The 278808-nt window shown below is 36.5% G+C and overlaps 6 protein-coding genes across 11 annotated transcripts; 2 read left to right on the top strand and 4 right to left on the bottom strand.

Moving 5' to 3' along the window:
* Positions 1 to 11238: 11238 nt before the first annotated feature.
* LOC130010812 (uncharacterized) lies at positions 11239 to 15164 on the bottom strand. The gene is made up of 2 exons (XM_056098894.1): positions 13524 to 15164; positions 11239 to 12888 (listed from the first exon to the last, which is right to left on the bottom strand). Exons 1-2 carry the CDS (start codon positions 14397 to 14399, stop codon positions 11239 to 11241), a joined length of 2526 nt encoding a protein of 841 aa, XP_055954869.1. The 5' UTR covers positions 14400 to 15164.
* Positions 15165 to 18384: 3220 nt separating this feature from the next.
* On the bottom strand, positions 18385 to 54253 carry LOC126812227 (mucin-3A). Of its 5 annotated transcripts, none has more exons than XM_050538511.2 (5): positions 54043 to 54253; positions 30261 to 30656; positions 29222 to 29600; positions 28393 to 28480; positions 18385 to 24920 (listed from the first exon to the last, which is right to left on the bottom strand). In XM_050538511.2, the coding sequence occupies exons 1-5, from the start codon at positions 54143 to 54145 to the stop codon at positions 24891 to 24893; spliced, it is 996 nt and encodes a 331-aa protein (XP_050394468.1). In that variant the 5' UTR covers positions 54146 to 54253; the 3' UTR covers positions 18385 to 24890. The 5 variants fall into 5 exon arrangements, with proteins under 5 accessions (XP_050394468.1, XP_050394467.1, XP_050394465.1 ...); XM_050538510.2 differs by having other exon boundaries at positions 29222 to 29660; positions 30138 to 30656; XM_050538508.2 differs by having other exon boundaries at positions 29222 to 30656.
* A 5665-nt stretch (positions 54254 to 59918) lies between these two features.
* On the top strand, positions 59919 to 102655 carry LOC126812226 (collagen alpha-1(XII) chain). 2 transcript variants are annotated; one of them, XM_050538506.2, is made up of 14 exons: positions 59983 to 60248; positions 62075 to 62090; positions 66470 to 67054; positions 73512 to 73778; positions 84204 to 84227; positions 85602 to 85625; positions 87149 to 87178; positions 87987 to 88010; positions 90991 to 91014; positions 91464 to 91487; positions 92095 to 92121; positions 92494 to 92517; positions 99678 to 100214; positions 100677 to 102655. In XM_050538506.2, exons 1-14 carry the CDS (start codon positions 60201 to 60203, stop codon positions 100715 to 100717), a joined length of 1695 nt encoding a protein of 564 aa, XP_050394463.1. In that variant the 5' UTR covers positions 59983 to 60200; the 3' UTR covers positions 100718 to 102655. The 2 variants fall into 2 exon arrangements, with proteins under 2 accessions (XP_050394464.1, XP_050394463.1); XM_050538507.2 differs by lacking the exon at positions 85602 to 85625 and having other exon boundaries at positions 59919 to 60248.
* A 3004-nt stretch (positions 102656 to 105659) lies between these two features.
* Positions 105660 to 186797, top strand: LOC130010813 (rap guanine nucleotide exchange factor 6-like). The gene is made up of 10 exons (XM_056098896.1): positions 105660 to 105745; positions 108716 to 109230; positions 111735 to 111862; positions 113081 to 113164; positions 177575 to 177650; positions 181484 to 181624; positions 184194 to 184433; positions 185412 to 185516; positions 186033 to 186223; positions 186668 to 186797. Exons 2-10 carry the CDS (start codon positions 109159 to 109161, stop codon positions 186795 to 186797), a joined length of 1167 nt encoding a protein of 388 aa, XP_055954871.1. The 5' UTR covers positions 105660 to 105745; positions 108716 to 109158.
* A 42555-nt stretch (positions 186798 to 229352) lies between these two features.
* Positions 229353 to 236877, bottom strand: LOC130010263 (serine/threonine-protein phosphatase 6 regulatory ankyrin repeat subunit A-like). The gene is made up of 3 exons (XM_056098719.1): positions 236251 to 236877; positions 235258 to 235329; positions 229353 to 233454 (listed from the first exon to the last, which is right to left on the bottom strand). The coding sequence occupies exon 3, from the start codon at positions 233382 to 233384 to the stop codon at positions 229746 to 229748; it is 3639 nt and encodes a 1212-aa protein (XP_055954694.1). The 5' UTR covers positions 233385 to 233454; positions 235258 to 235329; positions 236251 to 236877; the 3' UTR covers positions 229353 to 229745.
* Positions 236878 to 245067: 8190 nt separating this feature from the next.
* Positions 245068 to 258081, bottom strand: LOC130010262 (serine/threonine-protein phosphatase 6 regulatory ankyrin repeat subunit A-like). Its single transcript, XM_056098718.1, has 2 exons — positions 252598 to 258081; positions 245068 to 250777 (listed from the first exon to the last, which is right to left on the bottom strand). Exon 2 carries the CDS (start codon positions 250705 to 250707, stop codon positions 245644 to 245646), a length of 5064 nt encoding a protein of 1687 aa, XP_055954693.1. The 5' UTR covers positions 250708 to 250777; positions 252598 to 258081; the 3' UTR covers positions 245068 to 245643.
* Positions 258082 to 278808: the final 20727 nt, after the last annotated feature.

A 278808-nucleotide genomic window follows, 5' to 3' on the forward strand; every position in this document is an offset into this window, starting at 1 on the left:
TCGGAGTGCAGGATTGCTGGGGAATAAGTGGGTGGGGGGATGGTTTATGATCTATTGGTCCAGTACTAATCCCCCATGGAGTTACCAATCTTTCCCCCTTGGCGTCAAAAAGTTTACCCAGGGGCTAAGATGGGCAACTCCATTGAGGGTTAATAAAGGACCAATAGATCACACAAAAAAAAAACATGTAAGAGCCATCTTCCACTCACTTAATTCCCGCTAACATGCTAAATTACATGCTAATATTCATTGATGGAAGAATGTGGATAGTCATCTTCGTGTAATGTGAGTTTATCAACATTCATCTGGAGAATGGATGTTACAAACAATCGACAACAGCTATCAGGGGCCACTATTCCATTGGGCGGCGTTTAAATATGATCATAGAAGTACACATATCTTTATATTGGAAGAATTGAGAGAGAGAGAGAGAGAGAGAGAGAGACGTGGGGAATGGGGTTTAACGTCCACTCGTCACAAACTATGTCATTTCGGGACTAAGATATGGTTCAATTTTATTTCAATAAATCTCTTGCCCATAGAGGTCTTCGACAGTAGGAGTAAACCGAAGGACACGGAGAAAACCCACGAGGATGGACAGGAGATCCTACTCCTTGTCACGTACAGCCAGGGAATCGAAACCACGCCAGTTTGAATCAATGACAGACCTTATGATACAGCGCGCACAAGCTAACTATTTGGCCATCCAGCCCCGTAAAGTACCTGGCCCCGAGATCACAAAGCATTCTCAGACGTAAGTTGATGTATTTATACATTAAAACAACAAAAGTTTATAAAGGGTTATATTTTAGTTCAAATAAGGCAAACAATTTTGAGTAAATTCTTAACTTAAGTCTGAGAATGTTTTGTGAACTCGGGGCCTGGTGTATACGATAGAATGTACAACTGAACAGGCTCTTTAAAAACTGAACAGGCCCTTTAAAAACAATCAAATGACACTTTGTGAGTTATTGTTATGTTTTCCCCCCGAGAACGATTCCCTGATTTGAAGGGTAGTATATCCTTTATTGATCTGGTCAGCGGTCTGTAGTACAGCAAGTGTTACATACCAACATTTCCCGTAGTAACATTTAGCGGTAAAGCCAGATTTTAACTATCAGTTGGTGTTAACAAATTTTCACTGGCAGTTAAATTATTGAGAAGTTGAAAGCCGAAACAAGTTCCCCATAACGGAAAATGATCACCTGCATCATTGGCCTGGAAATAATTATACACAGAACAATTGAACAAACGTTTAATTGTGCAATAAATATCGATAAAATAATAAAAAAAATGTTGCGAAGGGCTGCAATTATAGTCATCATGCATACATTATATTGTAATTGATCTATGGAAGCCTATTACTACCAATCGTAATTTCTACTATTCGCCTCTTCAGAACGCAAAAGTCGACAAGTAAATTTACGACAAAATATAACGGGGCAGCACGGAAACCAAACAAACTCGAAAATAGGAAATTAAGAAATTAACATACCGCGATATTACCGCCCTTCGTTTTGTCGTTACTTTTTGAGTTGCATTTTGGGTTGTGTAGCGTGACACCGACTTTCGACTTAATCATATTGTTGTATTTCTTCATGGCAGTAAGAAGGCGCCAACACGTACACCAACCAAACTGCAACACGAAAAGTAGAAATTAACACACCGCAATATTAGCGTCCTATAATTTTAGCTGCTGTTGTGCTGTCGTCGACATTTGCCATGCAACACGGGAACTTCTTATGGGACTTAATAATTTTGATATATGCAATTCAATTTAAACATTAAAAATACTTTTCCTGTTGGCATTGTCGGTCCATACAGTAATCGATTTCTACAAAAAAAAAAGCATGGTGGCCCTCGTCCAAATCTGAAAATTTCCGTTATAAAAACATGTTTTGAGATCAGGTTTAACGATACGCGATGCTGAATAATTCGTCGGCAAAATATATACTTGGTGTGCACAGGTCTTGGAATATACTGGTGTATGTACCACCATCTACCTACCTTTCGTGCCATATCGTAGATATATCTTCCACTGCGAGCATTATAACTTGTACCCAGATCAACATCACCCCCCGGAAATAAAACTCTATAAAAATATTACATACATATTGGGAGATGCTAATTGTAGGCCGGTTCGGGGGTTTTCGGAATCCAAAATGGCCGCTTTATATAAATGAGAATTTTGGGGGATACTAATTCTAATCCTAACCCTTTTTAGAAGACTGAACTTGGATCTAATTTACCTTTTACCCCTCTTAAATGGGTTAGGGTTCGGGTTAGTATTCCCCAATAGATCATTTATATGAAGCGGTCATTTTGGACTCCGGAAATTCCCGAACCTCCCCAACCGGCCTATACTTAGCATCTCCCATAAATATTATCAGTGTTCGCAACCTTGGTGAGTCTATACATTTTATTATCGTGATATTGTGTAATTGTTAAATATATTATTGAAAAATAAAATTATAGTCCATGTTAAAGGAGAATTCTCGGTTATACGTCTGTGAAGGAGAATTCTCGGTTATGTGTGCAATGTTCCTGGACCCTTTATTCTAAGCCCAAGCAACTATGCGAAGCTTTGTGACATTATGCCTTAAAATCATCACCAACGTCCAAGAATGAGTGTTGTTAATGTAGCCTAATCTCTATTTAGGGATAATTTCTTCACATTGTATATACATCTCAAGGATTCATAAATTTTTAAATAGTAAAAATCCTACCCGTTTATCTGTGAAAATATCTTCTCATAATAAGATTTCGACTGCTCAGCTCTGAAATAAATTTTTTGTTTCATCCAAACACTGAAATCCTTCCAACAAAATTATGACCTAGCAGCAGGGTGGAGCGGGTATAATAATGGAATGCTACGCAAGATCTTGGGTCAGTGTAAACATTATGAGGAAATCAGTCATGTTAGAACTACAAAAATAATGACAACGAGAAAGCGATCGGGTGTTCGCATCACTGGACCACGAGTAGGGACGTTGGGAAGAGAGTATGTCTCTCGTAGGTGACTACTCTGGACACGCGTTTGGAATCAGCAACTTTAGTGAAATTGTTTCATGAATGCAAGGATTCCATTTACCCTTTTAGCTATTGGGCGGGGTGGGGCGTCACAAAATGTCAATAATTATACTCTTACCGTATATGCACCCGATTCTTCCAAATATTTTACATAGCTCGCAAGAATATATGTATCTCCATATTCAGCAAACTCGTGGGAAACCCTCTGAGTTAAAATTCCTGAAGATACAAAAACGATACACCTGCATCTTTTCCGAAAAGACATATTATATAAATCTACAATTTATTATAAGACAGAGCAGATATACAGTTGCTCATATTCTTAGAAAATTGTGAATTACATAAACATATCATCTTTGCTTTTTTTTGGTCAACCTCGAATAATAGATTAGTCCAGTGATTCGCAACACAAGTGTGCCGCGAAATTTTGAACTGCACACTAATACAGTGCGAAAAACTACTTGATCCCGGTTGTTGAGTAGTCACTGGTGTCTACTGGTAAGTTCATAGCTGTGTTTTCCGTTATTTAGTTTGAGTTTGAGCCATTCCATGTGTCTATATTGGCTAGTCTGTGTCTCCTGTTGCATGCCGTCTATGACTTGCTTGTTTTTTTGCAAATTTCAATTATTTTGATATATATTTAGCCAGTTGTGCCGCAATTTTTCCATGTGTTGCAAGGTGTGCCGTTGCCAAACAACAGTTCAGAACCACTGGCTTAGTGTGATGTAGAATATAATACGTGTTCCAAACGTAGCACCGTAGTCAACTATCCTATTGATGCCCGGGTTTCGCAATATTTCTTACGTTTATCAATATCAGTCCCTATCTAACCCTGGTATACTAGAAACCATGCGCACCCACAAGCCAGAGGTGACCGGACTGCTAGAGGTCGAAGCACGACACACTGAGCCACCCCCACCCCCACAATTTGGGACCCTTTTAATAGTGGTCCTCCAGGCTTTCGTTTTTTATAAGGAAATACGTACCTATAACAGGTCGATAATTAAGTGTGCTTTCTCCCAAAGATAAAACACAGCTAAATATCAGAGGAAAGATAAAATACTTTAGGCGACTTCCAAAACCAGCCATTTCAAATCCAGTTGGCTGCTATTATGATTACGGTGTGCTTGAATAGAGGGGTTGTTGCTGAAACGCGGAACAGAATGCTAAATGGAACGGAACTATAATAATGTCGGGCGTTTATACATTCTTTATATAATTTGTCCTCATAAAATAGATAATATTGTGTTATGTTTCATAGACTCCAATGTCATTCCGGTTGATAATATCAACTATTACAGTGTGATGGCGTTTTGTATTTTACTGTAAACTCTTTATTTTAGACACACAGTATAAGCTTATAGAATTTTAAAAGTATTTTTTTAACATTTTAAAGGTAGTGACCCCAAAGTAAAATTAAGATCTTTCAAGATTCGTTGTCAACAATTTTTGTCAACTCTCTACGAATTACATTTAGTATCTGGCTTTATTGTCATCAATTTTAAGACAAGGGTTTCTTGTTAAGGTTTTTTTTTAAATTCGCAGTGCATGTCCATTGGGTTTAAGAGCAATTTTGCACTGCGGCCTACTATTATATAGAATTCCAACTGCCAAGGGATCTTGTACGTCCCATCCGAACGAGAATACATCGTCCCTTGCCGGGCCCTGTGTCCTGCGCCCCAGGTTAGCAAGCCATCAAATCACCCACTGAGCCACTATGGCTCCCTTTGGATTGAAGGAATTGAGAAATAGGGTTAGGAAGACCGCTACTGAAATTCCGATTCATTCAATCGATAGCAAATCGCAGAAGGGAGAGAATGTTTCGGTGGGAATACATATACTATAAAATACCATGCGATTATGACTATTAAAAATATAATAAGCTTGGAAGATTGGAATCTAATGAAGAGTACAGAGAAAATAAACAACGGGTATTAATAGTTATATTCTTTTTAAAGGGTATGCGTACACAACAAAAAGTTGAAGTTGCCCTTCAAACTGATAAAAGGAATGCTTAAGAGGGACAAACAGTGTTTAGACTTAAAGATACATTAGTAAAGAGTTTTATAAAGAGTTGGCCATTCTTGCTATAATAATTCAACAATCTATTATATATATATATATATATATATATTTGTGACTGTCGTTTGTCTGTCTGTTTGTCTGTCTGTTCGGGGTTGGCGGCTACACTAGGTCTGCCCCGAGTCTGAAATTTGAGGTATAGGGGTAGCTCGGACCGGGGAGTAACATAGGCCAGGTGGCGTTAGTCTACCACTTCCGCTTTCGGAGTTATGACCCCGGAGCGAAGCCGGGTATCCTGCTAGTAGATGATAAAAAAAAGAAAATGTTGAAAATTTCAGTCAAATTACTTTGTTCTGAACGGAATTGTCACTGTTGGAAGTTTGGACTAGAAATAGGCATCAATTGCGTCTGCACCGTCTATGAGAATTGGCAGACCTTCCATCACCAGTTTCCGGTAGCAGGGAGATGATCACAGATAATTTGACTAGTGGCAAAGGCCAATTGCCTCTTGGGAGGACTAAACTGAACTACTTTGAGGCCAAGCGCAAACACGCCATGCAGTTGTACCAGGCCGACAAGCAGTTAGACGGAGAGACATCGGAGAAGTTGGTACAATCGCCCATACCCAAAAGAGCCAAAAGTAGGGTGACCCACCATAAATAAATATCTCCAAATATCTCGACAATTACGCCACAATAATTATATATATGCCAAGCCTCAAATCAGTTTCACACAATTATAGTCACTAAATAAACGATCATGTTGTACTTAATAAGCTATGACCATTAATCATCTATAAATAATAGACTGAAAACTGGTTCCAAGTTGCGTCCATAACATCCAGACACTTTTGAGTAAAAGATAGGTTACGTGCCCTTGTTTTGAAATTAGTCTCGCTTAACCAGTCTATCGACCATTCTACGTCTGATTGACAGGTCGGGATAATCAAGACTACTTTTTTACGAAACATAACAGAAAGCTAGAACAAGAAATTGAATTTAGAAATAAGCACTTTAGACAACTCAACAATTGTTTTAAGAAACTTGTAAAAGTAAAATGAAACTACTGCTAGTATCATGTTCCTGCTAAAGAAAGTGATTCAGAGATAGTATTTGTACTAAACCAAAAGATGCCGCTCTTAACGGTACAGTTAATGATAAAGCAATTTAAAAAATAAAACAAACGTAATTACTAAAGCTGCTGTAATAACCAAGAAGCTAAATTTTACTGCTATTCAAAATCGTCAACAATAGATTTTTTACGGCTGTAATAGTTGATATATTTGTAGAGAATTGCACGTGCCATGGCTATTTATCGACTCAAAGCGAGTGCGGGGTAGTCAGAAATCAGTTCGAGACACGCAACTGAAGCGTGCACATTTAGCCGTGTCGAGACCAACTTTCTGTAAAGTGCACGGGTCATCCTACCAAAAGGTACCTGCCGATATGGAACGAGACGATCTCCCCAATGCCAGTTTGCACGGCGATCTTGTCGCCTATATTGGCTAGCGGTCAGCATACCATGACTCTTTTGAATATGACCTTCCGGGATGTCACGGCCGCTGGGGATCACGGTGGCTAAGCGGGTAATACGCTGGCTCGCTAGCCTAGAGGTCGGGTGTTCTATCCCTGCATTGGCCGAGAAAGTTCATCCAGATTTTCCGGCGTGGTTCCCCCTTGTCAGTGATGCAAGGACAGCTGTCTAGTCGTTCGGATAGGTCGAAAAACCAAGGTCCCGTGTACATATTGGCGTAAGATCCCTTGACAGTTGGAATTCGATATAAAAGTGGGCCGAAGTGCCGCTGTCCGGGCAACATTTCCCTCATAGCACACTGTATGGCGTATGCCCGTCTTCATTAGCCCAGTTCGGAGCAGAACAGTAGGACGTTAAATCCCATTTTAGGACGTTAAACCCCATTTGATTTCATTTCATGTCAGGGCCGCTACTCATTTCTGGTTTCCGTTAGTAACAATAAAACTGCAAAGGGTGGCCCTGCCAATTTTCCCTTGGACAAGGAGCTCTACCATGAGCTGCACACATTTACCCCCACTGCGCCCCGTAAGCTGCTAAACCCAGATCTGAGTAGAGTGACGGCCATCCCATCATTTGGCGAAAACTTCCTGGAAACCTTCGCCTTCAATGGGGTAGTAAGTGTAAGGTTGCAGAGGAACACGGCCGTCATGCCGAGTTCAAGAAATATACGCACGAATATTCTACGACGTGTATTGTCGAACGACGCCTACTGTGTGGCCGACTTGGCCAAACAAATGTCTGATTTGGAGATTACCCGGCGCCCCTTCTGTCAGTCCAATCTGAGAGATGGAGAAATGGGGTTTAACGTCCACTCGACACAAACTGGGTCATTTCGGGACTAACACATGGTTCAATTTTATTTCAATAATTCGCTTGCGCGTAGGGGTCTTTAGCAGTGGGAGGAAACCGGAGGACCCGGAGAAAACCCACGGGGTTGGACAGGCGACCCTATTCCTTGCCACGTACAACCGGGGAATCGAAACCCCGCCAGTTGACTCAATGACAGACCGTATGATAAAGAGCGCGTGCTAACCATTCGGCCATCCAACCCCCCGTCAGTCCAATCTATTAACATACATAAGATAATATAAATACATATATACATATAGTTGATCGGCGTTCTAATAAACAAAATTTATTTGGATTGCAGTATAAACATGAGAAGGAATAATTATTAAATTTCATACATTTATAATAAATTCAATAATAATTATATTTACATAAAATAGAATACATACTTTTACTTCAACTAAGTACCAAATACGAGATGGAATAATTATTATAGTGCATACATTCTATAATAAATTCAGTAATAATTTTATTTACATAAAAATATCTATGTACTTTTTACTTCTAATAATCAAAAAAAAATTTCACCGCTGTCCAAACACGAGAAGGAATTTCATTCATTTCATAACAATATTAATTACATTGTAAAATGAAATCAAATGAAATGGGTTTAATGTCCTACTGTTCTGCTCCTATACTGGGCTAATGAAGACGGGCATACGCCATTCAGTGTGCTATGAGGGAAATTTTGCCCGGGCAGCGGCACTATCGCCTACCCTTATATCGAATTCCAACTGCCAAGGGATCTCTTACGTGCATTCCAATGTATACACGGGACCTCGGTTTTTCGTCACATCCGAAGGACTAGACAGCTGCCCTTGTCAGGCCCTCTGTTCTGCACAACTGACAAGGGGAACCACATCGGAAAATCGGGTGAACTTTCTCGGACAATGTAGGGATCGAACATCCGACCTCCAGGCTAGCGAGCCAGCGTCTTAACCACCGTGGCTCCCCAATTACATTGTAGGCCCTAAATGACCTAGTTTGTGTCGAGTGGACGTTAAACCCCATTTCTCTTTCTCTCTCCCTTATAGATGATATTAAACACATCATCAGAAATTGATCTACCTGAATTAACGTTTTGTCTGGCTAAGCCTTTTCCTAGAAGAAACCTTGGTTAAATCAAATGTTTTCCAAAAACACTATTTTTTTTCAGATATAAAAATTAAACAGTTAGGGTTGAGCAGATTCTGGGTAGCTACCGTATCCGTATCAACGAGTGCCGTGCTTTCATTAACGGATGGTAAATAGAGTAGAGTTGGTAGGGTTTTGTTTAGTCCCCCGCCTTTCGGTAGGTAGTCTTTTTATATTTTATTTTATAAACTTATATTGTGTGCTTGCTTAAATAATGTGGGCACTATGAAAAATTATGCAATCTGATCAAAATACAGAACTATATTTCGTTTCGCTTTTTTATATATATTTTTTTTCGATGGCCTCTACTACATGAAGATCTGACCAGTTGTAGTGAAAGGTCGTGTCAGGGGTCATGCGAGCGGCTTTTGATCCTATGACGTCAGACATTTATTAATCAATCAGCGTTGACGTTTCTAGTGGTTTACCTACAGTTCCGTGCACAGCACGCCAAAAACTCGCCGTAACAGACTGTTTCATTGGCTAATACCTCACATCAAGCAGAATGCCTGTTATATAATAACTTTTTCATATCCTAGTGTTGTGAAGACCAGTAAAACGAAATTTTGAACCATAACAAACGAAACGAAATAGGATCGGTGTATTAATCAGATTGGGCAATATGAAAAAAATACAACATTACTTATTATTAAAGTTTTATTCAATGAGGGCACCATCTTCAAAACACTTAACTTTGATTTATTTTAAGTGTTTGCAAGGGACGTGCGAAAATCTTCAATTTCATGCTAGGTTGAGTCGGCGTCGGTATCTATCGTATAACATAAAACAAATGGATCGGTGGATGGAGTTATCGAATAATGTTTGAAATGTATCAGACATAGGCGTAGGAGCCGGGGGGGCAGGGGCATTTGCCCCCCCCAAAATTTATTTTTGGGCAATGAAAAATTCGACGACCTTTTTTTTCTTTTAACGTTTAGAGAAAAAATATAACTAACTTATTTCTATGAGATCCACACTGCCCGAAAAGTATTTTCTCGTCTTTTTCATGTCCACTGCATATGCCCGAAAATATGCCCGAAGCTCTCTTATGATAGGTATGCCCGAAAAAACGGTATTGCCCGAAAATAGGTATTGCCCGAAAAACGGGCATCGGGCCGGAAAGCGGCAGAGGAAACTAGCAGTAAAACGCGTTTGTGACCGTCAAATATTCCAAAATGTTCTTGGCGGGTCATTCGCCTCTCAAAGAAAACCGGCGCCGCTGTCTATAAATCCGAAATTTTTCGGGCATTTCTAGTTTTGCTTCCCTAACTGTCATCGAGCCCTAATAAAACACTAATTTTACTTTTCTTGTAATTGAATATCACGAATTTGTACTGAATTGACTATGGATTAAAACATTTTGTCTGGAGCCACTCTACTTTGTGCGACATTTTTCTGGCATCGATTATTATTTGTGAATGCAGATGCAACAGTCTGATTGGATGGTTAGAATTCAGAGTGGGATTTCAGTTACAAAACCATTGGATACTTTTGGAGTTGCTTACACGGGCTAGAATAGCAGAAAACGCATTTACGGTGATTAAATTTTCAAATTTTTCTCCGGGAGGGTGAGGCCTCCATATACCGCGCGACGATTGATTGGTTCTTTGGAATTCGGGTCAGCCAGGTAGGCTATATTGGACCAAATTGAAGTTGTTGTATTCACAGACTGGAATAACAGGAAAACGCGTTTGCGGCAGTTACATTTTCAAAATTTTCTCCCAACGGTCCCGTCTTCGTTGACTGGAAACGATTGATTGGAATTAGAGTCAGCCACCTTTGAAGTTGCTTTGTTTACCGGCTGAAATAGCAGGAAAACGCGTTTGCGACAGTTAAATTTTCAAAATTTTCTCCTAACGGTCCCGTCTTCGAGGACTGTAAACGATTGATTGGAATTCCGAGTCAGCCACCTTAATAAGGCTATATTAGACCGCTTGAAGTTGCTTTGTTCACTGGCTGAAATATCGGGAAAACGCGTTTGCGGCAGTTAAATTTTCAAAATTTACTCCTAACGGTCCCGTCTTCGAGGACTGTAAACGATTGATTGGAATTCCGAGTCAGCCACCTTAATTAGGCTATATTAGACCACTTTGAAGTTGCTTTGTTCAACGGCTGCAATAGCAGGAAAACGTGTTTGCAGCCGTCAAATATTCCAAAATTGTCTTGGGGGGGGGGGGTGTATACAAGGTCGCTGCTGTCTGTAAACCCGAAATTTTTTCGGGCATTTCGGGTTCTGCCCCCCTAACTGTCATCGAGCCCCTACGCCTATGGTATCAGAGGCTAGATTGTGATTTAAATATTCTCTTGGAGAATCAAATGAGCGTATTTTAATCGTGCTACGGTAAAAAGCAAGCGCAGAGAGAATCAAATGAGCGTATTTTAATCGTCCCACGGTAAAATGCAAGCGCAGGGAGGCCATTGTGGCGCCATGGATACATTGTTCAGGGGAAAGAACTCCCGATATAAAAAATATAAAAATATCATATCTGGCCGCCGTATGAATTGAAATACGTAATAAATTTAACTCGTCCTGTTTTAAATATCAATCTCTATAAGTTTGGTCAACGCAGGCGCAGTTTCCAGTCTGCTACAAATTGTTCTAATTTATGATGAATTGCTCACGGTGGAATGTTCTATCTACCCACAATTCGGTTTTGTTTTAAATTGATTTTATCCGTCACGTCGGAAATCGGGATTTTCTCCTTTCCGATCAGACGTCAAGCTGCGTTTATCCGTTCCGCTCAGTATCTGCGTCGTCCAGCGAATAAACCTACTTGATGAAGATTTGCTGACCTCAGCAAATTGACGTCTGTATTTAGACAAGACTGTTTTATTCAACACAAATGACCAGAATAGAAAAATTCCTTGAGAGGAGTTGAGAATAACGGATATGTATTCCATAACAGGACTTCTAACAGTATTAGTTATAATAGCAAAAATCCAGAAGCATCCAGTTAAAACTGATAATTTTATATAGATATAAATATTGTGTCTCTCCGCGGTTTGTTTACCTGTTTGTTTGACACGATTAATAGAAATAATAGTGGATAAAAAGAATATAATATTAGTTAAAATAACAAAACATAATGGCAGAATAAAACAATAAATAACCAGTTGTGGCGTGGACAGATAACATGCCTTGCCGCCATAACCAATAACAGCGCCGTGTGATAAAATATAATTGATAATTATATTAGCTGTTACAATAAGGATGGGCGTACCGTTGGCATAGAGACAATATAACAGAGTCTGTTTAGCGCCAGCTGAACTGTCAATCACAGTAAACGTGTCCAATACAAACACTTTAAACATATGATATGAACATACGTTCATCCATAGCAACATACTTAACCATAAATAATGAATAACAACACCCAGAATTTGACATGCAATAATATTGTCGACTTTCTCAACTCCTACTAGAACCATTAAATTGGCTAAAAACAAGCTGATTACTAAACCCATGTTGTTCTTACCTGGCTGAGTTCGCATTTCTCTAAATCTCAGATAAGTTATAAATGTCAGGAATAATCCTAACATTGACAGACCCATCAAAATGATACTAAGGTAGAACTTAATAAGAGTAGTATTACGATCATCATTAGAAGATTCGCCTTCAATATTATACAAGACGGTTTGATTATTATATGTTAGACCAGCCTTATTTAGAAATAACTCGAAACATACCCTGAGTTGATTTTTGTAAAGTGAAAACTCGCCATCACATAACGTTATATTTAGGTGGTCAATTCGTGCAACCATATATTCCAAACTAAATTCACCGGAACTGAATTCAATATATGAACAAGACAACTGATTTGTGATTGGTTCATACTTATTAGTGTCTAACATCATGTTTTGGTCAACTGCGCAACACAACTCAGCCTCCAAATCAGATGAAAAATTCCCATATAAGGACTGAGGGTGTTCTAATGTCGTATAGTTAACAGAATTGAACACATCTATTGCTGAAAAACTGCGATAAAATGTTTTGCCCAAATGAAAAATGTTTAACTCGAAATCATTCAACGAGACACTGTTAGTTATTGTAAACCATATATCGACAAAAACTACTAACTTGCCATTCACCGGAACTTGATTTGTTACACTGATATGATAATCAGTTGAATTCATTTCATAAGATAAATAAGTTACCACGTTATGGACAACCTGTTTGAGGATATGTATTCTGTCCGTGGGTATTATACTCAGTTGTTGCAGTAGATGGTATGAATTACCTACAGCCGTTCTGTTATAATGTTCACAATATCCACCCCGTAACACCTTGCTAGATTCACATCTGATTGGTCGACACTTGTTCTGAAATAACAGGACAAAAATTAGATCTTAATGTCCTGCAGTTCGGGTTAATAACGAGTACAAGAGAATTTTTCGCCGACGGCGGCGGTTCAGCCGAGTGTATATAACACGCATCAAATGACCTAGTTTATGTCGAGTGGACGTTAAACCCATTTCTCTCTCTCTCTCACATGGTGTAAAAAGAAGAATTGTTCAAACGATGGAGAGATAGAGAGAAGGAAGGGGGAAGAACATGTAGGGTCTATTTCTGAAATGTTTCATAATACATCAAGGGATCAACAAATAACTTTCTGTGTCATTATCGAGGCAGTAATATCGATACGCGGATCGATACAGATTTTCATTTAGACTAGCGGATCTCGAGATCTGACACGTAAGGTGTGCACACGGTTCAGTTGACAAGGGCCATAATTCCCCGCAAAAACCGTTATATAATAGTGAATTGAGACAGTATTCTTGTAAGTTCCTAAACGTTAACTTCTCGGACAATAATATCTACTCCTCAGTAACATCTAGTTATTTTGTTTTTGTTTTTAAAAAAAAAAAAAATATATATCTAAATAATTTGAAGTCCTAAATAAAAGCGTTTGATTGTACCAATAAAATTATTAAAAATAATAAATTTGAAAACTCACAACATGGAAATCCATCCAAGCCTTTGTACCATCACATGGTTCTTTGTATACGGCCTTCTCGAAAAGGTCAGTAAAACTGGTCAGGAATTCAACTGGGTTAGTCGTTTCGCCGAGAACTTTGCTTAGATCATTCTTATTGCATAAATAACAAAATATATTTTTATAAATTCTGCCATCGTCGCCATAAACAAGATAAAAATATTTATTACACTTTTCCGAATTTGTGAATTCAGGAAGGCATTGTGATATGACGGGTTGGGATCTTCTTGCGTCACAATATCTCAGCTCTGCGAAGAACGGCGGTATAAGGTACGTCCTACACCTGCTGTGCTGGTCCGTACCTATCACGTCGCATTCTGATTGTAAAGTCCAATGTTTACAACCATTATCCAGGTTTAGAAAAGCGCATTCCATATTTATGTAAGTAATACCAGTAGATTGACATGTAACGGGCAGTATTGTGGAATTATTACATCTCTGATGTCTGTCATGGGCATCTATAAACTCCGTCTTCATATAGTAACCGCCCATGATGCTCGCCATATTCTTTAAACTGAAGATGGATGTTTCCAATTCAGGTGAGATACAGGTGAATTCTGACTGTGGTTGTTGTGTATGTAGTCCTAGATTCATCATCACATCAATACAACAATCACTATATTTAATACAGTCTAAATCACACATACAAACAACACAGGATGGTTGCGTCAACTTTCCATCCTTAGGTCTGTGTTTACATCCCCGACAGCTAAGCAATTTGGCGTCATCAGGGAATATATCAGTAAATAGTTCTGTATCATTGTAATCTGCCGGTATCCGATCTAAACCACATAGAACCAGGCAGCAGCAAAAAAGAAGATATGTCTGTTTTTCCATCTGTACCTTTGTGGTGTCCTCACTCTCCCCGTTCGCCCGTGGATTTCCTTCTTACAACCAACGAGTATGTTACGTCAGGGAACTGATCTTAAAACTGCGTCTTAGAACTTGTGAGTATCCTACTTTGTAGACCCTATCTGTACCTAACTTTTTAGACCCATCTGTACCTTGTGATGTGCTCTCTTGTTCTTGTCCTTATGCCTGCATGTAACGTCTTACAACCAACGGGAATGTTACGTCGTAGAACCTATCTGTACCTTGCTTCTTAGAGCAAGGGTATGTTACGTCAGGGAACTGACCCGTACCTTGCTTCTTAGACCCAGTGAGTTGAATCGATCTATGCCCTGCTTCGTAGAACCAGTGGATAGTCCCTCTTTTTAGAAACAGTGATTTTGTAAACCAATCTGTAGGATGATCCCCTGAAACTAGTTTGTCAGTTCCGTCGTAGAAAACATCCGTCTGTTACGTGGCAAATATAGTCAGCTGTAGCGGCCTAGAAACAGCACGTCTGTTGCTTCGCGGAATAATCGTTCTGTTACTTGTTACAACTAATCGTTTGTTACGTCGTAGAACCCATATAATGCTTACGTCGTCGGACTAATCAGTCGGTAGTAGAACCTATATATGTCTTAAGTCGTCGGACTAATCAGTCGGTCGTAGAACCCATATATTGCTTACGTCGTAAGACTAATCTATCGGACTTAGAATCAATCTGGCTGATACGTCTCTGGTCGTACAATCAAACTGGTTGTTTATCCTCAGTGAACGAATCCTATCTAACCGGTAACCGGTAAAATCAATTTGTGTGGAATTGTAATGACGCCCCATCATCTGAGCGGGTTAATGGAGAATATACTTTATACCAGTTACAATAATTGACGTTTTAACATTTTTATTGTTCGCGTTAATTGATTATCGAGCAATAAACACCTCGGTTAAATGAATCATTTAAAGGGGAAAGACTATTAAAGCATGATAATGGTATGATGTATGACTTCATATCGTACGCGCCAGAGAGGGGGTAAAATGGGCTTTACACGACACCGACTAAATCATTTGAAGAGTCCAGGGGAAGGGCGATCTAAGTCACATTTTTGGTTTTTTGCATAAAAGTGGGTTTAATTACAACTTCAAAATGATGTTTACTTCGAATCATAATTACCAGTGCAACTGACGTCAACTTTTCAGGTAAATTAAGGTTAAATAAAGGGTACGATGGACTTGTATTTGTCCGGGAGGTCATTTCAGAAGGGCCTTGGTTCGATGTGACTCCGATCGTTTTTACCTGAAATTGGTTAGTCCACAGAAAGGTTATACAATTTTCTACCAGATGGCGCCATTAACTGGGGTTTGTTGAAAAAGTGACTTAGATCATTCTTCCCCGGGGCTCTTCATTTGGGATCTAACATATGGTTTAGATTTTCAATAATTCGTTTGCGTGTAGGGTACGAGGTTGGAGAGTCGACCTACCCCCTGTCAAACGTACTATCGAAGAATCGAAACCACACGACTCGACCCATGACGAACATTATGATCTAACGCGGATGTGTTAAACCATTCGCCACCCTCTCCCTCCTCTTATGGCATACACCACTACCAAACTGAGATGTCACCAGCGTGGTAATGATCTATTTCACTAAACATTTCCACGCGCTGCGTTAAACCATTCGCTTACCCCTTCCTCCTCCTATGTCATACGCCACTACCAAACTGAGATGTGATCAGCGTGGTAATGTTTTATTCCACTAAACATTTCTACGAGCTGTTGTTATTCTCTTAATAGATATTTGTTATTTTCTACTGATTGTAACTGTTGATCATTAAATTTATGAATACAGCTATTACTATTTACTCATTAGTTTGATGACACTGATGAAGCAATAACTATGGTTACATAGTATATCGTTAACTAATAGAAAACACGTACACACGTGTGTTAATCGTTAATCTGTTGTATATGGGTACAAATTTTGGAACACTGAGTGAAAGATAATCCTGGGATAGATTTAAGAAAACTAATGAAGTAAGTGGCCAATTGTAACTTATTGACTATTAAACATACATTATGCAAGATCTAAATCTACCTATTGCAGGTCTTTCTTTAGGCCTGAAATGTTATCTAAATTATTAACTAGACATTAATTAACTTATCCCGTCAATGTCAACGCTAGCCTGCGATGTTTATAGGATTAGGATACCATTTGCTGTTCCACTTTCATTCTTGATTTAATCATGAAATGGATAATCAAGACTATGTTTTTATCGTACCGACTTTAGTAATGATGATCGAGGCTAGGCAAAAAATTCAATTGTCAAAATCTCGGTTCAGAGTGGATCAATTTGACTGAAATTTTCAGTAAATTCCCTTTACATTATGTAGTTTTTAACTATTTTAGTGAGAACTACCAGCTCTTTATTTAATCTCCCATAATGTATCTTTAAGTCAAGGAACTAGTTTTAATACAATGGTTTTACGTTAATTTTCTGTTCGTGATGTCATCTGCTTTCACTTTATAGAAAGGGAATATATTGTTGAATTCAGTAATAGTACATTATGCATTATCAATTATTCAGAGGCATTTAAGGTATACCGGTATTGATATTTAATTACATTCGAGATATAATAACTCTGGGAATACATCATGTAAACTTTTGATAAAGACCAGGACGGTCTTGCTATAATGGCTCAAAAATAGATAATGTAAACTAAATATATTGAACATGTCATTATAAGCGAAGTTACCACCGTTTGAAGTTTTGACACCATGGGACATAAATTGTTTATTATCTTAACAATGGTACTTGTTATTCGAGACTTAAATTAAATGGCGACCGTGATTTAATCCGTTTAAATCCCCGCCATCCGATGCTCCAGCTAGAATGTTGATTATAGGCTTGTCATGTAAATATATAATGATATTGTTACGCAGTTAGCATTGGTTGTCGGACTATAGACCAGTCATAATTTGGAACAGAAATTGACTCCCGTTTCAGCAGTGTTAAGTAGGATTAGCTCTAATCAAACGAAACACTGTGGGGATTATGACTGGTACGGTTAATCTATAGTATATTGACATGACCATGAATTTCATGATGGAAAATACGAAAATGTCCAAGGAGCTGACATCAGATATTTCATTTAGTTGTGAAACAAAGAAAGGGGCAGAGGAATTTGGAGGAACGTGGTTTAACGTCCGCTAGACACAAACTAGGTCATTGTGGGACTAACATAAGGTACACTTTTATCTCAAAAATGCACATGTGCGTAGCGGTTTTTAACAGCGAGGGGAAACCAGGGGTCCCAGAGAAAACCCTAACCCTTTTCAAGTGGTCTTGGGTTCCAAATCAAGCCACTTGAATCAATGACAGATCTAAAGCGCACCCGCGCGTCAGACTACTCACCCCACCCCACCCCACCCCATTTAAGGGCATGAAGTTTATCGTCATAACTTTACTTATTTTGAGATGATGACAATGCTTTTTATTTTGCTTTTTTTCACAATGCAAGAAAATATATTTTTGACTGGACAGCAAGCCAGTAACTAGAACATATAATGTTGATACGTTCCCCAGTAATATCATCCTTTTCCCTGAAAAACTTTCTTTTACTTTTAGGGAGCCACGGTGGCTAAGTGGGTAAGACGCTGGCTTGCTAGCCTGGAGATCGCATGTTCGATCCCTGCATTGGCCGAGAATGTTCATCGGGATTGTAAGTCGTGCAGGATGGGGGATTGGCAAGGTCAGCTGTCTAGTCGTTCGGATGTGACGAAAAACCGAGGTCCCGTGTATATATTGGCGTGCGCGTAAAAAATCCCTTGGCAGTTGGAATTCGAAATAACAGTAGGCCATAGTGCTGCTGCCCGGGGAAAATTCCCCTCATAGCCCACTGTATGGCGTATGCCCGTCTTCGTTAGCCCAGTATAGAAGCAGAACAGTAGGACGTTAAACCCCATTCCATTTGATTTCTTTTACTATGACAAACCAATTTAACTAAATACAAAATAATTTATTTACCAAAAATATAACATGCATATTTAGCAATATACTATACATCATCCAACAAAAAAACAATAAAAATTGAGAAAAATACCATTTCAAGATTTGGCGATAAACGCCCGGTACATTGACTGTGGTAGCCGATGTCTTGTTGTACGTACACGCTAGGAACGGTGTCATGGCTGTGTCAATCTGATGTACTGGAGCCTGTTTCACGAAATTTTAAGTAAGATAAAATTTGGATTTTAGTAATTTGATTGTATAATATTAGATTGATTTAAGTACTTAGCCAATCAAGATTGAATTATCTACTAAAATATGGATTTTATCTTAGTTAAAATTTTGAGAAATAGGGTCCAGGTTCATAATGCGAAGAAGGATATCAGGTTCAAAATACGATCAGAGTTAAGAGTAGAAAATTGAAAGTAAAAGAGGAACTTCTTATCTCAATGGGAGAGGAAAACTGTATCTTCATGCGTTTATCCTGAAAAAAGATCTCATCTTTTCAAATTTAAATTTCCAGAATTGTACTTTAATCGACATAATTTCTACTATCGGCTTTTGAGTTTCGGGTGTCTACTTCAGAGTTGATTCTCCGAAGTATTTTCTTTCCTATCAATGTTCTACTTTAATAATCTATATTGCATTTTGAACCTGATCAGTGATATATCCCCCCACCCACCAATATGAAAGTCAGTGTCCATTTAATTAAATGTGAAGTGGATCACTGCTTAAACCAAAATTAATTGAACAAAAATCAACTTCCGTTGATATTCTGAAATGAAATTTAGTCCTATAGGGCTTGTCCTATCCCAAAAATCTAAACGGGTTAGTTCCCTCTAGGGCTCATTGCATTCTCTTATTTAGGAATAATCTTAAATTTTTCACAATATTTTTCAAGGGTAACAGCCAAGCATGGAGAAGGTCAATATCCGTTCATCGCAGTATACAATTAAACACCAGCTACAGCAGTCAAGGGACAAGACGTACGTCATAATATCTTGTTATTGTGAAAATGGACAATACATATTCATTAATTATGATGAAACACATAAAATAATTAGATCATTCGACACATCTCAAAATTATTTGTAATAGTCATATTTCTTACTTTTAGTCAAAATAAAATTATTGGCTTACAATGAACAAAATAACCAAGACACCCAGTCCTGTCAACCACACGAGCCACACGACTGTTCGAGATGGTCAAAGGTCACAGTGGTTAGCCAGTGGTATACTTTAATAAATAAGATAAAGATATCACCTTAATATGTAATTGCTAAGTAACATGACAATCGTAATAATAGTATTTTTTGGATTTGACATTTAATAAGATTTTACGACCACACCTGTAAGATATTTGAGCAACACAAGTTTTCCCTGTAGTTAATATATGGTTAGTGTAAGTATATAATTCATTAAATAATGGAACTAAGTTGGCGCTTTATTACATCAAATAATAAAATAAGACTTTTCGAAAAAATTCAAATAAAATAACAGAGTTTGTTGCATTAAACATACATTATGCCTATTGCAGGTCTTTCGTTAGGCCTGAAATGTTATATAAACTATTCAAATACAGACGTGACGTCATCCGTTGATGTTATTTCAAATAATGGTAAGGACAATGCGCCATGCGTACATTATTTATACTAGTTAAAATTTTGGACTCATGTGACGCATTTCATTGCAAAGCACGTGCGGGTGTCTGTATATTAAGTGTGGTTTAATGGTCTCTATCTTAAGACATTGTGTATTATATTGAAACAACAACTCGAAACAACAACTCGTGACAACGTCACTCATGTTGTTTCAATATATTACTTACTGTCTCGCTCCCAACCATTAAACCAAACTTAATTAGACATTTATTAACAAGACAAGAGTATAATCAACTCTTGATGGCATCGGATACTTGAGATTTTAACTAGATTAGAACGGATCGCCATTCAAAAATTTAATTTTAAAATGGGAAAGCGAGGCTATGTCTCAAATATACCAGTGTCCTGGTTACCACTCTGCACTATCAAACCTACACACAGTGATGACTTGGTTCAGAATGAAGTAATTTGAATGAAATTTTCAATATTTTCATTTTACATTATCTATTTTTGAGCTATTATAGCAAGAATGGTCAACTCTTTATCTAAATCTTACATAATGTATCTTTAAGTAGTTTTTTTTTAAATACACATAACATACAATTAAAATTAGACTTTTCGAAATAATTCAAACAAAACTCACATAGTTTGTGACATTAAGTAGTTTTTTTTGTTTTTTTTAAATAAATAAAAATACATAACATGCAAATAAAATTAGATCATTTTTCGATAATTGCTTTTCGAACACATATAAATCTCTAAAATTTAATATGTTTTTAACCACAGCTATATCTCTCAAATTCAAAAATTTCATGAGGCATTAAGTAGGTTTTTTGTTATTACATAATATACAAAAAAAATAAAATGCATTTTTGTTATTATTTTTCAATCACAGCTAAATCTCTAAAATTCAAATATTTTGTGGCATTAAGTAGGGTTGGTTTTTTTTTTTGGGGGGGGGGGGGGTCGTTTCGCTTTCAAAAACACAGACATAAGTTAGGTGTATTTTCTATATTATTTTTCAATCACAGCTGTATCTCTAAAATTCAAATATTTCGTGACATTAAGTTGGGTTTTGTTATTACATAACGTGCAAAAACAATTCGATATGTATTTAATAATTCTTCCAAACACATCTATATCTCTAAAATCAGGGTATTTTTTATATGTTTTCAATCACATATATATATCTGTCAAATTTAAATATTTCGGAAAATAAGATAGTTTCTGTTATTAATTATATCATTTTTGATGTTTTTCCATTACAGCTATATCTCTAATATTCAAATATTTCGTGACATTAAGTAGGTTTTCTATTTCATAGAAAAAAAGAGATGGGGTTTAAAGTCCACTCGACACAAACTAGGTCATTTCGGGCCTAACATATAGTTCAATATTCTTTTCAACAATTCGCTTGCGCGTAGGGGTCTTTAGCAGTGGGAGGAAACCGGAGCCCGGAGAAAACCCACGAGGTTGGGCAGTCGACCCTACTCCTTGTCACCCACAACCGGGGTATGGAAACCACGCCAATTGACTCAATGACAGACCTTGTGATAATACGCGCAGGCGCTAACCACTCGGCCATCTTCTCCCCTTAACCGCTAACAAATGATAACCGGTTGTAGTCATCAATGCACTACATCGGGTAAAAATTAAAACCGAGAATCGTTAGTCATTACATGACGTTAGGCAGTGGCGTTGCGTGGCGCAAATTTCTCAGGATGCGTAATATTTCAAACGAACGTAGCAATAGTTGCCAGGCTACCCCACTGTGTATACGTCATGATATCAGATCTAAAAATACAGGCGCATTATATATAGCTATGTATCAAAAACGGGTGATTTTTTAAAAACATGAAGGCAAAAATACATACGTCTCACACAAAAGACGAGAGAATAAACCCTTTGCTAAATTCAGATTTGCACTCAAATTCAGATCAATATATTTGAGCCTCGTAAAAAAGGCTTCATAATAAACACAATGCACCAAATACACAAAAGCAGAACATTGATATTCAAAATATATTTTAAAAAGCATATTCAATTTTCTTATTAATCAAAAACATAAATGGGACGGACCATAGATGCCAACAAGTGGATTTATGTTGTAGCTAACAACAGTAAAGAAAGATACGATGGATTGTTAATTTTGGCTAAATTATAGATACAATTAATTTATACCCCAGCAAGATATATACTAAACCATCAACCTAACTGCTGTAGAAATGACATGATTTAAAAGTATTAAGGGAGAAGACCAAACGATTTACAACATGGTTTCAATCAAGCCTGGAAATAAGTCACCTGTCACAGACAATGTCAGGCACAAATTCGGGCTTTGTCAGGCACAAAACCCGTGATGCCTGTCATTTTGTCCCGCACGGATTTATCTTTTTTATTGATATTATTAATACATGTCAGGTACTATTTCATTAGTGTCTGACATTTTGTCAGGTACATCTAAAACCCTTATTTCCTGGCCTGCTTTCAATAAATTTTAAATATATGTTTAGAAATAATCACACGTGTAATAAGAGCAATATTTTGTGTATGCGAGTAATTAATTTCTATTAAAAATTAATACAATTTGATTAAAATACGGATCTATATTTTGTTTCGTTTTTATACTTTTGATGGCCTCTACTACATGAAGATCTGATCAGTTGTAGTGAGAGGTCGCGTCAAGGGTCATATGAGCGACTTTTGACCTATGACGTCAGACATTTGTTTAAGCAATCAACGTTGATGTTTCTAGTAGGATACCCACAGTTCCGTGCATCGCATGCCAAGATCTCGCTGCAACAGACTGTTTCATCGGCTAATCCCTCACATCAATCAGAACCCGGGTTATATAACAACTCTTCCAGATCCTAGCGTAGTAAGGGCAAGTAAAACGAAATTTTGAACTATAAAAATCGAAACGAAATAAGATCTTGAAACTAATAGAAACCTTGTTAGAAATCGTTCACCTTCCGCCCCTTTAAGCAATGCCAGAAGAAACATTATTTCTGAACTATTTAACTGCTTACATGTGATTCAGATACCTAATATTTCGCAAACAGAGCATATAATAGAACAAAACTGCGATGTCTATTGGATAAGGTTCCGATTTGCTGTTCGACTTCCATTCATAATATAATCGATCATGAAATGGATAACCGAGACTATGTTGTTGTTTTTTATCGTACCAACTTTAGTAATGATGATTGAGGCTAGGCCGAAAAATCAACGCTAAATTTTCGTTTAAACATATTCCCTTTACATTATCTAATAATACATATTCAATAATGTATCTTTAATTAATATTCAAATATATAATATTTAATCACATTTATTTTAAAATAGCACACTCTTTTTAATTTGGGTCAAAAATTAAAAACAATTGTGTTGATGGTTCACACACCACTAACAAAAACAATGCGTTCTTTTTTTTTATAGCCACCCGTATTAAAAATAAAAGTATTGTCTCGCCCCCTTTTTTGATTTGGTTCACACAAATTACATTTTTATGCGTTGATGGTCCACACACTCCTTAAAAAATCAAGTGCTGTTTTTATCCACCAGTATTAAAAACAAAAGCATGGAAACAAATATAAAATATATCACAACGCAGAACCTGGGTTAACTTCATTAATATTCAAATAGGATATTTAGAATGGCACATCCTGATTGATTTCGGTCAAAAATTTCAATTATATGTGGCCACTTATTAACACATTTTTCGAGCGATGTCGCCTTATAATTCGTGAAAAAATAATATAGCACCCCCTCCTCCCTCCCGCAAGGAAAATTAAACAAAACTGTAAAGAAATATAACAAAGGGAAACGTGGATCCTAGATTAACTTCATCCAAACTTAAAAACATGTGTTATCAAAATGGCAGCTCACAAGTTGCGGATCTATTTTACAATTATTTACAAAAAAACAAAATCGTTTATTAAACAAGAAATAATCTGATTAAAATACAGATCTTTATTTCGTTTCGTTTTTTTTTTTTTTATCCTTTCAATAGGGTACACTTCATGAAGATCTGACCAGATGTACTGGAAGATTGCGTCAGGGGTCGTACGAGCAGCTTTTGACTCGATGACGTCAGACATTGATTAATCAATCAGCGTTGATGTTTGTGGTGGTTTACAGTTTACCCATAGTTCCGTGCACCGCACACCAAGAACTCGCCCTAACAGACCCTTTCATTGGCTAATGACCATTTCAACCAGTACGTGGGTTATATAACAACTCTTTCAGATCCTAGTGATTTTGAACTATAAAAATCGAAACTTAATAAAAATTTGTGTTTTAATCAGATTGAACAAGGATATAAAAAAAAAAGCAAATCAGTATCTTTCATCGTCCAACGAACGCGAAGTTCGAAATGCATGGGGTTGTTGTTTGAGATCTTGATAAAAATTGGATAATCAAACGTCAGGATATTAATAATAATTATTAGCTACTATGAATCCTTATCTAGATCCGTTAAAGATTCAGAATCCATTCTGTTTGCTCCAAACCCTACAGAAACAGTCTGGTAACGTGGCTCGTTTTTTTTTCGAATTCAAAATGAGTGTTATTCACTGAACAACAACGATGTCATATAAAACAAAAATACAAATTTATATGGAAAACAATCACCGATTTTATTTCACACTACGTGATTGTTTTCCATATAAATTTGTGTTTTTATATTATATGTTCAATTACTAAATGCCGTAAAAGGATTTCAACAACGATGTCAGTGAACCCAATTCTTATTGGTTAATCTTTTTGTGGTTCGAATCTGGATAGAGAATCTAGATATGGATTCTTGATAACCAAGTGCACTCTAGATGACAAACAAGCAAACACTAAACTGTCCGATAACGATAGCATCGTCAACATCATCATCATCGTCGTCTTATTTCAAGCTTGGTATGATTAAAGTACTCTGAAAATATTTAAATATCAAATATTATTTCATATCCAGTCACGCAAATCCATTTTTAAAAGAAGTTTCTATCACAAAAATGCAGGGGAAACAACTCCCATAGTCATTATACATAAAACAAGATGTTGAATATAGTTGTTTCGTTGTGAATTGCTTGATGTTTAATTACCCTGGTGATATTAAACTATATCTTATAGAATAAAATTCAAGATTTCAATAATGACCGTGTCCTGTGTCTAGCTATATTAAAATATATCTTACAGATAAAAGGTTGGCAATTAATACACAGAATGGTTATATGAAAAATAAATTAGTCTTTAGTATTCCATTGCACGTCTATAATGATTAAATGAAATGGTTCATACGCCTGGATTAGGGCCTAAAAATGTGCGAGTTGGTACAAAGTCTCTACTATATAGTGATTAAAAACAGTTATAAAATTATGAAATCATCTCGCCTTTCTAGCCTCATCAAGGGCGATAACCGAAATTACAAGCTTCACTAAGGCTGTGGTGTTATCAATGTCTGTTTTATCTTACAAGACATATATTGATATTATAAAAGATGATCTAGTCATCTGATTAATTAAACTTATAATGTCAAGGAATGCAAACGATGATCTACTGATATGACTAATTAAACTTATAATAATGTCAAGGAATGAAAACGAGTATTGATTAATTGTGAAGGTCGTGGGATGTTCCGAACGAACTTTTAGGCAAACACGAAAAATAGGAGAGTGTGGTCTCGAACTCAACCCGCACAGATACAAAAATAAATAAAAAATCAAATAAAAAAATATTAATATATACAGTAACACCAGGGTATGTTAGATATGGTAACTAATGTTAGATAAGAGAGAGAGAGAGAGAGAGAGAGAGAGAGAGATTATATTTCTAAAGTAGTAAAATGTCCCAATGTCCTCCACTGTCTACCTGATATTCCAGAAAGACCAGGAGACATTTTACACCAACATGTAGAGTGCAGAAAGATTAACAAGAAAATAAGAATTTTAAACCGCTAGCCAGAGCCACATTATAGAGAGAGCCTGGTGATCTGTTGTCATTGGGTAACAAAATGGCTGCTTTGTCTAAGGGAGAGAGAGAGAAAAATGGGGTTTAACGTCCACTCGACACAAATTAGGTCATTTCGGGACTAACATATGGTTTAATTTTATTTCAATAATTCGCTTGCGCGTAGGGGTCTTTAGCAGTGGGAGGAAACCGGAGGACCCGGAGAAAACCCACGAGGTTGGACAGGCGACCCTACTCCTTGTCACGTACAGCCGAGGATTCGAAACCACGCCAGTTGACTCAATGACGGGCTTTATGATACAGCACGCACGTGCTAACTATTCGGCCATTCAACCCCCCCCCCCCCTTTGTCTAGCTGACAACCCGCCGTACGTGTTTTGACACGCACTGGTCGTGGGGTTTGGTAGCTCGCTGACCGACCCAAAGAAACCGGGGTATGTGCAGGACCAAAAATCTCTACGACCAGTCTGCGATCTTCTATGGTGCCGAACACACGCCACTGACGCATAAGACTCAGGCACGGGTTTACGCACTGGTCGTGGCGTTTGTGAGCTCGCCGACCAGCCGCAAGAAACCGAGTTTTAAAATTTGGTATGTGCAGGACCAAAAGTCTGTACGGCCCGTTTCGATCTTCTAAGGTGCCGACCACACGCAAGTGACGCATTAGACTCAGGCACGGGTTTACTCACTGGTCGTGGGGTTTGGCAAGCTCGCCGACCAGCCGCAAAAAAACCGAGTTTGAAATTTTCTATCTGCAGGACCAAAAGTCTGTACGGTCAGTCTGCGATCTTCTAAGGTGCCGACCACACGCAAGTGACGCATAAGACTCAAGCGCGGGTTTACTCAAATTCCTCCTGTAGTCTGCCCGTACTCGGGTTGTGAACTAGGCTTAATCCTGCTATTACAGATTCTTGTACAGGCCCCGCTATATCTTAAACTGAACAATCATTCCGTTTGTTTTCTCTGACTCTCATTTTTATATTTTGTTTGATCTGTTAAACTTACAGATTAGATAGCAAAATGGCGACCATGATCGACGTTGGCCAGGCCCCGAGTTCACAAGGCATTCTCAGACTTAAGTTAAGAATTTACTCAAAATTATTCGCTTTAGTTTAACTAAAATATAGTCCCTTTATCAAACTTTTGTTGTTTTAATGTATTAAATACATCAATAACAATCTATGTTCAAAGTTTTGTGTTTCTGGATCAAAGATATTTCTCATAAATAGTGATTGAAAGTTGAGTAAATTCTTAACATAACTCTGAGAAAGCTTTGTAAACTCGGGGCCAGACTATTTCTATATACGACTCTGCTGCCAGCTAATTATTAAAGATTAAAAAGAATAATGGAAAAGATGAAAAGTGTTAAAAGTATTAAGTTGAAAATAACTTAAAACAAAACAAAGCTGTCATAATTCAGGAAAGGCTTTGTATAGCTGCTATTAAAATGTTCAAAAGTTATAATTTGTTTCTTTTTATCTTTTTTCTTATCAGAATTTATTACATTATCAGACATGAATTCAAATTTTGAATTTGTTTTACCGTTCAAGGTAAATAAAATGGTCCCTGGCTATATCGGAAAGGATGGATTAGTTTTTTTTTGATGTTTAAAATGGCCACATCTCTTTGATTTGGGTGAAAAATGTAAATTGTCGATTTCAGTGAATATAATTTGCTTATTAGAGGGGTAAACTTAAATTTGGGAATTTATGACAGCTTTAACGGCATAAAAATTCGATCCAAGCTGACACAACAAATCGAAATAAAACTTGTTTTATTGGCAAGTCTGGACCTAAGGCACATGTCACAACGTATAAATACAAGGGTGGAAATAAGGCAGCCGTTACTTTGTAAGGCACAAATTATCACACAACATATATACCATAACAAAAAATGTTGCGTGATCATTTGTGCCTTACAAAGTCGATGCCAGATGCCTTAAGTCCAGGCTTCTTAATTTATTGCGTTGGTAAATGAAATGGGGTTTAACGTCCTACTGCTCTGCTCCGAACTGGATATACGCCATACAGTGTGCTATGAGGAAAACTTTGCCCCGACAGCGGCACTACGGCCTACTCTTATATCGAAATCCCTCTGTCAAGGGGATCTTTTACGTGCACGCCAAAGCGTGCACGGGAACTCGGTTTTTCGTCCCCTCCGAACGACTAGACAGTTGCCCCTGTCAGGCCCTCCGACCTGCATCACGGAAAATCTAGTTGAACTTTCTCGGCCAATGCAGGGATCGAACACCCGACCTCCAGGATAGCGAGCCAGCATCTTACCCACCTAGCCACCGTGACCCCCACTTTGGTAAAATTACACAGTTGCAGAACCTGGATCAAATTTTAAATGCAATGGGTTAGCGAAGCAAAGATCTCACCAGTTAGTTAAAGAGTTAAGGCGCTTTACTACTACCGCCACGTGCGATTTCACCATACCTCGTCATCATAATAGGTGGCATTGTTGTATGACCAAGGGCGATAACTCACAACATCTGATAACTTCCAACTTGCTGAATAGTGACGTCTGATATCACAATGATGAAAAATAAAAAAATGATGGATATTAAATAATATATATATATATTGGAAATCAAATGTACAAATGGTTAACTATGGATGTAACTTTTTGATATGGGATGTGGCGTTCTAGGATTAGTAAGACCTCAGTCCCCTGCCTCTTGCATGACCCTCATCACCACTTGAACCTTGAGATAGATAGAGATAAATTCAGTTTAACGTCCAGTCGACACACACTAGATAATTTTATTTAAATAATTCGCCTGCGCATTGGGGTCTTTAGCAGTTGGGGAAACCGGAGGAAACCTACGCGGTTGGACAGGCAACCCTACGCATTGTCACTTACAAGCGGGCAATCGAACCCACTCGACTCGATGCCAGACCATATGATCTTAAGCGCACGCCTTAAAGGATTTGGCCACGCCCGTTCCCGAGAGTAGATACACACTATACGAGGTTGGAAAGAGGACCCTACCCCTTATCACCTACAAGCTGGGAATCGACACCACGCCACTCGACTCGATGACAGACCTTGTGATATTAAGCACACACCTGAAACCATTCGTACGACCAACGCCCCCCGAAAAGACAGATACTTAATTTACTTTAGGTAAAACAAACATATAACAGACAAATATGGTTTTAAGCGCACGCCTTCGCCGAGTATTAAGCAAGTCAGCGTTCTCCTCACTGTGTCACCGTGGCTACCTGGAAACGAAGCCTTAGGGTATATATAAAAGGTACTTACTTTCTGTAAAACAAATATATAATTCCTACAATTACAAGAATAATGATGATGGGAATACAGATTCCTAGAGCAGCCTTTCCTCCATTTGTTAAACCACCTTTACTATGATCGGCATTCGGTTTCGTTTCATCAACAGGAAGTGACGAACTCGGCATCGGAAGTGACGTCGATGGAGATGGTAATATGGACATAGCTGTAGATGCATTATCCAACATTGTGGAAGGAAGTAAACTTTCTGCAGAAGATGGGTTTGTCGTTTTCTGAGGATAAGTTGTACTTATCATTCCAGATAAAAAACTTGAGTCTGTTGATTGCCCAGTGGTATCGGTGTTGCTTGAACTGGGGGTTACGACCAAGTTACTGAAACCACTAGACATATCTAAAATTGAGGATGGAGAATTGTTAGATAGACTAAATGTCGAGGTGACGGAATTTAAACCTGGGGAGAGGTCCACGCTATTTAAACTACTTGTTTCTATGGTGATACTAGGAACTATGGACGGTGAAGAATATGCCGAGATAGCGGAATTACTGGAGTCTATCGATGATGTATCATACATTAGTGACGTATCATAATATATAGATGACGTCATGATGGGAACAATTAAAGACAAACATGGCGTCACATCAGTGTATTCGAATATGAAGCTGGAATCCACGGAATTGGATTGCAAAGAGACCGTGTTAACTCTTTGGCTACTTTCACTTTGAAATGTTTCACTGTTTATTAATATACTGTCAGTAGAAGGCAACAAGATAGTTAAATATGTAAAGGCAGATGTTAGAGTGTTAGTGACGTCATTTGTAAACATGCCATCACTGCTTATGCTAGAGGTTAGAGTGTTAATATCATTATTTGAAAATATTTCACTGGTTATACTGGAACTGTGGGTGTCTGAAGTTATCTCCCCTCCACCTGTAGAAGATATCAAGTTAGTTATTTCGCTTTCATATTCAAAAGATGCACTTATGCTTAATATATTTGAAGCCAAGGGAGGTGGAAGCATATGTAAGCTCGATGATGAAATGCTGGACGTACCGCTCATTTCCATGGATACTGTTGCTGTTGTTGTTAAGATAGCGATGCTGCCTGTTGTCAATAATGGTGTTTCCATACTTCCCTTACTTTCCCTTTTGATATCAGACGACGTCGTGAGCATCCCAATGGTTCCTAATGAAGATTCGCCTAGCGTTCCAGCACTAGTGGCACTTGGCATCACTGTCGGCGGGAGAGACACGCCTTGCTTCACAGTGTCTGACGAAGCTGATGGCATAATTGGGTGTGTCGTTATGTCTGAGTAGGTCATCGATGATGTAGTACTTCCCTCCAATGCTAATACCGTCATACTGGTGGGTTGATCTATGGATACTGTCATACTGGTGGGTTGAACTACGGAGGTTGGAACAAACGCTTGGTGGGTTGAAACATGCTGATCTGCAATGAATAAAATATAAGAATTACAATAGAATGTACAATTCCTTTCATGTTATTTAGTGATCGGGACATAATCAAATTTGTGTAAATGCATGATAACGACGGATGCAATCTTGTTGACACGTCGCTGTGTAAAAATGTTGAAAATTTTCAGATTAAACTGAAAACTCATTTATTTTGCACATTGAAGGAACCATAATATTCAACTGATGACATACTTATTATTTTTAACTTGCAACTGAATTCTATCTTATTTTGTGTGTAATTATAGTGTTTTTCCTATATTCTACTTGTATAATGTATATGTTTTGTAGTTTGGGAGTGACTTCCCAAACTTCCCACTTTAAAATGCTATTGCATTTCAAATGATTTTGAATTTATGCTGATGTTACATGTATATATGTCTTTGTAGCTTAGGAAGGACCTATGGAAGAATAGTTTTTGGGGTTTTTTTTTGCAAACTAAATACGTTGCCTCATTAAATAAAGTTTTTATTATTATTATTATTATTTCGATTTCAGTCTTTAGATACGGATTAACAGAAGGTTTTTTAGAACATGGTCAGTTGCTGCCATGGTCACCAAAACATAATATATAAATAAAATAAGTATCAGTGAAGACGAGAGAGAGAGAGAAATGGGGTTTAACGTCCACTCGACACAAACTAGGTCATTTCGGGACTAACATATGGTTTAATTTTATTTCAATAATTCGCTTGCGCGTAGGGGTCTTTAGCAGTGGGAGGAAACCGGAGGACCCGGAGAAAACCCACGAGGTTGGACAGGCGACCCTACTCCTTGTCACGTACAACCGGGGATTCGAAACCGTGCCAGTCGACTCAATGACAGACTTTATGATACAGCGCGCGCACGCTAACCATTCAGCCATCCACCCCCCCCCCCTCCAGTGAAGACGAACAGATCGATAATTCTGCATTAGATATACTTGATCAGAAACTATGAAAGAGAGAGAGAAATGGGGTTTAACGTCAACTCAACACTAGAGCATACACTGTACAAAAATCTGTAATAGCATAACACTAGGATTAGTAAAAAAAAAACATTTTGTTATCCACTCACAATTGAGGCAATGGCTGGCCAGACTCTCTCTATATATATGGCATTACCAAGGCAATGAAATGAAATGAAATGGGGTTTAACGTCCTACTGTTCTGGGCTAATGAAGACGGGCATACGCCATACAGTGTGCTATGAGGGAAATTTTGCCCAGGCAGCGGCACTATCGCTGCACTGCCGGGTCCCCCCACTGCTAAAGACCCCTACGCGCAGCAAATTATGGAAAAAAAATTGAACCATATGTTAGTCCCGAAATGACCTAGGTTGTGTGTCGAGTGGACGTTAAACCCCCCTCTCTCTCGACAACATGTATTTGTTATTTAAAATATTTTAAATGAAACGAAATGGGGTTTAACGGTGTGTGTTTTGAGGAAAGTGTTGTCTGGAATGCTACGCTATATTTCGATTTCAGGGATCTTTAACGTACTGCAAAATGTATACACATCCGGATGAATAGACGCCTTTCCAGGCCCTCCGTCTGGAACCACTGACATGGAAAACCAGGCCAGAAAACTGTGAGGAAAAGTTTCGGTCAACGCCGGACCGAACCCAAGGCCTGTTTAGTGAGTCGGCGTCATACTGATTGCGCTATCGTGGCTACCACCAACGTTACCCCTTGTAAACTTGACTTGTGCTTTTAGAAATATTAATTAAAATTCAAACCAAGATAACAAGGGACTGTACTCAAATCCGAATTCGCCACAACAATATTGTCATTTATTAATGGTTAAACCTCGCCAGACACGAAAATACTAAAATCCTCCTTAAACTAAACCAATAAAATAGGTGTTGACTGAACTTTAAAACTTGTGATCAATATCAAAATCCTGTAAATCTACATTCGCTCCCTTTGAAGTTTGAATCAAGACGGTTGGCACGGCAACATCTCCCCCAAGATCCGTTTACCTACATTTTTCATAAATCCATTTATCTGTTTTACGGTGTGAACCGTGGCAGTGTGTCAAAATCGCCAGGATTTCGTACAAGTACATCACAGTTAGCTTTCCAATTGACTTTATAAACTTGCGGTGTCAATGGATCTGAAACACTTACATTAAAAAAAGCATTTTACAATGGCCAAGAACTTAATTTTGTGATATACTCAGCCAATGAGCAATCGGTAATCTCAAGTTCCCTGCCCATGACACATGTTACCACTGTTTGTCGTGTATTTTGTACACGGTGAACAGTCCATTTGCTGATTACACCATTTTGCCTATACCATTATTTTAGGACTTCGAATTTTGTATAATGGTTTGGATTGTTCGTACTAGGTTGTATTTTATAACTAATATTTTATCATAACCATTACTCTAGCGGCTTCATAAATTTATATATTTTAGGGCCTGTATCAGTTTCTATATTTTAGTGGCTGCATCTATTTCTATATTTAAGGGGTTGTATGCGTTTAAGAGACTACCCTGTTCTATACTTTAGAGACTATGTCCATTTCTATACTTTAGGGACCACCCTGTTCTATACAGAGAGGAGAAAGAGAGAGAGAGGGGGGGGGGGGGTAACGTCCACTCGACACAAACTAGGTCATTTCGGGACTAACACATGGTTTAATTTTATTTCAGTAAGTCGCTTGCGCGTAGGTGTCTTTAGCAGTGGGAGGAAACCGGAGGACCTGGGGTAAACCTACGAGGTTGGACAGGCGACCCTACTCCATGTCACGTTGACTCAATGACAGACCTTAAGGTACAACATGCACACGGTAATCATTCGGCCATCCGCCCCCCTTGTGTGTATAAAGAGTGAACAAGTATTGATTTGTATTTATATTATATATCGATGTATGTATATCTAACCATCACGCTATATCTGTCTTTATAAATCATTTAACAAACCAGGACATTAACAACAACACAGCACGCAATTCCTCTAACGGGCTGACAACTTCCATTTTCCGGTGAAGGTCGTGTGTGCATTTGACAGATAAGCATTTCATTTAAGCTAGATCGGTTTAGTATTTAACGAGTAACATGGGTTTCTAAAAGGGCGTAACATACAAAATCTAAACGCATAATGTATCTAGAATATAGAAATGAATACAGCCACTAAAATATAGAAATTGATAGTCTCTGTATAGAAGGGAGGTTGGATGGCCCAATGGTTAGCACGCGGGCGCTGTATCATACGGTCTGTCTTTGAGTCAACTGGCGGGGTTTCGATTCCCTGGTTGTACTTGACAAGTGAATTATTGAAATAAAATAACACCATATCTTAGTCTCGTAATGACCTAGTTTGTGCCCCCCCCCCCCATTAGTTATTCTTGCCTAGTTCGGTTCCTACTCATCGAGGCACGGTGGGTCAATAAAAACAGTCATCATAATAATGCTGTCTGGTGAAGAAGCAAAGGTTAATAAAGTGACAATGCACATTAATAGGCATTCTCTGACACCAGTCATTTTATAGCATAAAACATGGCCAAGTCATATGGAATACAAGTCATTTTATCATCTAAATTGTACATAATATGATTTATACTGTATATTTGTGTTATATTATGACTGCCAGTTGCAAATCTGTTAAAGATCCATTTTAAGGAAGCGATTGTATATAAGTTGATAAAGCTTGTTATCGTATCCTATATTTATTATATGAATTTTGTAAATTTAAATGAATAAAATATTGTTTAAACAAATAAAAATGGAATACAAGTTACCTGGGTGTCTATTTGGACGTTTGTTCTCGAACAAGTAATGCTAAACCATACTTAGATAGGGATTTACGTCCGCTACCTCCTATCCCAGACATTCCATGGTACAGTGGGGGGTCACGGTGGCTAAGTGGGTAAGATGCTGGTTCTCCCTTGTCAGTGATGCAGGACGGAATGGTGTATTGCCGTTTTCATTAACCCAAAACCAGTTGGTGCAGAAAAAGTAGGCCGTTAAACCCCATTTCATTTCTTAACATAAAATGACGTGCAATCTGATTAAAATACAGATCTATATTTCGTTTCGTTTTTTTATACTTTCGATGGCCTACACTACATGAAGAACTGACAAGATGTAGTGATAGGTCGCGTCATAGGTCATACGAGCGGCTTTTGACCCTATGACGTCAGACATTTGATTGACCAATCAGCACTGATGTTTCTAGTGGATTACTAACAGTTCTGTGCAAAACACGCCTAAAGCTCGCCGTAACAGACCCTTTCATTGGTTAATCCCTAACACCATCCAGAACATGTCAATGATAAAGTAAAACGGAATACTGAACAATAAAAAAACGAAACGAAATAGGATCTGTGTTTTAATCAGATTGAATGACGTGCTGTATTTCATTAAATACAACATAATGATATTACAATATATTTGGTATTAAAGGTGTGGTTATACTGTAAAGTTTAATTAACAGATAAAGGGAGTTTCCCCGAGTTACAGGTGCAATACAGGATATTAGTGATGATATTTTTATAGCCATTTATCACACTTATAATAGACATATTTAAATATATCTTAGCAGTTTGGCTGTCTGCATCAGTTGGTTTCATTAATCAATTTGTAACGTAATGGGTTTAACGTCCTATCGTTCTGCGTCTACTGGGCTAATGAAGACATGATATATATATAGAGAGAGGGAGAAATGAGGTTTAAAGTCCACTCGACACAAACTAAGTCATTTCGGGATTAACATACGGTTCAATTTTATTTCCATAATTCGCCGGCGCGGAGGGGTCTTTAGCAGTGGGGGGACCCGGAGAAGACCCACGAGGTTGGAAGGCGACCCTACGCCTTGCCACGTACAACCGGGAAATCAAAACCATGTCAGTTGACTGAATGACAGACCTATGATACAGCGCGCACGTGTTAACCATTCAGTCATCCACCCCACCCCCTGGGTTAATGAAGACAGGATATAGAATATGAATCAAAAAGTAGCTTTTAAATTATCTCTATTGACCTACAATTATCTTCATTGCGAATTATACTCCATTTTATTTTGTGGAATTTTTAATCACATATCGCTCTTCACACCAGTTTAGAAAGGAAATCGGGTTTAACGTCCTACGGAAATCCTATGGAAATCGTTACCACATAGTGTTCAAAACAGTATACAGGCCTGTTCGACAACCATTTTGTTAATGATTTGTTTTCTGTGACATTGTAATACGAGCGGCCATATAGTTATTATTTGACAGTACTGCTAAATCAGACATATTCAAGTTAGATCTGGTGTGTTATTTCGATTAAAGCCCCCACCCCCCACCAACATAAAGTTTGCTACTTTTAGTTTGCCTTTTGATTAATTGTAGAACACAAAATCGCATATATCTCAAAACTGATATCATCTATAGACGTGATGAAAGTCAGTCCACAAAACAAGTCAACATATTATACATTCATCAAAATTTAGAACTCAAATGAAAGAATTCTAGCTATTTTAGGTTACTTGTACGGAATATATTATTTCCAGACATATAAATTTTAATAGGTATTAACATAATATTATAAATTCAACAAAATTTAGAGCCCGAATCAAAAAATCTAGCTATTTAAACATACATTATGCAAGAGCTAAATCTGCCAATTGCAGGTCTTTCTTTAGGTCTGAAATGTTATCTAAATTATTAATTAGACATTATTTAACTTTTCCAGACCATAATCAACTCTAGATGGCATCGCTAGCCTGTGATATTTACTGGATTCTGAACCCATTTGCTGCTTACTTCCATTCATAGTTTAATCATGAAATGGATGATCGAGACTATGTTTTAGTTGTACAGACTTTAGTAATGGTGATCGAGACTAGGCCAAAATTTCAATCGCTTAATTCTCGGTTCATAGTGGATCAATTTGACTGAAATTTTCAGCAAATTGACTTTACATTATCTAGATTTTAAATTTTTATAGCGAGAACTGCCAACTCTTTATCTTATCTCCCATAATGTATCTTTAAATCAATTATTTGCCTAAATACAATTACCAATAATAATAGCATGTCATGTCATGTCATCTCAGGAAAACGGTATTTAATTATTAATCAAGAGTAGATAGAACTGTACGTAGTCACTGTAACCTGGGTATCATTTCATTTTGTGTATTTAGCACTAATTTCTTTCACATGCGTTTAATATCAAATCTTTGTTTAACAATTCGTAAAAATTCGTTTAAGTTACTAATATGGATTATATTTCTAGACATATTAATTTTAATATAGGTATTAACATATCGATTATAAACTTAAGTAGGTCAACGCCCTGGGCAGTTCGATAGGTCTCGACCTTCATATAACTACTGGACCATATGTCACATTTAATATACTTGGTTAAAAGGCACAAGGGTTATTAATGATCAAGAGACTTATTAATAATTATTATCATCAAGCCCTGGCCACTTGATTACTGGAGCCGACAATACAAACGTCTGGCAAGGGGTTCAAACATAACCTGCACATTGTTAATATCCTGGACAATAACCCCCCCCCCCCTCCCCACATTGTATCTCTCTATAACCCTTACTAATCATTGTATCTTTCTATAACCCTTTCTAAACATTGGGTCTTTCTATAACTCTTACTAAACATTGGATCTTTCTATATAACCCCGACTAAACACTGTACATAGCCCCAACTGAACATTGTATCTTCCTATATAACCTCGACTAAACACTGTATATAGCCCCAACTAAACATTGTATCTTCCTATATAACCCCGACTAAACATTGTATTTCTTCTATAACCAATACTAAACACTGTATATAACCCCAACTAAACATTGCATCTTTCTATACAACCCCGACTAAAAATTGTATACAGCCCCAACTAAACATTGTATCTTTCTATAACCCCAACTAAACATTGTATCTTTCTATATAACCCCTACTAATCATTGTATTTGTCTACAATCCCCCACTAAAAATTGTATCTACTAATCACCGTATCTTTAAATAACCTCTTCTAAACATTATATCTTTCTATAACACCAACTAAACATTGGATCTTTCTATATAACCCCGACTAAACATTGTATTTTTCTATAAACCTACTAAACATTGTATCTTTAAATAAACCGTGTATAAAAGTTTTTTGACATTCTGAATGTACATATACGGAGCTACGTCTGTTTCTCAATCTCATTCAGATATCTTGAATAGAAATACTAAGTATTAAATTTTTCAATAGTTGTAGTTATTTCTATATTAAACATACATTATGCAAGAGCTAAATCTGCCCATTGCAGGTCTTTCGTTAGGCCTGAAATGTTATATAAACTATTAATTAGATATCCAAAACATAATCAACTCTCGATGTCATCTTATGTGTCGGATTTTCACGGAATTTGAATCCGGTCTGCAGCTCAACGCTCATTGATGATTAAATCCAAAAATCGATAATCGAGACTACATTTTTTTTTATTGTACCGACTTTAGTAATGATGATGGCGGTTAGACTTAAAATTCAAAAGCTAATATCTCGGTTCAGAGGGGGGCAATTTGATGGAAATGTTAAACATATTCTATTTACGTTATCTATTTTTTTTAGCGAGAATAGTCAACATTTTATATAGAGAGAGAGAGAAATGGGGTTTAACGTCCACTCGACACAAACTAGGTCATTTCGGGACTAACATATTTTTTAATTTCATTTCAATAATTCGCTTGCGCGTAGGGGTCTTTAGCAGTAGGAGGAATCTGGAGGACAGGAGAAAACCCACGAGGTTGGACAGGCGACCCTACTCCTTGTCACGTACAACCTAGTCCGGCAGACCTATGACTGAACCTGGAAATTGTATACAAAGTTTTTTTTATGATTGATTTTAGTAGCCTAGGGTGTCCTCGTTCAGAATCTGCCGGGTGAACCTCGGTCACCCTTGAGCGTTTTGAGAAATTCAAGATGGCGTCCAAGACGGCCGCCACATCAAATAATCCCCTATAGCTCCCATAGTATTTATTCTAGGATGATAATTTTGGTGTCTAACCGTATGTTTCTGGGGTCAAGGAATACACTGAAATCATTTATTATGTTGTGGGGTGATTAGATGATATTAAAATCAAACATGCCAGACAATATGGCCCTTTAACTCGTTATAGGGGGTTGGGGGCCATAAATCACCGAACCAAATTAAATCTAGAGACAAACTATATATTTCTGGACATAGGAGCGTATGAGTGATAGGATAACACCAAATACAGCCCTATCAGGGGCTCCGGGCCACATGGGTCGGTCCTGAAAATGGAGACACAAGCTGATTGTTGAACATTTAAAAAAAAACTATTTCTAACCGCAAAACAGGAACATAACTTCCACAAAACTAGATAATATCCAGTTTAATACTTTGGTCGTGTTTCTGGCTGCAACCTGTGACAGCACAAGCGCAAAATATTGTATATTCTAAGCCCTCTCTAGTGCAGCTACAAGCACACGTACTACATGAGCAGTCACTACTGCATCCAGATCTGATGAGCCACATGGCAGACTCCGGAGCAAGTTTACCGGTTGTAATGTTTTCAATTTGGTATCTTTCTCCCAGCAATACTGTTCCAGATCAAGTTCCGATGGATTCCGATCTTCCAGTGAACGCCACACAATAGCTTGGTGATGAGCTCTTTTTACGTTCTCTGCAAATGTATCATTCATTAAGATAGATTACATGGTTTGGGTGGAGAATAATGACGATACATTTCCAGTTTTAGATGTCCACACCCTCCAGCGTGTTTTAGACAGATTTTTAGAACTCTGTTCATAAAAAGCTGACATAAATACAGTGGCCTGTGTAACTGTGTGAGCAATGATTCTATTGGAGTGTCTATTACTCCGACGAGTGGGGTGAGAGAGAATACAATCAAGCTCTAAGCACTTTCAAAACTGTTGATTTCCACACGACGTAGCCGCATGTACCCGTGTCACATCCAGTAAGATAATGAGCTGGCAGGATTTCAATGATAATTGACATGTGTTTCTCTGTAGTTTGACCAATGTCAACGGTTGTTCTTTCCTGGATTGGTGATTGTGGACCGAGCTCTTGCAAATCGATGACTTAAAACACGCTGGAAGGTATCAGGCATCTAAAACTGGAAATGTATCGACATCATCCCCACCTAAACCATGTAGTCTAGCTCCAACGAATGATGCATTTGCAGTGAAGCTATTGAGTGGCGTTCACTGGAAGATCGGAATCCGTCGGAGCTTGATCCGGAACTGTATTGCTGGGAGAAGGACGCTAAATTGAAAACATCACAACCGGTAAACTTGGTCCGGAGTCTGCCATGTGGCTCATCAGATGTGGATGAAATAGTGACAGCTCGTGTAGTACGCGTGCTTGTAGCTGCACTAGGGAGGGCTTAGAATATACAATATTTTGCGCTTGTGCTGACACAGGTTGCAGTCAGAAACACGACTAAAGTATTAAACTGGATATTATCTAGTTTTGTGAAAGTTATGTTCCTGTTTTGCGGGTAGAATTTGTTTTTTTAAATTTTCAACAATCAGCTTGTGCCTCCCTTTTCAGGACCGACCCATGTGGCCCTGAATGCCCTGATAGGGATGTATGTGGTGTTATCCTATCACTCATACACTCTTATGTCTAGAAATATATAGTTTATCTCCTGATATAGTTTGGTTCGGTGAAATAATTGCCCCCAACCGCCGCTAGCTAGTGAAAGGGCCATATTGTCTGGCATGTTTGGTTTTAATATCATCTAATCACCCCACAACATAATACATGATTTCAGTGTATTCCTTGACCCCAAAAATATACGGTTAGACACCAAAATTATCATCCTAGAATAAATACTATGGGAGCTATAGGGGATTATTTGATGTGGCGGCCGTCTTGGACGCCATCTTGAATTTCTCAAAACGCTCAAGGGTGACCGAGGTTCACCCGGCAGATTCTGAAAGAGGACACCATAGGCTTCTAAAATCAATCATAAAAAAAACTTTGTATATAATTTCCAGGTTCACTCGAAAAATTGGGTTTGGCGACCGGACTAACCGGGAACATTTTATATAATCTCCCATAATGTATCTTTAGATACCGTAGCTTTGAGCTGTCATGTGGTTTACTCAACCAGGATATCGATTTTAGTATTAAGGTAATTTACCGTAGCCCGTGACACGATACAATAAAACTTAATGTTGTCAAATCAGCTATATTTATTAGTCATGTGGAAATTTATAGGGGGGTCATCACTTCATGGCAGAGAATATGCTCGGCTTATAACGTAACAAACATTCTGAAATAGACGATCAAAGTTGCGCAACCCGTCACAATAACGGACTTGAATACGTTATATCCATCTAACGCCATGATTTAAAACTTTTTGTACTACAGCTCCACGTGATTGTCCGACATCAACTGAAAGAGCAAAATGGGGTTTAACATCCACTTGTCACAAACTAGGTAATTTCTTAGTAGGTAGTTTTATTTCTTTACCGGTGGAATAAAATCTTTGGACCGGGAAAAAACCCTCAAGGCTGGACAGGTTTCCCTACTCCTTGTAACGTACGCGTGGGAAATCGAAATCACACCACTTGATAAAGGACCGCTTTCACACTTTATTTATTTTCAAAGCATCAAACCCCTTTGACGCTTGTTTTAAATAGGTTTTCCGTACAAATTAGGAGAGAGAGAGAGAGAGAGAGAAAGGGGGGTCAACTAAGTCATTTTGGGACTTTAAGGGTCTTTAGAAGTCGCCGGAAACCGGAAGACCTGGAGAAAACCCATGAGGTTTGACAGGCGACCTTACTCCTTGTCACATACTACCGGGAATCGAAATCACGCCTGTTGACTCAATGTCAGACCTTATGATACAACGCGCACACGCTAACCACTCGGACATCCGACCCCTCGTACAAATTTGGTCTTGACAATTACGAAATTTAAAAACATAAGAATAGATATGATTGTTTTAAGAACAGATGTATTGCACACTTACAGCCACGGTGACTCTCCGTATTTTAATAATAACTTTCACATTTACGGTAGAACAATGACCTCAAAAAGGAAGAGAGAAAGAAATGGGGTTTAACGTACACAAACTAGGTCATTTCAAAACTAACATATGGTTTAATTTTATTTCAATAATTCGCTTGCGCGTAGGGGTCTTTAGCAGTGGGAGGAAACCGGAGGACCCGGAGAAAACCCACGAGGTTGGACAGGCGACCCTACTCCTTGTCACGTACAACCGGGGAATCGACACCACGTCAGTTGACTCAATGACAGAAAATGAAATGAAATGAAATGGAGTTTAACGTCCTACTGTTCTGCTCCTAACCTGGGCTAATGAAGACGGGCATACGCCATACAGTGTGCTATGAGGGAAATTTTGCCCGGACAGCGGCACTACGGCCTACTCTTATATCGAATTCCAACTGCCAAGGGATCTTTTACGTGCACGCCAATGTGTACACGGGACCTCGGTTTTTCGTCCCATCCGAACGACTAGACAGCTTTCCTTGTCAGCCCCTCCGTCCTGCATCACTGACAAGGGAGAACCACGCCGGAAAATCTGGATGAACTTTCTCGGCCAATGCAGGGATCGAACACCCGACCTCCAGGCTAGCGAGCTAGCGTCTTACCCACTTAGCCACGTGATCCCCACTCAATGACAGACTTGATGGTACACCGCGCACGTGCTAACCATTCAGCAATCCAACCCCCCTCAATGACCTCAAAGGATGTATACTTCGCCTGTGTAAATTGTTTCGATATTCGTCTGCTTTTTTTGTTGTGTGAACAAATCAGTTGATCGACCATACACGGAGACTTTCTGTATTTTTCAATGTTTGTTGGCAAATAGACAATCTGATTAAAACACAGATTCTATTTCGTTTCGTTTTTTTATAGTTCAAAATTTCGTTTTACATGTCTTTACTGCACTGGGATCTGGGAGAGTTGTTATATAACAGCCGCTCGTTTGACCCCCTGACGTGAACTCCCATTATAACTGGTCAGAACTTCCCAAAAAAAAAAACGAAACGAAATATAGATCTGTATTTTAATCAGATTGGAATAAAATAAATTAGAATCAAGAATTTGAATGATAATCTTAAAACCCTTCCTACATTGATGGATATCTTTGTGGTTAATGGAATGAAAATTTTTTTTTTATCAAATTGTATTTGGAGACACTGATCTACTGTCACTATTCACTATTTTTTATTCTCAATCAGATTGCATTATGTATAATTTGTATATATTATATATTAAATATATTATATATTGTATATATTAAATATTAGCACAACCGAATATCTGCACTACTTTGTTTCACGGCAAACGATGAAAAGATAAAAGGTATGCCGACACAAACTGATTTCAACACTGGTTTAATAACATTTTAACATTTTAAAGGACTTTTCGTCATTCATAAATAATGTCATTGCATAAAGATGGACACCATACAACAATTTTATACATATTTACCTAGTAAGACAGTGGTTTTAATTGTCTATGGTTTCAACTGTCTCTGGTTACATAGTACATAGGTAATTAACAGAAAACATGTACACACGTGTTATAATCTGTTGTATATGGGTAAAATTTACGAACAATGAGTGGAAAATAATCTCAGGATAGATTAAGAAAATCAGTTGAATTAATGGACCATTGTTAATTATTGACTATTAAGGGACGTATTCGACTTAATTTTCTTTTTGTTGTTATCTATCGAATTTCGTTTTATAAAACGAGAAAATATGGAATTTCATTTGTAGGTGTTGTGCACATTTAAAGATATCTCTATTAACAAATAAGGGCCCATTTTCAATGTTACAATCCCGTCGATGGTTGCGAACTCTATCCCTAAGATGCGCGCTCGTCTCTCCGATATGGTGGCAACATATATACGTACATGTTAATTTGTATATATGTACATGCATAATATGTTTCCAAAGTGGTGACATTATGCTAATGTGAAATACATAAATTAAAAAACAATTATGTTAGTCCATTAATGCCCCAGACCGCTCTGCCCTCTCTCTCGCCCCCCCCCCCCCCCCAAATGTATCCGCCTTCTCTCTATTCCACGCTCTTTTCATCTCCCTTTTCTCTCCAGATACCAACCTATTCGCGATTCTCCCAGATTTGGTGGACAAACACGGATTATATTGACCTGCTATGACCTTAAGTCAATATGGCGAATGGTGATTTGTTTGGTGTTGTCACTATCGGAGTCGAGTTAAAGACAAATAAAAATACGACTAAAGAGAGAAAATTAGGTTAGTCTCCCTATAACTAGATATTCGTTACATTTAGTCTCCCCTATAATCTCTTATCAATTAAAATAGCCATGAGTCTATATCATACTACATGTTATACGTACCTAATTATAAACGTACTCTACATTTATATACCTATAACGGTAAATCTCTTTGATCTTTGGGGCATATTCTATGCCCGGAATAACCTGTGGTCTGAAAGTCGGGGCCGGCTTTTGATATATACAGGGAAATTTAGCCCTTGGGGTTATTCTTCTAAAAAAATTAATTTAAACCTGTAACGGGTTATTCTTCAAGGGTAGGTTTTTATTTTCCATAAGAAAACATGATATAGGTTTTTTCTTGTTACTGGAATTCTGGGATCTTCTCAATTTACGTACATGTAATCATAGACGTTTTATAAGAAAGATGAGTCCTCGATTTCGGTTATGCGGGGGAAGAAAGACTTTAGAAAAAAACTCTCAGTTTTTCTTTTTCTCGGGTTATTTTCTTTAGTCTTTCTTTCCCCAGCATAACCTCAGTCTGGTGCTTTATCCTACACAGAAAATTAGGTTATTAATTAGAGAGATTCGTTACAATGCGTCTCGTCTATGATCTCCGTTAATTAAAATAGTAATGGTCTATGTTAGCTTATTATGTCTATGTCAGCCTTTTATTTTACCAAATGTTAAACATATATTAAATTATGAATTCTTAAAGATTCTCCAATATTTCAAATAGTTTATCTCACGAAAATCTGATTAAAATACAGATTTATATTCCGATTCGTTTTTTTATACTTTCGATGGTCTCTACTACATGAAGATCTGTAGGTTGTACTGGAAGGTCGCGCTAGGGGTCGTACGGGCGGCGTTTGACCCTTTGACGTCAGACATTGATTAATCAATCAGCGTTGAAGTTTCCAGTGATTTACCAACAGTTCTGTGCATCGCACGCTAAGAACTCGCCGTAACAGACCACTTCATTGGCTAATCCCTAACAAACCAGAACGCGGGTTATGTAACAATTCTTCTAGATCCTAGTGTAGTACAGACAAATAAAACGAAATTCTGAACTATAAAAAACTAAACGAAATAGGATCTGTGTTTTAATTAGATTGTTATATTGGTAGCTTACTCATTTAAAAGTTGAATCCCGTCCTCATTAGCCAAGTAACTGCAGATAAGTAGGAGTTAAACCCCATTTCATTTCATTTTAGAGAGAGAGAGAGAGAGAAATGGGGTTTAACGTCCACTCGACACAAACTAGGTCATTTCGGGACTAACATGGTTTAATTTTATTTACATAATTCGCTTGCGCGTAGGGGTCTTTAGCAGTGGGAGGAAACCGGAGGACCCGGAGAAAACCCACGAGGTTGGACAGGCGACCCTACTCCTTGCCACGTACAACCGGGGATTCGAAACCACGCCAGTCGACTCAATGACAGACTTTATGATACAGCGCGCGCACGCTAACCATTCAGCCATCCAACCCCCCATTTCATTTTAGAAGTTGAGAAATTGTCATTAATTATTATAAAAACAAACCACGTCCAGTATTTCCAACTGTCTAGGGATATTTTACGAGCACGATAACGTGTTTACGGAAGAGAGAGCGAGAGAGAGGGGGGGGGGGGGTAACGTTCACTCGACACAAATTAGGTCATTTTGGTTCAATTTCATTTCAATAATTCGCTTCCGCGTAGGGGTCTTTAGCATTGGGAGGCAACTGGGAGGCAACTGGAAGACCCGGAGAAAAGGCACGGGGCGACCCTACTCATTGTCACATACAAGCGGGAATCAAAACCATGTCAATAGACTCAATGACAGACCTTGTGATTTCATCCGCATGCGTTAAACCACGAAACCATCCAACACCGTAAATTTAAGTAATAGGAATAACTTGCCAACTACAATATTGTGAAAGACGAATCTCTAACAGGAATAGCAGTCCAAAACAGGTACAGGTGCGTTCAGTATTTACAAAGATATGTGGAATTGGAATTTCATCCATCTATGTTGCTCGCTTTGCAATAAGTCCACTGCCATTTTATTGTCTGAAATGTTTTGGTAGGTATTTTTAAATCTGACTGAATCCAAGCCGGGGCATTATCTAGAGTTGTTAATTTCATTTTGTTTTAGTAATCAATCTGAGTACACATTAGCATGGATTAAGCTGTGAGATATTGGATATTTTGAATATTTTAGGGACATATGCGCATTGCTACTTTAAAGGGCCAATCCCGATAATATTTTGGAGAATAAAACTGCTTAATTTTGTGTTAATATCCCTTAAAATCCTCTACCTTAGGGCCGAGCAACTAACTCAACATATGTGATATGTTTTCAAACAACTTAAACCCGTCAGTCTTTATCTGGAAATGGAGACCGGTGTCCCAAGCTGTATTATGCGTGTCTGGATAAAACCAGACTTTTATTTTATAAAAATAATGTGTAGGTGAAATTTACCTTTCGTTATCAAGTACAACACATGGGTCATTCATTGTAGAGGCCTCTAAAGGAACGGGGTCGATTATCAGGTCACCCAATGAAAAAATTGACCCGAAATCTTAAAAGGATTACGTGTCCGGATAAGCAATTTTGACTTTCACGTCCAAACGAATCAATATTTTGAGCTGAAATTTTGAGACAAGTTAAATACACAATTCCGCTATATTTTGGCGCTTAAATTTCATGCGTAATCAGACTTTTATTTTTGAGACTCTGTTCAAATCGGGATAGTCCATTTAACCACTGTAGCTCCGGTTAAAATAGAGAAGGATAGGTTGATTAATGCAGACTCTGACATACCATAAATTGTTATTGTGTAACATAATGTCCGTCGGTTTTTATCGCGTTGTAGGGCGACATAAGCTAGGCTTTATACACCTTGGAACTTAAGGCCCCTACGCGTCAATCTGCCAGACCTATAGATTAATCTTGCAATATGTTCATACACTGTGTGCAGGCGTGAATTTGTTTTTTGTGTGTTTTGTGTCATGCTCATTATTACATGTTTATTTCAATATTTACTTCCCTGTAGACAGTTAATTACATCCACAGCGTAATGGCGTATAGAATATCACCATTGGTGTACAGTAATATTAATCCTCAAGTCAAATATCATTCTAGAAAACGTCAGCGATAAATCATATTTTTTTTCAAATGTTAGTTTAAATCAGAAAGCTAAGTGTCATTTTCTGTATCTAAATCAAAAGTAATTGGTTTTTAAATCATTGACTTAAATTTTTGTGGATAGAGAATTCGGTAGCAATTAGTGACGTAGTGTTAATTAAAGAGGATTAGCTTCAATTAAAGAGATTCAGCTTAAAATTAAAGAGGTCCAGCTTTAAATTAAAGAGCCTGCGCTCCTTTAAATGAAAGAAGTTTAGCTCATTTAAATTAAGGAGGTTTAGCTCCTTTAAAGTAAAGAGGTTTCGCTCCTTTGAAGTAATGAGGTTTAACTGGTGTTAATCAAGAGGATTAGCTTCAATCCAAGAGATTCAGCTTTAAATTGAAGAGGTTCATTTCCTTTAAATTAAAGAAATTGGGCTCCTTTAAATTAAATAATTTGAGCTCCTTAAATTAAAGAATTTGAGCTCCTTTAAATTAAAGAAGTTTAGACCCTTTAAATTAAAAAGTTTTAGCTCTCTTAAAGTAAAGACGTTTGGCTTTCAAGTAAAGAGATTTAGCTCTTTCAAATTTAAATAATGAATATTATTTATCATCGATGTATATTAATAAAATAAGCTTAGTCAGACGTATTACAGTTATTGGCTAAAACATTAGCATTAATTAAAGGCATGAAACAATATCACTGATATTGTCAACAGATATATCCAAACTGTTTTTCATTTATATAATTATTTCACATCGTAAATATTTGATCTGGCATCGAAACGTGTTTCATTACTTCATATCATAAATGCTATCGATCGGTTGTCATGGTTCCAGTACCGGGTTTGTGAGTGATAAAGAATGACATTGCCATACTGACCTCGTGGGTCTTTTTCCGGGTCCGCCGGTTTCTTTATTACACGTGCGAGAATTAATGAAAGATCGTTATGTTAGTCCCTAAATGAATTGTACTCCCTCACTCATCGTAAAGGGTGTTATCTATGCAGATTATCCCTATCTTCTTCGCTCCACCTCTCTGCCTCCTCCCTCCCCCCCACTCTCCCCCTAGGCACCTCTCACATACAAATAATATAATCAAACGGTTTACTTGAATACATATTGATCGCCCTTACAACCATACAATAATGCACTTGATGTAAAACTATTTTAACACTAGAATAAATCCAGGGTTGAGATTCACCGTAAATAGTTACATGTACAGTTTGTTCAGATCGTCCGAGTTTAAACTTTATTTGATCTAAGTCATCAAACGAGAGAAACGGATTTCATCAGTAAGTAAAACGCCATTCAACCCAGGGCATGTACGGGATATCTCCAACTATTTAAATCATAATATATACTTATTTACATATTATATGTATACATTTAAATCATTCTATATACTTAATTACATACTATATGTATACATATATTGTCATCTAGCAGTCGTTTATATTTTATTACTGCAGGACGGAGTGTACGTAAAAGAACCTTTGTCCATTGGAATTTAATATAAGAGTAGGCCGTAGTGCCGCTGTCCGGACAATATTTCCCTCATAGCATACAGTGTATGGCGTATGCCTGTCTTTATTGGCCCAGTTCGGAGCAGAACAGTAGGACGTTAAACCCTATTTCATTCATTCCTTATATGTTATTATATAATACATGTTTATATAATATTGAGGGTAGTTGACATTCCATAGCACCATGTTTCCCATCTTTATTGAAAATAGGGAGGTTGGATGGCCGAATGGTTAGCGCGTGCGCGTTGAATCATAAGGTCTGTCTTTGAGTCAACTGGCGTGGTTTCGATTCCCCGGTTGTACGTGACAAGGAACAGAGTCACCTGTCCAACATCGTTGGTTTTCTCCAGGTCTTTCGGTTTCCTTCCACTGCTAAAAAGCCCGATGCAATAAAATTGAACCCGAAATGACCTAGTTTGGGTCGAGTCTCTCTCTCTCTCTCTCTCTCTCTCTCTCTCTCTCTCTCATATAATTTCCATTCAATATATCCACCAAATCCAGGCATGTTTTATCGCTAAATCATACCCCATGTCCACCATACAAACGATTACGCAATACTTAAAGAAACACCAAGCCCATATTCAATGTATCTTTCCCCCCATCCTATAGACATGATCAAGATAATTTTATTTAAAGAAACAAACATCATCAGTTTTAAAAAGGTTCCGCTACACACCGTTCTATGTAAATAAAGAGACAACGTGACCTAGATAAAGATAAAATATGAGTTTAACACATGGGTAAACACCTATATAGTCAATATACTGTATTTAAGTATATAAATATATACAAATTACAATACAATTAACCATTTGGTCGAGACAGTGACATCTAATATAGATATACATGTATATTAATTACAGTATTTGGCCCAGGCAGTGGTATCTAATATGAATATATATTAATTCCAATACAATTAACCATTGGGTTATTTTGGGATTAACGTATGGTATTATCATCATTCTGTTATAGTTATATGTGCAAGACAAATGGGCGGAGGAGTCAGTTCGCCCAGACACCGGTAATTTCGCTGAGGGATCTGTTACCTGAAGTAGTAACAGGTGGGGGTTTTGACCAGTCAGTGTTATTTATTCCTAGAATTACAACTGTCAGTGGATCTTTTACAAGCATTATAAGTATGTACACCCACCGTCGTTGTGGCTTGTGATCTCGCCTGAAAGACTTGCTACTCGCAGGAGGACCGCACCACACGCAACACAAAAACTATAAGAGCGAGAAAGAGAAATAGGATTTAACGTCCACTCCACACAAAGTCGGTCATTTCAGGACTAACATATGGTTAAATTTCATTTCAATAATTTGCTTGCACGATGGGGTCTTTAGTCGTGGGGGGGGGGGAGAATCCGGAGAAAACCCACGAGGTTTGACAGGCGACCATACTCCTCGCCACTTAACTCAATGACAGACCGTATGATCTAACGCGCACGCATTAAACCACGAGACCACCACCCACTCCCGCCCCCAATAAGACAAATCTGCGGAGAAGACAAAGTACACAGACACTGAAAGAAATAAACAATTCATAGAGAGAGAAGGATGGGCAAGAGGAGTGAGTGTGGTGTCATATCCATAGCTATATACTGACGTGACAGACTACAATCCATATTGTCATTTAAACAGAATGAAACCACTCTATGTAAACAAAATGAAATCCCCCTATTACCACCCGTATTATGCTTTTATATTTGAAAGTATTTTACCACCTTGGTCCAACCTATCGCTTTCCATTCCTTAAAGATTTTCTAGGTGACGGCCATTATTGGAAACACATTAAGTTAAATAACAACAGATTTTCACATCAATATGAGTGCGAAATATAACCGGGAATTGTTTATTAAAGATTTTTCATAATATGTCAGTCATAGTATTGACATTATCAAAAACAAGCTGCAAGTCGGGTTTAAGTTTAACTACGAAACTAAATGAAACACTTCTACGACGAAACTCAATGTAAAATGAAAATAAATGTGTGGCTCTACAAAACTATATATAAGACTCTTTTACGGAAATAAATATAAGACTTTTTTACGGAACTACATGTCACACTCTTCCTCGAAACTAATATATAAGACTCTTCTATAAAATTAAATTGCAAGACTTTTACCCAAATAATTATAGAACTTTTCTACGAAACTAAATTATTCAAGACTTCTGGGAAACTAAATGCAAGTCTCTTCTACAAAACTAAATGCAAGTCTCTTCTACGAAACTAAATACAAGTCTCTTCTACGAAACTAAATCCAAGTCTCTTCTACGAAACTAAAGTCTCTTCCATCTAAATAAATATTAGTATCTTACTCAAAACTCTGAAACACGGATTTAAGATTCTTCGACGTAAGTAAATGTGCATTTCGCCATAGAGATCCTGAAGACAACTTAAAACAAATGCCGTGAATATTAAATGAAGACAGAAGGGTGTGTTTGATTGACGGGATCTGGAATCTGGGTAAATCGAATCCGTATTCGTTGAATATTCATCCTCTAATAATTTAATTGTAGATAAATTTATAATAAGAGAGAGAGAGAGAGAGAGAGAGAGAGAGAGGGGAGTGTTTAACTCCACTCGACACAAACTAGGTCATTTCAGGACTAACATATTCAAATTTATATCAATATTTCGCTTGCGCGTAGAGGTCTTTAGCAGTCGGAGGAAACCGGAGGACCCGGAGAAAATCCACGAGGTTGGACAGGCGACCCTACTCCTTGTCACGTACAACCGGGGGTTCGAAACCATGACGCCAGTAGACTCAATGACAGGCTTTATGATACAGCGCGCACGTGCTAACCATTCAGCCATCCACCCCCCCCCCCCCTTAACACAGTTGGAATTCGATATAAGAGTAGACCGTAGCGCCACTGTCCTCAAGGCGTTAATCCGTCTCCACTGCGCAGTCGGTGCTGAAAGCTAGGACGTTAAGCCCCATTTCATTTAATCTGGGCGAAGTTATGAGTGTTTAAAATTTAGACAAGAAAAAGTCGACTGTCAAGTACCATTGTCTAATTTATCCAACAGTCTAAGTCATTCAATATCTCAGTCATCCGATGATCTAGAGTGTTGAGTATGGTTTGTCGTGTGAATAAATGTCTAAATAATAATTCATATAACATTGGAAGCCGGGGGACAAAACCCTGTAATAACAGATTTAGCTCTTATATAAGGTTTCGTCCGGATTTGGGCCCTTTTCTTTGCATAATATGTTTATTCACAGCTGAATAAAGCTACTGAAATTCTTTATGTTTGATATCTTTGAAAGAACATAACTGTATTGTGCCATTGCTATTATTCAAGATACTGCACATAGTATGCAAACTCGTGCTATTCAAGTATGATTCAATATGGTAGACCTTATAATGGTTTAAAAAACTCTGAAAAAGAAAAGCCCTCGAGATCAAATTATTGAAGCAAATTTAACATTTCTTAAGAATTAACATTAACATTTGAAATGAAATGGGGTTTAACGTCCTACTGTTCTGCTCCTTAACTGGGCTAATGAAGACGGGCATACGCCATACAGTGTGCTATGAGGGAAACTTTGCCCGGGCAGCGGCACTACGGTCTACTCTTATATCGAATTCCAACTGCCAAGGGATCTTTTACGTGCACGCCGATGTGTACACGGGTTTAAACGGGACCTCGGTTTTTTCTCCCATCCGAACGACTAGACAGCTGTCCTTGTCAGGCCCTCCGTCCTGCATCATTGACAAGGGGAAACCACGCTGGAAAATCTGGATGAACTTTCTCGGCCAATGCAGAGATCGAACACCCGACCTCCAGGCTAGCGAGCCAGCGTCTTACCCACTTGGCCACGTGATCCCCCATTTACATTTGTTCGCTCTTGTAGAATTAATGTAACGCACTTGAATATTTGAATCAAATTCAACCAGGATGTTTTTCACAAGGATAACTAATTTCAAAGGACTACAAACTATTTTAAAACATTCATTGTTCGTGATAACTATACCTACAGGTCTTAAACCTGTTTGATCTAAGGTGGTAGCCATGGCAGGCAAGGTGGCGCAGTGAGTTGGGTGATGGCTCATCTTGGCTGAGATTCAATGTAATCTTATTTTTCGCCCAGTTCAAGACCCCAGAACATCAAAGAATCGGCTATTTGTCACCGAATAATCACCTTTGGAGTTCAGCGGGTTTGGGGTAAATTTACAGCTCGCCATCGTTTGGAGAAAATGGCGTTGGTATGAAAATATACTTAAGAGCTTAGATCCGGAAATGAAATGGGGTTTAACGTCCTACTTTTCTGCACTGACTGACCTAGTGAAGATGGGCATATGTAATGCTGTGTCCGATCGAACTTCACAACCTGTCTGGTGAAACTTTCAAACCGTGTGTCATTTCATCCGAGGAAAATTTATCGCCATTTTTTTGAAAATGAAAGTACGGCAGACTGCTTTTGTGAAGTTCCAAATTTATTTGCTATCGAGGCTCTATATTCTATACCTTGTGTGTCACAACTCACAATGGGAAAGTGATAAAAGTCTATTAATTAATAGTATTACTTTTTTATCTGAAAAATGTCACAATCTAGTCAATCAGCCACGTGGGCTTGCGCCTATGGGTATGGCCGTAGTCTCGGAATTCCATTTCAAGACATAATACAGATATTGTAATGTTGCGAAACATCCGCTTCTTGTTGATATAGTTTAATTCTACGGTCGTCATTTAACATGACATGGGGTAATCAGTCATTGGTTAGCGATGTTAATACCATCGGTTGATTTGCGAGAGAGTGAGTGGACGTAAAACCCCATTTCTCTCTCTCTCTCTCTCATAGATTACGTAGCCACTACAGTTTATAAATGGGATTTATATTTTAAGATCTGCAAGGTCAAAACAAAAATGGGACATTGGTCAAGATTTGTATTGTTTTCAACATTTATTAACTGATAATCTCAACAAATCAGTTCCCCAATTGATCGTATTTTCCACGCTTTATAGAAATGGCGAGAGATTGTCGTGTGATGTCTGATCCACCACGGCTTCACCCACTGAACATTTAATAAGGCGTAGTAATAGCCTACTTGGCGTTTGTGGAAAACAGGGCCAAACTGTCATATTACTTCCTTGTCTTCTTCCCTCGCCCAAGTCCCTCCCCGGTGGCACTGGGAGGGACTGCCCCCCCCCCACACACACACATACATATTGTTTGGTGTTTTTATTTGGGGGGGGGGGGCTTGTTCCTCATGCAAAATCATGGGTCACCACGCCCCTGATCGTGTTAAGCTACCGAGAACAAATGAAGGTTAACATATAGGCCTTATTCTGGTAGTAAACAAAGATAAAACATATCTTTATATCATCTGAACACGACCCATATAGATAACAGTTGACGAAACATCAAATTCTCGTTCTTTCTCTCTTGATACGTAAAATATAACACGCCTACAGGCCTAATTGTTGATCTGATTTAAACATTTGTACAGAAGCTTTAACCCTTGACCCGTGTAGACGACTTTAATCAATTCAATCAGGTAAAAATAACTCACCTGTAGCTTGCGACCCAGTAGCTGTAACATGACTTGAAACATAGCAACCATTTATCACTAATAACAATGTTAATAATCTCCTATTCGCTAGAATTACCTCCATATATGTGTGATAGAAAAAAAAACACGTTAAAAATGATAAAACTGAACGAGAGACCAGCCGGTTTGAATGTCGTAGATCCACAGTGATCAATCCGTGTTTGTGTCTCAATATCACCTGTAAATGACAGCTTGTGTCATCAGATAGGACCAGTACTATTAACCGCGACTACAAACACGTGGAGTTGAGCCAAATAATAAATGACGTAAATAACGTAGCTTCGTTTGTACCAGTCATATCTGGTTATTATTGTCCAGTGTCATGCTGAGTGTGCAGTTTATTAACGCATTGTTATCGAGGTACAGTGTATGTAATTCATTCATGATTGAAATAAATCCACAGTTTATTTTATCGCTGAATGATAATAAGGGTATTATGGCTGACTAAACCTCAATTTCTACACCTATCCCCAGGGGTTATAACACAGAGGCGTACTTGAATGCGGAAGTGGATCAAGTTGGACGTACGAAAATAGCCATTAATATCCGTATGTCGTTGTTGCACATGCTGAATTAATCAGTTAAATAATACGCAACACATCAGTGAACGGGGGCTACAAGGAGAGAGAGAGAGCGCGAGAGAGAGATGGGGTTTAACGTCTACTCGACACAAACTAGGTCATTTCGGGAGTAACACATGGTTCAATTTTATTTCAATAATTCTCTTGCGCGTAGGGGTTTTAGCAGTGGTAGGAAACCCACGAGGTTGGACAGGCTAACCATTCGGCCATCCAACATCCCGGGCTATAACGAGCTGGATAATTCAGTCTAATAGTAGTACAGTGTGGCATCTACAACGATAGTTTGTTTTGTTTTTTGTTTTGTTTTGTTTTTTTTGGGGGGGGGGTTGTTGTTTTATTTGTAATAAAGATTTATAGGCCAATATATGTTGTTTAATGGCCGGGATCGCACTCGTACAATATCTGTATATTACGCAATGTCTTGCGAGACCATTAAACAACTTAAAATACAGACGCTATCCAGCACGTGCATCTCAATGAAATACGTCACGCGCGTCCAATATTGCAACTAGTATAATAATGTACGCTTGGCACATTGCCCGTACCATTATTTGAAATAATGGTAGGCCAACATCAAAGGATGACGTCCCATCTGTATTTTAAAATTTATTATTTTATTTTCCTCAGTTATAAGGAAACTGTATATCCATCAAGATATAGCTGCAATATGACGTAACACTACACCTGTCTCAAATAGACTGAAAACATATAGTCATTAGTTAGTGTCGCTTATTACTAGGGAATAATGGTAATGAAATGAAATGGGGTTTAACGTCCTACTGTTCTGCTCCTAAACTGGGCTAATGAAGACAGGCATACTCCATACAGTGTGCTATGAGGGAAATTTTGCCCGGGCAGCGGCGCTACGGCCTACTCTTATATTGAATTCCAACTGCCAAGGGATCTTTTACGTGCACGCCAATATGTACACGAGACCTCGGTTTTCCGTCCCATCCGAACGACGCGACAGCTGTCCTTGTCAGGCCCTCGGTCCTGCATCACTGACAAGGGGGAACCACGCCGGAAAATCTGGAAGAACTTTCTTGGCCAATGCAGGGATCGAACGCCCGACCTCCAGGTTAGCGAGCCAGCGTCTTACCCACTTAGCCACATGATCCCCACCCCTGGGCTAATGGAGTCGATAGGCCATACAGTAAAGTTTGCTATGAGTGACGTTTTGTCCATACATTGGTTGTTGGCCGAATGGTTAGCGCGTGCTCGTTGTATCATGAGATCTATCATTGAGTCAACTGGCGTGGTTTCGATTCCCCGGTTGTACGTGACCAGGAGTAGGGTCACCTGTCCCAACTCGTGGGTTTTATCCGGGTCCTCCGGTTTCCTCCCACTGCTAAAGACACCACCGCGAAAGCGAATTATTGAAATAAAACTGAACCACGTACGTGTTAGGCCCGAAATGATGTAACTTGTGTCGAGTGGACGTTAAACCTCATCTCTATTACAAGGGGATCAAGATGGCCTAGTGACTTAGGTTCTTGGTCATTAAGCAGGGGGTCGTGAGTTCGATCCCGGTGTAGGTCAAGAAAGTTCCTGGGGATTTTTCAGGGCGGTTGACATCGCATAGAGATGGACAACGGAGGGCCCATGTACACGTTGGCGTGCACGTTAAAGAACCCCTGACAGTTGGAATTAAACGGATAGTAGGCGGGAACGCAGCTGTCAAGTCAAAATGTCCTTCATATGACATTCATTGGCTGTGTCTTTCTTCATTAGCAGAAAACCGCATTTCATTTCATTTATTACGTGGAATGTCGATCCCTGCATTGGCCGAGAAGGTTCATCCAGATTTTCCGGCGTGGTTCTCCCTTGTCAGTGATGCAGGACGGAGGGGCTGACAAGGAAAGCTGTCTAGTCGTTCGGATGGGACGAAAAACCGAGGTCCCGTGTACACATTGGCGTGCACGTAAAAGATCCCTTGGCAGTTGGAATTCGATATAAGAGTAGGCGATAGTGCCGCTGCCCGGGCAAAATTTCCCTCATAGCACACTGTATGGAGTATGCCCGTCTGCATTAGCCCAGCATAGTAAGACGTTAAATATTATTTCCCTCGTTTGACGTAGGAATTAGAGGGAAATTATTTTCATATTGTTGCAAGAGTGTTTCCATAGTTGTGTATAGGCTTCCGTAGATTACGTGTTAATGCATGTGCATTGAGCTATGTACTAAGAAGTACGGTGTTTATAATGAGAAACCCCATTTCATTTCATTTCATTTCACTTATGATGAACGATTATTAGTCTAAAAGCTGACTACTGAAAGCGCGGCTATCCAAATGACACGAAATACAGAGTTATCTCCCATTACACCAAGCTCAATATGTTTGGTTTTTTTAATTTCGATATAGTAATTCTCATTGTTTAGTAGTTCGATCTCAAGCCCAGATCATTTAGGGCCGGAATAGCTAAAGGGGGCGTTCGGGAGGGGTGGGGGGTACAGCCTTCAGAATGAGATAACACCCGGGTAGTGTAGAACTGCAAGCCCGAGAAAGGATTTTATGATACAATTTATATAGAAAACAATCACTGGATTAAACACATAGAGCACGACGTTTCGGCAAGTATTCTCCTATTGTTATCTAGCACGAATGAAGTACAAAGAATTACACGTTTTTTTATTGTTAGCGATGTTTAAAGATACATTATGTAAGATTTAGATAAAGAGCTAGCCATTCTTGCTATAATAGTTCGAAAGTAAATGATGTAAAATGAATAATTTGAAAATTTCATTCAAATTACTCTATTGCAACCGAAGATATTAGCCTTTGAAAGTTTGACAGACGTGTGCAATAATTTCAACCACCGTACTGGTTGATCGAAGCTAAGTCTCGGTCCTCCATATCTGATTAAATCAAAGTATCGCTGAACCATTCTAATCTATTTAATATCGGAGAAATCTGATGCCATCGAGAGTTGATTAGGTTCTGGATCAGTTATTTAATGTCTAATTAATAATTTAGAAAACATTTCAGGCCCAAAGAAAGACCTGCAATAGGCAGATTTAGCTCTTGCATAATGTATGTTTGATATGATTAATACAATGACGTCATTATTAATGTGACGTCATAATGTATGTTTAAGTAGTATACATAATTAAAACATATTGATAAACTATTAAACATAACATCGCATTTATAACATACATCTTTTAGACATAACATCCCATTTATAATATACATCAATAACAAATATAAGCAATCACATAAACATGCAATAACATACACTCGCATAATAACATACAATAACATACATTCACATGATAACATACACTCACATAATAACATACAATAACATACACTCACATAATAACATTCACTCGCATAATAACATTCATTCACATAATAACATACATTCGTATAATAAAATACAATAAGATATACACTCACATAATAACATACACTCACGGATTAACATACAATAACATATACCCTAACATAATAACATACAATCACATAATAACATACAATAACATAACATACAATAACATAACATACAAAAACATACAATAACATGCAAAATACACCCTCACATAATAATATACAAAAATATACAATCACATATAAACATGTAATAATGAAATGATATGAAATAAAATGGCGTTTAACCCTACTGTGCTCCGGCTGGACTAATGAGGATGGGCATGAGGGAATTTTTGCCTGGACAGCGGCGCTGCGGACAATACGTCAGAGGACCTTGTTTTTCTGACCCATCCGAACGACTAGACAGCTGTACTTGTCAGGCCCTCCGTCCAGCACCAGTGACAAGGGGATACCACACGGAAAATCCCGATGAACTTTCTCGGCTAACACCGGGATCGAACCCGCGACCGCCAGGCTAGCGAGCCAGCGTCTTACTCACTTAGCCACCATGGTTCCTAAACATGCAATAACATTCAATCATATATATAATTAAACAGTTATACATATAAACATATATTAACATCGCATATAAACATACACAATCATGTAATAAATGACAGACACGGTCTAGATAAAATTATAAATAAATACACTTTCTAGATAGAGTGATTCCCCCTTGTCAGTGATGCAGGACGGGGGGGGGGCTGACAAGGACAGGTGTCTAGTCTTTCGGATGAGACGAAAAACCGAGGTCCCGTGTACACATTGCCGTGGACGTAAAAAATCCCTTGACAGTTGTATTTCGATATAAATGTAGGCCGTAGTGACGGTGTCCGGGCAAAATTTCCCTCATCGTACACTGTATGGCTTATGCCCGTATTCATTAGCCCAGTTCGGAGCAGAACAGTAAGACGTTAAACCCCATTTCATTTCATTTCATTTACTTTCTAGGTATGCAGCATTGATGAGAAAATAACATGAACGCCAATATAGAATAAAAGAATTAGAAAATCAGAACAGACGAAATGATCAAAGGCTAGTCGGAAATGGTGGGGCTTGAATTGTAAAGGATATACGACCTTCTGGTTTCGGGTTAAAAATAAAAACATCGATTTAATTAAGTGTAGGGTAGCATGTTGACTTGTCTATCTACATTAAAAAATTCACGTCCACATACACTTCCAATATTAATGTATAATTAATTTTGTTTTCGACATCAACAAAAAAGACTACCGCCTAATATTTCGAGAGAGAGAGAGAGAGAGAGAGAGAGAGAGAATTGGTTTTAAGGTCCACTGGATACAAACTAGGTCATTTCGGAACTAACATAACTAACCCACGAGGTTTGACATCCGACCTTACTCCTTTTTTTATATTCTATACACATGTCTATATGGTGATGTTTTAAGAATTGTAAATGTACGTGCATTTCCTATTGTATGTTGTACCTTACCTGTATATCCTTTTTGTATTTATATTTTTCTATTTTCATATTTGATTTTATATCTATATTGTAAAGTGCACTGAAGCACAGTACAGTGGAAGTGGCGCTATCTAAATCCATAATAATTATAAAGTAACGAAGATCGGAAATTGCCAACCTTATTAACACCATGCGATTTTTTCATTAGTGTCACAAAAACACAAGGATGCGCATAAACACAAGGATGCGCATAAAGACACGGATGGGCAAAAACACAAGGATAAAAGGTGCGCAAAAACACAAGGATGCGCAAAAATTCTAAACAAACAGCTTGTCATTGCGTCGGCTCGCTAAACCCCTGACATCGGATCAACCGAATTCGAGCGAAATTAACTCCTTAAAAATTGATTATAATTTGGAATGCATAAATAGTTGCCGTTCCTAAATTCATAATAAAAAAAGGAAATAAAGTTAATATATGAAGTTTAAAATGGAATATTTTTGACCTGGATATAAATTAACGAGGTTCTATAGTCAACAGTAGACTCCGGAAATACACGCGTAATTCTAAACCAGACGATTGTAGCCTTCCATCTTGCACGAGACAGCTATAACAAGAACTGGAGATTATTGTGATAAGAGACTCGAGTCTTGAGATTAGTAAGAATAGTAGAAACATATCTATATACATAGAGACAGACAGACAGACAGAGATATACAGAAAACAAACACAACCGACAAAATGTATAAATCTATTTGGATAGTTCTCTTTATAGCAACTCTGATTAAGGTAAGTTTGTGTTTTTTAAAATCTTTTTCATTAACTTTTTTTGTTATTCCTGTTTTAGCTTTCGCCAATTTTCTTAAACTTTGTTGTTTTAATTTTGGTCTATATCTAAGACAAATAGAAACATATGTGTTAAATATTATTGAGAAACAATGCTTACAGTTGTTCGCACCTCGGTATGAAAAGCATATCAACTAATTCTATCGACAAAAACAACTGGTATTTAACAGTAATAAATTTTAAAAATTTGATAAAATCTCAAACCTTTTCTAACTTTTAAGATTTGGAGAGAAAAAAAACACAAAATAGTAAACGAACTTTTTAAAAATTCGTATACAAAATTTGAATTCACTTTTGAAACTAAATATAAATTAATATTTAATATTAAAAGAAGATAAAGCTTGTTCAAGGGTCACAAATCTATGGGATTCAATATTTCTTGTGGGACGTAACCAGGCTTCTCTAGTCGTCGGCAAGGGACAACGGATGGTAGAAAAAAAACGAGGAGGGCCCGTGTGTACATTGCATTGGCGTGCATTTTAAAGATCCCAAGGCAGTTGGTATTTGATATAAGAGTAAGCTGTAATGCCGCTGTCCGGGCACATTAAAAACCATTATAGTCTTGAATTCCATTTCGGTGAATAACGGTATATCAAACCGGGACCGAAATTAAATCGAGTTTAACGTCCAACCTTGATGCCCCAATCGGGTATGGGTGTGCTATGAGGAGATTTTAGGCGCTTACGAACAATCTTCGTCCAATTCCATCTGCCAAGGGTTCTTTTAGTGCAGGCCAATGGAACCTCGGGTTTGCGTCGATACCAATGGCGAAGGGAAGCCGCTTTGGAAAAATCCTGTCCAATACCGGGTTCAAAACCAAGGCAAAGATAAGATCGGAACGGAATCCGATAAATTAATTAACAAAAATACTTTAGTCAGGAATAATTAGAAAATAAATATCTTTCCCTTTAAAACTATTTTCTAAATTGGAAAAATAATCATCACCTTCTTGTACTATATTGCTATTAATTCTGCGGTGGAAATATCAATTCAATGTTTAATTTTCATTTGTTTCATAAGGGGAGGGGGGGCGTTGTATCATAAGGTCTGTCGTTGAGTTGAGTCAACTGGCGTGGTTTCGATTCCCAGGTTGTACGTGACAGGCATAGGGTCGCATGTCCAGCCTCGTGGGTTTTCCCCAGGTCCTCCGGTTCCCTCCCACTGCTAAAGACCCCTACGCGTAAGCGAATTATTGAAATAAATTTGAACCATTAATTCTTTTTTGTGGTTATTTCGATCATTTTGGAAAACACTTTGGATTGTACAAAATAATTCTATTCAAAAGGACGGGTTGTATCTCGACATTGTCAAAACGTAGGTCTAACCTTTTTCCCCCATTGCTTTTTATTTATGGTTGTGTCTTTTAACCCATTTTAAATCATAATCAAAATAAATTAATTTTCTTAAAAGGCCATTTTCACTAAGTATAGGGAGGGATGGGTGGGGGTTGGATGGCCGAATGGCTAACACGTGCATGCTGTATCATAAGGTCTGTCATTGAGTCAACTGGCGTGGTTTCGATTCCCCGATTGTAAGTGACAAGGAGTATAGCCCTCGTCTGTCCAACCTCGTGGGTTTTCTCCTGGTCCCCCTGTTTCCTCCCACTGCTAAAGACCCATGTGTTGATCCCGAAATGACCTGGTTTGTGTCGAGTGGACGTTAAACCTCATTTTTCTCTCTCTCACCAAGTATTGGGTCGTTGTATTTCAATTTACATGCTCGAGATAAAAGTATATTTGAAAGTATATTATTCATCTTTTTCTTTTCAGTTAGAGCAAATTGAAGGTGAGTTTGCCGTTTTCTTTTTACATAAAATAAACTTGTGCCCGGTCAATTCCGGTATGGCGTATACCAATCTTCGCTAGCCCAATTCGGAGCAGAAGAGTAGGACGATAAACCCCATTTCATTTCGTGTCTTGCTTAGTCATTCGGATGATCCCTTGTACACATTGGTGTGCTCGTAAAAGATCCCTTAACAGTTGGAATTCGATATTAGAGTAGGCCGTAGTGCCGCTGTCCGGTCAAAATGTCCCCTCATAGCACACGGTATGGCGTATGCCCAATTCTTTAGCCCAATTCGGTGCAGAACAGTAGGACGTTAAACCCCATTTCATTTCATTTCATTTCTAAAATAAACCCAAAAAAATCAAATCATAAACAACTCTACGTAACAAAACTAAGCTCGAGTGGGTTGTCAATGGTCATATTTATTCATGAGAATAATTGTGTATTTAAATGTCAAATATTGACCTTAAAGTCCAGTCTGATTTGCAGGTGTCAGGTGAAATTTGTCGAGAATATCATTCATTCATATCAATTAAAATGGGGTTTAACGAACCTTCTGTTCTGCATCAACCGGGATGATGAAGACGGGTATACGCTATGAGGTGTGCTATGAGGGACATTTTGCCCGGGCAGTGGCATTTTGAGATGTAAACGCATGGTCTCGATTTTTCGTCTCACCCAAACGAACGATTGGATGACGTTTCTTTTCAAACTACACTGGAGAATTGTCGTTTCCGACCAAAACCGGGATTGAAAACGGAACTTCCTTGATAGTGCACGTAAAAGAATCCTTGGCAGTTAGAATTTGAGGAAGAGTAGGCGGAAACGCCGCAGCAGCTAGATAAAATTTCCCCCAATGGTGTATGTCCGTCTACAATGGTTAAGAAAAGTAGTACAAATTCTTTTACAAGCGTAACTATTTAAACATCCAAGAGCTAAATCCGCCTATTACACACCTTTCCTTAGGCCTTAAATGTTATATAAATTATTAATTGATATTAATTAACTTACCAAGATAATAATCAACTCTCGTTGCCATTGGATACTCTAGATTTACAATACGATTGGCGATTGATGATTTAAAGGAGCTAAATCGCTAACATTTGGGACCTAGAAATTCACAAAAGTGGGTCGCAACGCATATAATACTGTAATATGAATGTATATAAACTGATTTACATTCAATGGTTTCCGTTTTTACTCCAATTTCAAATCAGTTATGTTCGGCGAAATAAGCCAGCAGTCTCAAGCGAGTGCAAATTTCTAGCGTCTGGTTATTCCAGTCTACATACGCCGTTTGATTTGGTGCAATGTGTCTAGCCTCGTCCTTCGAGTCTCTTGATACAACTGGGGCTGAAGCGCATTATGGTACACGATTCGTGTACCAATGGTAAAATGTTTATTTTGTCTTAAATATTGGATATCAAAAGCCCATCTTTTTCCGGTAAGATCACAACATGAATGTTGATTTAATTTGACAAATAAATCGTGTTTTCAATGTTGAAGATTTTGGATGATATTGAGTTAGAGACTTCGCTACTTTAAAGTGAAAATGTTTATTTTGTCTTAAATATTGGATATCAAAAGCCCATCTTTTTCCGGTAAGATCACAACATGAATGTTGATTTAATTTGACAAATAAATCGTGTTTTCAATGTTGAAGATTTTGGATGATATTGAGTTAGAGACTTCGCTACTTTAAAGTGAAAATGGATAATCGCAATCTCATTAAAATACAGATCTATTATTTCGTTTTGTTTTTTTTTTTATACTTTTTTTTCGATGTCCCTCCACTACATGAAGATCTGGCCGGTTGTAGCGATAGGTCGCGTCAGAGGTCATACGAGCGACTTTTGACCCTATGACGTCAGACATTTGATTAACCAATCAGCATTGATGTTACTAATGGATTACACATAGTTCCATGTAAAACACGCCTAAAGCTCGCCGTAACAGACCGTTTCATTGGCTAATAGCTCACATCATTCAGAACACTTCAACGATAACAACTCTTTACTAGTGTAGTAAAGACAAGTAAAACGAAATTGTGAACTATAAAAACGAAACGAAATAGGATCTGTGTTTTAATCAGATTGGGATAATCGAGACTTTGTTCATCATCGTAACAACGGTAGCAATGATAATCGAGGCTACACTATAATTGCATCGGCGATAACTCGGCTCAAAATAAAGTAACTTGATTGAAATTTTCAACATATTCCCTTTTAATTTTCTAGTTGTTAACTATGTATCTTTAATGGCAAAGAATTAAAGCGAGAATTTCAAATTTTCTAAGAAAGTCAAAACATAATTATTTCTGTCTTTTGCTCAATAGGTTATCAAATCACTATTATACGATCATGGGCATTATTTCCCACCCTTAAAAATCTATGACACAGGAAATAACAACATAATTACCTCCCGTTTTGCTATTGACAACATGGGGCAGCCATTTTCCAACGTTGGAATTTGAAGTTAATAGAAATGATATTTTTGCCAATTTCTCAGCTGGCAATAGCGAATTATAGGATTAATAGGATTATTCTTTAACAAGGTAGGACTGTTTATGGATACCATCTATTTTAAGGCTTTATTTTAATACATTTTAAAAATATAACTTGAAAATTTGCAATTGCAACTTTAAATGAAAATCATTTGTTAGTATTAAATAACCTAAGTATTGTGTCGACGAGACGTTAAACCCCATTCCATTCTAGTCTATTGGCAAGGGACAAAGTATAGTCGTTCGGATGGAACAAAAAAACGAGGTCCTGTGTACACATTGGCGTGCACGTAAATGGATCCCTCGGCAGATGGAATTCGAATAAAGAATAACCCGTAGCGCCGCTGTCCGGGCACATTTTCCCTCATAACACACTGTATGGCGTTTGCCCGTCTTCATTAGCCCAGTTGGAGCAGAACAGTAGACTATTTCATTTGATTCAATGCTATTCTAATGAATAGATTTGCCACATGCTAGTTATTTTTTTAGATTTAAGTACGCCAAATGAAGTGAAAATAGACTTTTAAAAAAACTCTAGAACTGATAAACAGCCGGAATGTTAAGCATCTGTTGAAACAATATAATAAAATAATAAATCAGATTTGTTCATTTGAAATACACCCTAGGGTACGAGCTGCGAAAAACTTCTTTTGTTTCTTATTACTTTATTTCTTCCATTAAAATCTCTGAACATCATTTAAGCAATTGAAACTATTGTTTTGATGTTCTAATTCCTTTCAATTTGTCAACATTCGACAAGAGAGAGAGAGAGAGGGGGGGGGGGTAACGTCCACTCAATACAACCAAGGTCAATTCGAGACAAACATCTTTGGGTGGCCTAGTGGTTTAACACGTGCGCGTGGAATCATAGGGTCTGTGATTGGTTCAAGTAGAGATTCTCCGCATGTACATGAAAAGAAGTATGGTCGCCTGTCTAACCTCGTGGGGTTTCTCCAAGTCCTCACACTTCCTCTCACAAGCGAATTATTAAAATATAATTGAACAATATGTTAGTCCCGGAATGGCGAGTAGACTTTAAACATCCCTCTCTCTCTTTCTCTCTCTCTCTCTCTCTCTCTCTCTCTCTTTGATTGAGATGAGTGTTTAATACATCGCGATATGTTTACATTATTTCAAACACTTAGCTAAGTTTGGGAGTTTTAGACAGTTTAAACACTTAGCTATTTTTAGTGCAAGGTTTGTATCATTCTAAACACTTAGCTATACTTATAACACCTTGCGATTTTTTTACATGTTAAACACTTAGCTTAGTTTCATACATTTTAAACACTTAGATTAGTTTCACACATTCAATACACTTAGCTTAGTTTCATACATTCAATACACTTAGCTTAGTTTCATACATTCAATACACTTAGCTTAGTTTCATACATTCAATACACTTAGCTTAGTTTCATACATTCAATACACTTAGCTTAGTTTCATACATTCAATACACTTAGCTTAGTTTCATACATTCAATACACTTAGCTTAGTTTTATACATTTAATACACTTAGCTTAGTTTCATACATTTTAAACACTTAGCTACCATTTTAACATATTGCGAAGCTTTTATATTTTAAACAAATAGGTCAGTTTTTAACACAGTACGAATTTTTTTTATCAATTTAAATATTTAGCTATGATTGTAAGACATTGCAAAGTTTTTACATAGCTAAGTTCTTATACATTCACTATTTGAAAGTCGAGTTCTAATACATATATTCATTTATATTTGAGTTCTAATACATGGATTCATCTATATTTGAGTTGTAATACACGTATTCATCTATATTTGAGTTGTAATACATGGATTCGTCTATATTCGAGTTCTAATACACGATTCATCTATGTTTATTTTTCATAAATTTCAGGTGGTACAAAAGATTGTGGTCTAACTGCTGATGTTGTGTTTCTTATCGATGATTCGGGAAGTATCTGGAAACCGAACTTCGTCAAACAGCTGCAGTTTGTGGCGAACCTGGTTTCAACCTTCGATATTGGTGTCAACAAAACACGAGTTGGGGCTGCAACTTTCTCCCGGGGATACCGCAAAGAATTCCTGTTAAATACCCATACAGATAAAAAGTCGGTATTACAGGCTATTCGGGATATTGTGTACTCTTACGGCTACAGAACCGACACCGGAAATGCCCTGCGCTTTGCTCGCAAAGTCGTGTTTCGATCTAAAAATGGCGCCCGATCTTTCTTACCCCAGATTGTTATTTTGACAACCGACGGTGGCTCTTCCAACAGCCGTCTTACTTTAATGGAAGCCAGGAAACTACGGGATCATGGAGTCAAGGTGTTTGCAATTGGTGTGGGTGTACGGATCAATGAGCGAGAATTAAAGGGAATCGGATCACGCCCGTCTGAGGATTATACAGTGATGGTTGATAATTTTGATAAACTGGAGGATATTCAGGATCGTTTAGCACTAAAGGCCTGTCAGGTCGAAGGTACGTTCACATAAATATTTACTTTTCTTAATAAATTAACCTGTCAGTGATACTCTATCTGATATAGCTGGGGGGTTGGATGGCCGAATGGTTAGCACGCGCGCGCTGTATCATAAGGTCTGTCATTGAGTCAACTGGCGGGGTTTCGATTCCCCGGTTGTTCGTGACAAGGAGCAGGGTCGCCTGTCCAACCTCGTGGGTTTTCTCCGGGTCCTCCGGTTTCCTCCCACAGCTAAAGACCCCTACGCGCAAGCGAATTATTGAAATAAAATTGAACCATGTGTTAGTCCCGAAATAACCTAGTTTGTGTCGAGTGGACGTTAAACCCCATTTCTCTCTCTCTCTATCTATTTGCCTGAAAATATTATTTTTCACCCGAATTTTGAAAATAAACCAATCATTGACTAAAGCGAGTTTTCCACAAAGCTCCGCATCAGTATTTTAGTTTTCCGTCAAAAGGCAACACCCAGTAACTCACTTTTTTCTTATTTTAAGAAAACAAAGGAAAACGTAATGAATGAATATTAAACCCCAGCTTATCCATTGATTTGACTATTGAGTTACTAGGTTTTTCTGTGGCATACTAGGCAAATGAAGGAAGTTGCTAGGTTGTGTCATGGGTGTAACTGCATACAAAATCAAAAGATTGGAATATCTAGTACAACAACAGGAAGCACATACCCTAGTAACTACAAATTTGGTCCTAACTCAATTTTGATAAAAAAAAAAGTGAGTTATTAGGTGTTGCCTTTTGACGAGAGTAGTATACAAAACGTAAACAGCTAGAGATTTCATTTCACAGTTATATTTCTCTGAGGTATGTGCCTGAAAACGTAAATACATTGCCCAAAAAATTGACGGTTCACCGAAATGAAATGAAATGGGTTTAACGTCCTACTGTTCTGCTCCGACTGGGATAATGTGTTCTCTCACGGCTACAGAACCAACACGGGAAATGCCCTGCGCTTTGCTCGCAAAGTCGTGTTTAGATCTAAAAGTGGCGCCCGATCTTTCTTACCCCAGACAACCGACGTCGACTCTTCCAACGGCCAGGTCGAAGGTACGTTCACATAAATCTTCTTTATTTTTATTAGTAGATTAACCTGTCAGTGATGCTATATCCGATATACTAAACTACATTATTATATGACGCTAACTCGAATTGTTTGACTAAACGCCTGTTTAACATGAAATCAAATCAAATGGAAAAATCTTCTGAACGATCAGATGACTTGTTAGATAATCACGTGTCAGTCAAGGCGTTCAAAATTAATTTATTTTCCCTTGAAACAAAAGATTTTATCTACATTGTTCTAGTTTATTTTGGTACATGCGTTCTAGTATTTATCAGTTCATGTGTACTAAAACTGGGTTAGAATGTCAAGAATTGAACCTATTATTATTTTCTCCCAGCGTCATATTGATCCGAGGGGTTACGGTGGGTAAGTGGATAAGACGGTGGCTCGCTATCCTGGAGATCGGGTGTTCGATCCCTGCATTGGTCGAGAAAGTTCATCCAGACGTTCCAGCGTGGTTCCCCTTGTCATTGCTGCAGGACGGACTGCCTGAAAAGGACAGCTGTCTAGTCGGTAGGATGGGACGGAAAACTGAAGTCCCGTGTACACATTGGCGTGCACGTAAAAGATCCCCTGACAGTTGGAATTCGATATAAGAGTAGGCTGTGGTGCCGCTGTCGGGGCAAAATTTCCCTCATAGCCTGTCTTCATTAGCCCAGTTCGGAGCAGAACAGTAGGACGTTAAACCCCATTTCATTTCATATTGATACGCACCTGAACAGCAAGCGCAGAAGGATCACCCTACAAACAAAACAAAACAAATCAGACAAGACAAGCTACACAGACATTTTAAGAAAGGTTCGCTTCCGGTGTTGGCTGGGAAAGTTCTCGGGATTTTTCCGGCGTGGTTTCCCCTTGTCGGGTGTACAGGACGGAGGGCCTGACAAGGACAGCTGTCTGGTCGTTCGGATGAGATGAAAAACAGAGATGCCGTGTACACCTTGGTGTGCACGTAAAAGATCCCTTGGCAGTTGGAATTCGATATAAGAGTAGGACTTAACACCGCTGTCCGTCAATATTCGTAGCACACTACTGTATGGCGTAGGCCTATGCCTATCTTTATTAGCCCAGTCGGAGCAGAACAGTAGGACGTTAAACCCTATTTCATTTCATTTTATTTCATTTCAAGAAATAAACAATAAATACTAAATCAAATGAATTTCGCTGCACAGTTCCAGTGTTAGACCTATTCGATAAGACCAACTTCAAGAGTTTGGCCAAAGATCACGAGGTGTAAACAGGGCTAGCGCTAATCCAAACCCTAACCCTAACCCTGAAATAAAATAGAACCATATGTCAGTCCCCCGAAGTGACCTAGTTTGTGTCGAGTCTCTCTCTCTCTCTCTCTCTCTCTCTCTCTCTCTCTCTTACGTCTACACTTCATGCAAGAAAACAAACTTAGTTTATATACAACTAGAAGAATGCCCGGCTTCGCTCGGGGGTCATAACCCCGAAACCGGAAGTGGTAGACTAACGCCACCTGGCCTATGTTACTCCCCGGTCCGAGCTACCCCTATACCCCAAATTTCAGACTCGGGGCAGACCTAGTGTAGCCGCCAACCCCGAACAGACCGGCTTCGCTCGGGGGTCATAACTCCGAAACCGGAAGTGGTAGACTAACGCCACCTGAACTATGCTACTCCCCGGTCCGAGCTACCCCTATACCCCAAATTTCAGACTCGGGGCAGACCTAGTGTAGCCGCCAACCCCGAACAGACAGACAGACAGACAGACAAACGACAGTCACAAATATATATATAATAATATATATAGAATTACCGTAAGTGATAGTTGAACTTTCTTACACCTCGACTCCTCGACAACTCGCTTTATGTTCAACTATTGCCATTGGCGCATTGGGATACCTGCTTAAAGATACATTATGTAACAACTAATGGAGATCTTTCGTTTGGCCTCAAATGTTATATAAATCATTAATTGAACATTTTTTTACTTGCCAGGACCATAATCGTCTCTCTAACGGATTTAAAAACAATTGCCAGTTAATAATTAAATTAGAAAATGGATAATCAAGACTTTGTTTACTATCGTAACAAAGGTAGCAATGTCAATCGCGACTGTTCTTCAAACGGCCATAACTCCTTAAGAAGGAAGTAATTTAATAGAAATTTTGATTACATTCCCTTTTCATTATCTAGGTTTAAATTATTATAACGAGAACTGTCAGCTCGGTATCTAAATCTTGCATAATGTATTTTTAAACTTGATTTACCTGCCTCCACTCGATCGCTTTATATTACTTCAGTGGTTCTGTCATATACTACCCATAAAGCACCCCCTTATCGTTATCAAGCACAATGGCATGTAGTAAATTTAAATAATGGCCTCAAGTTTACTAAATGTATTTGTGCTTGAGAGCGATAAGAGGATACTTGTCGAAACGTCGTGAGAGAGAGAGAAATGGGGTTTAACGTCCACTCGACACAAACTAGGTCATTTCGGGACTAACATATGGTCCAATTTTATTTCTATAATTCGCTTGCGCGTAGGGGTCTTTAGCAGTGGGAGGAAACCGGAGGACCCGGAGAAAACCCACGAGGTTGGACAGGCGACCCTACTCCTTGTCACGTACAACCGGGGATTCGAAACCACGCCAGTTGACTCAATGACAGGCCGTATGATACAGCAAGCACGTGCTAACCATTCGGCCACCCAACCCCCCTCGAAACGTCGTACTTTTAGACTAAAACCAGTGATTGTTTGCAATAAAAAATGTGTTAACGTGTTTCCGAATCGTTAAATGCCATTTAAAGATTAGGCTATTATTCTGGACGAACGTTTTCGACTTATCGTTTCAAATTCATTCGTATTATATTATTCATTTGCAAACATATGGGTTTATTGACAGTCGGTTGAGTTTGCTTTAACCTTACAAAATTTGATAGTCCTTGAAACTTATTAATCCTAGACAATATTAATGAAATAATACAATCTATATTATGTTGTTTTATGGTGGTGATGCAGGGTTCGTGTCGAGAGGTCCTAGCGGCAGTGGAATTATCTAGATTCGTTAAATAAAATGAAATAGGGTTTAACGAATTAAATGATTCCACCCACTAATCACGAATTCCTCCTGACGAGGACTCCTTTACGTCCAAGATAGCTAAGTAGGTGAGACGCTGGCTCGCTAGCCCGGAGATCGCGTGTTCGATCCCTGCATTGGCCGAGAAAAGGTTCATCGGGATTTTCCGACGTGGTTTCCCCTTTTCAGTGGTGCGGGACGGAGGGCCTGACACGGACAGCTGCCTAGTCGTTGGGATGAGACAAAAAACCGAGAACGAGGGTTAGGAGATGATAAACGTGTGCACGTTGCATCATACTCGTAAGACCTGTTACTGATTCAATTTTATATAGATTTCCCGCTTACACGTGACAAGGAGTAGGGTCGACTGTCCAACCTCCGGTTTCCTCCTACTGCTAAAGACCCCTACGCGCAAGCAAATTGTTGGAATGAAGTTGAACCATGTTTTAGTCTGGAAATGGCCTGGTTTGTGTCAAGTGGACGTTAAATCCCATTTCTCTCTTTCTAACCGGGATCGAACCCGGGACGTCCTGGTTGTTGAACCAGCAGCGCGACTCCCTGGTGAAATCGTACTGTTATTGTAAGATCTAACGACCTAGCGACAGGTCTGGTGATAATGATTCCAGACAATCAACAAAGCTTGGTGTAGAAGAGAGATATTATTATCACCTAGTTATCACAATAACAGCCTGATAAGATTAAACACTTTATAAACAGGTGCTTGTAGATATATATATACACACAACAAACATTATCATATATAAATACAAAATTTCTTGAGGTATATTCCCACATTAATTAGATATTGAGCTCCCCCGCATTTTGTGTTGATGAATTAAAAAAAGGTTATCGCTCACCGATAAACGTACAGAAATCCACCTAGCGAACAAGTCATATAGAAGCTTTAATCTTCTAGATAAACGGTGGAATTAGCCTTGAAACTATTTAATGCCGCAAAATACAAGATTAACCCTTAGGTTTGCCAGACTAAAGCATAGGGCCTCGAGTTCTAAGGACCTGCAGCCAAGGTGTATAATATTTTTTAAAATGTCATAAGCATTTCGTACAGGAATTATAGTCATCATCCCCAGATTTGCTCAGTTGTTTTTATAGTCATGAGGTTGGTGGATTGTATTCCTCTGGCCGTGAGGGTGGTGAATTGTAATTTTTTGGTCGTGAAGGTGGTGGATTAACAGGGACCAATAGGCTGGAGTCTCTCTTCGTCTTAATTCGGCATTGTATGTGTCTTATATTATTAGTTAGCATTAAAGGAGGGGAGGGGCTTCATCATTCTGCACACAGAGGTCCATCTACTTCATACTTCGAGAATAAATCTCAGACCTGAATGGCCACCATATCCAAAAATTAGTATATTGGTTTGTAATGTTGTTCTACCCCGTTTCACATCTGACATACACTTGCCGATTTAGGACTTAAAATGTCGATCAACTAGCTTAGTGTCTGTTTTCAAGCGGAGCTAACTGTACGCAGACAGCCTAAGTTTAGTATGTGGAATATCTGGAATGGCATATGGTCTCTCTTCATCTAAAACCGGCACTTATCAGAATGACTGCCCGAGAAAAGGAATACAACCTAGAATACTGAATGATGTACATGTTAGTAATTTATGTTAAAATTAACCAAAACAATTTAACAATAATTAATCAGTGCTGGTGTCACATTTTTTTTTTTTTATAAACAATATTTTCTTCAGGATGTCTGAATGCGATTGGGGAACAGACTTAGCCTATGTAAAATCCCTCTCCCTAGATAATATAAATACATAATATTAAAACAAAGGAACAAAAGGGGTGTATATACACAGTTAAAATGGCAAATACATACATAAATATATGTAAATACATATGATGATACGGATGACAATGTACAATATATATCATAGGTTACATCATCACGTAAATTTAAAACTTATATTGTAAATTAAAACTGTTAATGAGCAAGATTAAAATCTGTTTGACATGTCAATAAACTTGTAGACTTGATTAAAAATATTGCTGTTTACAACGGTACAGTGGGTTGTGAACCCGAACAAGAGACAGTTAATGTTTTTGAGATCGTATTGTATTTTGTCTATGGTTTCCTTTCGTGCATTTGAATCTTCAAAAAAAGCTCAGATTAGTGTGAACGTAAAACGAACTTGGCTTTTGGAACTCAAAGAACACTAGGGTCGACACGCCACTGTCCTGGCACTCCCTCCCCCCCCCCCCCATGTTATTTGTGTTGACGGGATATTTCATTTCATTTCATTGTGAGCGCAATATTAAATTTGCATTTTCAATTCATAATTTAGTTCTGTTTATTTTCTTATTTGTTATAGTTGAAACGACGCCGAAACCGACTACAACGACGCCGAAACCAACAACAACGACACCGAAACCGACTACAACAACGCCAAAACCGACTACAACAACGCCGAAACCGACTACAACAACGCCAAAACCGACTACAACAACACCGGAGCCGACTACAACAACAACGGAACCGACAACGACAACCCCGGAACCGACCACGACAACGACAACGCCACCACTAACGACTACAAAACCGAAGCCTACGCCAAAATTGATCAAGAAATTGAAACCAGGTAAGGACATTTCATCAAATGCCAAACAAAAGATAAAAATTCTTTAATGGCGTCCATAGACCTCGTTTTAAAGAATACTCTAAGAATAAGACTCCAAAACATTGTATTGGCGTTAAATGAACTGGACTACACCAAGTTTCATATAGTAACATTAATTGTTGATAATGGTTGCCAATGTTCACTGGGTTTAAAACGAGTTTTTATACAGAGTATCTAGCATCAATCAGCTGGATCTCCTATATTTACTTGACTTTATCATGACGAAGTCAGAAGGTGACACACCCTTTCTATTAACACCGTATTTCAAAGTCACACGACCTTTTTTATGCTATACCCATTTTGTTAATTACGCCTTCATATGTAAATAATTTAATTAAATCAACCTGTCTGTGATATCATGTGTAATGTATTGGACGTTAAATCTGTAATAAACAACAACAAGAATACAGACTAAATGACACCCAATTTAAACACACATAGATAATTTTAAAAAATGAAATTTAAATACACACACACATTCAGAAAATAAAATTTAAAGACAAAAACATTTAAAATTAGAAAATAAAATTTAAAGACAAAAACATTTAAAATTAGAAAATACTATTTAAACAAACATAAAATAAGACAAAACAATACCGTAAATAAGAAATAAGATTTCATTAAACACACTCATACAAATAAAATGAAATGAAATGAAAATGAAATGAAATGGAGTTTAACGTCCTACTGTTCTGCTCCTAACCTGGGCTAATGAAGACGGGCATACGCCATACAGTGTGCTATGGGGGAAATTTTGCCCGGACAGCGGCACTACGGCCTACTCTTATATCGAATTCCAACTGCCAAGGGATCTTTTACGTGCACGCCAATGTGTACACGGGACCTCGGTTTTTCGTCCCATCCGAACGACTAGACAGCTTTCCTTGTCAGCTCCTCCGTCCTGCATCACTGACAAGGGAGAACCACGCCGGAAAATCTGGATGAACTTTCTCGGCCAATGCGGGGATTGAACACCCGACCTCCAGGCTAGCGAGCTAGCGTCTTACCCACTTAACCACGTGATCCCCTCATACAAATAGAAATATAACTAGAACTCCGATGGAGTACTGACGTTTTTCGGTACTGTTATTTATAAAACCGGAAGTCATACTTCAACACCAAACATTTTGATATTAGTTGTTAGTAGACGTCAGGGTCGTCATATATGCAAAGGCCAAGGTCATTGAACGGTTAGGTCACCAGACAGTAGGTCAAAAGTCGAGAAAAATTCAAAGTTAAACCGTAAGTAAAATCGAAATTCAAAAATTGGCTCCCTAAGAATTGTTGCCATTTGGAGTAGGTTCAAAACAAAATGGCGGTTGAATATCGGTTTGAGCTTTTTGTTTTTTGTTTTGGTTTTTTTCTTGTAAAATCAAAACGGTTCAAAATGCAATCAAACAGGGTTTCTGAAAATGAAAGATAATTTCTGGGGCTAACACCACCATTATATGTCATTTTTGGTCTATTTTTAAAGTGAAGAGAACTATTCATGTTCGGGAAAAATCGGAAGGCCTCGGTAATTTCCGGAAGTTTTCGGAAGCCGCCACATTCATGTCAAATTTCAACTTGATACCTCAAATACTAACGGAGATACGCCATTTTGAATACGGAAAAAAAAGATTAGGGAACAAGATTCTGGTATCCATCTGAAATGTTGTTTGCCAGAGGCGGGATGGAACCGATGGAGACATACCGTAGAATTAACAAAATGCAAACGGAAAAGATAATATTCGAACGGAGAAAGATTCAGGGTTTGAAGTAAAACATACCACATCCAAATTTACAGAGAGGTTTTAGCGTTCACCATGAAATTCAACAGTTATTTTACATTGTTTTTGTTTTATGTTGGTGTTTAGAGAACTGGAGTGATGCCAATGCGGGAATATCATTATTGGGTAAAAACAAACAAATATTTGAAAAAAAAACCTAACAGTTTTGAACATGTCGACATGATGGGTTTAAGTAGCAGAGATTCGGTTTCAACTTTAATATGACTCATGCATCCACTATTGAGTTTATAGCTAGGGCACACAAGGGCGAAATTTTACAGCGAATCTCTCGGGCGAATTTCGCTCAGTTTTTCTGGACCTGCAACATTCGCCCGAGTTTCTTCCGACACCATTTGCCAATATTAAACATGTTGAATAATATTATTATCGCTCGTATATTTATGATCGCATGCGTGAATTAAGTTTCAGACGACTTTTTGGGCACAGACATTCGCCTTGTGTCCACCTCGTTGTCCGAGTAACTTAGGCGGTGAATGCCTCCCGAAATATAGGCGAACAAGTAATTTGACAGCTACTGGTTGCCGAAAACAGGCCGATTTACGTGCTCGTGGGACTATCTGCCGTCTGGAAAGAATTTGTTACCCGTTGATCGTGTCGTCTTTAGTTATTCGAATGGGACGAAACACTGAGGTCCCGTGTACACATTGGGGTGTTCGTAAAAGCCCCCTGTCAGCTGGAATTCGAGTAGAGCGTAGTGCCGCTGTCCGGGCAGAATTTCCCTCATACCACACTGTGTTGGGTATATCCCTCTTCATTAACCCATTATTAAATAAAGAAGTATAAAAATAATATATATTCAAGAATTACAAACATTATAAAATTTATGTATCAAATAAAGAATTACAAAAGTTATTTATTAGATAAATAATTATAGAAATTATTTGAATGAAATGAAATTAAATTAAATGGGCTTTAACGTTCTACTGTTCTGCTCCGACTGGGCTAATGAAGACGGGATAAAATTTATCTATTAAATAAAGAATTATAAATATCATTTATTAAAAAGAGAATTATAAAATCTTTAATTGAATAGAAAAAAAAATAAAATTATTTATTAAATTATAAATATCATTTATTAAATAGAGAATTATAAAATCTTTAATTGAATAGAAAAAAAAATTAAAATTAGTTATTAAATAAGGAATTATAAAAATAAATTATTAAATAAAAAATAATGAAAATCCTTTATTAAATAAAGAATATAAAAATTATTCATCAAATAAAAAAAAAACATAAAAAAGTATTTATTAGATAACGAATTATAAAAAAATATTTATTAAATAACTAGTTATAAAAAGTATTTATTAAATATCAAATTATAAAAATTAATTTTTAGATAAATAATTATAAAAATTAGTTTTTAGATAAATAATTATAAAAATTAATTTTTAGATAAATAATTATAAAAATTAATTTTTAGATAAATAATTATAAAATAAATAATTATAAAAATTAGTTTTTAGATAAATAATTATAAAAATTAATTTTTAGATAAATAATTATAAAAATTAATTTTTAGATAAATAATTATAAAATAAATAATTATAAAAATTATTTATTAAATAAACCCCATTTCAGTACAAAAAATAGACAAGAATCTGGAACCATACGTAGCCAGACAAAAATACACTTAACATAGCAAACATATGGGAATATCTTCTTAAGATCATTTATCTGCACTTTAAGTTCTACAGATACCAGTAATTGAAGTATAATGTTAGCTGTTCACAATATAGGTTGGCCGAGTGGCTGAATGTTTTAACGCGTGCGCTTTATATCACAAGGTCTGTCAATGAGAGGGGGGTTGGATGGCCGAATGGTTAGCACGTGCGTGCTGTATCATACGGCCTGTCATTGAATCAACTGGCGTGGTTTCGAATCCCCGGTTGTACGTGACAAGGAGTAGGGTCGCCTGTCCAACCTCGTGGGTTTTCTCCGGGTCCTCTGGTTTCCTCCCACTGCTAAAGACCCCTACGCGCAAGCGCATTATTGAAATAAAATTGAACCATATGTTAGTCCCGAAATGACCTAGTTTGTGTCGAGTGGACGTTAAATCCCATTTCTCCCTCTCCTGTCAATGAGACAAGTGGCGTGGTTTCGATAACCAGCTTGTACGTAACAATGAACTGTCCAATCTCGTGGGTTTCCCCCTATGCACAAGCGAATTTTTGATAATGTCGGTGACGAAATGACGTAGTTGGTGTTGGGCAGATTTGTTTACAATGGGGGATCACGTGGCTAAGTGGGTAAGACGCTAGCTCGCTAACCTGGAGGTCGGGTGTTCGATCCCTGCATTGGCCGAGAAAGTTCATCCAGATTTTCCGGCGTGGTTCTCCCTTGTCAGTGATGCAGGACGGAGGGGCTGACAAGGAAAGCTGTCTAGTCGTTCGGATGGGACGAAAAACCGAGGTCCCATGTACACATTGGCGTGCACATAAAAGATCCCTTGGCAGTTGGAATTCGGTATAAGAGTAGGCCGTAGTGCCGCTGTCCGGGCAAAATTTCCCTCATAGCACACTGTATGGCGTATGCCCGTCTTCATTAGCACAGGTTAGGAGCAGAACAGTAGGACGTTAAACTCCATTTCATTTCATTTCATTTGTTTACAATGTTGATGTAGTATGTGGTGGTATTCAGAATATATAAAAACGAGAGTCACTGTCAACAAACGCAATGATAGTTCTACATAAATAGAACGGGGACTGTGTAATAATTTGTAATATCCAGTCTGAGTAAAATACAGATCTATATTTCGTTTCGTTTTTTTATACTTTCGATGGCCTCTACTACATGAAGATCTGGCCGGTTGTTGTGGAAGGTCGCGTCAGAGGTCATACGATCGGCTTTTGACCTATGACGTCAGAAGTTTGATTAACCAATCAGCGTTGATATTTCTAGTTAATTACCCACAGATCCGTGCACGTTACGACAAAAACTCGCCGCAACAGACCATTCAATTGGCTAATCCCTCACATCATCCAGAACGCGGGTTATATAACAACTCTACCAGATCTTAGTGCGATATCACCTCGGTGGAAGCGGACGTAAAATACAACTAACCATCATCATCATCATCATCTTAGTGTAGTAAAGACAAATAAAACGAAATTTTGAACTATAAAAAACGAAACGAAGTAGGATATGTGTTTCAATCAGATTGTGTAATACCTTAAGATTAGCGATATAGTGGATGAGAAACCGTGTTTACAATATGCAATAGCATAAAACTAAGTTTTGACAGCAGGGTCATTTTGTTACCCATTCACAATTGGAATTTAAGTCTCTCCATATATGGTTTGGATAGAAAGGCATGTGACTAAGTAACTTAATACATAAGATTTGATCGTTTCAACAAGTAATATTGGTCACACACTTTCTAGAAGCCGTGTCCTGTTGTAAGCAATAAAGAAACAACTTTCATCGTTGAATTAGATTTTTTGTACCGGCTTTCAAGTTGAAAATATCACTGTCACGTAGTTTTCAATTATGATCTTCCTTACTTTATATAGCTGAACCAGTGTGCCAACATTTATTGGCGTCGGCGGTAAACTGTCGTAAAATTAATATTAATAAACGACTTTAAATATAGAAATTCAACAGCAATATGTGCTAAAATAACCCAAACAAGCCGATTTGAAAGTTTCATATCAAAATATTAAGACGGTCGGAAAATATCATTAGATTTGATTTATGTAGTTACGTGACTGGTTTATGGAATTCCATTGTTCAAATGTATGAGTGGGGTAACCACTTCAACTTCATCCTCCACTTCCGGGTGCGTAATACTACATAAGTTGATCTCGGCTTTGATCAAGATTTCCCTGGGATCAGTATGTTATTTATCGCTCTAAAACTCCGGATATTGAATATGTTTTTTTTTATTTTATTATTATTCTTTAATACTGGTTACTTCGTTCACGTTACAATCCGTTCTATTAAACAAAAAGTGAAGAATGGAATGTTAATCAAAATAACAATTAAAATATGACATAATTATTTCGTCATTTTAAGCTATATATAAGAATCGCTTGCAAACTACACTATTGTGACAGTTCAATTTCTAACAAGAATATCAATCCAATAATGGTCCAGTTCTGTTCAGATTTTAGCGACAAATGACAAATGCGCCTCGTTACTTTTAAACAATGAAACGATACATGATATATTTTCATTATATATTACAATATATTAGAAAAAATTAAATAATATAATGTACCATATATTTAAACGATAAAACGATCTACAAATTACAATAAAACAACAACAACAAAAAAAACGTACAATAAAAAAAATAAAAGTACAATAAAAAAAAAAAAGTACAATAACAAGAAATAAAAGTAGAAGTACAATAAAACAATTGAATAATACAATGTACGAAAAAACAAAACAGGTCATAATGTACAATACAATAAATGGACATATCTTGTACAATAAAACAATAAATGGATATAGTATGTACAATAAAAGAATATAGTATGTACATTGAAACAATAACACGATACATTATGTTCAACAGAACAATATTACGATACATTATGTACAATAGAACAATAAAACGATACATTATGTACAACGGAACAATAAAAACGATACATTATGTACAATAGATTAAAACAATATTATTATTTACAATAGAACAACAAAACGATACATTATGTTCAACAGAACAATAACACGATAAATTATGTTTAACAGAACAATGAAACGATACATTAGGTATAATAGAACAATAAAACGATAAATTATGTACAATAGAACAATAAAACGATACATTATGTTCAACAGAACAATATTACGATACATTATGTTCAACAGAACAATAAAACGATACATTATATACAACAGAACAATAAAACGATACTTTATGTACAATGGAACAATAAAAACGATATATTATGTACAATAGATTAAAACAATATTATTATTTACAATGAAACAATAAAACGATGCATTATGTTAAACAGAACAATAACACGGTACACCATGTACAATAGAACAATAAAATGATACATTATGTTCAACAGAACAATAAAACGATGTATTATGTATAATAGAACAATAAAACAATAAAATTTAAGTTTATTTTTCTACAAAAAAAATACAGGAGAGCGTCGAATAATTATAGCCAGAAACACTACTGTCCGTGAAAATTTACCTCGTATCACATGTAACACTACAGATAACAGGAGATCAGCATAATGATAAGACCTTTATTAAGAACATGTACACGTGTAATAGACATAATTCGGGAGGAGCTTTATTCCAAATCTGACTTAGTAAACTCCTGCTTATATAGCGTTCAACAATTAGGGAAATCTATAACTTTGTCACACACACTGCTCGTCTTCATTAGCCCAGTTGATGCAAAGGGCGTTCGTTATACCTCCATTCATTACAATTACCAAGTGTTGTTTTTTTGTTTTATATTTTTATATTCTTCAAAGACACTTTAAATTTGATGACGTGTTTCCTGTGGAAATAAAAACAATTAAATGGCGTATTGTACTTAACGCTTGTCTAACTATTTAACATATTTAAATAAAAACCATTAAATGATGTATTTTACTTCACGCCTTTATAACTATTTAGCAAATTCAAACAATAAAACTGAAGGATGTTTAACTGTTGACAGAAATGCTAAAGAAACTGTAGGGTGTATTTATGACTGCCTTCTGTTTCGACATCTGATAACGCCAACTAATTATTCATTTGTAGCTTTTTTGTATGTCAGTTAACACGTTTCAAAGAGAATAACAATCTGATTAAAATACAGATCTATATTTCGTTTCGTATTTTTATACCTTCGATGGCCTCTTCTAGTGTAGTAAAGACAAGTAAAACGAAATTTTGAACTATAAAAAAAAACCGAAACGAAGTAGGATCTGTGTTTTAGTCAGATTGAGAGAATAACAAATGAACAAGAGGTCGTCTCTTCAGATGTTTTTTTTTTGTGGATATTCAATGGCGATTATTTGCCTGAATCTTGCATGCTATGGGTTATAGAGTTTGGTCTAACGTCTCGTTGACGGTACAATATGGTCTTTTTCAGAAACGTAGGTCTTTAAGCTCCGTTTCAAGTAAGTTGTGAAAATCAGACTCGGCTCCTTTAATATACATAAGTCTGTAAGACAAAGTTATTCACAAACAAAACAACGAATTAAAAACTGCAGGCGGTTGTTTTCCCAAGATTGTCATTAAAACTGACAGTTTGACGTATAGTTCCGCTATGTTGGTGATGATTATCTTAGAATTTGTTTCTAGTTTATCAGAGTTCTGAAGAAGAATAGCTTGTTGTATTTATGAATTAGGGGATATTATAGTTTGTCTGATGTTGATAAAACATGGGTGGTGGTGGATAGATTGTTGGTGAGTGGGGGCCACCTGCTGGTGGGGATATTATAGTTTGTCTGATGCTGATAAAACATGGGTGGTGGTGGATAGATTGTTGGTGAGTGGGGGGGGGGGCACCTGCTGATGTGGATATAATTTATCTCGTGCTGATAAAACATCGATGGTGGTGCACTGTAACCAAAAGATCCGTGAAAAAACGTAAAAAGTTCCGGAAACAAAAATTACCAGGAAAATTTTATTCGTATTTGATTTTCCTGTAATTTACAGAAATTCCTTTAATTAACATAAATTCCCTTTTCAAATACAGAAAAAAATCCTGGTAATTTTTGTTTCCAGAGCATGAAAGAGAAAAACATGTTATTGGATTAGAGGCAATTAACTCTACAGAATTCGGCCACATAAAAAAGGAATTAATAGATTGCTGGTGAGTAGTGTGGGAGTCACCAGTGTTACCAATTTGTAGCGAGCACTACATCACCGTTGGGGTGGGGCTTGGGAGGGCTATGGCTATGGATAGGGCTGAGGCAGAATTTCAGGTGTGTGTGTAGGGGGGGGGGTTGTTTCCAATTGTGCACTTTCTCATCCTAGGGAGTGGGGCGGTTACGAATTGGTTAAGTTATAAGTGAGAGATGATTGATATGTTAGCCCGTTTTAGAACATCCGGGGCTGTTCATTATTATATGGTAACGATGAGAGTGTCCTCATTGAAACGGTGCTGTTAATAAACCTAGGGAATGTTATCCATATATCGCTTTCATAAAATGCCTTTTAAAGATGCTGTGCATTATTGTGAAATCTTGTAATCATTAAGGAATAGTTCTACAGGCATGAAAAGCACATTTTATCAACGAGTGTGCACAGTCTGAGCTATTTGTTTTTGAAACTACATCAGTATGCTCCTCAACTTGACCACTCACCCGTTTTCTGCGGCCTATCGTTTAAACCTCATCCACTGTTTTATGAGTTGCGTGGGAATTAGAAATGAGATATATCGAATTCGAATCCCCCCGTCAATGCAGCAATTCAAGATAAGGGTTCTTTAATCTGAGTACTTTATGTAATTTACCGACAAATTAATAAAGATAACAAATTAGAATACTTATCTTCTACGCACTCCTTTTCGTGAAATTAAGCGATGCACAAAATGGTTTTATATAAATATCTAATAATTTTAATTTATATATGTAAGATTCAAGTCTTGGTTCTTTTATTAAACTGCTGTGTTTAATTTACTGATAAATTAATAAAGAAAAAATTAAAAGGCTTATCTTTTCGCATTCCTTTTCACGATATACGAAATAGTTTTTTGGGTTTTTTTTTTAAATACATGATTATTTTAATTTATTATATGTAGAAAGGGTTACTCGGTTTAATATGTTCTCAGAATTCTTATCAAGATTCATCTATTTACCTCGACGTACAAAATTATAATTGTGTCCACTCGACATAAACTAGGACTAACATAATGGTTCAATGTTAGTTCAATAATTCACTTGCGCGTTGTGGAGCGGGGGTTGGGGGCGCGGAGGACCCAAAGAAATCTCACGGGGTCGGGCAGGCGACCCTACTCCTTGTCACGTGCAAGCTGGGGATCGAAACCACCCCATTTGACTCAACGAGACCGTGTGATCTACATCATTCCCGCCACTCGTATCCCTACTACTACTACCTGGTGCTTTAACGTCTGCTTCCATAGAAGTGATATCGCAGACAAGACATAGGAGTGCCGAAGCTTCTTCCTGTTTTGATTTTGCAATCTTTCCATTTGCGACCTTATGCCATGGAATGGGTTTAGTGGAAAGTTCTTCCCTTTATTTAATAAAATAAACCCAACATATTGTTTGGTTGTTGATCCGTAGAGACAGCATATATGCGTACATATATGCGTCTCGTCTCTGGATAGGTAGATGTCATCTTTGTGGTTTTAGGGTTAATTAATAATACCTATTATAGTAAGTGCAGGGAGGTGTGGGGGGGGGCATCACACTTAAACAAAACCTATAAGTCAAACCTACTGACAAGACACACAACCTGCACAAACACAAAACCAATAAGACAAACCAGATGATAAGACACGCAACCTACAAACAAACACAAAACCAATAAGACAAACGGCTGACAAGCCACAGCCTACACACAAACACAAAACCAATAAGACAAACCTGCTGACATGATACACAGACATTGCAAGCAATAAACAACAAATGTATATTATGATTTTTATTTAATGTTTATTTATTTTCAGCCAGTGGAATGGCGCCACATGTTGGTATGTATATTTTATAATTAGTCATATATTTTTTTATTAATCAGTGAAAAAAGGCATACAATATACAATAACTGTTTCTGGAGATCGAATGGCCCTGAGACTTATGTTTGTATTTTCCCGGTCTTACTGTTATATGTGTATAGCCAATGAGAGCTAAATCTAAGTCTAATATTAAACAGAACGCAATTTTTATGGTAAATCAATCACTGGTTTTATTCTAAAAACACGACGTTTCAACAAGTATCCCCTTGGTATAATCTTTAAGTACCATTTAGCGATCGGGGAACACATTAATAGAACACAATTTTTTTTTTTGATATCGATCACTGGTTTTATTCCAATAGCACGACGTTTCGATAAGTATCCTTTTATACTAAATGTGAAATGAAATGAAATGGGGTTTAACGTCCTACTGTTCTGTACCGAACTGGGATAATGAAGACGCCATACAGTGTCTTATGAGGGAAATTTTGCACAGACAGCGGCACTACGGCCTACTCTTATATCGAATTCCAACTGTCAGGGATCATTTACGTGCACGCCAATGTGTACACGGGACCTCGGTTTTCCGTACCATCCGAACGTCTTGCAAGCTGTCCTTGCCAGGTCCTCCGTCTTGCATCACTGACAAAGGGGGGGGGGGGGCACGCCGGAAAATCTGGATGAACTTTCTAGAACAATGCAGGGATCGAACACCCGACCTCCAGGCTAGCGAGCCACCGTCTTGCCCACTTAGCCACCGTCACCTCAATACTAAATGTAACTGTGCTTGATAACGATATTTGGATATTTTTCGAAACGTCGTACTTTTAGAATAGAACCAGTGATCGATATCCCCGCAAAAAATATGTTTTATTAAAGGCTCAATACCACTCTTGTTGTAACTGAATAATATGTCCCAATCTTTATTCTGGTCAACAAATTGTACTATTGTATACTATTTCAATTAATTGATGATACAAATTTTATCTTAACACACCTTATTTAAAAATTTTGAAAAATTCAACATAATGGTTTGAAACGTCTAACGTAAACCTTTTCAAATGAAACTTCGATTTAAAAATATTTTCGAACCCTCTGGACAAGTAAAATAGGATGTAATGGATAATTTACACAACAGGTAGGACACTTAAACATCTAGTACTTAGATATTATTTATTTTCTGGAGCTTTCAAGCCAGCAAGAGTGTTATTGTCCCTTTAATGTATTCCTCGATCGCTAAATGGCCCTTAAAGATTATGTTCTCTGTCATTATACCATTCTTGACCTTGATGAAATATGATATACTTACATCTTTTCATAAAATATATTTATTATACAAATTGTGATGATGATGAAACATATATTATATAGTTACATCAAATATTTATTCAGAAAACAGAATAATGTCAATAGGGCGTAAGTATTTTATTTATTTTTCGTTTTATTTTATTTTATTTTATTTTATTTTATTTTATTTTATTTTATTTTTTGTTTTGTTTTGTTTTGTTTTATTTAATGTCAATAAGGCGTAAGTATTTTATTTATTTTTCGTTTATTTTATTTTATTTTGTTAATTTTATTTTATTTTGTTTTGTTTTGTTTTGTTTTGTTTTGTTTTGTTTTATTTTATTTTATTTTATTATTTTATTTTATTTTATTTTATTTTATTTTATTTTATTTTTTGTTTTGTTTTGTTTTGTTTTATTTAATGTCAATAAGGCGTAAGTATTTTATTTATTTTTCGTTTATTTTATTTTATTTTGTTGATTCAATTCAATTCAATTCAATTCAATTCAATTCAATTCAATTCAATTCAATTCAATTTAATTTAATTCAATTCAATTTAATTTAATAATTTTTTATTTGTTTTGTTTTTTATTGTTTTTTATTATTATTATTATTATTATTATTATTATTAAATTTTAAATTTTATTTTATTTGTATCCAAATGAGTACACGGCTCTTTCAAAAAAAATTTAATTGTTTAATTGCATGATATATAATTGTAAGACAGCTGTTTAATTTAATAATTTTTTATTTGTTTTGTTTTTTATTGTTTTTTATTATTATTATTATTATTATTATTATTATTATTATTATTAAATTTTAAATTTTATTTTATTTGTATCCAAATGAGTACACGGCTCTTTCAAAAAAAAATTAATTGTTTAATTGCATGATATATAATTGTAAGACAACTGTTTACGGCGAGAGTTCTGTCTATTCTCGCTATCCTGCGATGTTTAAATATGCCTATTGCAGGTCTTTCTTTAGGCTTGAAATGTTATCTGAATTAATTTCCTTATCCAGGCCATAATCAACTCTCGATGTCATCGCTAGTCTGTGATGTTAATTGGATTAGGTTCCGATGGGCTGTTCGACTTCCATTCATGATTTAATCATGAAATGGATAATCGAAACTATGTTTTTATAGTACCAACTTTAATAATAATGGTCGAGGCTAGCCTAAAATTCAATCGCTAAAATCTCGCTTCAGAGTGCATCAATTTGGCCCTAGGAGAACATACACCTGACTTGATTGATAGTAGTCCAACCTCGTGGGTTTTCTCGGGGTAACCCGGTTTCCTCAAACTGCTAAAGACCTCCAACTGCTACTTAAATCGGAGGTTCATTCAACAGCAGCTCTCATGTCAAAAGTCAAAAACCTAGTAACTCACTTTTTTTTTTTATCAAATTTGTAGTTGCTATGGTATGTGCAATGGAGCGTTATCCATAAAGTAATAATCTCAGAAAACGTTTTAGATGTTGGTCTGATGAGTATTTGATGTTGTTGTGTCGGGGTGATGGGTAGCGTGCGAAGTCTTCAGTCTTCGAGGAATGGGATCTAATTTTGATTCGCGTCAAGATTTATTTCAAAGACTTAGATAATGTAGTCTATGCCATAAAAATAATATTTAAAATAATGTTTTCTTTTGTAGAGAATGCTAAAGGAGTAAGTCGAAATTCGGGTAAGTACGTCTACGTTTCTAAAAAATCAGTTGACTTCACTTTTTCCATAAGGAAATGTTTTAGTCAACTAAAACTTTGTATTTTTTAAAAACCAAACACATCAGAACAAAATCCAAAGCAGAACACATCTCAACCCAGGTGCATCTAATTTTTCCTTTCTTTTCGCTTTGAACACAACAGGGCATAAATTTTGGACAAGCCCAAATAGGGCCATATCAAGCCAGCAGGGTATGGATAGTAGCAGCCAATGAGGAATGCCAGCAGACACATTTGATAATGCCCTTATGTTCTGGGGATGGGGGTGGTTAATGACCGAATGGTTAGCACGTGCGCGCTGTATCATAAGGTGTGTCACTGAGTCAACTGGCGTGGTATCGATTCCCAGGCTGTACGTGACAAGGAGTAGGGTTGCCTGTCCAACCTCTAGGATATTCTCCGGGTCCCCCTATTTGCTCCCACTGCTAAAGACCCCTACGCGCAAGCGAATTATTGAAATAAAATTGAACCATATGTTAGTCCTAATATGACCTAGTTTGTGTCGAGTGGACGTTAACCCCATCTTAGATAAATGAGCACAACTTGTGCATCCACTGAAAAGGAGCCCTTAAACAAACACTAATTTGCCAGCCTTCATGCATCAAATATAAGGAACTTCGCTACGCAAAACACTTTAGTCGCTTTCGTATTATGTCAGGAGACATGCCAGATTTTCAAATCCCAAAGTTATTGCTATGCAAATGATGTTTATGTATAATTATTGCACGGCCTAGGGTGGGTGTTTATAAATATTTTCTTTTCTTTTGTCAGTTTATGGAATCGGTAAAGATAAGAGTAAGTTTAATTTCTTATTTCGTTGAGTGCATTAGTTTAAATTTGTCTTTCTCGTGTTTGGTTTCTATTTAAAAAATATTACGCTGCATTTAGGACAGATTTATGCCTAGGACACAGAAGGCGAATGTTTACGGTGAATCATTCGAGCAAACCCTTCGTCAGCGAATTACGCCTAGCGCGTCGGGCCCTAGGACATTCGCTTATAGCTTCGACACACACGATTCGCCAAAATAAAACATGTTTGATATTTATTGCCCGAATATTTATCGCCGCCGACTCGTTCGGTGAATGTGTTCTATTTATTCCTTGGCCAACCAAAACCGTTCAAAGCTCTACATGACAAACAAAATGACCACCTCTGGCGACATAAGCTGGCCAAAATTGTATCACTGAGAAATCGGCGTTGGCATTCGCTTTGTGTGTCCGCACTGCGTTGCTCGGGTAACTTCGGCGGTGAATACTTCGGCCGAACTATGAGGGAATAGACATAGTGTGTCATATCGGAATCAATTCACACAATCCCTATTCACTTTTGGAAATCGATGAAGAGTAAGAATAAACACCTCTGTCAGGAATTGTATAAAATTTATGTTACTATGAGAATAAAACTGATTATATTATGTTTGTTTCAAATTTGGTCGTGGCCTTGTACTGACCCTATTCCATTCTTTTCCATTTATACGGTTCTAGCTGTGTTTGTGTCAGACTTTTACCATGTGTACTAAATAATGTTCTCCGTTTTTTGTTTATGTCTTTTTTAATGGATTAATGGATTGTTGTAATTGTATATTAGTTGTACTGCTCGCTGAGTTGAATTGTTGGCGCTATATAAATCAATAATTATTATTATTCTATTTTATTTGTTGTTTGTGATGTCTGTATAGTGTGTCCTGTCCGTAGGTTTGTCTTGTGTAATTGTTTGTGTGTGGTGCAGTCCCCCTGATCTTATTATTACATTAAGCATAATATTCCCACCGGATACCGCTTACGACTAGCTTCCGGATTCATTCACTTGATCTGATATGCATGTTTGTGATTTCTGTATATTGCTGGATCACGGTGGCTAAGTGGGTAAGACGCTGGCTCACTAGCCTGGAGGTCGGGTGTTCGATCCCTGCATTGGCCGAGAAAGTTCATCCAGATTTGCGTGGTTCCCCCTTGTCAGTAATGCAGGACGGTGGGCCTGACAAGGACAGCTGTCTAGTTGTCTTGACAGTTGGAATTCGATATAACAATAGGCCGTAGTGCCGCTGTCCGGGCAACATTTCCCTCATAGCACACTGTATGATGTATGCCCGTCTTCATTAGCCCAGTTTCATTTCATTTCTGTATATTGTGTCTTGTCCGTAGTTGTATCTTGTGTAATTGTTTGTGTGTGGCACAGTCCCCCTACACTTACGATTAAACATGCATTATGCAAGAGCAAAATCTGCTTATTACAAGTCTTTCTTTAGGCCTGAAATGCTATCTAAATTATCAATTAGACATTAATTAACTCATCCAGACCATAATAAACTCTCGATGTCAAGGCTAGCCTTCGATGTTGGCTGGATTAGATTCCTATATGCCGCTAACGGTCATTGAAAATTAAATCAAAAAAAGTGGATAATCTAGTCCATGCTGTTTATAGTAATGATTTTAGTAATGATGACCGAGACTATGCAAAAATTTCACCCGCTTCTTTCTCGGCTCATAGTGGATCAATTTGACTGAAATTTTCAGCAAATTACCTTTACACTATCTAGTTTTTAACTATTATAGCGAGAACTGCCATCTCTTTATCTTATCTCCCATAATGTATCTTTAATAAGAGCATAATTGAAAACATAAAGCTGCATGCTATTTCTCTTATAACCATTCCCGCAGTCTCATCAAAATCAGATATAATTTCTTTTCAATCTCTGATTTTGTATTATGTTTTATAATGTCATTTGTAGAATATATCGAGCGTCCTCAATCCACGACATCCCGCTGACTTTTGGCACTTTACAATAAATGAAGCAAAAACATATTGAGTATATTAACATACGGAAGTACAGCGAAAATCATAACATTGATGACAAAACATTATTCAAGCAATTATAAAATAGTTATCTCGACCTTGAATATAAGGAAAGGATGTGAAATTAATCAACCAATTAGATCATCATACTAAAGTCGGTTCGATAAAAAATATCGATTATCCATTTTGACGTTAAATCATCCATCACAAAATGTATTCAAATCCAGTAAACATCACAGGCTAGCGATTGCACCGAGAATGGATTATCTGGATGAGTTAATAAAAGTCTAACTTATAATTTAGGTAACATTTCAGGCCTAAAGAAAAAGACCTGCAATAGGCAGATTTAGCTCTTGCATAATGTGTGTATAATACAGGAAACAGTAGACTTGTCGTCAAGTCGTGATATTAAAAACACTATCATAACATGAATGGCAAATAATCGTGATCTTAATTTTTTATTTTAAACTTCGGTGACGATTGTGTGAATTTATAATTTGATATATATATTTAAAGAGGCTGGGGTTAATATGATATGATATTCTCATTTGCAAGGGTTCAAAATTTGATGTTAGAATTTGAAAGATGTGTTATAAATGTGCCCATCCTTAACGGCAGAAACATTTTAATGACTTCAAAATGTTCATCATCAGATAGAACATGTCAAATATCTAAATTCTAGAACATTCCTTAAACAAACTAATACAGGGTGTTAGGAATTCAGAGTTTAAGATGCGATAGAGTGCAAGTAGAAATAGTAATAGGAGCGGCCGAGAAATTTCACCATGGAGGTAGAGAAAACTGACTCAGATTGCTGCAGGATCAGTTTTCATAGAACCATTAGAATGATAAATGGAGAGATAGAACTAATTAAGCTTTGATTACAAAATGTCACCGTAACTTTTACCAGTTCGTTTAAATCTTAATGGTTAAGTTTTTCTTTGTTTTTATATGCTCTAATTTTTAAATTTATTTCAGAGTCTTGGATGGGAGCCATGCACGGTAAGATGCGTTTACTGTTTTTTGTAGAATAATTAAACATCCCTCTAAAAGTACAACACGGACCGTGAGAAGTTATATTAGTTATTTGAAGTTCGGTGGAGGGGAGGGGGCGGTGGCTGGGTGACTCAGTGAGTAAGACGTTGGCTCGCTAACCTGGAGATCCCGGTGTTGGCAGAGAAAGTTCATTGGAAATTTCCGGCGTGGTTCCATATTGTCAGTGGTGCAGGACAACGTATATAGTGGTTCGGATAGTACGAAAACCGAGGTCCCGTGTACACCTTGGCGTGCACGTAAACGACAGTTGGAATTCGATATATAAGTAGGCCGTAGTGCCGCTGTCCGGGCAAAATTCCCGGTTGGTGTAGACAAGTAGAACGTTAAACCCCATTTTATTTAATTTTATTTTTCGATTTGAGTCAATGTTGATGTATTATTAATTTCTTTTTTAGCAAACAGTATTGGGGTTAAAAATGGTAAGTAAAAAAATGATCTTGTTATCAAATGCGTTTAAATAAAATAGATAATGTGCAATTCTAGATCGTTTATGAATACCATTTATGAAGGCGATCGGCATTTGCGTTTCTCGGATCGTGTACCATCTAAAGAGTTTACCCAATATTTATTGGATGCCTCTGGCGGCTTGTTTATATTGTTTAGTTTGATATAGTTTAACTTTAGTTTAAACATTGGAAAAGGATTGAACACCATGCCCCGAGTTCACAAACCATTCTCAGACTTAAGTTAAGAATTTGCTCAAAATTGTTCGCCTTCTTTTAAAGATTATGGCCTATAGCCCCGGTCATCATTACTAAAGTCGGTACAATAAAAAAACATAGTCTCGATTATCCATTTCATGATTTAATCATAAATGAAACTTGAGCAGCAAATCGGATCCTTATCCAGTAAATATCGCAGGCTAGACAATCTCGACAACAATCACGTGCCCTAACCTTGACAAAAATTGAGCTGGCCTTAACAAATAGATTTAGCCCAATACACCCAAAATGGTATTAAATCTAAATATAATTTTTTCTCAAACAATCAAACAAATGTGAATATATTATTTTATTAATTTTCCAGATGGTATGATGATGGGTATTGATAAAAGTGAGACATTTTTAATTCTTATTCTGAGCGCGAGAGAGAGAGAGAGAGAGAGCGAGAGAGAGAATTAACTCGATCTATTTATATTTAAATCGATTAATAACAATATGAAGCATAATAGCTATTGTATATAGTGTATTAAACTGCTTTTCATTATTAGTATATAATTTGTATTGTAAATAGGAATAAGGGTCTGACATAGGCAGTTTGTCTGTTCCCCAACCTCCCAAGCATTTATTGTTAATAAAATATGTCTTAAAATAAAAATAAAAATAGCTATTGTTTTTAAAAATTATAGTGGGTATTGCGACATCTTCCGTATCTAGCTAATTGTTATGGGTATTTTAATGTGTTTTGTTTTTTTGTATTTTTCAGTAAATTGGATGGGTGAAGATCAAGGTATGTAATTCTTGTTTTTCGTTGCGCTCTATTTGTATTTTCCTTGGTTTTTTTCGTAGAATCAATGGTTACGGCCATGGTAAATTATGGTCGACTGTTTTAATGGGCTGGTGTTTTATACTTATGTTGCTATTAAAATTTTGTAAAAAATGTCTTCAGGTGTTTTGGGATTGGATACTTGTTAAATGATTCTTTTTCTGGTTTTATTTTATTTTTTAATTTTTTTTTTTTGCGGGGGGGGGGGGGGGGATATTATTTGTTTAAGTTTTAAAAGACTTTACGGCTGTTTTCTTTAGTTGGTTGTCGAGTACGCAGTATTTTTGGAGGGTGCAGAGCGGAGAGATGGCTTTATTTCGACTCTTCATTAATTGCAAGACTATTCTAATTTATTCTAATTCTTTGTTGTTGTTCCCGGTCTTGATTAAATGAGGGGTTGGATTGCCGAATGGTTAGCGTGTGCGCGCTGTATCATAAGGTCTGTCATTGAGTCTTCTGGCGTGGTTTCGATTTCCCAGTTGTACGTAACAAGGAGTAGGGTCGCCTATCCAACCTCGTGGGTTTTCTCCGGGTCCTCGTGTTTCCTCCCACCACTAAAAACTCCTACGAGCTAGCCAATTATTGAAATAAAATTGACCTAGTTTGTGTCGAGTGGACGTTAAACATCAGGACGTTAAAACACCAATTCATGTGGTAGGGTGACCCACCATAAATAAATATCTCCAAATATCTCGACAATTACGCCACAATATTTATATATATGCCAAGCCTCAAATCAGTTTCACACAATTATAGTCACTAAATAAACGATCATGTTGTACTTAATAAGCTGTGACCATTAATCATCTATAAATACTAGACTGAAAACTGGTTCCAAGTTGCGTCCATAACATCCAGACACTTTTGAGTAAAAGATAGGTTACGTGCCCTTGTTTTGAAATTAGTCTCGCTTAACCAGTCTATCGACCATTCTACGTCTGATTGACAGGTCGGGATAATCAAGACTACTTTTTTACGAAACATAACAGAAAGCTAGAACAAGAAATTGAATTTAGAAATAAGCACTTTAGACAACTCAACAATTGTTTTAAGAAACTTGTAAAAGTAAAATGAAACTACTGCTAGTATCATGTTCCTGCTAAAGAAAGTGATTCAGAGATAGTATTTGTACTAAACCAAAAGATGCCGCTCTTAACGGTACAGTTAATGATAAAGCAATTTAAAAAATAAAACAAACGTAATTACTAAAGCTGCTGTAATAACCAAGAAGCTAAATTTTACTGCTATTCAAAATCGTCAACAATAGATTTTTTACGGCTGTAATAGTTGATATATTGTAGAGAATTGCACGTGCCATGGCTATTTATCGACTCAAAGCGAGTGCGGGGTAGTCAGAAATCAGTTCGAGACACGCAACTGAAGCGTGCACATTTAGCCGTGTCGAGACCAACTTTCTGTAAAGTGCACGGGTCATCCTACATGTGGTTGTTGTTCGCACGAGTAGATCCGCTAAGATGATACGTATGACAACTCCCACGTGTCTATTAACACCATTCCTTCCAAGACCAATACTAATTCACAAACAATTCGTTCATCATCGCTTTTATTGCGCCTTGTAAAATGTTCTGTTTCCTATTTGAATATGGCTGTGTTAATTGAATGAAAGTATTTTTGTCCTCTTGCTTGTGTTTATGTTGCTTTACTTTCATTTTGCCAATCGTTCGTAGATTAACACATCATTAACCGATCTATATCTAGCCATAAAATAAACAAACTTTACTGCTTTTTCACTCTTTTTTACCAAAAAATCCCCAACAAAATCACCAAAAAGTTTAAAACGTGTTCAACGAACTCTTGTTTTTCCCCCATTCTTGCGAAGTAGTTAACATTTCTGATCTGAATTAGCACTGTTGATATTTGTTATTTTCTTCTTTTTTTTTCAAATGTTCGCTTGTCTTTTTAAATCCACGCTCATACTGCGTTTCATTATTAATGGATGGTCTGATCAGTTTACATATTACCAGTGTTTTTGTTCCTACTGCTTTTAATTGTTTTTGTTCTGTTCTATTTTAAGACGTGGATCTGTTCAGTTTCAAAGTTTAACAACCTCGTGCATGTTTCCGGTTCTAATACATAACGCAACGAAACGAAACACATAAAGACATTTTTGTTGTTGGCATTCACTGTGTTATGTCTATACGGAATCGTTGATGTCTTCACAAAAACGTGCACAGATTTAAAGGAATACTAAAGTCTTCGCGCAGAAAAATGCACAGGTTTAAAGGAAACCTAAACTCTTTACGCACAAAAAGTTGCAGGTTTAATGGAATACTAAACTCTTTAGCACAAAAGTGCACAGATTTAAAGAAAACCTGCACAAAAAGTGCACAGATTTAAAGAAAACCTAAACTCTTCACGCACAAAAAGTGCACAGGTTTAACGGGAAAATAAACTCTTTAGCACAAAAAGTCAACAGATTTAAAGGAACAATGAACACTTCGCGCACACAAAGTGCACAGATTAAAAGAGAAACTAGACCCTACGCGCACAAAACGTACACATATTAAAGGGAAAACTAAACACTATGTGCACACAAAGTGCATAGATTTAAAGGAAAACTAAACTTTTCGCGCACAAATTTAAAGGAAAATTGAAGCATGACATGAAATGAAATGGGTTTTAACGTCCAACTGTTCTGCTCCGACTGATTGATATTAAGAGTTATCTAACCCGAAACAGAATGAATTTGATTGATATTTTAAGAGTTTCAAATCCCAGAAAGGTTGCGATATTTGGCCGATTTTAAGAGTTACCTACCCCGACACCGAATGATTTTAATTAATTGTTTTAAGAGTTATATATCCCCCACCTCAGAAACAAAATGATTTTAACCGATTTTAAAAGTTACGTAAATGATAAGATCAGTTATTTGTTTGTCGGGTAAAGAATGTAACGACCGACTAAATACCGAAAAAGAGTCGCTTGCCCTTCTAACTGACATATTTTCATAGATATTTGTTATTTTTTTTTTTTACTTTTGGACAATTTAGTTTCAATATGGAAGGATGCAATAGCGAATTGTTTAAAGGGTGTCACTTGGATCCGATCCTTGTCCTTTTTGAGACTTTAGTTTTAATACCGATGGATGAAAATATGAAATTGCTTAATACGGATGGATTTATAAAAATGAATCTTTTAAAGAAGGGGTCACGTGGATCGTCAACGCCTTTTTGTGTTTTGGGGGTTGGATGACCGAATGGTAACACGTGCGCGTTGTATCATAAGGTCTGTCATTGAGTCAACTGGCGTGGTTCCTATCCCCGGTTGTACGTGACAAGAAGTAGGTTCGCCTGTCCATCCTCGTGGTTTTTTCCGGATCCCCCGGTTTCCTCCCGCTGCTAAAGACCCCTACGCGCAAGCGAATTAATGAAATAAAATTGGACCATATTTTAGTCCCGAAATGACCTGATTTGTGTCGAGTGAACGTTAAACACACACTCTCTCTCTCTCTCTCTTTTATAAAATGTATATTTATATATTTAAAGGGTATAACAATTTTGATTACTAATCTCAGGGAATTCTGTGATTCCAGTACACCTTTTTGTTATAAGAGGATTACTACTTTAAAAGGTTTAATCTCGACGCCATTTTTTTTTTTTTTTCATTTTCGTTACACGTACACAGCTTGTTATTCTCTGAGTAAATAATTAACATTCAAAGCAACTTGTGCCAAATGCCAGTATACTTCTTTCCCTAATAATTAAGGACAATTATGTAAACTGCCGCCTACCTGCTTGTCAGAATCATCGGTGATAATTCATTCTTAGTCTACTTGTTGTATCATAAGATATGATCAGAGATAGATATCTGGGAGTTGTCTTTGCTTAGATAAAGATTCCACGAGACATTGATCAGTAAATAACGACCAAAATAACCCCATATACTTTCCTGTAATATGACACATTTGTGGCTGACGTGCCATCAAACTCATTTCTGACATACTTTTGACGTATTTTTAGATCAGGAACACTAATTATTCTACCTTTTATACCCTGTGAAAATGTTGGCATATCTTAGACCACCGTTTAGTTAACGTATTATCGAACAAGTTTTTCGCTTATCACCTATTTATTGCAAATTACTCCAAAAAAAACGAAGACCAAAAAACTAACATTGTTAATGTTGATGCTGGATGTTGGCACACCCGTTAAGACCGAGAATGTTAGGAAATCTGTTAAAGGAATTATGTCAAATTCATACAGTGAGTCACATATTAAGTCGAATCATTTGAAACGCGTTAATTGTATTTAGATTTGGTGTCAACTTACATACAACACGGGGGTTTGAATGGCCGAATGGTTAGCACGTGCGCGCTGTATTATAAGGTCTGTCATTGAGTCAACTGGCATGGTGTTGATTCCCCGGTTTACGTAACAAGGAGTATAGTCGTCTGTCCAACCTCGTGGGGTTTCCTCCGGGTCCTCCAGTTACCACCCACTGCAAATACCCCTACACGCAAGCGAATTATTGAAATAAAATTGAACTATATTTTTGTCCCGAAATGACCTGGTTTGTGTCGGGTGGACGTTAAACCCCATTTCTCTCTTGGTCAAATTCATACTGTGATTTACATGGTAATAAGCGCAAAAAATGAACACAATTATAACATTTCTTTCAATCTTAGTTTCCTAATTTACACATGCAAATTTAACGTAACTCGGATATTGTGGGTTGGTGGTGCCTGGTGAACATTTCTTTTTTCCAGGCCGTTTGTGACAGGAACATTTTTACGAACATTCCCAAAGTAAATTTTGATTTGGGACATTTAACTTCCAAGTGCAATTTCTCATCCGTTTGTAACCAGAACTTGACAGTTCCGTTAGGAACGGTCTCTGATCAGGCAATATGAACATACCGCTTTATCCCCATCTCTGTTCTAAGACTATTTGGGAACCCTTCCTTATCGTCTATTTTCATCGTGATTCTTTACTTTGTTCGCCAAAAGAAATCATTTCACGCCATAGTTGACACAAATTTACAATAATTCCACCAATTAGTCTACCAATATGAAACTGGTGTTTGCGCAAACCGGAGGTCGCTGGTGCGTGGCCGAATCGCAAAATTCTAATAGAAAATTGTGTTGAATTATACTTGATGAACTTCCTCTGTACTAAGTGTGATCGGAACTTCACGAGCTTCTTCTATAAGCAGCTGAAAAAAATTGTTTGGATTGAAAATTAAAATTAACTTGCCAATTTAAATGAAGACGCCGACGCGAAACACAAAAGAACACTATTTCAATCTGATTACAATTCAGGGACCTGTTTCACGAAATTTTAACTAAGATAAAATCCAAATTTTAGTGATTTGATTGGATATAATTAGATTGATTTTAGTGCATAGCCAATCAAATTTCAAGTATCTACTAAAATTTGGATTTTATCTTTAGTTAAAATTTTGAGAAACAGGGGCCAGATCTATATTTCGTTTCCTTTTTTTTTGTGGTACTTTCGATAGCCTACACTACATGAAGATCTGAGAAATTGTACTGGAAGGTCGTGTACGGGGTCGTACGAGCGGCTTTTGACCTATGACGTCAGACATTGATTAATCAATTAGCGTTGACGTTTCTAGTGGTTTACCCACAGTTCCGTGGATGGCACGCCAAGAACTCGCCGTAACAGACCGTTTCATTGGCTAATGCCTCTCTTCAACCAAAATGCCGGTAATATAACAACTCTTCCAGATTCTAGTGTAGTAAAGACAAGTAAAACGAAATTTTGAACTATAAAAAACGAAACGAAATAGGACCAGTGTTTTAATCGGATTGACATTATTCTATATCGAACGTGACATTTATTTCCTATATCACAAGGTGCAGTGATCGAAACGCGCGAATGAAATTCTGTTTGACATGAAATTAAACAAATTTCCTTTCACTTCTGTGAACGAAATTAAATCCGAAAGAATAACACGAGTTGTTATTATTGCAAACTTTAACACAATTGGAGCATGCAATGGTTTCCATATCACCATTTTTTTCATTAATTATGGCGATATCCAATTTAAATACGTTTTTAAACTTACGACGTTTTCAGAATTAAACTGTTTAACAAACAGAAAAACATGTTTAAAGTACACAGAGATTGGGGGAAGCATCGTGTAACTCAAGGATTCATAATCAATTAACGAACAATGTTTGTTGACATAAAAACATCAATATCAGATTATAATAACATTAAACTCGTCTAACCACAAGAACAATGTTAAAGGCATTAAAAATGAAATGAAATGGGGGTTTAACTGTAGTTTAACAAACAGCTCTTTATTCGGTGTTTTTAATTCTTTAGTTCTTTTAAAATCCATAGACCTTCATTGTTATTTCTTCATGTATTTAGATATTTGTCTACTGAAATTAACATTTGTATCTTAAAATCAAATATGTGTTTTACAAATCAGATATTTGTCATATCATATTGTATATTGTATCTTTGTTTAATTTAATTGTTTATTAAAATAATGACAAAATCAAAAAATTGCATTTACATTTTATCAGAATCAACAAAAAACTAATCTCAAACAGCAAATTGCCAAATACAGATCTCCAAATATCAATCTTGCAAAATAAGTGTCAAAAAACTTTTCTTCAAATTCACCTAATAACGTCCACTAGGTCATTTCGGGACTAACACATGGTTCAATTTTATTTCAACAATTCGCTAACCATTCGCCCCCAACCTTCTAGTGGTTTAGAAATGAAATGAAATGAAATGGGGTTTAACCTCCTATTGTTTTGCTCCTAAACTGGACAAATGAAGACAGGCATGGGCCATACAGTGTGCTATGAGTGAAATTTTGCCCGGGCAGCGGCGCTAATAGGCCCATTTTACATCGGGCTTTCAATTCGGTAACCATCATACCGGAAATTTATGCTGACGTGCACGTAAAAGAACGAAGATGAGACATAATATGTCCCTTCATAGCACGAGGCACATCCGGTCGGTGCAAGAATTGGAGCGTTAAGCCGTATTTTATTTTATTTCATGTTTTTGTCGTTTTGAATTATTAAATCCACACCTCGTCTTGTTTGGCTCGCTTGTACATTTGTATTTAATTTTCAATTTATTTTACGTATTCTATTTTTTTTTTTTTTTTTTTTTCAGCGGCTTACGCCGAAAAATCATCTGCTGACGTCATGTTTGTCGCCGATTTTGCTCAAGCTGACAGCCCTGATGTCGCCAATACTCTAAATGTCATAGGGAATACCGCACGTGCTCTTGATGTCGGCAAAGACTCTGTTCACATTGGTTTTGTGTCCAGCGCGTGTCCGAATTTGAATTTTATGGACTTTAACCGATATTCTAGTGGAAAAGACTTTGCCGACGCTCTGACAGGAAAAGGTGATGTATTTATCGCCGATTTATTATCCAATGCTGTCAACGCTCTTACGGGAAAAACAGCCAGGAAAGACGCACAAAGAATAATTGTGATGTTCATCAGCGGGGAAGTGAAAGACCGGAAGGAAGCAGCACTAGAAATATCTCGTGCTAAAAAGAATGACATCGAGGTTATTCTGGTGTCCACCAGTAAAGATAGTGACAAAGATATCAGACGATTATCGAAGAAACCTCGACGAGATCACATCGTATTGTTTGAAAATTTGGGACTGGGTGTAGATGTCTACACTAAAATCAGTAAATGTAAGTTAAAATAAACACGGTTTTATCATTATCTATATAACCTTAAAACATGTCATGTCTAGGGATCCGCGTTGGCTTAGTTAGTAGGACGTCGACTAGCTAACCTGGAGGTACCATGTTCGACTTTAGTTTTTTCTAAAGTCACGCAGTAATAACGGCATCCATTCAAACTATAGTAAAATGTAAAAGAATGTATAAATTCAATCTTCAGAATGTTAATAATTTATTGCTTTCTTCTTTAGTCCACTCAGTGCAGAAATATAGGACGTTAAACCCCATTTCATAGTCCTTCGGGTGATACGAAAAAACCGATGTCCCGTGTACACATTGGCGTGCATGTAAAATAATTCTTGACAGTTGGAATTCGATCGTACCTTCGTGGGTAGAAACGTAGGGCGTTAAATCCCATTTCATAGTCGTTCCATATCTTCCATATTTCCGTTTTTTTTTATATTTTTCTAGTTATACCGAAGAAGAAAGAAGGCTACCCCTTCAAGGGTTAATCCGAGGATGGTGGAAAATAACTGACTTTTATCATTTGTATATTATTTTTTAATTTACTGTTAAAATTGTTTTTATATCAAGCATAAATTATTCTCATATTTTGTACAAATTTGATCCTTTCCAAGCTTTCTAAAGGAGAGCAAGAGAGAGAGAGAGGCGTGGCCTATTGATATAGAGCACGAGACTTCGTTCCCAGTAAGTTTTGTAGGTCTAGAACACGAGGGTTCGTTCCCAGTTTTGATAGAAGGAACTCCTATTGGTCTAGAACACGAGGGTTCGTTCCCAGTAAGTTTTGAAAGAGTGAACTCCAACTGATCTAAAGGATTAAGTCACCAAGTTTTGAAAGAGGGAAGCCCTAGGGATTGAGTCAATAAGTTTTAAAAGAGGGAACTCCCACTAATCTAGAGCCCGAGGGTCTGGATCCCAGTCAACTTTCAAATAAGGACACTACTGATCTAGAAGCAATGGCGTCCCCACTAAGTTTGGTAGTTTCTCCTTGAAGGACGAATACATTTTGAACGATGTGTCGCCTGTTGATTTTTGGCCAAAGGCAAATCATAATCATCATCGTCATTTGATCGGATGTCTATTATGGCCATCTTCAACAGCATCACCACGTGAAAGTTATACAGCATTCTTCTGATGACAGGACTGGATCAATTGAGTTGTCCTTTGTACATTGAGGGCATGATCAATTGTTCTAAGTTCTGAAGGTCTGGTGTTACTTCCAAAGGAACTTGAAAAAATTGACCGATCCGAAGCCTTATTCATGAGGCAGATGAATGTTATAAAACCTTTTTTGCGAAGATGCATATGATGTGTATCGTAGCGACAGTTGTATCCGAGACTGGTCAAAAACTGGACTATTAAAGGGAATAATGTGATACCATTGCAACATCGGCCAATATATAATAACTGCGGCTTTATGGATAACATTCACATTTAATAAACCTAGTGAATGGTGTCCATAAAGCTGTCTGCTATTATGGTATTATTAGATACAATTCGAATCATGTACCTCTTTCAAGCCGGACAATATTAAATTGTTAGGGTTTTATCCACGATATAGTACTCATATTGGGCATTTAACATTTAAGTGAGATATATTGGAACAGGGTTAGAATCTGTGTAACACTAATAAGAATAAACAAAACAGCCATTATGTTACCAAATATGCAATTGCATAGCTTAGCTCTTAGACTATTTCAATAATTCGCATGCGCGTAGGGGTCTTTAGAAGTGGGAAGAAACCGGAGAACCCGGGGAAAACCCACAAGGTTGGACAGGCGACCCACTCCTTGTCACGTACAACTGGAGAAGCGCAATCACGCCTGTTGCCTCAATGACAGACCTTATGATGACAACGAGCAAGCGCTAACCATTCGGCTATCCACGCCCCCACATCACATAGCTAACAATATTCGTTGTAATTTTGTAAATATTAATAATAACAATGAGATTATTGCAGAGGTTCCCAACCTTTTGTTGGTTGCGAACCCATTCCAGAAACCAGCATCTGATCGCGACCCCTCGATAAACAACCTTACCTTTGAGTGGGCAGGCCAGTTGCCGACCATAGCTCTAAAATACCAACTGTAGACTGTGCCCCCTCCCCCCCCTGTGAGTGGGATTCCCCTAAAACTAGTTCCATTTTCCAGATCAAAATGTTATAATGGGAGACTGAAGAAAAAAATCGTGAGCGTCAGAGAGGAAAGATGATTGGCAATGTATTTGGCACGAGGTGTGTAGATCAGAGATTGTTATGCTTTTCATGAAAACATAGCTTCTTTTCAAAGTTTCAGAGCAATCTGCCACGACCCCATGAAAAGTACTGCTGCGACCCAGAGGTTGGGAACCTAGTGATTATTGTAATATTAAATGTTGTGAATATATTATGTAATTGTAGTTAACTGAAATACATTTTTATTTACATGGTGTATTTGTTTTGTTTTATTCAACAATTGGGTTCAATGTGTCTACCGGTTAAAGGGTGGTGGGAATTGGAGGGGGTTTGGGCAGGGTGGCATTGGTTTGCCAGAAGATTTTGATCAATATCTGTATTGCTAATCCTTGGATAGGTCGCAAACTGGGTTCAATCGGTCCATCGGGTAAAGGGGAGATTGGGGATTGGGGTGAGCGGGGGTGTCATCGGTTTGACAGCAGACGTTGATCAATATTTGTATCGCTAACCCTTGGATTAATTTTATCAACCATAGTCTGTATAACATTAACTTGAAATCATTGAATTATGGGTAGGATAAACCACGAGACTGGGGTTATACTGGCGTAAGAAAAACTGAAGAAAATAACCCGAAAAAGGGAGGTTTTTCTTTCTAAGGTTTTTTCTGAAGTCTTTCTTCCCCAGCATAACCGGAGTCAAGGACTTTATCTTGCTTATAAACCGTCTATGTTTACATGTACGTAATATGATAATATCCCAGAATTCCCACAAGAAAAACCTTATATCACGTTTTCTTATGGGAAAAACCCTACTCTGGAAGAATAACCTGCAACAGGTTTTACTGAAAAAAAAAACTCTCAGAAGAATAACCCCAACTTCCCCTGTATATATCCAAAGCCGCCCCCGCAAGTTATTCCGGGCATAGAATATACCCCAAAGATCAGAGAGATTTACCGTTATAGGTTTATAAATACATCAAACCGTTAGGGATGTGAAGTCAGATGACCCTGAAAGGTGTCGGAGGTGGGGTGCATGAAGCTTATGGCAAGACAACGCCTACCTCAAGACAATATCCCTAGACAGCATCGTGTTAAGTTGGGGGTCAAGTTTCTGTGGGAGGACACCCGACACCAGAGTATCCTGAATAAACCAAGTTGAGAAGGCGCCCCTATATCCAAGTCACATACACTCCCACCAGGGATTGGAACCACGACCACAAGCCAGAGGTGACCGACCAGCAAGAGCTCTCAGTGCTACACTTTTTATATTAGGCTTTATCAATTATATATACCAATCTCATCTATAATCTTTTGTCAGCAGGGGCTAAACCGATCTGGAAGAGTTGTTATATTAACTCGGGTTCTGGATGATGTGGGGGGGGGGGGGATTATCCAATGAAACGGTCTGTTACGGGGAGTTCTTGGCTTGTGGGTAACCCACAAGAAACAGCAACGTCATAGGGTCAAAAGTCGCACGTATGAACTCTGGGGTGTCCTTCCACTACAACCGGTCAGATCTTCATGTAGTAGAGGCCATCCAAAGCATAAAAAAAACGAAACGAAATATAGAGAAACGAAATAGGATCTGTGTTTTAATCAGATTGGGGATTAACTATATGGACTGTTAATACTAATCACGTGTCATTACTGTAGTCACTCAGTGAGGAGGGAAGTCAGGTCGCTCTAGAAGGTGCCGAGGGGTGGAGGGTGGTGCTTGAGGGTGGTGACCTGATAACGTAAGGTTGTTGCTCGAATTACGAGGTCGGCACCCAATGATAGTTACCTGGTCGCCTGCTGTCTGCTTCCACATCGGAGATTTCGTAAACCCTCATGCGACATTGGTATTTCGTCCCATTCGAACGGCGATGCGAAGGCCATCGGTCCAGCATCCCTGACAAGGGGAAACAACCCCGGAAAATCACGTGGAAAAGAAATGAAAAGCAATGGGGTAAAACGTCCTACTTCCCTGTGGAGACTAGGCTAATGATGACGGCTTAAGCCATTCAGTGTGCTATGGCGGAAATTTTGCCCGGACAGCGGCGCTACGGCCTCTTATTTCGAATGCCAGCTGTCAAGGGTTCATATATGTACACGCCAATGTATACACGCGACCTCGGTTTTTCGTCCCATCCAAAAGACTATACGCTGTCCCTTACCAGGCACTCAGTCTACTGTGACATAGTACCAAAGGATATACTAATAAAACTGGTTGTGGTTTCATCTGGTTTATTATAAGATGAAAGGAACAACAATATAACTATATGATAACGTACAACCTATTAGGTATTCTACATATCGTCATGGTGAGAAACCACAGCTGCTTACTATTATGTAACACTACATGACTGACAATGGGGAACCACGCCGCAAGATCCCGCTGAATTTTCTCGGCCAACATCGGGATATCGAGCCAACATAAAAAAATAACCACTCCACGATAAATATAATAACATATCAGTGTGTCGGAAATTCTCAATGAAATATAAATTGGTGTTTAAAATATATTTGTTAGTTTTCTTTAAATTCGCTCCAGGGTGAACCACTTTAGCTCGTGCCAGGGGTGGAAACTCGAGTCCCGCAATTTGAAACAGCGGCATGTGTCTAACTTACCTTATTCGTCATAAATTGCTGACTCATCTGATAAACGGGCGACTTAAGTGAAGGCTTGGAAGTGGGACTCAAATCGACTCGGTACTAAAATCAGCGACTTGGGACTCGACTCTGACCCGTAGAGGTGCGGCGACTTGTTGGGACTCGACTCGGACTCGGGGTCCCGCGATTTGTTCCCGCCTATGGCTCGTGTAAGATTGAAATGCATGCAGGATATTTGCTAATGAGAACGGAAAGAAAAGCAGCGACCAATAGCTTTATTGTTTCTAGTTTATCGTATTCACGGGGAGCTTCCCAAAAAATTGTTAAATTGTACAGTGATTTTGGCGCTACTTTGATCGTTCAAAAGTGAAAAATCAATTTGCGGTCATTCTCGAATCACCTTATCTTCATTATATTTTGTTAAAAATATTCAAATTCAATTCTGTTCTTCCTTTCTTAGTATAAAATACATTTTTGCCTTTCCTTTTGAAGTTTTAAAACTTTGTTTTATCCGTTTTTAACAAAATATGTTAACTTCTAAAGCGCGTTTCTCAAACCTCAAACATACCAAGAAATAGTGCGTTAAATAAAAATTTGTGAACGTTTAATTGGAGTTAGTTCCCTTTACTAGTTTCTAGGTCGAGCACCGGAACAGCGCCTCGCTTTGACAGTAAACAGATCGAGCCAAGTAGGATTGTATGACAATTATTTTGTGTTTTTTAAATTAATTATGAGGCCTTTTACTGTACATTGAGGTAAGTATGCAATATAATTTGTTCTCTTGAAACTTCTGGCACTTGAACGATGCTATTAATTAATTGTTGTCAAGCAGGAACATCAAAATAAAAGTTTGGAAAGTTCGTGTAAGTTTAGTCGATGGGCGAAGACGATTGAAAATGTTGATTGATTGATGGAGTGAATAGAAATGAAAGTAAGTTAGTAAGTCACTTTCACGAGTGGCACGACGTCTTCTTGTTCTATTATTAGCCACATATCTCCATTTCTAGGCTGAATAATTGACAGTATTTTCTCATATCGAATAGAAAGTTGAATGTAATTCAATTCTCATCTTGAAATTAAAGTTGATAACAAACTGAAACAAGTGCCGAACTAATAAATAGGCCTAGTTAGTAGGGCGAGCCACAGGCACTGCAACCCAACTCTTCTTCTGTCAACTCACCTACATCTGTAGTCTACATGTACATGTATTAATCCACATCCATGTCATTGTTGTTTGGTGGGGGGGGGGCGGTGTGGATGGTCAGATGGTTAGCATGTACGCGCTATATCGTAAGGTCTGTCATTGAGTCAACTGGTGTGGTTTCGATTCCACGGTTGTACGTGACAAGGAGTAGTTTCGCTTGGCCAACCCCGTGGTTTGCAAGGGATTCAAAATGATTGAAATGAAGATCAGAGACGTTAAAGAGCACATCAATCAAGTGACAAAACCAAATTTGGGGTACATTGTATGTTCACGATATATAATGTCTTTACTTTTGATAGAAGATAACCGACGGCACATTATTTCAATTTTCTTTGCTTGAATTTCCACAACTCTGAACAACACATTTTAAAATTTTAAAATTCACTCTAGACTATTCCAGTCACAAGTATGTAATCTATAACAATTCAAGATGAGAAATGTATGCTCTTCAATATGCTTTGAGTTATACATGTATTTGTAGCTTACATATATACATGTATAGACAATTGTAATGATTAGGTCTGTCAGTATGTAGGGGGGTTGGATGGCTGAATGGTTAGCGTGCGCGCGCTGTATCATAAAGTCTGTCATTGAGTCGACTGTCGTGGTTTCGAATCCCCAGTTGTACGTGACAAGGAGTAGGGTCGCCTGTCCAACCTCATGGGTTTTCTCCGGGTCCTCCGGTTTCCTCCCACTGCTAAAGACCCCTACGCGCAAGCGAATTATGTAAATAAAATTAAACCATATGTTAGTCCCAAAATGACCTAGTTTGTGTCGAGTGGACGTTAAACCCCATTTCTCTCTCTCTGTCAGTATGTTAATTGAACCATCAATACACATTAGTCACATACATGTAGTGGTGCATATTGGTATGTGTGGTCCCTATGACGTCTCTGGCCAATCAATCGGGTTAGATTAATGCTGTAATTGAAAAATCGAAAAGTGTTTTAGAGTGTCTGATACTTATAATGGTAATATGTCAAATTATTTTAATCAGATTAGTGTGAACTTTCTGTAAGTGCATATAGTAACCATTGGCTACAAGTATAGAAAATTTGGTTTGGTCACTTGATGTGTTCTTTAATCTTCACCTGCCAAACTTTTTAGACCATGTACATGTACATTGTAGTTTTTATCAAAACATACAGATATAAAATTGTATATGCAGCTCGTCAAGTAGCTTTTAAGTCTCTTACATATAATGTACATGTACGAAACAGATTCGATTTTTAGAAATATTTTGATTTGGCTGGTGTTTTATTTTGAATTTAAGGCAGTTTGCATTTGTGATCTGACAAAATGCATACCGTATACATGTATTTTTATCAGCATTTAATTTCATTTTGAATCTGTTTATTTCACCATTTATAAGATTTTAGTGGAGTTGCCGTAAATTGAGCCAGGTTGTTATCGACCAAGTAGACTGTGGAAAATGTTAGTCTATAAGTGTGCAGTTAAATAAATATTTAGACTGGGTTTATTTTGAATCCTTTAACACAAGAGGCACGTCACATTCACAACAGAATAATGTTAGTTCGCCATTTCAATACATGTACATGTAAGTGAAGAAGATCTCATGTACACTAATAATGATCCAAGCTCTTTCATAGTTGAGACGCAAAATCATTTTGCTGTTTTCTATCGTTGAGACGCAAAAATACAATTTGTTTTTTACTGTACATGTAAATCTTCGGCTGCACTTGTAAGACAAAATGAAAATAAAATGAGGTTGTACTTTTCTTCACCAACCTGGCTAGTGAAGAAGAGAGAGAAATGGGGTTTAACTTCCACTTGACACAAACTAGGTCATTTTGGGACTAACATGGTTCAATTTTATTCAATAATTCACTTGCGTGTAGGGGTCTTTAGCAGTGGGAGGAAACCGTAGGACCCAGAGAAAACCCACGAGGTTGGACAGGAGACTCTACTCCTTGTCAGGTACAACCGGGGAATCTAATAAAATGACATCATAATCCCATTAAATTGTCAAGAAAACAAATTTAAAAACATTTGGACCAAAAACGTTTTGACAGCATCAACTTTATGGAATTCTCCTCCTGAGCATGTTAGACATTCTACATCCTAGAGAACCACAGTGGCAGTGGCTCAGTGAGTAGCCTGGGGCTAAGTGAGAAGGATGCAATGACAAGCTTTGCTACATGGTTTTGAGTTTTTGCACCTCCTTGAGTTTTTCCGCCCCCTCGCAAATGGCAAAAAATCTTGCGGTTTCAATGCAGTTTTCAACAATATAATCATTATTCTTTACCGATGTCAAACATACATGTATACCGTGGGTCATATACTAATACTGTATGCTACAAATCAACTCTAGCATGTTCCATACTGCCCAATATTACCCGATGGCACTGCTATACAGTGGTCTAGAGAGTTGATTATGGTCTTATCATGTGAATATATGTCTAATTAATAATGTAACATTTGAGGCTAAACGAAAGATATACAATATGCAGATTAAGCTCTTATAAACTTTTACTTATGTAGCTTTTTTCTTCTGTTTCAGATTTATTTACCGTGAACAAGAAAGTGTTATATTTGGACTCGATCTGTGAAGATGGAAATGTTGACCATCAAGCCGGGAACTTTCTCCGATATGACTTAGAAATAAAAGTTCACAAATAACAGTGTACATACATACATACTGTTTCAAACATCTGTCAAACCAAAATATTTTCTGTGCTTAATTTGCCAGTTTTTTGGCACACTGAGTAGTGATCTAATTTTTAAAAATATTTCTCAACAAATTCAACAGGAAAATGTGATCCAAGTTTTAGCTATTTGTGTGTTTAGCGGTTGGAGTTATTTAATTTTAATTTTATTTTTTAACATTTTTATTTTGATTCTTTTTGAATTAACATCAATGGGAATCATAATTACGAAATAATTGTTACAGTTTAATAACGATTATTGAAATTGGAGTATTGCGTTAAAGCTTTATTAATCACCATGACAGCAGGATTTGAAGATCGGCAGTTTATATCCTGTCTAAAGAAACCAGCACCTATCCGGACAGAAGAGGTAATATATTTAATAATATGGGGAGGGGAGGGGGTGAATGGTTATCACGTGCACGCTGTATCATAAGGTCTGTCATTGAGTCAACTGACATGGTTTCGATTCCGTCATTGTACAGTGTGTACGTGACATTTAAGACCTACGATTTTCAGAAAGACCTGCAATAAACAAATTGAGTTCTAGCCTGTTTAAATAATAAATCAAAATGTGGCTGACCGTTCTAATCTACATGTACTTTATATCAGAGATACATGTATCTAATTATGGTCTTGTCATAATAAATGTCTGATTAATAGTTTATGTAACATTTAAGACCTACAGAAAGACCTGCAATAGACAGATTTAGTTCTTGCATAATGTTCCGGCGTGGTTCCCCCTTGTCAGTGATGCAGGATGGAGGGCCTGACAAGGACAGCTGTCCAGTCGTTCGGATGGGATGAAAAACCGAGGTCCCGTGTACACATTGGCGTGCACGTAAAAGATCCTTTGACAGTTGGAATTCGATATAAGAGTAGGCCGTAGTGCCGCCGTTTCTGCAAAATTTCCCTCGTAGCACACTGTATGTTGTATGTCTGTCTTCATTAGCCCAGGTTAGGAGCAGAACAGTAGGACGTTAAACCCCATTTAATTTCATTTCTTGCGTAATGCCTGTTTAAATACATGTAATAAGAATGCTGTTGTCACTAACTTTATTCTCGCAGTGTTTAAAGCACGTTATCTTTATTCTTCCAGTGTTCTACCATTTAAAGCTCTTTATCTAGTTCTCGCAGTGTTTAAAGCTCTGACCATTTGTTAACTTAAAACCAATTGGACGACAGACAACACCTTTTGTTCTTGTATTATTGTCTTTACAAATATAAACAATACATTTTCTCGTGAAATTATGGATATTTTCCTCACAATATGAGTATGTGTATTGTGCCACTGCATGCTTCACGCACATGTGGTTTAGTTTTCCTCTAGAAATATAGATCAATATTGTTATTTAAACATTTGTCCAAACAGAACGAAACTTTCTGTCAGAATATTAAATGTTTAGACATTTAGAAGTATTTGATATTGATTAAACTTATGTTATATAACAATTCAATATTGATTCGTTTCACACAAACTGGTGGGCTGTTCTATTGCCGTACACCATATACAAACATTTAGGGTTGGGGAACCATACATGACAAGGACAGCTGACTAGTCATGCGGATGGGACAGAAAACCGAGGTCCCGTGTATACATTGGCGTGCATGAAAAGATCCCTTGACAGTTGGAATTCAATATACGAGTAGGCCATAGTGCCGCTACCCGGGCAAAATTTCACTCATAGCACACTGTACGACGTATGCCCGTCTTCATTAGCCCAGTCGGAGCAGAACAGTAGGACGTTCAACCCCATTTCATTTCCATTGAAATTTGTCTTTTTACTTCATCCATGAACAATACAAAACATTTTAGTCAATAAATAAATTAGACCATGTACACAAACCTTTTATGTGCCTACTTTAGACTTAAAAAAATGGTATTTTTAAAAGTAAACGCAGCAAATTTTTTTGACTATTTTCGTTGGTTTAATTTGATCTGTCCATGAAGTTGAACAAATAAACCCTTGACTTCTTTAAGAAAATTAAAATGTCAAGAAGTCATGTTCACTGTCTCAACTTCTCAAGTAAAATGACATTTAGAAAAAAAAAAACAAATGTTATATTTTTAACAAATGGATCTATTTATTAGTTATATAAGTGTATAGTCTATGTAAATCAAATACATTGTAGGTTGCTGTATGATAGAAATTTTTAATTTTCTTAAATAGAGCTACATGTAGTTATTCATGTGCAGTTATTTTTAAGACAAGGGGGTTGGATGGTTGAATGGTTAGCGCGGTGCATATTGTATCATGAGGTCTGTCATTGAGTTAACTGGCGTGGTTTCGATTACCCGGTTGTACATGACAAGGAGTAGGCCTTAGGGTCGTCTGTCCAACCTCGTGGGTTTTCTCTGGGTCCTTTGGTTTCCTTCCCACTGCTAAAGACCCTATGCGCAAGCGAATTATTGAAATAAAATTGAATCATACATGTATGTTAGCCCCGAAATGACCTAGTGGACGTTAAACCCCATTTTTCTCTCTTTTAAGACCAGACTTCAGAATAGATCCACTAATTTCAAAACTATATTGTATGTAGGCCCTACCGTAAAAAGGTAAGAGTTCAGGTACATGTACTGGACATGAACATTGTATAGGAGTAAAAATAAATTGGACAAATTCTCAATCTAATTAAAATACAGATCTACATGTATATTTCGTTTTGTTTTTATATACTTTTGATGGCCTACACTACATGAAGATCTGGCCGCTTGTAGTGGAAGGTCGCATCAGGTGTCGACTGGTAGGCCTGTCATCCTTCAATAACCAGGTCTTCATAGCCACTCTTATCTCTTATATTACATGTACATGTACATGTGTGCTTTGTTTGGTGTGGTCGTCCTGTAATTTAAATAATGTATGTCTATTTCAGGATTTAAATAATATCTATGCGTATTTACATGGTATGGAAGCGTTATCGACGTTACGTGAAGTAGCCATCAGGAATCTGTGTAAATGTGTTAGATATGAACAACATGATGCTAATGATATCTTATACTGGTGAGTATTAATAATTTTACGAGCCACGGTGGCTAAGGGGGTAAGATGCTGGCTCGCTAGCGTGGATGTCGCTTGTTCGATCCCTGCATTGGTCGAGAAAGTTCATCGGGATTTTCCGACATGGTTCCCTGTCAGTGGTGCAGGATGGGAGGACCAGACAACAACAGCTGTCTAGTCATTCGGATGTGTTGAAAAACCGAGGTAGGCCTACTGTGTATACATTGGCGTGCACGTAAAAGATCCCTTGGCAGTTAGAATTCAATGTAAGAGTGGGCCATATTGCCGCTACCCGGGTAAAATTTTCCTCATAGTACCCTGTATGGTGTATACACGTCTTCATTAGCCCAGTTCGAAGCAGAACATTAGGACATTAATCTACATTTCATTTCAATTTCTTTTCCATTTCTCTCTCTCTATGATGCAGGATGGAGGGGCTGACAAGGAAAGCTGTCTAGTCGTTCGGATGGGACGAAAAACCGAGGTCCCGTGTACACATTGGCATGCACGTAAAAGATCTCTTGGCAGTTGGAATTCGATATAAGAGTAGGCCGTAGTGCCGCTGTCCGGGCAAAATTTCCCTCATAGCACACTGTATGGCGTATGCCCGTCTTCATTAGCCCAGGTTAGGAGCAGAAAAGTAGGACGTTAAACGCCATTTCATTTCATTTCTCCCTCTCTAACGGCATACAAAGTGCCCCAGACACAGGCGGTACAACCTACTCTTATAAGTTTGAACTCCAACTGTAGCTTTCTTCGTCCAATGTCATTGAGTCAACTGGTGTGGTTTCGAATCTCTGGTTGTACGTGACAAGGAGTAGGGTCGCCTGTCCAACCTCGTGGGTTTTCTCCGGGTCCTCCGGTTTCCTCTTACTGATAAAGACCCCTACGCGCAAGCGAATTATTGAAATAAAATTAAACCACATGTTAGTCCCAAAATGACCTAGTTTGTGTCAAGTGGCCGTAAAACCCCATTTCTCTCTCTCTCATTCTTCGCCTAATCCCATCTTCCAGGTACTAAGATAAGATAAGATGTTTATTGCATCAAAACGTCCATGAAGGACAGCATGCATATACACTTAGACATAGTCATATACATTTAATGATACATACTAGACACTGTCCTGAGCAGACCCCCCGCTGTCCTTCATAAATTTATTAATAAATTTTGCATCCTCCATAATGATACTGTAGGATCCTGTTGTGATTTTTGTATTTCAGTCAAGGAGAGTTGGCTTTGTGTTGGTATATATTATTAAGTGGTTCAGTATTTATAGAGGGTTCCATGTTTCTACCCAGAAGCAGGTCAGTACTTTATATATACCCTGTTAATCATAGTTTACACTTTAAACACAAAATACAATTTAACTCAATACACACAAAAACATTATACATTACACATAAAACTCATTTTACACGAAAACATTAAACTAAAAAATGTTACACATTTTAACTCAATACACACAAAAAACTTTATACAATTTTACTCAATACACACAAAACATTATACAATTTTACTCAATACACACAAAAACATTTTAACTCAATACACACAAAAGCATTATACATTTTAACTCAATACACAAAAACATACATTTTAACTCAATTCACACAAAAACATTCATTTGAACTCAATTCACACGAAAACATGCATTACACTTAAAACATTATACATTACGCATAGAATGCATTTCACACAAAAACATTATACATAAAAACATTATAAATTACTCTTAAAAAATTTTACATTACACATAAAGATATTAAAAATAGATTTCAACATATCGAAACAATTTAGATTTTAACATTATTGAAACATTGTACACAAAACATAGATTTTAACATTATTGAAACATACAAATTTTATATATTCTAACATTGTCTAAACATAAAAAATTACACATATTTATTATGCATTATGCCCAAAACATCGTAGATAATAAGTTTATGATATTATGTAATTATATATATGAATATTACATATATTTAAACAGAGTATTGGGTTTACCTGTACATACATGTAAGACATGTTGTAGAGGTAATTTACCTGCAATATGCATTTTTACATAAATCGATCTGATAAAAACACAAATCGTATTTCGTTTTTTATAGTTCAAAATTTGTTTTGTCTGTACTACACTAGGATCTTGGAGAGTTCTTATATACTCTCATTCTGGTTGAAGTGAGAGATTAGCCAATGAAACCATCTGTTACGGCGACTTCTTGGCGTGAGGTGCATGGAACTGTGGGTAAACCACTAGAAACGTCAAAGCTTGTACAATCTTTGACGCGAACTCCCACTACAACTGGTCAGATCTTCATGTAGTGTAGATCATCGAAAGTGTAAAAAAAACGAAACGAAATATAGATCTGTATTTTAATCTGATTGAACCTAAATAATTCCAGTCGACATATTTATTGTCACAATTTGATTACTAGAGTGAACATCCCTTTTTGGTGTTTTGGCCATGTTTGATCTATGTAATACATGTACACCAAGATGTTGTACATGTATACCTATAAAGTTGTATTATTACAGTTATTGAAGATATTATAACTTGTAGTCCAAAATGGAAATTTCTTGGATTCTGATTCATCAAAAAGTAAAAGTGGGGTCGAATAAGTATGACATTCCTCTAAATTTCCTGGGCGACTCACTGCAAGTGAATATTTCCTGAGTACTAGAATCTCTTTGCAGTGGCAAAAAATTCTACACCTCAAAACTTTGTTCTAGGAAATCTTCATGTACATTATATATATACTGTATTGTACACCATACACAGGTGGCTAAATCTATTTCTTAAGGCCAGCTCAATTTTTGTCAATGGTCGCTGAGATGTAAATAAGGTTAGGGCATGTGATTGTTGACGAGCTTGTACGTTAGGGTTAGGGTAAGCATTAGGGCTAGGTCCGGGGTTAGGACTAGCATTAGCCCTGTTGACACGCATGACCTATGAATCAAAATTGAGCTGGCCTTATCATTTAGCACTAACCATACACATTACAAGAGTTTTAAAGGAGCTAAATTGCTAATATTTGGGTCCTAGAAATTGACACAAATAGGTCGTAACGCATATACTGATGTAATAGGAATATATATAAACTGATTTATATTCAATCGTTACCATTTTTAATCTAATTTCAAATCAGTTACGTTTGGTGAAATATGTCTGAAGTCTCAATCGAATGAAAATTTCTAGCGTCTGGTTATTCTAGTCTGCATAGTATTTATTGCACATACTCTCCCGATATGAATATGCCGTCATCGTTTGACATGACTTGTTGAATGTCTCGTCTCGTTCTTCGAGTCCCTTGTAAGAATGGGCCTGAAACGCATTATGGTACACGATTCGTGTACCAGTGGTAAAATGTTTATTTTGTCTTAAATATTGGATATCAGAAGCCCATCTTTTCCCGGTAAGATCACAACATCAATGTTGATTTAAATTGACAAATAATTTGTGTTTTCAATGTCGAAGATTTTGGATGATATTGAGTTAGAGACTTAGCTACTTTAAGTAGTGAATGTGAAGTATTTGACTTATGTTGTTTAAGGGAAATAACTCCTCTATTACTACTAGACTAATTATAAGTTTTTATTTTAACAGCTGGCTATGTTGTAAAACTGGAGAATGTGAGATATATTTACTAAGCTTAGGCTGACCTTAAAAATATCTTTGTTTCACCAAACCCGACCCACAATCGAGGAGAAGGGTCGGTAGGTCGGTTTTTTTTTCAAATTTTTTTTTAAAGTCAGAGAAATCAATACAGAAAACTTATTAGCTGTATACTACAGATTCATTAATTTTGTTTAATGAATTTGGGGTCTGACGTAAAAAGTAACGAACTGAAAGTTTTTATTAAACTTAAGAGCTAATTTGACAGCTTAATAATTTTCCGGGTGGAAACATTCGTCTTCTTTATTGGCAAACAAATCAATGACATCGGGATTTTTCGTGATGCCCGACTCGCACACGATTAGCCACGAACTTGAAGTGTGAAACTCCTTCAACACGTTTTTAACGATAGTGCGCGTTGTGCTTTCATTTTTCTCGAAAACGGATATTGAAAATATCGTCGTCATGTTTAAAACTACGCACCACAGACATAGAGGCAGAATTATTTTGTGGGAATGGACGTGTATTCGTCTGCAACCATTTTGTTGAGAAGCGACACCTATGACGCTTTCGTCTTGATCAACCAGTTTCAATAATGAATCAAACCATAGCCATAGTATAGGGAAATAACTCTCATGATATATTTCAGGTTGACACACAAAATAAAATAAAAAGATCGTGGAAAAGTGCAATAAAATAATTTAAGTCGGGGGTGGTTTTAGTTAGTCGGTCGCGTTAGGCGAAACAAAGATATTTTTAAGGTCAGCCTTATCCAACAAACTATTTAAGTTGTATTTGCCATAATCAGTAAATGATTCTCCTGAAATGTAACATCCTACTTTTATGCACTGGCTTGGATTAATATAATAATAATAATAATATTGTATAGTTGTGTTGTGCCTGTGCTATCCACAAATGCAGGCTCTAGGTTCCATGGGGGGTTGGACGGCCGAATGGTTAGCACATGCGCGCTGTATCATAAGGTCTGTCATTGAGTCAACTGGCTTGGTTTTGATTCCCAGATTGTAGGGTCGCCTGTCCAACCTCGTGGGTTTTCTCTTGGTCCTCCGGTTTCCTCCCACTGCTAAAGACCCATTACGCACAAGCAAATTATTGAAATAAAATTGAACCATGCGTTAGTCCCGTAATGACCTAGTTTGTGTCAAGTGTATGTTAAACCCCATCTCTCTCTCCCAAGGTGCCATATCTGTAAACTTTACACTATTAATAACTTGATCACTTAGATTCAAAGTTAAACAAATGAGTTTTCAAATATCCTTTAAAAGATTCGACTGAGCTTGAAGTTTTAACACTGTGTGTGGTAAGCTGTACCGAAAAATTGCTGCATTGTATCTGAAGGATTTACACCACTGTCTGGACAAAGTTTGCCTCATAATACATGTACATGTAGCACACTGCATGGCATTTGCTTACAGATATCATCCTGGTGGGTTTAGAACAGTAGGACATTTAAAGATACATTATGGGAGATTCGATAAAAAGTTGAATGCTCTCGCTATAATAGTTAAAAGATAGATAATGTAAATAGAAAGTTGAAAATTTCAGTCAAATTGCTCCAATCTGAACTGAGATATTAGCTTTTGAATTTTATGCTGGCCTCAATCATCATTACTAAAGTCGGTGCAATAAAAAACATAGTCTTGATTATCTATTGTTGGATTTTATCACCAATGAGTGTTGAGCAGCAGATCGCATTCAAATCCTGTGAAAATCTCACACAGAAGATGACATCGTGAGTTGATTATGGTCTGGATAAGTTAATTAATGTCTAATTAATAATTTATATAAAATTTCAGGCTTAAAGAAAGATCTGCAATAGGCCGATTTAGCTCTGACATAATGTATTTTTAAACCCCATTTCATACATGTATCATTACATAACCAGTTTACATTGAAGGGTGATAAAAAAGACTGTATTACTTGACTTAAGATTTAAGTAGAAAACGTAAACGTTGACTTCATCTTAGTGTGACATGTAGTTGTCAGGTTTCAAGGTGCGAAGTCAAGGATAGGCTTAAAATTCTTCTATCACTAGATCAAGGTCAGACTTATTTCTAATCTTAAAACAGGTGATATTATTAATAAATCTTAAATCACTAGAACAAACTTATAACTAATCCTAATACAATAATGAAATGGGGTTTAAAAATACATTATGCAAGAGCTAAATCTGCCTATTACATTATGCTATGGGGGGAATTTTGGTCTAACAGTGGCACTATGGACTACTCTTATATTGAATTCCAACTGCCAAGAGATCTTTAATGTGCACAAGGGATTTTTTCGTCCCATCCGAATGACTTGTCAGGCCCTCCATCTTGCACCACTGACAAGGAGAAACCACACCAGAAAATACCGATGAATAATCCTAATAGAACCTTACAGCTTACATTATTAATAATTCTATACCTGTTCTACATAGGTCCGAAATCTTATATTATAAATAAATTATAAATCACCAATGAGCAATGACTAGAACTTGGTGTATTTAGGCCTAATTTCTTTCTCATTCAATCATAATCAAATCTTTGTTTGAAAATACATAAAAATCATCTAAAATCACCTCAAATCATTTCATTTGTACTTGTGACCAGTTGAAAGCTGACTGTTTAATTTGTAATTTGTGTCCAGTTGAAAGCTGACTGTTTAATTTGTAATTTGTGTCCAGTTTAAAGCTGACTGTTTAATTTGTAATTTGTGAGAAGATAATCTAACACTGTATGAGTGGGCCTTGATAATGGCATTCTAGTGTAGAATGATCTGTGCGTGTGTGGGCCTTTATTTGAACACTCTAGTGTAGACAGATAGACTTATGACCAACTTGTCATGTTTCTAGAGAGGATATTTATAGAAAGACAAGTCGTGTTAAATAAAGAAAAAAGCCAAACTTGATGAGAACATTGAATATATATGTATGTCAGTTAAAGTATTTTTACAGTATCTTATAAAACTGTCGTTTATTACCGTATTTTCGGTATATAAGTCAATACTTTTTTCCGCTGAAGTCTGACCTTCGTCTTATGATTCGCTTCAACTTATATACGAATAAAGGTAAAAAAAAAAAATGACATTTGAGTAACCGTCACTCCACAATGCCGCACACACTATTATCTAAAGGAAAACTACTTATTACACGATTCTAGTCAAAATATTTGTAGACATTCTTTAGCATGTTTATTTCTATATTTAAAAGTCATTGAGTCAACTGGCGTGGTTTCAATTCCCTAGTTTCCTCCCACTCCCACTTTCTCGGCCAATGCAGGGATCGAACACCCGACCTCCGGGCTAGCGAGCCAGCATCTTACCCAATTAGCCATTGTGGATCCCCCTAAGATTAAAGAAGCGTTAATACTTTCTGGACAAGGAAATGGTCGCTAACCGCTACTCATCTTGCTCTTCTTGTTCTTGGGGTGAAGCTCTTCGAAAAAAACTTAAGGCTCCGTCAATTCAAGTTTGATCAACATGAAAATGTCAGGCACTAATGAAATAGTACCTGACATTTTCAACTAAATGTCGGACATGTATTGATAATATCAATAAAAAAGACAAATCAATGCCGGACAAAATGATAGGCACCAGAGGTTTTGTGCCTGACAAAGCCTGAATCCGTGCCTAACATTGTCTGTGACAGGTGCCTTATTTCCAGGCTTGAAATTGGCATGTCTGTTCTTTGAACAATTGTGCATCGATTTGGGGAATAAGATTTTTGAATTTCATTCAACCAGGGTCAGTTCCCGGTCCATAGTACGATCATACTTGTTTAAATGAAAATAATAATAATCGTTTTCTATAGCGCTGAACATTCAGTCAATCTGAATAAACGGCGAGAATGTAGTTTAATATCTCTTCATTACATCGGTGCTCATCAGGTGTTGGAGAATTTCTTTGGACCAGAGGAACGGTATAAAGTAACAACAAAAAGTTCTGTGATCTTTTGTGTAAATTACCTAAATTTGTCTGGGAATTTTGGATGACCTCCAAGACCTTATGAATACTGAGTAACAATAATAATGTCTTGAAAGGTGATATAATGTCAAATTTTTGATCTCTGTCCCAGTAACTATCCCATCTTAATATATATTATAATGGTAAAGGGTACATTCGCTCTTCACATTGTATAATCAAGTCCATCAAACACTTGGTCGAAATATACATTATTTATACAACACTGCCAAGTAAGTTTTTAAGTAGTGGCTTCTGGTCCTCTCAGACATAACCTTTACGCCAAGAACAATAATGTATAGAAGGACAGAAGGTTATTGTCGGAGGAGAGTTTGTTTTCAAACTATTGTCTGTTAAACTTATTGAATCTAAGTATAAACAATTGTTCCAAGTTCCAAGTCATCATGCATAGATATTTTACAAAAGGTCAAACTTTTAAGTTCACATATAGTACAGTGTGTAGCTTTAAAGTTTACGTCATATTAACAAGATATTTGTTCTTACCTAATAGTCCAACCTTGTGGAGGGGGGTTGGATGGCTGAATGGTTAGCGTGCGCGCGCTGTATCATAAAGTCTGTCATTGAGTCGACTGGCGTGGTTTCGAATCCCCGGTTGTACCTGACAAGGAGTAGGGTCGCCTGTCCAACCTCGTGGGTTTTCTCCGGGTCCTCCGGTTTCCTCCCACTGCTAAAGACCCCTACGCGCAAGTGAATTATTGAAATAAAATTAAACCATATGTTAGTCCCGAAATGACCTAGTTTCTGTCGAGTGGACGTTAAACCCCACATCTCTCTCTCTCTTATCTAATAATATGACAATTTTTAGAAATATTTTAATTTATTTACCAGTATAAATTTTTAGGTGTTTTTACAAATATTAACTATATAAACAAAATTTCAAGTAGAATATGACACTTTTTATCAATATCTCTTTTTATCCAGATAAGTGGTGTTTTTTTTTCATAGAACCATTATAAATTTAGCCATACATGTATTAATTTTGTTTTAGATTTAAAATTTTTGCAATTCTGTAAAATTGTTGACAGGTACATGTATGTTCAACGATCGCTAAATTATGACTGACCAGAACCCTACTACTTAAGTACTTTAAAATTTAAAGATACATTTATATCAAAATCCTGCATACACAACCTTTGATAGACATTTTAAACTACCATTATGATAGAAAAAAATATTCAGTTAAAGATACATTATGGAAGATTTAGATAAAGAGTTGCATGATGTTGCTCAAAATTAGATATGTAAAATGAAAATATTGAAAATTTCATTCAAATTATTTCATTCCGAGCAAAGTTATCACTGTAGTTTTGACAAGATGTGTGCATTGTGGTAACCAGGGCACTGGTATACAGGGCTTGCCACGAGACGCGAGTAATTACTCGCGCGCACGCTACGCTCGCGTAAAACCAAATTTACGTGAGTGATTAAGTACTCGCGCAAATATAAAAAATAATTTAATCAGAAATAATTGAATATCGTAATATAAAAAGCCGTAAACAATTTGTATGCCTTCATATCGATGCACTATTGCGCACGCGGCGTGTCTTTCCAGTGCCAACTATTGTTACTAAAAATACTTTGAGACGCGTACTGCCAGGCGTTTTTTAAGCGGATGTCCTTTGCCGTGTCTGGATAATCAAACATTGAGCGGATGTTGTCGTTTCTATTAATAGCAATTCTTTCGATCCCGCATCTTTTCTGCAAATTGATGGGATTGAAATTGTTTTGCCTGTTCTTTTACCTTTCTAAGCTTTACCCGAATCCCCTCAGCACGCCAACAATGGCAAAGGGAAGCCCAGTTTCTCTTGCAACGTTCTTGTCATGGGAAGACGATTTACAGATATTTTTTTTTGCCAAGGAAATAAAAGAGTATGCATTGTCATTGTGTGTGAAATAGCTTTATTCAACGTCAGCTTCCACCGAAGTGACAAGAGCATTGCCATTAGGCACATGAAATTTAAATGGCTACTCACGCACATCATTCTGCGTGAGTAAATACATGTACTCGCCTCACTCGCGCAAGTCTATATTTGCGTGAGTAGTCATCTACTCGCCTCCAATTTGCTCGTGGCAAGCCCTGGTATATATATATTCAAGTCTTAGCCTCGCTTTCCCATTTTTAAATTAAATTTTTAAATGGCGAACCATTCTGATCTAGTTAAAATTTCGAGTATTCGATGGCATCTAGAGTTGATTAAGGTCTTTTCAGGTTAAAGATACATTATGGGAGATAAGATAAAGAGATGGCAGTTCTCGCTATAATATTAATAGTTAAAAACTAGATAGTGTAACGGTAATTTGCTGAAAAAGAAGCGGGTGAAATTTTTCCATAGTCTCGGTCATCATTACTAAAATCATTTTATAAACAGCATAGTCTCGATTATCCACTTTTTCTGATTTAATTATCAACGGCCGTTAGCGGCATATACATGTAGGAATCTAATCCAGCCAACTTCGAAGGCTAGCCTTGACATCGAAAGTTTATTATGGTCTGGATAAGTTAATTAATGTCTAATTGATAATTTAGATAACATTTCAGGCCTAAAGAAAGAATTGTAATAAGCAGATTTTGCTCTTGCATAATGCATGTTTAATAAATATCTAATTAATGGTTTAGATAACATTTCAGGCCTAAAGAAAGACATGCAATAGACAGATTTACCTCTTGCATAATGCTTGTTTAACTACTGGGAAAATATATATGTTACCACAAACTTATCTTTCAAGAAGCTTGGTGTTTTTAAACTGGTTTATTTGTCACACCTTCACTTACATGTAGATTTAAGCTTAAAGATTGACAGTGTTCAGTTTCTTGTTAAAATGGAGAATGTGTTTGGCCGCTTGCAGTTTGTCTCGATTGAGCGATTGAGCGTAGATTAAAGACGTCTGTTGTTCTATTGTGTACAAGTGAACAGTAATTATCAGTGTTAGCCCCATAACAGATAACCAGATACAAGATCTTGCTCCTCAGGGGGATGAAAACATTGTATACAGTAGTAGAACATATTCAATTATTGTAAAATACGCTGATTAGTTCCCAATAACAGGCGATTCTCTGACTATGAATTAGATGAAATATGACAATTTAAAAACCGCCAGCAACATGATCATTTGTACTATTTATTGCAGGTTATTCTCAGTCTATAGAATTGATACGGGGCTGGGTGGACAAAGGGTTTAACATCAAATGGCGTGATTTTGATTCCCAGTTTGTATGTAACAAGCCGTTTGGTCGCTTGTCCAACCCTGTGGGATTTCTCTGGTTCCCGCCCATTGCTAAATACCCCTCCGTGCAAACAAATTATTGAAAAAAAATTGAACCATATGTTACTAGTCCTCAAATGACCTAGTTTGTGCAGAGAGCTCTCTCTCTCTCTCTCTCTCTCTCTCTCAAATTGATAAAATAAAGTAATTAAAAAAAAGAAACAGCTACCGTTTGTCTGTAGGTCATTTTCTGACTAACTTAACAAATAAACAAGTTGTTGTCTACTCGTTATTCTGAATTACAGAATCCGTTGGAAGGTCATGGCAACCATCCTACATTCTACTACGTTTTATAAAACTAATACAATTAATTTCTTCTACGACTTCCTCAAGGCTAAAAAATAATCAGTGTCCGGACTTTAATAAAAGATTTCCTTTCGTCAACTAATTGGTGAGGCGACGATATTTATTAAATATCAACGATCTCCATAGTCGAAACATCGGGGTATTTGGATTATTTATGTCTTTACACGTAGCTGGAATTAGTAAAACTTAACGACGACTGCATCATCCAGTGGTATCACAGGCTTTGTTTTACTTAATTTGGATTTAATTTGCAGGAAATCAGCAATTTAAATCAGTTACACATAACATTTTTAAAGCCAAAATTAATTAACTCATCCTGCATATTGTAACAAATGACATTGTATTTTGGATATACGTTGTTGGCAATAAGTCTGAATAATTGTTTAAAGGCTAATTGTAAGGTTTTTAAGGGTGTGTTAAAGATACATTATGGGAGATTAGATAAAGAGACAGTTCTCATTATAATAGTTAAAAACTAGATAATGTAAAGGGAATTTGCTGAAAATTTCAGTCACATTATTCCACTCTGATCCGAGAATTTAGCGATTGAATTTTCGGCCTAGCCTCGATCATAATTTCTAAATTCGGTACGATAAAAAAAATAGTCTCGATTTTTCATTTTATGTTTTAATCATAAATGACAGTTGAGCAGCAAATCGGGTCCAAATCCAGTAAATATCGCAGGCTAAGGATGACATCAAGAGTTGATTATGGTCTGGATAAGTTAATTAATGTCTAATTAATAATTTAGAAAACATTTCAGGCCCAAAGAAAGACATGCCTAATGTATGTTTAATTCCTGAATTTATGATGTTATTTGTTTGTGAAGAAAAAATTTACCGTTCTTTGAATAGAAGTAAGAGTGATACATGTACATACAGTGTATACTATAATAGTCATCGAACCGTGATAAAACCCATAGCTACAGGGCTAATATATATTATATACATTCAAGTCCCTTTATCAAAGTTACACATACATTTCTTATATACTCTAAATACTTACTACATCCTAATTCCTAGACTAGCTCATTACTATCTTTAGTAGGGGGGGAATGGCTTTAGTACCCTTGATCTAGGCTAAATCTATTTGTTAAGGCCAGCTCAATTTTTGTCAAGGTCGTTGAGATGTAAATAAAGTTGGGGCATGTGATTGTAGGTTAGGGTTAGGGTAAGCATTAGGGCTAGGTCCAGGGTTAGTTTTAGGGTTGGGATTACCGCAAGCCCTGTTTACATCTCTTGTGACCTATGGCGAAAAACTGAGCTGGCCTTATCATTTAGCACTAATCCCTTGATCTGGCTTTTAAACCAAAGGACATGACCTTTTGGATATGTGTGAAGAATATATCAGGGTGTTGATTTGTTTAATTGTGAAGTTAATTTGAATGATTAGTTTAAGCACATATATACAAAGGACTGAAAGTCTTCACAACATTCTATGTATTGTCATTCTACATGTACATGTATGTCCATTGACTCTTTGTTTTAACAGTTGGAAAGTTTTCTGTCAAAAAAAGAAGAAAAGAAAGCATATGTACATGTTGTACACAATAGAGAATTCATGTTTAAAAAAAAATAAAGTTTTGTAAAACAAAATATTTACAAAATATCTGGCAGTTGGAAGAGCAAATGACCCTATTTGGGAGGTGAGTGTTTGATTGCCTGAGAGACAATTGGAGAGACAATCCAAATTTACGTACCGTTAACTACTGAATAAAAATATATTATTAAAAGTGAAAGAGAGAAAAATGAGGTTTATCGTCCACTCGACACAAACTATGTCATTTCGGGACTAACATATGGTTCAATTTTATTTCAATAATTTGCTTGCATGTAGGAGTTTTTAGCAGTGGGAGGAAATTTGAGGACCCGAAGTAAACCCATGAGGTTAGACAGGCGACTCTTCTCCGAAAGATAAAAGACCATGGACCAGTACTTAAAGATGCATTATGTAAGATTTAGATAAAGAGCTGGATGTTCTTGCTATAATCGTTCCGAAATAAAAAATGAAAACTTATACATGTATATGGAATGTTTCAATTAAATTACTTTATTCTGAGTGAACTTTTGACAAGAAAAAGGGTAAATAGTCTTGTATTTTCAAATACATATTGCTTCATTTAATTAAGATAAAATTGAAATCTTCTGACTTGGATCCAACTTTCACAATATCATAATTTGCAAGGGATTATACATCAGAGACATTAACATATAAATATTTCACAAAATTAACAACTCTTCTCTCCCAAAACAGACTTGAAACTTGACAGTCCCCACAGGTCTTCAATATTGACATAAAACACAATCTACTATCACCCCTCTATAAATTAGAATGGTATAGTCCAATGACCCCAACCTGTATGTGCTGTAGTTGTACACAGTGAAAGAAAACCTGACTGACAAGAGGAGGACTTTGTGAGAGAGACATTCCTACAATAAAAGGGAATATTTCAACCAGCTATTGTTTTAAACCTATTTTAAACTTGTCTATGGAGATTATATTGTGTTAAGATATGTAGTGTATAATTCTATAAACATGGAATATTTAAACCTCTTGTGATATATTGGTGTGTTTGAGGAGAGTTTTATGGATTTATATAGCTAGTCAGACAATCCTATACTGAGATGTTGGTGCTAGAAGATAAATATTTCATTTTCAACTTCGAAGGTACTTTTACATTTATTTGTTATATTATTTATATTGTATATTGGAAGGGTGGGGGGGTGCAGGAAGGGGCAGTACAATACAACCCCAGTTCACCCACAATTACAATGTTTTGTTGTTTTATTACCAAGAAATGACATTTTGGGAGAAATTGGATGGATTTGGAACTACATGTATAAACATAACCATACAATCTTCCTTATCTCAGAATTCGCTTTTTTAAGCTTGAGAACTGTGTACTTATTTATACATTAACAAATTGTCAGAAATACCAGATTATTTCGTTCCTTCAGATTTGTTGATTTGACTTATTCGGTCATTTGTTTTCTTCTGTACATCTGACTTCTAATCTGAAAAAAAAAATCACTCCACGACTAAAACGATTCCCCCCAGTTTTGACACGAAACAGGATTCGGTGAATAAGGAAAGTTACATTATTAACGGGCATGAAACCTTTGATTCACAAAATAAAATTGACGAAATAAAGAAATATCTAAATGCTGAGAGTACAGAACTCCTCATTCATTCATTCATTCATTCATTTATCTATTACAAACAAACTAGACTATCACAATGCCTTATTTTTTGACCTTCCAAATTATCAAATTCAACACCTTCAACGAATTCAGAATGCTGCCGCCAGAGTTTTGACAAGTCCAAAAAAAATCAGAACACATCACCTCAATCCTGAAAAATCTTCATTGGCTCCCAGTTGAACAGCGAATCAAGTTTGTAATACTACTGTTGACTTTCAAGGCGTTGCATGATCAATCATCAAAATATATCAAAGATCTGTTATTCCATATAAATCCACAAGAACTGTTAGATCCACAGATAAACAATTTCTGTATCAACCATCAGTGAATCTTGAAATTGTTCTCTGCTCCTCTGTTATGGAATTCACTGCCTTACAACATTAGAACCATTGACTTCTTGGATGCATTTAAATTGTATCTAAGATGTTCCTGTTTACAGAAGCGTTTCAATAGTTCAATAGAGAAAACTTGAAAAGCGCAATAGAAACCTCTGTTTTAGTATTATTGCGCTATATAGAGGATTATTGATATTATCATTATTATTATTATTATTATTATTATAAGGGGGAGGTACAATATTTAGGGTATATCCACAAGTGTACAAGATTTAGGGTCTATCCAAGAGTGTACAAGATTTAGGGTCTATCCATGAGTGTACAAGATTTACAGTCTATCCATGAGTGTACAAGATTTACAGTCTATCCATGTAGCTTACAAGGTAACTTTGACAATTTGTCATATAAATATGGATATTTTGGTGAGAGATAATTCACTGCGGTGTGTGATATAAAAAAAAAACTGTTCTTAATTTAGATTCAGGCGCCTATAAAAAAAAACAAAAAGCGAAGTTCTTGACTTTAATGTATAATGTTAGACTGATATGTTTATGACAAGTATATGATTTATACACACATGTACATGTAACTCAATCATACATCTACAGTATTTATAGAATATATTTAACAATATATACCATCCTTTTGTTTTTTTCATTTTGAGTGAAGCCAGTATCATTATTGCTTACATTGTCTAAAGTTTCTCTGGTCCTCCGGTTTACTTCCACTGCTAAAGACCCCTATACAGTATGCAAGTAATTTATTGAAATAAAATTGAACCATGAGTTAATCCTGAAATGACCTAGTTTGTATCAGGTGGATGTTAATCTCTCCTCCCTCTCTCTCTCTCTCTCTCTCTCTCTCTCTACAGGTTTGTCTTCTGGTTTTTTTTGTGTTGTGCAGTCTTCCTGGACTTACTATGTAAGCTAGTTTAAAACCCCCACCGTGTAGAGTTGATGGGTACATTAAATGAAAAGAGCTCACCTGTTATGACAGCCTGAGCTATTGGGCATGTAGTTAGTTACTATGCATATAGTCCACTTGAAATTGCAAATTTGCTCAAAAAGTAATGAAATGTGCATGTCTTTATATAGCTGAAGCCGTCAATTTTAGGCAATACATTCAGGTTTTCCAATTTAGAAAAATAAAAGCCACTTTTGTAAGATAGTCGAGTGTGTGCCAGGCAGTAGGCTCTTTATTAGCTTGACAAATGTAAGATAGTCGAGTGTATGCCGGCATAAGGTTAATTCATATCACTGTATGCAGTGTATGCCTGTTAGGGGGGTTGGATGGCTGAATGGTTAGCATGTGCTTACTGTATCATAAAGTCTGTCATTGAGTCAACTGGCAGGGTTTTGTTTCCCCGGTTGTACGTGACAAGGAGCAGGGTCGCCTGTCCAACCTCGTGGGTTTTCTCCGGGTCCTCTGGTTTCCTCCCACTGCTAAAGACCCCTACGCGTAAGCGAATTATTGAAATATAATTAAATCATATGTTAGTCCCGAAATGACCTAGTTTGTGTCGAGTGGACGTTAAACCCCATTTCTCTCTCTCTCTGTTTTTATTGGCCTGATTGGTGCAGAAGAGTAGGATGTTAAACTACATTACATTTTTGGTTTAAACGTTAACGACTATTGTAAGATCGTCCAGTCTGTGCCAGGCATTAGGTTAATTCGTATCAAATCTCTGTAGAATAATTAATGTTGAAGGTCTGTTAGTTATAAACAGGATATTAAAGTTGAGTCTGTATTTCCCTTCTAGCTGTTGGCCATACTAAGTGACAAGTGTTATTAAGGGGTGATATATTAAGAAATTATATACCATGATTGAGTCAATATTACCCTATGCTATTGTTATTAAGAGAGAGAGAGAGAGAGAGAGTCTTGACACAAATAGGTCATTTCGGGACTAACATATGGTTCAATTTTATTTATGGGTTTAATGTCCCCCTATTGCTATTAAAGTTCTTCTAGCTGTTGAGTGCAGTAGGGCCTATCAGTACATGCCAACATACCCCACCAATAGGGATGGACGATAATTTCAATAAATCAATATATTGCGGTTTGGAAATTATATTGACGATAATTTTAAGACCCTCGGAAATACCGCAATATTCCACATATATCCTTTGATGCCAAATACTGACGTTTGCACTGCAATATTCTCCAAAAAATTAGTTCTAAACATTCAGCAGAACAATTCAAATTTTCCAACTGTCGTTAAAAAATCTTCAGTGACACCCCTGAATAACTAATCCGACACATCACATGTTAATAATGGACTAAAAAATAATACATATTTTTCTGGTAAATATGGACACAGCCCTAAGTGTACAAGTGAAAAGTGTGAGTTATAAAGGTGATATATATTAAAAATATACCATGATAGAGTCAGTATTATTATACCACACAAGTTTTATATATTCTTACATTTACTTACATAATAAGTGAAAAGTGTGAGTTATAAAGGGTGATATATTAATAATATACCATGATAGAGTCAATATTATTATACCACACAAGTTCTATATTCTTACATTTACTTACATAATAAAACAAACCCCCCGGAATAATAATACCACATATTATATCAAGTGGATAGGTAGTACATGTATTATATAGTTATTAGGATAAAGCCTAATCTGGATCAATTCCTGTGTTGCCAAGTGTTGGTGGAGAAAGTTTTCACATTTCACTCTAAAATCCATAGTTTTGTGTTTTCTGCTAAAAAAAAACCTACAGGCAAGCAAAGCAAATTAGTGAAATAAAAAGTGTTAGTCCCGAAATAACCTAGTTTGTGTTGAGTGATATTAAGTCCAAGCTCTCTCTCTCTCTCTCTCTCTCTCTCTGGTATATCCTCCCACATGTGCAAGAAAATTATTGAAATAGAATTGTACCCTGTTTTTGTCATGAAATGCCCTAGTTTGTGTTGTGATGTTACAAACACTCTCTCTCTCTCTCCTCTCTCTCTCTCTCTCACAATGACCTTTTCTTTGATAACCTGTATTTAGTGTAAATCTTCCCAGACAATTCTTTTTTCAATTTATTGTTTTTATATCCAGATAAAAATTTGAGACCAAACAAAATTTTTGATAATACGATCCAACTATTCCCAATGATAATTTGCTGGGAAACTATTTCACTATATCCAGCTAATTATATTGACATTTCTGGAATGTTTCTAAGGATTACTGGAGCCGCCACGAAAATAACAAATTTTGAATAATAATAGGAAAAATTGATCAGAATAATATTTGTGGAAGAACTGTGGTAATCTCAATGAACCGAGACACAGATTATAGAAAAGATCAATTTTTCAGAATATTCTGTCTATTGATATTTTGTTGAGCTCTTGTTTGAAAATGTGACCCCGGAGAATGTAACGATAACGGCCAGATTCGTTGGCCTATCCTATTAATTGTTGAAAATTGATTGGTTCGTTGGCTGGCGGTATTAGGAAGCTGGAATTGCTGCTAAGCCCCCTCCAAGTCTGGATGCTGTCGGGCTGGCATCAGTTTCTGACTCACTTAATTCTGGCCATTCTTGTCCTTATTTGATTGGAATTTTCACAGCTTTGTTCGTTAATGTAATTAATTTACTTGCGATGATATGATATTGGTTTTTGATTAATGAAACCTGAACTTGTATGATCTGTGGAAATTAAACAGATTTGAATATATAAGCTTTTTACTTTTGTGTGTGTCGGTTGGAGGGTGGTGTGGGACGTTTATGAAATATACATTTAATGTATGTAAATTATACTGACCAACCTAGCCTCTAAAAATCTTAAGTCGAAATTCCCCAATAAGGATTGGAACAGATTTGAATAAGCCTTTTATTTTTGTGTGTGTGGGTTGGAGGGTGGTGTGGGATGTTTAGAGTTTATGAAATATACATGTAATGTACATGTAATGTACATGTTTATTATACTGACCACCCTAGCCTCTAAAAACCTTAAGTCAAAATACATGTGTTTCATGGAAGCCCTGAGGTGACCCCTTTCCCACCCCTCCCAGCATCCTAATGTATATTATTATCCTCAACTTTCCTCACAATATCTGAATTCTTCCGGAGAAAACTGTCTTTAAATACTTAAATATAAATACAAGAGAATGTAGAAATATTTGTTTTTCATACTTGCTTAAAAATAGCTCCATCAATAACATCTGAAATGGAAGACCTGGGGTGACCCCCTTTCCCACCCCTCCCAGCACGCCAATGTATATTATCCTCAACTTTTCTCACAATATCTGAATTCTTCTGGAGAAAACTGTCTTTAAATACCTACGTGTTAATAGAAAAGATTGCAGAAATATTTGTGTTTCATGGAAGCCCTTGGGTGACCCCTTTCCCACCCCTCCCACCACCCTAATGTATATTATTATCCTCAACTTTTCTCACAATATCTGAATTCTTCCGGGAGAAAACTGTCTTTAAATACCTACGTGTAAATAGAAGAGAATGTAGAAATATTTGTGTTTCATACTTCGTTAAAAATAGCTCCATCAATAACAGCTCTATTTGAACCTCTCAGGTTTTTTAAAGAAAACCAACGTTATGTAGATTATTTTTACACACATTGATTTAAAGAGTTCATTAGTTAAATATTTATTTAAAAGTAGATTCTTAGTTGACCTGTTGTGGTATACATGTATATTTATGTATACAGAGAAAAAATGATCAGAATTTAACTAAATAAACACACACTGGTTTCTACTTTAAGACTCAAATATTTAAAGATAAAATATTGTGTTTTTTATTAGCTGATACAGAAACACTACATGTGTTTGTAATTTTATCCGTTTTTCTGATATCTTTTTATTTTGTGGGTTTAAAAGTTTAAGAAAATAGATTTCTGTAAAATGTATATTACAGAAATCATAAAAAGAATGTGGACAGTTCAGGGCCGTAACTAGCCTAGAGCAACAAGGGGGGCGGGAAGTGTTCTCATAGGTGCTGTAATATTGACAGACAGTGTATATCTATTTTTTATGGTTGAAAATTTTTTCACAGGGGGGGGGGGGGCGAAACTTTTTACAGGGGGGACTTTGCCCCCCCCTCCCTGCCCCCCCCCCCCCCCCCAGTTACGGGCCTGGGCCCTTATTCACGAAAACTTAAACTAAGATACAATCGAAATTTTAAGAAATACTGCAATTCAATTGGCTGACCAATATGCAAATTGGATATATGCAAATTGATTTTACTGGTCAGCCAATCGAATTGCAGTATTTCTTAAAATTTCAATTGTATCTTAGTTTAAGTTTTCGTGAATAAGGGTCCTGGGACAGTTAAACTTCCACAAAGAGTCGCTGACATTGCTGCAGTATGGGCTAAATGCATACCCGTCTGCATTAACCAAATTGGTACAGAAAAGTATGATGTTAAACCTCGTATTTCAAATGTCCTAAATAAATGCTGCATACAATAATGCCCAGCACCAGCACAATAATTAATGGAGTATGAATTACTTGTTTCTTCTTTCAGGGGGGTTGGATGGCTGAATGCTTAGCGTGCGCGCGCTGTATCATAAAGTCTGTCATGGAGTCGACAGGCGTGGTTTCGAATGCCTGGTTGTACGTGGCAAGGAGTAGGGTCGCCTGTCCAACCTCGTGGGTTTTCTCTGAGTCCTCCGGTTTCCTCCCACTGCTAAAGACCCCTACGCGCAAGCGAATTATGTAAATAAAATTAAACCATATGTTAGTCCCAAAATGACACATCAGGCCTTTAAATTTAATATGTTTTTACCTGGCCATAGGACAAAATACATGTACTCCTGACTTGTTGGATGGTAGTCCAACCTCGTGGGTTTTCTCCGGGTTCTCCGGTTTCCTCCCACTGCTAATGAACCCTATGCACTAGCGAATTATTGAAATAAAATTGAACTATATCTCAGTCCCAAAATGACCTAGTTTGTGTCGAGTGGACGTTAAACCCCATTTCTCTCTCTCTCTCTTGTTTCTTCTTTCATATTTAAAAAAAAAAACAGCAGAATGATTAATGGACTATAAATTACTTACATTTTCTATCATATTAAAAAAAGCTAGCAATGGCTAAATTTTTTTTTTCTCCATCATATTAAAAAAAAACTAGTGCCATAATCAAGACATGTAGAACGTATGTTTATTCTGATAGTAGAGATTCTCTGCTGGGTAGATAAATTCCTAGGGTAATAATTAATTAAACTAATTATTTAGTAATTCTGAGATATATCTTGTTTAAAGATGAGGAAAGAAGGAAACTGGAGACAAATTATCAACTTAAAATATTATATATATGTACTTGCTGTATTTAATTAAAGCAATAATGCTTCATTGGCATTTTTACTAAGATTTACTCAATCTGATTAAAACACAGATCCTATTTTGTTTTGTTTTTTATAGTTTAAAATTTTGTTTTACTTGTCTTTACTACACTAGGATCTGGAAGAGTTGTTATATAACCCGCGTTCTTATTCCTATTGATGTGGGGGATTAGCCACTGGAACGGTCTGTTAAGGAGAGTTTTTGGTGTGAGTTGCATGGATCTCACTAGAAACATCAAAACTGATTGATTAATCAAATGTCTTACGTGATAGGGTCAAAAGCTGCTTGTATTACCTCTGACGCGACCTCCCACTACAACTGTTCTAGATCTGTATTTTAATCATATTGAGATTTACTCATATTGATTATTTAACATTTCATTAAGAAAATAAAATCATAATATTAACACTAGATAATCTCCTGACTGATTCAATCGGATTTAGACTAGGGCAATCGGGTTTCTCTGCTGCTAATAAAAGATGGCAGCATCTTGTTATAACGAGCAGCATGGATCGATTTGAACCATTTTTTGGACTGGTATTCGTTTAGAAATTAAGCTTTCACAATATTGTGAGTCGACTGACGTGGTTTCGAATCCCCAGTTGTACGTGACAAGGAGTAGGGTCGCCTGTCCAACCTCGTGGGTTTTCTCCGAGTCCTCCGGTTTCCTCCCACTGCTAAACACCCCTACACGCAAGCGAAATATGGAAATAAAATTAAACCATATGTTGGTCCCCAACTGACCTAGTTTGTGTCAAGTGGACGTTAAACCCTATTTCTCTCTCTCTCTCTTCACAATATTGTAGTTGTGCAAGCGATTTCTTAAGTCTAAATGACACATCAGGCCTTTAAATTTAATATGGGTTTTCTCCGGGTTCTCCGGTTTCCTCCCACTGCTAAAGAACCCTATGCACAAGCGAATTATTTAAATAAAATTGAACTATATCTCAGTCCCAAAATCACCTAGTTTGTGTCGAGTGGACGTTAAACCCCATTTCTCTCTATCTCTCTTTGTTTGATAGTAGGCGTTAAAAAAAAAAGTACATGTATGGTCTTAAAGGCTCAATACCACACTTGTTGTAACTGAATAATATGTCCCAATCTTTATTCTGCTCAACAAATTGTACTATTTTACAATATTCCAATTAATTGATGATACAAATTTCATCTTAAGACACCTAATTTAAAAAATTGGAAAAATTCAACTAAATGATTTGAAAAGCCTGACGTAAAGCTTTTCAAATGTGACTTGGATTTAAAAATATTTTTGAACCCTCTGGACAAGTAAAATATGATTTAATGGATATTTTACACAACAGGTAGGACGCTAACACATCTAGTACTTAGGATAAGGCTATTTTTTATTTTCTGGAGCTGTCAAGCCAGCAAGAGTGTTATTGTCCCTTTAAACACAGAACTTTTCATTTGACTGCCTGTGATATCACCCTCAATGCAAGCCGACGTTAAACACCACAAACACCATTTAACCGTTGTATGTTCGTGCTTTCACACGTAGGCATTAAAAGAAAACAAAAGGTAACTGTGTATTGTCATGCAATCAGGAATGGTTTATCATTGTTATAAGGACAATAATGACAATAATCTCAGGATGCTATGGCATGTACAACTCGTTAGCATTAATCAGACATTAATTAATCTAGTCATTAGATAATTATACAATGGTAAATAATTAATTACTCCTTGAGCTTGCTGCCTGATCATGACCATATTGTTATAAGATTAGGTGGGCTGAGAAACACCTTCATAATTTTCTCTGTTATAACTTTTACAGGTTAATATATTTGTGATGAATTCTATCGCCTTTGTCTTAAAGTGGATGTTAAACCATATGAAGAACAGCCTAGTGAGATAATCACACCTTTAGGAAAATGTCCACTTCTACCACCATGACTTACTAATTAAAAGAGATAACAGATTTTGCTTGTCTTGATTTTATTATTATATAAGGTACGCTGTAATATAGGTATCATGGATTACAGCGTACCTTATATAATAATAAAATCATTGTCTGCGATATCACTTCAGTGGAAGCGGACGTTAAATAAAGCTATTTCACACACACCAGGTATCATATAATCTTGTGTATCTAGCACTAATTTCTTTTACATTCGTTCAATATCAAATCTTTGTTTAAAAATTAATTAACAGAGACAATGTCCATTTTGCTCATCTTGATTTTATTATTAAATAAGATAAACTGTAACCCAGATATCATTTAATCTCAAGTACAGTATCTAGCACTAATTTCTTTCCCATTCGTTTAATATCAAATCTTTGTTTAAAAATTTGTAAAAATCGTTTAAAATCATCTAATTTGTACTTGTCTCCAGTTTAAAGCTGACTGATTAATTTTGATCATGACTGTCCACTTTACAATAATAGCCTCTTCATTTTGATTTAAGATTAAGAGAGATTATAGCCATACATGTATATACCTGTCGGATTATCTGTACACAATCTAGAAGAAGAAATATTTAATTTTATCATGACACCAACGATTAAAATATATTATATAATATTAAACAATGTTATATGATTGTTTGATAAATATTGAACATAAAAGGCTTTTGTTTACATGTATAATACTTGTCTTTTAATTCTAAGGTTATATTAAAAATTGGAAGCACAGAAACAATATTCGGTTCCATGTAAATGTTGAAGATTGGATTTGTTGTTTGTTATTTTCTATAGACGAAGTGCGTTTGAAGTATAAACTTTTGTATAAAATATATAGAGTGTGAAAAACATGACCTCATCCAGAGTTTAATTAAATACGTTTCAGGTAAAATACCTTTCTTTGGGTAAAAATACCTTTCTTCAGGTAGAGATTAAACCACCTTGCTGTCAGTTTCAGGAAGTCAAAAACTTTTATTTAACATTGAAAGTAAACAGTATTAATATGGGACACCTACATTTGTCTGTTAGCCTATATTTAAAAACATAAATAGATTTATTAATTGTCTGGAGACTTGAATATAATCGTGGAGAAGACATAATTAACAAGGATGTACTGATAATAATGTACTTATTTGCTTTAACCGTCTTCATTACCCCAGTCGCAGCAGAAAACATCATTTCATTTCTTTTGTTGAAAAGTCTTGCTCTTATTTATTTATACCAGGAAATCAAGAAACATTCCATAATAGTTTTTGGTAAGCTGACTTAACATTGAAAAATGAATTGAAATGGTGGGGTTAAATGTCCTACTTTTCTGCACCGACTGGGCTAATGAAGACAAGACAATTGTTGAAATATTTTAGACTATCAGAATTATGGTATCCCAGCAATTTGAAAGATTCGATTACATGCCAGAATTATGGAAATGTTTAGATAGGATCGGGTTGAATACTTTTAGAAACTTATAAACAAGATTTATAAGAGATATAATTATCTAATTTGCCGTCAGAAATTTAATAAAATGAATTTAATGACAATTTTGGTTTTCCCACGCTGCAAAACTTTATATGACCTTCATGAACATTGATTCCAGTTAAATCCATTATCACTTGGTAAATATCAACATGCTCTAACCAGTTCCCGGGGAAAAGAGGAATATTTAAAGTGGGTGCAACCCAGTACATGTATATCCCTGAACAACTCAAAGGCCACCGCAGATCACCCCATCAAACCTAGGACCTCAAGGTTAATGAGTTTCAAAGGGAGAGGAGTAGGAGTTACAATTTTCTGATAATGAGTCAAGTGGTGTAGTTTCGATCCCACAATTGTAGGTGACAAGGAGTAGGGTCTCAAGTATGTAAACGGGACCTCAATTTTTCGTCCCGTCCAAGTATACGTTGTCTTTTGCCGGGCCCTCCGTACCGCACCACTGACAAGGTTGAACCAATACAAGATCGAATATTCGAAGTCCCAATTCAACGAATCAACATATTAGGAACTATGCCAGTACCATGGCTCCTGAATAGCTATATGTGAGATAATGAGATAGCGTCTAGGGTATTGATATGATATTATAGGATATTGCCAGAAGGTCAATAGATTGATCTTGTATAATACAGTAATTAATGATGTCTTACCCTATATAATATTCTATATACACCAGTAATTACCTTATTATATTACATCAATTATTATTCATAGTGTTGTATACTTCATGTAACTTATATATCATGAATATATCGCTCATTTTACATCAGTTTCTTCCCTCATGTAATTTATATATCATGAATATTGCACTCATTTTACATCAGTTTCTTCCCTCATGTAACTAATATCATGAATATATCGCTCATTTTACATCAGTTTCTTCCCTCATGTAACTAATATCATGAATATATCACTCGTTATACACTCTTGTTATCATTTGATCTTTGTAAAATTTATATGCATTGTTTAAATTAGTGAAACGAAGAAGCCTATTGAATTTCAGCAATTTCGTTTATTACGTCTAGAGTTAAGGCCCTTGTTTCAATTTGTTGAACCTTGTGAATGCTCTAACAGCAAAAGTTATCATCTAATTTTTTTTAAATTGATATGTGTTGTTTAGATTAGTGAGATGAAGAAGCTTATTTAATTTCTGTTGGGCATAGTTTAGTTTTACATCAGTTAATGATGGACAAAGAGAAAAAGGATATTGCCTGAATATTTTCCAACCTCGTGGGTTTCCTCCGGGTTCCTCCCACTGCTAAAGACCCATATGCGCATGTGTATTATTGAATAGAATTGAACCATATATTAGTCCCGAAATGACCTAGTTTGTGTCGAGTGGATGTTAAACTGCATTTCTCTCTCTCTCTTATTGTACATAGCTGGAATTTGTTACCACTGAGAAAGGACAGCTGTCTGGTCTTTTGGACGGAAAACCAACTTCTCCAGTATACATTGATTTGCACAGATGGAATTTGATATAAGAGTAGGCCTCAGTGCTGCTGCCTGGGTAAAATTTCCCTTATTGGACACTGTATGGCATATGCTCGTCAGAGCAGAACAGTATGACCTTAAATCCCATGTCATTTTCACAAAAAAAAAGTACTTCAAACCCCCTTAAATTTTGTTTTAAGTTTTCCCGTGTGCTTTTAGAGACCATGTGGAATTAATTAACTGGACTCAAAAGATGAAATGACTTACTTAAAGTTTACTTTGTTTTTATTTATTGATGTGTAATTAACAAGATTTAGAGTCTGACATTTTTATTTGATTAAAAAAAACAACATGGACAGGTTTGTCAAGACAAAACTTACTTCAACCACGAAACTGGAAGATCTAATCCAGTCATTGTGATTGATGTCCAAGAGAAATTCCTTGATGTTTTTTTTATTTTTTATAACCTCATGTTCCCACCATCTTGAAGAGAAAGATCTAACCTTGGCAGTTTGCCGTTTTCATCTCCTGATTTAAACTAGGTCAAGGCCCACCTAATCAATCATGGTCATTTTTTGGGAAGTGACATTTTGTCTGGTAGTTTCAATTCCCCGGTTGTACGTGACGAGGAGTAGGGTCGCCTGTCGAACCCTGTGGGTTTTCTCTGGGTCCTCCGGTTTCCTCCTACTGCTACAGACCCCTACGCGCAAGCAAATTTTTGAAATAAAATTGAACCATGTATTATTAGTCCCAAAATTACCTAGTTTGTGTCGAGTGGACATTAAACTCTGTCTATCTCTCTTTCTCTCTTTTGTCTGGCCAGGCCTGAAAATAATGAATTTAACTACACCAGACAGAAATATTAGGCAGTACTGCAACCAGTACTTGGTATTTTGATCATAATGCCGGATATGTATTAAGACAATCTGTGACAGACAAAATGACAGGCACCAAAATCAAATGACTTGGGGTTTAACGTCATACTGTTCGTCTGCTATGAGGGAAATTTTGCTCAGATAGCAGTGCTGCCTCCTACTGTGGTTCCTGGTGTGGTTCCCTCTTGTCAGTTGTACAGAAGGCCTGGCATGGGACAACGTATAGTCGTAAGAATGGGACGAAAAACCCAAGGTCCTGTGTACACATTGGCATGCACGTAAAAGATCCCTTGGCAGTTGGAATTCGATATAGGAGTAGACCGTAGTGCTGCTGTCTGGGCAAAATTTCCCTCATAGTCATAGCACACTGTATGGCGTATGCCCGTCTTCATTAGCGCAGTCAGGATATTAAAATCCATTTCATTTAATTTTATTTCGTTATCATTACTTGATAGATATTAAGAAAGCCTAGTTGAAACCTTGCTCAGTAATAAACATTAATTGTATTCCGTATAATTGTGTGGTGTGATGTATATTTCCTGACATGTTACTAGGATTGTCTACAGGTTGATCAGTGCAATTCATTTTAAGATTTAGCACGTAGATACATGTAATATTAATATGGAATAGATGGCAGTACAAATTGGATATTGTTCTCTGAAAATGTTGAAAAGTTTTCACTGCAAATAATGCAAGGATTTACCGCAAATGTTTAAGTAATTGTACTGCAAATGTTTAAGTAACTGTACTGCAAATTTGTCAAAGGTTCCACCACAAATGTTTTATTACTACATATGTACATGTAGTTTCAGTACATACATGTAATGCATGTACAGTGTACCTAACTCATTTTGTTGTTATTCAGACCGGTCTGTACATTATACGTGTACGTTTTCACAGCAGCATTACTATATTACAACTCCTTCAATTTATTATAGACAATAAAGCATGGCAAAACACGATGTATTCTTAGCGAACACAGTGAATTCCTAGAGAAACACGGTGAATTCCTAGCGAAACCTGGTGGATGCCAAGCGAATCTTAGAGAGAAATCGCCGCGGAATCAAGAGAAATGTCACCGCGAAATCTAAGAGAATTCTGAGAGATATTTTTTCGCTGCGTCACCGCAATTTTGGGAGGAACTGTATACAAGATGATCTCAATACCAGGATTTTATAAGCAAGCCTGGAAATAAGGCACCTGTCACAAACAATGTCAGGTACAGATTCAGCCTTTGTCGGGCACTAAACCTCCGATGCCTGTCATTTTATCAGGCACTGATTTGTCTTTTTTATTGATATTATTAATACATGTCTGGCACTAAGTTAAAAAATATCAGGTACTATTTCATTAGTGCCTGACATTTTGTCAGGTACATCTTAAAGCGTTATTTCCAGGCCTGTTTATAAGGTTTTCGTGAACAGGGTAAATGGTTATCAATGGAAATCTGTGTTGCAATCTTGAAAGCAGTGACCAATAGAGCTTTCATAACATTCAATGTAAATGTCCTGAGCCCTGTTTCTCGAAATCTTAACTAAAGATAAAATCCAATTTTAGTAGATACATGTACTTCAATTTTGATTGGCTAAGCACTAAAATCAATCTAATATTATCCAATCCAGTTACTAAAATTTGGATTTTATCTCAGTTAAAATTTTGTGAAACAGGTCCCTGCATTACATGTATAATAGAATGATAGAATGTTTGGATATTCAGACCATTCATGCAGGGAAGCAGATACATGTAGTTCTCTGTGTGCAGAAATATTGTTATGGTCATCACATGAAGGAAGGTATTTGGTCAGCTAGGAGGAATAGAATTTATTTCTGATGTTATCTTGTAAGTGGATACAATAATAACAAAGTAAAATGTCCAACTGGTCAGGTTTTTATAGTAAATTACCATCTGGTATATATTACTGTCATTTATAGGAAACTTGGTTTCTAACATATTTATTTTATTATGTCTTTATATATACTCTTAATAACCCAGTATATACTTTTAACTTATTTACCTACTGTATACTATAAGGGTATCACTGGAAATTGTCGGTATGTTTTCAATCTACAGAATTTCCTGGCAAGCAAACAATATGGACATAAATGAGCTTTTTCCACCTAAAATGTGATGAAAAAAACCTGAATTTGATACTGCTTTCCTTGGTTTCATTGAAAAAGTTCTTTTTATTTGCAAAAAATCATTCTCCTATTTAGCGTAATTTGTCAGTGATATAAATCAATAGGAAATAGAAATTGTATGTAGCAATTTCAGCTGTAAGGTTTTCAATAAAAAAAATTCTCCTTATTCTTGATTTAGGCGGTGGAGGCTACAGTAATCGAGTACTTTTAAAAAAGAACCAATGTCTTTCACACCTGAAGTAAATAAAACGTGTGTGTTAATCTCAAGAGGAGGTTTGGATGGTGGAATGGTTAGCAGGTTGTATCATAAGGTCTGTCATTGAGTCAACTGGCTTGGTTTCGATTCCCTGGTTGTACGTGACAAGGAGTAGGGTCACCTGTCCAACCTCGTAGATTTCCTCCGGGTCCTCTGGTTTCCATGCACTGCTAAAGACCCTTACGCACAAGCTAATGATTGAAATAAAATTGAACCATATGTTAGTCCCGAAATGACCTAGTTTGTGTTGAGTTCACTTAAAACCCCATTTCTCTCTCTCTTAATCTCAAGATGACATAGGTAAGGTTGCAAAAAAGCATAAGTCTCACTTTGACATAGGTAAAGTTGTGACAAGACTAACGTGGAGACATTTTGTAGCTATTATACATCGTGATATCGACGTTTCAGAATGTCATCCAGTGTGAACAATAAATGATTAATTTATCATTCTGTCAGGCTGTGACAGTCACATGGCAGCATTCAGTGACATATTGACACTATTTCATTTCTAGCTGTCACTTTTTTTAACGCCTTTCGAAAAATATTCACAAGTCAATTTATTATATTCTTATTGAACGACTTTAAAAATAATGACAATGTTGAGTTGACATTCAGTTAGTTTGTTTTTGGCTGATATTTTAACAAATGGCTGTTTTTTACATGTACATGTATGTAGTTCACATGCACATAATCCAGAAAAAAGAATGTTAGCCCCCAAATGAGTGATAAAATAGTGTTGTAGATTAAGCATGGTTTATTAGGCTTATAAAATAAAATATTATATTGTTAAATCTCGAGTTGAAGAAGGCCATAAAATATACTGGTAGTATCATGTACTATGGTGTAGGCCTACAATATGAAATATACTTGTAATACCTGTGTAAAATTGTGAAGGCCTACAATAACATACCTGTGTAGAATAAACAACACCTGTACATATTGACTGTCATATAGTTGTGACTGATTGATATCGTAGTCAAATAGGTCAGATGAAAATAATTATTTTAATTATCATACAACCACATTAAATTGTATCAATTAAAGATGATATATTTTTACATTAAACAAAATTACAATCACAGGTTCTCAGATTCAGCTTTCTACCACTTAAAGATACATTATGGGAGATTAGATAATTAAGAGCTGGCAGTTCTCACTATAATAGTTAAAAACTAGATAATGTAAAACTAGCTTTTGATCATCATTGTTAAAATCGGTAGGATAAAAAAAACAACATAGTCTTGATTATCCATTTCATGATTAAATTATGAATGGAAGTTGAAAAGGAAATCGGAACCTAATCCAATAAACATCGCAGGCTAGCGATGCCATCGAGAGTTAATTAATGTCTAATTAATAATTTAGATAACATTTCAGGCCTAAAGAAAGACCTGCAACAGGCAGATTTAGCTCTTGCATAATGTATGTTTAATCTATTATGTACATTTAGGGAAGGGATGAAATAAACCTCTGTCCAAAATCAGTTAAAATGCATTGAACTTGCAAGTAGATAAAATGATAAATTTACACGTACCTCAATTTATGATCTTCCTTTTATCCCTTTTTTGTTGGGGGATTCAATGGTCGAATGGTTAGCACGTGCGTGCTGTATCATAAGGCCTGTCATTGAGTCAACTGGCATGGTTTCGAATCCCCGGTTGTACGTGACAAGGAGTAGGGTCGCCTGTCCAACCTCATGGGTTTTCTCCGGATCCACCGGTTTCCTCCCACTGCTAAAGACCCCTACGTCAAGCGAATTATTGAAATAAAATTAAAAACCATATGTTAGTCCCGAAATTACCTAGTTTGTGTCGAGTGGATGTTAAACCCCATTTCTCTCTCTCTCTCCCTTTTTTGTTGATGACGATTGTTAGTATCAGGTTCTAAGAATGATGGGAAATCGAGAACATCCATTTTGAAGAAAATTCAAGATGACTACTGTACGTATGTAATTGGTTGTTTTCATTTCTTTTCCCTTCGTCTATAATGGTAACAGAAACACCAAAACCCAGTGATTAAACTCTATACAATAGACCAGATTTTTATAAATTATTTAGAATTGAGAACATATAATCAATTTTTATTTATTACTAAATAATATGTAGTGATTCTTTATCTCGTTTTCTTCTCTTGAACAGCTGGACATCTGATTAATAATATAAGGAAATGAAACTGTTTGTAAAATTGATTGTGTGTTTTGATTTGTGATAACTTGATTTTGATGAGAGCTTCCCTAGCAAACAAGGCACTTTTATCAAAGATTGTTGGATAGGTGAACTTCCAAGGTTAAAATGTATACAATGTATATAATTTATGGTGGGGTGTATATGCATATATGGGGGTTGGGTGTACATGTATGTAATATTTAACAGAAATTAAATTAAATTTTACAAGGAGTAGAGTCACCTGCCCGACCTTTGAGTTTTTCCCTATATTTTCCGGTTTCTTTCAATCATATCCACTGCTACATGTAAAAACTCCTACGGGCATACAAATTATTGAAATAAATTTGACTATATGTTAGTCCCAACATGACATAAATTTGTGTTAAGTGGATGTTAATCCCCATTTATCTCACTGCTCTGAAGACCCTCTTAAGGTGCAGGAATTTCAAAATGATTAAGAAAGTTGAATCAAACTCCAGCTGTGTGATAATAAGGAGATTTAGATGATGTACATGTGTATACAATGTACTGGTGACAAGTTGATGGTTCACTAGTTAAACCAGATGGCATGTAACATTAGAACATGTAATTTGATTTTAAACTTCTCACTTATCATTCTTCTAAATCACACTCTACATCTTCTCACCTTTTCTACTCCAGTTGCAAACATCTCTTGGTATAATCTTCTTTCAGTCACTTCAGTTATTTATAATAATAGTCAAATAATTTTAATAATTTTAAGTGTTTTAAAAATACTAATTTCTGGGAGAGGAATTTAGAATAATAGACTGTCGATCACTTAGGAGATACCAAATAAAATTAATGTTCAGCAATTTAAATATACAAATTTCGTGGAGGGGAGTGGGTTGAGGGTAATTCAGAATATAATAGTCTGTCAGTCACTTAGGAGCTACATGTAGCAAATAAAGACTAATTTGAAGAGATTTCAAAAGAAAAATTTCTTTATTATATGTATTTATTGTAAATGTTCAAAAAGCTTGCTGTCTCTGATGAGCTGAAATTCTTTGACTTGTAAACCAAATAAACGTTGATATAAAAACTTTCTAACCACAAAATAGAATTATGGTGAATTAAAAGGTCGAAAAAATTCATATTTGCTCATTTTCAAAACATTTACAATTAGTATTTCCATGAATATGCACATATTTATGACTGGATGATTGTGTATACCAGTAGACTTGATTTATTTATTTTATTGGCTATAGACAGATGTTGAGATATGTGATATGGTGATTCATCGTACATGTGTATGTAGGTGTATATACCACAGTAAACACATGGTATACACTATAGTACTTTATTTATATCTATACTTTCGTTTGTTTTATTGGGGTTATTGTGTTTATGTATTGATAACAATCTTTAAAGGAGATCGGGGGGGGGGGGGATCACTTGGCTAAGTGGGTAAGACGCTGGCTCGCTAGCCTGGAGGTTGGGTGTTCGATCCCTGCATTGGCCAAGAAAGTTCATCCCGATTTTCCAGCGTGGTTTCCCCTTGTCAGTGATGCAGGACGAAAAACCGAGGTCCCGTGTACACATTGGCGTGCACGTAAAAGATCCCTTGGCAGTTGGAATTTGATATAAGAGTAGGCCGTAGCGCCGCTGACCGGGCAAAATTTCCCTCATAGCACACTGTATGGCGTATGCCCGTCTTCATTAGCCCAGGTTAGGAGTAGAACAGTAGGACGTTAAACCCCATTTCATTTCATTTCATTTTTAAAGGAGATCGATTATCCAGCTCTCTTTTGGGTTTGAAAATGTATCGCTTTTGGGTCTGTATTACTGGGGTTGAAATTTAAAAGATGCATCTATCTATGATTTAGATATAGAGCTGGCTGTTCTTGCTATAATTGTTTAAAAGTAGATAATGAAAAATGAATATATTGAAAATTTCATTCAAATTACTTTATTCTAGGCGAAGTTAAGACTGTTTGAATAAGTACATGTAGCATAGATCATTTATTATCGTTTCAACGGTACTTGACAATCAAGACTAAATCTTCATTAGCGATTTTGTCGTTAAATGTTTAAATCTTGTTGATGTTCAATTCCATTTAATTCTCGGACACCTGATGATCTGGAGAGTTAATTATAGGCTTACCATGTGAATGAATATCTAAATTATAATTTACATGTTACATGTATTTTGTAGCCAATAAAAAGACCTGCAATGGTTAGATTTAGCATTTGCATATTATTGTATCTTTAAATAGAATATACATGAATACATGTATGAAAATATAAAGCTTTCCGATAAGTATTGCTTGGCTTCCAAGAAATTTTCCGATTTCATTAGCCTAGTCAGCGCAGACCAGTAAGACGTTAAACCCCATTTCATGTCTAAGAAATTTTAAAAGGAATATCTGTTGGACCGGTATTGCCTGTATGAATCATTGGCACCATTTTTGTGGTTCAAATCAATTTTATTGAGTGCTCTGTTCAGTTAATGATAGATCTAGGATTTGAGACTGTGGGATTCCAGGAGATAAATATGTCTCTCTCATCAAGAATCTAATGTTGGTAGTTAAGATAAGAGATCTCAGTCTGATTGTATTTTTAACAACTTGTTAAGAAATAAGAGAAAGTGTTACTATTTTGGGTTTGAGTTGATGATAGAAGAGATACTGTGTAGTTAATTCTATTTAGTCAATTTACTCTTTCACCATCGCCTGTCCAATCTCGTGAGTTTTCTCTGTGTCCTCCAGTTTCCTCCCACTGCTAAAGATCCCTACGCGCAAGCGAATTGTAGAAATTAGATTGAACCATATGTTTGTCCCAAAATGACCTAGTTTGTGTCGAGTGGACTCTTTCTCTCTCTCTCTCTCTCTCTCATATAGAGTACCCCTTGCTGCTTCAATTCAAATTGGACATTTCTATACTGTACATGTATATGGATTTATGTTTTGGGTGCATTTTCAAATTGTTAAAATGTTAATCCGAAAATTACTTAATTTGTTTCAGTAGATCTCTCTCTCTCTCTCTCTCTCTCTCTCTCTCATTAAATGGTAGAACAACTATCCATCAATATACAGCTAATATATAGTTTTACCAGTCTGGATCCTGCCATGGAAATAAGCTATGGTGATTGGGCAACTTGATGTATGTCTTGTCACTTAAAACTCTGCTGTTTACTGGATTGATGCCTTACGTAAAATTCAATTCCGGAATGTTTAATCGATACACTCCAAGTATTCATTTGACCAGTGTCTCTTAACCTGAGGGAGGTTGGATGGCTGAATGGTTAGCGTGTGTGCGCTGTATCATAAAGTCTGTCATGGAGTCAACTGGCGTGGTTTCGAATCCCTGGTTGTACACGACAAGGAGTAAGGTCGCCTGTCCAACCTCGTAGGTTTTCTCTGGGTCGTCCGGTTTCCTAACACTGCTAAAGACCCTACGCACAAGCAAATTATTGAAATAAAATGAGACCATGTTAGTGCCGAAATGACCTAGTTTGTGTCGAGTGGACGTTAAACCCCATTTCTTTCTTTCTCTCTCTCTTAACCTGACATTTCTTTTTACTGGTTTAGAATTAAAACTGAAACAAGAATTGGTGTCTGCTGATTTTCAAAGGCGAGTCATTGTTGAAAGTTGACACAGAGTTCATATAAATAGTTGAAATATACAAATTAAGCTTGAATTCTGTCTGGTTGTTGATTTTAAGAGTTTGGTCAGTTGTCAGTATTTGTAAATGAAGCCACATCAAACCAAGTATGGGCTGTTCTTGTGTCAATATTATGTTGTATAGCGGTGTGTTTGTATGGCTACTCTACGCAGTATATCTTGACTTTCATCTTCACTTCAACAATAAGTCAGAGTTTATTGACCTGTCAATGAAGTCTGTGGGTGTAAAAGAAAAGGTGTTCAGATTTAAAAACCCAGTTTGTGGAATCACTTCTAAGGTAGCAGATGTTGAACGTCAATCTAAAGAAATTGTATCATTAAAAGTGTTAGCTTCAAATGTCCTTGGGTAGGCCATGGTCACGAGGCCATCACACACTGTTCATAAACTTTGTAATGATGTGGGTCCAGACATTCACAGGGCCCTCGTACATTGTCAATAATCTTTGTCATTACAGGGGCCCTGGTAACAGGCCTCACAGAGTCGTCACCATTTGTAACAGACATTGGATGTCAATCTGTCAGTCGTAATAGGAATCTGAAACTGATCATTCTGGTCAGTTGTAATTTTTCCATTACCTGAGGCCTCCTCACTAGGTCATTACAGGCAACACAAGTCATAGACTTGCTGTAGAGTCGTATTCTGTTATTCTATTAGACTAGCAATGGCCATGTAGGGTGTCTGTAAATAAAACCCTTGAAAGTTGGAATTGCTGTCCAAGCATTATTTCCCTCATAGCACACTATATGAGGTACATCTGTATGCTGTTCAATAGCCTTGTTGGTTAGGTGTAGGATAAAGCAGGAGACTGAGGTTATGCTGGGGAAAGAAAGACTGAGAAGAAAATAACCCGGTACAGGTGTAAAGAAAAACTTTCAGAAGAATAACCCCAAATTTCCCTGTATATATCCAAAGCCGTCCCCGACTTTCAGACCGCAAGATATTCCGGGAATAGAATATACCCCAAAGATCAAAGAGATTTACTGTTACAAGTTTATAAGAATAGTAGAAAAGTTTACTTGTCATTGGAATCAACAGTTTATAACTGCAGCTTGACAAAGATGACTGGAAACCAACAAGGTTCTAGACAGAGTTGAATTGGTTAAACATGTGATAGAAATAAATCTCAACTGACAGTTATAAACTAGGGATAGGATCATATTCCAGTAGATGTCAGGTTTGTACCAGGAGAACATGAAAATTGATCTTAGTTCAATGTTGTAAACTGTAGAATCATGTTATCTATTACGAACAATAATACCAGTACCACTATTAGTACATGTATGTTATTTATTACTAACAGTAATATAACTCACTAACTTACAAATTCACACTGACAAGGAGTAGGGTTGCCTGTCCAACCTCGTGGGTTTTCTCAGAGTCCTCTGGTTTCCTCCCACTGCTAAAGAACCATACGCGCAAGCGATTTATCAAAATAAAATGAAACTATATGTTAGTCCTGTAATGACCTAGTCTGTGTCGAGTGGGTGTTAAACCCCATTTCTCTCTCTCTCTACAAATTCACACGGGGCGGGGGAATGTACTCTTTGAAACCATCATATAATAAAATAAAAATCTTTGAATTTATATCAAAAGGGCTGTCATTGAGTCAACTGGCATGGTTTCAATTTACCGGTTGTACGTGACAAGGAGTAGGGTCGCCTGTCCAACCTTGTATGTTTCTCCGGTCTTCCTGTTTCCTCCCACTGCTAAAGACCCCTACGCACAAGCAAATTATTGAAATAAAATTGAACCATATGTTTGTGTCAAGTTGAAGTTAAACCCCATCTCTCTCTCTCTCTCTTTCTCTCTTCATATTTAAACAAAATATCCCAGAAAATTGAATTTGATTGTGCCGAATACAAGACCTTTGCTTACAAATTACCAATGAAAATGCACATTTTCCAAAAATGGAGTTTTTCTTATTTTTCTCGGTTAGCAAGCCAGGGTCACACGTTATAAGCCAGGGTGGCTCCTTTATCTAATGAAGAACCAGAGTATAAAGAGAAGTTTTTGATTAACTACAAACAGTGATAGCCAATTGATGTCTGGCATCATGCTGTTCATATTTCACTTGTTAACTCGCCCTCTACTTCATTCAGTCTTGGTGGTCAATTTACACAAATAAACACAAATCATACTGGGTGGCAGAATCGGAATGCAAAAACTGAACTCACTTCTGGTACAAAAAATTGAACCCACTTCTGGGACAAAAAACTGAACTCACTTCTGGGACAAAAATCTGAACTCACTTCTGAAACCAAAAACTGAACTCAATTCTGGGACAAAAAAACTGAGCTCACTTTTGGGACAAAAAAAAATTGAAATCAATTCTGGGACAAAAAACTGAACTCACTTTTGGAACAAAAAACTGAACTCACTTTTGGGATAAAAAACTGAGCTCACCTCTGGGACAAAAAATTCAACTCACTTCCGGGCCAAAAAACTTAGCTCCACCTCCAGTGGCAAACCCTTGGTACATGTAGCTGAAATTTGACCAAAAGTAGATGTACATGGTGGAAAGAAGGCTATTCAGGCAAGATTTCCCCTCACACCTCATTACATACATGTCATATGCCTGTCTTCACTAACTGATCAGTAGGATGTTAAACCCTATTTTATTTCATTACAAACATTATGAATGAGGTCTGGGATTTAACAAGAGATATTTATACGATCAATAATACAATCAACCAAGGTCCTGGGTACATGTTATAATGCACATACAAGAACCCTTGGCAGTTTAAAAATGCCACACACTACTGTTTGTTCTAAATTTCCCTCCTTTTTCGTACACCGCATGACATACATTTGTCAGTTTCGAGGAGCTCCTGTGGCTGAGTGGGTAAGTAAGATGCTGGCTCGCTAGTCTGGAGGTCGTGGGTTCACTCCCAGTGTTGGCCGAGCAAATTCATCGGGATTTTCCAACATGGTTTCCCCTTGTCAGTGGTGCAGGACAGAGGTTCTGACAAGGACAACTGTCTAGCCGTTCAGATGGGACAAAAAACAGAGGTCCCGTGTACACATTGACATGCATGTAAAAGATCCATTGGTAGTTGGAATTCGATAAAAAAGTGGATCATAGTGCCGCTGTCCGGGCAAAATTTCCCTCATAGCGCACTATAGTATATGGCATATATACCGGTCTTCATTAGCCCAGTCAGAGCAGAACAGTAGGATGTTAAACCCAATTTCATCAGTCTGGTTGATGCAGATCAATTGAGATGGGGGGGTTGGATGGCTGAATGGTTAGCGTGCACGCGCTGTATCATACAGTCTGTCATTGAGTCGACTGGCGTGGTTTCGAATCCCCGGTTGTACGTGGCAAGGAGTAGGGTCGCCTGTCCAACCTCGTGGGTTTTCTCCGGGTCCTCTGGTTTCCTCCCACAGCTAAAGACCCCTACGCGCAACGAATTATTGAAATAAAATTAAACCATATGTTAGTCCCGAAATGACCTAGTTTGTGTCGAGTGGACGTTAAACCCCATTTCTCTCTCTCTCTCTCTCAATTGAGATGCTAACCCCATTTCATTTTATTTTACTTTCATTAAATACAAGATAATATACAGGTAAGAATGAGATACAGGTAAGAAATGAGGTGCAGGTTAACGAGAGAATATTTCAACTATTTAAACCATTTGTAAGTAAATTTAACATGTCTGAAGAAAGTTTGTATAAATCCTGTTTTACCACATTATTTAATTGAGATTTACCTGAACTCTACCTGGCTTCATCAACATGTTTCAATTCAAGTATTTAATTAAACTAAGCCAACCCTAGTGAAATTTTTTTTTTTTTAGTCATGAAATTTTATTTAAGGAAGCATATTTCATCACTCTGGGGTTGTTGGGTGGCTGAATATTGAGTCAAATGGCATGGTTTCTATTCCCTGTTTGTATGTGACAAGGAATAGGATCACCTGTCCAACCTCGTGGGTTTTCTCTGGGTCCTTCATCTCTCATCCCTCTGACATTTTGAAAGAAGTCTCTAGAACAGTGACCAATAAGTAGATAAGATCATATAAATGGTTTAACGTCCAATCACCTGAGGTGACGACAAGACTAATTCAGTGGACAAGTGTACTTTGAAATATGTAATTCAGGAACCGTGTGTTACACCATCTTGAAATTGTGACATCATATCAAACATCTATGTATGTTATTCGATGCGATATGGTTCTAAAGATTTGTGTCAATTGGACCCAAATTAGCAGAGCCTCAGCCTCAGGCTTTTTAAAAGAGACCGGAGAACCAGGGGAAACCTGATAAAACAGAAATGAAATGAAATGGGGTTTAACGTCCTACTGTTCTGCTCCTATACTGGGCTAATGAAGACAGGCATACACCATACAGTGTGCTATGAGGGAAATTTTGCCCGGGCAGCAGCACTATCGCCTACTCTTATATCGATTTCCAACTGCCAAGGGATCTTTTACGTGCATTCCAATATATACACGGGACCTCCGTTTTTCGTATTATCCGAAAGACTAGACAGCTGTCCTTGTCAGGCCCTCCGTTCTACACCACTGACAAGGGGAAACCACGTCGGAAAATCCTGATGAACTTTCTCGGCCAATGCAGGGATCGAACACCCGACCTCCAGGCTAGCGAGCCAGCGTCTAACCCACCTAGCCACTGTGGCTCCGAAACCTGATTAAAGTAGGCATATAATAGATGTATTGTTAGTGTAAATAATAAGGGGATTGTATTGTTTATTTTGGTATTGTTGTGACTCATGACTGATGGGGAATCTAGACTCCTGCAGATGTTCTATATAATATTATAAACCACGCTACTGTATCACATCATGGTTGATGTACGATGCTATCAATTCAGTTCTACAGATGTACTCTAGGTCCTGCAAAAAAAAAAAACCCAAACAAACTTACAAGGAAATCTGTTAAAATCTTGCTACTGAATGACTCATGGTAAAATTTGACACTCTGTGCATTAGAATCTGTTAAGAGTTAGACACGTCAGAGTTACACCTTTAACTCGAGAGAAGCCAGCCATCTCCGTCATACACTGGCTTTAATGGATTGCCCCATGAAATTTGTTTCCATTAGGATAAAATATTGACATTGATTCAGTCGAATATTGTGATTTATTTTCGTGGAATCCATTTACAAAAACTGTCGTTGTCGAATAGCTCTCACCGCAGAAAGTAATTTCAGCAGATTTTGTTCTAGGATTGCTGTGTTGTTTGTCATTGTTTGTAAAGTCTGTCTGAGATAGTTAATGTACTGGTCCCTAAATTATATTAGTACAGAGAAACTGATGCACTGACGCCTTTCTGTAATACAATAAAAGTTATAAGACAATCAAAACATTTATTTTCTTTAAATGTCAAAATTGTGCCAGCAACTAACTCTATTAGGTTTAATTTTCTTGTTTGGCATCTACTTTATGTATATTTATTAAGAGCGTTGGGTGGCCGATTGGTTAGTGTTCGCGTGCTGCATCATAAGGTCTGTCATTGAGTCAACTGCATTGGTTTCGATCCCTGGTTGTGCGTTACAAGGAGTAGAGTTGCCTGTCCAACCTCGTGGGTTTTCCCTGGGTCCTCCAGTTTCCTCCCACTTCTAAAGTCCCCTACGCCCCAGCGAATTATTGAAATAAAATTGAACCATGTGTTAGTCCCGAAATGACCTAGTTTGTATCGAGTGGACCTTAAGCCCCATTTCTCTCTCTTGCATCCCTATTCACATGTGACCGTAGATAGAAAACATTGAACCATGCGTTAGTCTCAAAATAACCAAAGTATTGTGCTGCTGTGACGTGGATCTCCGTAATTCCACTCCAATACTTGTATATCAAGCAGCAATAACTATTTTCCACATGGTGTACAAACATTTATACTATGAAGGGCAAATGTTATTTTACGCTGGATGTGGTTAAAGGTCAGATACTAAATAAACTTACTGCAGATTGAGTACACATGATAAAAGGGAGGTAATTCAGTTCGTCATCAAACAGGTGAACTAAACAAGTCTTTACAGTCCACACTAGTATCAATTACTGTAACTGAGTTACCGTCAGGGGGCCCACAGTGGTTCAGAGAGTATGGAACTGGCTTAAAAACCAAAAGGATCCAGGTTCGATTTGAGTTTCCAGCATGGGTGGCGGCACGGTCGCTGGGGGTGTATGCGGCCACGTGTACAGTAGCTGGTAGGATCTGGGCTTGATAAGATTTTCCAACATGGTTTCCCCTTGTCAGTGATGCAGGATGTGGTGAGGGCCTTGTATTGAAAATGCATCTATCATGTTTATATCTTCTGATGGTTCTAAATTGAAATAAGAATAATACATAGTGCCGCTGTTTGGGCAAAATATCCCTCTTCACATACTGCATTAGCCCACCGCTCATCGCATACTGCATTATCCCAGGCCTCGTCGCATACAACACTAACCCAGCCCTCGTCGCATACAACATTAACCCAGCCCTCGTCACATACAACATTAACCCTGCCCTTGTTGCATACTAAATTAGCCCAGGCCTGGTCGCATACTACATTAGCCCTGCCCTCGTCGCATACTACACTAGCCCAGGCCTCATCGCATACTACATTAGCCCAGGCCTCATCACATATTACATTAACCCAGACCTCGTCACATACTACATGTATATTAGCCCAGCCCGGTTGGTGTGGAAAGATGAAACGTTCAACCCGAATTCATTTCATATTTGAAACTTTCAAGAGCACATATCCAAAATACTTTACTAAAATGTAATTGTAACACACACAGGTAGATAGATCTAAATAACTTGCATGAATCTGAAGGTTCTTTATTGTTTCAATGGCATTTAGTAATTGAAGTGGGATATACAGGTCACAATATAACAGTAATTAAACTGGAATATACACAGGTCACAAATCTACATTGTATTTAAACAGTAATTAACTTGTATTCTATATAAAATTGTGATATATTTGTTGTTTATATGGCTGTTTACTGTTTACATCAGCCTGGGGACATATCTTCATATTTCACACATTGTGTGTATTGAAACCTAGGGTTAGTGATGAGGTTGTGTGTGTTTATAGATGGAACAGATGATGAGGAGGAAGTCTGTTGACAGGTGTCGGTAAATAATTATAAACATACTTCATATGTAAATATATAATTTTTCTACCACTGTAGATTAACTGTAAATATCCAGTCTATTAAGATGTTCTAAATGTTTAAAGGATTGTATATATAGTAATAGTTTAGAGCGAGAGAGAAATTGGGTTTTACATCCACTCGACACAAATTAGGTAATTTCTGAACTAACATATGGTTTAATTTTATTTCAATAATTCGCTTGCGCGTAAGGGTCTTTAGCAGTGGGAGGAAACCAGAGGACCCGGAGAAAACCCATGAGGTTGGACAGGCAATCCTATTCCTTGTCACTAACAACCGGGGAAACGAAACCATGCCAGTTGACTCAATGACAGACTTTATGATTCCTGGTGCAACGCTAACCTTTCAGCACCCCCCCCCCCCCACAAATACATGTAGTTTGGAGGGAAAACAGTTTTCTTTAAAGGCACATTATGTAAGATTTAGAGAAAGAGCTGACCGTTCTTGCTATAATAGCTCAAAAATAGATAATGTAAAATGAAAATATTGAAAATTTCATTCAAATTACCTTATTCTGAGCCAAGTTGTCGCTGTTTGTACTTTTGACAAGAAGTGTGCATTGTGGTAACCAGGGCACTAGTATATTCGAGACATGGCCTTAAATCGTTAAATGGCGAATCGTTCTAATCTAGTTAAAATCCTGAGTATCTATGCCAGCCAGAGTTAATTATGGTCTTGTTTTGTTAATAAATATCTAATTAATAGTTTATATAACATTTCAGGCCTAAAGAAAGGCCTGCAATAGGCAGATTTAGCTCTTGCATAATGTATGTTTAAAAAGCTGTAAAAAAAATACGTGAAATTCAAAGAAAATAAAATACAGGTTATAATAATCAGTAAACATTGGTAGATTTTTTTATTTAATATATTGTTTTTACAAACAAAAACCACTAATTCTAAGTACATATATCTCAGGGAGCTAAAATTAGAACCAAAAAAAGAGAAGCGGTGATTAAACCTGTTTTTAAAGGTACATGAGTGTCACAGGTGATTTATTTATAAACAAGATACGAAAATAAACCCACATAGCTTTACTTACAACTTTCTCTTCCTTCATTGTCGATCCATAAAATACTATTTTTTATCTTATTTACCTAGTTTGGCAAATACCTCTGTTGATCTTACGGTACACATGGACGACCAGACTTATTTAGACAAGATTAACAAGACAGAAATTGAGCATCAACAAACACAGATGTACAGTGAAGGTTGAAAAGGCAGTAATGTGGGTCGATTTGGCGTCAGTCTTGTCAACAATAACATAGGATCGTTAAAAGTCCTAGTCCCTGTGGTGGCCGTTCTCAGATTGTCTAATAACTTCCATACATTCTCCAGTATTAATCAATTTCCAGTGGGAAATGAATCCATATTTATTACTGCGCACATAAAGAGTTCTTTTTCAAAACTTTTTACCTGGAGTTTACTTAATAGATCATCCTTTACACATAAAACATGTAAATATACCATTTACAGTTATTTAACAGTGGTATATATATACAAAATATCGCAAAGATATTTTTGAGAGAGAGAGAAGAGAGAGAGAGAGAGAGAGAGAATTTAACATCCACTTCCCTCAACACAAACTAGGTCATTTCGGGACCAACACATGGTTCAATTTTATTTCAACAATTCGATTGCGTGTAGGGGTCTTTAGCAGTGAGAGGAAACCGCAGGACCCGGAGAAAACCCAAGAGGTTGGACAGGCAATCCCTTCGCCTTGACATGTACAACCAGGGAATCAAAACCACACCAGTTGACTCGATGACAGACCTTGTGATGCAGCGCACACATGTTAACCCTTCGGCCATCCAACCCCCCCGTTTTTACACCAATAATAAATATTACCTCAAGTACATTTTATATATCAATCAAATATACCTATTTTATACAGTTATTTAATTTGCAATGAAAACTGTCTGCCTTATCTGGAGTTAATTCTATAGATCATTTTCTACATATAAACCATTAAAATTACCCATTTATTGTTAATTAATAATTTACACTGACTGATACAAACTATTTCAATAGAAACTGTTTACCCCAATATGAAGGCTTATTTTATTGAGAGAGGTACTTGTACTTGTAGCAATAGAAAACAGTTTTATTCGATACTATTAAGTATTATAATTATTTTACATGTAATTCATCCTCCACATCAAAATATACCCTTTATAACTATTCAATTGACACCGGTTCTTGTGTAGTTAAACATACATTATGCAAGAGCTAAATCTGCCTGTTATTTAAATTATTAATTAGACATTAATTAACTTACCCAGACCATAATGAACTCTCGATGTCATCGCTAGCCTGCGATATTTAGCGGATTGGAATACATTAAACATAAAACATAAAAATGGATAATCAAGACTTTGTTTTTTTATCGTACTGACTTTAGTAATGACGATCAAGGCTAGCCCAAAATTCAAAAGCTAATATTTCGGTTTGGAGTGGAGCAATTTGACTGAAATTTTCAGCATAATCTATTTACGTTATCTATTTTTTTTTAACTACTACATGTATATCGAGAACTGTCAACTCTAGTAATCTTACCTAATGCCCCTTTAAAGTGGGCCTAGTAATAATGTTATTTATTAATAAAAACCAACAGCAACCAGTCTTTACGTGACTTTAAAACATGGAATAAATATTATCGAAATCAAAACAAAGGTCGAATGACTAAAGAATTCATATCACAGATTTGAAGCAAGGGATTTTCGTTCCAATAGCAAGTTTTGGTGACAGACAAATTGACTAATGTATATTGATGTTTGCTCAGGATGCTTCCATGCATCAAATTTTACTTGATATCAGCGCTAAACAAACACTGAGATTTTATTAAGAGGTGAGTTTGGATAATTCCCTTGAGTCACCGCTGAATACAGATTGTACTGTAATTGTACTGTAATAAAAGACGAGAAAGATACATCCACTGGACACAAACTAGGTCATTTTGGTGCACATTTGGTGCAATTTAATTTCAGTAATATGCTTGCACACGGTATTCTTAAGCTATAAGGAAAAATCGGTGGCTGAGCCGAAGAAAACCCATGGGGTTGAGCAGGCAAGTCCTTGTCATGGTGTATACATGCACGTATTCATAAGCCCACGTTGGTACAAAAACGTAAAACAAACTTAAACTTCATTTCATTTCAGGGCCAAATTTTCCTCGTAACACACTGCATACTATATGCCTGTATTCACAAGTTGAAATGGAGCATCCGGTTTCCTCCCACTACTAAAGACCCCTACGCTCAAGCGAATTATGTAAATAAAATTAAGCCATATGTTAGTCCCGAAATGACCTAGTTTGTGTCGAGTGGACGTTAAACCCCATTTCTCTCTTTTGTCTCTGAAATGGAGCAGGAAAGGAAAATGTTAAACCTCATTTCAATTTGTTTCGTGGACATAAAACTAGTTCTGGCACGGTATATCGTTGAATCGATGTATCGCAATTCACCTCACGATACACATACTGAATCACAAGACACTGAATTGATGTATCACAATTCTTTATTTTATATTTTTTTGTCACTTCAGTAAGTAACCTGTCACTTTTAATTATCCAGGTCACACGTTATCTTAAACTGTTTTGATCCTTATTTTGACCACATCAGTATCTTGATATAAAAAAAAGTTTTATTTCTTCGACATCGGGGCCCTTATTCACGAAAACTTAAACTAAGATACAATCGAAATTTTAAGAAATACTGCAATTCGATTGGCTGACCAGTAAAATCAATTTGCGTATATCCAATTTGCATATTGGTCAGCCAATCGAATTGCAGTATTTCTTAAAATTTCGATTGTATCTTAGCTTAAGTTTTCGTGAATAAGGGCCCTGAAGGTCTAAAAATATCAATTATTCATTTATCCTATTGTTAATTGTTTTTTCTTTGTAAATATTGACCTGGTTATGAATCGGGATCGTGACTGCATAAAACCCCAATTTTTCTGTCTTATCATCATTTAAGTATCTAAGTCTCTAACTCAATATCATCTAAAATCGTCAACATTGAATACACAAATTATTTGTCAATTCAAATCAACATTGATGTTGTGATCTTACCGGGAAAAGATGGGCTTCTGATATTAAGACAAATTAACATTTTACCATTGGTACACGAATCTATGTACCATAAATGCATTTCAGTGCCAGGAAGTCAAAGAGCGAGGCATGACATATAACCAGAGATTGCCATTCGATTGAGACTCCTGGCGTATTTTGGCGAACATAACTGATTTGAAATTAGATTAAAAAACGGAAACTATAAATCAGTTTATACACATACATATTACATTATTTTATGCATTGCGACCCATTTGTGACAATTTCTAGGTCCCAGATATTAGCGATTTAGCTCCTTTAAATAACTTTTCAATTTTGTTATGTTTTTAGCTCATCTAATCTCTTTTCATATCCAAGTTTATTTTGGGTGTCCTGAACAAATCTTCTCTACACAAAGACCAGCTTAATGACGAGGACTGCACATTGTTTGTGTTTGTGCACTGAGGGTGGTTTTAGCTGCGCTGACATTAAACAAGGACAGAGATACTTGTACAGTGTGTGGCGTTTCTTTGTAGGATTACGCGAAGTTAGGTGTCAAAGAATGTTGGGTTTGTACAAGGTTAGGATCGAAGAAAAATGACGGAAACAAACAAAGAAAAATCTGTATTGTTTAAGCTTTTTGAATCGTTTGTTCATCTGGATTTTAAATGGCCGATTCGCATAATGCTCTTTTGTTTGATGTTAAAAAAAAACATTTTGAATAAATTTACGAAGGAAATGAAAACTTGTTGTTACTGAAAGAAGGACATTGAGATTTTCATGTACATGAGATTTAAAATGTTATGTTGAATAACTTGGAAAGATTAAAAATAATTGAAACGTAGAAAAAAAGTAGATGTGAACGTTATATTAATAAAAGAAAATGGGGTTTAGAGTCCTACTTTTTTTGCACCAACTTGAGTTATGAAGATATATAGGCGTACGCTATGCAGTGTGCTAGAAGGGAAACTTTGCCCGAGCGGTGGTACAGCCTACTCTTGTATCAAATTCGAACTGTCACAGGTTCTTATACTTCCAAAACAAATTCATATTTTATGTAGCCTAGGTCTATACATGTATGGAAGATGATACATTGAAATAAATACATGTACTTGATCAAGACTCCTGAAGGATAAAGGGAAATAACTCTTATTTGACTAACTTATTACAGGAAAAGAAAATTGAATAAATCTATTTTAGAATGATTGAATTTATCTTGATGGTTGTTGTTTATTTGTTGCAATGTCTGTGTACTTCGTGTGTCCCATTGTCCACAGGTTTGTCTAATGGGGTTTGATTGTGTTCAGTGCAGTCTTCCTGCACTTACTATAAATGCCAATCTGTTATTGACCTGTTATCATTAGTCTAGTTGGCACAGGAAGATGTGACGTTAAACCCCTTTACAATTCATTCCGTTTTCTGTTATTGACTGTCTTATCAGTCTGTGATTGGATACAGGAACTCGTTAAATAGTGTAAAATAGGTTGAGTGGTACTATTCACCTCCGGTAGAGGTGATTAGTCCCTAGTGTAGAATTAATCAATCACTCTGTTAGTCTATCTCAATATCTTCCAGGCGTATTACTACTCACGAGAAAGACATTTGACCTTCATCTTTGCTATATTATAAAAGTAGTTTATTTTAGGAGGATGTTAGGGGTGAGAGTGCATCTTTTGATAGAATTATATGACTTCTCTTTTTGCTTTATTATAGTGGCTACGTTACATGTAGTATTTTCTTGCAATAAACACTATTCTTTAAATTAGTTCAAACATGAAATCAATGTGAACAATGAAATGAAAAGGGGGGTTTAACGTCCTACTGTTCTGTTCCAAACTGAGCTAATGAAGACGAGCATACGCCATACAGTATGCTATGAGGGAAATTTGCCTGGACAGCAGGACAACGTCCTACTCTTATATCGATTTCCAATTGTCAAGGGATCTTTTACGTGTACGCCAATGTGAACAAATATACATAATTCTCAACAAAAAAAAAATGCTACATGTATTAATTTGTAGAAATTGCAGAGGAACACCCAGAATTTGTCAAGTAAATCACAACCAAAATGAAATTCAGTGTAACGTCCTACTGTTCTGCACCCAGCACCAGACAGCGAGATAAATTTATTGATCAAATTTTACTATTATTAAAGGTGTTTATCGTATGTCTGGAGGATATAGGATATATTGGTTGTCACCGTATCTTTGTATCGCCATGAAGGAGTTAAATAAAGGACTTGCGATAGTTAGTTTTCGGCTTGAATATCAACCTTTTTTAATCATTAGTTGTTGGAGCTAGGCTGCTCTTGGTACAGAAATAAAATCCAGAAAACAAATGACTTACAAAGGTTTTAGTCTCAGAATATCGTCCCTTGGCTTGTGGCATGGGTACTACTTAGATGATCAGAATAAGACAATTTCTTACATTATTGATAGATCATTAAAGGCGCATTATGGAAGATTAGGTAAAGAGTCGGCAGTTCTCGCTATAACAGTTAAAAACTAGATCATGTAAAGGGAAAGTTTACAAAATTTCAGGCAAATTGATCTACTCTGAACCGAGATCCCCGGTTGTACATGACAAGGAGTAGGGTCACCTGTTCAACCTCGTGGGTTTTCTCCGGTTCGTACGGTTTCCTCCCACTGTTAAAGACCCCTACGCGCAAGTGAATTATTGAAATAAAATTAAACCAATTAGACAGATTTAGCTCTTGCATTATGTATGTTTAAATAGCTTTAAAGTCTAAGTTTAGATATATAAGTGTATACATGTGTATACGAATATGACGTTGACCTTGGAGATGATGATGTAAAAGATGACCATAAGTCAATTTATGACATGGATCACTTATTGTTGGGACCAATATGTTTATTGTGTATAGCTTAAAAATCTAAATTTGCATGTAAGTAACATGTATATGCAGTACAGTATATGAATATGACACGTGTGTTATATACTATATAGACTGGTACACTTCCTTCTAATCCCCTACCTGTCATAGTGTTGCTATTGACGAAACATGACATTACCCAACATTCCACTCATTTCCTTCTCTACTTTTACTTTTTTAAAGTAGATTTTAATCCCTTGAGACTTTATCTTGACTTGACTTGACAACAGATGAAGTCCTGATTTATTCTCTAAATATTTTAATACTTTTAAAATAAGGTGGTACATCAAATATGGTAAGATTTTACGTATTTGTTGATTTTTGATTGATATATACATGTATTGCATAGATTTATGTAGTTCAAAGTCAATTGTTAAAAGTGATCTATAGAGATTTTGCATACATTTATACATGTACTTTATAAACCTTGCAGGGGTCACGGGGGCTAAGTGGGTAAGACGCTGGCTCGCTAGCCTGGAGGTCGCGTGTTCAATCCCTGCATTGGCTTAGAAAGTTCATCAAGATTTTCCGGCGTGGTTCTCCCTTGTCAGTGATGCAGGACAGAGGGCCTGAGAAGGACAGCTGTCTAGTCTTTCGGATGGCACGAAAAACCAAGGTCCAGTGTACTTATTGGCATGCACGTAAAATATCCCTTGAAAGTTGGAATTCGATATAAGAGTAGGCCGTAGTGCACACTGTATGGTGTAAGCCTGTCTTCATTAGCCCAGTTCGGAGCACAACAGTAGGACATTAAACCCCATTTCTTTTTATTTTATAGACACTCGTTCTGACTTTTTAACATCCATTTCCAGGGAGAGTGAAACATGTAACTGCCCCCATGTATTTTTTTCGGGGTGTTGGATGGCCGAATGGTTAGCTCTGTATCATAAAGTCTCGCGTCTCTCTCTGTTTTGTAAATAAAGGGAAGAAACTCACACTAAACCAATCCATGGAAATTGGCCTGCAAATAGAAAGAAAGGAGCAAGTTTCTACTTCTTTTTGTCTACAATATCAGTATTATGGCAACAGACGTTAAACGCCCAGCTACAACTCCTAATATTGTTCTGTTTTTTGAGGGTTTTTTTTGCACAATTGAACCACCAAGACTTCTGACAGTATGACATTCATAGGAGAGAGAGAGAGATGGGATATAACGTCCACTTGACACAAACTAGATCATTTTGGGACTAACATATGGTTCAATTTTATTTCAACAATTCACTTGTGCATGAGATTCTTTATTTGTGGGAGGAAACCAGAGGACCTGGAGAAATCCCATGAGGTTCTGTACAACCAGGGGTTTGAAAAAATGCCAGTTGACTCAATGACAGACCTTACGATGTAACGTACACGTACTAACCATTCGGCCATCCACCCCTCCAACATTTATGGGTGTTATCCACATGATGTTATCGTTCGTAAATACAGATTGTCCTGTCACTGACCGCTGATAATTATCTACCAATTATAGTTCCAGTTCTTTGTATATAATCTGCAGTCACATATTCTCCTTCTGGATAACCAAGGTTCAGTGACCGGACAGTCTTCGTTAACCAGCTTGTCTACGATATCAAATAAAGCTATTTCACACATAACCAGCTTTCTATCTCCTTTTCAATCAGTCTGGATGAAAAAGGTGATGATTATTATAAGCTTATATAGATTAAGGCGATCAAACCATAGTTGCACTGATGAGTTTCAGCCACAAATGGTTTAGAGAGAGAGAGAGAAATGGGGTTTAACGTCCACTCAACACAAACTACGTCATTTCCGGACTAACACATGGTTCAATTTTATTTCAATAATTCGCTTGCATGCAGGGGTCTTTAGCAGTGGGGGGAAACCGGAGGACCCGGAGAAAACCCACAAGGTTGGACAGGCGACCCTACCCCTTGTCACGTACAACCGGGGATTCGAAACCACGCCAGTTGACTCAATGACAGGCCTTATGATACAGCATGCATGTGCTAACCGTTCGGCCATCCAACCCCCCAAGCTTATATAGATTAAGGCGGTCAAACCATAGTTGCACTGATGAGTTTCATCCACAAATGGTTTAACTATCTTACTTATTAGTTTGTCTTTAATTAGAGGGTGGGGGTGGGGACTAAAGACCCCTACGCGCAAGCGAATTATTGAAATAAAATTGAACTATGTGTTAGTCCCAAAATGAACTAGTTTGTGTCAAGTGGATGTTAAACTTTTTAGTTTGTCTGTAATAAGGGGTGGGGGGTGGTAAAGACCCCTACATGCTAGCGAATTATTTAAATAAAATTGAACCATGTGTTAATCCCAAAATGACCTAGTTTGTGTCAAGTGGACGTTGAACCCCATCTCTTTCTCTCTCTCTCTCTCTCTCTCTCTCTAATTAGCCGGACTGGATGACTGAACAAAACCATATGCATCTTGTGGAAAATTGAAATATATTCTAGCAATAATCAGATGTTAATATATATCAATTGGTTGAATAGACATCGATTCCTGATAGTTTTAAAGTTACACAACAAAAGCCATTAATGGAAAGAAAAACTCTCTGGATCTTTAATCAATAGATCAAATATCTCTCACCTGTCCTCTATCAAACACATGTGTATATCTCTCACCTTGATTTACCTGTCTAAACAATAGACCTCTCTCACCTTGATGTACATGGCAATAGATCTACCTGATAGATTGATTGAATATTGAATTACATTTGATTGACAGATATCATCAAAACACTTTAATTATACATCGAAGTAGTTGTTCACAAACGTTCTGTGGAAGAAAATTTAATCACACCTGAGAGCCTATGACTGTCCTCTTGTGGTTTCATGTACATGTATATTATTATTATATTAACTAACTAATACATTACAAATAGGGATTTGTTATTATTGATTGAAAAATCTACTCGCCCCATTGTCATCCATTTCAGTGATAGCAGCCAAGCAAATATTTACTGAAATGAAATGTGGTTTAACGTCCTTCTGGTTTGCTCCGAACTGAGCTAATGAAGACAGGCATATGCCATACAGTGTGCTATGAGGGAAAATATTGCCCGGACAACGGCACTACAGCCTACTCTTATATCAAAATCCAACTGTCAAGGTATCTTTTACGTGCACGCCAATGTGTACACGGGACCTCGGTTTTTCGTCTCATCCGAATGACTAGACAGCTGTCCTTGTCAGGCCCTTCGTCCTGCATCACTGACAAGTGGAAACCACACCTGAAGATATTTACTGCTGATCTGTTTGTGGTTGTATTAGACCTACTTAATCTAATTATTGACCGAAAAAAAATCCACAAAATGTAAATAAGTTCATAAATAAATGAGTCATCAATATTTAATGATACTGAATATCCCTTCTGGGCTAGAATATAAAATATGTTGTGGTTATGGTATTGGATTTTGTTATTACAAGTAAATGAATCTAGATATATATATATTGACGTCATATGCCGACATATGTTGGATTGAGTTGTCATGTCAGATGTAATCAACACATGTATATATGTAAGCCTTCACATGTTGTAGGTGGTGACTCATTATCTAGAATGTATGTATATCGAGTGTTTTGATTGGTTAATATATCATGATATTTGTATTGAGTGTTTTGGTAGGTATAATAAATTAATATAAGAACAATGTGTAGATAAAAGTAGATTATAGGTTCAATAAAGTCAGATTTATGCTTTGTTTTTATTTCGTATTGGAATTTTACATAGAACATAAATGTGTTTTAAAATGGTTTCAAATCACGATCGACAATGGTCCTTATAAGGTTATTATATATTTTAATTGATTTGATTTACTTTAATTGATTTGATTTACTTTAATTAATTTGATTTATTTTAATTAATTTGATTTATTTTAATTAATTTGATTGTTTTTCAGTTAATTTGATTGATTTTAAAGTTAATTTGATTTATTTTAAAGTTAATTTAATTGACATGTTTGCAGTTGTTTTGTGGGTTTTTTTTTTGTTGCATATTTTTATTTTAGAAAATAATACCTTTCATGTAGATTATGATACAATGAGAATTGTTAACCAGGAACTCAATATATATTCATCCAAAAGTAATGTAGACCCATTGGTGAAAATAAAGGAAATGGGGTTGAATGTCGTTCTTAAAGACAGGCATACGTCATCAGGGCCAGCGGAAGCAATTCTTGATTCGGGGGGCTTCCATCCTAGGTCCTTATAGGCGTGGGTCCAGGGGCCGCAATAACCTGGAGAAAAGAGTACTTGCGGCCAAATGATTGGGGGGGCTAAAGCCCCCACTTCCCCGGGCCTGTTCATGCAGTGTGCTATGAGGGATATTTTGCCAAGACCCTTGGGTTTTTTGTCACATCTGAACGACTATCAGGCACTGTCAGTGACAAGCGGGAACACAGGCTCTCCAGGTTAGTGAACCAGTGCTTTACTCACCTGGCCAGTGCATCTCTCTCCATTGGTAAACGTAGAATAAAGTGGTGAAAGAGATTACTGATAATTGGGTTATATAAAAGTTTAGGCACTTACATGTACATGAAGGCCTGCTATTTTGTATGAAAATATGCTCATAGAAACTAGAAGTTAATTGTATTTATCGATGTAGTCTAAGATATTAAGGTTGGGGGGGGGGGGGAGGGAGGGTATTTTCGAATGGTTAGCATGTGCGCGTTGTATCATAAGGTTTGTCAATGAGTCAACTGGCATGGTTTCGATTCCCCGGTTGTATGTGACAAGGAGTAGGGTCGCCTGTCTAACCTCATAAGTTTTTCTCCGGGTCCTCCGGTTTCCTCCACTGCTAAAGACCCCTACACGCAAATGAATTATTGAAATAAAATTGAGCCATATGTCAGTCCCAAAATGACCTAGTTTATGTCGAGTGGATGTTTAACCCCATTTCTCTCTCTCTCTCTCTTTAAAATATTAAAGTACGGCAGAAATCTATTCATGAAAATGAATTCATTTCTTGTTATACATGAAGTCTTGGTAAAAACACCTATTTAAAGTTACTTTGCATGATAATAACTCTCCTCACTGTTATACTTATAATCTGGATAATGAAGACTATTGAGTCTTGTTTAATAAGTAAGTTAAGGTGACTTCACTGTTATACTTATCAATAGTCTGGATGATGAAGACTATTGAGTCTTGTTTAATTAGTACATGTATTAATGCAATCAATCATATAAAAGATATGTAATAAAAGGGAGGTGTCATTAAACATTCTTACTTCATGTATACTTACATATCAATATATTATACACTTTCGCCAGTAGGGTTAATATTGACTAAGAGTACTTCATATTACACTCAGGTTATAACACACCTATATAAGTATACTAATCTACCTGGACGTCTACACCTATACCTTATTCTTTGATCAAGTAAAAGGGGAGATATATCTACTCTCAGTATCGCTGACTTAGTCCATGTAGGGTTAATATTGACTAGAGTACTCAACAATAAGTGTTTAACACACCTTTACCTGTTTACCTGGCTGTCTTCACCTTTACCTGTATATACATATACATGTAGGTACATGTACATGTAATTAATCTACCTGTCGACACCTTCAGTTATTATTTGATCAAGTGAAAGAGGAGATATATCTACTGCTCAGTATTGCCGACTTCAACCATTGGATTTTGTGTTTTAAGTACTAGATGCTTGACTTTAAGTGAACTTAATTTACTATTAATCAGAACGAATGTCTTTCTAATTGAGGAAATGTGTCTACTGCTCGGGATTGCTGAATTCATTGATTGGATTCTTATGTATTAAGGTGCCAGGTGCTTGACTTTTATGTGAAGTAAATTTACCATTAATACAAATATACATGTAAATATGCCATCATCTTTCATATTGAGGAGAGACATTACTACTTAGTAATGTTACATTCTTTACATGTAGGTGCTTGACTTTTATGTGAAGTAAATTTACTCAGTACAAAGAGGATCATCTTTATTGAACTAAATGTTCTATTTTGGATTTATTATCATCTTGTGGTGGATAAAAAGGTCATTAAGAATAGATATACGGTATTAATAACGTTTTATGGTTTTCAAGAGATGTGAAGCGTTAATTAGTTCCCTAGTTTATTTTATCAATGAGGAAACATTGCTTGATATTCACTACTGAAATGCTCTTCAATATGATCAATTCAAGTATCGGATCGTCATCTGAGTTAAAATAATCAATCTCTTTCAAACCATAATATTGTGAAAGCAATAGCAATATCATTCTAAACATGGTGCTGGGGTGCACAGCTGTCTAGTCATTCGGATGGGACGAAAAACGAGGTCCCATGAATACATTGGCGTGTATGTGAAAGATGCCTTGGCAATTGGAATTCAATACAAGAGTAGGCCATAGTGCCTCTGCCCGGGCAAAATTTCTCTCATAGCACACTGTATGGCTTATGCGCGTCTTCATTCAACATTTCAGTGCCGCTCGGCTGCCTGGGCAAAATTTCCCTCCAAGCACACTGTATGACGTATTCCCGTCTTCGTTAGCCCAGTTGGAGCAGAACAGTAGGACGTTAAACCCCATTTCGGCAAATCAATATATCGGCAAACCAGCAATCCAACTTCATTAGCCCAGTTGGTGTACAATAGTTGAATGTCATCAACCAGCAATAAGCCATATCTATATATATATTTGTGACTGTCGTCAGTCTGTCCGTCTGTCTGTTCTGGGTTGGCGGCTACACTAGGTATGCCCCGAGTCTGAAATTTAGGGTATAGAGGTAGTTCGGACTGGGGAGTAACATAGGCCAGGTGGCGTTAGTCTACCACTTCCGGTTTCATAGTTATGACCCCCCAGCGAAGCCGGTCTGTTCGGGGTTGGCAGCTACACTAGGTCTGCCTCGAGTCTGAAATTTGGGGTATAGGAGTAGCTCGGACCGGGGAGTAACATAGGCAAGGTGGCGTTAGTCTACCACTTCCGGTTTCGGAGTTATGACCCCCGAGCGAAGTCTGTCTGTTCGGGGTTGGCGGCTACATCTGCCCCGAGTCTGAAATTTGGGGTATAGGGGTAGCTCGGACCGGTAGCTCGGACCGGGGAGTAACATAGGCCAGGTGGCGTTAGTCTACCACTTCCGGTTTCGGAGTTATGACCCCCGAGCGAAGCCGAGTATCCTGCTAGTATATAATAAATGCTTTTAATTGAGTGTCATATATTTAATGTGCACTAAAACATCAGGTTAATTATCATCCTTTGACTCGAGTAACGACATATTGATTAAGAAAATACGGTTATATTAATACTGTTATATTCCTGTTAGTCTCATAAATGGGATAATTACATATTGATTGGGAATTATTTCTATTCCAGACTTAGTTTACATGAATTAGTTATAATATTTATGTTATAACTGGATAAAGTCTAACCTGATGATTAAACTAATCAAGTATGTTTAAAGGCTCAATACCACTCTTGTTGTAACTGAATAATATGTCCCAATCTTCTTTCTGGTCAACAAATTGTACTATTTTACAATATTCCAATTAATTGATGATACAAATTTCATCTTATCACACCTAATTTAAAAAATTGGAAAAATTCAATTAAATGATTTGAAAAGCCTAACGTAAACCTTTTCACATGTGACTTGGATTTAAAAATATTTTGGAACCCTCTGGACAAGTAAAATAGGATGTAATGGATAATTTACACAACAGTAGGACACTTAAACATCTAATACTTAGAATAAGGCTATTATTTATTTTCTGGAGCTGTCAAGCCAGCGAGAGTGTTATTGTCCCTTTAATGTATAATCATTTGTAAAAGACTTTTGCACTGATTAAAGTATCAGAAAGTCAAGATTTTTACAGCGGATTGAGTCGTGATAAATATATCTCAAGTCTATTCGCAAATCAGATTTTTGATGTGAATTAAGTCAAACTTGAGTCCGGGTTCCCACCTCTGTTCAATTCTAAATTGGGGGGTTGGATGGCTGAATGGTTAGCGTGCGCGCGCTGTTTCATAAAGTCTGTCATTGAGTCGACTGTCGTGGTTTCGAATCCCCGGTTGTACGTGGCAAGGAGTAGGGTCGCCTGTCCAACCTCGTGGGTTTTCTCCGGGTCCTCCGGTTTCCTCCCACTGCTAAAGACCCCTACGCGCAAGCATATTGTGTAAATAAAATTAAAAACCATAGGTTAGTCCCGAAATGACCTAGTTTGTGTCGAGTGGACATTAAACCCCATTTCTCTCTCTCTCTCTCTCTCAATTCTAAATTAGGACGTGACAAGGAGTAGGGTCGCCTGTCCAACCTCGTGGGTTTTCTCTGGTTCCTTAATTTAAAAAAATATCAGATCACTCTCCTTAATTTCTAAATCACTCTTATTATCGAAACTGGGAGAACTTTTTTAGTGGAGCAATTTTTTCAATTTGTTGATTAAGGGGAGCTTAGTGAGTATTACTTATATTGATATTAAAAATTTGATTAGGAGAAATCTTTGAAACAAAGATGGTGAGAACAATGATACTCAAGTCTTTTCGCTCTGCTAAGTTTGATTAAAATTTTAAAATAAATGTTCAAATGATTTTCTTAAAGGCGATTGGAACAAGTAATGAACAAGTCCTACAATATCTGTAGATCTCGATATTGAACAGTAGTGATTTATGAACAGACTGGATGTTAATTATTAATCATCTTCGTTGTTGTTAGTGCTGCGGATTAAATAAATCATGATAATCTACTTAACTGGACACACAAACGAACCGGGCACGGACAATTCTTCCGTTGTAACAGTGGACATTCAACCATCAGATTTGGGGGATTTACAAACAGTTTGTGACCCTGTGACCGGTAGGTCATTACCGAATTCAGAATATTCAAACAGGATTAATAGTCTAGGCGCTAATGAAGATGTCTGTACAGGTTATCAGGAATCTACAAGGTAGCGTATATGATTTATATGCTATTTTTATTTCTATTATTTTATATTTTCACAAACTACATGTATTTACTAGATGGTGGTTTGTTTACGAAAGAAATAGAAAAGTCTTGTCCAACATTTTAGACCATTTCAAGGGCCAAGTCCTCGATAGTTAGTATACCCCCAAGACTCCAATCTAGGGCCTAGTACCCAGATATGTGAGAAACGAAGACATTTTGAATATAAAAAACGATGAAATTAACTTTTTATTCAAATTCAGTTAACCACAGTAATTTAAAAAAAAAATAATAATTTTGATATCACTCTGATTGTCTGCCTCCCTGAAATGGATGCTAAGTGCCACAACTCCCTCTGCTGCGCTATCTGCACACCTGTCTATTTCTCTCTACCTTGTGCTTTAACGTCTGCTTGCACAGAAGTGATATCGCTAGCTTCGGAAGAGGGAATCCTAGAGCGTGAGTCCGCCACGTGGTATATCTGCACACCTCTGTTGATTGTTGCTTTATATTGGGGGTACATGTACATGTAGTATGGCCGAGATCGGGTGGTTTCACATTGTTGTCTAATCTGCGCACTTGAAGATCATGATCAGTAAATCTGTGACAAGAGGAAGACTGTAAATTTCCTTAAAAGGTTAAGAATTAAATCGACTGTCACAAAAACAAATATTTTTTATAAAGTGAATTTTATTGACATTTAAAAGAGAAACTTATTATATGTATAAGCTTTAATTTATTTTATTTTGCTGTTCAATTCGTTTCTTTTCTATTTGCTTATACATGTACATGTATAAAGATTATTGACTGGGGTTAGGGAAGAAGATCAATGTCTGACGTTGGTAGACGTTTTAAAACTTGCCTAGTCCTACATGTACGTCAGACTTCCATTTCATTTCATTTGAATGACATGGAGATAAAAGCTGATTATATATTATAAAAGTCGTGGGTGGGGATCAATATGTAATATAATTGTTATAATTAAGTCTCGTCGGCTGGAAGCGTGAAATAGACAGGAATTGGGTTTATGTCTTCAATAACTATTCAGCCACATTATGTAGGACATTTTGAGAATAACAAGGGGGGGTTTTCGTATTAATTGATAGCTCATTTTGAGAACAACAAGGTTGTTTTCGTTTATTACTGATATCACATTTTGAGAATCCTCAGTTGTACGTGACAAGGAGTAGGGTCACCTGTTCAATCTTGTGGGTTTTCTCCGGGTCCTCTGGTTTCCTCGCACTGAAATGAAATTGAACCATATACATGTATTAGTCCCAAAATGACCTAGTTTGTGTCAAATGGCTGTTAAACCCCATTTCTCTCTCTCACTATAATCGGTTCAGAAAAGTAGGACGTTAAACCAGGTTTCATTTTGGTAAGACCTATAGAACTGTGCACAGTCTCTATTGATCTCACCTGTCTACAGCACCTGATGATTACCTGTTATAATAATCAATAATTACTCAGTTCATCCATAAACTGGTATTTCCCAACTCTTACTCATAATATACACCACAGTATTCGATCCAAATACATGACTAATCTTTATTGTGTATCGATAGACATATCTAATCTATTCAAATTCCATTCGTGATCAGTCAAGAGAGGAGGGGAGAAACATAACAATGTTGTTTCAATTCAGTTCCTCGAGGATGGGAGGATATTAGTGATGTTATTTCAATTCATTTGTGTCATCAGTTAACTCCCTTGCAAATCGGATAAAAAGTTAGCTATATGAAATGATGTTGTACATGCTGTTGGAAACATGGATGAATTACTTTGATTGTTTTGATTGACGCATGATAAGTGATATCTAGCTTCCAGAATTTATTTATTAATCGTGGAAACATCTACAGTATTTAATTCAGATTAAAGGCCTCTTATTTCTATTTTCTGTGGTATTCCGTTTCGGATTAAAGGCCTCCCATGTGTTATATATAAATACAACAGTGAATATTAATGGAATATGATTTATAATATTTACATGTAAGCAAGATTCAGCAAGTCTAGAAAATTATGAGTAATCCTATCAATAAGGATAAATTATTCTATTATAGTGAATAACTAGGGAAATTTTATATCTTGAATATATTTCTTCGTTTTTCTATGGAATTAATGTATTTCAAACAAGGAAGTGTGGTAATGAATAGGATATAATATTTCAATGACAGGTTATTTGAGAAAACATCCCCGTTTGTTGAGACATATTAAGTATTAAGATATATGTGTTGAGACACATTAAGTAGTAGCCAAGGTATATGTGAATATAAGGGGGATTTATAATGTTTGTGACGATTGTTTGGTGTGTCATTGTCTGGTCAACTAAAACCTTTCTAAAGAAAACATCTACATTTGTGGAGGAGTATTGAGTTGTAGCCAAAATATCTGACGACATATATCTGGGATTTATAATGTTTCTGGTTTGGTCAAAACCTTTCTAAAAAAAAATATATCTGGCGACATATATCTGGGATTTATAATGTTTCATTAACTGTTCAACGAAAATCTTTATGAATAAAGAAGTCTTGTTTTAAGCGTTTAACCAAGTCAGTTTATTAATAGAATATAATATTTCAGGCTACTTGAAAAAAAACTCCACATTTCTTGAGGAATATCATTTAAAACCTCTATTAATTGTTGATCAGATACCTGTGTTTAAGTAATGACAATATAGCCAATCTAGCTGTCATTGTATCACACAATTTATTGTTTAAATGGTTAGCAGTGTGTCATTGTGTACTAGGAATTTATCATTGAAAATGTTTTAAATGTGGGATCAGTGACTAATCGTGTCATTTATTATCTAAATGATGAAAGAATTGTACATGTAGACAATATTGCGCTGTGTTCCGAGAATTTATTAGAATTTGTTGAAGAAATTTTTTTTAATGCCACTTCACTGACTGAAGAGAACATTAATTATTTAATCGGATGATTGAAAAAAGGATAATTGACATTTTGATGCATTAGATATTTTTTTTGTGTCCTTTGTAGGACAACATTGTTAGCACTGAATAATTCATTCATGTTCAAATATAGATTGATAGAAATGTCTGTGATCAGAATTCTGTGGTTTGAATTTGAAACGCATTTACATCCATAACGATGAAAATGTTTGTAAGAAATAATTTATGTGGTGTGGTGAAGACAATTCGAATTCCGTGCTGGAACAACAAATTTGTATTGGATTAAATTTTCTAGTCTGAAATTCAATATAAGAAATCAAAATGAGTAAAAATTGTAAGAATATGCTAATAATGAAGTGTAAATTAGCAGCTGATAATTCTAACAGGATTATTATCGCTAAAAATCTCGATACTAAAAGGTAAGGTATCCATTAACTCTCTCATTAACTCTCTCATTGATCAGTTTTTGTTTTATAATGTTTTAAGAGGAGGGGATGGGGTCGAATGGTTAGGTATTTGTACAAGCATTTGATCATAAGGTCTGTCATTGAGTCAAAGTCGCATGGTTTTGATTTCCTGCTTGTACTAAACAAGGAGAAGGATTGCCTTTCCAAATTTGCGGGTTTCTCCAGGTTTTCCGGTTTCCTCCAACTTCTAAAGACCCTTATGCACAAGTGAATATTTGAAATAAAACTTTAAATATATGTTAGCCACAAAATGACCTAGTTTGTGTTGAGTGAGTGTTAAACTCTCTCTCTCTCTCTCTCTCTCAATGTATTTCTCGTTGAGAGCTGGTGTGGCTCAGTGAATAATGTGCTTGCTCACTAAACAATCTGTGTTGATCGAGAAAGTCACTCACCTCAGGATTTTCAGGCATGCAGTTTGTGCAGGCTGAAATAATTTATGTTAAAAACAAACATATTATGAATCACTGTTGATGTTTAAAACAAACAAAATTATAGATTATACAGGTATATGTCATGAATCTCTGTTGTGATCGATCTCCTGGAGGTCGGGTATTTGATCCCTGCATTGGTCAAGAAAGTTCATCCAGATTTTCCGGCGTGGTTTCCCCTTGTCAGTGATGCAGGATAGAGGACCTGACAAGGACAGCTGTCTAGTGGTTTGGATGGGGCGAAAAACCGAGGTCCCATGTACACATTGGCGTGCACATAAAAGATCCCTTGGCATTAGGAATTTGATATAAGAGTAGGCGTTAGTGCCGCTGTCTGGGCAAAATTTCCCTCATAGCACACTGTATGGTGTATGCCCGTCTTCATTAGCCCAGTAGGACGTTAAACCCCATTTCATTTCTTTTCTGTTGTGATCTACACCACACAATATAACATTTATTATAAAACCGTTTTCCTCCCATCTAATAATCTGTTTACATTCAGATGAGAAAAGAAGTAAATAAGTTTATGGTTCTGTGGATACACAGAATGATAATTAAGAGAGGGATGTCAACATATTCATTGTATTACATCCAATCTATTCAATCCCCTCCCACACCTTTATAATATACCTGATAAGTTACCTGTACAGGTATATGTGATTATCTCGTTAAGCTGTTCATTCACCTATTACATTATACACATGCGTCAGTAGGTACATTACATACATTACCACCAAACTTTCATTCACTAACAAATCTTTTCTCACAGATTTCTGATTTGTCATAATGGGCTCTGGATAGTTTTTTTATACAATATTATTTAACGTACTGCTACAACGGTAGTCACAATAACACATATAACAAATCTTTTCTCACAGAGATATAAAGTTAAACATTTGACATAAAGGACTCTAGAATAGTTTTTTATACGCCCACATTGAAATGTGGTCGTATATTGTCGTCGCCCCCGTCCGTCCGTCCGGCGTCCACAATATATCCGATTGACTTTAAATTTATGTGTGTTTAAGGCCATGAAACGAAGAAGCCTATTGATTTTCAGCGATTCCCGATAATTACTGCCAGAGTTATGGCCCTTGATCACTTCAAAAAATCTTGTGGACGCTCTAGAGGCTAAAGTTAATATCCGATTGACTTTAAATTTATACACAGTGTTTAAGGTCATGAGACGAAGACGCCTATTGATTTTCAGCGATTTCCGATAATTACTGCCAGAGTTATGGCCCTTGATCACTTCAAAAAATCTTGTGGACGCTCTAAAGGCCAAAGTTAATATCCGATTGACTTTGAATTTATACACACTGTTTAAGGTCATAAGACGAAGAAGCCTATTGATTTTCAGTGATTTCCGATAATTATTGCCAGAGTTATGGCCCTTGATCACTTCAAAAAATCTTGTGGACGCTCTAGAGGCTAAAGTTAATATCTGATTGACTTTAAATTTATGCACAGTGTTAAAGGTCATGAGAGAAAGAAGCCTATTGATTTTCAGCGATTTCCGATAATTACTGCCAGAGTTATGGCCCTTGATCACTTCAAAAAATCTTGTGGACGCTCTAAAGGCCAAAGTTAATATCCGATTGACTTTAAATTTATACACAGTGTTTAAAGTCATGAGACAATGAAGCCTATTGATTTTCAGTGATTTCAGATAATTACTGCCAGAGTTATGGCCCTTGATCACTTTGAAAAATCTTGTGGACGCTCTAGAGGCTCAAGTTAATATCCGATTGACTTTGAATTTATACACAGTGTTTAAGGTCATGAGACAAAGACAACTATTCAATTTCAGCGATTTTCGATAATTACTGCCAGAGTTATGGCCCTTGATCACTTCAAAAAATCTTGTGGACGCTCTAAAGGCCAAAGTTAATATCCGATTGACTTTAAATTTATACACAGTGTTTAAGGTCATGAGACGAAGAAGCCTATTGGTTTTCAGCGATTTCCGATAATTACTGCCAGAGTTGACTTCATATTGATACACAGAGTTTAAGAGCTTGAGACGAACAAGAATATTGATTTTCAATGAATTTTTATGACTTGAACAGCTAAATCCAAGATATTAAAAGTTTTGTATACTAAACGTTAGCATGGGGCAAAACTTTATAAAAACCAAACAAATTCTAATGATTTTCTGATAATTACTTCATGAGTTGTTAGTCTTAATCAGATTTTAGTGTATTATAAATGTTTCATTACTGAAAGAAGTAAAAATATGCGACAACACTTGTTGACTGCCCGGACGATTTAGCTGCTGTGGGCGTATGTTTCGTTGCAATTTCATATTTTTAAGTTATATTTTTAAAAATTTATTAAAATAAAGCCTTAAAATAGATGGTATCCTACCTTGTTAAAGAAATTGGCAAAAATATCATTTTCATCTTCAAATTCAAACGTTTGAAGATAACTACTCCATGGTGGAGAATAGAAAACAAGGGAGGTAATTGTGTTATTGTTTCCGGTGTAAGTGAGTTTTAAGTGTGAGAAGAACACCTATGATCATATAATAGTGAGTTGACAACCTAATGAGCAAAAGACAGAAATAATTATGTTTTGACTTTCTTAGAAAATATGTTTTGACTTTCTTAGAAAATATGAAATTGTAACTTTAAATGTACTGCTACAACAGTAGTTCCAATAACACATATAACATAAAATTATTGAACTTTAAAAAGGGCACATAGTGTCATAGTATACATAAAATTTATCTTATTTTAAAAATATGAGAATTTAAGCACTGACTTTATACAATGTATAGAATAGTATTACTTTATACAACAAGTAATAAATGTAGACATATCATATTAGACATATAAAAATATTAACATCACACAATATTTAACATCCTATATTTCTGTGTTATATTATATATCTTCTATCATTCATATGGTACTGAGGCCATGTTCTTATATCATGTGGAACTGAGACTATATTCATATATCATGTTATACTGAGACTATGTTCTTATGTCATGTGGTACTGAGACTATGTTCATATATCATGTTATACTGAGACTATGTTCTTATGTCATGTGGTACTGAGACTATGTTCATATATCATTTGGTACTGAGACTATGTTCTTATGTCATGTGATACTGAGTTTATTTTCATATATCATGTGGTACTGAGACTATGTTCTTGTATCATGTGGTACTGAGACTATTTTCATATAGCATATGGCACTGAGACTATGTTCTTGTATCATGTGGTACCAAGACTATTTTCATATAGCTTGTTGTACTGAGACTATGTTCTTGTATCATGTGGTACTGAGACTATTTTCATATAGCATATGGTACTGAGACTATGTTATTGTATTGTGTGGTACCAAGACTATTTTCATATAGCATGTACTGAGACTATGTTCTTATATCATATGGTACTGATAATATTTCCATATAGCATGTTGTACTGAGACTATGTTCTTATGTCATGTGGTACTGAGACTATTTTCATATAGTATATGGTACTGAGACTATGTTCATATATCATATGGTACTGAGACTATTTTCATATAGCATATGGTACTGACACTATGTTTTTATATCATATGGTACTGAGACCATTTTCATATAGCATATGGTACTGAGACTATTTTCATATAGCATATGGTACTGAGACTATTTTCATATAACATATGGTACGGAAACTACATTTATATAGCATATGGTACTGAGACTATGTTCTTATATCATATGGTACTGAGAATATTTTCATATAACATATTGTACTGAGACTACATTTATATATCATGAGGTACTGAGACTATGTTCTTATATCATATGGTACTGAGAATATTTTCATATAACATATTGTACTGAGACTACATTTATATATCATGGGGTACTGAGACTATGTTCTTATATCATATGGTAATGAGACTACATGTGTATGTTTATGTATCTCATGGAATTTTAATTTGTTAATAAAGCCAATGATCATGACAGGTGCCTTATTTCCAGGCTTTGATCTTTAAGCAACTACATGTATTTATTTCTAACATTAATGTTTTGATCATTTGTATATTTTGTAGTTTTGGTAAAAGAAGTCAAGGATGTGTACGAAGAACTAGTGAGTGTCTTACACTCGAACATTCCGAGATGATAGTCGTAAGTATTTTAAATATATTTCATATTTTATTCGAGAGACACAGTGTCTCACAAAACAGGAGGTTTGGCACTACAACTCAGCTTTTTTCAGCATGGTTCCTGTTGTGGTGCAGGACAGAGGGAATGGCAAGAAACATATTTTATTGGGATACACGCTGGCACTGACTGACCAACCAGGACAGGAGGTCCTGGGGTATGAAACAGACTTTGGCTGAAAAAGATCGCTCAACATATTCAAGCCACCTATTGCCAGTTCTGCTTGATGGAGGGCCTGTTAGAAGGAATGAAAAACTGAGCTCCTGTATGCATTTTAGCGTGCGCATGAATTTGACAAGGGGAAACCACAACCACAAATAATTTCTTAAGAGTTTTATACCATGGTTTAATCAAGAATACTTTTATCTGGTTATCTTGGACTAGGAAACATGTACACAGTACACATGGTATTGTTGCAGATGATGAAAGTCACACACGTTCGACCAAAAATGTAATGATTACATTCCATTACCATACCTATTAGTATTACCATTACCCCAGCTCTGCCAGCCACCCAACCTCCCCTGTTGAATAAAATAGAATAGAACACCCAGACTCCCCTGTTGAAGAAGTATCGTACAACACCCAATCTCCCCTGTTGAATAAGTTAATTATCATAGAACACCCAGCCTCCCCAGTTGAATAAAGTAGAATAGAACTAGGAAGCAGTTAGATACAAAAATTCATCTAACATGATAGTATTACTCACTTTATATCCCATTGTACTTCCTGAAACTTGCCCATTACTGGTTATATTAATACTAAACTTAAGGCATTAAATGTGAATTAATTGTTTAACATCATCGTCATGGTTATTGATAGCCGATTGCTCATTACATGAATTACTCATAAATTTCTTGCATTGCTTCCCGTTATAAAAAATCTATAATTATTTGTCTATTCATTATTTAATCGTCCATTTTGTTGAAATGACCGAAGAAGAATATATTCAACGGCAATTCCTGTGTACTTCTATCTAGATTTAAAAATGGCCTCTGAATTTGACTTAACTAACCCAAAGAGGTTTAGCTCTTTTAATTACTTTTTTGCTACGAAAAAGAAAAAAATAAACCAACTGAATTCTATATGTTCATCTGAAACTACAAAATCATTAATATAAATGGGATTAGAAAAAACACAGCAGTCCACTGGTATACAATTTATCGTGTACATGTACGTGCATGTAAAGAAGTCCTAGGCAGTTGTGATTTAGGGGGAAATATATTCCTGGCAAGACTCTCTCTCTCTCCACATAGCAAACATGTTAGTCTCAAATCCATAGAACTGTGGTGTTGAACAGGCGTTAAAATCTACTCCTGTCCAACGTGATTGTTAAAAACAAATAAATGAAATGTAATGTTACATGTATATTACTAAGACATAGAATTGTGTCAAGTGTAGTGGTTTTGATTCCCCTTTTGTACGTGACAAGCAGTAGGGTTGCCTGTCCAACCTCGTGGGTTTTCTCTGCGTTCTCCGGTTTTAGACCCCAATGCGCAAGCGAGTTATTTTAATAAAATTGAACCGTGTGTTTTTGTCCCGAAATAAATCTAGTTTGTGTCAAGTGGACATTAAACTCCATTTCTTTCTTTCTCTCTCACGACATAAAAAAAAAAACAAATTAAAATTAAGCATTTAACATAAAATTGAACAAAATAACATATTTACGTCAGAAAAACAATTTTAAAATCAAACATTAGGTATTACCATATAAATGACAAACATTAACAATGTCATAAACACAATAACTATTGTAACGCATATCCTGATAATAAACATAGTTTAGAAAATAGTTTAATTAGATTAACGTTGCTACATGGTGAGTTGGAGCGAGTGGCAAATAGCATTGCAGTTAGAGAATGGTTTAAAATGTATTAATTAAACATACATTATGCAAGAGCTAAATCTGCCTATTGCAGGTCTTTATTTAGACCTGAAATGTTATCTAAATTATTAATTAGACATTAATTAACTTATCCAGACCATAATCAACTCTTGATGGCATTTGATTTCTCCGATATTAAATAGATTAGAACGGTTAAGCCATATTTTTATTTAATTTAAAAATGGAGGAGCGAGACTTAGCTTCGAACAACCAGTATGGTGGTTGAAATTATTGCACACGTCTTGTAAAACCTTCAAAAGCTAATATTTTTGTTCGCAATAGAGTAATTTGAATGAACTTTTCAAATTATTCATTTTACATTATCTATTTTCGAACTATTATAGCAAGAATGGCTAGCTCTTTATCTAAATCTTACATAATGTATCTTTGAATTAACGTTGCTACATGGTGAGTTGGAGCTGGTGGCAAATAACATTGCAATTAAAGAATATTTTAAAATGTTTTAATTAAATTAGCGTTGCTATATGGTTAGTTTGTGTTGAGGATGAATAACACTAGAATTAAAGTATTTACTACGCTTGACCTTATATAGCGAGGGCTTGGTTACTTCCCTTCCTATTTAATAAGTGCCTACTTGTTATCGCGTTCCTGATTTGTGAACAGACTTTGTACAATGTGTGGGGAATGACTGTTAATAGCAAAAGGATTATTTCTCTGGAAATGTTTTGAAACGTGAACAGTTTGTTGTGTATTGGATATATTTGGATCTTGTTTTTTTTTAATATCGTGGATTGATTTTCTGGAATGTCTTGTATGGTAATTGTTCTTTTTGATATTAATTCCTTGTAATCTAGAACAAAGTATTTTAAATTGTTCTTGTTCTTTGAATGATAGTTTCTTGTAGTCTAGTTCTATTACAGAGAATAATAAAAAGTTCTTGTAATCTAACTATAGTGAGGGGGTTGGATGGCCAGATGGTTAGCACGTGCGCACTGTATCATAAGGTCTGTAACTCGGTCAAACAATAAATTAATTTGAACTGTCTTTTTAACTTTTGAAATTTTTCTGTCAAAATTGTCATTTGTGTGTGGTAGAATTTTAAATTTGAATATAATATTAACTTTGTGAGAAAAAAAGCTACATAATATAGTTTGATACCAATATAACAAATTGTTTTTTTGACTTGACAGACCTCAGAGAGAGCACTGTCTTATATAATTACATTATATACTGTATGCATGTTATTATAAACTGCAAGTTCTTGAATATGTGTGCTACTTATTTTTGAAAATTGTTTTTTGACTTGTTTGACGGACCTCAGAGAGAGCACTGCCTTATGATATATATTCATGTTATTATAAACTGCATGTTGTTGAATATGTGTGCTACTTATTACACTATAATGGAATACTGGATTATATTGTCACTTGAGCAAACTACTTTATGTCCCACACTCTGTTTCTATAATAATAGAAAGTGAGAAATATATATTATTTTTTATGCCTTTTGATCAGACTGTGTATGATTATGTATATTTATCTCATGAGATGATGTGTACCAGTAGCTTCAATTTCTAAAATCCAAATCCAAACTATTGTATTAAATATATGTTGCAGTGTTAGGTGTCATGCCCAGCCACTCTTTCAGCAACACCAGTAAAGTTGAAAAATAAAATGGGAATTTGAAATATATGATTTTGAAAGAAAGTTATTGTGATTTTTGAGAGAAAAAAAAAATTGATTTTGAAAAAAAAAATTGATTTTGAACAAAAAATGATTTTGAACAAAAAATGATTTTGAACAGAAATTTGATTTTGAACAAAAAATTGTTATTTTGAAAAAAAAAATGTTTTGAAAAATTGAAATATAAGATATGATTTTGAAAGAAAACAAAATTGTGATTTTTTGGGGATATTTTTTTTTAAATGTAATGTTTAAATTATTTGTTTCAGATTGATTACCCTGATATACAGCAGATTAAACCGAGTCACCGCCCTTTATGTACAACCGCTAATATAGATCGTTTACTAGCTGTTGAACCTCATGATGATATACGTATGAGAAGGATGAACTCTGATAACGTTATAGAACAGGTACCGTAAATATATAATAATAATAATAATATAATAATATCATTTATAAAGCCTTTTAATACCGAAGAACAGTTTCTTTGGTTGTTGGTTGTTATATTCACTGATTATGTAAAGATCAGGGTTTTGAAACAAGAATGTTTTGAGTTGAGATTTAAAATGGCCCACAGATATCTCCCTTTAAATAATTCAATAGGTCATTTGTGGTTCCAAGATGGTGTCTCAAAGTTACGTTTCTTCAGAAATTTCACGTATTTAGCCGAATAACTCACATTGTGCGCTAAAAATAGTTCCCGGTAAATCATCAAATCGGCTGTTTTCGAATGAACTATTAATGTCAAGATGTGGAAAATGTTTCAAGGATCATTAATATATAACTCATGCAACGAATCAAAGCCTAATTGTTGAGAAATCGGCAGCATGTCATTGTAACAAATCTTGCCAATCAGTAGCCACTGGGGGCAGAGCTTAGGAACTGGTTTCACGCTGATTAATGGCCGGCGAGTTTTACCAGAGATAAACGAAGGATAAAGTTGTCTCTAGGATCGAGATTGTATTAAGAGTACAGGGCTAGCTTGTTTTATTTTATTAGCACACAAATGTTACCTGTATAGTGAGGCGAAAACCTATAAACTTGTGTATGGACAACCATGTTATTAGGCATAGGTTTACAAGTCCCTATACAATTAGGCCTATGGGACCCTACATACATGTACATAGATGTATATGATTAGGGGAATGGCCCATAACCCTACATATTTGTATGATTAGGGGGTTGACTCTTGACCTGGGAACGTACGTGTACATTATTAGAAAGAAAGCTTTTCAAATTTGTTCCCAACTATCATATATGTCAATGAAAATTGCCCTAAAGTAGTAATTTAACCCCCAAAAACTCATTACAGCATAAAAATATATTATTGATGCCTACATGTAAGAACACACACCTTTTATGTCACCAAAATTCCTGTAAGCTTGCTAATGAGAATATACCAGGCATTCTGCACGCAGAGATCCATCTACATGTACTTCATTCCTTGAGAATAGATTTCTGCCCTAAATGACTGCCATATCCAAAAATTAGTATACTGTTTATGTAATGCGTTTCTACTCCGTTTCACATCTGTCATACATACACACAAAGACTAAATAAACTTCTTTCAATTTTATTAAATAGGAGCAAAATAAATACTCAACAAAATTCTCGAAATATACTTAGTGTTTTCGACTAAAATCGTCGATTTAGGACTTAAAATGTCGGTCAACTAGCTTAGTGTCTGTTCTCAGGCGGGGCTAACTGTAGACAGACAGCCTAAGTTTAGTATGTATACCAGGATGAATCCTGGTGTTGGTTGAATAAGTTCATCAGGGTTATCCAGTCCCAGTTTTATCTTGTCCCTAATGCGGAAAGGAGGGCCTGATAATAAGGACTATCAATGCCTTGAGTACACATCAACGTGCACATATAAATTTGACTACATGTATGTATGAATCAGGGCTTCCACTATCGGTCATTTTTAGTAATGCACGAAAACTTTGCAACATATTTCATATTTTTTTTATTCATGGTAGGGTATCGTGAATTCATGTGTCTAAACCGCTTTATCAGCATCGTGTACACAAAAAATTAAATATTGGATTAAAAAATGAAATATTAGTAGGGCTGATAATAATTATGTGTAATAATTAATCATAGGCCAGATAGGTTATATATTAATAATTTATACTCCACAACCCATTGACCTCTGACCTCTGGTCTATAAATAGTCTACAACACGGATGAGGACAGTAGGGTTTGCCTCTGTATTTCCTATCAATTATAATTGATCTATTGTTATCTGTGAAAACTAGAACAATTATTTATTCTATGTTTTAAAATAGGGAATAAATTCAGAAAATTATAGAATGGATGTTATTAGGGTACATTTAGAAATAGAACATTTATCACACAAAAAATTAACATCCACTTTGCAGAGCTATTATTTTATGAATAATTTATTTATGTCATCTCCAAACTGTGAAGGGTGTTCATGGTTCTATATTCCTGTCTTTCGAATCACGTTAATGATCTCACAGAACTTTTATACGCCCACATTGAAATGTGGTCTTATATTCGTGAGGATGCTCCAGAGCAGTCATTCTAAACCCTTTTTTGCCAACGGCACACCTTGGAACACATGAAAAAATACTGCACACCTGGTTAAATATATATATATATGAAAAAAAATATTTGAATTTTGCAAAATAAGAACATGGTAAGTCAGACAGTATACAACCGTAGACGGAGATTAGTCATAGACACATAGAATGACCAAAACCAAATGAAGAACACAGCTATGAACGTATCAGTAGACACCAGTGAATACTCAATTTGGATCACATGGTTTTTTTGCATTTTCTTAGTTTGCTGTGGTTGAGAATCACTGCTCTAGAGGCTAAAGTTAATATTTGGTTGCCAATCCATAGTTATGGCCCTTGATCACTTTGAAAAATCTGCTGAACACTCTAGCCACTACATGTAAGTTATGATCTGTTTTATTTTGTATTTAATATTTTTGGTTGTATTTTTCAGTTACCTCCTGATTCTGGTGGAATATCGCAATTAGTTTTACGAAATGATCAGCCGTTTCAACGCGGCGGTGACCAGTATTTTAAACGTAGTTCTCGTGCCAGTGATACCTCAAGTGCTTATTCTGGATCCGACATGATGCAGTCTTCTATCGATGATCCAGAGAATGCGGATATTGATTTATCCGGGTTAATGGAGAGTATGGTCGACTCTGACGAAGAAGACGGCAATGAATCAGTTGATGTAAGTTTTACATAATTTTTCAGCATCCATGTTCGTCTTCGCAGGGGGATGGGGGGATGGTGGTAGGTGGATGACTGAATGGTTAGCATATGCGCGTTGTATCATCAGGCCTGTCATTGAGTCAACCGGCTGGTTTCGAATCCCCTGTTGTACGTGACAAGGATTAGGGTCGTGGATTTTCTCCGGGCCTTCCTGTTTACTACCACTGCTTAAGACCCCTACGCGCAAGCGAATTATTGAAATAAAATTAAACCATATGTTAGTCCCGAAATGACCTAGTTTGTGTCAATTGGACCTTAAACCCCATCTCTCTCTCTCTCTCTCTCTCTCTCTCTCTCTCTCTCTCTCTTCTTCGCAGGCATCTGTCTCAATTTTATTTCAGTAACAAAACATCGTTTTTGTTTGAAGTTAAAGGTTTTTACGTTATTGAATGCGGAACTATTATTCCATATGCAATTACAGATTCTTAAACACTTTCTGACCCACTATATCACGGTCGGTAAGATGCTGGCTCGCTAGCCAGGATGTCGCATGTTCGATCCCTGCATTGGCCGAGAAAGTTTATTGGGATTTTCCGATGTGGTTTCCTCTTGTCAGTGGTGCAGGATGGAGGGCCTTACAAGGCCTGCTGTCTAGTCGTTCGAATGGGAGGAAAAACCAAGGTCCCGTGTATACATTGGCGTGCACATAAAAGATCCCTTGGCTGTAGGCCATAGTGCCGCTGCCCGAGCAAAATTTCCCTTATAACACACTGCATGGCATACATGTATGCCTGTCTTCATTAGCCCAGTGGGAGCAGAACAGTAAGAAGCTAAACTCCATTTCATTAAATTTCAACCGTTTTGACACCCATTATTATATATTTGTTTTGTTCTGATATTTATGTTTTAAACTTACAGAACGGCCAACAAAATGGCCGTATAGCTTTGTCTGTTTAGTAATTACTGTCTTATTACAAATAAATATTTTATTTTTTAGTCGTTACCGATCCGAGATGCTGTCCGAGATTGTTTAGAAAAAGATGCTGTACACAGAACGGAAGATGATATTGAAACTTTACTTGAATTTATGCAACATTTTCGGGTAAGTGATAGTTTGTTTATAGCATACTAAAACAAGGTTGTTTCTCAGTTCTCGTTGAAGTCTAATGCCAAGCACCGTCAGTGAATAAAATCTGTTCTTGATTGATTAGGGGGTGGGGTGGATGGCCAAAGAGTTAGCATGAGCGTGTTGTATCAAAGTCTTATCATGGAGTCAACTGGCGTGAATTTCGATTCTCCGCTTGTACGTGTCAGGGAGTAGCATCGTCTGTAAAACCTGATGGGTTTTCTCCGGGTCCTCTGGTTTCCTCCCACTGCAAAATACCCCTACGCTCAATCGAATTATGGAAATAAAATTGAATCATAGTTTGTGTCAAATGGACCTTAAACTCTTAAAGATGTTTTACTGTACTGTAGTATAAACATCAAGAAAAAATAAAAAGAAGCAATCCTTAATCAATACTAGACTTGCGATGCAGCTTTGATGGTTTCACTGTTGTCTGGAAATATCATTTAGAATATACACCTTTCATATGCATATAATTAATTTGATCTTCAGGCATTTTCCAACATGACGTTGGCAACACGTAGATCTTTATGTGCTGTAATGGTTTTTGCGGTGGTTGAGAAGGCGAATACGATCGTTATGAAAGATGGAGAAGAATTAGATTCGTGGTCTGTTATATTAAACGGCGAAGTAGAAATAAATTATGTTGATGCTCCACCTCAACGGCTGCATATGGGAGACAGGTTTGTTATTATATTTTTATCATGTGATTAGAGGAGCTGCAGTGGCTCGATGTGTAAGGGGGTGGCTCAGTATCCTGGGTTTGATACCAGTGATGGTCAAGAAAGTTTTTTCTGGATTTTCCAGTGTCATTTTCCTGTTGTCAGTCAAGCAGGACAGACGCACGACAAATACAGGGCAAAGTTGTTCGGATGGACGGAAAAAGCGTTGTCCCATGTATGTAGTTAATGATGTGCGCGTAAAAGTTTTACTATTACGAATAGAGGGGGGAACGCAACTCTCCCTTAAAAGAATAATAAATAGAGACTGGACCGGCCGATAGTTCTGTGTTTTAGTATTAATTCCTTGATGTTTCCAGATTATTAAAACCAGCCTAATTTGAGAAATCTATAATCTACATAATGTTATCCTTGTATCATTTATTTTATACTTTTTATATTTTCTAGCTTTGGCATTTCTCCGACAATGGCTAAATTATATCACCATGGTGTCATGCAGACATTAGTTGACGATTGTCAGTTTGTCTGTATAGCTCAAACAGATTACTATAGAATATTACATCAGGTAGGTTGTTGAAATTTACTTGATTTGGATTAACGTTCACTTCCACCCAATCTGATTAAAACACAGATCCTATTTCGTTTCGTTTTTTTATAGTACAAAATTTCATTTTACTTGTCTTTACTACACTAGGATCTGGAAGAGTTGTTTTTTACCCACATTCTGATTGATGTGATTGATCATCCAATAAAACAATCTTTTGCAGCGATGCACAGAACTGTAGGTATCCTACTAGAAACATCAACACTGATTGGTTAATCAAATGTCTCATGTCATAAGGTCAAAAGCCACTCGTATGACCCCTCCCATGACCTCCCACTACTACTGGTCAGATCTTAATGTAGTAGCAGCCATCGAAAGTTTAAAAAAACGAAACGAAATATAGATCTGTATTTTAAGCAGATCACCTAGGGTGATATCGGGTGAATGATTAAGAGACCTTATCACTTCCATTTCCTTAGTCAAAGGCTCGGAAGTACCTCATGATTTGTGTTGTGGAAATCGTCTGAGAGGCCTCTTATGGACAGTGACATCATTTTCAAGTAATTTTTCAGATGTACTGATAACTTATAAGTTACTTGACGATTCTGTTGAATAAGTTTAATGAGCAATATGAATGTGTAGCATGTATGTTTACTGCCAATGTACTGTAAACCGAGATAATCAGTGTGGGAGAAGGAACTGAGCTCCAGTCAGCCATAATGGTGCCCTTCTTGCAGAACACCGATAGTGCATACACAATATTATATTAATTGACTTCACTCTCTCACACTCACCGTATTAAGATACAACTACATTAACTGGCTTTACTCTCTCACACACAACATATTAAGATACAACCTGTTACTACATATAACAATCGAATTTCATTGGCTCAGGGGGAACATCCTTAGCTAAATAAACAGGAGCCACAGGGATTCAGTGGATAGGGCACTTGCTCGCTAACCAAGGTCTCCGGTTCTGGCCGAGAAAGTTCCTGTTTGGTTTTTATTTGTCAGTGGTGCAGGGCAGAGTGACTTGAAAGTTGGAATTCGAAATAAGAGTAGAAAAAATTTCACTCGTAACATACTCCATGGCTTATGTCTGTCTACATTACCTCAGTGGAGGCAGAAAAGTTGGAGTTTAAACCCCCCATTTCATATCATTTCATTTCAGCTAAATTAATCACCGTCATTTGTTAATTTTTTAGGGAGAAGAAAATACGAAGAAACATGAAGAGAAGGGCCAGGTGGTTATGTTAACGGAACATCGTGAATTAGACGGTGGTACTAGGAGTGGTAATATTGTCATCAGGGTTAGTAACTCTATTGTAATAATTAAATTTTCTGCTATTCGTTTGGTTTGAATGAGTTAATTCATTCCAGGTTCAATGTATGAACTAAAGGTTATTGACCATTTAATATTTTGATGAAGAAACAGGTGCACGTTTGATCAGAAGTTCTAACAAGGAGTAGGATCGCCCTATCCAACCTTGTTGATTTTTTTCCGGGTCTTCCATTTTTTTTCCCACTGCTAAATACCCCTACGTGCAACCTAATAATTGAAATAAAATTGAACCATGTGTTAGTACCGAAATGACCTAGTTTGTGTCAAGTGGACGTTGAACCCCATTTATCTCTATTATACGCATATAGCACAAAACAAGACTATAATGATCAGATACTCGAGATTTTAACTAGATTAGAAAAGTTCGCCATTTATAAATTTAATTTAAAATAGGAAAGCGAGACTAAGTCTCGAATTGACCAGTGCCCTGGTTACCACAATGCACACATCTTGTCAAAACTACAAACAATGATAACTTGACTCAGAGAGAAGTAATTTGAATGAGATTTTCAATATTTTCATTTTACTTTTTGAGCTATTATAGCCAGAATGGTTAGCTCTAAATAGCAGGGTGTTGGATGGCTGAATAGTTAGCACATGCGCGCTGTATTGAGTCAACTGGCTTGGTTTCAATTCCCTGGTTGTATGTGACAAGGAGTAGGGTCACCTGTCCAACCTCGTGGGTTTTCTCCGGGTTCTTTGGTTTCCTCGCACTGTTAAAGACCCCTACGCGCCAGCGAATTATTGAAATAAAATTGAACCATATGTTAGTCCCAAATTGACTAATATGTTAGTCCCAAAATGACCTAGTTTGTGTCTAAATCTTACCTAATGTATCTTTAATTAATATTATTTATTTCAGGGTACAGCAGATCGTTTAATGCAGCATTTAGTAGAAGACCATTCCGCGATAGATCCAACATATGTTGAAGATTTCCTCTTAACTTGTCGAACTTTCCTAGATAATCCTTTAATATTAGCCAATAAATTATTAAATTGGTTTGATGAACCCATGTTACGATCAAAGGTTAGTCAAAATTTACTTTTTATACGCCTGCATTGTCAACTATTATCAGATTGTGGAAACAAATTAAACTCAAAGAGCCAGCCTCGAAACCGAATCTAAGATCTTCTAATTAGTTAACCAGCGGCTTTCTCAATGAACCACCATGGCTTCTTGTCAAGTTGTAACATCTGCAGGGCCGGATTAACCATGGGGCACAGGCCCCAAGGCCCCCCACATTAGAGGGCCCCCCACAAAAATCTCAGTTGCGTCCAGCCCCCTTCTCTAGAAATGCCATCATTTCATAGCACTCGCATGGATTGGTCCACTGAAATAACGCCAGAATGCGCTAATTTTGTGGCAAAATTTTATTTTTTTCTGGGGGAGGTACTTCTAAATGGCATTGTATTTATGATGTTACTATTTTTCGACCCAGGTAACGAGAGTGGTATTATTATGGGTAAATAATCATTTTAATGATTTCGAGACAGATCCAGCCATGTGTGAATTTTTAGAACATTTTGAACATTTATTAGAAAGAGAGGTGAGTGGTTTGTTTTAGATATGTGGGAAGTTTGCCTGCATGTTCCGTAGTTTTAGTATCAGACTGATTAAAACACACATCTATATTTCATTTTGTTCGGGATCACGTGGCTAAGTGGGTAAGGCGCTGGCTCGCTAGCCTGGAGGTCGGGTGTTTGATTCCTGCATTGGCCGAGAAAGTTCATCTCGATTTTCCGGCGTGGTTTCCCCTTGTCAGTGATGCAGAACGGAGGGCCTGACAAGGACAGCTGCCTAGTCGTTCGGATGGGACGAAAAACCGAGGTCCCGTGTACACATCCCTTGGCAGTTGGAATTCGATATAAGAGTAGGCCGTAGCGCCGCTGCCCGGGCAAAATTTCCCTCATAGCACACTGTATGGCGTATGCACGTCTTCAATTAGCCCAGGTTAGGTGCAGAAGAGTAGGACGTTAAACCCCATTTCATTTCATTTCATTTTGTTCAAATCTGTTAAGAATCATCGAAAAATATTGGGTAGGTTGGATGGACAAATGGTTAGCGTGTGTGCACTGTATTATAAGGTCGGTCATTTAGTCAACTGGTGCGGTTTCGATTTCCTGGTTGTGCGTGACAAGGAGTAGGGTCACCTGTCGAACCTCATGGGTTTTCTCCAGGTCCTCCAGTTTCCTCCCACTGCTAAAGACCCCTATGCGCAAGCGAATTATTGAAATAAAATTGGGCCATATGTTAGTCTCGATAATGACATAGTTTGTGTCGAGTGGACGTTAAACCCCATTTCTCTCTCACTCGAAAAATATTGGGTTCCTACTTTCACGTAGTTTGTAGTGATCCGTCTGGATTAAATAAAAGAGTGTCGAGTTTCAAACTGTTTACTTTTCCCAGGCGTTTTTGATTAATTACTGAACAAAACCCAAATTGCAGTGTTAAGATCTAGATGTTTGTAGTATGTGGTCACACTAGAGATCATGCGAGCAAATTTTGACTCTGATGTCAGTCATTGCTATTCATAAATACAACTTTTACTTTGTTTTGTTGCCTATTGCTACAAAGTCTACCCACAGTTCCTCTCTCAACACAATAAGATCTCAACTGAACAGATGATTTGATAGGCTAATCCCTCTCGTCACCATAACAACTCTTCCAGATCCCGTTGTAGTGAAGCCAAGTAAAATGAAGTTTTGAACTATACACAAGGGAACGAAATAGGATCTGTATTTTAATCAGATTGGTTTTATGTCAAAAAGGAGAAATTTTTATCAGACAGTTCTTCAGATTTGTTATCGGTTTAAAAACAGAATGCGATAAAGCATCAAATTAAATTATCTAATTGATCGGAACTTGAAACAAAAGGGTTGTAGTAGAAAGGTTTTAACAATGATAAAGAGAACGTGAACATAATCAAATAACACACTTTTATTGAATATAATTTACTATGGATTATTTCACTGCGACATTTCAACAAGATTTCACAAGTCGTTATCAAACATATACACAAATTTCACTGCGACGTTTCAACAAGATTTCACAAGTCGTTATCAAGCATATATACATATTTGTGTATATGTTTGATAACGACTTGTGAAATCTTGTTGAAACATTGCAGTGAAATAAACCATAGTAATTGTTATTCAATAAAAGTTTGTTATTTGATAAAGTTACATTTACTAAATGCCATTCATAGATTAAGACCTGAACTTGTCCTTTTTCTAGTTCACGACTGGTTTCAAGCTAGACCTTATTATAATGAAGCTTGAAGCTAGGCTAAATTTTGAAGTTTAAAGCTAAGCCGAATTCCTAGCTCCAAGACAACCCAGTGGACCACAAGAAAAATGGGGTTTTCGTTTGAACATTAAAATCTTAAATCTTGGTCAAATTTTGAAGTTTAAGCAAAAATATGAAATAAATAATTTCTCCTTAAATTGCATTTTTTTTTTTCTTCGAAATTAATCATTGAAATGTATTTAAATGTTTCCCCAATTTTTACAGCCAAGTGCTTTGGCCGAGGTAAGACTCTGGAAGTTTTAACTTTTAGTGGATTTAACAAAATCATGTATGAGATGGAAAAAACATATATATCAAACCTGAGGCTGATAGATATGTTGAACATTGTCTTAACCAGAACTGGGTTCAATGGAAACATTTGTGATTATTTTACGCGGGTATTTGTAAATGTCAACTTTTTTAATGGAGATTTGATATAAAACAATCATGAAGCGTTAAATTTACGGGTCATGGTGGTCGAGCTGTGAGGGTACTGATATAGAATGTCCTAAGGTTCAAATCCTGGCATGGTGGTCGAGGTGATCCTTTAAAACATTTTACACCAGGTTCTCACTGAACAGGTGTATGTTGTCCTTTGGGTAGGACGAAAAACTAAGGTCCATCTGTGTATACATTGGCATGCACGTAAAAGAAACCTTGGCAGTTGGAATTCAATTAAGAGGTGGCAAAAACAGCTCTATCCGGGCAAAATGTTCCCACCAAACAATGAATACTTAACCATAATAATAAAAATTATCATGTGTTATGACATGATATTAAATTCCATTCTAGTTCTGGTTGTTAAGACTTTGTATGTTAACTTTTATATCTAGCCATGTTAAAGGTGCTAGTTGTAGATTAGCTTAGTGTTTAATAATGACATAATATGTCTATATCATCAATTAAAAAATATCAACCATTTTAATAAGATCAACAAATTATGTACTTTTAATATAATTGAAAACATTATATAATACAATTTAATAAATTAACTTTTCTATAATATTTAATAATTGTAATCATTCTTCTAAATAAATTTCTGCTGAATTACCTCCCCTTTCACATCAAATTACCTCCCCCTACTCTTCACTTTATATGCCATGATATACATATGTGGCGATCTTCGGATGTAGATTATGGTCGTAACTAACACCAATGAATGGTCCAGACCAGTGTTTATTCAAATATGGTGGCACCCATGTCAATAGTATCGTCCGCTATATATCTGATCCCAAAAAGTCTCAAACTATCAAAAATATCACAAACAAAATAAACAGCCGTCTTTTCCAAATTGTAACGGATATACTGTCAACCATACTCCATGTGGTTACGGCAGGCAACAATTTTATTTGATTTTTCAGTTAAATTTGACTGATATGCTCTATGATATGGATTGACTGAGTCGTACTCCAAACTAAATGCCATCGTATGTCGATAGTTCGACCATAGTATAATAATATGCACAACCGAAGGTCCTCTATGCTATGATAAAAAAAACAATCATTAATCCTAAGAATAAGATATACTTATATGCACCCTCCACTCGTATATGATCTATTGTATGTCGATAGTTCGACCATAGTATAATAATATACGCAACCGAAGGTCCTCTATGCTATGATAAAAAAAAAAACAATAATTAATCCTAAGAATAAGATATATTTATATGCACCTTCCACTCCTATATGAACTTAAAATATATCATTGATGAAATAAATTATAAATTTACCAATTAACCCAAAATATCAATGAGACTAAATTTATTTCTATAAAATCTGCTGAAAATAACTGGATGTAAGCAGCTACACGTAGATTAGTTTTGCGCTACCAGTATATATAATATATAGTATGTACTTGTTTGACGCTGCAAGAAATTTAACCAATGGGTGATTGTTGTTTTATTTACTTCTGTGCTATAGAGAATGATGGGACAGCTCCGCTTGTTGAATATTGCATGTGCAGCGAAGGCCAGAACACGAACAGTGACCTTGACCCGAGCTACCCGAGAGGAAATACTGCACTTTTCTATATTAGGCGGTTTAGAGAGGGGTCACGGTATATTCATTACTAAAGTAGAAAAAGGATCTAAGGCCTACGAAGCTGGTTTAAAACGTGGGGATCAGGTAAGCATGTTATATTTATTCTGATTGGCCGGTGATGGAAGAGGGATATATTTATAAAACTAGATTTAATAGGTGGTGCTTTGTTATAGATATTTGGCCTGGGGCCGCATTCATAAAAGTTGAACAATAATATTTAATAATGATACATGTTCAGTTTTAGCGAAGCGTTAAAAATCTGGCATTTCCAATATGCATTAATTCTCAAAATTTATCTTTTTAGGAATTTGGGGGGATCATGGTGGGTAAGATGCTGGCTCACTAGCCTGGAGGTCGGGTGTTCGATTCCTGCATTGGCCGAGAAAGTTAATCCAGATTTTCTGGCGTGGTTCCCCCTTTTCTGTGATGCAGGACGCAGGGCCTGACAAGGACAGCTGTCTAGTCGTTCGGATGGGACAGAAAACCGAGGTCCTGTGTACACATTGGCGGGCATGTAAAAGATCCCTTGACAGTTGGAATTCGATATAAGAGTAGGCCGTAGTGCCGCTGTCCGTGCAAAATTTCCCTCATAGCACATTGTATGGCATATGTCCGTGTTCATTAGGCCAGTTCGGAGCAGAACAGTAGGACGTTAAACCACATTTCATTTCATTTCTTTTTTAGGAATTTGATGCTGTAATAATACTTTTTATCTTAAAAATGTTATTTGAACCCTCTTTATTATATCTCCAAAGAAATATAACAATTCGATGAACTTTTATTTTACAGATTTTAGAAGTAAACGGAAATAATTTTAGTCATATATCGCATAATCGTGCTCTAGAAATACTAAGGGGAACAACTCATTTATCTGTCACAGTTAAATCTAATTTACATGGTAAGTTTGTTCCAATAATCACAGATAAAAACATTGAAGCGGTATAGACACAACTTTCTTACGATATGGTTTCTGATCTTTTTTTCTCCAAAATTTAACTGTCGGAAACGTGGTTTACTACACTCTTGGGCAAAACTTAATTTGTTCAATTTCAATTGAGGCGGTAAAGACATGACTTTCTTAGACATTAAGTTCTTGCATAAGAAAACAAAAACAAAATATCAACCATAGAAAATATCCCAGCTTAAACAGAAACGCATCAAAAGATATATTAGTGTGGATTATAGGTGTCACTGGCGTGAGTTGACTATATCCGTCTGGCTTTTGGTGATGTCGTCTGCAGTGGATGCTGTGTGTTGACCAATTTTTAATTCATCATCTCTCTAGAAATACTGAACAGAATTTAACCATTTTGTAATTATTAACAGATTATTTTAGAATTCAAGTTTATTTGTTATGGGAAAATCATAACATTGCAGTTTATAATAAAGGGCTTAATTTTAGAAAATATATACAAATAGAAATATTATTTATTTCAGAATTTAAAGAAATGTTACATGCATCTGAAAAGACAACACCTCGTAAATTGAAACAGGATCCATTTATAGGTCCACCTAAACAGCGGTTATCTGCCCCTGATTTAGAACATTCAGTGCCAATCATTACGTCAAATATTACTAAGGAGAAAAAAGAGAAGAAGGAGAAGGGATTTATGTTCACAAATAAAACTAAGTTAAAGAAAACTTTGATGAAGATAAATATTTTACCCAAAAACTTAGGCAGGTGAGTAGTCGTGGTTTGTTTATAACATTTCAGGAGTCGCGGTGGTTCAGTAAGTAAGATGTTGGCTCCCTAACCTTGTCCTGTCTTCGATCCCAGTTTTGGATTTTCCGGAATGGTTCCCCCTTGTCAATGGTGCAGGGCCTGGCAAAGGGACAACGTACACATTGACGTGCACGTAAAATGACTCGTGGCTGTTGGAATTTGATATAAGAGTAAGCCGTACCACTGCTGTCAGGGCAAAATTTCCCTCATAGCACACTTTTGTATGGCATATATACCATGTCCCTCTTCATTAGCCCAGTCATAGCAGAACAGTAGGACATTAAACATCACTTTTTTCATTTATGCCATTTCAAACATGGCAGGGTGGGGTGGGGTGAGAGAGTGGGAGGGAATGTCATGTAGGTTATGCAGAAGACTGTCAAAAGCTTAATTGTCTCCACTGAAATGATATAAATAATTGTCCGAAATGAAAACTCCCATTTAGAGGTTTCAAGGTTTTTGTTATTCCCCATTGGAAATGAAATGAAATGGAGTTTAACGTCCTACTGTTCTGCTCCTAACCTGGGCTAATGAAGACGGGTTATTCCCCATTGGATCAAACCAATACAGAAAAATAAAACATTAAAGCAACTATATCATTTTTCACTCTCTCTCTCTCTCTTATTGTCTTCTTGCTTGAATGTGACAAGGAGTAGGATCCCACTGCTAAAGACTCCAAACTATTGAAATATAATTGAACCCTCTCTCTCTCTCTCTCTCTCTCTCTCTCTCTCTCTCGTCTTCAACAATATGGATGAAATTTGTTGAATTATATTAAAATCTTAAGAACAATGGTACAAATATTGTCTGTTTTGTTTTCAGCGAAAATACTTCTAATATAAACCACTCAGATGAAAGTCTATACACAAATTCTAAACCGTCACGCAAGTCATCCACGTCTTCAAACTCATCATCAAATACAGGCGGCGGAATGACCAATCATCTTTCAGCATCAAATCCAGATCTATCGTCATTTTTGTTCGAGAATATGTCGAGCGATTATCCTGAACATGTAGTCAAGGTCTTTAGGGCAGATCAGTCCTTCAAGTTTCTCTTAATACACAAGGTAAGAAATGTCTTGATGTTCAGATCTATATATTACATGTTATTTTATACTTGTTGAAATGTGAAAAGAATAAGCTATTCTGTGAAAAGGGGAGTAGACAAGGTCTTCACAGAAGGTAAAAAAACATATGGATGTTCAAATCTATGAAAAGAATAAACTAAATTATCTAACTAATATAGATCAATGTGTTGTTGGTGCGAACAGAATTCTTTTTTTGCTATGAATGTGTCTGTTTTTATATATTAGGATAACTAATAAAGCACAAACGATGCCAAGAGATACATGTATGTCATTTCCATTCAAAAACTGACAGCCTGCCTTTTGATAAAGATGTAAAGATTATTTCCTAATTGAAATGAATAAATTTTGATTAATTTTTTCCATGATTTTAGGAAACGACAGCTAAAGAAGTAGTTATGTTAGCTTTACAAGAATTTGGTATAACAGAATCAAGTTGGTGAGTAGAATGTGGTTGTTGTTGTTCATGGTGTTTTTGATATGATTTAGCCTGTCTCGAAAGAATTACCATATGTTTGGCGCAATATAGCCCGGTTGGAGCTGACGTGCCATTAAACCCCATTTCATTCATTCATTTGTGGTGTTTTACATCCACTTTCACCGAGGATAATATCGCAGACAAGTTGTCTAATTTCTATTTCCTGTGGGAGGAAACCTGAGGTCGCGGAGTAAACCCACAAGGCACCCCTATCTGCAAGACACATACACTCCCCCCAGGGATTGAAACCATGACCACTAGTCTGTGGTGAACGGCCAGTTGGAGCTCAAAGCTTGACAATCTAGACCACTTGGCCATCGACCCCCCTCCCCCTTTAGAATGTAGATGTGGTGTGATTCCTTTAATAGGAAGTGCAGGAAGACTGGACTACACATACAAAACCCATTAGACAAACCTCGGGCAAGATACAAACTGCATAGACTTTGCAAGAAATAAACCATATGAAATTAGATAACCATAACTGTTTATTTTCCATGCAAAAATATATACAAGAGAAATTGTATTTCTTCACTGTTGGAAACCGAAAGGTTGAACTTGTGAATTTTGAAATAACTTCATAACAGTGCTGTTTATTTTGTGTTTGGTGCAGTATTTAATGATGAAATTGGCAATTAACCCTTATTGCATTATTGTGGATGTTCGAAAAATTGGGATAAACTGTATTTACCTGTACTTAGTCAGATAATACAGCTAGTCTTTAAAAAATGTGAAATAACAAAATTTGAAATCCAGTTCTCCAGCTTTTGTTCTTACTTAGTTTAAAAAGCTGATTGATCTGTTGTTCATTTTTTTTTATAAAACATCTGATACCACTTCTTAGACATCCACATACCTTACAGATGGTTGGGTATTTTTTAGCTGTCATTTTAGAATTTTGCCATTTGGAATGATGAATTGCCCATGACCTTTCCAACGTATCATGGTTGCAAAAGATAGAATTTGATCAAACCTTATTTGCTTTTCAGTAACTTCTCTCTATGTGAAGTAACAGTAGAAAATGACAAATTGGTAAAACAGAAACGTCTTCCTGATCAGCTACAAAATTTACCTGATCGCCTGAACCTGAATGCAAGGTATGTCACTAAAGTTGAAGTTGAATATTAATTAATGCAAGGTATGCCACTAAATAAGGGATCAGGTTGTAAGTCGAGTAGTAATTAATGCAAGGTGTACAACTAAATAAGGGATCGCATTGTAAGTCGAATGGTAATTAATACAAGGTATGTCACTAAATAAGGTATCAAATCGTAAGTCGTATATTACTGAATGCAAAGTATGTCACTAAAAAAAAAATAGATCAAGTCGTATATTACTTAATGCTATTTATGTAAATGAATATATAAAATTAGATAGTAGAAAGGGGCAGATGTGATAAAACTGGGTTCCAATTAGATGCAGTAATTGTCACACCCTCATAGAAGTGTAGCCATACATTGTCGTCGAACCTTTATGTCAGCCCATCAACCAGAGGTTTAAGTTATCATTTGATTAACTTGAAATTTATAGACAGTGTTTATGTTTATAAAACAAAGAAACCTAATGACTTCCACTGAATAAAAAATTGTTTTCATCTCATAGAAATAGAAGTCTTATCAAATTTGAATTATGTTTCAATAATTACTTATTGGATTTTTATACAAGAATTAAAAGTTTGAGTGTTTATAAATGCTCACATATCCTACTAAAAAAATAAAAAGTTGACAAACTTTGTGGACTTCTCAGACGACTAGCGGCTATAAGGTGTATGGTTTAATACTTAGCAACCTGTAGGTTTCCAAAAAGTGACTATTTCTCTCCGTGATTTAAAAATATTTACAATCTTAATAAGTAAATATCTATTATTGGATGTTAAGTCGAGTTTCAAATTCACTGGTATAAAGATTGGACAGTTTTAAGATGTGCGACTTAACTTAAGAACATGCCTGGTTTATGAAAAAATCATCTTAATTCACAGAAATTTGATCTAGGGATTCTTGTGGAGAGAGATAATTTATTTTATGAGAGAATTTTTTCAAATAGAATAAGAGAAAAAAGTTGAAGTGTAGTATAGTAGATTTCTAGTCCACAAATAGTTTAATTTAACATGTAGAGAAATTAGTTAGTGAAGGGGGAGGGGGGTTGGGACAATAGAATCTTAGAACCAAAATACATAGTTGATATTCAAATTATAATGCTGCGTGTAGGGTATCCATGGATACAAGGATTGTTTGCAAAACAAGATATTGGTCGTCTTCATCAGCCCAATCGGAGTAGAACAGTAGGATGTTAAAAACTGTTTCATTTTGTGGCTATTTGTAAGGGGAAAAAAGGATGTTTTATATTAAATTAAAAAATATTAAATAATATTTATCAACTGGCGATCCCTTTTATTATTTGTTGGTTTAATGGCTTTGAAATGACGTCAAACTTTATTTCCTTTATAAGGAAAACTTACTTGTTTTGCAAACAATTTTTATTTATTGGATACAAGAATTGTTGCTTTAAGCCTTACTAACATTGTGCGATTGCGTTATAAAACGAGATCTTGATACTTTCTTGTCAAATATTTTTTGGTTTGATATTTTATTTTTTTCAAACTTTTGTATTTGGAATGCTTTTTGGATTAGACAAAATTATATACACTTTCTATTTTATCTCGTATTTTCTGAGCATTTGTATTTTCTAAAGCATAATTGTATTCAAGATCTTCTGGGGGTCACACTAAGTTATCAAATATTCAAATATACGATCCTCAGTTTGACTCCCACCATTTTATGCTTATTTATAACTTTTTAAGAAAAACGAAATTTAATTTATAATTTAATATTGTTTAATATGTTATTGTACTGTTGTTGTTAAACTGTTGTAATGTCTAAAGAACCTTAGATGTTCCTACCTATGCAGATAGTTCAGAAGAGTTATGCCCCTTGCTGCGAAAAGCCCAATCAACGTGGTGTCGTGGGGTATTTGGGATTTTTTTTTCTTCATTATCGTAAATATTTGTAAACCTGTTTGTCATTGGCTGGTGTTGCATGAAAACTTGAAAAAAATTAAAACAAAATATTTTGTTAGTTTGGTTTTTTTTTGCAACTAATTTTAATTTGCAACCTTTTTGTGTTCGGTTTCTGTTTATGGGGCTGGTTTTAAACCCTTTTTCTTGTTCCAGTTTTGGTTTTTATGGGTTCGGTTCATAATGATTTTAATTTGATTTTGATGTGCAATTATCATGATTTTTGCTTCAGAAAATGTTTCAATTTCATATTCAAATCAATGGATGTTTTGGAATATTTTTGGTTTAATTTATGTTGCCATATTTTCATTCATATCATTTGCTTTTAATCATTGTATTTATGATCATTATTTTATATTTGATAATGCTTTTTATATGCTTAACACGGTATACACAAAACTATTACCAATTCTATCAATTGACAATTTCAGATTTTATCATTGATTCATAATAACACTGTATTGTCTTCATTAGCATAGTCGGTGCAGAAAAGTAGGACATTAAACCCCATTTCATTTCATATTAATTTTGATTTATTACAAAAATTGTTGACAATGAGAAAAGGTAGCAGGTGCTTTTGAAAGAGTAAATATACCTCCTTGCCTCATGTACAGCAAAGGTTATTATATAATTTTAAAAAATTGTTGGTGATAAGTTTTTTGTGTATACTTTGCGCTTTCTAGCTGTAAAAACGTATTTATTAACAGGTATATTGTTTTAGTGATGTTTACAATATCGAAATTGACTGGATTCAATGATTTCGACACACACAAGAAATCATAATTAAATGATCAATTGAAGCACTTGGCGTGTATCATTACGTTGTTCAAATTTTATATTTTCTGGAAAATGCAAGTGCTTTCAAGAACCTGATTAGAATATAACCAAATCAATTCAATCAAATGAATTGTTCTAAACACCTGGTACTTCAGTAATTTTCTCTTTTTCAAAAAAATGACATTGGATCAGAAAGCACAACGTTCAATAATGAATATAAAGCAACATTCATTAAATTTTACCTCTGTTTTGAAGTAAAATATGGTTTCAAATAATGTGAATGAACTTTAACCTTGAATTGGCTAGCTATATTATAATATTTTCAAGGTGTGTGTGTTTTTATTTTGAGTTCAGTATATTAAAGATATTGTGAAAACTACCAGTTTACAATTTGGCTTCATTCTATGTCTATCTTCTATTATAATTAACGTATAAATTTAGATTAACAATAACTTTAACTATGTAACCCTTCTAACAGAGTAGCTGGAACAGTCCTTCAAAGCTGTGATGCTAAATTTGACTAAATCTTGGATAATTAAAACTAGTATTAGTAGAAAAAGTTAATTTATAACATAGACATGCAAACTAAATGGCTTAAAACCGGACATCGATCCATGCAGCATAGCTATTATCCTTACTGGTTTCACAGTCTTTTCAAATAACTGTCTCCATGACAACAAATGATGACTGTCTCCATGACAAGAAATACATCAATACAATGAATAACTGTCACCACAACGACAAATAACCAACAATACAATGAATAACTGTCACCATGATGACAAATAACTGTACAAATAGCTGCACATAGAAAATTCTAAGGAAGGAATTACATAGCTAAAATAATTAAATATATTGTTCTAATCTTTAATTCTGATTAATTCTATCTTTATAACTAACTTTATTTAGATCATTTTACCATCTATGTATCAAATATTCTGATTTATTCTCAGTATTTTATTCCAATGGAGCCAGATTGTAATTAATATTATTCTTCCTCTGTTCATTCTACGTTATATTTCATGGGGGTGCATGATGTCCTTTTCGTTTTTATTTCATCAATTTTAATTTTAGCTGAAGGAAACAAATTAAATTCTCAATTTCGGAAATATCAGATATCATTGAAACGATTACACTCTTTATTTAGATCGGCATTTTCGCCCGTAACTTTGAGATTTTATTTGATTTTTTTGATTATCATTTATTTGTGGTGGGAGTATTATCATAATCAGAGGGATCTAAACACATGGTTTGGTTATAAATACAAAAAATCAATATTTTTACATTGCATTCTACATGGACTGTTGGACTGTTCTTTTCATGAAATAGTCTAGAATTTTATTTGGCACAGCAAACTGGTGTCCTTAGAGACCAGTAATGAAAATTTACAAAAGTTTTTCCTTGAAACAATTTGAACTAAAACTATGATTTTTGGATCCCTGCATGTTCATTGCATGTTGTTTATCTATTTGTATTTATTGTTCATTGCATGTAGCATGTCATTCTACGCTACTGTCAAAACAGTTACTTCCCTTTGATAATTCAATCTGTCATCTAATTGGCTGTTAAAATTTTTATAAAGAATCGCTTTATTTGATTATAACTTATTATTAAAATGACTTCTCTTCTGATGCTAATATGCCTTGATTGAATCATTTTGTAACCATAGCAACCAAAGAAATATGTGCATGTATGGACATATAAAATTTTAATTAAAAGTGAATCAAAACTCTCAAAAGTATTCAAACTAAGAAAACAACACAAATTGAATATAAAAAACTAAAAAAAACTAAATCACTAGCAAAAAAAAATCACATGATCACATTTGACAGTAGCCTAGAAACCACATCACCATAACCATGGTAACCACTTATTGTTGACGGCTATTGCTAGGGGCTAACACTTCTTTTCGTTCTGCCTTCCCCGTAATTAGGAGAACGTTACCTCGTGCCCTTAGGTATTATCTGAAGAACAATATGAGTACGGAGACCCTCGTTCCCGAGGAGACAATGGGGGACATGATCAAGGAGAGCCAGATTAACATTCTGCAACTGAATACGGCGGAAGTCGCCTCACAGCTGACGTTAGAAGATTTTAAAGTGTTTCGAGAGATTGAACCAACGGAGTATATCGATGATCTTTATAATCTCAAGTCTAAATATGGTACTCCTGCTTTAGAGAAGTTTTCAGAGGTAGGTCCTGACAGTAAATAAGCGATCAGTTAAATTATATTAGCAAGGCATTTATGTTTTTGTTGAATCATTTACCTTTTTTTTTTGTTATTTAATCAAAGTAAATGACTTCACCATGAACATCATATATTGACCTCAATAAAGTTTAAATTGAATGTTATCAAGTTCAAATTTCACAACACTTGGTGCAACCAGGTTCAATAATCCAAGAAGTCGCCGTTTGATATATTTTAACAGCGAACTCATTCCAGATCTTTGAGATATATATTTTAAGCTTTATGTAACTTAAGAAGCATATAAGTTTAAATTGCATGTTATAAAGTTCAGATTTCACAACACTAGATGCAACCAGGTTCAACATTCCAGGAAGTTGCCGTTTGATATCTCTTGACGGCGAACCCATTCCAGATCTTTGTGATATATATTTTAAGCTTTATGTAGCATAGCAAGCAGACGAAAACAAAAGTTAAATATAAATCATTTTGTCACCTATAAGACCTGACGTGACAAATAGCTGATGTCGGTCAAGGTTCATTTACTTGTATGAGTCATATTATGACCTCTGACCCTTTTTTTCCAGTTGGTGAATAAAGAGATGTTTTGGGTGGTAACAGAAGTTTGTAATGAACAAAATCTAGTCAAACGTATGAAACTAATCAAGCATTTTATCAAAATAGCAAGTAAGTACATTATCATTCTAATGTTTGTTTATTGAGAAATTTGGGGGGGGGGGGTGTTAAATTGCCGAATGGTTAGCACGTGTGCACTGTATCATATGGTCTGTTATTGGGTCAACTGCCGGGTTTTCGATTCCCCGGTAGTATGTGACAAGGAATAGGGTCGCCTGTCCAATCTCATGTGGGCTGAATGGTTAACACGTGCACGTTGTATCATAAGGTCTGTCATTGAGTCAAGTGGCTTCGATTCCCCGGTTGTACGTGACAAGGAGTAGTGTTTTCTTTGGGTCCTCCTGTTTCTTCCAACTGCTAATGACCCCTTTGCGCAATCGAATTATTGAAATAAAATGGAACCATGTATTAGTCCCAAAATGACATAGTTTGTGTCGAGTGGACGTTAAACCCCATTTCTCTCTCTCTCTCTCTTTGATTGCCATTCCATTCACTGCCATTCAAATGAAAAATCTTTATTCTTTCACTACACCTTAGGTATCATTAATAGATTAACTAATTACTCAACATCGCTAGTGACATCAAATATTGATTATGCAAGAGCTAAATTTCACTGTTGCAGTTCTTTCAGGTCTTTCTTTAGACCTGAAATGTTATCTAAATTATTAATTATACATTTATTAACTTATCCAGGCCATAATCAACTCTCGATGCCATCGTTAGCCTGCGATATTTAGTGGATTGCAATATATTTTTTGAGAAATAATTAAAAGTAAAAATGGATATTCGAGACTTTGGTTTTTATCGTACCGGCTTTAATAATGATGATCTATGCTAGCCTAAAATTGAAAAGCAAATATCTCGATTGAATCAGTATTAGACATGAAAATTATCATTGCACATAGACTATATTTTCTCTAGATCTTTTGTAGTGCTTTGCGTTACGGGCTTATCTACTTTCTGGAGTTTAATGCATTAACAGCGAACTCTCTTTTTTTTTATATATAAGAAATTTGTTTTGTTTTTTCAGAACATTGTAAAGATTGTAAGAATTTTAATTCGATGTTTGCAATCATCAGTGGGCTGGGTCACGGATCTGTTTCAAGATTACGCAACACATGGGAGAGGTTACCACGGAGATATACCAAGCTATTCGACGTAAGTATACTATAATTACCATTAGTTTAAACAAAAGTTGATCATATACAATTCTAAGATAACGTCTTGGGTGATAATTATGGATGTTAAATTTTATATAATAACTCTATAAGCATAAGGGGGGCTTGATGGCCGAATGGTCAGCGCATACGCGTTGTATCATATTGTTTGTCATTGAGACAACTGGCATGATTTCAATTCCCCGATTGTATGTGACCACCTCGTGGGTTTTCTCTGGGTCCTTTGGTTTCCTTTATGTGATTTGTTTAAGTGATGATAGTTTATTTTTCACCCATTTCAGGATTTACAAGATTTGATGGATCCATCACGGAACATGGCGAAATATCGTAATTTAATTATAAGTGATCATGTGCAGTCTCCAATGGTAAGTTTAAATACACTCATTCTCATTCTGTATGTCCTTATAGGGGGGTTGGGTGGCCCAATGCTTTTAACACGTGCGCTTTAGATCATAAGGTCTGTCATTGAGTCGGGGGGTTGGATGGCCGAATGGTTAGCACGTGTGTGCTGTATCATTAGGCCTGTCATTGAGTCAACTGGTATGGTTTCGAATCCCTGGTTGTACGTGACAAGGATTAGGGTCACTTGTCCAAACTCGTGGATTTTCTCCAGGTCCTCTGGTTTCTTCCCACTGCTAAGACCCATACATACAAGCGAATTATTGAAATAGAATTGAACTCAGTGTTTGTCCTGAAATAACCTGGTTTGTGTCAAGTAGATGTTAATAATACATTGGAATTATAATAGTCCCTCCTAGTTTTCGGGGTTACTAGGGTAAGGAAATGCAATTAAAAGGGAAACATGTGATGTCTTACATTTCCGTTCCATATCCCGGCTAATGAAGATGTTTATAAGCCATGCAGTGTGCAATGACTGAAATTTGGCTCAAACAGTGGCGTTACAGCCAACAGTTACATATAATTCTTGCTTCCGAGGGCTATTTTAAGTGCATACCAATGTGTACAAAGGACATTTTTTTTGTCACATCCAAGCAACTAGATCCTGCACAAATGACAAAGGGTAAACCAAGCCAGAAAATTGCAATCAATTTTCTTGGCCAACAGTGGAATTATACCTGGAAGCTCCAGGTTAGTGAGCCAACTCCTTTCTCACTGGGGGGGGGGTGGATGGCCGAATGGTTAGCCCGCGTGCGCTATAGCATAAAGTCTGTCATTGAGTCAACTGGCGTGGTTTCGACTCCCCGGTTGTACGTGACAAGGAGTAGGGTCGCCTGTCCAACCTCATGGGTTTTCTCCAGGTCTTCCGCATTCCTCCCACTGCTAAAGACCCCTACATGCAAGCGAATTATTGAAATAAAATTAAACCATATATTAGTCCCGAAATGACCTAGTTTGTGTCGAGTGGACGTTAAACACCATTTGTCTCTCTCTCTCTCTCTCTCTCTCTCTCTCTCTCTCTCTCTCTCTCTCCTTTCTCACGGAGTCACTAGGATAATGTTATTCGCACACCATTTCATTATTGCTAATCCCTTTTCTTTTCAGCTGCCATTTTTTCCTGTTGTAAAGAAAGATTTAACGTTTATAGAATTAGGAAATGATTCTGAAGTCGAGGGATTAATTAATTTTGAGAAGTTACGTATGATAGCTAAAGAAATCAGACATATCTGTAATATGAGCTCTGCTAGATATGTAAGTATTTGATATCTCATCCATGTCTTGGGGTAGGGGGCTGAGTGTCTAGATTGTGCGCTTTAGATGATAAGGTTTATCTTTGAGTCAAGTGGCATGGTTTCGATCCAGGGCTTGTACATGACAAAGTATTTCATGGGGAGATAATTTTTGTTCAAGTAAATTATTGAAATGAAATTGAACCATGTGTTAGTCACAAAATGACCCAGTTGGAGTGGACATTAAGGCCCATCTCTCTCTCTCCCATCCATCCGTCCGTCCGTCGTCCACAATTGCTTGTAAACATTCAAATTTAACATCTGATTGTTTTGACATTTATATATGTTGTATACATTGGTTAGACAAAGACGCCTATTCTTTTATTTATTTTTTTTTACAACAATTTCCGTTAATTTTCTTCTAGGGTTTTGACCCTTTTTATAGGCCCACATGGAAATAGAACCGTGTGAACCCTCAAACGACAAAAATTATAATCTGATCTGTATGAAATTGTCATGTAAATGCCCCCAATTACCAACAAAAGAATAAATATGCGACAACCCTTCTCGACTGCTCAGATGATTTAGCTGCTGTGGGGGTATGTTTCGTTGCCTGGCAACCTATCTTTATCTGTGTTTGTCATTGGTAATTATAATACATGGACAGAACAATATCAGGTATAAATTGATTAGCACGATACAATCCTGGCTTGAGTAAATTGATTATTACCATACAATTTTCCGACATGGTTTCCCCTTGTCAGTCGTGCAGAAGGGAGGGCCTGACAAGGTCAGCTGTCTAGTCCTTCGGATGAGACGAAAAACCGATTTCCCGTGTATACATTAGAATGCACGTAAAAGATCCCTTGGCAGTTGGAATTCGATATAAGAGTAGGCGATAGTGCCGCTGCCCGTATGCCCGTCTTCATTAGCCCAGGTTAGGAGCAGAACAGTAGGACTTTAAACCCCATTTCATTTCATTTCATTTATTACCATACAATCCTGGCTCAATGAGTAAATTGATTAGCATCACTACAATCCTGGCTTGAGTAAATTCATTAGCACGATACAATCCTGGCTTGAATAAATTGATTATTTCCATACAATCCTGGCTTGAGTAAATTCATTAGCACCATACAATCCTGGCTTGAATAAATTGATTATTTCCATACAATCCTGGCTTGAGTAAATTCATTAGCACCATACAATCCTGGCTTGAATAAATTGATTATTACCATACAATTCTGGCTTGAGTAAATTCATTAGCACCATACAATCCTGGCTTGAATAAATTGATTATTACCATACAATCCTGACTTGAGTAAAACTTTTCATAGCTAATAAATTGTAAATGTAAAAATTTTGTTTATTTGTTTCAGGACGTAAGTAACATGTTTTTGGGAACGTCGTCTATGTATTCTAGTTCATCACTCGTGTCTGGTGTCGCCACTTTAAAACGAACAAAAATACGAAGAGGTTCAACTGTTCCTAATCCTAAAAAAATGTATGAAGAGGTGAGCTATTTGTTTTCCATTTTTTTGATTAATTTTCTTCTGATTTTTTATGGGGGGTTGGATGGCCGAATGGTTAGCACGTGCGCGCTGTGTCATAAGACCTGTCATTGAGTCAACTGGCGGGTTTTGATTCTCCGGTTGTACGTGACAAGGAGTAGGGTCCCTGTCCAACCTCGTGGGTTTTCTCTGGGTCCTCTCCCACTGCCAAGACCCCTACGCGCAAGCGAATTATTGAAATAGAATTAAACCATATGTTAGTCCCGAAATGACCTAGTTAGTATCGAGTGGACAGTAAACCCCATTTCTCTCTTTCTCTGATTTTTTATTTTTTATTCAAGAAATATAGGAGAGATCTGTTTGATAAAACAAAATCTATCTTAATGGTAAAACAATATCAATCATGTTTTCTAAAATATCAACAAAATTAGCAGTAGTTATTTTATTCAAGGGGCAGTCCTAAAGTTCTGTAGAATATTTACAGCCCAGCTACGCTGCACTTACTGCTCCAGTTCAATGTTGAATTTGGAGCATCTAATGTCCCACTGTATGGTGTATGCCCGTCTTCATTAGCCTGGTCGGAGCAGAAAAGTAGGACTTACTTTAAACCACATGACATTTTATTTTATTTCCAATAAGAAAGCTGGCCGTATACCAACCTAAGTAAGGTCAATAAGATAGCTGTATACCAACCTTAGCAAGCCACCAATATACCACCAAATCAGACCTTTAGTAAGGTCAATAAGATAGTCATATACCAACCTTAGTAAGCTACCTATATACCACCAAGTCAGACCTTTAGTAAGGTCAATAAGATAGTCGTATACAAACCTTAGTAATCTACCTATATACCACCAAGTCAGACCTTAGTAAGATCAATAAGATAGCTGTATACAAACCTTAGTAAGCTACCATATACCACCAAGTCAGGCTAGTCAGAGCAGAACAGGAGGAAGTTAAACCCCATTTCATTTAAATGTTAAATTTGTAATTTTCAGGCTCAAATGGTTCGTCGTGTTAAATCATACCTGTCGAATATAGTTGTTATTGATGATGAAGAAAGATTAAAAGATCATTCTAATACTTGTGAAGTTCCAGGTAATTGATAATCTTAATTCACCTGTCTCACCTCCCAGGTTTTCTCTCATTTCCTCAAGTTTCTAATTTAAAAAAGTCTTATTCTCTTTAAAGAGCATTTATTGAAAGCGTTTATATAATAACAGGCAATTTTATGGATAATATTCACTGGGTTTATTAATTGCAATGTTTCAGGGTACTCTCACCGTTATCTAACATTCTAGCGGTAAAAAACCCTAATTAAACGATACCAGTTCTGATGTGTTAGTGAAAGCGTTATATACAATAACAGGCAGCTTTATGGATAATATTCACTGGGTTTATTAACTGCAACGTTTCAATGAGGGTACTTTCACCGTTATCAAACACTCTAGCAGTAAAAAAAACCTAATTAAACGATACCAGTTCTGTAGTGTTAGTGAAAGCGATATTTAATAACAGGCAGCTTTATGGATAACATTCACTGGGTTTATTAACTGCACCGTTTCAATGAAGGTACTCTCACCGTTATCAAACAGCGGTAAAAAACCCTAATTAAACGATACAAGTTCTGTAGTGTTAGTGAAAGCAATATATAATACCTTTCACTAGGTTTATTAACTGCAACGTTTCAATGAGGGTACTCTCACCATTATCAAACACTCTAGCAGTAAAAAACCCTAATTAAACGATACAAGTTCTGTAGTGTTAGTGAAAGCGATATATAATAACATTCACTAGGTTTATTAACTGCAACGTTTCAATGAGGGTACTCTCACCATTATCAAACACTCTAGCAGTAAAAAACCCTAATTAAACGATACAAGTTGTGTAGTGTTAGTGAAAGCGATATATAATAACATTCACTAGGTTTATTAACTGTAACGTTTCAATGAGGGTACTCTCACCATTATCAAACACTCTAGCAGTAAAAAACCCTAATTAAACGATACAAGTTCTGTAGTGTTAGTGAAAGCGATATATAATAACAGACATCTTTATGGACAACATTCACTAGGTTTATTAACAGCATTGCTTGATGAATTAGTTTAATTTTTATTTTAAAATATTTAGTTTCGCTTTTATTTAAACAGCTGTCTGTTTAAACAGAACTGCCTTGGATGAGCTAGTTTCCTAGTTTGTGTGGAGTGGAGTTAAACCCCATCTCTCTCTCTCTCTCTCTCTCCCTCTCTCCTCTCTCTCTCATCTGTAATCCAAATTCCTGCTGAAATACATGAATAATTCCAACACGTGATCACTTGGGAGGTGAAATAGTGTATATAAAAGAAAAAAAAACTCACGTAATTTCATGATTTGTTCTTATAGGTTTCCAGTATATATTTGCCTCACAATTTTGTATTTAATTACTGTATGTATTAGCTTGATAAGGTCAAGATTACTCCTCGAAACGTCACCCAAATAAATTAAGTAGCTGTTTCTCCATAAGTATGTTTTATAGTTTATTGCTCTACCTAGTTACTAAATGCCTCTAAAAATTTATAATCTTTTTTCCATTACAGCTCGAAGGCGTGATCCATCTCCGTGTGTCAACACAGGATCACCAAATATGACCCCAGAGGAAAAACGTCATGTTAACCTGGGACCTAAATTTGGTAAGTAATCCCTGCATGCTCTATTTGTTATGCTTACATTACGTGTCGTAACAGATCATCTCATGAATATTCATTTCTATGAATGTCAAAATAACCAATCAAATTGCATGATCTACTTCAGACCAACTGTCTTTTTGCATTTGATGAACGTACATTGATGTCTATATATATATATACGTGTAGGGTATTTGAATTTTCGTTCTTTAATTTGATTGGTAGATATGTATAATATTTTCTGTTTATTCTGACTGATTGTCTGAACAATGTAAATATGTTCCAAGAATGGATAATTTGTAAGGAATTTAGTCATTCTATTAAAATCTTCAGTTTCCCATTTTGTTCATATTATGTTAGATTGGTCAAAGTTATAGGCATCAGGGGAGGACATTTATTGTTTCCATCAATACATTTTGTGATGGATAATTTAACGTAAAAATGGATAATCGAGACTTTGTTTATTATCATACCAACGTTAGTAATGACGACCGAGACTAGCCTAAAATTGATTCGCTAATATCTTGGTTTAGAATGAAGCAATTTGACTGAAATTTTCAGCATATTTTGTTTTCATTATCTTGATTTTAACTTTTATAGCAAGAACTTGGCTCTTTATCTAATTTTACCTAATGCCCCTTCAAATTAATAAAAATTAGTTACTTGATTTCAAAAACTTTTGCTTGTGTTACATGGGTGATTATTTCTAAATATATTTAAAATTTATAAAATCATTTTTGAAAATCTTAGGTCTTCGCTTAAGGTATGCCATGGGTGGAAAATGTCTAAAAATTTATCTGTTTTATCAGTTTTGACATTTTTTAAATTTCGGCAATTTATTCATTGTTAGCAGAAATTGCATCAAATTTCATGTTTCAAAATGAGAGGAGCGTTTATTTATTTTGAAGATTTTGACCAATCTAAAATAATTTTATTTGAATGCTGTATCGATAATTATAATGTAATATCATTGCTTCGCCTCCTTTTCTGTTTGCATGTTAGGTCACATGACCTCTCCCTCTTTTGTTTAACAGGTACCGCCTCCCCAGAACGAGTTCGAAAGTTAATGGCTTTATCCGACAAAGTTCGACCGCATAATCCAAAAATACCCGTCCCTACCGTGCCCAGCCCAGTTAATGGGCGGCGGCATGGATCACCACGTAATAAACGACCCCTTCCTGTTATTTTGTCGGTCGAAAGTTCATCTGTTGGCAGTATTAGTCGTAAACCTAGTCGAACCGGTAAGAGTTGTGCCCCTTGCTTGGGTTGCGGTGTGCTGCATGTAATTCATGGTGGTAGTTTATTTCATTTAGATATTTTTTTTTTTTTTTTGCGACTTTATTTTTATTTCAGCTTTTAATGAAATCTCGTAGTTGTTTGGGTTTGGGAATTTTAAAATTCTTTTTTGCTTTGTAGATTTTCCTGTTTTGTTTCTTTTTTTTGGATAAAATTTACATTTTTGAGGAAACAATTCCATCCTCTGTATACTTAATAAAAGTCTTAGTCATTTCAAAAATGTTAATAAAGATATTAAAAAATACATTAAACAAAAAAGATAATGAGACGAACAAAAGATAATGGAATTTTGTTATTAAAGATAGCATCATGAAGTCCAGTAGCCGCGCAGCTCAAGCATTTAGAAATGTTTTTGTTTGTTTTTTTGTTTGTTTGTTATATTTATTGTTCATGTTTTCTCAACGTAGTTTTAGAAATCTTCTTTAATTCTCAAGGACTCCTTTCACATTCAACTCGAAAAGATAAATTGTGAATTAAGCAAAATTGTTATGATAAATCAAGAGAACTAATTTGATTTTTCTGAAATAAATAGATATTGCTATGCCAATATTTATCCTTGTCACCAGAATAACAAAAGTATCTTAAATATAGTTGTTTGATGATGATATTCAAACCTGCTATTAACCATGCTCATACTCTTCAATTCAATGAATCAGTGTAGCTCCTCATGCATGTTGTATCATACAGTCTGTCATTGAGTAAACTGGTGAATTCTATTCGCCGGTGGTACTTGACAAGAAGTAGGGTCGTCTGTCCAACCTCGCGGGTTTTCTCTGTGTCCTCCAGTTTCCCCCCACTGCTAAAGAGTAAAGACCCCTATGCGCAAGCAAATTATTGAAATAAAATTAACCTAGTTTGTGTCGAGTGGACATTAAACCCCATTTCTTCCTATCTATATTAATCATTTAATTGATTCAATCACATTAAAAAGAGGCCCATCAAAGAATTTCTCAGGATTATAGTCGGTGCTGCCTTGGTTTCACCTTTGCCCAAAGATACCGAATGGTGTCAATTTTCAATTCATGATATCTTTGTAAATACTGAACTTTGACAATATTGTAGTTAAAAGTCCCACAATTGACATGCAGCGACATTAAAAACACTATGGAAGAAATATTAATCCTTTGTATGTTTAATGTGTTACAGTATTTCATCTGCATCTACAATATTTACTGTACCGTTCAGTATCTGGTTTGCCCTGTTCAGAGGCCTATAAGTGTAGTTTAATGGCCAAGAGCGAGAAATTAAGTAATATATTGAAATACCACAAGTGACATAGACACAATTTGTTGTTTCAATATATTACTCAATGTCTCGCTCGAGCCCATTAAACAACTTAAAATACAGACACTATCGAGCACGTGCATTTCAATGAAATATCTCACGCGGGTCCAATATTTCAACTAGTATAAATAATGTACAATTGGCACATTGCCCGTACGATTATTTGAAATGATGATACGCCAACATCAAAGGATGACGTCACATCTGTACAAGCGTATTTTCAATATATATATATATGTACAGCCCTGGAAATAATGAGTTTGGTTTTTCCTGATGAAATGTCTGACACTACTGAACAATTATCCGACATTTTAAATTTTCGTGATGGACATAAGTTATCCATAAAAACATTGAAAAAGAGACAGATCTGTTCCAGACAAAATGACCGGCACTAGAGAGATTATACCTGACAAAACCTAAACTCATGCCGGACAATGTCTGTGGCAGGTGCTTTATTTCCAGGCTTGCCTCCTATATAATAATTTATACCAGACATTATCTGTCTTGCGTTATCACTTCAGTGGAAGCGGACGTAAAATAAAACTATTTAACACACACACACAATATCCAGGTTCGCCTATATAATAAGAGGGGGTTGGATGGCCGAATGGTTGGCGCATGCGCGTTGTATCATAAGGTCTGTCATTAAGTCAACTGACAGGGTTTTGATTCCCCGGTTGTACATGACAAGGTGTTGGATTCCAGTTCAACCCCATGGGTTTCCTCTGGGTCCTCTGGTTTTCTCCCACTGCTAAAGTCTCTCTCTCCCCATATAATAATTTGTGAAACGAGTCCTGTTTCTTTCTAGTAGTTGTTGTACTATGTTGCTTTCTGTGTGATTTGATCTTTTAATTTATTGTATATGTTGTGTTTCTAGCCAGCATGTCCACATGCCACTTCTTTTACTCTTCTTTTTCAATTATTTGATTGGATTTTTCTTTTAGTTGCTTCATTTTCCAAAAATATTTTTTTTACATTTTTTAGAATATTTTTTTTTATATTTAAATTCCTTGAAAAAAGATCGATGTTATAGGAAATATTAAAAGGAATTCTGTGAGATAAAGAAAGAAAAATATTTTGAGTCAATCCATTTATTAAACTCCTAAAATACGCCACATTCCTCAACGGGAGATGTTTGAAATCCCAAATTTGATCGTTAAATTTATATATCTGATTCTTAATATGTGGCAGTATAGTTGATATAAGTCATGGGATCAAAAAAACAAGAAATAAAACTCATAAATTTTCCTTGTATTAATTAGTTATAAAATTGGAAATTTTGAAACCAAAGTTGATAGACATAAATATGACCATATTTTAGTCTCATAATACCTGAAGTGAGTTGAGGAGATTTTAATAAACTTTAGAATTGTGGCTTAAAAAAACAACTGTTTCAATTGTTTCCATAACATTTAGGAATCAAACTTGAATAAACAGACCAGGCCACAGATTTATGAAATGCAATTACTGCTTATATAATGCCCCGGTCAGACCAGAGTGGTGTTCTTACTATGCTGCTGCGACCGTACGGAGAACCAGAAAATGCACAAGGTTGTTGGCAAACGTAAACACAATGCGAGAAATGTCCCCAAACTATACTAACTTGAAAAGAAAAAGACGCATTCTCACAGCTTTTCAGGTCAGATCGCAGAACCTTGGCTTTTGTTTTGAAAATGTGACTCATCAATCATTGGCTACCATGGAGACCACAGCAAGATATCTGGCATTTCCACCACGCTTTTACCACGCTTTTATTGTAATCTTGACGCGCTCTGAGACATTTTTTGTGGCTGTAGTAGCACAGTAAGGACGTCAACCCGATCTGACTCGGGTATAACTAAGTGACGTTTCGACTAAGTAGTAATAAACGGTAATTTTATTTCATAGGATTGTGACTCGTTCAAACTGTTTACATTGTTTTAGTGATTAATGATTTAGAGATATTTTAATTGATAATTGGTGGAATTTCAGGCTCAATAAATTCTACGAACTCTGATTCACCTACGAGTAGCATCAATAGTTATCAACATCTATATTCATCGGAAACGGATTCCGGTCACAACAGTGTTATATCATCGAACTTCGATAGTCACAGTAGTAGTTCCGTGGGTTCCTGTTGTAACTCTCCACCAGTTTTACGGAAATCATCCCATCCTGGTGCTCATTATCATCCTCATCATCCTCACATACATTCAGGTGAGTCAAAAATACTAGAACATGTCGTGTCTTCAATTCTTACATGGTTAAACAAACCTTATCATCCTCGTCATCCTCACATACATTCAGGCGAGTCAAAAATACTAGAACATGTCGTGTCGTCAATTCTTACCTGGTCGAAAAAGCCTCATCAACCTCACATACATTCATGTGAGTCAAAAATACTAGAACATGTCGTGTCGTCAATTCTTACCTGGTCGAAAAAGCCTTATCATCCTCACATACATTCATGTGAGTCAAAAATACTAGAACATGTCGTGTCGTCAATTCTTACCTGGTCGAAAAATCCTTATCATCCTCACATACATTTAGGTGAGTCAAAAATACAAGAACATGTGTCTTCAATTCCAACCAGGCCGAAAAAAGCCTTATCATCCCCACATGCATTGAGGTGAGTCAGGTGGGTAAGACTCTGGCTCGCTACCCTGGAGGTCAGGTGTTCGATCCCTGCATTGACCAAGAAAGTTCATCCAGCTTTTCTGGCTTGGTTACCCCTAGTCAGTGATGCAGGACGAAGGGCCTGACAAGTGCAGCTGTTTAGTCATTTGGATGGGATGAAAAACAGAGGTCTTGTGTACACATTTGCGTGCACGTAAAAGATTCCATGACAGTTGGCATTTGATATAAGAGTCGGCTGTAGTGCCGCTGTCCGGGCAAAATTTCCCTCATAGCACACTGTATGGCGTATGCCCATCTTCATTAGCCCAGCTCGGAGCAGAATAGTAGGACGTTAAACCCCATTTCATTTCATTCATATTATATATTTATTTGATGTATTTATTAATTTATATTCCAGGTACACAGTCATTACATCTTCCAGGGCCACGTCCACCATTACCGTCATATCAAACAGTGATGCAGAACGCAGCCTCACATTCAATACCACATGGTATGTACACGAAACGTTACATTCGGTCATCATAGAAAATATTAACATTTATGTATTCTTCGAGTTGTATAACACTACAACTTGGGTATCTGTTGTTGGGCTGTTTACATGGGAGTTTCTGTATGGTTTGCAAGTAAACATTAAATACAGAACTACAACACAAAGGTATCCAGACAACTCATCCCAAAGACAACTCATCCCAAGAACACTTGGCCCAATTGAACACAACTCACCCAAGATAGAAGACAACTCACCCCTATTATTGTAAAGATGTGGAGCCAACAAACTAACAGAATGAAAACAATGAGTATCTTGCTGGTCCGAGTGGTCTTATATTTCAGCCCACGTATTGAAACAAACATGACTATAGAGGGATGGATGAGTGGTCTTCTGAACTTGGGATGAGTTGTCTTCTATTGGGATGAGTTGGCTTATATTGGGATGAATTGTCTTTGGAATGACTTGTCTTTGGGATGAGTTGTGCTACACGATACCCAAGTTGTATTGTTTCGTTTTTGCTGTTTTAGTCAGAGTTTCTGTATGATTCGAAACTAGACATTAAATACAGGAAATCCTACTAAAACAACAAAAACTACATGATACCCAAGTTGTACACTACGATTTGGGTATTGTTTAGTTTTGCTGTTTTAGTGGGAGTTTCTGTATGGTTTGAAATTAAACATTAAATACAGAAACTCCTACTAGAATAATGCAACTACATGATATCTACGATGTATATAGAGTATTTATAGATTTGAGATAGAGTAACATGGGTTTTGGGGGCGGGGCATATGTTCGTGATCTGAAGTATGCATGACCATTAGAAAATATGGTGTATAGACTCTTTTAAGATATCCTAACATTTTGTATCCATGTAAACATATGGGTGGTTGTCATGGTGATGATCTATTTCCCATATTTACCAATATTCTATAATAATTATAATAGCATGATCTACCAGAGAGTGATAAATATAACAAAATTAACCTCAGAATACAGTAACGTACTCTTTTATATGTAATTATTCAGTAATTCATGTGGAGTGATAGTGATATCCCCTCCCCTGTTTTATATCACGTGGTAACACCCCCTTCTTCTATTTTACGTTCTTATTCAGTAATGATGTAGAATGATATTGTGTGTGTTTTAGTGTCTAGTTTCTTCAAGCGGCGAACACCCCACCCCCACCCCACCCATATTTTATGTTCTTACTCCACAAATATGATAGTGTATTAGGTTGTTCCCCACCCCATCCATATTCTATGTCTTACTCCACAAATATGATAGTGTATCAAGTTGTTCCCCACTCCATCCATATTCTATGTCTTACTCCACAAATATAATAGTGCATGGAGTGTCTGTTGTCTCATCAAGCAGTGACACCCGGAACCCCCAATCCATCCATATCTTATTCAACAAATGATAGTGTATGGAGCATCTGTAGTCTCATCAAGCCATCAACAGGTAGAATGGTACCTGGGACCTTACCCCACCCCACCAGCCCCATACCCAGGAACATAATGATTGGCCTACAATGCAGTGTAAAATTGGGAAGCCCAGATCCTAAATGTTAAAATTTAAATCTTTAGGATAACCTAATTGATGAAATATGTAGAAAAGAATGAATTAAATCAAAAACTGTAGCTTTAATAGCATGAGCTTATTCGTTGTTTTTTCCTTTCTTTCTCTCTCTCAGTCTCTGGTAGTTACTCACATTGTGGTGGTCGACGCCCACCATTACCCGATTACCAGGCTGCGGCCCACATGGCAACACTAGCCAGACAGAAACAGCTGTATCATATGGAACGAGCTAATGCTGGGTATTATCAGGAGGGCGATTATGATATCCCTGTCGGAGATGGTAGGTACTCTTCACTTCAGCACGGAAAACATGGATCATCAGCTTCATTTTTATATGCCCACATTGAATTGTGGTCGTACATATTGTCATCACACATCTCCGTCCGTGGTCCAGAATAGCTTGTTTGAAGCTCCAGAGGCTAATGTTAATATCCATTGGACTTCACATTTGAGCACATTGTTAAAGGTCATGAGACAAAGAAATCTATTCATTTTCAACGATTTCAGATTATTACTGCTAGAGTTATGGCCCTTGATGACTCTAGTTTTTAAATTGATTGATAGCCCATCTCATATTAAAGATTATATCAATGATACTTGATTGAGTTCGAAAAACATACTTGATTCCCTTCGCTACCCCCAATTAATGGATGGCCCATCTGATTCTAAACTTTTAGCAAAGATAGATATTGTCCAAACAATCTGATTAAAATGCAGATCTATATTTCGTTTCGTTTTTTATACTTTTGATGGCCTACACTACATGGAGATCTGACCAGTTGTAGCGATAGGTCGTGTCAGAGGTCATATGAGCCGCTTTTGAGGCTATGACATTTGATTAACCAATCAGCATTGATGTTACTAGTGGATTACCAACAGTTCCGTGCAAAACATGCCTAAAGCTCGCTGTAACAGATCGTTTCATTGGCAAATCGGTCACATCATTCAGAACACATCAATGATAACAACTCTTCCAGATCCTAGTGTGGTAAAAACAAGTAAAACAAAATTTTGAACTATTGAAACGAAATGAAATAGGATCTGTGTTTTAATTAGATTGTTGTCCAAAGGTTTGATTTCAGGAACGTTAGATTCCCTTGATTAAACATGACCCTCCACTAAAGATACATTATGTAAGATTTAGATAAAGAGCTAGCAATTCTTGCTATAATAGTTCAAAAATATGTAAAATGAATAATTTGAAAATTTCATTAAAATTACTCTATTGCGATCGAAGATATTGGCCTTTGAAGGTTTGACAAGACAAGCGCAATAATTTCAACCACCGTACTGGTTGTTCGAAGCTAAGTCTCGCTCCTCCATTTTTAGCTTAAATCAAAATATGTCTGAACTGTTCTAATCTATTTAATATCGGAGATATCCGATGCCATCAAGAGTTTATTATGGCCTGGATAAGTTAATTAATGTCTAATTAATAATTTGGATAACATTTCAGGCCTAAAGAAAGACCTGGAATTGGCAGATTTAGCTCTTGCATAATGTATGATTAAAGAATGCAGTAGTAATATACTTATTACTGAATCGTTCAATATATTTTACCCAGGTTTTAAAAAAAATGTAAATTTTTCTGTTAAATATGTTTATTTTATGTCTGAAAATTAACTTTTTCGAAATTTTCTATTCATATCTTTTTTAAAATACTGAAAGGAATTGAACCATTTTTGAACTGATATTCAACTTCCATAATATTGTCCCAGGTTGTATAACTCTGTGTGACTTGGCTAAATATATTTGTTACGGCCAGCTCAATTTTTGTCAAGGTCATTGAAATGTAAATAAGGTTAGGGCACGTGATTGATGGCGAAATTTTAGGTGAGGGTTAGGGTAAGTGTTGGGACTAGTTGTTGGGTTAGGGTTGGGATTATCCAGCCCTGTTTACATCTCGTGACCTATGACAAAAAACTGAGCTGCCCTTATCATTTAGCACTAACCGAGCGTACTTCCTGCATTTGGCAATCCTAAAGCAAAGATAGACACTTAATATTAAATTCTGTCTTTTTAATTTTTGTTGTTATTGTTTTAATTTTCCAGATTGTGGTAATGAAGAAGAGCAAGTCTCGGCTGTATGACAGGAGGATTACTTGTAAAGGGAGATAACTCTTAGATACCTTTATCAAGGGCGATAACTGTATAAGGCAACTAATGGTGCAATGTTAAACTGTCTCAGTCTATGATAATATCATCACAGGCTTCCGGTTGGCTTACAGACAAATCACATGAACAAAATCCTAGACATTTGATTGGATTATCAACCACATCATTCATGTAAATTCATTGGATTGTTTAAGGTCACATGATAATCGTTCTAGACTTTTGATTGGATTAGAATCATGTAAACGGCATTAACTTGACTAAATATTTCTATTGGATGATTAGAGGAATAATGTGCTAATAATAGTTTATACTTAATACTCATTGGAAATAACGATTTTGATTTGAGATAATTCGTAAACCATGATAATATGAATGCGTCGGAAGAGCTTGCAGAAGGAGATAGAGGAGGAATGTTTTTTTAATTCTGGATTTTTTGAACTGAAATAGAGGAGGATTTTTTTAAAATTCTGGATTTTGGGAAGATACCAGGAAACTGAATGAGAATAAGCAACTTTTAAACTGTGCTATGTTATGATTAATACCCCAACACAGGAAATCATGTTGATATATAAGGAAATATCGCAATGGCTGCGTGGATGATTCAACTTTGATTCTGTTAATCCATTTTAAAACTGCGTGGATGGCAGGGTTTTATCTATCAACATTATTGCGGATAATCGATTTTAAAATTCTGTGAGGATTCGAAGTACCGTATGTCTCTGTGTTTTAAAAAGAGCATAGAAATGTTAGCACATCCTGGAAATTGTTGATATTTTTTATGAATTTTAGAAAGTGCTTAGAACTTAATGTGACTGCCATAAAGCAAGTCTTGCCAGATATTTTAATTGAAATTGTATATTGATGATGGGCGTGGACACATGATTGATATTACTTTGTAAAACAACAGAGGAAGCAGGACTATGACCTTTGTTGATGATTGAAGTGGGCAATAGATTGCTTTTACTATGACCTTTGACCCTTGGATCCCTCTAAGATAATGTATGTTTAACTGTGCTAGAATTTTAAATCCTACATTTAATAAAATCATGGTGTTTTGTTAAATTTCTTGACTTATTCCAACGGATATTTCCTGGTGAACAATTTATAATTCCAGCGGAAAGAGAGGATAAAGAGATTAATAACTGGAAACCTAGATTGGTCATGTTTTATAATAAAAGACTGGACTGTCAAAGATTGTTTTGTGTATAGTAAAATGGCTGGACTGTTAAAGACTATATTGTTTTAGATGTGTGTAATATAACTGGACTGACTGTTTATTTGTAAAGTGAAAGTAGAATCTGTGTCAAATTTAGTGTAGTAATTGAATAATATTTTATATCAAAAGACAATTTTGAATGGAGTTTTTTTTTTGTAACTTGTTTCGCATTGAAAGTTGATGTGTATGGACAGACGTACAGAGATTTGAATTATGATTAATAATGTGACATTGCCATGGTGCTATGTTGCCGCAAAGCTTGCGTGTGACATCGAATAGATATTACGCTTATGATCCAATCGATTCCAAGCGATATTTTAGCCTATGTCGTATAAATTTTATTTAAATTTGCACTGGTTGCATCGAGAGGAATTTATATAATGATGTAAATAAATATGTAAATATATTACGTTTGATATTTAGACCACAGTGTTTGTGTAAAGCTGAATTATTGCTTATAATATATATACATATATAAATATATATAATATTATATAAAAACTTTAGTCATTTTATATAAATATATACATACATACACAATGTGTATTTTATAGGAAACAAACAAACTTAATAGTTAAGATATGACATCTCTCTCTTTTATATAGAATATGACAAAATTTGTTTCTGGGACGAAAAACAGAGGTCCCATGTATACATGCACGTAAAGGATCAGATGGGACACAGTGAATAATTAACCAGATTGGTCTCAGAGAAAAGAACCAATTTTTCACGATTCTAAAGAGAGAGTTTTTATACGCCCACATTGAAATGTGGTCGTATATTGTCGTCGCCCCCCGTTCGTCCGTCCGTCCATCTGGCGTCCACAATTGCTTCTGGACGCTCTAGAGGCTAAAGTTAATATCCGATTGACTTTAAATTTATACACAGTGTTTAAGGTCATGAATCGAAGAAGCCTATTGATTTTCAGCGATTTCCGATAATTACTGCCAGAGTTATGGCCCTTGATCACTTTGAAAAATCTTGTGGACGCTCTAGAGGCCAAAGTTAATATCCGATTGACTTTAAATTTATACACAGTGTTTAAGGTCATGAGACGAAGAAGCCTATTGATGTTCAGCGATTTCCTATAATGACTGCCAGAGTTATGGCCCTTGATCACTTTGAAAAATCTTGTTGACACTCTAGAGGCTAAAGTTAATATCCGATTGACTTTAAATTTTTATACACAGTGTTTGAGGCCATGAGATGAAGTCTATTCATTTTCAGTGATTTTCGATATTTACTGCCAGAGTTATGGCCCTTGATATCTTTGAAAAATCTTGTGGACGATCTAGAGGCTAAAGTCAACATCCGATTGACTTTAAATTGATACACAGAGTTTAAGAGCTTGAGACGAACAAGTATATAGATTTTCAATGAATATTTATGACTTGAACAGCTAAATCCATGATATTAAAAGTTTTGTATACTAAACGTTAGCATGGGGCAAAACTTTATAAAAACCAAACAAATTCTAATGGTTTTCTGATAATTACTTCACGAGTTGTTACTCTTAATCAGATTTTGATGTATTATAAATGTTTCATTACCGAAAAAAGTTAAAATATGCGACAACACTTGTTGACTGCCCGGACGACTTAGCTGCTGTGGGCGTATGTTTCGTTGCCTGGCAACCTATCTTTAGTTCTATTATAAACAGTCAAAAATAAACCTTTCTAGACTACATTGTAGATACTAAGAAAGAAATTTTCATCATTAACAAATAAAATTTGTGTGGACTTCTTATAACATTAGAAACTAGGTCTATATTTCATCAAGATTAACACATTGTTATTTGGATACCAAGATTAGCATAGCCAGGGTAGGTTGAGAATAACTGCTGTCTATGTTGGGCCACATGTTTTACAATAACAAGGGGTGCAAGTCTGGATACATCAGTCTTACAGTGATGCCCAAGTAGATAATATATTATAAGGTACTCACTATATAGCTAGATGGTTAGTCAGGGGACACCAACATCAGTGTTACAGTGTTGCCCAAGACTGTAAGTCAGGTAACACCAACATCAGTGTTTAATGGGGATGCCTTTTGTGTATGATTTAAAAGGGTTTCTTGCTGTAAGAGGGGTGTAGTTATTGGACACCAACATCATTGTTATAGTGATGCCTTTTGTGTATGCTATAAAAGGGTTCTTGCTGTAAGAGGGCTATCTGTCTACGGCATCACCCTTAGTGGAAGTGGACGTAAAACTCCAAGAACGAATGAACGAAAGAGGGGTGTAGTTATTGGACACCAACATCAATGTTATAGTGATGATTTTTTCGATAACATCTGTGTACTTGTTGCACACCAATTAATGTTGTAAGAAAACTGTAAAGCAATTGTGTTATTCATGTACAATTCTAAATGTCCAGTAATATTTCTGTAATGATAAATGATAATGTGTACACTAAAGATACATTATGTAAGAGCGAAATCTGTCTATTGCAGATCAGCTGTATAACTAAATCTGTCTATTGCAGATCAGCTGTATAACTAAATCTGTCTATTGCAGATCAGCTGTATAGCTAAATCTGTCTAATGCAGGTCAGCTGTGTATCTAAATGTCCATCCTATAGCTGTCAGTGAGATCTCTACATCTTCAACCTATCTGTTATATTCAATAATAACATGTAATGATATGTACATTATGTAATGATCTAAACCTATCTATTGTAGGTCAGCTGTTTATCTTAATGTGTCTTTAACAAAACAATCATATATCTAATTAGATAAAAGTCTTAAGTGTGTATTATGTCAAATCCACACGGTAACGAATCTCACAGTCAACATTTGTCTAATAATTATCGTGCTTACCGAAGTGCATTATAATACCCATCATGCATTTTATAGGATGTTTTATGATGTGTGAGCTATGGGTCAGGCCTAATTTTAATAATTTGTAAACATTTAATATTTATCATCGTAAACTGATCATTCGTTAAATTATATTTTGTTACAAATAGTTTGCAAATACTAACTTAATTAAATCCTGTTAAAATTTACTATGATTATTTTATTGAAGTTCTCTTTCTATGAAAGTTAAACAAAATCATGTTTTAAAAACCTATCCCCAGCTTAAGATGTGTAGATACAGTTATCTGCGTTGAATTTCGGAGGCCGCGTAAATTATAATAACTTGGTATGTGAGCTTTTTCCGGGAAAATTGGTCTCAGAGAGAAACTTGCTAATGTTATTGTTGCCTATGATGAAATGTGTTATAAAGAAAACCAGAATCATGAAGACTAATAATTTTTTTTTTACTTTCACCTTCGGTTGAAATCTTTTAAGTAAAAGGTACTGTATAATGGCCATGTATCAGAGACTGCCTAGTAAATAACTGTACATCTAGTAAAAGATACTGTATAATGGCCATGTATCAGAGACTACCTAGTAAATAACTGTACATCCAGACTGTAAGATTCATGGTTAATCTTCAACTTTTGATAAATTATGTTGGGTTTTTTTTTTACAATGAGTTACTGGGTATTATTTTGAAATAAGTATAATATTTAAAAAAACCTGGATTGCTGGATATTATTTTGAAAAAAGTATAATGTTTAAAAAACCTGGATAATGATTATATAGAGACTACAATCATTAAATATCTCTGTTCATTCAAATTGAAGAGTTAATTGAAGATGATTTTAAAATAAAAATATTCTTGGTTTTATGAAGATCAGTAAAATATCTGTCTACATATAAATCCTTCAACTAACCTAATTTTTATAATCTTTTTTTAAAATCGACGAAGGTTTATTTGACCTAATTTATATTTTAACAGAATTTCCCACCTTTAGAAGGTCACAGGCCTGACCTTAGTACCATAATCCTTGTTTAAACAGCCTGAATTTTATCAGTGATTGGTTCGTTTGAAATGAAATGCTCCAATCAGTGAAATCTGTGTAACCTGTAACTGAAATAAATGTTCTTATCTTTGCTAAATCTTGTATGTTTGTTTTCTTTGTCTTCTTATTCTGTGAAATACAGCCCTTAAATTGACCCCAATCATTCTGTGAAATACAGTCCTTAAATTAACCTCCAGCATTCTGTGAAATACAGCCCTTAAATTGATCTCCATCATTATGTGAAATACAGCCCTTAAATTAATCCACAGCATTCTGTGAAATACAGCCCTTACATTAATCCCCCAGCATTCTGTGAAATACAACCCTAAATTAAACCCCAGTATTCTGTGAAATACAGCGCTTAAATTAACCCCCATCATTCTGTCAAATACAGCCCTTAAATTAACCCCCAGCATTCTGTGAAATACAACCCTTAAATTAACCCCAGCATTCTGTGAAATACAACCCCCAAATTAACAAGAACATTCTGTGAAATACAGCCCGTGACTAACTCTAGCATTCTTTGAAATACAGCCTGCAAATTAACTCTAGCATCCCTCAAATTATACCCAGCATAGTATGAAATGGAGCCCTCAAATTAACCCAAACATTCTGTAAAATACGACCTACAAATACAGCCCCCAAGTTACGGGGCAGACTGAAAGACCTGTGCAAAGTCCATGGTTTTCACCCTTAAAAAATGTCGTGCACAGCTGACATGACGTCATCTTTACTAGGAAAATGACGTCATCGGTTACACATCTGGTCAAATCATTAATTAGGATAATGCCTAAAAGGAAGTTTAGCCCCCTTCAATTTAAAATTCCTTGTTATACTGATAACTTTGTTATACTTTCAAGTGCATACTTATTGCTGACATCAACATTATTGTCACCCGCCTTTCGAAGAAAGCAGCGGACTATTAAAATGGGCCCCTTCGTCTGTCTGTTTATCAAGCCCATTAGAGACAAAATAACTCTTCTAATTGAGGTTGACTGTTTCAACTTGGTGTAGGTGTTGATTAGATGAATGACTTGATGGAGTTCAAAGATGTGCATTTTATGTTTAGGATCAGATTTAGTGGCCCCCACAATTCTGGGTCATACTAATATTTTATCCCGGATGGAGCCAACCAGTACCTGAGCTGAGGGGGCGAGGATTGGGGCCCTGGGCAGTAAGGGATATTGGGGCCACAGGCACTCAAGGGAGCGGAGTACATACTAGTACGATCCGCGGTCAGTACGAACAATTTGAACAAACAAGAATGGGACCCCCGCACAGTTGGTATGTCCCGCCGCCCCCCCCCCCCCACAAGGTTAATCCGGCACTGGCAGAGATAAGCAATTGGTTGATTGGTCATAATGTGGACCAACATATGACCTTTGTCACCAGTCTTAAGCCACGTTCGTTCAACTTTTGTCGCTCTTAAGTGATATTTTTGGCTTCCTGACTTGGTTAGCTAGCTTTTAGGGTTTGTTTCAGCTATGGCCTCTAAGTTTTAAATATCATCACAAATTAGTGCTAATTAAACATACATTATGCAAGAGCTAAATCTGTCTATTGTAGGTCTTTCTTTAGGCCTGAAATGTTATCTAAATTATTAATTAGACATTAATTAACCTATCCAGACCATAATCAGCTCTAGATGGCATCGATAGCCTCCGATCTTAAGTGGATTATTAGCCAATTTACTGCACAACTTTCCTTCACGATTTAACGATTAAATGGATAATCGAGACTATGCTGTTTATCGTACTGACTTTAGTAATGATGATCGTAGCTAGTCGTAAATTTCTAACGCTTAGTTCTCGGTTCATAGTGGATCAATTTGAATGAAATTTCAGCAAATTGCCTTTACATTATCTAGTTTTGAACTATAACAGTGAGAACTGCCAACTCTTTATCGAATCTCCCATAATGTATATTTAACAAGCTCTTAATAGACATTAGTACATTTAATTATCTTAAGCAGTCATTTTGTGCACTGTAACTCATAGAAATGGTGTTAGAAAGAAAAATAACCCCGGTCAAGACAATTTATTCAAATCCACTCAAACGTCATTATGTGACCCAAAATTTGACCTTTGAACCACTCCTAAGCTAGGTTTGTTCAACCTTTCTCGCTCTTAAGTGATATTTTTGGTTTCATGACTTTGTTAGCTAGCTTTTAGGCTTTGTTTCAGTTATGGACTCTAAATTTTAATTATGGTCACTAATTAGTTTTAATTAATTAAGCTCTTAAGTAGCATTAGCACAGCATTGTATCCTCTTAAGTCATGCATTCTGTTTCTTAGTGTTCAGTATGAAACGTTTGCAAGAAAATTGTGGATGGACATTGAATTTTAACTCCCATTAAATTTGGGAAGGTTAGGGGGAGAGCTCCCAGGTATATGCACAGGTTACAAATCTTAAGACTTGGCTTTCCAAAATGATCTTGGGTTAAACTATATGTTGTAAACCTTAAACCTTTTGGCCTCAATATTTTGATTAAATCTCATTTTATGTGAATCCACTGATCAGGAATTCACATTTATGGTATCTTTTGTTTGTTTTCAAAATCTGATTGAATGAAATGTGTGTTGGAGACATTCTGTTAATCCACTGCTCAGGCATCTTTATATTGTTATTTGATTTAATTAAAATGTGTTTCTTAGTTGTTCTATCAATCCCTGAAATCTGTTGGGTTTTTTATTATTTGGAAATCTGAATTTTGAAAAACGAGCTACATGTAAGTTATCTTGAAATTGACACAATAAAAGTTTGTTAAAATGAAAGAGTTGTAAGGGCAGACGAGGACAGAGGACACCGCAGATGGACAAATTTAAATATTGTTGACTTACATGTACTTTCTGAAAGCTTTTGATTTTGATAAAAGAAAATCTGGTATGAATGAATATAATTATGTTGCTTATGGTGGGTTATTCAGATTTGTTCACTTGAAGTCGCTTGACCACACATCGGCAGGACTAGGACACCTTCATCCGGCAAGAGGTAACAGAACTTGAACGATCCGAGTTCGAATTGCTGTGTGTATGGAGATGAAGCTGGATTTTCCAAATCCGGTGTTCTATTAACAGCGTCAACCACTGTAGGGCTCACAAGGGAAGGGGGGGAAAACCAATGTAGGGCTCATAGGGTAAGGTAGGAACATCCGCTGTAGGGCCCACAAGGGAAGGGGATAACCCGCTGTAAGGCTCATAAGAGAAGGGAAGAAACATCGATGTAGGGCTCACACGGTAAGGGAGGCAAATCCGCTGTCAAGCTCACAAAGGAAGGGGGGGGGGGGGAAATCCGCTGAAGGGCTCACAAGAGAAAGGAGGAAAACACGCCGCAGGGCTCACAAGGGAAGGGAAGAAAACCGATGTTGGGCGTCACAAGGGAAGGGGAGAAGAATTGCTGTTGGGCTCACAAGGGAAGGGATTTATCGTCCACTTGACACAAACTAGGCCATTTCGGGACTAACATATGGTTCAATTATATTTCAATAATTCGCTTGCGTGTAGGGGGTAGGGGTCTTTATCAGTGGAACGAAACCAGAGGACCCGAAAAATATCCACGAAGTTGGACAGGCGACCCAACTCCTTGCTGTCACGTACAGAGAATCGACACCACAGGTATGATCATATACTTTAGGAAATCATATTATCACTAAGTGATTAAAATCCCTGTATCCCTTGTTTATTTCATTGATCAAATAAAGTACAAGTCGTGTAAACGTTTTCAGAATATATTTTATATACAAGAACAATATATATTTATAAACATGACAGAAGATATTTTATATACAGGGATAATACATAAGTACTATAAATGATCATCATCATCATCATCATCATCATCACCATCATCATCAATCAATATAGTACATGTTATAATCTTTATAGAAGAAAATCATTGAATTCTCCTTTATATCTGTATGATCAGGCTATTAAAATTAGATAAAATAAAGCCATATCACAAAACTAACAGATGTGGCTACAGAAAGTTTGAATGTACTATAGTCTGTGAATATTCTGGTGATTGTTTGAACTGTTACATACAGAAAGACAATGGTGAAGAACATGACTTGATTTCGTTCTCAAGATATCAATTTTTGTGAGATTTTGTTTGATGATCTTACTTATATTAATGTCTAGTCCCTTTAGCATTCCTGACACCTGTTACCACTGTTTGTCGTGTATTTTGTACACGGTGAACAGTCCATATGCTTATTACACTATTTTGCCTTATTACACTATTTTGCCTATACCGTTTTTTTAGGACTTCGAATTTTGTCTAATGGTTTGGATTGTTCGTACTTGGTTTTATTTTATATCAGTGGATATACCAGAGAAATGACCTTATAATCGTTTGCTCGTGTACTCGTCTTTAGTTCTACATCATTATGACGCCATAATGGCGATATGCATAGAAATATATAAATATTTATAAAAAAATGTTTAAAGTTGACTGCTCGTAGGTAATAAATACACAAAAAATAAATAAAATATGAATTAAAGAACTATATTTGTATATATTTGTAAGTACTTTCGCTAAAGCTCTTCAGACAAATATACAATGGTTAAAAGATATTTTCACGGCGGGGGGGGGGGGGGGGGGGCAAAGCCCCCCCTTGCAAAAAGTCCCCCCCCCCAACGGTCAAAATATTGTCGACCATAAAATCAATAGACATACATTGTCCGTCAATTTTACAGCACTCCCTGAGAACACTTCTAGCCCCCATCGTTGCTCTGAGCTAGTTACGGCCCTGGGATTCAGGATATGTTGACGATGGAGGTTCATCCTTGTTCTGAGCATAATAGTTTTCTCGATATACTGTCCATTACAACCAGGGCAAACAATCATATAGATTACATAACTGGTTTTGCAATTCAATAACGTCAAATTTTACTAGTAGCTATGAGTGTAAAATACTGTTAATTAATCTGACTATCATCCGCACTCTCCTTTCAGCAATTTAAAGCACATTAATTATGACCTAGGCATCTTCACGTTACAATTCATACCAGGATTTGCCATTGGGATATTTCATGACTTCGCTACACTCATTTGTAAGCTCATCATCAGTATTGAGAGTAAAATACTGGTAGTTATATTGACTATAATCATCATCTCTATCTTTAGCTATACCATAGCCACCATAACCATCATCATCATCAAAATCATTACAACCATCATCAATATTATCTATGTTGTAATCTTCAGGATGTAGAATATCTTTTAACAGGAGAAAGTCGTTTAATTCTCTAGGCAGTTCTAGATCCATGACCTTCTCCTTTATACCCAATCCTAGCTTCTGTCTGATGATTCTCCTACACTGAGACTTGAGAGATATATTACAACAGTACTTAGTGAATATCACTCGGTGTCGTGAGTGGAATGTAGCATCTCGATCATCTTTGTCTTCTTCCTGGAAATTTAATTGTTGTACTATTTCTTCTTCTGATGACCCTCTAAGACATAATAGTCTTCTCATGTCATCTCTCTCTATATTTGTATCTTCCTTCTCAAAATTTAAAGTTGCTACTATTTGGTTTTCAGGAGCTCCACTAAGATATAAAAGTTTTCTCAGTTCACCTCTCTCTTGACTGCTAAGTTCTCTCATATCAATCTGGTTATAACTACTTTCAACTGAAGATGTAACAAGAGACTGAAGACAGCAGTTTTCACCGACTAAATATTTAATAAAACTAACAGCCGTAAGTGGATCCCAACAACGTGGAAAACACAAGGTCGCTTGGATCAGTGTGGTACCATTAATACATGGTAAATTGAGAAGCATATTATCTCCCGCAGATACAAGTAATTTAAAACTTAGATCAAACACACTCTCATAAATATCTAGATGATGTAAAGCAGATTTTCCACTGTAATTCACCAGTGCACCAGCATCAAGTAATTTCCTTATGAGACATCTATCGTTTTTCATTGCCGCCATCATTAAAGCAGTTCTACCTCTTCCATCTGGAGTATTTACATTTATACCAACAGCCAGTAAAATATCAACACACTCCATGTATATTGGATATATCTGTCTACAGTAATCCTCAACAACGTCATTTGTATGACTGTTATTCAAGTCATCTTTAACCATAGTAAATCCAATGATACACAGATGAAGAGCTGTGTGACCGTTGTTATTCTGTGCATTGATGTCTAGTCTAGGATGACGTGTGAATAGTTCTAAATATTTACTATTCAATAACAGAGCAGCTATCATAATAGGTGTATTGGTTTTAGAACATGGGTGGTTTATGTCTAGCTTTTTATTAAACAACCAGTTAAACTTCTTTAGAGAATAATCGTAGTTTACTCTAGCTAACAGATGTAGCATACTTTCTCCCTCTGTTGTAACACCATTAACACTCATCATTAATTCCATGTAATAATTGAACAGCTCCAACCTCTTACAAGTAAGAATCTGGTGAAATAATTTCACTCCATTGTTAGGTGATATCAGTACATCGCGAGAATAAAGTTTAAATATATTTGTAGAATTTAACAAATAATATTGAACACAATAACTACACGCTGTATCACCATTAGTATCAGTTAGATTTACATCAGAATGTTGAATCATCAGTTTAAAGATACGGATATCGGCTTGCCTTCTTGTATAGTGCATTAATGGCGTTTGTCCTTCTTTATTTTGATGTTTCACATTACAGCCAGCATAGATCAATGCAGTGACCAAATTATATTGTAATCTGAACAATATATTACTTTGTTTTAATATGATTTCCGGTTTTCGGGTGGTTACTATATTGAACAGTGGAGTGTTACCATAAATATCGGGTTTGTTTACATCTACTCCCATGTTTATCAAAGTTTTAACAACCTGAATACAATCGTCTGAATACTGGTCTACATCTTTCTCGTCAATATTGTGTATACTATATATTACATGGTGCAGAATATTTCGGTCATATTCATAGATATAATGAACATGTGTCCCATGTCCTAACAAATACATTACAACTTTATACAATCTGTTACTAGCAGCTATATCTATAGGTGTTTGTTTATATCTATTCAGGTGGTTGACATCTACACCAGTTTCAACTAATTTAATTACACAAGGTAACAACTCATCTCTTTCATTTTTACCATATCTCCCTGCACTATATAAAACTAAGTGTAAGACATTATTCTGTTTCTTATCAGTATACTGTACATCAACACAATGATTTATCAGATATATAACAATGTTATACAATCTGTACCTAGCAGCTATAGATATAGGTGTCTGTTGGTCTTCATTCATATGGTTGACATCTACACCAGCTTTAACTAATTTAATTACACACTGTAGCAACTCATCACTTTCTATTTCACCATATTTGTTTGCGCTATGTAAAACTAAGTGTAAGACATTATTCTGTGTCTTATCAGTATACTGTATATCAACACAATGATCTATCAGATATAAAACAATGTTATACAACCCGTCACTAACAGCTATATCTATAGGTGTTTGTTTATATCTATTCAGGTGGTTGACATCTACACCGGCTTTAACTAATTTAATTACATACTGTAACAACCCATCTTCTTCTATTTCATCATATTTCCTTGCACTATATAAAACTAAGTGTAAGACATTATTCTGTTCCCTATCAGTATACTGTATACCAACACAATAATCTATCAGATATATAAAAATGTTATACAACCCGTGCCTAGCAGCTACATCTATAGGTGTTTGTTGCTCTTCATTCAGATGGTTTACATCTACCCCAGCTTTAACTAATTTTATTACACACTGTAACAACAACTCATCTCTTTCTCTTCCACCATATTCCTCTGCACTAGATAAAACTAAGTGTAAGAAATTATTCTGTTCCCTATCAGTATACTGTATATCAACACAATGATCTATCAGATATAAAACAATGTTATACAATCCTTTCCTAGCAGCTACAGATATAGGTGTTTGTTGGTCTTGATTCAGATGGTTGACATCTACACCAGCTTCAACTAATTGAATTACACACTGTAACAACTCATCACTTTCTGTTTCACCATATTTCGTTGCATTATATAAAACTAAGTGTAAGACATTATTATGTTCCTTATCATTATACAGTATATCTACACAATGATCAATAAGATATATAACACTGTTATACAATCCTCTCCTAGCAGCTGTATATATAGGTGTTTGTTTATCTTTATTCAGATGGTTGACATCTACACCAGCTTGAACCAATTTAATTACATACTGTAACAACTCGTCTTTAGTTCCAGGGTGGTATGATCGGTAACTATCTAAAACTAAGTGTAATAGATTGTTATGTTCATCATCTATATACTCTATATCAACACCATGATCTATCAGATAAATAACAATTTTAGACAATCCTTTCCTAGCAGCTATAGATACAGGTGTTTGTTTATCTTTATTCAGATGGTTCACATCTACACCAGCTTCAACTAATTTAATTACACATTGTAACAACTCGTCCCTGTCATCTTGATAGGTGTGTGATCGGTAACTATATAAAACTATATTTAATAGATTGTTATGTTCATCATCTATATACTGTAACGGTAAATCAGCACATTCGTCTATCAGATGTATAATACGTTTATAATTTCCACTCCTAGCATCTTCAATTATAGTTTCATTCATTTCCAGGGGTGACTATGTTGCAAGTACATCTGATGTATGATCACTTTGGTGAGCAGCTATTTCGCCTATTCTGAAATATATTAAAGAAGGTTTAGGTTTAATGTAATTACAAGATATAAAAATAGAGAGATATTCGTTGTAAATATATACTCAGCCAAATTAAAAACTTGAAACTCGGGATTTTTGGGACTAGATTTTTAATATTTGGTTTAAGGCAACTATTTTAGTGTTATGCTGTGCACAGACGACCTTGACATCAACAGAAAGCAAGAATACGTCTAGCCGAAAGTCCTTGACATTGATAACGTTCGTGATGTCACAGTACCCCCCAAAATGAAATTCACAGACTTGGAGAACAATCGGAATAAAGTGTTTAGTAACGGCTGTGGCCTCCTCTAGCGTCTCGTACTGCAACACAACGTCTTCTCATGGATCTCAGAACATTAGTAAACACTACCCGAGGAAGACGTCGCCGCTGCTCAGCTAGAGCGTGTTGAAGGTTCTGCAACGTCAGTGGTGGATTCACTTGCTGACGAACACGTCGACCCAGTTCGTCCCAGATGTGTTCAATAGGATTAAGGTCGGGGCTAAGCGACGGCCAATCCAGGACTTGGACACCGGCATTTCTTAAAAAATTCTGGGTAGCAATTGCTGTATGGGGTCGAGCATTGTCTTGTTGAAACGTTAGTCCAGGCCCATGCATAAACGGAAGAAGAACAGGTTGCAAAATTTGATCCCTGTACTGGACAGCATTTAAGTTCCCTTGGACAACAACAAGAGGAGAACGTCCATGTGCACAAAAAGAACCCCAAACCATGACTCTGCCGCCATCAAATCGGTCAACTTCTCTGAGGCATACTTGAGCGTAACGTTCACCTCGTCTGCGGTACACTCGGACCCTGCCATCGGCAAATCTCAAAGTGAATCGAGATTCGTCACTAAAGACAACCGAATTCCACTGTCTTTGAGTAAATCTTATGTGTCTTGTGGCCCACACAAGTCGGTTACGGCGATGAAGAGGTGTCAATATTGGTCCATTATAGGGCCTCCGGGCTCGAAGACCAGCAGTCTACCAGCGATTTCGAACACTTTTTGCAGTTACCCTTCCACTAAACATCTCTCTACTTGTGGGGGTTGCAGTGACAAATCTGTTTCTAAGATGACGTAATCGTATTGCTAGATCTTCTTGGAGTGACGTCACACGTGCCGCTCCCGCCCTTGGGCGGTCGGCAATAGTTCCAGTTTGAAGCACTCTCATTCTAAGATTAATTATTATCTGGCGTGAACAATTAAAGGCTCTTGCAACAGTGACCACAGACTGACCAGCATAGAGCCTACCTATAGCACGTAGACGTTCTACATTTGAAAGGCGCGGCATTTTCTAACAAAGATGAAAATAACAATTTTAATTTGTTTTTCCAGTTCAAGTTACGTGTGCGTGTTCCGTTTAAGCAAACTTGCATCGATTGACCTCACGAGCTTGTGTTTGCACATGTTTTTCAGGTTTTTCATCTTTATATGCTCAAAAGTCACGTGATCCACGTGACTTTACAATTTTATGAAATTAAAGGCTTCTTACTACTTACTATCGTTAGAAACACTTACCAGAAAAAAAAATTTGTTGAAATTCATCAGTGTCAAGTTTTTAATTTGGCTGAGTATATTAAACCATATTATAGAATTAATTCAAATGTATATAAATTTATATTGTAAATAATTTCACATTTGCATGTATGTATGTTTTGTATATTATACTGTATTGTATCTGGTGAGCTCAAGGTATAAAGCACAGAACAGAACAGGATAATAGTAAATAAATCAATGATTGTATAAATCAATAGTCAAGCTAGAATAATCAATAATCAATACTTACAGAGTTATACGCCCCTTGTGACTGCAACTGAGTTGAAAGTGATATTTATCTTGATTTCTTCAACTGTGATATCTGAAACGTATAAATAAGAACTATGTTATTACTGTGTGAAAAGGCTGGAAGATTTTCAAGTTGTTGGATAGAAAATTTCAGTCCAATATGAACATATTTGTGCTATTTTTAGTATCTGCTGTGTCGGTGTAAATGCCAGTTGTGAACTGTTAAGACTAGATAGTATTTGGACAATACACATCTATATTTCGTTTCGTTTTTTATACTTTCGATGGCCTACACTACATGAAAATCTGACAATTTATAGCGATAGGTCACGTCAGGGGTCAAAAGAACAACTTATGACCCTATGACGTCGGACATTTGATTAACCAATCAGCATTGGTGTTACTAGTGGATTACCAACAGTTCCGTGAAAAACACGCCTAACAGACCGTTTCATTGGCTTATCCCTTCCACATCCAAGTATAGTAAAGACAAGTAAAACGAAATTTTGAACTATAAAAACGAAACGAAATAGGATCTGTGTACAGATTTGTGTGTACGTAAAAGATCCCTTGACAGTTGGAATTCAATATAAGAGTAGACTGTAACGCCGCTGTCCGAATAAAATCCCCCTCACTGCACACTGTATGGCGTAAGTCCGTCTTAATTAACTCATTCGGAGCTGAACAGCAGACCTTATAACGTACGTTATTAAAATGGCAAACTGTCCTATACAATTAACAGGTGTGATGTCAACCAGGTGTAATGTGTACAGTGATAATAGACAGTTTGATACACGGCAGTCGGTACACAGTATAACTAAAGTTATTTAATATTAGAGGAGAAAAATGTTATTCACATTAATCGATGACATGATATCTATTTTGGACGTGAATTTATCTGGTTGTTATTGTATCTTTAAAGTAATATGTTCCTGATTTATTAAGTAATAAACAAGTATATACGTATACAATATATATGACGGAATACTCTTACCTTCAATACACACCTTCGTGATGTATATTATGGGATTAAAATCGTCGACAGCCTAACAATGAAAGGCCTAGGTTGATACCTAAAACCAAGTATCCGTCACCGTCTGATTGTATATTATTTATTCAATATGTCGGTATTTCAACATCCTTTTACACGCTCAACATGATGACATAGATCACGTGAACATCAGTCAATCTGACCTTCGTTACGTTAAATCTATATCGCTTCACCTGGAGTGTTTGGTGGCCTATATAAGATATCAGGTTAATAATATAAACTTACATCGTATAGTCTTATACATCATGGTGACGTGACTATTATAAATATAGTACGATATCAACTCATATTTGTAGAGATAACAGCCTTGTGTCTATTCGAAGAGAGAGTCATCACGAAGTCATTTTATAGAACGCCATATCATGATATTCTGCCTTTGATTTGGATCTAATATAGAACTAACTTCGAGGTCATTTAGTATCAATGTCTAACACATGTTCAGATATAGTGGGATAAGGAGATGTTCTTCGTAGAATTGTTGAAGATATAGGTTTAAATTACACACCGCTTTAAGTTATTATAAAGTATACAAGTCGTTAATAAAATAGGTTTTTTTGTAACTTGTTTCGAATTGAAAGTTGATGTGTATGGACAGACGTACACAGATTCGAACTATGATCAAAGGAGCTAAATCGCTAATATTTTGGGCATAGAAATTTAGACCACAGTGTTTGTGTAAAGCTGAATTATTGCTTATAATATATATATATATAAATATATATAATATTATATAAAAACTTTAGTCATTTTATATAAATATATACATGTACATACATACACAATGTGTATTTTATAGGAAACAAACAAACTTAATAGTTAAGAATATGACATCTCTCTCTTTTATTTTGAATATGACAAAATTTGTTTCTGGGACAAAAAAACAAGAGGTCCCATGTATACATCCATGTAAAAGATTGGATGGGACGAAACAAAACGAGGCCCCGTGTACACATTGGCGTGCACGTAAACGATCCCTTTGCAGTTGGAATTCGATATAAGAGCAGGCCATAGTGCTGCTGCCGGGGCAAAATTTGCCCCATAGTACACTGTATGGCGTCTTCATTATCCCAGTCGGAGCATAACAGTAGGACGTTAAACCCCATTTCATTTGTACCCAAGTTTCAATTTAAACCTATATTCATGATTTTTTTTTCTTTTTGGTTTTATGACAGTGAATAATTAACAAGATTGGACTCGGATAAAAGAACCAATTTTTAACGATTCTAAAGAGAGAGTTTTTAGTTCTATTATAAACAGTCAAAAATAAACCTTACTAGACTACATTGTAGATACTAAGAAAGAAATTTTCATCATTAACAAAACAAAATTTTGTGGACTTCTTATAACATTAGAAACAAGGTCTATATTTCATCAAGATTAACACATTGTTATTTGGATACCAAGATTCTCACTATAGCAAGATTGTAAGTCTGGTAACACCAACATCAGTGTTATAGGGATGCCTTTTGATTTAAAAGGGTTTCTTGCTGTATGAGGGGTTTAGTTATTGGATACCAACATCAGTGTTATAGGGATGCCTTTTGTGTATGATTAAAAGGGTTCTCACTATAACAACATGAGTGTTATAGTGATACCTTTGTGTTTGATGTAAAAAGGTTCTTGCTGTAAGAGGAGTGTAGTTATTGGACACTAACATCAGCGTTGTTATGATGCCTTTTGAGTATGCTATAAAAGTGTTTCTTGCTGTAAGAGGTCTGTTTGTCTACGATATCGCCCTTGGTGGAAGTGGACGTAAAACTCCAAGAACGAATGAACGAAAAAGGGGTGTAGTTATTGGACACCAACATCAATGTTATACTGATGATTTTTTCGATAACATCTGTGTACTTGTTGCACACCAATTAATGTTGTAAGAAAACTGTAAAGCAATTGTGTTATTCTTGTACAGTTCTAAATGTCCAGTATGATTTCTGTAATGATAAATGATAACGTGTACACTAAAGATACATTATGTAAGAGCGAAATCTGTCTATTGCAGATCAGCTGTATAACTAAATCTGTCTATTGCAGATCAGCTGTATAACTAAATCTGTCTATTGCAGATCAGCTGTATAGCTAAATCTGTCTAATGCAGGTCAGCTGTGTAATTAAATGTCCATCCTATAGCTGTCAGTAAGATCTCTACATCTTCAACCTATCTGTAATATTCAATAATAACATGTAATGATATGTACATTATGTAATGATCTAAATCTATCTATTGTAGGTCAGCTGTTTATCTTAATGTGGCATTAACAAAACAATCATATATCTAATTAGATAAAAGTCTTAAGTGTGTATTATGTCAAATCCACACGGTAACGAATCTCACAGTCAACATTTGTCTAATAATTATCGTGCTTACCGAAGTGCATTATAATACCCATCATGCATTTTATAGGATGTTTTATGATGTGTGAGCTATGGGTCAGACCTAATTTTAATGATTTATAAACATTTAATATTTATCATCCTAAACTAATCCTTCGTTAAATTATATTTTGTTATAAATAGTTTGGAATACTAACTTAATTAAATTCTGTTAAAATTTACTATGATTATTTTATTGGGTTCTCTTTCTGTGAAAGTTAAACAAAATCATGTTTTAAAAACCTATCCCCAGCTTAAGATGTGTAGATACAGTTATCTGCGTTGAATTTCGGAGGCAGCGTAAATTTTAATAACTTGGTATGTGAGCTTTCTCCGGGATAATTGGTCTCGGAGAAAAACTTGCTAAAGTTATTGTTGCCTATGATGAAATGTGTTATAAAGAAAACCAGAATCATGAAGACTAATAATTTTTTTTTTACTTTCACCTTCGGTTGAAATCTTTTTTTAAGTAAAAGATACTGTATAATGACCATGTATCAGAGACTACCTAGTAAAAAACTTTACATCCAGACTGTAAGAGTCATGGTTACTCTTGAACTTTTGATAAATTATGTTGGTTTGTTTTTTTACAATGAACTTCTGTTAAAATCTTTTAAGTATAAGTTACTGAATATTATTTTGAAATATCTCTGTTCATTCAAATTAAAGAGTTAAAGGACAATATTGGTGCCAGTCGTTATCACATATGTGTTAGAGCTGGTTAAACACGTTCCAAATATATTTTTAACACAGAGATCATTGCTACGATAGCTGAGTAATACAGGTTTCCCGTATCGGAAGTGACGTACGCCAAAGGAAAACACGAGTCGCTGCTCTATATAACTGACCGAAGCGACGAGTGATAACATATACACGACCGAATTTCTGCTCACTAATAATTCCTTCGAAGACCAAAAGTTGTTGTGTGAGACTGCGAGAGGATATCTGACAATTCATAAAAGAATTGACCGCCACTAGAAAAGAGAACACGTAATAAAAACAGAAAAAGTCCGTGCATTACCATGTTTTAATAAGGTATAGAATGAGTATAAACAAGGAAATGTACGGACTATTTCTATTTTTCTCGTGTTCTCTTATCTAATGACATTCAATTACTTTATTGAATTGTCAGATATCCTCTTACAGTCCCATATAACAACTTTTGGTCTTGGAAAGAATTATTAGTGAGTAGAAATTCGGCCGTGTATCTGTTATCACTCGTCGCTTCGGTCAGTTATATAGAGCAGCGACTCGTGTTTTCGTTTGGCGTTCGTCACTTCCGATACGGGAAACCTGTATTACTCAGCTATCGTAGCAATGACCGCTGTGTTAAAAATATATTTGGAATGTGTTTAACCAGCTCTAACACATATGTGATAATGACTGGCACCAATATTGTCCTTTAATTGAAGATGATTTTAAAATGAAAATATTCTTGGTTTTATGAAGATCAGTAAAATATCTGTCTACAAATAAATGCCTTCAACTAACCTAATTTTTTTATATATTTTTTAAAATTGACGAAGGTTTATTTGACCTAATTTATATTTTAACAGAATTTCCCACCTTTAGAAGGTCACAGGCCTGATCTTGGTACCATAATCCTAGTTTAAACAGCCTGAATTTTATCAGTGATTGGTTCGTTTGAAATAAAATGCTCCAATCAGTGAAATCTGTGTAACCTGTAACTGAAATAAATGTTCTTATCTTTGCTAAATCTTGTATGTTTGTTTTCTTTGTCTTCTTATCCTGTGAAATACAGCCCTTAAATTGACCCCAATCATTCTGTGAAATACAGTCCTTAAATTAACCTCCAGCATTCTGTGAAATACAGCTCTTAAATTGATCTCCATCATTATGTGAAATACAGCCTTTAAATTAATCCACAGCACTCTGTGAAATACAGCCCTTACATTAATCCCCCAGCATTCTGTGAAATACAACCCTAAATTAAACCCCAGTATTCTGTGAAATACAGTGCTTAAATTAACCCCCATCATTCTGTCAAATACAGCCCTTAAATTAACCCCCAGCATTCTGTGAAATACAACCCTTAAATTAACCCCAGCATTCTGTGAAATACAACCCCCCAATTAACAAGAAAATTCTGTGAAATACAGCCCGTGACTAACTCTAGCATTCTTTGAAATACAGCCTGCAAATTAACTCTAGCATCCCTCAAATTATACCCAGCATAGTATGAAATGGAGCCCTCAAATTAACCCAAGCATTCTGTAAAATACGACCTACAAATACAGCCCCCAAGTTACGGGGCAGACTGAAAGACCTGTGCAAAGTCCAATGGTTTTCACCCTTAAAAAATGTCATGCACAGCTGACATGACGTCATCATTACTAGGAAAATGACGACCAGCTAATTCATTTTTCATCATCGGTTACACATCTGGTTAAATCATTAATTAGGATAATGCCTAAAAGGAAGTTTAGCCCCCTTCAATTTAAAATTCCTTGTTATACTGATAACTTTGTTATACTTTCAAGTGCATACTTATTGCTGACATCAACATTATTGTCACCCGCCTTTTGAAGATTTCAGCGGACTATTAAAATGGGCCCGTTCGTCTGTCTGTTCATCACGCCATCAGGGACAAGATAACTCTTCTAATTGAGGTAGAATGTTTAAACTTGGTGTAGGTGTTGATTAGGTGAATGACTTAATGGAAATGAAATGAAATGAAATGGGGTTTAAAGTCCTAATGTTCTGCTCCTATACTGGGCTAATGAAGATGGGCATACGCCATATAGTGTGCTATGAGGGAAATTTTGCCTTGGCAGCGGCACTATCGCCTACTCTTATATCGAATTCCAACTGCCAGGTGATCTTTCACGTGTATTCCAATATATACACGGGACCTCGGTTTTTCGTCTCATCCGAAGGACTAGACAGCTGTCCTTGTCATGACATCCGTGATGACTTGGAGTTCAAAGATGAGCATATTATGTTTAGGATCAGGAGAGATAAGCAATTTGATTGGTTGATTGGTCATAATGCGGCCCAACATATGACCTTTGTCACCAGTCTTAAGCCAAGTTCGTTCAACTTTTGTCGCTCTTAAGTGATATTTTTGGCTTCCTGACTTGGTTAGCCAGCTTTTAGGCTTTGTTTCAGCTATGGCCTCTAAGTTTTAAATATCATCACAAATTTGTGCTAATTAAACATACATTATGCAAGAGCTAAATCTGTCTATTGCAGGTCTTTCTTCAGGCCTGAAATGTTATATAAACTATTAATAAGCAGGGGCGGATCCAGGAATTTTTGAAGGGGGGGGGGTCATGTTCCTGAGACAATGTATCTCCCCCCCCCCTCCCGCTTGATCTCTATCGTCATTTTGGCGTATATACATACACATTGAGCTTTTTAAACAGAGAAATTCAACACCTCATTTGACGTCAATTTTATTATGAATTAATACAATGACTTTGTGATTCAATTTCATGGATGCAAAGCATTGATTGTGATATCACATAATGTCTATATCATTATCTCGTGCTTTGAGTGCCCATCCTGTCCCAAATCTGACGATAAAGGATAAAGCACACGGCCGAGAAACCTTTCTCATAAAAAGTGTTGATTTACAAAACAATTTATGTAGTTGATCGGGGGGAGGGGGGATCCGCCCCTGATAAGACATTAATTAACCTATCCAGACCATAATCAACTCTAGATGGCATCGCTAGCCTACGATCTCAACTGGATTATGAGCCGATTTACTGCATAACTTTCCTTCACGATTTAGCGATTTTATGGATAATCGAGACTATGCTGTTTATCGTACTGACTTTAGTAATGATGATCGTAGCTAGGCGGAAATTTCAAACGCTTAGTTCTCAGTTCATAGTGGATCAATTATCTAGTTTTTAACCATTATTGTGAGAACTGCCAACTCGTTATCGAATCTCCCATAATGTATCTTTAATAAGCTCTTAATAGACATTAGTACAACATTTTATTGTCTTAAGCAGTCATTTTGTGCACCGTAACTCATAGAAATGGTGTTAGAAAGAAAAATAACCCCGGACAAGACAATTTAATCAAATCCACTTAAACGTCATTATGTGACCAAAAATTTGACCATTGACCCTTGTCACCTTTGAACCACTCCTATATAAGCTAGGTTTGTTCAACTTTTCTCGCTCTTAATTGATATTTTTGGTTTCATGACTTGCTTAGCTAGCTTTTAGGCTTTGTTTCAGTTAAGGACTCTAAATTTTAATTACGGTCACTAATTAGTTTTAATTAATTAAAGATGGGTTCCCAGAAAAGTATTTATCGGGTGGTTATTTCCAATAAAAGTATGGTAATTTTGGTATATATGGATCCAATCTTACTAGAAAAATACTGGATTCCCCGAAAACATTCATGGAGCGTATACAGGAGAAAAATGTAAGGGTTCCCCTAATTAACAGCCCGACGATTAAGAACTTCTGCACGCGTGATGTCAAAGGTCACAAGCGAACATTGAGCGCTTGGTGTACAAGTAGATAAACTTTATGAAGAGTTAATCCGAGAATTTAATTATGATTCGATATTTGTAATAAATAGTAAGCGATTAAAGACAACATCTTCTTATGTATGCAATGAATTCTCCTCTGACTCCCAAGACGTGACGTAAACATGACCTGGTTTGATTGAATTTTAATAGCAGGGCATTCCTTCGCAATTATAATGTTTGAGAAGGATTTGAAGCATAATTATGACAAATTAATTAGTTTGAATATGATTTTGGTCCATATATACCATTAAATCACCAAGTTTGTACGCGGGAACCCATCTTTAATTAAGTTCTTAAGTAGCATTAGCACAGCATTGTATGCTCTTAAGTCATGCATTCTGTTTCTTAGTGTTCAGTATGAAAAGTTTGCAAGAAAATTGTGGATGGACACTAAATTTTAACTCCCATTAAATATGGGAAGGTTAGGGGGAGCGCTCCCAGGTATAGGCACAGGTTACAAATCTTAAGACTTGGCTTTCCAAAATGATCTGGGTTAAACTATGTGTTGTAAACCTCAAAACTTTTGGACTCAATATTTTGATTAAATCTCATTTTATGTGAATCCACTGATTAGGAATTCACATTTATTGTATCTTTAGTTTGTTTTCAAAATCTGATTGAATGAAATGTGTGTTGGAGACACTCTGTTAATCCACTGCTCAGACATCTTTATACATGATTTTGTTATTTATTATTTTTAGATTTATTATTTGATATAATCAAATGTGTTTCTTAGTTGTTCTATCAATCTCTGAAATCTGTTTTTTTTTGTTGTTTTTTTTGGAAATCTGAATATCGAAAAATGAGCTACTTGTTTTTCATGATTCACCAATATCAAAAAAACGAGTGGCTCGTTTTTCGTTATTCGCCATTAACGAAAAACGAAAATCGGGCTAACTTCAAACAGCCCTTTAACATTGTCAACATTTTGCTTCCTCTTTCACCCATCACTTCTGTCCGAATTGCTGTGTGTATGGAGATGAACCTGGATTTTCCAAATCATAGGGTAAGGTAGGAACATCCGCTGTACGGCTCACAAGGAAAGGGGATAACCCGCTGTAAGGCTCAGAAGAGAAGGGAAGAAACATCGATGTAGGACTCACACGGTAAGGGAGGCAAATCCGCCGTAGAGCTCACAAGAGAAAGGAGGAAAACACACTGTAGGGCTCACAAGGGAAGGGAAGAAAACCGATGTTGGGCGTCACAAGGGAAGGGGAGAAGAACTGCTGTAGGGCTCACAAGGGAAGGGATTTATCGTCCACTCGACACAAACTAGTCCATTTCGGGACTAACATATGGTTCAATTATATTTCAATAATTCGCTTGCGTGTAGGGGGTAGGGGTCTTTATCAGTGGGATGAAACCAGAGGACCCGAAAAATATCCACGAAGTTGGACAGGCGACCCAACTCCTTGCTGCCACGTACAGAGAATCGACACCACGCCACTTGACTCAATCACAGAGCTTTTGAAACAACGCGCACGCGTTAACCATTCGGCCTCCCATCAACTCCTTCCTTGATGGGTGTACTTGTCATGATTTGTTCCAAAATGGCAAAGCTGAGTATCTTTTGGGAAAATGAAGAAACTGTCGTCAAACACTTGTAATAGCTTTTTAAATAATGTAGAATATATTGCCTGATTTGAGCTTGTGCGGATTTGTTAAATTGGAGTTGTCAGTTTTACAAACAAATTTTTTGTCGTAACCGTAAATGTTTCAACAACTTTTTTTGTTTAAATCATAATCAGCCTTTCACTGAGGTTTTATTGTCTTGACAGGTATGATCATATACTGTAGGAAATCATATTATCACTAAGTGATTAAAATCCCTGTATCTCTTGTTTATTAAATTGATCAAATAAAGTACAAGTCGTGTAAACGTTTTCAGAATATATTTTATATACAAAATTACAAGAGCAATATATATTTATAAACATGACAGAATATATTTTATATACAGGGACAATACATAAGTGCTATAAATAATAATGATGATGATGATCTATATATCGATCTAATTGAGCTGCCAATACGCTAGCCTAAAGCATCGATTTTAAGCTAATGCACCATAAATACGGGCTATAAATAATATTTATCATCATCATCATCATCATCATCATCATTATCATCATCATCAATTAATATAGTACATGTTATATTCTTTATAGAAGGAAATCATTGAATTCTCCTTTATATCCATTCATAAACTCTGAAGAATATTAAAATTAGCTAAACTAAAGCTAAACTACATACACCCAGAATACCTTACTGAATGATAATCACAGTGCAATTTATTTTATGGATTATGGATTTTACTAGTAGATATAAGTTATAAATACAGTTAATTAATCTGACTATAATCATCACCTTCCAGTAACAACTATAACGTCAACAGAAAGCAAATATTTATAAAATATACAAAAACACATAATTATGACCTCGACATCTTCACGTTAAATTTCATACCAGTATCTGCCATTGGGATATTTCCGGGCTTGAATACACATTTGTCTAAGCACATGATCAGTAGGTAGGGTAAAATACTGGTAGTTATATCGACTATAATCATCATCTCTATCTTTAGCTCTATCATACCCACCATAACCATCATCATCATCAAAATCATTACAACCATCATCAATATTATCTATGTTGTAATCTTTAGGATGAAGAACATCTTTTAACAGGAGAAAGTCGTTTAATTCTCTAGGCAGTTCTAGATCCATAACCTTCTCCTTTATACCCAATCCTAGCTTCTGTCTGATGATTCTCCTACACTGAGACTTGAGAGATATATTACAACAGTACTTAGTGAATATCACTCGGTGTCGTGAGTGGAATGTAGCATCTCGATCATCTTTGTCTTCTTCCTGGAAATTTAATTGTTGTACTATTTCTTCTTCTGATGACCCTCTAAGACATAATAGTCTTCTCATGTCATCTCTCTCTATATTTGTATCTTCCTTCTCAAAATTTAAAGTTGCTACTATTTGGTTTTCAGGAGCTCCACTAAGATATAAAAGTTTTCTCAGTTTACCTCTCTCTTGACTGCTAAGTTCTCTCATATCAATCTGGTTATAACTACTTTCAACTGAAGATGTAACAAGAGACTGGAGACAGCAGTTTTCACCGACTAAATATTTAATAAAACTAACAGCCGTAAGTGGATCCCAACAACGTGGAAAACACAAGGTCGCTTGGATCAGTGTGGTACCATTAATACATGGTAAATTGAGAAGCATATTATCTCCCGCAGATACAAGTAATTTAAAACTTAGATCAAACACACTCTCATAAATATCAAGATGATGTAAAGCAGATTTTCCACTGTAATTAACCAGTGCACCAGCATTAAGTAATTTCCGTATAAGAAATCTATCGTTTTTCATTGTCGCCATCATTAAAGCAGTTCTACCTCTTCCATCTTGAGTATTTACGTTTATACAAACAGCCAGTAAAATATCAACACACTCCATGTATATTGGATATATCTGTCTACAGTAATCCTCAACTACGTCATTTTTCTGTCTGTTATTCAAGTCATCTTTAACCATAGTAAATCCAATGATACACAGATGAAGTGCTGTGCAACCCTGTTTATTCTGTGCATTGATGTCTAGTCTAGGATGACGTGTGAATAGTTCTAAATATTTACTATTCAATAACAGGGCGGCTATCATAATAGGTGTATTGGTTTTAGAACATGGATGGTTTATGTCTAGCTTTTTATTAAACAACCAGTTAAACTTGTCTAAAGAATAATCATAGTTTACTCTAGCTAACAGATGTAGCATATTTTCTCCTTCTGTTGTAACACCATTAACAATCATCTGTAATCTCATATAATAATTGAACAGCCCCAACCTCTTACAAGTAAGAATCTGGTGAAATAATTTCACTCCATTGTTAGGTGATATCAGTACATCGCGAGAATAAAGTTTAAATATATTAGTAGAATTTAACACGTGATATTGAACACAATAACTACACGCTGTATCACCATTATTATCTGTCAGATTTACATCAGAATGTTGAATCATCAGTTTTAAGATACGGATAACGGCTTGCCCTCTTGTACAGTACATTAATGGCGTTTGTCCTTTTTTATTTTGATGATTCACATTACAGCCAGCATTGTAGAATGCAGTAATCAAATTATATTGTAATCTGAACAATATATGTTTTAATGGGTTTTCCGGGAATGGGGTGGGGGTTATAATGAACAGTGGAGTGTTACCATCTTTATCGGGTTTGTTTACATCTACTCCCATGTTTATCAAAGTTTTAACAACCTTAATACAATCGTCTGTATACTCGTCTACATCTTCCCCGTTAATACGGTGCATATTATATAATATAGGGTCTACCTCTTCCTCGTCTGAATACTGGTCTACGCGGATATCGTATATACTAATCAATACATGGTGCAGAATATTCTGGTCATATTCATCAATATAATGTACATGTGCCCCATGTCCTAACAAATACATTACAACATTATACCATCCGTTAGTTGCAGCTATAAATATAGGTGTTTGTTGTTCTTCATTCAGATGGTTGACATCTACACCAGCTTTAACTAATTTAATTACACACTGTAACACTTCATCTTTTTCTCTTCCACCATATCTCCCTGCACTATATAAAACTAAGTGTAAGAAATTATTCTGTTCCCTATCAGTATACTGTATATCAACACAATGATCTATCAGATATAAAACATTGTTATACAATCCTTTCCTAGCAGCTATATGTATAGGTGTTTGTTGGTCTTCATTCATATGGTTAACATCTACACCGGCTTGAACCAATTTAATTACACACTGTAACAACCCATCATCTCTTTCTCTTCCACCATATTCCTCTGCACTAGATAAAACTAAGTGTAAGAAATTATTCTGTTCCCTATCAGTATACTGTATACCAACACAATGATCTATCAGATATAAAACAATGTTATACAATCCTTTCCTAGCAGCTACAGATATAGGTGTTTGTTGTTCTTCATTCAGATGGTTGACATCTACACCAGCTTTAACTAATTTAATTACACACTGTAACACTTCATCTTTTTCTCTTCCACCATATCTCCCTGCACAATATAAAACTAAGTGTAAGACATTATTCTGTTCCCTATCAGTATACTGTATACCAACACAATGATCTATCAGATATAAAACAATGTTATAAAATCCTCTCCAAACAGCTATATGTATAGGTGTTTGTTCATATCTATTCAGATGGTTAACATCTACACCGGCTTGAACCAATTTAATTACACACTGTAACAACTCATCACTTTCTATTTCACCATATCTCCCTGCACTATATAAAACTAAGTGTAAGAAATTATTCTGTTCCCTATCAGTATACTGTATACCAACACAATGATCTATCAGATATAAAACAATGTTATACAATCCTTCCCTAGCAGCTACAGATATAGGTGTTTGTTGGTCTTGATTCAGATGGTTTACATCTACCCCAGCTTTAACTAATTTTATTACACACTGTAACACTTCATCTTTTTCTCTTCCACCATATCTCCCTGCACTATATAAAACTAAGTGTAAGAAATTATTCTGTTCCCTATCAGTATACTGTATATCAACACAATGATCTATCAGATATAAAACAATGTTATACAATCTGCACCCAACAGCTATATGTAAAGGTGTTTGTTCATATCTATTCAGATGGTTTACATCTACACCGGCTTTAACTAATTTAATTACATACTGTAACAACCCATCTTCTTCTATTTCATCATATGTCCTTGCACTATATAAAACTAAGTGTAAGACATTATTCTGTACCCTATCAGTATACTGTATACCAACACAATAATCTATCAGATATATAAAAATGTTATACAACCCGTGTATAGCAGCTACATCTATAGGTGTTTGTTGCTCTTCATTCAGATGGTTTACATCTACCCCAGCTTTAACTAATTTAATTACATACTGTAACAACCCATCTTCTTCTATTTCATCATATGTCCTTGCACTATATAAAACTAAGTGTAAGACATTATTCTGTACCCTATCAGTATACTGTATACCAACACAATAATCTATCAGATATATAAAAATGTTATACAACCCGTGCCTAGCAGCTACATCTATAGGTGTTTGTTGCTCTTCATTCAGATGGTTTACATCTACCCCAGCTTTAACTAATTTTATTACACACTGTAACAACTCATCTCTTTCTCTTCCACCATATTCCTCTGCACTAGATAAAACTAAGTGTAAGAAATTATTCTGTTTCCTATTAGTATACTGTATATCAACACAATGATCTATCAGATATAAAACATTGTTATACAATCCTCTCAAAACAGCTATATGTATAGGTGTTAGTTCATATCTATTCATATGGTTAACATCTACACCGGCTTGAACCAATTTAATTACACACTGTAACAACCCATCTTCTTCTATTTCATCATATGTCCTTGCACTATATAAAACTAAGTGTAAGGCATTATTCTGTTCCCTACCAGTATACTGTATACCAACACAATAATCTATCAGATATATAAAAATGTTATACAACCCGTGCCTAGCAGCTACATCTATAGGTGTTTGTTGCTCTTCATTCAGATGGTTTACATCTACACCGGCTTGAACCAATTTTATTACACACTGTAACAACTCATCTCTTTCTCTTCCACCATATTTCTCTGCACTAGATAAAACTAAGTGTAAGAAATTATTCTGTTCCCTATCAGTATACTGTATATCAACACAATGATCTATCAGATATAAAACAATGTTATACAATCCTTTCCTAGCAGCTACAGATATAGGTGTTTGTTGGTCTTGATTCAGATGGTTGACATCTACACCAGCTTCAACTAATTGAATTACATACTGTAACAACTCGTCTTTAGTTCCAGGGTGGTATGATCGGTAACTATCTAAAACTAAGTGTAATAGATTGTTATGTTCATCATCTATATACTCTATATCAACACCATGAAATATCAGATAAATAACAATTTTAGACAATTCTTTCCTAGCAGCTATAGATACAGGTGTTTGTTTATCTTTATTCAGATGGTTCACATCTACACCAGCTTCAACTAATTTAATTACATACTGTAACAACTCGTCTTTAGTTCCAGGGTGGTATGATCGGTAACTATCTAAAACTAAGTGTAATAGATTGTTATGTTCATCATCTATATACTCTATATCAACACCATGATCTATCAGATAAATAACAATTTTAGACAATCCTTTCCTAGCAGCTATAGATACAGGTGTTTGTTTATCTTTATTCAGATGGTTCACATCTACACCAGCTTCAACTAATTTAATTACACATTGTAACAACTCGTCCCTGTCATCTTGATAGGTGTGTGATCGGTAACTATATAAAACTATATTTAATAGATTGTTATGTTCATCATCTATATACTGTAACGGTAAATCAGCACATTCGTCTATCAGATGTATAATACGTTTATAATTTCCACTCCTAGCATCTTTAATTATAGTTTCATTCATTTCCAGGGGTGACAATGTTGCAAGTACATCTGATGTATGATCACTTTGGTGAGCAGCTATTTCGCCTATTCTGAAATATATTAAAAAAGGTTTAGGTTTAATGTAATTACAAGATATAAAAATAGAGAGATATTCGTTGTAAATATATACTCAGCCAAATTAAAAACTTAAAACTCGGGATTTTTGGGACTAGATTTTTAATATTTGGTTTAAGGCAACTATTTTAGTGTTATGCTGTGCACAGACGACCTTGACATCAACAGAAAGCAAGAATACGTCTAGCCGAAAGTCCTTGACATTGATAACGTTCGTGATGTCACAGTACCCCCCAAAATGAAATTCACAGACTTGGAGAACAATCGGAATAAAGTGTTTAGTAACGGCTGTGGCCTCCTCTAGCGTCTCGTACTGCAACACAACGTCTTCTCATGGATCTCAGAACATTAGTAAACACTACCCGAGGAAGACGTCGCCGCTGCTCAGCAAGAGCATGTTGAAGGTCCTGCAACGTCAGTGGTGGATTCACTTGCTGACGAACACGTCGACCCAGTTCGTCCCAGATGTGTTCAATAGGATTAAGGTCGGGGCTAAGCGACGGCCAATCCAGGACTTGGACACCGGCATTTCTTAAAAAATTCTGGGTAGCAATTGCTGTATGGGGTCGAGCATTGTCTTGTTGAAACGTTAGTCCAGGCCCATGCATAAACGGAAGAAGAACAGGTTGCAAAATTTGATCCCTGTACTGAACAGCATTTAAGTTCCCTTGGACAACAACAAGAGGAGAACGTCCATGTGCACAAAAAGAACCCCAAACCATGACTCTGCCGCCATCAAATCGGTCAACTTCTCTGAGGCATACTTGAGCGTAACGTTCACCTCGTCTGCGGTACACTCGGACCCTGCCATCGGCAAATCTCAAAGTGAATCGAGATTCGTCACTAAAGACAACCGAATTCCACTGTCTTTGAGTAAATCTTATGTGTCTTGTGGCCCACACAAGTCGGTTACGGCGATGAAGAGGTGTCAATATTGGTCCATTATAGGGCCTCCGAGCTCGAAGACCAGCAGTCTACCAGCGATTTCGAACAGTTTTTGCAGTTACCCTTCCACCAAACATCTCTCTACTTGTGGGGGTTGCAGTAACAAATCTGTTTATAAGATGACGTAATCGTATTGCTAGATCTTCTTGGAGTGACGTCACACGTGCCGCTCCGGCCCTTGGGCGGTCGGCAATAGTTCCAGTTTGAAGCACTCTCATTCTAAGATTAATTATTATCTGGCGTGAACAATTAAAGGCTCTTGCAACAGTGACCACAGACTGACCAGCATAGAGCCTACCTATAGCACGTAGACGTTCTACATTTGAAAGGCGCGGCATTTTCTAACAAAGATGAAAATAACAATTTTAATTTGTTTTTCCAGTTCAAGTTACGTGTGCGTGTTCCGTTTAAGCAAACTTGCATCGATTGACCTCACGAGCTTGTGTTTGCACATGTTTTTCAGGTTTTTCATCTTTATATGCTCAAAAGTCACGTGATCCACGTGACTTTACAATTTTATGAAATTAAAGGCTTCTTACTACTTACTATCGTTAGAAACACTTTAAAATTTATTTGACTTACCAGAAAAAAAAATTTGTTGAAATTCATCAGTGTCAAGTTTTTAATTTGGCTGAGTATATTAAACCATATTATAGAATTAATTCAAATGTATATAAATTTATATTGTAAATAATTTCACATTTGCATGTATGTATGTTTTGTATATTATACTGTATTGTATCTGGTGAGCTCAAGGTATAAAGCACAGAACAGAACAGGATAATAGTAAATAAATCAATGATTGTATAAATCAATAGTCAAGCTAGAATAATCAATAATCAATACTTACAGAGTTATACGCCCCTTGTGACTGCAACTGAGTTGAAAGTGATATTTCTCTTGATTTCTTCAACTGTGATATCTGAAACGTATAAATAAGAACTATGTTATTACTGTGTGAAAAGGTTGGAAGATTTTCAAGTTGTTGGATAGAAAATTTCAGTCCAATATGAACATATTTGTGCTATTTTTAGTATCTGCTGTGTCGGTGTAAATGCCAGTTGTGAACTGTTAAGACTAGATAGTATTTGGACAAGCAAGCTGGGTATAATCAGATTAAAATACAGATCTCTATTTCGTTTCGTTTTTTATACTTTCGATGGCCTACACTACATGAAGATCTGACAAGTTATAGCGATAGGTCACGTCAGGGGTCAAAAGAACAACTTATGACCCTATGACGTCGGACATTTGATTAACCAATCAGCATTGGTGTTACTAGTGGATTACCAACAGTTCCGTGAAAAACACGCCTAACAGACCGTTTCATTGGCTTATCCCTGACACCACCCAGAACACGAGTTAAATAACAACTCTTCCAGATCCAAGTATAGTAAAGACAAGTAAAACGAAATTTTGAACTATAAAAACGAAACGAAATAGGATCTGTGTACAGATTTGTGTGTACGTAAAAGATCCCTTGACAGTTGGAATTCAATATAAGAGTAGACTGTAACGCCGCTGTCCGAATAAAATCCCCCTCACTGCACACTGTATGGCGTAAGTCCGTCTTAATTAACTCATTCGGAGCTGAACAGCAGACCTTATAACGACCGTTATTAAAATGGCAAACTGTCCTATACAATTAACAGGTGTGATGTCAACCAGGTGTAATGTGTACAGTGATAATAGACAGTTTGATACACGGCTGTAGGTACACAGTATAACTAAAGTTATTTAATATTAGAGGAGAAAAATGTTATTCACATTAATCGATGACATGATATCTATTTTGGACGTGAATTTATCTGGTTGTTATTGTATCTTTAAAGTAATATGTTCCTGATTTATTAAGTAATAAACAAGTATTGTTCTGTCTCGCTGACAGAGACGACCGCGCACGTGTTCTCAAACGTACTTTATGCTCAGTCTCAACTCAAATGGCCGTTCCGTCAGCTGCCCAGATAGCTTACGCGCACCTTTCTAATGATGAAAAAACACAACACAGTATTAGGTGCTAAACCATATTATTATTTTCTTCAAGTAAGTAGCGGTAAAAAGATTATGCGACGAAAACCCTGGTCACTTCGCTCAGCTCCTCGTGTTTATATTTTATTTTATTTTCGGTGATAATGCGCAGACGCGAAGTAAAATAGACTCGATTAACTACACTCCAAAAATGATCGGCTCGCTCAGTGACCAGAATTACCGTACACGACAAAAATAAACATGAACGCACGAATATACTATAGTCTCAATGAACAGCACACTCCCCACTTAAAAGATGAAGTCTTTTACCATTGTTCACATTTCTCCTAAAGGTTTATCGTTATCGATTCGGCACAAAAATACAAGTTCACAAATGGGTCTCTTATAGGTTTTGTATTGTCCATTTAAACGCGGTTGGAAGGGATTCTCATCTCGATAAATGGTGACCTCAGCTACTCTTGCTACTCCATCTGGATCCAGCTTGACACCAGTAACTCTTCCCTTGCTCCATTCACCTCGTACGACATCTTTATCTTTGACTAAAACTATGTCGTTAACTTGTATATTGCTCGTGGTATTCTGACATTTTCTTCGTGGTTGAAGACTCTGTATATACTCTCGTCTCCAACGGATCCAAAATTGGTCCACCAGGTACTGAACTCTTCTCCATTGCGTACGACAGTATAGGTCTGGTTTGGTAAATTCTCCTGGTGCTGGTAGATAGGGTCTCGTTTTAAGAGTAAGTAGGTTGCCGGGAGCTAAAATCTCAGGATTCTCAGGATCTGTTGATATGGCTGTTATTGGTCGTGCGTTTACAATGGCTGCTGCTTCTGCAATCAGCGTTACCAAAAGGTCGTGGGTTAGCTGCTGCTTACCAATACCAAGAAGCATGCCTTCTAATACCCTTCTCAGCGTACCAATTTGGCGTTCCCACACGCCACCAAAGTGTGAGGCGTGGGGTGGGTTAAATCTCCACTCACATTCCTTTGAAGTCAGGAATTTCTTCACAGATTCGTCTTTAATCTCACTTAAGGCTTCTCGTAACTCAGTTCTGGCTCCGACGAAGTTGGTTCCGCAATCTGACCATAAAAGTGCTACAGGTCCCCGGATTGCTATAAATCGGCGAAGGGCGTTGATGAATGCTGATGTGTCCATAGCATCTACAATCTCTATATGTATGGCTCGACTCACAAGGCAAGTGAACATAATGCCCCATCTCTTGCTATTTGCTGATCCTCCACGGGTTTTTCTGGTCATGACTTCCCAAGGACCGAATGCATCCATACCAACGTTGGTGAAAGGAGGCATGTTCTCGAATCTTTGCTCTGGTAGATCGGACATCTTGGGTGACTCTAAGGGTCTTCGTAAGAAGTTACAGCGAATGCAGTTTCTAATTTGATGATTGACTCTCTCTGCTCCACTGATAATCCAGAATCCAGCTTGCCTCACTGCTCCATGTGTGATGGACCGGCCTTGGTGGTGGTTCACGTCGTGGTAATGCTGGATTAATAAGGGCGTTATCAGACTCTTCTTGGGTATAATCCAAGGATGTTTCTCTTGATTGGAATAGTTTGCTCTACTCAGACGTCCTCCAATTCTCAAAGTACCATGGTTGTCGATAAAGGGGTCTAAACTTCTAAGTTGAAGGGTTTTCAGCTCGGTTTTCTTCATGGACTTCTCAGGATGTTTCAGGATCTTAAGCTCATCAGGAAAGGTCTCTTGTTGAATATGTCTGACGACTGCGGTCTCGGCTTCTTGTATTAAAGAAGGATTGATCTCTACCACGGGCTTCTCATTGTTCATATATCTAGTGAACAGTTTAAGACAACAAACTGCTCTCAGAAGCTTCTCCCAGCTGTTGTACGAACTGATTAGCGTACAGAATGAACAGGTCTTTTCTACAAGGGTTGTTCTACAGGATCTAATCTCAGCGTCTTCTTCGCTCAAAGAACTGGTGTAGTCCTCAAAGCTTGGTGTTTTCAAAGATTCCCATAAATGCTCTGGTCCTCTTAACCAATCGCTCTTAAGAAGTTTATGGATTCCACAACCTCTGCTCACTAGATCGGCTGGATTCAACTTGGTCTCAATGTATCTCCATTGGTTTGTGGCTGTTAAACTTCTAATGATTTGAACTCTGTTTGCTACGTAGATATAGAACCTCTTGGTTTGGTTGGTGATGTATCCCAATACTACCTTGGAGTCTGAATAGTAGATCTCCTCATCGATTGTATACTCAAGATCTCGTTTAATGTCTCTCACTGTGTTGACAAGTAGTACGGCTGCGGACAGCTCCATTCTTGGTATCGTAACCTGTTTGAGTGGTTTAACTTTGGCACATCCTTTAAGAAAGGATACCCAAATGCTCTTCTCTGAATTGATCACTCGAAGATATACGACTGCTCCGATCTGATCTTGGCTTGCGTCGCAATAACCATGAATCTCGACTCGTTCGACTTTACCAAAGCTGGCTGGTTTAAGACATCTCTGTACTCGTACTTCTCCAATAGATGACAGGTCTCTGTTCCATATGCCCCATTCCGACTGGAATTCGTTAGGTAGTGGATCGTCCCATGCAAGATTTCCTCTGTGTTCGTTACCCAACTCAATCAGGCTCTGAAGTATTCTCTTACCAACTATTGTGTATGGTGCGAGGAATCCTAGCGGATCATATATAGAGTGGATTATTGATAGGACTCATCTTCTCGTGTAGGGATTTTGTTTGTCGATCACTTGGAACGTTAACTCGTCTCGCTCTAGGTCCCACTGAACTCCTAATGACCTCTGGACTGGTAATATATCAGACGAAAAATCTAGGTTCTTCAGTCCCTTTGCTCGATCTTCTTCTGGTAGGGCATCCATAACCATGGGGCTGTTGGAGGCTACCTTGTGAAGCTTAATGTTTGACTCGTTCAATACGGCTTGTGAAGTCTTAATCAACTCAATGGCTTCTTGTGGTGTTGAACAAGAATACACACCATCGTCCACATAAAACTCCTCGTGGATAAACTTGTTTGCTGCTAACTCGTATTTATCCTTGACATCATCAGCCGCTCTTCGTAGACCGTACGTTGCGATCGCTGGACTTGGTCCATTACCAAACAAGTGAACGTTCATTTGGTACTCGATCACCGGCTTTTTACGGTCGTTGTTCTCAAACCATAGAAAGGATAGGTAACTTCTATGTTCCGGGTTCACGTAAAATGAGTGAAACATTTGCTCGACGTCGCAAGTAAATGCGACCTCCTCTTGTCGAAATCTATGCAGCCTTCCAATTAATCTGTTCATAAGATCAGGACCAGTTAATAACTCAGAGTTGAGGGAAGTGCTCTTGTACTCAGCGGATGAATCAAAAACTACTCGGATTTGGTTCTTCTTCTGTGGATGGTATACTCCAACAGTGTTCGTAGAAGGTGAGGCGTGGCTTTTTTTAAACAGCTTTGTCATAAACTCGAAATAATCGGTCTCAAGTTGTGGATTTCGGTTGAAATTTCTCAATAGACTCTGGAACCTTTTTTCAGCTTGAATACGGTTGTTGGGCATATAAACATCAGAATTCCGAAAAGGAAGAGGTGCTTCCCAATTCCCCAACTGGTTCTTATGGAAGCTCTTGTCCATAAGAGACAGGAATTGTCGATCCTCATGACTCAAACCAATCTCGTTATCTCTCGGTGATGTATAAAACTCATTAAAACTCAAACTCAGGTAGTCGTCTTTTGGCGATTGTTTACATATGAAGGAATTCTCACAAGGCTCATACTTGGTTTCAAATCCAACAGACGTTCTTCTAGCTATGATGTGGACGTTTCCTCCTTGGCGATCTAAGCACAGAACTCCACTCACTGTCCATCCTAAATCAAGACGCTGTGCCCATGCTGCTCCTATAGGCCCATTTATTGACTCTCGTACTTTCAATAACTCAGGTGCGTCACGACCAATAATAAGAAGGAAGGGTGCTTTATTGTCAATTGGTGGAAGATAATCAGCTATACACTGAAGATGTGGTATTTGTCTAACAAGCTCAGGATTTGGAATCTCGTTGGTACCATCAGGAACGTTACTGGATTCAGTTATGCTCGGAAGTGGAAAAACGTCTCCTAGTATTGTGCGTACACAAAGATTTTCTGCTCTGCGACCTACACATAATTCCTTACCATGACAGGTCTCGAGTGTGAACTCGTGCTCATCCCCGTACAGTTGTAGGCCCTCAAATAACTCAGTTGATCCTAATGAGTGGTTGGACTGGTCGTCTATAATGACATATCCTCGCACTGCTCTCTCAGGATTGCTCAATTCGTAAATGTCGACAAGGATTAATTTACCACAGGTTTTACCTCTCATGTTGACAGTCCCGTCACCACAAATTTTGGTACATGCTGATTTTACAGCCTCCCCACTATAAGGTGCCAACTCTTTCTTTTTCGTCTCATCTCTGTCATCTTTATGCAGAACTAATAGGTGACGTCTGTTACATTTAGGACAAGATATATCTCTCCTGGTACAGTGAATGGCAAAATGTTTCCCCTCTAAACAACGGAAACATATCTCAAGCTCTTTTAATAACTGCAGTTTCTCGTCGTAACTTTTCTCTCGGAAGGTTCGACACTCAGAAAGATGGTGGTTGGTTTTGTGGATCGGACATTGGCTGTTCGACTTTTCTTGTTTAGGCTCTAAGTTAACGTCAGTCTTGAGACTAGTGGTGTGTGTACTGGGCGTATTGTCTTTAAAACCATGCTTATAAGGATTAGGCTTTGAACTCAGGTTGTTGCCAGGTCTCGAACTTGTGTATCTCGAACCTTTGTGCTCACTCTCTTGACTCGGTAATTTAGCAATAGATGGATGGTTCTGTCTTAGTGAAAGGTTATGAATCAGCTTAACAAAGGATTTGAATGGTGGGTAATCATCACTTCTATTATCGACCATGTGTTTGGTAACTTTACTGTCCCATTTCTCTTTAATGGATTTAGGTATTTTCTCAACTAAGGTTTTCATGAAATACGAAGTATTCAGGATGCTCAGGCCTTTCAAATAAGGTTCTTGTGTATTTATGTTCTCACAAGTGTCATAAAATGTCTGAAGAGCCTCTTTATCTTCGTAACGAAAGTTAGCAGCCTTCAGTAAAGTTTCAATCAAATTATTCGCTACCTCAGCAGTATGTCCAAACCTTTCTTCTAGTGCTGACCAAAGGTCATTTAGTTTGACCTGGGGATCGGGATGTATTCGTCTGCGAAATTGATTTACAAGCTCTTTAGGTTTGCTACTGGTGTACTTCAGTAAGTACGTAATCTCTTGATTAGGTGTAGCCTCAGCTTCACATATTAAGGTTTTAAATGCTTGCCTCCAAGGAAGAAACAAGGCGGGATCTCCACTAAACACGTCAGGCTCACATTTAGGTAGTGCAAGTGAAGCAAGTAATCTCTTACTAATGTCATTAGAGTGCTCGGGTGGCCTAGTGTTAAACAAGTTGCTTTGTTGATTAGTGCTCTCAAATGGTCTAGGGTCACCATGCGTTGGCATACTAGGTGTGTATCTCAGTGTTAGCTCATGGTTAGGTTGAAATATGGGGGTGTTTGACGATTGCTCGTTATGTATATCACGAGGTGACTCTTTAGGCCTAGTCAAACATTGCTCAGTAGGCCCCTCAAACCTGGGTTGAAATACAGGTGCTGTTGGTAACAACTCAGTAAGGTTCTCATTTCTGTAGATCTCGGTAGGCCTGGATAGGGATAGCTCTGGGGGCTGCTCGAAAGGTAACTCGTTATGCCTGGCGTGGGCTTGCTCAGTGGACCTAGGGCTAGGTAGATCAGTAGGCCGATGTGACTCAATCGTAGTAAGGCTCTTCTCGTGGGGTGTAGGCCCCTGGTTGTTCTCATGTGGGAGGTCTCCGGGCTCAGAACCTATCTCGGATTGTATCCATTGTGCAGTACGCCGAGTACGGTCAGTGGAATTGAAACTATTATCAATAGGGTCAACAGAATTGACTTTTGATGAAGTATGGCTTAGTGTCTCGAAGCCAAACGACAAGGCCTCAGTTACAGCTAATTCTCGCTCATTTTTTATTTGCTCAAGTTTGGATTGGGTTTCTGCCTCAGCTACCTTCCTAGCTAACTCAATTTTGCGAATTTCCTCGTCAAATCTGAACTTCTCTCTTGCAACACGTATTTTAGTCTCAATATATTGAACAGAGCTCGATAATTCTGAACTACGAGTATGACTAGTCATAGACTTGTATGAGGAATGGTGACTTGAGGTTGCATCGTGCGAGTCATCTTTCTCTACTGCAGAGTTGTTGGAAATTGCAGGGGTTGCCATGGCTCAACGGCAGTTTATAGTTTATATTTAAACAGTAATGTATTTTACTCACGGCTGTCGATTCTGTCTGTTTACTCACGGTTATTAAACAGGAAACTCGGCAAACGTTTTATTCACGGCTCCGTATGGTTGTAGCCACTGCAGTCATTTTCTCACACTCACAGCTCTCAAACTCAGGAAAATTTGTAAAGTTTGTTCACAGCTCACGCACAGGCCAAGTTGGTGAAACAATTATAACATAGTTTGAGTTAATAGAAATAAAACATGATCTGGATGCAACATTTTATTCTAGCATACTAGATATACTATAAAGTCGTACCTGGTCAGCCGCCAAAGCTGTTCTCCTTTACATGAAAAACCAAAGCCAATTTATACTTAATTCACTTTGATAACACGGGTAATTAATAATATGGAACAAAAGGACTTATGTAAAGACTACATAATTAAATCATTTGTCATTGATAGATTATCTCACTATAAGAATATGGCAGGCTTCAGAACAATTGATGTGTGTCAGCTAACGCTAGTAAAGGTCATTAGTGATCAGCGGATTATCTAACTTGACCATTATACATATGGCAGCATCTGGTTCTTTATTAAATGAACAATAGTGTGGTCAATTAGAGAACAGTGGAGAGTTTATTACACATGCGGTCATAGGATAATTATAATCTTTTACCCATCACTGTCTCTCATACTATGTAACACAAATCTTTTCTTCTCAGCTCTTTTTAAAACCAGGGAGGTCTTTTTATTCACAACTCATGGAACTAGGGAATTCTGCAATCTTTTTACTGTTCTGTCTCGCTGACAGAGACGACCGCGCACGTGTTCTCAAACGTACTTTATGCTCAGTCTCAACTCAAATGGCCGTTCCGTCAGCTGCCCAGATAGCTTACGCGCACCTTTCTAATGATGAAAAAACACAACACAGTATTAGGTGCTAAACCATATTATTATTTTCTTCAAGTAAGTAGCGGTAAAAAGATTATGCGACGAAAACCCTGGTCACTTCGCTCAGCTCCTCGTGTTTATATTTTATTTTATTTTCGGTGATAATGCGCAGACGCGAAGTAAAATAGACTCGATTAACAACACTCCAAAAATGATCGGCTCGCTCAGTGACCAGAATTACCGTACACGACAAAAATAAACATGAACGCGCGAATATACTATAGTCTCAATGAACAGCACAAGTATATACGTATACAACCCACATAACAATATGATGTTAATTTTACGTTACATTTACGTAAAAATGGTCAGTCAGTTTACCATCATTTTGCTCATCTTTTTAACGATAATTTTACGTCAGGAAATGACGTTAATCTAACGTAAACTTTACGTCATTTTTACGTTATATTTACGTCATTTTCTGACGTAAATCTAACGTAAACTTTACGTCATTTTCTGACGTAAATCTAACGTAAAATTTGCGTAAACTTTACGTCATTTTCGTTAGATTTACGTCAGAAAATGGCGTAAACTTTACGTTAGATTTACGTCAGAAAATGATGTAAATATAACGTAAAAATGACGTAAACTTTACGCTAGATTAACGTCATTTCCTGACGTTAAATTGTCGTTAAAAGGATGAGCAAAATGATGGATATCTAACCGACCATTATAACGTAAATCTAACATTAAATTAACATCATTTACGGATGCAATTCTAATGTCAAATTTTGATGACCAAAGTTACGAAAATATAACAAACCATTAAAACCTTCAAAATTATTCATTATTTGCGGCAGTAAATGGGAAGTACATTCAATCAATAATCAAATTTTCCTGACCCGTGGGTGAGGCTAAAAGTTGAGTGGTCCAACGTGTGCGCTTTAGATCATAAGGTCTGTCATTCCACACCCAACTTGAACATGGGTTTTCTCTGGGTCCTCCTACTACTAAAGATTCCTGGTGCGGATGAATTATTCAACTTGAATTGAATCACTTAGTCCCAAAGGACAGTTTATGTCTATTGGATGTTTTACCCCATTGCTCTCTATCTACCCATAACCAGTCAGAATTCTAAATGTATTGCACAGAAAAGTTAAAAATCTAGCAGAATAATATGACAAAATATACTACAAGTATGTATACATATACTTTATTTAAAAGACAAAAATATAATGTTATAAAATACAAAATACACATTTAAATATTAACAGTTTTTATCCACAGCTGTTTGAGAAATGAAGACGGGCATATGCCACACAGTGTGCAGAGCTATGGCGTACTCTTATATAAAATTCCAACTGCCAAGGGATCTTTCACACACACACACTTGAGTTTACACTGTACCTTGTTTTTTTGGTCCCTTCCGTATGACTAGTCAGCCATCCATGTCAGGTCCTCTGTCCGGCATCACTGACAAGGGAAAATGTTCAAGAAAAAGGTCTACATTAGCGCTATGAAAGTGCTGATATGCATATAAGAAAGAAAAAACTGGGATATTGACCAAATTGGGCCAAAACCTATAGCCTCTATCTTATTTGCTCAAGGTATTGATGGAATAGGAGTTAACTTTGGAATGAGTGAAATGAAATGGGGTTTAATGTCCTATTCCGACAGGGCTAATGACATGGAAATATGCTATACAGTGTCCTATTATGGAATTTTATCCAGACAGCGGCGCTAAAGCCTACTCTTATATCGAATTCAAACTGCCAAGGGATCTTTCACGTGCACACCAATGTGTGCACAGGACCTCGGTCATTCGTACCATCCAAACGACTAGAGAGCTGTCCCTCCTTGTCAGGCCCTCTGTCCTGCACCTCTGACAAGGGGAGGAAACCAAGTCTGGAAATCACGAAGAACTTTCTCGGCCGACACTGGAATGGAATGTTGTGGAATGCTGAATATTGATAGGTTTCGTCCTCTCATGATTCCAGTGTGTAACACAAATTTGAAAAAGATCAATTAAGAATAAACACAGCATCTATTGCATTTGAAAAAGGGAGAATTAACCAAGGAAGGCAAAGTCCTGAAAAGCTGTATATTGATAATGCTTGTCCTCTCACAATCGGAATGATTCACATTTCACACCCAGTGTACGGACAAACAGGGCCAAAATTGATATGTGGGTGTATAAACAAAGATATATACTACACCAATATTACATGTGTTGCAGAATTGGTTTAACACATTTCAAATATAATTGTAACACGGATATTTGCAATGGTTGATCCATGACAAAAGATTTGAAATATTTTGAAGAGACGCAAAAGGTTACGCCATACAGTGTGCTATAAGGGAAATTTTGCCCAGGCAGCAACACTATGGCCTACTCTTGTATCGAATTCCAACTGCCAGGGGATCTTTTATGTGCATGCCAATGTGTACACTGGACCTTGGTTTTTTTTTTGTCCCATCCAAACGACTAGACAGCTGTCCTTGTCAGGCCCTCCATCCTGCATCACTGACAATGGGAAACCACACCGGAAAATCAGGATGAACTTTCTCGGCCAATGCAGGGATCGAACACCCGACCTCAAGGCTAGCGAGTCAGCGTCTTACCCACTTAGCCACATGATCCCCCCTTGGCCTATGTACATGTAGAGATGAATTTTGAGCTACCTTTATATATATATTTCTATTTTTAAAACCCGCGACAAGTATATTTATATCAAGGATGTAACCCTCTATCAGTTAACCCGTCACGGATTGGTTGCATTGGTGAACCGGTTCAAAATATTCGTTTCATATCATACCTGACCTTCAAATCCAGGAATTGTAACCACAACGGGGATCACGTTGGTTAAGTCGGTAAGACACTGGCTATCTAGTCTGGAGGTCGGGTGTTCGATCCCTGCATTGGCCGAGAAAGTTATTCCAGATTTTCCGGCATGGTTCTCCCTTGTCAGTGATGCAGGACAGAGGGCTAGACAAGACAGCTGTCTAGTCATTAAAATAGGACAAAAAAATGAGGTCCCATGTACACATTGGCGTGCACGTACAAGAGCCCTTGAAGTTAGAATTCGATATAAGAGAAGGCCGTAGTGCCACTGTCCGGGCAAAATTTCCACTGTATGGCGTATGCCCATCTTCATTAGCCCAGTTCAGAGCAAAACAGTAGGACGTTAAACTTTCATTTCACTAGCCACAGCTCTGTTTTCTTTCACCAAAGGGGGTGGGGGGGGGTGGATGGCTGAATGGTAAGCGTGCGCGCACTGTATCATAAAGTCTGTCATTGAGTCGACTGGCGTGGTTTCGAATCCCCAGTTGTACGTGGCAAGGAGTAGGGTCGCCTGTCCAACTTCATGGGTTTTCTCCGGGTCCTCCGGTTTCCTCCCACTCCTAAAGACCCCTACGCGCAAGCGAATTATGTAAATAAAAAATTAAACCATATGTTAGTCCCGAAATGACCTAGTTTGTGTCGAGTGGACGGTAAAAACCATTTCTCTCTCTCTCTCTCTTTCACCAAAGGGGGGGATCAAGTGGCTAAGTGGGTAAGACGCTGGCTCGCTAGCCTGGAGATCGGGTGTTCGATCCCTGTAAGTTCATCCTGATTTTCCGGCGTGGTTTCCCTTGTCAGTGATGCAGGACGGAGGGACTGACAAGGACAGCTGTCTAGTCGTTATGGGACGAAAAACTGAGGTCCCGTGTAGACATTGGCGTGCACGTAAAAGATCCCTTGGCAGTTGGAATTCGATATAAGAGTAGGCCGTAGCCCCGCTGCCCAGGCAAAATTTCCCTCATAGCACACTGTATGGCATATGCTCGTCTTCATTAGCCCAGGTTAGGAGCAGAATAGTAGGACGTTAAACCCCATTTCATTTCATTTCATTTCTTTCACCAAAGACCACATAAATACTTCATTTAGCACTTGTCATTTGAAACAGTTATAGCCTATGTCTTGTCTGGAAGAGGGGGCATCATCACATTACCATACAGGGTATAAGTCGATGTTGAGTATAAGTCAAATTGCCAAATTTTACATTTTTCCGACCTACATCCATAATTAAGTAGAGGCGGTATATAAGACTAATGTTTTTCAACTCCACGAGTTTCGAGACTGTTATCCTAGTCTAATACCGTGCCGGTGTACGCCGAAGAAAAGTTGGGCCATATAAATAATGAGGGTCTGGGACAGTTGTCAATAACACTTGCATTTATAAACAAACATGAATCGTGATGACGAATTAGGATTCAATAAAAAAAAACAACATAGATATGGCCCATGAAGAGAGAAATTTTACAATAAAAAAAAATTAAGAGTGTTGGATATTGAACTGACAATGCAATCAAATGGACTTTCGGAAATGGCATTCTTATATAAATTTCATGGGCGTCAACATCTTGTTTTAGGACTAGTTACCTTCCTTAGACTTTGTTTATGATAATGTAAAAGACCGGATAATCTAGCCTATGACCGATTATTCTCAAATGTTGACAACGCAACCACACTAATATTTGTAGAATATAGAATATTTTTTTCTAGATGATAGAGACTAATAATATGCCAACATTGAAATGTGTGCATAAATATGGTATATACTTAACTACACCAATATTATACCTATGTCATAGAATTTGTTACAAACATTACAAATATAATCTTAATAGAGATCTTTGCTATGGTTGATCTATCAGTAAAAATTGGAAGATTTGTAAGGAACGCAAAAGGTTATTGTTTACTGGCTGCAGCAGGGAGCAATAACAGGAACACAGATGATTTTCAACTCACTGATACAACTCAGTTTAAACTTTAAGCCAAAGAGCTGTTATATAATACTGTGACAGGATATCTGCTCTAAACTAACTAGTCATCAAAGAATTGACTGTCAAAAGTTCAGACAGAAAGTATTTTAGGCCTACAATGCTTGTAAAGCTTTGGCCTACATTCTGATGATATTTGTGCTACCATAGATACATATATATTTATATCATTACGTTATGTGACAAGTAGTAGTGTTTGGCAAGTAGTAGTGTTGTCTAACTATCATTATAAAGCCCATATAAATCTTTTTAGAACTTCTTTGTCATTACTGCCACCAAGGGTGCTCAAATATACATGTAGGATCTGTAAAAAAAAAAATAAATAAAAAGCAACTTTATACTCCCCAAAAAAAACGTAATTGGGTTAAACGGCCTACTGTTCAGCTCCAACTGGGCTGACAGCCAACCTACTGTGGATCTGTAATGAAATGGGGTTCAACATCATACTGTTCTGCTCAAACTGGGCTAAAGAAGTTGGACAAATGCTTGAAAGTGTGCTGTGATGGAAATTTTGACTGGACCGTGTGTACAAAAGAGCTTGGTTTTTTGTCCTATCCGAACAACTGTACATTAGCCCTTACCAGCCCCTCTGTCTTGCACCAGTTAAAAGAGGAACCATGCCAGAAAATCCTGATGAACTTTCTTGGCCACCACAAGAAAAAATAAGCAGGGGAGTAGGACTGAAACCTTTATGTACAAGTATGTACGGGCAAACTTGTTATTTAATGTTATAGGCCTATGTATATAATTAGAGTCTTGATTATCCATTTTTCAATTAAATTAAATCATTAACATTAACCGCCAGTGTTTGAATCTGTGAACATCTCGAGTACCCGATGGCATTGAGACTTGATTATAGACTTAGCAAGTTAATACATTAAAATGTCTTATAAAAAATTTTAACATTTACAGTCTCAAGAAATACCTACTTAACCTACGTACAATATATAGATTTAGCTCTTGCATTATGCATTATTAAATTTGCAAAAATATCAGTACAATAACAACAAAAAACCCCAACCTGAAACACCCATAAAAATGTTTAGAAAATACCACATGTACTTATATTATAATTAGCACAGCCTGAATTTTAACAGTCTACATCATTAATAAATTCGTTATGTGTTTGATAATTTTTGGATCCAGATTTTTTAAAAACAATTTTGGAACCAGTATTACTTTCGATAACTTAAAGCAATGTTGATTTTGTTTATGAATAGTATGGTTTACGGACAATGTAACTGCATCGTGTTAAAAACAAATACTGACTGTCTGATATACAAAGTTACGTGCAAACTTTTTCCACGGCCAGATTATTTTTTTTATCAACATTAGATCTATCGGTATACTGTCAACGGAAGTTCGCATAAAAAGTGCACTTACCTTCAACTTTACTTTGCTGAATCCCAAATCGTGTGTGTATGTGTGGAATAGCTTTATTTAACTTTAAATCACGGCATCATTTCTTCTTTGGGAAAAATAATAATTACATTATGCCGCCATTTTAAATCCCAGAATTCCGTACGTTCCGGTCAAACGAACAAACAAAAAATATTTAATAAATAATTGAAGCAATTTAGATAAATAACAACAATAACCGTAACCTATAAAAAAAATATTGTAATGTGAATAGAAATAATATGATATAAACCGATTTAAACACAATCATCAACCGTGAACAGATCGTGACCTTGACCTTGCCCGAGTCGATAAAAATATATTTTTACATCTATGTAGTTCTAAAAATGGCGGCTGTTCGTTTGAAAGGCCTGTAATATTTCTGATAATGAATCTATTCATATAATTTGTTTGTATACGCTCTACCATATTTTATATGAGGTTACATAATTATGTTATATTAAAAGAATAATCAAATCGGGAATTTTAATTTTCAGAGATAGGTCTTTTATCGAGAGACGATAAATATATGGACTTTTTTAGCTAGAGTAGATCTCTATGTTAATTGACTGGGTCATTAATATGTAACAGGCATTGCCTGAGTAGAGCGAAGCTGATTATTGTCAAATATAAAACCTTCATAATTAATTTTCTCAAGTGATACAAAAAATGTTAAATAATTTAGTTTTTCAAAATTGATTTTTATTTAGATCTAAATTTTATACATTAATTTTGTTTTTAAAAAAAAGAACAAAAAAGTGTGAGAATTATTTTCATTGACGTAAAAAATATGTGACGTCATTGATTAGACGCATCATAGAAATAGTTCTATGAGGCGCGTAATCTTGCTTGGACGAGATTTGGTAAGTTGACATGCGCATTGCCTGTTTTCTCCAGTGTATCCGGTTTCGGTCTGAATTTTTTCTTAATCAACAGTCTGTGGGTAACATTTTCAATTACGCTCCTGTGTTACCGGAAAAGAGCTTTGCTCAAGCACCGCGCTTCGCGCGATGCTGTAGAGCTTCGCTCTATATTATCAATTTTTCAGATTCATAACTTAAAAAAATGGAACTAGTCTTGGTCCAACCTTTATTTTTATATGGTTTTACAACTTATATAATTAAGTGTTGAACTTTTAAATTCGAAATAAAAAAACGGCACCAATCGACTCATGACCTATTTTATATATTAGGCGTTTTTGTGAGTCGATTAGATTAGGTTTTGATTTGCTAGTACGATTTGGTATGATTTCGATTTGATTAGCTATGGTCCACAAATGTGAAATTTGATAATTACGATTTGGTAAGATGGCTGCCACCACGGACACCGATCAGAAAAAAAATTGTCTCTGGTAACATGACGAGGGGGGCGTGTGTTTCACGTGTAGTCCAAGTTACCTACAGATTACAGTGACACTGCTGGCACCTAGAGGGCCTAAAATTGCTTAGAGCCAGAGGTGATCTAACATTCTTGTGGACTATAAAGTTAACATTAAAGGAGCTAAATCGCTAACATTTGGGACCTAGAAATTGACAAAAGTGGGTCGCAATGCATATAATACTGTAGTATGAATGTATATAAACTGATTTACATTCAATGGTTTCCGTTTTTACTCCAATTTCAAATCCGTTATGTTCGGCGAAATAAGCCAGCAGTCTCAAGCGAGTGCAAATTTCTAGCGTCTGGTTATTCCAGTTTACATACGCCGTTTGATTTGGTGCAATGTGTCTAGCCTCGTCCCTCGAGTCTCTTGATACAACTAGGGCTGAAGCGCATGGTAAAATGTTTATTTTGTCTTAAATATTGGATATCAAAAGCCCATCTTTTCCCGTTAAGATCACAACATGAATGTTGATATAATTTGACAAATAAATCGTGTTTTCAATGTTGAAGATTTTGGATGATATTGAGTTAGAGACTTAGCTACTTTAAACACATCAAATGCGTTTTAAAAAAACATTTTTTATGGAGAAAAACAACAATAAGCATTAAAAATTACTTACGATGTCGAACATTCCGCCATTTTGAAAACGTCAAATCTAATCGCCTAAACACCTCCTGGGACGATTAGGTCGATTTGCCTAATCAGTTGAGTTAAATCGTCTCACAAATGTAACGATTAGCATAATCAACTTGGTTCACAAATGCGTATAATAGCTAATCGGTCTAATCTAATCGGTTCACAAAAACGCCTATTGTATATGTAGACAGCCGCCATTTTAAATGACATTAACAACACACATTGATTTAAGCTCTGAGTGAGCTAATGAAGACAGGCATACACTATATACAGTGTACTATGACGGAAACTTTGCACGGATAGCGGCACTATATGGCCTACTCTGATATTGAATTACAACTGTCGGAGTGTCTTTTACGTGCATGCCAATATGTACATGAGGACTTGATTTTTCGTATGACCCGAACAACTATACCTTATCCCTTGCCAGATCCTCCGCCCTGCCACAGTCCATAGAAAATTTCCGTCATAGCACTCTGCATTGCGTATGACTATCTTCAATAGTCCGACTGGTGCAGAAAAGTATGAAAATGAATTTTAAATGGGGTTTGAACATCCTACTATTTTATTCCAAGTGGGCTAATGAAGAAGGGCATATGCTATAATGGTTAAAATGTTGTGATTTCGGGTTAAAATGCCGTGATGTTGGGTTATCGCCTTACGAAGGGTGATATCAGTCACCATATCTACTGGGTTTCTTTAATACTCATATTTATAGTATTTTATAGAGTCAGACTAGTGGACTAGTGAATGCACGGATTAGTGCACCTATTGGTAATGACTATATGCGGAAATGCTGCTCTCCAGGCAAAATGTCTTTCCTAGCACATCTTCATTAGTAAGTGCGGTAATGCTGCTGTCCAGGCAAAATTTCTGTCATAGCACATCTTCATTACTAATTTTGATAAAGCCACGGTGGCTAAGTGCGTAAGATGCTGGCTCGATAATCCAGAGCACGTGTTCGATCCCTGCATTGGTGGAGAAAGTTCATCAGGATTTTCCGACATGGTTTCCCCTTGTCAGAGGTGCAGGAACAAGGACAGTAGTCTAGTCACTCAGATGGGACAAAAAACCGAGGTACCATGTATACATTGGCTTGCACGAAAAGATTCCTTGGCAGTTGGATTCGATATTAGTAGGCCATAGTGCCGCTGCTGGGGCAAAATTTCCCTCATAGCACATTGTATGGTATGTACCTGTCTTCATTAGCCCAGTCGGAGCAGAACAGTAGGACAATAAACCGATTTCATCAGGACAAATCTACATGAGGAAAAACCTACATTTCACAAACTTAGTAATTAGTAACGGGGGGGGGGGGGGGGGGTGGATGGCTGAATGGTTAGCGTGCGGGCGCTGTATCATAAAGTCTATCATTGAGTTGACTGTCGTGGTTTCAAATCCCCGGTTGTACGTGACAAGGAGTAGGGTCGCTTGTCCAACCTCCGGTTTTCTCCCACTGCTAAAGACCCCTACGCGCAAGCGAATTATGTAAATAAAAATTAAACTATATGTTAGTCCCGAAATGACCTAGTTTGTGTCGAGTAGACGTTAAACCCCATTTCTCTCTCTCTCTCTAGTAATTAGTAACACACTGGCTAGCAAATGAGGGGTTCAATTTCCGTGTTGGTAGAGAAAAATGAAATGAAATCGGGTTTAATGTCCTACTGTTCTGCTCCTAAACTGAGCTAATGAAGACGAGCATACGCCATACAGTATGCTATGAAGGAAATTTTGCCCAGGCAGCGGCGCTATGGCCTACTCTTATATCAAGTTCCAACTACCAAGGGATCTTTCATGTGCACTCCTGTGTGTACACGTGACCTCAGTTTTTCATCCCTGACTAGACAGCTGTTCTTGTCCGGCCCTCCGTCCTGTATCACTGACAAGGGGAAAACACGCAGGAAAATCTGGATGAACTTTCTCAGCCAATGCAGGGATCGAACACCCGACCTCCAGGCTAGCGAGTCAGCGTCTTACTCACTTAGCCAACGTGATCCCCATGTTGGTCGAGAAAGTTCCCTTTGTTAGTAGTGGTGTAGGACAGAGGACCTCAAAAAAACAGTGTCTAGTCCATCACGTGGGTGTGCACGTAAAAGAACCCTTGACATTTGGAATTTGAAATGAGAGTAGATCATTCATTCATTCGTTTTCTCTTTGTGTGTCACCTACAGTTCGCAACTATTAAAGGAGCTAGATCTCTATTCTTGGGCACTTAGAAATGAAATGAAATGAAATGAAATGGAGTTTAACGTCCTACTTTTCTGCTCCTAACCTGGGCTAATGAAGACAGGCATACGCCATACAGTGTGCTATGAGGGAAATTTTGCCCGGACAGCGGCACTAAGGCCTACTCTTATATCGAATTCCAACTACCAAGGGATCTTTTACGTGCACGCCAATGTGTACACAGGACCTCGGTTTTTCGTCCCATCCGAACGACTAGACAGCTTTCCTTGTCAGCCCCTCTGTCCTGCATCACTGACAAGGGAGAACCACGCTGGAAAATCTGGATGAACTTTCTCGGCCAATGCAGGGATCGAACACCCGACCTCCAGGCTAGCGAGCTAGCGTCTTACCCACTTAGCCACGTGATCCCCCACTTAGAAATGGATATAAAATGTAATGAAATGAAATGGGGTTTAACGTCCAACTGTTCTGCTCCGAACTGGGCTAATGAAGATGGCCATACACCATACAGTGTGTTATGAGGGGAATTTTGCCCCGACAGTGGCACTACGGCCTACTCTTATATCGAATTCCAACTGTCAAGGGATCTTTTACATGCATGCCAATGTGTACACGGGACCTCGTTTTTTTTTTTATCCCATCTGAACAACTAGACAGCTGTCCTTGTCAGGCTCTTCGTCCTGCATCACTGACAAGGGGAAAAAACGCCGGAAATCTGGATGAACTTTCTCGGCCAATGCAGGGATCGAACACCCGACCTCCAGGCTAGCGAGCCAGGGTCTTACCCATTTTTGTCCCATTTTAATGACTAGACAGCTGTCTTGTCAGGCCCTTAATTGTTAGTATCATGACATTAAACTGACATTTGTTTTACGTTTTACAACTAATATCAGGTTTATGTTAGAAAACTAACGTTAGATTTATGTTAGAAAACTAATTTTACGTCAGAAAACTAACGTTAGATTTACGTCAGAAAACTAACGTTAGATTTACGTCAGAAAACTAACGTTAGATTTACGTCAGAAAACTAACGTTAGATTTACGTCAGAAAACTAACCATAAACTAACGGTTAGAAACCTGATGTTAAATTTACGTTAGATTAACGTTAGAATTATAACCAATAATACATATATAATTATTATGTCTGAATTCCGACTATATATCAATTGTTAGAATGTGCACACACTTGTAATGTTATTTAATCAAGAAGTATTCAAAGGGAAAAAAATTGGTTAGTAATCCGTCATAAAGTTTACGTTACATTTACGTCATTTTCTGACGTAAAAGTAACCATAACCATTATGACGTAAAAGTAACGTAAATTTAACCAAAGAATTTTACCATTATTGGACGCTAACCAAAATCTAACCATAATGACGTAAACTTTACGTAAATCTAACCATCAATGTTAACTGGGAATATATATGACGGAATACTCTTACCTTCAATACACACCTTCGTGATGTATATTATGGGATTAAAATCGTCGACAGCCTAACAATGAAAGGCCTAGGTTGATACCTAAAACCAAGTATCCGTCACCGTCTGATTGTATATTATTTATTCAATATGTCGGTATTTCAACATCCTTTTACACGCTCAACATGATGACATAGATCACGTGAACATCAGTCAATCTGACCTTCGTTACGTTAAATCTATATCGCTTCACCTGGAGTGTTTGGTGGCCTATATAAGATATCAGGTTAATAATATAAACTTACATCGTATAGTCTTATACATCATGGTGACGTGACTATTATAAATATAGTACGATATCAACTCATATTTGTAGAGATAACAGCCTTGTGTCTATTCGAAGAGAGAGTCATCACGAAGTCATTTTATAGAACGCCATATCATGATATTCTGCCTTTGATTTGGATCTAATATAGAACTAACTTCGAGGTCATTTAGTATCAATGTCTAACACATGTTCAGATATAGTGGGATAAGGAGATGTTCTTCGTAGAATTGTTGAAGATATAGGTTTAAATTACACACCGCTTTAAGTTATTATAAAGTATACAAGTCGTTAATAAAATAGGTTTTTTTGTAACTTGTTTCGAATTGAAAGTTGATGTGTATGGACAGACGTACACAGATTCGAATTATGATCAAAGGAGCTAAATCGCTAATATTCTGGGCATAGAAATTTAGACCACAGTGTTTGTGTAAAGCTGAATTATTGCTTATAATATATATATACATATATAAATATATATAATATTATATAAAAACTTTAGTCATTTTATATAAATATATACATGTACATACATACACAATGTGTATTTTATAGGAAACAAACAAACTTAATAGTTAAGAATATGACATCTCTCTCTTTTATTTTGAATATGACAAAATTTGTTTCTGGGACAAAAAAACAAGAGGTCCCATGTATACATCCATGTAAAAGATTGGATGGGACGAAACAAAACGAGGCCCCGTGTACACATTGGCGTGCACGTAAACGATCCCTTTGCAGTTGGAATTCGATATAAGAGCAGGCCATAGTGCTGCTGCCGGGGCAAAATTTGCCCCATAGTACACTGTATGGCGTCTTCATTATCCCAGTCGGAGCATAACAGTAGGACGTTAAACCCCATTTCATTTGTACCCAAGTTTCAATTTAAACCTATATTCATGATTTTTTTTTCTTTTTGGTTTTATGACAGTGAATAATTAACAAGATTGGACTCGGATAAAAGAACCAATTTTTAACGATTCTAAAGAGAGAGTTTTTAGTTCTATTATAAACAGTCAAAAATAAACCATACTAGACTACATTGTAGATACTAAGAAAGAAATTTTCATCATTAACAAAACAAAATTTTGTGGACTTCTTATAACATTAGAAACAAGGTCTATATTTCATCAAGATTAACACATTGTTATTTGGATACCAAGATTCTCACTATAGCAAGATTGTAAGTCTGGTAACACCAACATCAGTGTTATAGGGATGCCTTTTGATTTAAAAGGGTTTCTTGCTGTATGAGGGGTTTAGTTATTGGATACCAACATCAGTGTTATAGGGATGCCTTTTGTGTATGATTAAAAGGGTTCTCACTATAACAACATGAGTGTTATAGTGATACCTTTGTGTTTGATGTAAAAAGGTTCTTGCTGTAAGAGGAGTGTAGTTATTGGACACTAACATCAGCGTTATTATGATGCCTTTTGAGTATGCTATAAAAGAGTTTCTTGCTGTAAGAGGTCTGTTCGTCTACGATATCGCCCTTGGTGGAAGTGGACGTAAAACTCCAAGAACGAATGAACGAAAAAGGGGTGTAGTTATTGGACACCAACATCAATGTTATACTGATGATTTTTTCGATAACATCTGTGTACTTGTTGCACACCAATTAATGTTGTAAGAAAACTGTAAAGCAATTGTGTTATTCTTGTACAGTTCTAAATGTCCAGTATGATTTCTGTAATGATAAATGATAATGTGTACACTAAAGATACATTATGTAAGAGCGAAATCTGTCTATTGCAGATCAGCTGTATAACTAAATCTGTCTATTGCAGATCAGCTGTATAACTAAATCTGTCTATTGCAGATCAGCTGTATAGCTAAATCTGTCTAATGCAGGTCAGCTGTGTAATTAAATGTCCATCCTATAGCTGTCAGTAAGATCTCTACATCTTCAACCTATCTGTAATATTCAATAATAACATGTAATGATATGTACATTATGTAATGATCTAAATCTATCTATTGTAGGTCAGCTGTTTATCTTAATGTGGCATTAACAAAACAATCATATATCTAATTAGATAAAAGTCTTAAGTGTGTATTATGTCAAATCCACACGGTAACGAATCTCACAGTCAACATTTGTCTAATAATTATCGTGCTTACCGAAGTGCATTATAATACCCATCATGCATTTTATAGGATGTTTTATGATGTGTGAGCTATGGGTCAGACCTAATTTTAATGATTTATAAACATTTAATATTTATCATCCTAAACTAATCCTTCGTTAAATTATATTTTGTTATAAATAGTTTGGAATACTAACTTAATTAAATTCTGTTAAAATTTACTATGATTATTTTATTGGGTTCTCTTTCTGTGAAAGTTAAACAAAATCATGTTTTAAAAACCTATCCCCAGCTTAAGATGTGTAGATACAGTTATCTGCGTTGAATTTCGGAGGCAGCGTAAATTTTAATAACTTGGTATGTGAGCTTTCTCCGGGATAATTGGTCTCGGAGAAAAACTTGCTAAAGTTATTGTTGCCTATGATGAAATGTGTTATAAAGAAAACCAGAATCATGAAGACTAATAATTTTTTTTTTACTTTCACCTTCGGTTGAAATCTTTTTTTAAGTAAAAGATACTGTATAATGACCATGTATCAGAGACTACCTAGTAAAAAACTTTACATCCAGACTGTAAGAGTCATGGTTACTCTTGAACTTTTGATAAATTATGTTGGTTTGTTTTTTTACAATGAACTTCTGTTAAAATCTTTTAAGTATAAGTTACTGAATATTATTTTGAAATATCTCTGTTCATTCAAATTAAAGAGTTAAAGGACAATATTGGTGCCAGTCGTTATCACATATGTGTTAGAGCTGGTTAAACACGTTCCAAATATATTTTTAACACAGAGATCATTGCTACGATAGCTGAGTAATACAGGTTTCCCGTATCGGAAGTGACGTACGCCAAAGGAAAACACGAGTCGCTGCTCTATATAACTGACCGAAGCGACGAGTGATAACATATACACGACCGAATTTCTGCTCACTAATAATTCCTTCGAAGACCAAAAGTTGTTGTGTGAGACTGCGAGAGGATATCTGACAATTCATAAAAGAATTGACCGCCACTAGATAAGAGAACACGTAATAAAAACAGAAAAAGTCCGTGCATTACCATGTTTTAATAAGGTATAGAATGAGTATAAACAAGGAAATGTACGGACTATTTCTATTTTTCTCGTGTTCTCTTATCTAATGACATTCAATTACTTTATTGAATTGTCAGATATCCTCTTACAGTCCCATATAACAACTTTTGGTCTTGGAAAGAATTATTAGTGAGTAGAAATTCGGCCGTGTATCTGTTATCACTCGTCGCTTCGGTCAGTTATATAGAGCAGCGACTCGTGTTTTCCTTTGGCGTTCGTCACTTCCGATACGGGAAACCTGTATTACTCAGCTATCGTAGCAATGACCGCTGTGTTAAAAATATATTTGGAATGTGTTTAACCAGCTCTAACACATATGTGATAATGACTGGCACCAATATTGTCCTTTAATTGAAGATGATTTTAAAATGAAAATATTCTTGGTTTTATGAAGATCAGTAAAATATCTGTCTACAAATAAATGCCTTCAACTAACCTAATTTTTTTATATATTTTTTAAAATTGACGAAGGTTTATTTGACCTAATTTATATTTTAACAGAATTTCCCACCTTTAGAAGGTCACAGGCCTGATCTTGGTACCATAATCCTAGTTTAAACAGCCTGAATTTTATCAGTGATTGGTTCGTTTGAAATAAAATGCTCCAATCAGTGAACTCTGTGTAACCTGTAACTGAAATAAATGTTCTTATCTTTGCTAAATCTTGTATGTTTGTTTTCTTTGTCTTCTTATCCTGTGAAATACAGCCCTTAAATTGACCCCAATCATTCTGTGAAATACAGTCCTTAAATTAACCTCCAGCATTCTGTGAAATACAGCTCTTAAATTGATCTCCATCATTATGTGAAATACAGCCTTTAAATTAATCCACAGCACTCTGTGAAATACAGCCCTTACATTAATCCCCCAGCATTCTGTGAAATACAACCCTAAATTAAACCCCAGTATTCTGTGAAATACAGTGCTTAAATTAACCCCCATCATTCTGTCAAATACAGCCCTTAAATTAACCCCCAGCATTCTGTGAAATACAACCCTTAAATTAACCCCAGCATTCTGTGAAATACAACCCCCCAATTAACAAGAAAATTCTGTGAAATACAGCCCGTGACTAACTCTAGCATTCTTTGAAATACAGCCTGCAAATTAACTCTAGCATCCCTCAAATTATACCCAGCATAGTATGAAATGGAGCCCTCAAATTAACCCAAGCATTCTGTAAAATACGACCTACAAATACAGCCCCCAAGTTACGGGGCAGACTGAAAGACCTGTGCAAAGTCCAATGGTTTTCACCCTTAAAAAATGTCATGCACAGCTGACATGACGTCATCATTACTAGGAAAATGACGACCAGCTAATTCATTTTTCATCATCGGTTACACATCTGGTTAAATCATTAATTAGGATAATGCCTAAAAGGAAGTTTAGCCCCCTTCAATTTAAAATTCCTTGTTATACTGATAACTTTGTTATACTTTCAAGTGCATACTTATTGCTGACATCAACATTATTGTCACCCGCCTTTTGAAGATTTCAGCGGACTATTAAAATGGGCCCGTTCGTCTGTCTGTTCATCACGCCATCAGGGACAAGATAACTCTTCTAATTGAGGTAGAATGTTTAAACTTGGTGTAGGTGTTGATTAGGTGAATGACTTAATGGAAATGAAATGAAATGAAATGGGGTTTAAAGTCCTAATGTTCTGCTCCTATACTGGGCTAATGAAGATGGGCATACGCCATATAGTGTGCTATGAGGGAAATTTTGCCTTGGCAGCGGCACTATCGCCTACTCTTATATCGAATTCCAACTGCCAGGTGATCTTTCACGTGTATTCCAATATATACACGGGACCTCGGTTTTTCGTCTCATCCGAAGGACTAGACAGCTGTCCTTGTCATGACATCCGTGATGACTTGGAGTTCAAAGATGAGCATATTATGTTTAGGATCAGGAGAGATAAGCAATTTGATTGGTTGATTGGTCATAATGCGGCCCAACATATGACCTTTGTCACCAGTCTTAAGCCAAGTTCGTTCAACTTTTGTCGCTCTTAAGTGATATTTTTGGCTTCCTGACTTGGTTAGCCAGCTTTTAGGCTTTGTTTCAGCTATGGCCTCTAAGTTTTAAATATCATCACAAATTTGTGCTAATTAAACATACATTATGCAAGAGCTAAATCTGTCTATTGCAGGTCTTTCTTCAGGCCTGAAATGTTATATAAACTATTAATAAGCAGGGGCGGATCCAGGAATTTTTGAAGGGGGGGGGGGTCATGTTCCTGAGACAATGTATCTCCCCCCCCCCCTCCCGCTTGATCTCTATCGTCATTTTGGCGTATATACATACACATTGAGCTTTTTAAACAGAGAAATTCAACACCTCATTTGACGTCAATTTTATTATGAATTAATACAATGACTTTGTGATTCAATTTCATGGATGCAAAGCATTGATTGTGATATCACATAATGTCTATATCATTATCTCGTGCTTTGAGTGCCCATCCTGTCCCAAATCTGACGATAAAGGATAAAGCACACGGCC

The sequence above is a fragment of the Patella vulgata genome, chromosome 2 (assembly GCF_932274485.2).
Source record: "Patella vulgata chromosome 2, xgPatVulg1.2, whole genome shotgun sequence".
In the NCBI taxonomy this organism is placed as follows: Eukaryota; Metazoa; Mollusca; class Gastropoda; family Patellidae; genus Patella; species Patella vulgata.

Bases quoted from the DNA above. Each gene is read 5' to 3' on its own strand.
- LOC130010812 (XM_056098894.1), bottom strand. From the start codon at position 14,399: ATGGAAAAACAGACATATCTTCTTTTTTGCTGCTGCCTGGTTCTATGT. The intron at 12,889-13,523 runs GTGAGTTTTCAA...CTGTTATTTCAG, and splicing joins CTTGGATGGATTTCCATGTT to AACAAGTGTCGACCAATCAG.
- LOC126812227 (XM_050538508.2), bottom strand. From the start codon at position 54,145: ATGGAGGTAATTCTAGCGAATAGGAGATTATTAACATTGTTATTAGTG. The intron at 30,657-54,042 runs GTGAGTTATTTT...TATTCATTGCAG, and splicing joins TACTGGGTCGCAAGCTACAG to ATCAGCATGTTTCAACCCAC. The intron at 28,481-29,221 runs GTAAGTACCTTT...TTGTGATATCAG, and splicing joins ATATATTTGTTTTACAGAAA to ACGTCACTATTCAGCAAGTT.
- LOC126812226 (XM_050538506.2), top strand. From the start codon at position 60,201: ATGTATAAATCTATTTGGATAGTTCTCTTTATAGCAACTCTGATTAAG. The intron at 73,779-84,203 runs GTAAGGACATTT...ATTTATTTTCAG, and splicing joins GATCAAGAAATTGAAACCAG to CCAGTGGAATGGCGCCACAT. The intron at 85,626-87,148 runs GTAAGTATTTTA...TTTCTTTTGTAG, and splicing joins CAGAATAATGTCAATAGGGC to AGAATGCTAAAGGAGTAAGT.
- LOC130010813 (XM_056098896.1), top strand. From the start codon at position 109,159: ATGACAGCAGGATTTGAAGATCGGCAGTTTATATCCTGTCTAAAGAAA. The intron at 109,231-111,734 runs GTAATATATTTA...TGTCTATTTCAG, and splicing joins CACCTATCCGGACAGAAGAG to GATTTAAATAATATCTATGC. The intron at 184,434-185,411 runs GTAAGTTTTACA...TTTATTTTTTAG, and splicing joins ACGGCAATGAATCAGTTGAT to TCGTTACCGATCCGAGATGC.
- LOC130010263 (XM_056098719.1), bottom strand. From the start codon at position 233,384: ATGAATGAAACTATAATTGAAGATGCTAGGAGTGGAAATTATAAACGT.
- LOC130010262 (XM_056098718.1), bottom strand. From the start codon at position 250,707: ATGAATGAAACTATAATTAAAGATGCTAGGAGTGGAAATTATAAACGT.